This window comes from Ostrinia furnacalis, unplaced genomic scaffold (genome assembly GCF_004193835.3).
Source record: "Ostrinia furnacalis isolate ACB-3 unplaced genomic scaffold, ASM419383v2 OfSCF2566, whole genome shotgun sequence".
Classification (NCBI taxonomy): domain Eukaryota; kingdom Metazoa; phylum Arthropoda; class Insecta; order Lepidoptera; family Crambidae; genus Ostrinia; species Ostrinia furnacalis.
The window spans coordinates 636849-904671 of NW_021132805.1; the positions used below are offsets into that span (position 1 = coordinate 636849).

Sequence of the window (267823 nt, forward strand, 5' to 3'; positions counted from 1 at the left end):
GTTGTTATGGTTTTATTCTTGTTTCGTATGGGTCGACTCTACCACATAAACCAATCCCAATCAGCAGCCATTGATACATGAGCACATGATTATCGTGGTAATTGATCGTCCGTCATTTAGTACGTTATATTTTAATTAAACTGCAATAAAATTAAAGTCTTCGGGGCATCATTAGGTAAATTATGATGCTACAAAAAATTAAGTTAAAAAGTAAAAGTTTTGAGTTTATTTATGAATATTATATTATTATGTTAATCGCTTAATGACAACCAAACGGGTCAAATGATGATACCTAACAGATAAAATAGGCTATGTAAAATTATAATGGACTTATTTACAGGTACCTACTTTAAGCCTTAAGGGTTAATACAATAAGTTTCAAAGTAAGCATTATTCAATTTTCATTCAAATACTTAAAAATAAAATGTAGTCTATACTTTCCGATAAGTATTTTTGAAGCATTAAAATTCCAATTAGCAAACGAATTTGTAAAGGAGAGCTTGCATTTCGCATTCGACTTTGAATTCTATTGTTTATAAAATAAGATTCCTATGCCCGTTTTCACCATCAATCCCTAATTTTTAAGTGACCCCTTTGAAAACAAAATTCCTGTTATGTGTTACCATAGGGGTCACTTAAAAATTAGGGATTAATGGTGAAAACGGGCACTAGTCTCTGTAATTGTAACTGAAAATACTAAATTATCCAAGTTGCTAATTGCTCCAAACTTTGGAAAATTCTGAAAAAATCTACTGAAAAATAAATAAAAGTCCATTGAAGTTACACCAAATGATTCCTATTTAATCTCACCTAAACCTGCACTAACGATACGCAGTAAAATTCAAAGGGAATTTTGCAGAGTGCATTTTATGATGGCGATTTACCACTCTAAAGAGATAGTTAGAATCGGTGTTGGAATGAAAAGAGTGTAAACAAAGTCGCGCGGGCGGGCGGCAAGCAAATGAGGCGCGTCGCTCACTGCTAACTAAACCAATCGGCTGGGCGGCTGTGCAGACGGGCGGTTGGAACGCTATAGCGCCTGTCACTTGCCAGAATTACTAGTTATTGTTCTGAAATGTTTACACTGAAAACTTTCTTACATAGAGAAATTGGTATACTTAAATAGCGACATAATGAATACAGAAATTATAAAAAAACTATTTCAAATTGCGACAAGCTAGGATATTCTAAAAATGTAGATTATGTTACAAAAAAGATATAAGGGGCATACAATTTTACCCACAACAAAAAATGTATTCATAATGTTTTGACTGTGATCAAGCTCATCAGGGTGAAATGTTACTATCTTGCCTCGTTTCGGATTTTCTTTTGTTAATTGCAAAAGTCTACAAAGTGAAACGATTTTTCGTAAAATTACATTAAAAATACTCATAGACCAAAACGCAGCGTTAATCCCGCTCATCTTCCAGAAACAGTTTTGGCACTAACGAGCGCGACACACAGCCACCTGTAACCGCGCAACCGCTCGTCTGCAGCGATCATTTAGCATCATTTGCGGGGTGCTTTTAAACCTCTGCTTAACGCCTCAATCCTTTCGCTGCTTGTTACGGAAACAATACTTCGCGATTTCAGGTATCTATTGTCTAGTGCGAAACGCGATAGCGACTCGTTTTTTTCAGACGACACTCGTTATCGTAAGTTTAGGGTGGACTGTTGTTTTAAAAGTGACGTCATATAAGGCATTTTGGTACTTAGTTGTCATCTCTGGCGCCTGTAGTAAGAAATAGGTACTAGAAAAAAATATTGAGGTATTCTTATGGTATACCTATGGTTTTAAGAAATAGTTTTTTGTATTTCGTCTATACATGAGTTTACAAAATGTTTATAATTAATTTTGAAATTAACGTCAGTATCAGTCAACTAATTAACATTATTTATTAAATTCGTGACAAATATTTGTCCCTTTAAAAAGTTAATACTTTAGAGACGCCACAGCCCAAGCCATAGTGGGAAACCATTGTAATAGTAATTTTTTTGGGTAACCAAATTATTTTATTACTTTTTATAATAACAAAGTAAATCAAATGAAATCAAATCAAATATATTTATTTGCATAAAACAGGGTTAAAATACATAAAGTTATAACTGATAGTAAACGCATTCAATACTAATTTTATCGATTCCAATAACATTTCCCCATAAAAACCCAAAATAGTGGTGTCCCTAATTTTATGTTCCAATTTAATATTACGAGGTGTTTTGCTAATAATGTAGGGACTAATATGAAGCATTAGCATACAGATAGCAAATCTGATGTTAAATATGTAGTTTAGTGTTTCTAGTGTCTCAAATAATTATCCAAAAATACAGGGTGCTTTGGGAATTTAAAATCGTATTAAAGGCAAGTTGTCGAAATCCGTAATAATAAGTTGATTGAGATCATGTTTCTGTATTGAGGACCAGTTTCTTAGTGGAAAATTAAATCAAAAATAGACTACGAAAGTGCATCATATTTTTTGAAAAATAAAAACTGTACCTACGTTACTAAAAAATATTTGTAACGTAGGTACAGTTTTTATTTAATTTTAGGTGATGACCTAAAATTACATAAGTCCAAATTTTTAATTTGTAATTGGACTTTTAAGGTTTTTATGTAGGCTCTTTTCAGGTCATATTATTATTGGGTAGTGCCCAACGCCACCACAGTGAAGTGCCTATTTTATAAAACTTTCAATAATCCATTTTAAACATTTAAGAATATCAAGTAACCCCGTATGCATGCTAGCGCCAGGCACAAATAAAGCGAGATGTCAGCGATGCAGCCGATACGCGGTAATGAGGCCGCGGTAACGAGCCGCCCTCGTTACGTGATCGTTACGCGCTCGTTACGGATTAGGGAAACGCGACCCGCGAATGGCATTATGCGTAAAGTTTAGTCTATGGTTTAGTGGGACGCTATTAGTGTGGCTTAATGAGATTGATTAGATTTTTTTGTTGCAAACCTTTTTTTATTTTCTTCCTTTTCTATTTTTTTTATTGAATCTCTCCTGTTTTGCTATGCCTAAGCTTATCATTTGAGGTTACTGCTTTGTAATTAAAAAGTGCTTTTTCTTATTACAAAAATTCTAAGACCTAAGTATTGTGTGCTCGACACCCACGTGTGAAAGTGAAATGTCTGAGTAGTGTGGAAATAAGAAAACTAGGCATCATGATACATGATACAATTTAATAAAATTATAATTTTTGTGTAAAAATATTTTACTCAGTTCTTGCTAAAAGAAAATGAGCTCAATAAATTAAATAACTTTTATAACTATTAAACTACTTACCTACCTAGTAAGTATGTAATTGGATTTTTTTAATGAAAATCGTTTTCAGCTGAATTTTATTGAAACAATAATAATAATTAACAGTTTATAACATACCTTATTTTAAAACTTATTCATAAAAATATTTAATTTTCTACTTGGGCAATTGTTGACTGTAAGAGCATACTACTAAGCAATGATTCCCCGTAGACAATTTATTTAGATTTTAGAGCAACCAAAATAAACAATACTGGGGCAATCCACTGAAGCAATTCTCCAAAAAACCGCACAATGACCAATAAACCTTAATAAGACAAACGATCCAAGACCGCATCAAAATTCACTTCGTCCGCAAACGCGAAAAAACCGATAGAGGCCGCCACCGACAAAGCACCCCAATCGGGATGGAAAAACGATCCACGGCAATTGCCATAAAAAGATCGCGGGCAAATAAAACCCCAACGATTGTCAGCGATGATTTGAGCGGGCGAGGGGCGGGCGGGGCGCGGGCGGCGAGGCGACACGGTTTGGGCGGGCGGACATTTTTATACGATCGCGAAAAACGATACCGATTCGACGTCGATGCGATGACGACTGATTTGTGCGATTGAATGGGGATGGAAATTGGCTGAGTTTGATCTTCTTTTTTTGGATAGGGTTGGCTATTGGCATGGGAAAACTATAATTAGAATAATGGTCGTTTTTTGTACCACTTTAGTCACATTTGTTACCTACTTAATAGACTGTATATTTTTCTTTTAATAAAACAATTTAAAAAGATTGTACAAAACACTATACTTAAGAAGTATGCTTTGCTGTGCCCTTGCAGGGCGTCACATGTATACCTCTATTTTGCAAAAACATAGGTATAAATTGTAATGTGACATTCAATAAACATTTTGAATTTGAATTTGAATATAACATTAATTTACTTTGAATGTTTCACCTTTCAATTCAAACTTTGTTATTTACAAAAAAAATGGAAACACAATTATTTTTTGCTTCTCTATCACTTCAAATACTGTCCCTACAACCTTCAGTTGTCGACTGTCCTACTTCACTAACTTAGCTACTGACATCTTATCCACTAAGATTTTAGCAAGTCAAGTACAAAAAGGAACCAATCATCAGCATTATTATTTTTTTTTTTCTTACATTAGGTAGTACAGTCAGCGTCAAATAGTTCGTGACACTCAAAATAACACAAAAAAAACACAACCTTATTCCAATTGTAACAAAGACGTGTTGCAAACCTTTTGGCTACTTTGGGTGTCACGAACTATTTGACGCTGACTGTACCTAAGTCCTATTACCTAAGGACAATTTTAATATAAAAAATGCCAAGTGTTGCTGTAAAATGTGTTAAGTTGAATCACAGGGCTAGTGCAGTTCTCGGGGTAGTCTAATCACGTCTACATACGCTCTGCGATTTTCAGATATTTTTTAAGTTAATATTTTTTTAATTTAGTTAACTAATCTCAAACATCCAGTTCAGATAGCTGATATTGGCACTTTTTTTTTCTACTCTACCTTAACCTCAAACTAAATTGTAATTAACTTGAAAAAATCGAACTGCCTAAAGTGGGAATCGAACCCACGATTAAAAATTGTAATAATCTACTTTAACTTATTTTGAAAACAGTACCGTTAATGTAAAAATATCTAATGATACGTTTTTCAGAGCAATTAATATTTCTTGGCATAATGAAAAGGCTTGGCATAAGGCTATAAGAAAATCATATATCATTTTTTATAGGTAGGCTACATTTTGTCTCTATTCGTAGAAAGAATTCCTAGCAATTTTCCTAGTAAAGTAGTGATATCTTGGCCAATCCGAGTGGTCAATTTAAAATTTGTAAGTTCCTAACTATCGTTCAATTTATTTTTTCAATTCCAAAATTTGTAAAATTGTTTTACCAGCTCTTATGAAACTCTTTGGTAGGTAACACATACTTGTATAGCATAGGGTAAAAAGTTGTAGTTTTTAAACTAAAGATGCAAATTTTTGGAAACTTACTTTGAGTGCGTGTTGTGGGGCCGGGCGGCAGCTGAGTCACGTGCTCCTTCGACGGCGCACACGCCTACCCGCACTACACCACACGCCCGACGCGAACTCGTCGAAGACCGCCAAAAAGCGCCTGGACAACTCTCGGTCGAAGTTTCGAGAAGTTAGCAATGCATCGTAAGTTCGACGCCGTCGGAAGGCGCGTCAGACGTGACGTCGGCTAGTCGACTGAGCGAACGTAGCCGGCGATTGCCGAGCTGCCGCGTGCGCCGCGCCGCTGGGCGGGGCGATCGAAAGCCCCGCCTTCCGCGCCGCCCACTCGCCGCCACGCCCACCTGAATTAATAAAGGCGGCAAACAGCGGCGGACACGCGGACAATGCCGCATTGTCCTGTGCCCAAAATAGTTTCAATTAGAATCGGGGACAGGCACAAAAGCCTCCGCGGCAGATCGTTCACGGCCAAATAGGCGGCTGCATGGCCGATTAGCAAGCCTAAACCGTGGGTAATATTCAAAATTGCCGCTCTGAATTGAAACCCCAAAGTTTGTCAACCCGACTGATCTGGTACAATCAGCGATGAACAGACTACTAATTGCAATCTCCCTGTCACTACTAAGTTCAATCAACAAAGCTACAGCTATCCATTTATGCTACAATCATAACTTTTATTTTAGTTAAGCCCTTGAAATATGATGCACTTCTGACCCACCATTTTATCATTTTCAATAAAATAACCTCACCTAAACGCTACTTAAGATTCACGATCTGAATTGTATGGAAAATCCTTTTCAAAACAACTATTGTAACGCATGCGACTACGAGAATGGGTAACGGTGCGAGTCAACGAATTTTCACCATTTTACCTCCGCACGATACAAAAATATAGTAATAAAAGGTGCTATTGCACCTTCAATTCTCTGAAGATATTCACGGATCACTGCAGCACTACGAGTGGACGGTCTATTTGCCTTCAAGTCAGTGATCGGAGCCAGTGAACTGCTCCAACGCACATCGTGGATTTTGTCGCCAGAATAAACAGTATTTCCCAACGAATAATACATTTAAAACAGATCCAGGGACTGTAAGATCCGTTAGTGTTTGAAGATTCGCTAGTCAAGGGTTTTCGGTTTAACTATAGCGTTAGATTCAACATCGAATCAAATACTTATCACGTCTAATATGCAACCAACTTAACTCTTTGTTGACAAATTCTTGAAGCTTAAAGCAATAGGCGTGGAGAAATATTCTATAGTAGTCGTTAGTTTTTATTTTTTATTTATATATCTTAATATTCAATCACATTTTTAGTTATTGCCAAACTGCTTAGCAGTTTGTCGGCAATAGGCTAGTTGCCTAAAAAAATTTTTTTAGTCCGTAATGTTTAATATCAAAAAATATTGGACACATATAATTTTATTTGTCAATCTAACAAATAATTACATAGTTATGGTGCGTTGAAGTTGCGCACGACGTCACAACGTGCGGCATTTTTAAGCAAGCGGTGACGTCACGGGCCTCTTCTTATGAACTTTGGGGCGCTATATCTCTTTAAATTTTCATTAGTTTGAAAAAGTGAAAAATACGTGTAAAGTATTTTTTGATAAGTTAACTGACGGACTAATTAAAACTCTTGCTTTTTGACCCAGGCAACATCCCCATTAGTCTCGTATTACATAACTACTGCTCATACATACTAATTATTTATTCATAACTACGAGTAACTGACTCTGTTGTACCCGAAGAACTAACAATATCATTCGCGCTTAGGACTGAGCCTAAAGCCCAAATTAAACTACTGCAATCAGATAAGTAAAGTAAGCAAGTAAAAGTTACTTACGATGCTTAAAATAAAGAGTCACGAGTCCAAACGCGACATTATGATAATAAGCTAATTCTGTTTTCAGCACGGCTTTCAATGAGGTTTGTTGTACTCGTATGCCTGAAGATGCTTCAACTATTTAGCTTACTTTCTGAAACACTTGCATTTATTTTTAAAAAGAGAATAGAAACACCGCTACGTAGATAGAACACCGCAAACAACTAAGAATTATAAAAAAAAATACAAAAATGGGACAGCTTTCCGAAACTAAAATAGAAAAATCTAGAGTTTTGTATCATAAATGTTGTCATCCGAAGAACGCAAATAAGTAAATTGTTTCAATAAACAGCGCAATTTAACTGTTCCACTCTCGTATTATGGTGATTAGAAATGAATAGATGTAAAGTACACGAGCCTGAAGACGCGAGATATTTTCAGCGATGCCCAGAAACTACGAGTAATTCAATGCACTTTATAGACGTCAGCTTTGTAGAACAACATCTATCAAGAAATAAATCACATAGCTTGTAGACCTGGTGGTAGATAAAGGCCTACTGTGATATCCTACTAATATGTATTATAAATGCGAAAGTTTGGATGTCTGGATGGGTGTATGTTTGTTACTCTTTCACGCAAAAACTACTGAACGGATTTTGATGAAACTTTACAGTATTATTGTTTATAACCCACAATAATATTTATGACGATCTGTGACAAACTAAATTTCACGTGGGTGAAACCGCGGGCAAAAGCTCTCTTAATATTTGCCACAGTTTACTCTATAAAATCAATCGCATTTATGACTTTTCTTTCCGTTACAACACTCATTAACGTAAAGTGATTAACCTTGTTTACAAACATCGCAGATTGTTGATTCTTTTCGTTTTGTCTATTTAATTGAAAATACTTATTACTAGCTTACTTCTTTAATTTTAGGAATGCAAGAATGGAAAGAATCTGTTTTAGGATTATGATTCGCAGAGCCTATAAAAACGACATCTTCAAAAGCCATTGATATAAGGGGTGAATAAACATAGGATAGGAGTCCTTGAATCTGGGGGCACGGCAGTGCCCCCGCCAAGTCGAGCGCGAAGCAAACACTGCCGTACCATCCTTTACTCGAACCATTTCGCCGCATTTTCAGGCCCCTATTTGAGAACCTCTGGATAAGACCAGAACGCAGAAATTTTCGTCATCTAGTAAGCTATAATCACATACTTAAAATCCAAAATTTCAAGTCTGTAGGTCATTTAGTTCCGAAGTTATGCAAAAGCAAAGTTTCGCATTTACGACACTCACTCACTCACTCACTCACTGATGATNTAGTTTTTTACAGAATGTTTTTAGTGGGATATCCTATTCTAATACAACAGACTGTTTAAAGAGGGGGTTTTAGCTGGACGATTGGAAGACCGTTTGTTTCCAAAGAATTTCAGTCAATTTAATTCCAGTAGGGAGAAAACTAATATTGGATAGGATTTCCATAACAATGTGAAAAGCAAATATGTTAATGCTAAGCTTACGTCTAAAATAAGCACATAAAATGCTCACAATACCATTTATTGACTTACCATTAATTGCTTCGAGTAGGTAGGTACGTACTTAATTTTATTCAGTCGGAAAATTCTGATTGATTCGGAATTATTGGCATTAAATTCATTAAATAATAAACTACCTACTAAGTTCGTCTTTGAAAGAAGAATTGGAATTCCTAGTCATAACTTCTGTGGCAAATGTGTGGTTCATAGCACCTGATTCCATACCGTATCAGACTTTATGAACCGTCGTACTACTCATCTCATGTTTTTAAATACAAAGGCTAAGTTGCACCATCTTCTTACTTTAGACAAACGTTAAAAATCTGTCAAAAAAAGCACCGTTTATTGTTAATGTTAGCCTAGGCGCAGACCACCAACTTTTAGTCGGCCGATAATTGGGCCCGATTTTAACTTGTATGAAAATCAAATCGGTGTAATGTGCGCACTTCCATACATGTCCATACAGCTGATTAACAGCCCGACCCAACTATCGGCCAACTAAAAATCGGTGATCTGCTACGGCTAGGCTTACGGTTAAAATAAGGTGGTCCAACTCAGCCTAAGTAATAATTACCCAAATTGTAGTCCACCCACATAAGTCACTCACACACGTAATAATTTACAGAAATGTGACGCGATGCTAGGCAATATTCCTATTGTTCGAAAATCCTATAGTGTCTGTAATAAAATTACATAACGGTTCCACCTCACCTTCCCGATTTACCTTTGTTGATAAAGTTAAAACAAATTGACGTTGGAGCCTTCAGTCAATTTATCACGAATGTTCGGGAGCGCTTAAACGTTGAATATTGATAAAATAAATATTGAGCCCGTGACCGAATGCTTCGACAATGTCTGCTGGTGTTTGCCTTTCGAGCGACTACAGAATTACGCCGTGTATAGCGGTTGAGGTGCCGATTCTGCTGTGTTTGTCTGAAAACGTAGGGTAGGTAGTTGTAAGGAGGTATAGAGAATGAAAATCGAAAGAATTATCAAATTTATTCCGCTAGAACATAGTTGTATAACTGGAATTGACTTTTACTAGTTACAATAAAACTAGTTAAAACTACGCACGCAGTACTTTTTCAGACGATAGCACAGCTAAAGATGGCATCATAAGAAGTTGCAGTAAGTACTTTTTTAGGAACTAAAATAGAATTATTGAAAACGGATAAGCAATTAAACAGATAGGTACATCATAAATGTTCATACTGGCTACACCGTCACCACAGTAAGGTTTGCCCCCGGCGGTATTAGAACCTGGTCATCCTCCTGGTATCAGCTATCGCAGCTGGCATTGCAGTCCGGAACGCGAGCCATCAGGACATGTGGCCATGAAAATTGTTCACTTTGATTGGTCTTACCTGTGAAATTGTCAATTTTATTATTAGTTTTTTCAAGGCATTCTACGAGTAGGTAAACATGAACATTTGATTTCGTGCCCTGAAATAAATAGCCATGGAAAAGTTTCTAGACCCAAGTCTCTTTAATATAATTTATTCTCTCTATTCACCTTTGGTAAATTAGAGAGGGTCTTCTGCAGAGACTAAATGACCTGATGATGATGATATCAAATTAAACTACCTAGGTTTGTCAAAATCACATGAAGTTTTTGTGTAGGTAAGCATTTATAGTTCAATGGCAAGGTGCAAAACTAAAAATAGTTGCTATTTGGATTTAATGACCGAAATCGGTTAACGTTTTTCAAAGTTCCAACTCAAATTTTTGCAAACTAAATTCAATAGGACCCCTCGTTCTTCTTTATTAAAGGCGCTAACACGATAACGAAGGCATTCTGCTCGGTTATACCAGCTCGTTGGCATGCGGGCGGCGGACCAATCGCCCGGAAAATACACTTGTCATACATTTAACGCGGAATATTTTATGATTGGGGGAATTACCGGCACCTGAAACGAATAAAGACGTTGTGAAGTTGTTAAAGAGATATTTTTTGAGGGAGAGTTTCAGGGCATGTTTTCGCAGGTGTGGGTAAATAATATTTTTCTCTAATCCTTTTTTTAATCTTTGCCCTTGCATGTAAAATTATTTGCTTAAATGTTTAAGTAATTGATTTTTAATGATTTAATGAAATCACGTAAAAAAAATACTCGTTAGCATTTCTAAAAATAAAGCTAACAAATTATGAATTTCATGCCATGATGATCATGGCTGTTGTCTACAATGCAAGCATTAAATAATGCCCTATTTTACCTCCTTATTCACAAAAATAATCGTCATGTACCTAAGAGGTGGTGGAGGTGCTTAGGTGAATAGAAAGTAAAGTAGCTTTATCTTTTACATTTATTCGTATCTTTCGTTCCTCTCTCTAGATGTCATGTCATACATTCCTATATTTCCCTATCAAGAATGTATAGGCCATCTCACAAAATTGTGTTACACAGCCATAACAATTCCAGTTTTGTAGCTCCCAACGGGAATAGAAGTCGGGACATCACGTGTCACGAGGCCACGTCCGACACTCGTCATTGTCGAAGAATAACTCCGCAAAAATACTCGTGGCCACGAATATCGCCTAATTCTTCGAGCCCCCGTCGCTCTACACGTCAAATTTGCCTTCAGGGTTCCCACAACATGGTTAAAAAAACAAAATGATTGAATTTTGTGTTTGATCTGCAATCCTTCAATTGCAAGTTTAGTCTAGACTTTTAATTTTTTTAGAGAGGTTGTACTACTGACAAACATCTACACTAAGGTCTTTCTTTCTGCAATTAATTCCTTTCTTACATTTTCTATGGTTTTGTTTATTTTATAAGAGGAATCAGGGTTCTCTAATCGCTATTATTTACCAAAGAGAATTTATCTGATGGAGAGACAATCATGTGAATGTGTGGTCATTGTGGTGCGGTAGATATTGCGCTGGATGAAGCAATCTAAAACAAACTAGACCTAGACACGATACACATCGTAAAAAAGTTTTATCGCTGCGCTTCGCACTGATGAGGCAGCGGCCATGCATCACCCCTGCAACGTCTTCGTCCCGACTGACAGCCGGCGACATATTTTATTCACAGCGCACCGCCGTAATTCCGTCGATGCAGATAAATTGTTTTACCGCGGAGCAGCCACGTCCCACGACTTTGGCGTTTGCATGATGAGCTCGTTTTTTATGCTCGAATAAAATTGTGTTAGCCACAGCCACCGGGAGCGACGTGTGAACGAAGATTTGCAAGAAATTGTTTTCGCGGCGGCTGCTCTGATATTTATGAGAGCTGGCATTTTGAGTTGAGGCGCCTTTGAGTGAAGGGTAAGTGGATTTTCGGAATCCCCTGGACGATGCGCATTTGTTTATCACTGACCAAACGTTCGTTCACGTTCGAGGTAACTCCATCGACTGTGTGCCGCAGTCAAACTTATTTCAGCGCATTTCAAAGCCGCCAGTCGCTCTGCGTCGTGTCGTATCTCGCAAATACGTCGGCACTGTTGCTTTACAATGTTCGCCTTGGGACCGCGCTGCATCCGCTATCAATATTAAACACGCTGACAAGCAAATATCTGCACGCGACGGCAAACGTTGTAGGTTTAATCTGGTTAATCTGGAGTGTTCCGATTAGCTGCGAGTTTCGAAATCATTTAATGTTGTGTACCGATCGTGCGGCTTCATATCGACGAGTACATGGCATTAATTTACACAAACGCCGACTGAGATTTGCATCATTTGAATATATTCATAGATCATAATGAAATTACTTGGTCATATTTTAGTTTGAAATAAACGATTTATCATGATCAAACCGCTTTAGCAATGCGCAGTTCACATTCCAGAAATCTTAAAGAGGTTGTAACTCTATTTGAACTGGAATAAATTGAATGCTTTTAGAGACTCGGTGCGGTAGGAATACGAAATTAATTTTAAGCTAAAATTTACATTATTTATCTTGTCTTTCTAAGAGTTTTTAAATCATTTTACAGATTCATTTATAATGTAATCTCACTGCAGTTATAATTTTTTTAACTAGGTGGAAAAACAACCCCTCTCACGTAATTAACAGAGACCTAGTCTAAAAACTGATTTTCATCCATTCGACATAATTTACAAACCATGCTTTGCCTACTTATGTACCCCTTGCTCTCACTATTAAAACCCCAAGATCTGGCAACTCTACGCAACGGTATCCAAAAGCCAACCACGTTAAAAGTACGCAAAACAACTATCAAAGATAAAAAGGCATTCGTCCGGAATTTGGCGAGCGAGCCGGAGTTTCGGAGTCCGGATTATGAGTGTTTGTGCTGAAAATAATGCGAGGTTGCGGCGTCGCAAATATTTGAAGACTGAGTCAAAGGGCCGTGGTCCTTTGACCCGTGGTCTGCGGCGACCTAACCCGATTAACAGGCTAGAGACACGCCACGAGCTTGAAAATTCGATATTTACTGCAAGCAACAAAGGACAAGTTTGCCCACAATTTTGTACCGCCAACTCGCTGGCTTTTTGCTGGATACCAAACATTTGTGAACCTCTAAACGTTTAAAGGGTTTAAGCATAGCGTCTTGAATGCTGCCACATTCTTACAAAATTGTGAGTTGATAGAGACGCGCTTAGACTATAGCGACGGGCGATTTTCATTACAGTGATATTTTTGTTATGAACACATTTTTTGTGACGTCCTAGACGAGTTTTTGTCAAGCTGTAGCAGTGTTTACCCCGCGTCGTTTGAAGCTTAAATCAAAGCGTTTGACCGGCGCCTGCGGCGGTCTAACGTTATTACAGCGGGTCGGAGACACGAGACACTGCTCAGTATTCAAAAGTTAACCGTGTAATCTTCACTTTACATTGCGATCACTTATACAGCTTTTAGAGCTTATAATAACAGACATTACCTAATCGATGTTCAAAAACAAGTTCAAACCTAAATCAGTCATAGATTCTACTCCCCAAAAGCTCATGGACAGGATGGAAGAAATTGATGACTTTTTTGACGATTATCATTTTCTACGAAAGTAATAAGTAATCAATGAATAAGTAAAAAAACAAACACATCATAGGCTGAGAAATACAAACACTATCCTACTTCCTATCCTAATAAATGCGAAAGTTTGTATGGATGTTTAGATGTCTTGATGTTAACATGTTTGGTACTCTTTCACTCAAAAACTACAGAACGGATTTTGATAAAACCTTACAGTCTTATTTTTATAACCCAGAATTATAATTATGACGATAAGACATATATGACAAACTAAATTTCACGCGACTGAAGCCGCAGGCAAAAGCTAGTCATTAATAAAAAGAAATTCCTTTTCACCTCAGTCATAGCACATCACGTAGATTTAGTTGTAAAACGAAACAAGTTCCTTTAAAGTATTCCCCATTTTCATAAAGAGTCCCGCTTTACGTCCAAACCGAAAGGATATGCTACTCGCTTTACGACTGACTGACGCTAAAATGGCTGCAAATAAAATTGTTGCCTATCAAAATATCCGGACTCCTTTAACATACAGAATGCAATGGCATGTGCCCGAAAAATAGTCTCGGTTTTGCTAGAAGAGTCAAGAAAGGAAGAATTTTCCAGCTTTGTTACTAGAAATAATGGAGATAATTAGTTATATGAAACTTGCTTGAATACTTCTTTACACTATTTGTACAAGTTTTAAGAAAATAATTTGATTTTGTCATAAATTTTTAATCAAGTTGTGTTTGTGTGACTTAATTATTTTTGTCTATGTTAATATTATAAAGAAGATAGTCCAGTCAATGAATGCCTTAACGACGGTGTAGAGAGAAATCCGTGGAACACAATTTCTGACCTCGGGACTTTATTTAGCCTAGTTAGGTGGTGAACATAGCAAAAGTCCCCGCCCTTAGCCCTTGAGCCGGCGGGGAGAGGGGGGTTTAAAAGTACCACTTTTCGGTTTTTCGCTTAATCCTCGGAAACTATGCGTCCTAGTGACATGACTACTATGAACCAAAAAAAGCTTATTCAATTTGCTACAGGTGAGACCGTCAAGTTTTTCTATATCTTGTATAGTTTTTGCGGCATCTGCTCTAGAAGGTCTGTAAAATTGGAAATTTTATATTTGTCTTACATGTTCCCATCAGGAGAAAATCGACTAAATCAACATTGAGCAAACACTATAGACATACGGGAGCATGTTAAGCCTAGTTCCATGGAGGGGACTGCACCGTGCGTATATTTAGACGAACCAATTAGAGCCACTTTTGACTCCTCATCATTCAAAAACTACTGTGCATTAACACTTCAAATTTGGCTCATGTATTGAGACTTGCAAGATATACATCAGCTTCAAATTTCATAAATATACCTCAAACGGTTATTTAGGTATTGACGTTCAAAAATCGATATTTAGAGCACTACTATCTATCTATCACATGTGAAATGTTAAAATTTACTGGTTTTTTATTTGCTCCTTTGTATTTACATAACTACCTTTCTGGATACCAAATTTGAACCTTCGAGGTCATCTGGAAGTGGTTAGAATTTGGTATATAGGTCGGACATGTAGATTTTTAAATTGTATAGATGTATAAATTGTTAATAATATGAACGTCCACTCTTCTAGGTTTGACTGACTTCTCTAGCATGTCTCATCCACGTCTCTACCTCCGCGGTCGTGACTTATTCATCATCGTGGCAAAGGCTCCGCTCCACCTGCGGTTAGGTGTAACTTAACGAACCCTCTCTGAATCTTTAATACAGTTTCATTTAATGTAAGCTAGTTCGTTGCCTACTCGTCTAATGTTTGTTTTGAAATACCCATGATAGAGTTGAGTGAAAGCGCCCGACATCTTTGCGAATTAATCATGTGCGCTCACGGTCCGTGATTTATGTTTGTTCATAAATTAAGACGGTAATTTTGATGTTACATCTTATTCACTCATACCATAAATATTTACTTTCTCTGGGTTGTGTATCTTACATAAATATTAGAATAATATTTATTAACGGCATTGCTACCATGTGCCTTAGTTACAAGCCTTCGAAGTGATTTGTGCCCATGAAAGTTTAAAACACTATAGTAAACATTATTTACTCTAGTTTTCCTGTACTAGGGAACTAAGTATTCAAAGCTAATTAATTTTAAATAGTCATAGATAATTTTCTTATCTTACTTAATAAACCAAGTAGAAGGTTAAATTTATTTTCAGATGCGACTCTTAAAGCTAGAAAGTTTTAATAAATCAAGTAGAAAACTCTTATTAAAATCTACATTAGATATCAACTCAAATATAAACTTTCTTAAAGACAATGGTACGTCATCAACAGGTTCAAGGTATATTTACAAAGGCTGAAACCGTCGCGGGCTCTCCAAATAATATCATTATAACAACTTAAAAGCTGAATTAATTCCATTTCCAATACAAACACACCTTCTCCAACAGGGTGGTTCTCAAACGGGTTCTCTTCGCAAATTAGATTTCGCATAAAGCCTATTTTAATTTGCGCCGACGCTAAACATTGGGAGCTGTTTAATGTTTAAGCGGGCGCACGAGCCTCGTATTGACTCTGCGCGGGACCAGCCGTTGACATTCATGAACAGAGCAAACACGAAGGTACCCCTAGTACGTCTCGGCCGCGGCCGCGGTCTCCTCTAATAAGCTTACGGCCCGCGTCCTGCCCCGCCCCAGCTTATTAAATTCTTTTGTTGGTCAGAACAACCCAGCTATTTACGCGCAATCCGACTTTACGGATCAACATAAATATCTTCCTCCTTTGAACAGGGCGAAACGGATTACCCCTTTGTTTCACGGGTCAAACAGCTATTCCGACAATTTAATATGAGATATTACAGGTGCTCGTATGTGTGCGATCATAAAATAAGCTGCATAAATTGTGTAAATCCGGGGTGAATTTCGGAATCCGCGCGCCTCATTTAGAGAACATTACTCTGCTCAACAATAAAACTCATGAATTCGGTGCGCGGTTTTATAAATGTTTCAGGTATTAATAAAATTAACAAAGCGGCGGTACGCAAGAGGGCTATTTCCCGACAAAGCGTTGGAGCGAGTACAATGGGATCTAAAATAAATAGGAGGAGTTCAGCAAACAGGAGTTTTGGAGCTGAAAGCGTCCACCTGGCGCGATGGCGGCTGCTGCTGTTGGTCCCATTGAAAATTAAGTAACTGCGACTGCGACGGACTTCAATAATTATTTAGGCCCGGGCCTCAACGCCGCTAAAGCACAATGGCATGCCCTGACCGGTGCTTTTGAACTATTACATTTAACTTTTGTTGTTGTTACAACTCAAATATACATGAAAGTTTTAAGCCATTTTGCGTTTAACTAACCATCATTGCCTAAGCAGGTACACTTATGCTCTAACATGAATTTTCATTGCTTTTCTTTAGAGTTCCCTATTATAATATTATTCAATAGATCCAATAGAACAGACACTTTATAAGAAAATTTGCTTAACATTTTCAGTGAAAAATCATGTTTAAACGTAAACATACTATGGGTTTTTAGCAACTAAAAAAAACTTAACAACAACTTAAAAAAAAATAACAACTAATAAAGCAAACCAGCTTACCAGATGTAAAGGGCGACCACATTATCTGCTCTATCAGCACTTCGTCGCAGACAAAAAAACACGCGACCACTTTATCTCACCACAAAAACCGCAAATAAGTCGCACGATTTGTAACACTGATAGACCGATTAACAAGCTCGACCATAACCTTATCTGGTCCAGTTTTTTGAGCCAACAGAAGGACACGCCACCCCACCAGATCTCTATCGCGGCAGTCCGGCGCTAAATGGCGGCTTATCGAGCAAATTACATTTTACTGGATCCTCTCAAAAACTGCGGAAGGTAGACGTGTTTTCACAGCTTATGGTGTTGCCCCTACCATGGGATTTAAAAGTAATTATTTTCTTCAGGTTCAGGTTTGCTAAAGTCTGATTTTCGATTTTCTTCAGCTTCAGTACCTCTATTACGAAAAATTAAACAGCGCCCCCTATATTATATCCGCCCTAGGGGGCGCTGTTTAATTTTTCATACAAAATTTTTCGATGGCACTTTGAATACGCAAACGAAACGAACTCGAAAGTTTTTCGTAATAGAGGTACAGGTTGTCGATTTTCTTCGAAAGTTCGATTTTCTTCAGCTTCAGGTTTGCTACATGATATGATATGACTAATATGGTTTGATTATTATCAAATATGATTGATAGCTAAATTTTGAAAGTTATTCAAAATTTCATTTGTGGCAGTATTAATTTGTGCCAAATACTCATCCAAATACATCAAATACGTACACCAAGCAAACAATCAGCGATGAAAGTAAATTGAAAAAAAAAATACAAAAGAAAAGTGATGAAAACACTGAACACTCTTCTAACAGAAAGAGTGAGAGACGGGTCTCAACGCAACAGTTTTATGTTAAAAGACCCGTGTGTCTCCCTTTTCATTTTAATGGGAAAAGCTTAAAGTCTTACACTTTTAATTCGTAGTAAGGGAAAGTAGCTCACCCATCGAACCACCGCTAACTCCCGGCGGAGGATTTTACTGCCATTCGTATTGTCGGCTAGAGATTTGCTCTGACACATCGGAAATTCGTTTGTTGACTCAACACCACTATTTTCGAATCGAAGGTGGCTTTGATTTTCCCAGTGTTTTTCTTCTTCGTGAATGGGATTAAAGTGTCTATCTGTGGGAGATGGTTTTTTGGTATTATTTCTCATTCATTCGATTGGTATGAAGTTCAAAAGAAGCATATAGCTTTTCCGAACTTTTAACTGCAACTAATTAGATATAGTATTTGCAGATATTTGAGGTCTTATTTCCGCAAAAATATTAACCGCAATCCCTTAAACATATTGTTTCCATGACTAAACTTTAAGAATGTAGCTTTGATTAATCTACCCCAAAATGTAAATTTTAAAAGCTCTCCAACCACGCTTTAGTGGCAATATTGCAAAATCTTTGCCCGTGTAAAAGGGGTAATTAAACAATTTACTTTTTGTGCCGCTTTCCGTGTATTTAAAAATTCCAACGCACAATTTTCCTCGCAAATATTTGCATGCTGTTTAAAGTTTCGGCCGCTAACAGTTTTAAGTGTCGTTATTTTCAATTTTCACGCCGCAGTGCCTTCGGTGCAGGTGTAAGATAAAATGCATGTACAACATTAACAGTGTTTCGTGAGAGCCTTTGTCTGCTCGGCGAATTACGGGGAAAGGCGAAAATTTAAATACCCGCTGGGACTGTTTTACATGTAAGAGATGCACTTTGCATGAATGCGGCGATTAAATGAGTCAGCGACAACGGTGGTTGCATTTGTTTTTTAAATCGACGAATAATGGGAGCTGTCTGAGCAATGTGCGGTAATGTTCAGGGTTCTCGCATGGTTACACTTACACAGACGAATGTAGACTTGTGACAGGTAAACTGAACCTGTTTGAATCATTGGGGTGATTTTAGTCCGTAAGCTCTGGTATGCTCGCTCGAAAATTGCCGACGTTATATGACATCACTATAAAATGTACGGATGGTCGGAAAAGTTATTTTAAAATAGAACCTTATAGCACTAAAATTGGCGTGAATGTTGACTGATAATTAAGGATTTTCTCTATCTTTTACGATACCAGTTACATTTAGCTTTGTAATTTTATTGTAAAGATGTCAGATCTGAATTGGCCGGATATTTATGAATTATCAAATAATATTTTAAGGAAAACCTAATTCTGATAAACTAGGAAGACACCAAAACCGTCTTCACTCAGCGATGAAGCCGTGGCGCAAAGAATGATACTTCACTAGTTTGCAAAAATACCAAACGTACACCGAATCCACATTGCCCACGGCGCCTCATCAACTCATCTGTTAATTTCCGAACGAGATCCTCGCAAATGAAGAGAAAAGCACCACAAAGATAGGATAACTAATGACGTCACATTCAGTCTTCCCCCGTTTGAGTGTGACACAAAGGCAAATGGAAAATGAGACGAAATTAAAACATCACATCAGCTAACGACCTTTGTACTGACATTTAGTCTCTATAGATGAGCAATTAGCTGCAGTCAACTGTTTTTTCAAACTGGGTTTTACTATTTTTCAATGAATACTTAACCAGCACAAAAGACGATCTTTTACAATTTTACTATTTTTCGATGAACCTGCACAAAAGACGTTTTGAAGAACAAAGTTACCAAAAAAACTAACTGAAACCATGGCTCTATAATCGTAAATATAAATCTATAAAATTATAATATTAAATTGTTGTTAACCTAGTTTTTGTCATAAAACCAAATTAATTTATGACAATGACAGTCTTTTGTACCTAAAAAAATTACATATTCAGTGTGTGTGGAATAAGTAAAATTAAATTGATTGAAAAATTAAGTTCTGTGCAAGCTTTTTTATTGCGTAACAAATAACTGTGTTTATTGAAGACAGTTAAGTCATAATGGCTGTATTAATTGAATACGACATTTAATTGTGCAAATAAAAAGGGAAAAGGATTGTTAAGTTATGATTGCTGGTTTATACAAAAACCAAGTAATTAAAGTATGAATAAAATTGGTTAATTGGAGTAGAATATAACGACTGTCAAGAAGCTGGTCCAAGCCTATTATTGTTACTTGCACTATTGTTTTACTATTATGTCTCGTATGAGACCTTTAGATAATAATAACTCTATAAGTAAAGTTGATAGGTACCAATTTAATAAGAAAGAAAATGGTGGATATTTACCTCGATAACAACATGGTCCCTTTAGTTTTGGATAAAACTTAAAGAAACAAATTAAATTGCTACTTATGCTGCAAAAGCTTGAAGATCCCGTTCATGTAATAAACAAAATCAGTGTTTGCTTGTTCCTATTTATCAAAAATTCCTACCATAAAACTAAAGTTCTTCTTAACATTTCTCGTCTTATTGAGATAGGTAAGTACATTCGCTAATTCACTAGGTGATCTCCCACACACTGCAGTTACTTGAAGTTAGTACCGTCTCTGGTCTATCGTAATAAAATTAGCATTATTTTCACATAACTTTTATTGCCTCAGACAATGCGATAAGCAAACAAATGTCCCACAAAAATCCTATTCTTAGATGGTGTGGGTTTTTTCGCAATTTGGGGGCGTAAATGAGCGGCGCTCTGACCAATGACCGCTGGGGGAGGGGTGATCCCTGATAAGGACTTTCACACAATGCTTCGCGACTTCTTAAGACAGTTTTGTTTCACGATTTTATTGGGGACCATATCGTAAAAAACTATTGTTTCTATACAGTTCTTTAGAGCTCTCTTCAGGAAAATTATCTTTAACTTTTACTCGGTAGAAACGCTTAAAAAACGTAATTATATTACGGTCCAATCATTAAACAAAAAATCTTACTAAAACTCTCAAGTTGTTGTAACTTTCGGAGAGGTCCTACTTTGATTCATGCTCTAAAGATAGCAAATTGATTAGTAACTTATAACTAATTTCAGTAACTTTACCTGGCGATAAAATGCCTTATTGCGTCACGCACGTGCCAATATCACAACGACACAGACGAAGGTGCTGTAAACTCCACGCCTAATCATAACATAAAACTTTTGTAACGCATGTAACCACGAACGTAACAAATCACGTCACGCACGATGTCAACTTAAAATGGATGGAACAATAAAATTTCAAGGAACCTCGCAAGAAATACCTCGGAACACCTCGGCTTCCGATTGGGCAATTCATTTTGGAGTCGGATCATTAATTAATTGGCGTCTGCTGCTTTTTACGAGTACTATAAACTCATCCCGCGTAACAGCCGCGGCGGGTGGCGTCGTTACAGCCAACTTGTGACGTTACAAATTGCTATTTACGCTCAAACGCGGAACCATAAAAATTGGTTGGTTTTACAACACCCTTTCGAGTAATGGTCATTCAATTAGGTACTTCTGGAAATAATTTTCCTAAATTAAATATCCGTGCATGGAGATTACTCAAAAACATTGCCTGTTTTGGATTCGCACGATTTGATCGAGGATTCCACTTTATTTGAAGCTTCTTTCTGCAGGCAGAAAATCGCCGCCATGAAGTGGCATTGCCATCACTATTTTACAAGCTCACACCTCGGGTTATGAGCGAAGGAATGGCACGACCTTTTTCCGACAATCTTTCACTCACAGACGCAAGTTAGTGTATATCATCCCAATTTTGTTAAAATTCTTACCCGCCCGTACAAAGTTGCCAACAGACCAAACTCTTTGAACTGAAACTCCTCAAACCAAGAAGAAATAGACTATATCTTTGCAGGAATACTCGTAGTACATACCACCCTACTGCTTCTACAATTTACACTAGATATTGTGCATACTTACTTACCTAAGGACTCAAAAAAATGGAGAATGACCACTGTGAAACTGTATGATAGGAAACTGATGGTAGTCGGTCTTAGTCGGCAAAGTGCAGTGCATTGTTTAAACATTAACTTCTATGCCGTTTATTTATTACCTCAGCAACCTTTTGTCGATGACTTCGCAGTACCGTACAGTTACGGATTAATTTATGATGTTGACCGCAACCGTTACTCAACTATAACCGACCGCAAGACCGACCCCCGCCCACTTTGTTTGCTAAGCACCATCAATAGGGCTTTTGTTTTACGCATATTTAATGCCTGCCAACTGCCAGAAATTAAACAAGCTTTACGAGCCTCCGCCCGAGATGCTCGGCTGTTACAAACCGCAATCACTTTTACGACGCTTTTTGTCAGAATACGCGGTTTTATTGTCAACTGTTTTGTTTAACCTCGTAAGCCCGGATGTGCCTCAGGAGGAACTGAAACTTTGTAGTCAGTAACGCCGAGACATTTTCGGAGGTGAATTGTAAGTATCGCCGGATGTGCCCTCAGAGGAACTAAAACTTTAGCGATAATTTTAAGTTCAAAAATTTGCGGTTATTGAATAAAAAGAGTGATAGTCTATGGCTTAAAGTATTCAAAATCAGGTATCCGAACTTATTAATGTAAAAAAAACAAAATGTCACTGTCAAATTATCATTTTTCTTTGACAAGGTGGTCCTTTCGAGAGGACGTGATGTACGATTAATTTTTTTTCTTCACGTAAACGTAGTTTAATTGAAAAACTAACCAGTATAATTTAAGTTAAAATACTGCTAAACAAGCAAAAAAAAAATTTTACCAATTCGAAGAAGTTTTGTAACATTTTTTTTCGTTTGAAAATAATAGTTCTTTGCAAGGAACATTCGGTCTTGATGGTGAAAGTTTTATTTTTGTATATTTTTTCTATTAAGATGGATTGAATATTGGACTTTTAAAATTATGATATGATTGAGAAAATTTACCAAAAGAACGTTCTGATTTTTAGTTAAATAAATATTATAATTAACATGAATATTCACTTTACTTCTTATACATTCTAACCTATCATTATTGTGTGTTATAAAACCGATAGTACTTTTAAAAGTACTAATAATGAAACATTAAATAAAATTAAAATACTTGTGCCTTTTCAGTTACATTTATTTTTATCATTATTGTATCTTTATGTAGTATTAATTTATTAAGGAGGTTACATTTATGTCTTACTTTAAAGTATAAAATACAATTTATTTACTTTTTCTTTTTAAAGTCTGTAATACCGAATGTTCTTTTAAGAGAAAACATTTTTTTATTATTTTTTACCTAAAATAAGCTCTATACACTATTATATAGGGTCCCTGAAAATATGGGTGCAAAAGAAAATCTCTAACATAGAAATTTTTTTACTCGAAGTGCTCGGCGTTTACGACTTCAAATTGTTCGTTCTTCTGAAAGCACATTCGGCGATACTTAGAAGTCGACAAAATTTGCTCTTCGGTCTTACGAGGTTAAGGCATCTAGGAATTAGGCAGTAAAAGGATTGTATTTGCCAGGGAGAATAAAATAACGTTTCAAATTTAAATTTCACCTAATAAAATTTATTTCAAATCATATTATACTTAAATGCATTAATTCTCAAACTCTTGGATAGTTAAGAAATGCATGACACCAGATAAACTTTATTCCCTGATATTCGTAACTTAGGTAGAATAGCATGAATATCCTCCTAAGCTAGTAAAACCATTACCTACGTAAGATGAATTTACTTAATATGTTCCAACTATTACGAACTTGCGCCAACTACTTTAACCGCCGCACAATACAGTTAAATCACTGTTACGCGTACTAGCATTGTCACCTGAAATCACACATCCCCTGGAATCCGGAATACAGGGTGTGTGCATGGAATGAATTATGGAGGCGTACGTAACGAATGCGAATGCGCGCAATCCTGCGTTTTGAACAGTTTTAATAGACGCTTTGTGTGCTGCATACAAATTGGGGAAAGCCAGGCACGGATGGAGGATCTGAAAATTATATTGAGAAAATATGTTTTTCACTGTAGTAGTTTATTTTTAAACTCTATTCTTAGCAGATGTAGTCTGACGGTTCGTTTTCATTCTAAATGAAAGCCTCAGAAACTGAGTACCTACCTAAGATACGATTCTAGACTACCCTATGCTTGCAGGTTTCAATCGCTAATTATTTTACTTATCTCGATCTCGAATTGAATATGTCACATCAAGGGAGGTTGCCCCTTTCGCTGGCCATCGACTATAATATAAGAATTGTAGAGAACTAAATATAATTATGTAAGCATTTTCTCAGCGCTACATAAGGCACAAAAATTCATGGAATTGTTCGAGCAAATTAAGTAACAAAATAAAATTTCAGTCTTTTTCTTGATTCCAAGCCTGTCCCAGTGTCCCCGAGCGCCAACAGTTAGCAACACCTGACTATTTGCTTCTTCTGCGACAACGCTCGACAACTTTGCAGTTAAAATAATTCCCCCACAGACGTTCTTCGAATACCAATAACACAAAAGTATGAATATTACATTAATTTATTTAAAAACAGCCTAACATGATAACAATTTAAATATTCGCATCGCTCAGTCAGGTACATTGATACTGTCAAAAATATGCGAATTGTTAATGTAAACAGTACATTCCATAATACATTATATCATACAAATTGTACAATTTCTACAATAATTCAACGTCAACAAGTCCATTTCTAAAAATATGTTTTATTACTTACGTACGTATCACCATTAGAAAAATAATACATATTATATTACACAATATTTTACACATTTTCATATACGTCTGCTATTTCAACAAGATCACAATTTGATTTCTTCTATGTTATCACATTTTTAGTTTTAGTAAGTCAGTAAAATTGAGGTTTAGTTGCGTGCGATCTAAAATAAAACCTAAAAGCTTTTTTTAAAGTATTCAATTTTTAATTTTTATCTATTACTCGAAAATAAAAGTGTTATTTAGACATATGAAATTTTCAAACAAGTTATTTATTATTTGCAAGTATAATAGGTATACGGAACCATCTGTACGCATGTAAGTAAGGGTCTAAGAAAATGTAAAGAAGAAGTATAGTACTGAAATAAAGCTGAAATAAATTAGGCTGTTTACTATTCAAGATAATATCAGGCAGTCCCAATATTGTTTTAATTGTTATAAATTAAAAATTAAAATGCTGATGTATGAGGAATGGCTGCTTTTGTGAAAATTCTAATGTTACAAACTATTATAATATTGTGCGTCAAGAACTAATCATTTAAACAAAATTATTCGAACTTTTCACGTACAAAATTAAGATATTTCGATCCTATTACCTAGCACCGATATCAAATATTCAATTTAGTTGCATTTAATACAATTTTATTACTATTTAAGTACCAAGAATACTGAGACAAAAGATTTTAGAAAAATACTATTCCTTTTCCTACTAACTAATATTCAAAATGCTGCAAACCTACAACTAAAGCAATCTTAACAAATCTAATACCAATTAAATTGCTAAAAACTAAATTACTTTCTATCGAATAAATAGTGAAGCTAATTCTAAAGCCAAAGGCTTTTTTTCTAACAAGATGGCCAAAATATTGGATAATAATTTACTTAAGTCATCTAAGGCAATCATCTAATCTTTAATACGGATATTTTTCAAGATTCAATTTGTAAACAATTATTTTAGATGGCAGACCGCACTAACTTTAATAATTAATGTCCTTAATTTCATGATGTTTATTACCTACTTCGTAAATAAATCTACAGTTATTAACAATATTATAATACACAAATACATACATATTTACAACATTTGTACAAAATCTAATATAAAGATTCACAAGATCTCGTAAATGTCTCAACAAACATTGCAACAACTATAAAATTTAGGCACTTTAAAGTTCACTAACTTGGTATCAAATGAACACCAGTACATTGATGGATTATAAATGGATTGGTCCCAGTCCTGAATATACAGTCAGAAAATGGAAAAAACCATCGACATATCGATATCGATATGTACTTAATTCTCACATACATCGCATCGCATAAAGAAAATAATTAGTTTCGTACATTATTGTACTACGTTTAGCTCCAAAAGTTGAAGCATTTTGCTTATTTTATCAATGTTATCATTAGTTATGAAATAAATACTTAAATTTCAGCATCACCGCCTTGTCAAATTGCCATTTTCATCTACTGGCCTGACCGTTCATTTCAATCTGAAATAAATAAAGTTTAATATTACAAATAAGTACATGGTATACAGCAGAAACAAAACTGTTTTACATCTATTACTCCTGCCAATTTATCCTAACAATTGCAATGATAAGTTATTTGTTGCTCTATCGACACTGCTTGTACTATAATCTATAATATGACTGTTTGAGACAAGATACACTACAATACACTAGAGATGTTTCTCCTATAAAAATACAAGTACTTTTGGTAAAGAAGCTGAAATCAGGAGACAAGGAAACTTTTACCATTTAATACTCTTTCATACCTTATCCGCACTCCTCGCCATGATAAGCGGCGAAGATGGCCTCGGAGACTCGACTTTTTGCGCTAGCGCCCTTCTAGTCTCCCCTGCCCTTTCCCTGGCTTCCCTGGGCAGTATCTTCCAGACTATTGGCGTGAATAGTTCCTGGTCTAACTTCATGTCAGTGTCTTTGTCGAAGAACCAGCCCACTAACGCGCCAACTGTCACTGTAGCCAGAAGACCGAGCGGCGCTATCCAGTGGTACGAGAAACGGAATAGGGGGAATATCGTCTCAGGATCCTGTGGGACAATTAAGTAATATAAAAAATAAGAGTAGCAAAGATTAAGTGGAGGGAGTGCTTTAAGTCATAAAACTCATTTATTTTTGCAAATAGACTTTTAAGAAGCACTTTTACACGTCCTAGTATTAACCCTACCACTGCTTCGGGACAATAAACAGGCCAGTGCTGAGAAAAAGCATTACAAGAAACTCAGTCGCTATTGATATCCTCTCCTATGCTTTGTCTCATATCTGTGCAACCTCTGTCAACTGCTTTGTCTCAGATCGAAGACAAGATTACTTTGTAATTTGGAACATCATTTGAAAACCGTAGCAGTTGGGGGGTGCAGTTTTGCGCGGCTCAATAGCACGCCAAACATTTATCAGTGTGAAAAACAAAGTTGAAGACGTCTAACAGTAAACGTAGTTTAATTTCAAGAAAATCTAACAAAACATATAATTTGTTACAACACATTACAACACAACACAGATACTTGGACGATGTTGTATCATAGTCATCATTGCTTACCAAATCATTCTCGAAGACAAACGACGAATTCTTCGCGCACTCCATAGTCAGATTCAAGGGAGGGGCCCTCAAGCCCTTGGCAGCTGCAGCCTGGGTGCCCAGAGATACTGTCCCAGCCACGACGGCCCCCGCGATGCCCCCCGCGATGGCCCCCCGGGGGCCCACCCACCAGCACATCATACCCAGCGTGAAGATACCACAGGTAGCGCTCGCGGCGATAGCTGATAAAGCTGTTGCTACGCCTGTAAGAAAACCACGGAAACACTACGTCACACTGAATTCAATTTTAACATCCGGGATGTTTTCATGTTATCTTAACAAATCATGGATTTTGATGATTGTAGGTACTATGTGCATTGTGCATAGCAACGTTTGGATTACCAGAAGTTTTATGCCAATATGAATAAATTCCAGTCTCATCGCGGTACAAGATGAACAATCGTTATTGATAAATAGATATTGTTTTTAAATAACTTGCTCTAAACATCCTTTTCAAATCAAATACTCAGCAGAAGACGGATTTACAACTTCAAAAATGTATAATCAGATAAAGAAGAGAACTGAATCATACATAAGTCAGGAGATAGCAGCTAAGTGCTGTGACATAATATATCGACATTCTATGTTCATTTAAAATACGCAATAAAGATTACATTTAGCAAACGTAAACGCACTTCGTTATCAGAGATAGCGTCAAACAGGATTTGTTGGTTTACGCAGATCGATACCACCAAATTAGATTAAAATTAAGCCACTACCACACAGCGTTCTCATTGTAAGTAACTTGAGTCAATGAACTACTGTAAAATCCTACTGTAGAGCTACAGAGATTGGCATTATCTAAGACACAAATCGTCTTATGATTTTATTAAACATAAAACGGAATAACTATCGTTTTATCGGTTCCCAAGCTACGGTAGGTACAGTAGCAACTCTGTTTTTAAGAATACAAGGAATCCTTATTCTGATATTAATTCACTATGTTTTTCAATTTAATTGAACCGTTGATCAAAAATTTTGAACACCACACAAAACATTATTCATCATCTTTATCCAGCTACTGACAGCTATCTTTATTCCATTGAGTGAGAGAACATTTTACACCACACTTGTCAAAACATGGTCTCTACTCGAGGAACTGCATAGTCCAACTTTCATTGATTCTACGACAAATGACCTGATCGCTGCCACTTTAGCTTTCTGTATTTTTGGACTGAATAAAAAAACATAAGGGAAGATTGCATTTTACGCGAACTAAAATGAAGTCAACTTACCAAGGACACCACCCAGTTTGGCAATGACGACGAGCATTACAATGGAGATGATGGCCAACAGGCCCGTCACCAGACGTGCTATGATGCCCTCGGTCAAAGGCTTGAGGTGTATCCTCAGCCAGCCGTGCATGATATCCTCAACGGCTACCAAAGCGCATGCGTTTAGTACTGCTGATAGTGAGCTGAAAGTAAGGAATATTGTGACAAATGAGAAAAAACAATACACAATCAAGTGCTTGGTCAATTTTATCACCAAATTGTCTCATTGAAGTGATCGTGAACACGTGATTATTATCATATCCACTCAAATTGTCTAGCAGCTAGAACGGTTAATCGTCTAGCTAGACTCTAGTATTCTACGACTTCGCCAGACTATGACGCGACAGTCAAGTGTTCAACAGCTTCTTTTGTCTTAACTGATCAGTTGAATCCACGAAGTATCAGACAAGTGTTCAGAACTTCAGATGACTTCTCAAGTTCTCATCTATAGCAACCTTTTATCATAAGTTACCTTAACCCCTCTCCAAAGATGTCAGCCAACCCCGGGAAGAGCTGCTGCTTTGAGATGTAGGTCAGCCAAGTGTTCAGACGACTTCTCATCAATAGCTATAGGTTTGCAACCGTTTATCTTCAGGTACCTTAACCCAGCTCTAAAGACTCCAGCCAGGAACACGCCAGCTAGCCCAGGCAAGTGCTGCTGCTTAGAGATCTAGGTCACGAAGGCTGGCAGTAGCCTGTCATCGTCCACCAGAGGCGCTGCACCTGCCCTGCACCCTACTGCCCAGGCGGCCAAGGTCAAGCGACTTCTCGCTTATAGCTATAGGTTTGCAACCCTATTTCTCAACATACCTTAACCCAGCTCCAAAGACGCCAGCAAGGAACACGCCAGCCAGCCCAGGCAAGTGCTGCTGCTTAGAGATGTATGTCACGAAGGCTGGCAGAAGCCTATCGTCCACCAGAGGCGCTGCATAAGGACTGCACCCGCCCTGCACCTATACTGCCCAGGCGGCCAAGGTCAAGCGACTTCTCGCTTATAGCTATAGGTGTGCAACCCTTTTTCTCAACGTACCTTAACCCAGCTCCAAAGACGCCAGCAAGGAACACGCCAGCTAGCCCAGGCAAGTGCTGCTGCTTAGAGATGTAGGTCACGAAGGCTGGCAGTAGCCTGTCGTCCACTAGAGGCGCTGCACCAGGACTACACCCGCCTTGCACCCATACTGCCCAGGCGGTCAAGTTCAAGCGACTTCTCGCTTATAGCTATAGGTTTGCAACCCTTTTTCTCAACATACCTTAACCCAGCTCCAAAGACGCCAGCAAGGAACACGCCAGCTAGCCCAGGCAAGTGCTGCTGCTTGGAGATGTAGGTCACGAAGGCTGGCAGATGTCTGTCGTCCTAGTGGACGAGTAGAGGAGCCGCGCCAGGACTGCACCCGCCTTGCACCCATACTGCCCAGGCGGTCAAGGTCAAGCGACTTCTCGCTTATAGCTATAGGTGTGCAACCCTTTTTCTCAACGTACCTTAACCCAGCTCCAAAGACGCCAGCCAGGAACACGCCAGCTAGCCCAGGCAAGTGCTGCTGCTTCGAGATATAGGTCACGAAGGCTGGCAGTAGCCTGTCGTCCACCAGAGGCGCTGCACCAGGACTGCACCCGCCTTGCACCCATACTGCCCAGGCGGCCAGTCCGCACCACACGCATAGGGAGATCGCCAGTATGGCTCCGATGCAGAATATGCTAATCGCACTGAGGGATGGAACAAAATAAAGGTTGAAAGGGGCTAAAACATTTTGTGAAATAGGTCAAATTCTATCGTAAATTTTATTTTATCCCTAAACTGATCATCCTTATATTATCTGAATAATGCTAACTATTTAAATGACTGAATCAGCTTGCAGCTAATAACGTATCGGAATATTTCCAAAAAATATATCAACACAAAAACAAGTTATTTTTATTCATGATATTAACTTACTGTCATTCGAAATACATTTTTAAAGGTTAAAATAGGTTAATTAGTCGTAAACAAATTACCACTATCCTTGTCAACCCCGTCCAAGTAAGCTACATATACCTACCTACATAAACATGTGTTGTTGAAAGCGCGTTGTCCACAATAGTCGAGTGATTTTCAGGAATATAACAATAAAATATATTTATAAATAGTTTAAAATAGTTACCAAACTATTTCAAGTATAATTAAAACGGTTGTTAAGTAACTCAAATTAAAGCACTAATGCCCGTTTTCACCATCTAGGGATTGATTGACTTTTATTTGACCCCTATGTTAACAAAATTCCTGATATGTGTTATCATAGGGGTCACATAAAAATTTGGGATTGATGGTGAAAACTGGCATAAAACTACTTAAAAGATACAAGACACTTACGCAACAGCCTGTCTCCTCGAGGGCAGGGAAATGTATCGCTGCACCATCGTCTGGTTGACGGAGTTGAAGCACGTCCAGTACAAGAACCCTCCCAAGACCGCGCCCCATCCTGTCTGGCGCTCGTAGGGGGAGAAGCTCCAACTAGGAATACAAAATTAATTCGAGTCCATGCTATGTTTGTCTATAATTTATAAGGGTTCCGTACCTCAAAAGGACTAAACAATCCCACCCATTTTGCCAACCTAACCCATGTTATTTCGATGGAATGTCAGAAGAGAGAGATATAGATCTTCAGAAGCCTAAGTCTAATTCTAACTGGCACTTGACCTTTGTACAAAGAGCTGCATGGACAAGTGAAAGTAAAAATCGCAATATAACGAATCGTCAGTTGTTGAATCTTTCCCATCATGGTTTTAAAATACTTACTGAAATTGAATTTATATTAAAAATCATTTCAGAGAATTTTGATTGACGGTCACCGTGGACGCCCTCTACTCCATCGGACATTAGCCAAGAGAGTCAACAACCAAAACTGATTGGCAACAACAAAGGTGTTTGTTTACCTTATTCCATGTTTAATCACCAAATAAGTATATTCACACACTTCAAAGTTCTTTAGAAACGTGGACTTTAGAACTTGTGTATCGAAATAAAGTAAGAGAAACGTGAACTATAGAACTGGTGTTTCGAAATAAAGTTAGAAAGAAACTATCAGTTATGTAATAATGATTCTACATTTATTTTGAGATATTGTTTATTTTGGTCTACGATGCCTTTCCTAATCTGGCACCAAACCGACTCTTCTTCTTGTCGTGTCGACAACAAACCTAATACAGTGTCAGCCCAAAACCAAACCGACTGAACAACGCATAGCGAACAAATGTTTGGAACCAAGACTCCAAAGGTTAAGAAACCTGTCATAATAAAATTCTGTATTCTTGACTTGGGGAAACTTTGACTATTTTGTATTCAAAACTGACGTTTTGTTTTGCACTTACTTTGAAAGCTTTTTTTATCTGATTTTATTTAGGGACTTACTTTGAAAGTTCTATCCTCCCAGAGTCGCTGGCTATACTAAGCACAGCCTTGACCCCTCCAACGGCCAGGGTCCCCGCAGCGGCCACCAGGATCACGCCTATGAACATCACCCCGGTCTGAACCGAGTCCGTCCACACCACAGCTCGGAGACCACCCTAGCAAACAAAGATGTCTTTTGAATATTCCTAATTAAAAACAAAAGAATGTGCTACACACACACAACTTACTATAATGATCTCGACATGCGTAACTTACTTTAACAGATTAGAGTTTGGCTGGGCCCGTCTCTCAGTGCTCAAAAGAGAGTCAAAATTTGTTTTGTTAATAGGCCCTTAAAGGACCAAGAATCGAATCTAAGATCGCGCTCAACGTTCTACTCGGCTATTGAGTCAAATTTATTTATAAATAATGTTTACCAAAATTTATTTTATCGTATCGAAAACTGTAACCTGCTAGGTATTTTGGTTCCAAATTAAATTATCGTAAAACGACTCTACTATTCAATAATAAAAAGCAATCGAAATATTTCTGTAATTCTGTATAAACAAGAAGTTGAACAACACATTTACATTTGCAATGCAGATGTCCGATACTCACTAACACTGTGTACAGTCCACAAATGAGGACCATGATCCCTGCAACGGCGAATACATTGAGTCCCGTCACTGAAAAGAAAACAATAAAAACATCTGAAGATCGCATCGGGGGCAAAAACGGGGAAATAACCGTGCAAACTGCAATGCTATAAACACGATAAGCCGCATTTCTCGCCTAAATCCGCATTCGCAAGTCGTACAACGCGATAAAAAAAGGATTTATAGATATCGCCTATTCTTTGGTGTTTTTATCTCAATATCCTTAACATTGAGCGGGCCAAAGTACGCAAAAAGGCGCGTAAATATTGCATGAATAATTACCGGCTTATGCAATTAGGAAAGTTTTAAATTTAGTACCATGAGCTGTATTTTTCTAAGAAGGAATGCTATTTTTAGTCATATCCACGTTGACGTTGTTTAGCACATAAGCATTAGATAACATGTTTTTGATAATGTTTTCTACCACACGGGAAGCTATCAATCACTATTATGTAAAACCGCGTCTAAAGGTTTAACGATGACTTACATTGGTTAAATGCTAATGCTGGAACATACACGACCATAGGAAGAAATAGTACCTGGAACAATATTATTTGTACATTAAGTAGCTGCTTACATAGCTCTTTAAATATTATCCTCAAGCGACATCTTCAAATCATTAACAACTGAGCAAATACCTATATTGCATGCAAAGTACCATTATGTATTCTGAGGCAAAAGTACCAAACAAGATGTTCTATCAAATAATGGAATCATAAGTAGGGGCAAATAACAACCGGTTAAAGTCCACGAGGACAAAGTGTATATTAATTTGCTGGTAAACAAACGGCAGGCATTTGTTTCATCCATCTTAAATTGACCAATTGAAATAGTGACATGGGAATGAAGTTCACTATAGGTATACTCTATTACCTAACCCCAAACTCGGTCGGTAGAGCTTGTGCTATGCCACCTAGATAACGAGTAATCCTACTAAAATATATCATTTTAAAAATTAACAATGACGTTATTAAACGTCATTTAGAATTATAGATGACCCACGCTGAACTTTCCCACTAAACAGGGGGGCGCTACCATCGTTCAACTATATGGTTTCCAACATGGCAAAAATCGCAACCAGCGATCCGGTATTGACGGTGGCGCCCCACTGTCAATGTCATGGATAGGACAGTTCAGTGGGTCTAGACAAAGTGCAAATTATAATCGCAAACCAGTCGAAAAGTGGTCGAAAAGCCCCTTTTTTGTATTGAGTTTTGACGGATTCGATTTTCGATTCGATCAAAAAGTGCGTTTTGTCTAGGGGGGCAGTATTTTGGAACTATACTGACTTGCGTTCAAAACTTTACATTTGTACCATGTGGAAATCAAAGAAACCACAGTCGGGGTTGCAGTCCGTAAATCAAACGGAAAAGCGTAAATTCACGATATTATAATTGTGACAGTTAGTGGCGTGTATCACTTTCATTCATGTGTATCTTAAAATAAACCATCGATAGATAACATGTGATTCAGGAATGCATACAATTGGCACCTAAAGCATCATGCGAGTAGTAGTAAGATTAAATACATCGCACCTCGTGCGTGAGCGAACGGCACATAAATGACTAAGAAAGCATTACAATCAATTTTATTATTATCTTAACTGTAAATTAACTGCTCTGTGATTTATGAAAAAAATACTGCGTTCTTTGCGTGTTGTTACTTTCCAAATGCTACTTGTTTAAACCCTAAAGGCAAATATACGAGGCTCTACCTTTCTTGCATACGGAAGAGTGTCGCAAATATCTACGTAAATGACCTCTTTAAATTGCGGTCAAGGCCCATGAAGCCGGTCAATTTATATGCTGATGCTGACTTAACACAAACAGCCTAAAATGATGATCTTTCATGTAAAATTTTGTCAGTGATAAAAAAATATCTGCATTGATTATAATTTTAAACGTCATCATTGACGTTGGTGCAAAGTAAATAAAAATAGGTAAGTACGAGTACATAATGTGTATTGACTCATGAATCATGATTAATGACAAGATATACACAAATCACTGTGTATATGTAATGAGGATCATTTCGATTTTTAGCTGTGAATGCAGATTTATAGGGCTAAGAAATCCTTAATACACAGTCCAAAAATTTTTGTTCTACGACAAAAATTGACGAAGTTATGGCCAAATTACTAAAAAAGTTCACTGACCGCCCGGCGCGGGGACGATGACGTCATTATATCCGATCCGAACGCTGCCGGCGTACTGCGTGGATAGAAAATATTTTTTTCTCGCCAAACTGTCAGTTTTAGAGAAAAACTTGTAATGACATTTATTCATCAGAATAAAGTAAGCTATCGATAGGTAATTTTAAAAAATAGAAATTGTGAAAAATAACGCAAAAAATTCATACGCTCATACGATTCAATAGAACGCAGAGACGCGATTGGGGTCTCCGCGGTGGTATATTTGGCGATTTATTCAAATAAAGTGTTCATAAGTGTTGTTAGAGTCACATCTTCTTCCAAGTAAAATATAAAAATGTATAAGTATTAATTTATTTACTTCTAACAATAAGGTATAGCTGAGGCAGATACACTCTGCCTAGGCTACAAGACATTGCTATGAAGATCATTTCGATGTACACGCAATACCTACATGTTATTTAGTTTTTCTGAGTTAAACCTACGTACCTACCTATCTATTCGCCGTTTCCATGGGCGGGCCAGCTGCTGCAGGAAAGGACAGCTGCTCCCTCCTGGAAATCTATTTGATCTTAGCCTAGAAGCTGGGTATGACTCCCCAGCCCCCCTCCTCTCCCCAGGTCATAAGCTGGGCATGACTTCCCCCTCGGCCAGAAGTTGGGTATGATTTACCCCCCCCCCCCGGCCCGAAACTGGGTATGACTTGACCCCTGTGGTTACTCCAGATCTTCGATTTTCCTAGTTTTTATAGTTTTCCCTTTATGTGGCCATTAAACCCTAACTCTGTACCAAATTTCAGCCCTCTGAGTTAATGGGAAGTACTAGTTCTATTTTGATGATCATGAGTGAGTGAGTGAGTGAGTGATGCCCGTTTTCACCATCAATCCCATAAGCGTTTGCTAACTAAATATCACTTTGGTTAAACGATCGCCTAAACTGTCCACTAACCTAAGTTCGTTTTCACCATGCTATAGTAAACCTAAGTAGGGACTCTTTTGTCAGGTGGCGTTTCTTCGTGCGCCTAGTGACGTTTCAAAAACCGGTACTTTCCGATAAAATATTTTATTGGGAATATCTTACGTATTTCACAGAAACAAATGAAATAAAAGTAAAACTAAGAAATAGTTGACCAAAACTAATGTCTTTTTGTATTTTTGAGTTATTATCAAAGACAAAAAAGATATTTGGGCTATTATGTAATCTGTATGCCCGTTTTCACCATCAATCCCATAAGCGTTTGCTAACTAAATATCACTTTGGTTAAACGATCGCCTAAACTGTCCACTAACCTAAGTTCGTTTTCACCATGCTATAGTAAACCTAAGTAGGGACTCTTTTGTCAGGTGGCGTTTCTTCGTGCGCCTAGTGACGTTTCAAAAACCGGTACTTTCCGATAAAATATTTTATTGGGAATATCTTACGTATTTCACAGAAACAAATGAAATAAAAGTAAAACTAAGAAATAGTTGACCAAAACTAATGTCTTTTTGTATTTTTGAGTTATTATCAAAGTCAAAAAAGACATTTGGGCTATTATGTAATCTGTGGTTTGGGTGCATAATGGAATTCCTTTGCCTTAAAAAAAGTAAATGTCAAGATGACTGCTGCACCACAGTAAATGAAAATAAAAATAAATGTATAGTTCCAAAATACTGGACTGTCCTGTCGATGACATTGACAGTGGGGCGCCACCGTCTATACCGGATCGCTGGTTCAGATTTTTGCCATGTTGGAAACCATAAAGTTGAACGATGGTAGCGCCCCCCTGTCACTGAGTTTGGTGGGACAGTTCAGCGTGGGTCATCTATACATCTTGATTTTGATAGATATTTTGTTGAGTTCTGTGTGTAGTTTTGCGATTTAACGATAAAAACGACAACGGAAAAAGAAATGAAGCAAAATTTTTCCCTCAAGGAAAAATATAAATTGGTTAAAATTTTACTTGCCCACAAGGATACTGTACGAGCACGTCAGCATCGACCGCGACCTACGTGCTAGCCGACTGGCCCATGAACCCTCAACGTGCACCGTAGGCACTCTACACCGACGGCACATTGGACTGGACACATTGAATTGTGTAAATCTTGTATATAGCAATAGCATAACAGTAATAAACCAGATGTCAACCGCCCGCGTTGTGTTTCATTTACCCCCACTGAGGCCAAGAAAGCCTTAGTGCAGCCCTCCTTCCTATCAAATCTTTATTATATCTAATTATAAGGTATTGTTAGGGCTCTAGGGACTACAAACGAAGCCAGAAATATAGCTTGGTTATGAGAAGTTATGAGTGACCAATACCTACTATCTATACCGTATGTAATCCTGTCTCACTCTATAATATTATTATGTGGCCGCCTGAATAAACTTGAGTGAAAAAGTGTTTCCACTGTCTCAATTGCATAAAAAGCTTCAAAAAAATCATTTAATTCAGTTTCCATTTTTCCGAATAAGCGTCATTGACAATATACTTAACTGTCACCTAACACTTAGGCGGCCGAAAATCGGGCCCCTGTTTTAAAGTGATCCCATAAGGCCTAAGGTGTCCCTTATGTGTTGGTGAAAACGAAATTCCTGTTAGGTATTGCCTAATATTTCATAAAAGTCGCTTTAAAATTAGGGATTGATGGTGAAAACGGGCATGAGTGTCGTAAATGCGAAACTTTGCTTTCGCTTAACTTCGTAACTAAATGACCTACAGACTTGAAATTATGGATTTAAAGTATGTGATTATAGCTTACTAGATGACGAAAATTTCTGCGTTCTGGTCTTATCCAGAGGTTCTCAAATAGGGGCCTGAAAATGCGGCGAAATGGTTCCAGTAAAGGATGGTACGGCAGTGTTTGCTTCGCGCTCGACTTGGCGGGGGCACTGCCGTGCCCCCAGATATCTTTAGTCTTCGTCCCGGCAAAATAAAAGCTATTAGGTCTTTGCTTCTCCTCATAGTGTTAATGTTTAAATACATACACTATAATACAGGTATTGTTTTACTTATTTTTTTCATTTTTACACCTGCCTACCTAAGTTATAGGAATAACATAAATTTTCCGGAAAATAGTCCTCTAGTTTTCAACTGAAAAGCAGTTTTATCTGATTGTTTAAAATACCCTCCTATCCCGTATCCTTAAAAATATGTAGAGCTGGCTGACCTGTCAGAATATTCGGTAACTTAGATCAACGTGAACAGATCTTGATGTACCATCGCGCGTGTTTTGTTTATTAGTACAATTTTACACATGCGCATAAGTATCATTGTTCACCACATCTAGGCGCCTTCCAATAATGCGGCAATTGCGGCGGCCAACGCCGAACAATTGACGTTCACACGACACCGGTCAAAGTCCGTGTTGCAAGTAGCTGTAAGCCGAGCGAACGACCTACAACAACATTAATAAGAATTGCTGATTTTACAACGCTTATTGGAATAGAATCCACTCAGACTACCCGGGGTGTTGACCTTATACTAGCTGTATCCTGGTCGCAACGGCTATAATAATATTTTTATTTGCAATATTCAAGTTGAAAGTGATTTGTTGAAGCAACTTGAGTAGATAGCTACTGCCTACGCTTTTCCAACTTGTGATTGATTAAATTTCAATATTTTTACTAATTTATTGAAATTCAAGTCTGAAAGGTATAATAAGCGGTTTAAAACTCTATAAAGAATTCCATGATCATAAAAAAGTCGGGCAAAGTTGATAGTAACAGATTTAGACTCGACAACACCTAACGAAGTGAAAGTAGATATTTTGAACAGATATTTATAAATCATATTCATGATAGTTACCTAACAATGTTTGAAATCTCTTAGAAGGTATCTTATCTTTAAATACACGCCTACCAATATTAATTCTCTGATCAGAATCAAGTAATTAATAGCAAAATAAATCAAACAATTTCGCATGCCTACAATCATTTATATGTAATTAACTTGTACTTAATACTAATGTATAGTATATCTAAGTTCAGTAATTTATCTGTCAGTACAGTAGTTCCATAAAAACCTGAAAACAAAATTGGTGTTCTGATGAACGATTTTACATTGATCATCATAAACAAAATAGCTATAAGAAAGTAGATGTATTGGAGAACTTTTTGCGAATAATAAGTTTATAATGTGTTCAAACATGTTTCTAGGTAAATAAAAATACCCCTTATTTATTCTGCTGATGATGTAACAATATGAAATGACGCAAAAGTAGACAAACATCATTACAAAATTCACAGACAAGATGCATTTAGCCGGTGTATAATTATCTGTAAATAACCTGACATTACGTGGACTAGACCAATCTATTTATCAAACATATTCATTTTTTACTTCACAGGTGAAGTTCATGTACCTACTTGTATAGTATAGGTACACTTATTAAAATCACACTCAAAATACAGTTTTTACCAGCCAAGGTGACATCAATTGACTAAAAATAAATACGGTGCTTACCTCATCTAATAGAAAAAGTATTGAAGCTACAGCACGGACGTGCCGATTGAATCGCAGCTCGAGGTACTGTAACAATACAAAAATTTATTACTTTTTAGCTTTTGCCCGCGGCATCACCCGCGTGAAATTTAGTTTCTCACAGATCGTCATAAATTATAGCCTATGTATATGTTATTCTGGGTTATAAACAATAACACTGTAAAGTTTCATCAAAATCCATTCAGTAGTTTTTACGTGAAAGAGCAACAAACATCCAGACATCCAGACATCCAAACTTTCGCATTTATAATATTAAGTAGGATATTAGTAGGATCATGCTACAAATACATGTCAGGCTTTTACAATCCCATGAAAAGCTATAAGTTTAGTAGAGTCGAACTCTATCTACGAAATCACTTTTATTTGCTGTTGTTGATGACAAATTGTGATGTACAGTCAGCTTCAAATAGTTCGTGATACCCAAAATAGTCAATAAGTTCACAACACAACACGTTTTTGTTACAATTGAAATAAGGTTATAGTCAACTTTTTGACCACTTTGGGTGTCGCGAATTATTTTACGCTGACTGTACGTACATAGGTATAAGACCGCACCATGCAATGTCCTATGTCTCATAAAGCATGTAAACGTCTAGCCTTTAATAACGATAACGATATTAACAAAATATGCAAACTAAAGGCATCAACGACCTTTACTCAGACAGGCTACGTATAATATTAAACTTAGGAAACCAATCCAACCGGCTTACTTTTTTGTTGATGGTCTTTGTTAGGTATAGCCTAAACATACAGGTTCAAAGTACGATTAATTTAATACTTGTGTACCTACAGCAATGACGGAGATGCGATGGACACAATGGTTCCCGCTTTTTAAATTAAAAAAAGATTCAAGATAAAAGATATGATGTTGGAACTCATAAATAAGCGCCAGTAATCATACTAAAATTACAAGCTTTAAATCAAAAGATAAACGTTACTATGAGGTCTCACAGTGCGCGTGGACGCACAGGGTGACACACAAACCAATCACAGAGCTCTATTCAACGCTGTGCGTTCGATTTGCTGCTTCACTTAAGCTAGCATCGTTTGTAAATACGGGCAAAAATTACAAAATATTAAATTTACCTACCGCATACTCGTACATTGGGGAAAAATTGCAATTAAGTAACATAACAATTATGATGGATTATGTTTTTAACGATGCAGTTTGTTACTGTGCAGCTTATCGCTATACAAAGGGAAATAGGTAACTATTAATTACAGTCGAGAGCACATCAAACTATACATTTTTGTTGCATTATAGTCAATGATATTATATAAAAACAAAAGCAGATATGTCATAAGCGCTCGCGCTGTGAATACTCAAATACGTCCCAATTGGGACGTCTTGTGTTTAGTCTTCGTGTGGCCTGGGTCGTGCGCAATCGCGTGCGTACCACACCGTAAGTTCCTGTGTTCTTACCAAAATAAATAAAAAATGGTATCGTGTGTGTTTCGAAAGTGTACCAATTATGACTCTAAAGTAAACAAAATACAAGGGATCTCTTACCACATGTGATTATGCAAAATTATTTAGTATTTATATTTTCAATTATTTATGCAAACAATCAAGACGCCATGCGCCATGTTCAAGTTAAGAAAGAGAAAGCGATCTTGTTTTGACGTTAGAGCGATAAGGATGCGTGCGATGCGGACATAGATTAGTTAGTGCAGAATCGTTAAAACTATAGCTATCTCTTTCATTTGCGTGCTATTTCGTATCTTTTGTTTCACTTATCAGTTACATTTGTCAATGTGTGCAATTTGGAATAGCTCGGCACGGATTAAAATCGTAATTTCTATGAACGTAACATATCTATAGTTCTATAATATCATTGATTATAGTACCTTTTACAACTACATAAGAAGTCAAAGTGTTTAACTGGATGTGCCGTCGACTGTATAAAGTATAATAGCCGGACAATCTCTTCACAGTCAATGTCAAGGAAAAAACGATGATAAATTATTCTTTAAGATGCGCCTTCCTATCTTGTACAGTTCAGTTGTAGAGTAACGTACCTTAAAACGTTAGTTTTAGCTGTTTTTGAAGCATAAAATATCAGACATCCAAAAAATTTACACGGAACTTGAACTCTATTTTAAAATTATATTTTTGTATTCTACGCTTTAAAGTTTAGTTATTATTCTTAATAGTCCAGTCAATAAAGCATTATAGATGGAAAACTGTAGAACACAATTTCTGACTTCAGGACTTTATTTAGACTAGTTAGGAGGTGAACATAGCAAAAGTCCCCGCCCTTAGCCCTTGAGCCGGCGGGGAGAGGGGGGTTTAAAGGTGCCACTTTTCGGTTTTTCGCTTAATCCTCGGAAACTATGCGTCCTAGTGACATGACTACTTTGAACCAAAAAAAGCATATTCAATTTGCTACAGGTGAGATCGACAAGTTTTTCTATAAATTGTATAGTTTTCGCGGCATCTGCTCCAGAAGGTCTGTAATATTGGAAATTTTATTTTTATCTTACATGTTCCCATCAGGAGAAAATCGACTAAATCAACATTGAGCAATCATTCTAGACATGCGGGAGCATGTTAACTTTTGTCTTTTGAACCTTCGAGGTCATCTGGAAGTGGTTAGAATTTGGTCTATAGGTCAGACATGTAGATTTTTGAACGTCAATACCTAAATAACCGTTTGAGGTATATTTATGAAATTTGAAGCTGATGTATATCTTGCAAGTCTCAATACATAAGCCAAATTTGAAGTGTTAATGCACAGTAGTTTTTGAATGATGAGGAGTCAAAAGTGGCTCTAATTGGTTCGTCTAAATATACGAACGGTGCAGTCCCCTCCCTGGAACTAGGCTTAACATGCTCCCGCATGTCTATAGTGTTTGTTCAATGTTGATTTAGTCGAGTTTCTCCTGAAAGGAACATGTAAGACAACAATGAAATTTCCAATTTTACAGACCTTCTAGAGCAGATGCCGTAAAAACTATACAAGATATAGAAAAACTTGACAGTCTCACCTGTAGCAAATTGAATAAGCTTTTTTTGGTTCATAGTAGCCATGTCACTAGGACGCATAGTTTCCGAGGATTAAGCGAAAAACCGAAAAGTGATACCTTTGAACCCTCCTCTCCCCGCCGGCTCAAGGGCTAAGGGCGGGGACTTTTGCTATGTTCACCACCTAACTAGGCTAAATAAAGTCCCGAGGTCAGAAATTGTGTTCCACGGATTTCTCTCTACACCGTCGTTAAGGCATTCATTGACTGGACTATAACGTTTCAGTCAATTTTATGAAATAACCTTTTACTTTATCTTAATCAATGACAAGGTACATCTCGTCTGTAACTGAAATGCAATAACTGCAGGCTGACTAATACAGTTAACATTACAATGTTTGTTTTCCTAACAATAAAAATAAAATAAAATAAAAATGTTTCATTTTCATCAGAACAACATAATTACTTATCGACTAACGCTTCTAAACAATGAAAATAACCGGATCATAGAGCAATGGAAGGAACCTGAACAAACCGGATAATGAGAACCTACGCAGGTTAGGTTAAGTTACAAACTTTATGAGCTTTTGGTCGTTTTCTAATTCGTATGGGGAATTGGCCCATGCCAAATCGGTGTAACAGCCAGACTAAACTATCGGCCGACAAAAAGTATGTAGTCTGCCTTAAATAAACCTTACCTCATACGAAGACGATAGCCTCAAAGTGCAGAATACTGGCAGGTACACCGTCACCACGACGACACAGCTGAGAGCCACGCCCACTATGACCAGCCAGTACTGGGTGCCGTAGTTGTATATCTCCGCGGGGGTTCCCAGGATTGTCACTCCAGAAACATAACTGGGAAAAAATGTAAAGCTGTAATATTTACCTCCGCGAAAATTACGGATAGAGTCTACATTCATCATCATTTCAGCCCCAGGAATTTGAACATTGATCTCCCCCAAAAAAAATACTACATACATTTCTCTACATATTCGAGTGAACCCGCGGTTATCCGACAACTTTTCCGACTATCAGATTTAACGGAATTTACAATGCTGTGTATAAGACCGCCTATAATCCCGAAAATATGTAAATTACAATATATAAAAGAAAGTCGTGTTAGTTACACCACTTATAACTCAAGAACGGCTGAACCGATTTAGCTGAAAATTGTCAGGGAGGTAGTTTAGAGCCAGGAAAAGGACATAGGATACTTTTTATCCCGTTCGAAATAAAAAAAAATCTGCTTATTTATTGCCATTAAGGCGGAACAAAGTTCGCCGGGTCAGCTAGTAATTGATAAACATTACTAAGGGTCCACTGTAGTTAATAAAAGAAAGCGTCTGTGGTGAGACAGATTATAATCTTAATAAAATCATAATTAACCAAATCAAGATTATTGACTTGGTAATAACTGGAATGATTCATTTCGTTATCAGTACTAGAATACTAAGTCACGGTAAGTAATCTGGCGATGCTATAAAACTTGAATTGTGTTAATGGCAATAACTTTAATCTTATGAGCTAACAAACACGTGGAAATCTCACTGTCATTATATCCAGAGCATAAAATAAATAAACATTTAAACAATTGTTAATAATTTAATTTTAAGATAATTTTAATCTGTCGTTATCTTCGTACGTCTGGCTCTTGTATGTAACCTTGGTCTGACTCTATGCAAATAGACGGGAGAGCAATGTAGAACAATTAAGATATTTTCTTTTGCTCTACTTCTGGTCAACGATCCATTCATGAGAACGTGCGTATTAAATTATTGAGATTTATCTGCCCCACCCTTGACATGTCCATATAAATCACAAGCGCTTGCGCGGAAAAAACCGTAGGGTCACGCACAGCTTGTTACTTTTGTAACATCTTACGTTACCATACTCGTATGAGTAGAGAAATCTTTATACTTGTGACTTTACTTTGAGCCCTTCTACCACCCGTGTCACGACACGACACGACACAATATAAAATATTATTTACGAAAAAAGACTTATTATTTTGTTAGGATAGTTTGCTAATTGACTCCCATAGATTTTTTCTAACGTAGAATGTCGTGGAATAAATTGTATTGGTCAATGTATTAACAGCCCATTTATACAATTGTGAAACAATTGCCTTGAAGCAAGGTACTTATCATCATTGCACTTTTCATTTCATTCATCACTCACCTTGCAATAAGTGACATCGCAACTGGGAATGTGGACATGGCCTTCCCACCTAACAAGTAGTCCTTGATGTCCACTATCGCCTTACTCCTGGATCCCATGGCGCTGTACCAGATGCCGCCTGCGCAAGAGGCTGCGCACAGTATCCCGAATGCCACGTAGTCCCCCACCCCGAACCCCCCTTCCTTCATCGTGAATGCCATGATGGTGTGTTGAGTTTAACTGCAACAAAACTTCAACAATGGTTACAAGTGCATTTTCATCTGTTGTATAAGTAGGTGATCTCAGTTTGAGAATTGGTAAGCCAGAGTTGTAGTAATCTAACAGAAAAGTTCCTATCAGGGACTTTAGCAACAAGCATCGCAAGTGATGAAACAACAGGCCCTAAAAATCTTCTTAAGCAAGATATTATTGAAACAGTGGTCAAGATTCATGGGATGCGGATGCTTCAGATGCGGATGCGGATGAACATAGTCTATTTCTAAAGTTATAAGGGAGATATCGCATTAATGGTGTTATTATACATATGATCGCAAAAGAATTTGAAAATCGAGTGCTTCAGGTGAAAAATGTAACACAAATGTGCCTAACAGTCGCCTGATAAGGTCGTAGGTTCAATTTCCGTATGAGGTAGTCGAATTTTTCCACTCTTTGAATGAACTCTATAGCGTACCTATTTATACCGCATCGTATGTAGAGACAAATATACATCACTATCATCGCAAATACTTATGTGTACCAAGTTCCTATGTCTAAATGTTAATGTATGGTAAGGGCTTAAGTGGAGATTAATTGATAACTCAGCGATAAGCGAATTTACGTAAATTTAGCAACAATTAAAGACAAATTAACAACGTGCCAAAGTACAGTTAAGATTGCTATCTATGACAATGATGAAATGGATTTTAGAAATGTAAGTACTTATGTACTTCCAAAAATAAAAACTGCTAGTTCACCGTGACCGCTGCACGAAATGCATTTAACATACTACGGCGATTTAGTATGTATTATTTTTATTTCTACGCATTGATTCCTGTACAGCACAGCAAGTAAATGTTAAAATTTCACATGTGAAAAGAAAGAAAATAGGGAAATATTTGAAATAACGTAATCCTGTAACTATTAAAGTTTTGAGAAGGTCTCGAATGTTCCTTTTGAAATCTTTTATCAAACGAAATGGAAAGTTTTTTAAAGTGCAAAATATTATACTGGAACTGGACGACTCGCGACCTTGTGGACTGGTTTTGGAATGTGGAATTTTGCCACAGATCAGATTATGCATCGAGACAGCAGCTGATGACAATTAATTGCTCATTTTGAGCCAGTTCATAATACAAGTCGGTAGACTGACCGACAAATTGTAGGCAAAAGAATATAAGTATTTTCCAAAATAACGTCAGTTACCGGCAACAAATTGTTTTTTTTAAATAAAAACAAGACAGCAAAAGCCGTACTTATTATGCGACTTATCATCCATTATTAAAGTAACGTAAACATCGTTATATAAACAAACTATGTATTAAGCAACAAGTTGTTAACAAAATTTCAAATTAATAAAAACCAGTTGAATTCCCTACCTACAGCTAAGATTAGTCAAGCATTGAAACCTGATTACGAGGAATCACATAGGTAGTTTTATTATTGTTATCAACGTTTCTGGATTTTTAAATTTTTAGGTGTTTATTTATTGTTTTTATTCTAAGCTGACATTTTACCGCACAAATTAATTAAATTAAATATTTATAACGTATTTTTAGAACACATCTTCCTTTGCAGCACCAAACAATATAATTACCTACCGTCATAGCCTACATAAGTACCTTCAGTGTCTGCCGCGATAGCGAATATATACAGGCACATGAAAGTACCAACCCCAATAAAATTCTAGCACAGAGTTTAATTCATAAAACGAAAAGTGTAATATGAATGAGATATACCTTTATAATCATTGTGATACTAAACTTCGCAGCCAATATTGCTGATGCTTTCCAAGAAATTCGTAGTTTTTTCCCTACAAATGTCATTCAATAGATTAATGGATCATTGGGCACTCCATCACACACAGCTTCACAAGTTAAATATTTATAATGTTTCAATTAATTCAAATTTAATGAAATAATACAGTTTGATTTGTTTATTCACCAAAATCAACGCAACATCACAATGTCATAAGTCTGCTGACTGAAAGCGAAAAATGTTAAAAAAAAAGTCTGAAAAGAAGAGATCTGACTAAACTATGAAAGAAGTTATGGTCATCGAAAACCAAGTCGAAAGCCCATTTTACTGAAAATATTACCATTTTCCAAGAAGTAAATGCATAAAAGCGGTAAAATCAAATAAAAACAATGAAATTCTTCGAATATAATATGAATTAGCAGTTTTTATGACATTCTATTGTTTGGTAGCTGAAAATTAAAGAGTGCGAAAATTAACAACGTGACCTACCTACTCGTATTGAGCTGGCCCATTAAGTAGAACATAGTGTGAAGTTTATTATTAGGCGAAGCATTTCAATGGCAAACATCGAATATCATTAAAAAATTAAATTAACATAAACCAAAACTAAATACATACAAGCCAAATGTTATAAGTGTGTAAGCCTTGAAACAACGTAAAAGATGCGAATATTGCCGTTCGCTACTAACCAGATTTTATTGTAAGTAGTAAGTAGGTATGTCCGCTAGGTAAGTAAGTAGCCGTTTAATTTGCTGTTACGTAAATACAAATGTTAGTTATAGTCCATAAATAATATAATTACGTAAAATCCACGTCCATAATCTGTCCAATGTAAACGTAAGTCATATATAAATCTTTTGATTTGACAATTATTCTATCGGACAGTGAATTATTTACGTCCAGAGTTTGTTAGTTGTTTGAATTATTTGTTTTTTGTAACATTTAATTAGGGTTTACGTCATTAAAGGAATAATGAACTATCTAAGAGAGTCCTGGTGCTAAAAACTTACGAAAACTACCTTTCTATGTCTCGAAGTGCTTGTAACCTATACTTACTTAATTTGTGTATAGTTTAGTTTACAATACTTATATAATTTACACGATATAAAATTTCCACTAAAACTTATGAAACCAACGAGTATTATCTTATTAGTAGATACTTTTACCCATTAATAACTTAACCCTAAGTATCAAAAACAGCTGACTAAACAATGTTTGTAAATGAAAAAACAATTGAAATAACAGTCGGCCATTAATATATTAACTTGTTAAACCTGTGGTTAAACTAACAGAAAGATACAAAACAACGAAAACCAAACTAACATTAAAACAAAAGAGTAAACTAATATACCTGTTGATCAGATCTTCAAAGTTACCGCGCGGAAATACACTTGAATAGTTGGCGAGTTATGGTGGGTTGCCAATCATGCAAGGGCATGCAATAATGCTGGCAACGTCACCGAACTGGTACTGCACGATCACATAGCTTTACTTTCACCACAGAATCCACGGCAAATCACAATAATGTGAAACTAACTATGCGAAATACGTAGGACAAACCCGTGGACAAACTTTACACGTCAAATTTTCCCGCGCACTCACTTGTCAATGTCATTTCACAACACAAACTCTGGCTGCTCGGAAAAAGGCACATAATTTATTAAAATCTTGACAGGACGAGGTCGTGCTAGTCCAAAGTATAATATTTATCGAGCACTGTCTACGAGTAAACCAACTCTCATAAGATCGCACGTCGGTATGTGGTATATCAGGTTTATTCGTGACGTGCACTTTGGTAGCAAGCAGTCGCGAATAAACTTCACACTACTTCTAAAGTAAAAAAACAAGCACATGGCACGGAGTTCTTTGGTAAATAAACGCACGGTAGCGACACCTAGCGACGCATTATCAATTTAAAAGTTGGAACTGTTTTATCGATTCTACCTATGAAGGAAAAGTTTCAGGAAAACATTCACATTTTATAGAGATTACGTATTTCAATATTAAAATTAATATTGAACGAACAGTTCTAATCGGTTTTTCTATTTTAGTTTTGATTGATTTACACTCTTGAAATAACATTTAACAAGTTTTTCTGTAATTTTTCAGAATTTTCCCTTCTTTAGAAGCCAAAGTACCTAAATAAAGTATTAGTAGATATTGATTTCATTTGGCATGCATTTTGATTCTGTTTGAATAAAGCCCAAGTTGCCCAATATCCTTTTTATAATGTTAGATGTTTTGTAAGAAAACTTTTTCGTGGTAGCCTTTACAATACCTACATTCCTTTGTCACATTAAATAAACTTTCAAAAACGTAAACATTTATTTGATGTCAAAACATTAGGAAATTTTTCCGTTTTATTTTGTAGTTGTATTCTAATCATAAAGCTATAGTGCCTGCAATTTATTTAGTTGCTTCAGAAAATTATTTAAATTCTTACACATTTATTTTCTCATAAGTTTATTAGTGTCCGACCGAAACTAATTTTACGACCGAAACCGAAACCGAAACCGAAAACGAATTTCGGCAACGGTGTTTATTTCGGCCGAAACCGAAACCGAAACTTCCTTACAAGGGTCATATTTTGAAGGAAAAATAAAGAAAACGTTATTATAATCAGTCAGTCTTTATAGTTTTCTCTTTAAATTGCATTAAAATTGAACTTATAAAGTGCCTTTTTACTCTAAAAGGTATCAAATTTTGTAGTAAATAAGAAAAAGAAGGATTTATAGTCTGATTTTTTTTAATTACTCGCAATATTCAGGACATCTACATAACCCGTTCCATGGTCGGGTCTTTTACCTTAATAATTTCTCAAAACTAAATTGGTAGTACGTAAGTTAGTAGGTATCTAATGTACCTACTTGCCACTTGGATACCTTGGTGATAAATACTAAAATGAACTTTGAAACTCTGAATCCATAATATTATCACCATGAAATACACTATAGTCATTACTAACTACTTAAGTAGGTAATGTTTGTTTATGTATAGCATTTGCAAACTAACAGCAAACAAACAAGCGAGCGAATCACGACATTGGCTCTGATCGGATTCATCCACTCATTCAACGCGCCGCGCCGAACATGACCGATAACAGCGCGGAAACTCCCGAATGCACATTCGGTTTCGGTCGTAGTTTCGGTAAGTTTGCCGCCGAAAACGAAACTAAACCGAAACTCGTGTTTTTACCGAAACTCAACCGAAAACGAAACCGAAACCGAACATTCGGTCGGACACTAAAGTTTATAATTCTAATTTCTTTTTAACACAAGAAAATGCCGCCAAAACCAGCGAAAGACGTGCCCAAAAAGCCTCCACCGCAAGTGGCACGCCCCCCGATCAGTGATTCTAGCCTGATGTACATTCCTGATGATGCGATTGAAGGTAATGATAATAAGAAGAACTCTTTACTTGCACAACACAACAAGAACAAGAACAAATTATAATCTACTGGGACAGCTGGATGGAAAAAACAGCTTAAGAGATTACGGAAGTCTGACATTCCCGAAATTTGCTGAAATAATGATAAAAAAAGATCCAGCCAAGTTGGCAGAGGTTCTTAAGATTTTATAGTTATCAGAGAAGTTAGAAGTCTAACTAGCAAGCAGCTCTATCAATAAACTCGTTGGCTCTACTTATAAAAACTCAACTTTTTATCGTTAATTGGCGAGTCACTTTTTTGTTTTGTCGTACGTTTACAGGTTTTCAGGAACGAATAGAAACAGGGATAGACTGGACACTCATTGAAACTGCTGCTAGACACCATAGGGAATTATGCCAGACTGACCTACCAACTATAACGTTTACTGAAGCTCTCCAAAACAAAATTAAGAAAAGCATTTTTAACGGCTTCCTCGATGAAGAATCTGGTCTAACATTAGACCAGCAGTGGGAGTTACTACTGCCTATTACGTTGTGGGATAACGAGAAGTTTGCTAACGAAGAAGGACAAACGTGTTTCAACAGTATCAATTGTATCACTGATGATATGGTGAAATTAATCAAGAAAACAGTTAAAATTGGTGATAGAAATGTTCTGAGGCGTGAAATTAAAGCTGCATCGGTTTTAAGAGTAAATGACACTCAAGTATGTCCTACATATGCATATTTATACTGTTTTAGCGCAGCGATCGTTGCAGAATTCCTAGACTTGAAAAACTAAGCTTAGAAATATTTTTATAGATGACGGAACTAGACAGCGGATTATTAGATTTTCAAAATCTAGTAAATCTAAATCTATGTGGAAATTATTTGAGTGAAGTGGATGGAAAACTTCTCCCACCTGGAATAAGATCACTGGAACTTCAAGCTAACCGCATCAGAGATGTTGGAACTTTTGTAGAGTTTTTGCCCTTCGACTTGTTGTATTTAGGATTAGCTAGGAATTTTCTAGAGAACGGTAAGTCTCAATTCTTTGAAAGTATTGTCATATTTATTGGTGGGTCAAAGACTGTTATTTTCAGAGTACATTGAGTCTTTGGCGCGTCTACCATTCCACATCACAGTCCTAGATTTGTCTGACAACGACATCTATCACCTCGAGCCGTTACTAGATGTTTTAGCGCGGCTACCGAACATGAGAGCGCTCCTGCTAGCCGGCAACCCGTGCGCGGTAAGATTAAATTTAATATCCGCATGAAAACAAAGATGGCGTTACTATATTTTTCTGAAGCTGAAAACTAGAAACTAAAATATTAATTTACACTGCACTACACTAATTTGTGTAGGTATTTCTTTTTCTTGTTTTAAACAAATTACCTACGTAAAGTTGAAAAAAAGTTCTTGCAACTTGTTTGAAACACAAGCACAAGCAAACTACAATTTAAATTCACTAGAAAGACAAAGATGGCACTACTGTTAACAAAATTGTTTTTTACGTAAAATAACTAATTTTATTTCCTGAAATTATTTAAACTAGAAACTTACGTATTAAGAATTTTATTTTTCATCAAAATACAATTTGACCCTTTATAACAAAGCTTCTAGTTGAAGAGCTGTATGACTCTACCTGTTCCACTTCTTCACAGTTTTGTCTTGAATAGAAAAACTACGTCATTATCTTCAATCTACGCACAATCAAAATCAATCAATACACTGCTGGCCATTGGCATCTAATAATACATACGTCTCGCCAAAAAGCTCCTAATCTTCTTAAAAATCTGAAAAATGGATGCTGCAAAACTCTATTATTGTTCAATAGTAATTTTAACAACAATTTATCGAATACTGACTTGTAGATATTTGGCTAATTCCAGGTGTGTGCCGGCTACTCCCGTACTACCCTAATGAGGTTGCCTCGCCTCAAGTGGCTGGACTCTCGCGAGGTCCTGCCCACAGACCGGTCAGCAGAACCGTTCGAGCCCCACCCTGATGACTTGCGCTCTGCGTACTTTAATTTTACTATATTTCGCGTCATGTCTGCTGCGCAACCGCCGAAACCAGAGAAGGTAAAAAAATCGAGACGCCTACTACTTACCTACATTAAATACAATTTTATGCGTCCTCAATTACAAAGACAAAAGTCCCACACAAATATGTTTCTGTGTCTTTATTGAATTTTTTTGCACATATCTTTATGTGCCAAATACTAGACTTACAAAGGAACGGAAACGTGTAAAAGAATGATTAAAACCAATTTCGTCAGCCGACTTTATTTCAAAACTAGTATTTTTACACAGGGTGCAGTAACAACATTTCATGTAGAGTTGGAATTGCGTCTTTTGGACGTGAAACGTCGTAAATTCCTCATGTTTCGCAACAACGAATCACTAATTGAGATGCTGCCTCCACCTGAAGATGAGGAATGGCCCACCAATAAAGTGCCCTCACTGTTCATAGAGAGCAAAAGCGCCTTAGGTTCGTGCTCTTTCGGATTTGTATATTTTAATAAAGTCATCGTGTCGTTCGCCTCAAACATGCGATCTTGAACGTAGCATGCTATCTGTCTTTTGTTTGAAGATATCTTTTTGATGTTCTTTTGTTCTTATTTGCCCACAACACCTCGATAAACAACTGAATGATTTACTACATACTACTGTTTTTTGTTTTTCGAATGGCTTTCCCTAGCATATNATACGCACATGTTTGCTAAAAAAAGCATGACACGAAACCTCTTTGTACAGATACAGAGACGTCGCCTCATGAATCTGATATCTATAACCACTTAACGGCTAAAAACTCTAGAGAAATTGTCAATTTTACGACCTTTGAAAGCAACAGGATTCAATGGAACAAAGTGATGAACTTCCAAGAGCCGGCAGTCAGGATCTTCTGCCCGGACCTGATAGCTTTGAGAGATACCTTCCGGACAATCGTAACAGTTAGATTGATTTATTCTGTGGTAAGGGTCACTTGTAATAAAAACTTGACTCTATGAGAAGTTCCATTTTAACAATGTAATGTTAGTAGTAGTTGTAGGTAAATTACATTTTGAGTCTACATAATTTACTAGATAAGTGTAGTCTGATCACCATGGTTCTCAAATGAAACACTCTCCATAGACGGTAGCTGGAAAACAAGGAAAGCCAGACAAGAAGAGTGCCCACTCGATCAAGCAACCAGGAGAGCAGAGAGTGGTACTGGCCTCCATCAAATGTCACTTGCGACAGCCGGATTGGAGTCAACACTCCCAGCACTTCCATTGGGACGACTCCTTGGGGACAAATGATGCTATACACTGGGGAGATGGAGATCTATCTGTAAGCATCTTCACATCCAATAAATAAAATGTAATGTAAGATTGCGCAAGAGTTTGTCACATAGGTGTGAATGTATCACTATAATTTCCTTTTTTCACATACGCTCAATTTTCTTATTGTTTTACTACGACAGTGGATATATTGCTGTTTATCACAGTAGCTGTTGTAGCCATATACCCTATGATTTAAAAATTCAGGATTTATAAATTAAATATCAAATGATAAGTTTTTTTAGTGACTCTACTATTTTCTAGTATGTGCTACTTATTTAGAGGCTAAATACAGCATCAGAATAAAGAGATCAATCTGTCTCCAGGTTCTGCAGTACAGTCAAGCACCAGTAAAAGTTACAAAGGGCAAACAAGAGACCGACATTGGATCATCAAGACAACTGCCTCCTGAAAACCTTACATGTCATTTTGGTTTTGGTATCGATACCTTGAGAGCTTAATTTATAAAATAAATGAAATTTAACTAATATTGCGATATTTTAATTCATTTTATTGGCTATCGCTGTTAGTCAAACAATCTGACGGAATAAAATCCATTCATTCTTCCATTGTCCTAAACGGATATAGTGATTCATATTCAATTGATACAATCTTGTCGCGAGGACCCCCAACCGGGATTGCTAAGCAAATCATAAGTTACTAAACAAGGAACTGGTTGTCTTCTAGTCATGTGACGTTTTTTCTTGATGCACTAGTCCTATATTTGAAACGCCAACGGTGATTAATGTAGTGTGAGTGGGTTAAACAACAGGACAATTTGCTCTATTTGCGATGGCGGGGGCTCCACAAGAGCGTTGGGGCAATCAGCTCGAATACTTACTCTCATGTCTGGGATATGCAGTCGGGATCGGAAACGTTTGGAGATTCCCATACTTGTGCTACAAAAATGGTGGAGGTAAACTTTTAGAAGTGATAAAGTGTTAGAAAAAGTTTAATTTAATGTGTCTGATAGTTACAGTCGTATCATACTACTTATGTTACAGGAGCATTCCTTATTCCTTATTTTCTCACCCTTTTCATCTGTGGAATACCATTAGTGTATCTGGAAACCACATTGGGACAGTTTTCTAGTTCAGGATGCATTGCGATATTCAACATCAGTCCATTGCTCAAAGGTAAGATTTTATTATTACAGTCATTGTGTATTTTGCATAACAAACATCCCTGCCTTCATAAAATAGGGAAATATCCATCACCTCAAATAGGTCGTCTGTTTATTGTTTCTGAACCAAGAAAATCTATTGTCTATACCCGCGACAGTAACTACGGTTCCCACAAATGACTCTCGATCACGAAATGAACGAATAACACCGTAAAATATTGACATTGTAAAGGTTTATTGTACATTTACAGGTGCTGGGTATGCGGCGGTAGTTCTGAACATAATTGCAATCGTTTATTTCTCCGCAATCATGGCGTATCCATTACTGTATATGTATCATTCGTTTAACTCACCTCTGCCATGGCAAAGTTGCGGGAATTCATGGAATACAGAGAGGTGCACTGAGGTATAAGATTTAATTTTGAAATTACTTTGGATCATTTTTTCATAAGTCTAAATCGCCTACAATTTTCAGATCACTGGTAATATGAGCTCTACCTATGGGAATGCATCGATAACAACTCCAGAAGACGAATTCTTCCAGTGAGGATCTCACTTTAATCGTACTGGCTCTACTCGTATACATATTTGCCAGTGTTTTAGAATTTTTATTCTTTTGTTTTTATTCAGCATACGACTTCTTCGAATGTCATCGAGCATAAACGAGGTTGGTGGGATAGTATGGCCTGTATTCTGGTGCAACGTCATCTGCTGGGTCGTCGTGTATCTCTGCATCTGCAATGGGGTCAAGAGCGTTGGAAAGGTATTTCCTGGCACAATGCCGCGGTGTCAATCACATGAAATCATTACCTCTCCTTGAAGTCACTTCTCGGTAATCTAGAGAAAGGACATCATCCACGTTTCATATATTTTTGGTCCAAAATCAAAAGTGCCGGCCAACAAAAAAAAGTGCTGTATTCTGACAGAATACGTCTGCCTTAGCATTTGTTACTATGGCACCAAAGCCGTAGCTCCACTGTGCGTCGAGTATTTGAGATCTAAAAGTCATCGACTATTCATACATTTTTTGTTCAAAATCAAAAGTGTCGGCCAATAAAAAAAAGTGCTGTATTCTGACAGAATACGTCCGCCTTAGCATTTGTTACTAATTGGTCGAAGGTCTCAAATTCTTTGATACTGCATATACTTTCGGCTCTACCTTCGAGTTGGCTGAGCATGTATTTGAATAGTATAGGTTTTTGTGTATCATTTGCTAGATTGAATGCGCTTTGGCAATTATAAATAAAAGGATTTAATTTGTCTCTGTCACCATTAAATTGTTTTATGAATTTGAGTAGTATGTTTAGATCAATTTTGTCTTCCGATTTAGGAACAGAAGCCATACTGCGGGTGACCGGTTTGGACGCAGAGGCCGTCGGGACGTTGAATGATTCGGAGTCGGAAAACTCGTCGTTGGTTGCCATGGTTACAAAAATAAATTTATGGTACACACAAAAACACAAAATAGAACACAAATTAAAAATAAAATGAACTTAGATTTATGCTTGGTTACTTATTGTATTGGTAAAGCAATGACCAAGGACTTACCACGCGATGAGTGTGACAATCAGGTGCATTGTTCTTTGAATCGGGGAACACGGGGATAGATGACGCAATCGCGCACTCGGTTGCGCAACGACGGTGACACGGCGTGTTGATAGCTGCGATGCACGGAGCGGCACGGTGATGTTTCTTACAGGATACGGAGCTCGGGACACGGTGAGGATACTGGAACTTCTTCTCAGGATGCGGTGATGATGGTAGGTTCGGTGAGTACAACGGGTTGAGACACAGCGGGAACAGCGGGACACAGCGGGAACAACGGGACACGGCGAGATGTAGAAGAGCACAGTGTGATGCGACGAGATACAGCGAGATACGGCGAGATACGGCGAGATACAGCGAGATAATGAGTTCGGAGTTTTCGCGCACACACACTGATCACTGTTACTTCGGATGCGGTTACCGAGGACTTCTTTAAATCCCACCGCTGCCACCAAATGTTGTACGATGTCTCGAGATTGGAGTTTTAAAAAACAGTTTGTTACGTATTTAAAGTTTATTCACTTTTTAAACATTAATTTTAAAGACAACCCGTTGCAGCAAGCTCTCAAACCGAACTAAACTTTTCAGTGGGGTCTCTGGCGCTCCCATAGTTTAGAAACGCTGACTCGGCGCGACAGCGGCGGGTCAGCCTTATTCTATACAAAGACCGGGTATAACAGAACGAAGCGGCACCCTCATGTTTTTAGAACAACAATAATGATTTATTATTTTTACTTTCCACTTGAGTTGAGTGACTTATTCTTAGTTGCATAGATATTTACAAACATGGCTAATTTTACACCCAATTAAGACAGTATTTATAAAATAACATTTGATTATTTCAGGCGGGGCTTCACGTGATAACTCTTTTGGATTCTCACGTTGCTATAGCGTGCGTGCCCGTGGTTTGTCTGCTCGAGATTGTCGCTGCCTTGTACACTTATGGTCCCAAGAGGTTCAGCCGGGACGTACTCTTCATGACTGGGAAGCCACTACACCGGTTCTGGATCTGGCAGTGGAAATACGTCCTGCCAGTCATCTTAGTTGTAAGTTTGTATTCTGAAGACTGAAAGAACGTAATATCTGACATCTACGTTGGACTAACACTTTAGTCATTTCCCTCCTTGTCTTTCTATGTTTATTTGTTTATATTAGGAAGGCCAGGGGCTACATATAATTTCATAAAGCAATATGTTATCCCACCACCCAGTCATCATCAAGTCGAATAGAAATCAAAACTCTACATTCTAATTCAATATACAATCTCTCCCCAAGGCTGCACGCTGTCAGTGTACTCTAGCTAAAGTTACGTAACCTGGTTTCATAGAAACTTAAGCAGCATTTCGATCAATGTCAATAAAGTCCGGAATCTTATGCTATTTTTCTGAAAAATTTTCAGGTAATCACAATATACACTCTTCGTGAAGCATCAGGGATTGCTGGCTGGTGCGTGGCGCTTTCTTCGGTGGTCTTCATACCCATCTATGCTGCTATTGTTGTTTCCAAAAGCGCGGGACCCCTGCTTCAAGTAAGTGTATGAGCATCAAGCCTGAGCTATAAAACTTATCGAAATTACATCACTGTGTAATGAACCCTTGTTTAGTCATGAAAAAGGTTTTCGCTTCAACGCTGTAATCCGCTTGACACTGGAGAAGTCGAAAATTAACTTTGAACTCGCCATATGTTTTCTGATTAATTAGTTGTGGGTCCAATAACAGTTTAACTTTCCCCCGGGACAATCTTCACCTTCACTGGTTGGGGTTTTATTGGCGGTCAAGCTGTAGATCCTGGCTACATAGGAATTGCAGCTGTGGGAACGGGAATTGGGAATAATCCCGTTTACTGTGTAAAGAAATAAGAATAATTAATTATTTTTTGGTCGTTAATAAACGTAATTTATATTTTTCAGCGCATTCGTGCCAGCTGTTCCCCCAACAAGCAGTGGGGCCCTTCTGAAGTGGAAGTACGCCGCAGATGGCTCGGCAGCCGTAAGGAGAGCAACCTAGCCGTCTTCCTCAACGAACTTGATAATTTTGCCTAAGAATAGTATGTCGATCCACAAAATAAAGATTATTTGGAAAAAATGTGTTTCAATTCTGAACTGAAAATAGTTGTGAGACACGATACATAAATAAGCAACATGCTGTAACGCAACTTTTTACTAATAATCACATAATTATACCTATTGTATAGTTACCTACATACAGGGTGTCCCAAAAACAATGGATAACCCTGTAACCATCGATAGGCCTCGCCATGATCTCCCTAACGTCCATTTTTGACCCCAGTAAAAATATCACCGATTTCAAGATTTTGTGCATTTTTAGAAAATTGCCACCTGCGATTACTTTTTCTCATGCCATTTCTACAAATGAGGATACTTTTCCATCTAGTTTTTTTCCTTATCACAAGGGATAGTTGGGCTATCAAAAGAAAAGATCAAAGTTCAACAAACTAGTTTGAAAGTATGAAAATTTTAAGAAATTGCAGAAGAGAAGGAAAAATTAATTCATTGTCTTGCACTTTTGATCAGCCATCGTGTAAAAAAAAGTAGGAAGACCATCGCGTGCCCATTACCTTAAAAACTTGCTTGGTTAATTGAGATTCTAAAAAGGTATCACAAGCCTATGTAACTATTCTGTATTATTTTTCTCTTATGGCTACTTGAATAGCAACTATAGCCTGACCAGGAACATAAAAACCCTCGCCATGTTGCGGAAAATTAATGGTACTAATTTCTTTTAATGGCAACAGTAACTGAAAACTTCATTGATATGTCACCTTGCATGTCAGTCTATTGCTGTCAAAGTGTAAACAAACTTTATTTTATATGTGCGCAATTGATTTTGTGAATTAAATTGCTAAAATCTNGATAGCGGCCTGCATACAGCACCTTCCTGCTTATCTTTATGAGGTCGTCGGTCCACTTTGTAGGTGGACGTCCTACGATGCGCTCTCCGGTACGTAGCCTCCACTTGAACCCTGCTGCCTCAGTTCTGCGAACTACTGTGCCTTGCCCTTTGCCACTTCAGCTTGCTGATCCGTCGGGCTATGTCAGCGACTTTAGTTCGTTTACAGGTCTCCTAATTTCTGATACGGTTTCGTAAATAAACCCGATCATAGCCCCTTCCATAGCACGCTGTGCAAAAAATCCACGTTTCCGAGCCGTGTATCATCAGGGGCATCTGTCTATAGGCACATTTATAAGGTGTAAAACAAAAATTAAGTAATCACAAAAACGCAGAACGGACGCCCAATGGGGCAACAGGGTTCAAGTGGAGGCTACGTACCGGAAAGCGCATCGTAGGACGTCCACCTACAAAGTGGACCGACGAAAAACTCATTTTTGCAGTTTTCATACTAGTTGCTATTCAAGTAGCCATAAGATAAAAATAATACAGAATACATAGGCTTGTGATACCTTTTTAGAATCTCAATTAACCAAGGAAGTTTTTAAGGTAATGGGCACGATGGTCTTCCTACATTTTTTTTACACGACGGCTGATCAAAAGTGCAAGACAATGAATTAATTTTTCCTTATTCTCTGCAATTTCTTAAAATTGTCATACTTTTAAACTAGTTTGTTGAATTTTAATCTTTTCTTTTGATAGCCCAACTATTCCTTGTGATAAGAAAAAAAACTAGATTGAAAAGTATCCTCATTTGTAGAAATGGCATGAGAAAAAGTAATCGCAGGTGGCAATTTTTAAAAAATTCACAACAACTTAAAAATCTTGAAAATGGTGATATTTTTACTGGGGTCAAAATTGGACGTTAGGGAGACCATGGCGAGGCCTATCGATGGTTACAGGGTTATCCATTGTTTTTGGGACACCCTGTATTTTATAAAATAGTCATGCGATCTCTCGATCATAAATTAAACTTAGTTATAACGACCTCACGGCAACAAACTCTAGTTTGAAATTGACTCTTTCCTCTATGGCTAACGCCACTGTTGACAGTTGACATTCATGGCCACAAAATTTATGAGTTATAATAGCCTACCTTAGCATTTGGGTATCAAAATTTTAGTAAATACCGCTTATTCGGACAGACACATGGTATAAAATTTATCGTCTTGAGCCATAGTCTCAAAATTTCCAGTGATTTAGTGATTTCCAAAGCTTTTTAGTCGCAAAAATGGGTGACAACAAGCAAGATGATAAAGACAAAAGGGTCAAACTTAACGTAAGATTTCATTTATTAACCACATTATTACCATCAATGATTATCCCAAAGATTCTGCTCTATGCTGCTCTCTCCATTGCTGTCCATACCAATATTCGAGACAGTGTTCTCAATTTGATTATCACACCTGAAACACAGGTCTTCGGTACCACAGATCCCTAGCATGCCCCTTCATAAGCTCTGCAGAAGTATACCCACTCAAACTACACGTGAACTCTACATTAGCAAGCGTGAAGAACCAGCAGCTTCTGCAGGCATTTGACCTGTTGCACCCATATTTTAATTTATTTAAGGTAGACAAATAATAAATGTAACTAATCACAAAAAACTTATAGCCTCATTAGTCTCACTACAGAAGCACATCAAGCTAGACACTGTGGCGCCTTATACAGTTTTAATAGGATCCAATTTCCAACGAAAATGTGTAGTCTTATAAGCTGTCGATGTTTGAAGGTGGAAGGCGAGGATGAGACGGGCGAAGGTGAGATGGGGCGCAAGAAGATGAAGCGGTTCCAGCTGCCCAACCTGCCGCGTTGGTGGCAGGCCAAGATCATACAATATGCGTAAGCTTGCTTCATATTCATGAAACTTTGTCTGAAGCTTCGGCCTTCCACAAAAAGATTGCTCACTGAGCAAGTAATCACACCTTTTTAGGGTTCCGTAGTACTGACAAGGAACCCTTATAGTTTCGATATGTCTGTCTGTCTGTCTGTCCGAGGTTTTGCTTGGAAACTGTGTGCACTAGGGAGCTGTAATTTTGTGGAGGTATGTATATTAATCAAAAATAGCCAAAATCAAAAATCAAAATTCTCTTTTTTTTTAGACTAATTAAATTAGTAGGTACTTGCAAATCATCAAATGCTCTTAAGGAGCCTATACATGTCTCATTCTTTTTTGCCCTACCAGCCTACCAGTACTGTTTACAATTTCAAAAAAATATTGTTAAACTTCATCCATGTTTTGTCGCTAAGCTAAATAAATAATATAGGTATTTAATTATTTAAATAACACGTCATCTAAAAACACGTGATGTTACTTGACAACAAAAAAAATTAACCTTGTCATATTACGATAAAGAACGAGTAAACATCCAACATTAGACATGTATGTGATAGAGCACGCAACGAATGTTTTACAGGCACTTAAATCGTATCATTTAACTAAAAACACCATTAAGTCTAACTACAGAGTTTTACGAACCTAATTTTCTCCACGAGGGCTTAATGGGAAAACTTTGACCTACTCAGAGTGAGAACATTAACTGTTATTTACCATTAAAAGGAAAGCATAGGATAAAAGTATCGATTGTTTACAAGCTACATATTTTATTCAGTTACGTACAGTTCAGTCACACAACTGCCAAGGTCTATAAATTAGTAACCAAAAGTCACTTTGGGTGGGTTGCACCATCTTACTTTGACTGTAACAAACGTCAAAATCTGTCAAACTCCATACAAAAAACACCAGTTATCGTTTAAAGTTACTGTACCACCTAACTTTAGGCGGTGCAACTCATCCTTAAAATTTAACGCGAACGGAGTCACAAAGAAAGCAGCTAGTTACCAATAAAATTCCTCAACATGGTATCCGTCACCATGATGATAACCTTTGTGACGTCATAACACTGATACAATCTTTTATCAATTGTTTTTGTCAGTCCGGAATCTTGAAATGTAAACAACTCGTACTAAGCACGTGCGCACTTTCGTGACCACCGCCCATTCCGGACGTAACGTCTTTATTCTGGACGTATGAAATGACAGACATTACATTACCCAGAAGCCAAACGTCTTTTTATAGTGCTATTACTTGAACCTATCACACGAATCAAAACAAATATTGAATGTGCCACATACACCAAGTCACAAATAAGCATTGGTTATCATGACCCAGTTTAATGAAGGTCTCTAGACAAAAAGGAAGCTGAAATAGTTTGTAAGTTACAATTTCAACGTAATTACTTAGGTAGTTGCGAAGGCCGTCCTGGCAAAAGTATCCGGCTGACCCGGTCGCGACCGGCGACGTTGGCGCCATCCGGGTCACCGCGACAGGTGAGCGCCCGACCCCGGCGGTGCACCTCTAATTGGTGCATATTTGTTGACGAGCCTACAGAAGACACACACCGTGCGTGCAGCACGGCGCACAAAACTCATCGCTTCGGGATCCATTACCCACCTCAATCAAGTCCGATATCGACAGAATAATAGTTCGGCAAATTGCTTTCGGAGCAGTTAAGTTCAATTAAAAGAACTAATCGAGCTTTCCAAGTGTCGGCACTTGGATGTGATTCACTGAATGCGAAAGAAATTATCCGTGAATGGTGTCGGGGCAGATTAATGATCGCGTGCTCACACGAGGTGTGAGTCGGGGGTGAGGCGGTGCGAGGACATGGCGGCGGCAGTCATTGCACCTTCCGCCGCGCGCCGGGCCACTTGCACCGCGGGCCACCAGGAGTGCAGCATGCTCCGCACACCCTCCAGCGCCTCTGAAGGCTCCTTCTGGACCACCATCGAGCTGCTCGCAGACCGCGGCCGTCGCAAATCCGCCGGAGATGCCGACGATTACCCAAACGATGTTGAGGTCCCGGCCCGGAGAGCGTCTACGATCAGGTGCCGGTCCATTTGCAGCATCTGTATGTGCACTTACAGCTTGTTATAGATATACGCATTTTATTTGCCGTTACTTTCTAAAGAACATTTTTCATCTTAACTTTTCCGACTCAAACTCATGAAAGTTAAAAGGAATGTTGTCGCCCGATTGCAAAAGTAATCGTGAGGCGTTCAATCAAGTTTATTTGGGAGTTGCTCAGTGAACATTGCTCACGATATGAGTCATCTCCGCCCGTGACAGAATTTCATTAGCGCACTGGCATCGGGATAATGTCGGCCAAACCGAACATCCTTCTTCTTAAAAATGCATTAGCTGAGTGAAATAAAGTTTTACGGTTCAGAATTTATTTAGCAGTCGGCGCTATTTATGAGCGCGATTTTTAAAAATCAAACGCTGAGAATGTTTTGGTGAGATGTTATAAAATATTGACCAAGTTGGTCATATTTTTAATTTTAATTACGACGAACTCGCACAAACACACCGAATTTTCCTAATTAAAATATTCAGCCGTAACGTAGAGACAGTTTTTACGAAAACAACCAATTATTTTAGCATGTCACATCATCACGCGTCTCATGCATGCTTCCTGTACTTTACGAATTTACTTTTTGTTTACAGCTTTCATTGCAGTTCAAAGTGCTTATTGTTATCACTGAAAGATATTCGGCAAGTTAATTTACGTCATTCTTGTGTGCGAGATTTCGGCTACAAATAAATATTTTCGCGAGAACATTAACACGTTATCACTCCTGTACCTCTAGTACGAAAAACTTTCGAGTTCGTTTCGTTGCGTATTCAAAGTATCATCGAAAAATTTTGTATGAAAAATTAAACAGCGCCCCCTATATTATAGCCGCCCTAGGGGGCGCTGTTTAATTTTTCATACAAAATTTTTCGATGACACTTTGAATACGCAACGAAACGAACTCGAAAGTTTTTCCTACTAGAGGTACTGATAACTGATTCTCAACTAATGTAGCTTACGAAACGCGTGACAGCGTTTCAACATGCTTCACTTAGAAACCTTTCAGGGTGTTGTTGTTTTTTCCTTCATCTTAAATGTATTTCAAATCAAATGTAATTGTTTACATAATCATTGTTCTCATCATTTATGCAACAAGAAAACCAGTTATCTAACCACGCCATCTGGTTTAGATTTGACTAGACTAGCAGAAATTCAATAAATGTCCACATAAGTATAGATAATAGAAAAAGAAGTTCTGGGTTTGGTTAATAAGTAGAAAGAAAAATGATTAAAATGACGCATAGATTGCTTTTTCTTTCAAAGATAAATACATAAATGTATTGTGGTAGATTTACAAAAAAGCTATGAATATTTCAATAAAGATTTAACCACAAAGATAATAAAGAATTAAGCACTTTATAGCTGAAACATCATTTTAGCAACTCATGGTGGTTATTGTCTGTTTCGAACCAAATTGAAAGAGTTGCTTACAATATTAGGCCCGTATTACAAAGCGCGTCTCAATCAGCATTCGAACGATTCAATAAAGTTTAACAGCCGTAGGTACCTATATAACTAGTGTGGTTTGCTCTTGATATCGCGGCACGGCAACTTGATATCGTCTGTACTATTACTCTACTTTTCTTAAGTACACGCGTGAGGTCTACGACCTTTGAGATATATGAATTCGTCCCAAACACGAAACACACTCTTAATACACTCTAAGGTTGAAGATTAACTTTTTAATGGCAAAGTAGAGAAGTAGAACTTATGATAAGACTGGGTAATAGCGCTTTGCAAAAAAACATCCATTGAAGAATATAAGTAGTGCTATCATTGGGTAATCTATTGCCAGATGGGACTGAGAATAACTCTAATTTAACCCACGCAATATAAAAGAAAAAGATATAAAAACATGCAAAAGGAAGAGATAAAAAAAATATTCCAAAAGATATTCAATCTGAATAGATACTTGGAAAGATGACGAAGTTCTGGACTTTTTGGAGTCACTTTAACTACATAAAACAATGTTCAGATAAAAATGATATAATAACAACAAACTTATTCAACAAACCCAACAGGTCAGGTTAAATAACCGTATGTAAATGTTATGTTTAACATTTGAACTGTAACACAACGGTTCAAAGCCTTTTGCCGTGCATTTTTCTTTATCACCGCCACCGAATAAAGGTAGAATGGTTTCATTTCACTTGCATGCAAAACGATCGTATACCGAACTGCAGTCGTGTTTCTGGACATAAAATACATGCATGAAACATACAGGTATCATTCATGACACAATACAAATGAACTTTAGATACTAAAATACCCAATCGAGCTTTTGTAACACAGTTATTTATTCAGCTTTTTGAAAAAAAACTGGCAATAAAATATGATTTTGAATGTGGACTGCTAATAAATTTTTGTTGATAATCATTTCTGGCTATATAGCAGCAATGAATTGAACATAATTATTTATGATTTAGTTAAGCATTGTAATGCTCACTAACGTAAACTTTTTCAAAGAGCCGACGATAGATGAAAATCATCTGTATTCTCGTATCAAGGCTACTCCGCTTTATTGCGCTGTCGATGCGCGAGCGCCACTGTCGAGCGCTCTCCGAAATGACGGCACCTCTCGGAATATGACGAACTTATATCTATTATTAGACTACTAGAGACTCTTAAATTTATTTCTGGTCGAATTTCGAGACCCAATTTTACAGCTCCCGCCAACGAGTTACACAAACCATTTACTCGTATGTCGTTATAATTGTTTTATAGTTTGCACTACTGACGTCCGATCTGAGGCTTTCGTAGGTGAATAGGTCATCAGGGCGACGTCATTCATTCCTGAACATAACAATTACGCATCATAAAACGTCATGAAACTATTGTTTTTCAGTCTGTAAACATCATAATATAATATCATTCTTCTAATTCGTCGCCACGGAGACAAAGATCAATTATTTTTTTTAAAGTTACGAATGTTTTAATGACACTAGAGTTTTAAAGATGTGTTTCAATCCGTGAAAGTACCTAATAGAAAGTTAACACATAATTCCAGCTCTACTTTTTATATTCCGGGAATATCACGATTTCAGAGGCGCGTACGACAAACAAATAAATCTTTGCACAACCATTCCACTCGAGAAGTGCCTGAAAAAAGGACACATTATTACGAGTGATAAATGTGCATACGATATATTTCGTGAATGCGGCAACAAAACAATGCTAAGGCTTAACGTTTTTAGTATGGCATACCATTGGCATAGTTTAGGCTTTTTATCAGTTCGCATGAAAGTTTTACTAGTGCTTTTAGAATCAAAATGTTCGTGCAGGAATGTAGGCAGAGGAATTATATCATTCAATGATAATCATTGTTGAAAACTAGACTAGTATTTTAAAGAGTTTTAGTAGCGTAAAAAATAGAAGCACTTAGTTTTATCGCTGACATGTTTAACGTTTTGTACATCGCTCGAAGTATCTGTTTGCTATTGCATGAGTACACGAAAAAGAGATTTTGTGACTTGCGAAGCAGATTTTCACCCTTTACCACATTTCGTTTTATTAAAGAAAAGTCATCATTCGTAGAAGTCAAAAGGACATGATGAAAATTCATAACAGTGCGAGACAAAAATTTATAAACCTGTGCCTACTTCCTATCAGTTGAACCTCACTTAAGCAATATAGGTAATAATTAAAGCATAACGAGAAAGATGAGTTCATCGCTTCGACTATTTTACTCATACTAAGTATTTCAAGATAAGCGAACACTGGTACCTATTACCAATATGATTCAGCTACACGTTCACTGGAATTATAGTATGTTGAAGGTACTTATTTGCCTTTGATTATATCAAATCTATTCGAATTATACACTGACGCATCTGGCAGTAAAGTGTTTCGTCACACGCAATTCGGATCTTGAATAAACACTTATCGTGTAAACTATAGTCCTCATCAATAAAAACTGTAATTTTCTAAAAAATAAAACCGAATAACGTTGACATCGAGCTTTCTATGTGTCTTATTGTAATTTGAGTAACCAATCTTTGCTTGCAAAGTAAGGTTCTCGGTTTTGAGACGTTTACATCTCTGGTAGAGTCGAATTTTATCATACTAAGTAAGTACTAGCTGGGATTGCGACTTCGTACTCGTGAAAATGGTTTGAATATTTTTTCCCGCTTAAGCGCCATTTTTCATTCATCCTCCGCTCCTACTGGCCATACACGTAGCGTTATGTTCTGCATAATGGACTACCCAACACATTTTTTTCCATTCTAACCAGTATTTCAGTCTTCAGCTACTATAACAATGTACAGCAACAATATTAGTAAGTATACGCAGACAATATTTTCTACTTATTTGTTAGTTTCAATTGGCGCGAACTATACGTCCATTGTTTACGCGTCGCGTGCGCAGCCGGCCTGTTACATCAATATCTTTGATATCTAGAGCTTTCATGTTAACGGTTTTATTACGTAAAATACAAGCTGGATTTAACACACAGCAGATGCAATTGCACGCCAGAGGGCTACAAAATATCATTCGTAATGTTTAGTAGCAAAATAAATGCTACAGTTGAAAGACATAAGTATTCCTATTTGGATAAACGTTAGGTATAGCTCGTAGTCTAAGAGCAATATTCCATATAATAAGCAAGATCAAAAACTCATAAGACTCATTTACTTTTGCAAATAGGCTTTTAATAGGGGAGAGTTCGGTATATTGTACCGCCGGGTAAATTGTACCACCCTCATATTTCGTAAAGTATTTATTGAATGTCTGTAATTGCAACACTCAGCGATACACAACTAAAATCAATTAATATCGGCCATGTGGTTTTTGCCGTGACAACAAACACGTGTGTTTTATTTTGAAAAGTATTTTTTCATTGTTTTCAAGTAACTTTTGACAATACATGTTTAGTTTGTAATTTTGTTAAATTTAATCACTGGGTGTTTCTAATATATTATTTAGAAGCGTAAATTAGTGTGGATTACAATTATTTGAAACATTTTTCGGTATTTATAAGCTATATTTTTTACCGATTTTTTAAAAGCACTATCACCTAGTCGGCTAAATTGTACCACATCAAGTTGTATGGAACTTTACCAAAGGATTTTGAAATTTTTTTTAGTAAATCATATTTTGAAGTTATAATAGCGTAGTTATGTTTGACTAACAATAAATGAAAGCAAAAGACTGGAAAAGTAGATTAGGTACAAGTGTGCGTTACGATAATTGGAATTACAAAACTTGTACTCAAAATCGTGATAACGTGTAAAACAATATCAATTGTCTATGTTATTAATTTCTGTTCCTTTTCGTTTCCTAATTTGTTAAGAATATATCGTATAATATTTTGCCATAGTTTTTTTATAGGCTTGAAATTTATTGAAATCCAATTTAGTAACTCTGTGGTACAAATTATCGAACCGGTTGGCTAAATTGGACCGAAGCTCTGAACTCGTACTTTGTTGATTTGTGCAAAATATACAACAATCATGTTAATTAATACTTATGAAATAGTAAGTTGAATAATGTATCTTTTATCATATACCATGGACATTAGCAAAAACAGAAGAAAACTATGTGTAAAATGGGATTGAAAAAAACTGGTCCAAATTAGCGGACTCTCCCTTAAGCACTTGTACACGTCTCAGTATTAACCAAAATATTGTCTGGAAATTAATCCCAAATAATGAAACTAAACCAAAAATCTGATAACCTATGTTTGAGATTAGTTTTAGAGCGTCGTTGCATACCTACTTATCATGGGCTGTTTAAATTACAATAATTACATAATGATAAAAATTGGAAATGATTTGAAAAAACTTGAAAATTCTAGTATTATCGATTTGGCATTGTGTCGGTTAGCGCTGTATAAGTCTAGCCTTGCTTCAAGTTATCATTACGTTATGTAATGATAATTCTTTGCAATAAAGTCTATATTCGTCAAAATATGGACCATCTCTTTCATCAGAAATATTTTTTCGCCCACCAGCAAGTTTGATAACCTTAACAAAATTATTTATTAAACTATCTTGACCCGAAACCAAAAATAGTTTCAATGTAATGATATAACCGTAGGTATAGGTACGATAGGTAACACACTTAACACTGTCACCTCATACCTTATGTAACTGTACATAGATGTGATTTTGCAACAAAAATAATAGTCTGATGTGCTGACGACTACTGTACAAATGAAATATTCCAGAAAAATGTGGTAAATCTTAATTTTTCGTCTCATTGCAAAAGTAGGTAGGTATAGCTGATAGTCACAGATAGTGATAACCCATTGGAACAATATAATTGAATAATATGTTATTTTTTCAAATAAAAAATATATTTAAATGATTTTTTTCAACAAGAGTGATTGAAATTCAGTTACAGATAATGAGTGAAGATCTTTGGTTGCTTAATCGAGTGATCGAAAAAGAACGCAAAGAAGAAAAATGTTTTAGTTTGCGAGTTTAACACGACTACTTATTATGTTACAAATAGGATCCAATACTTATTCATTCTGCTCCATCTTAGATTTCATCTCTTACCAGATGGAACCGAAATTAAACGTAAACTCAGTTCCAAGTAAGTAAGTATGTAGGTATATTAAACTGCACATATGTAGTTTGTAGGTAAAGAACTGCCTTTCTATACTATTCGAAGAACATTCATTGCAGATAACGTGAACAAAATATAGGTAAGTGTGATTCCCCAGCACAAGTGACGTCATAACCTCCAGCATCCACATTAATTAATCATCCCGCTATAGTTGTGTTGTTTAGACCTACATAGACTCAAGCAAGCGCTTTAGGAAAAGAAGTGAAAACTTTCAACAGTAAATATTATGTTTCTTCTGAATTAAACCGAGGCAGAGTAAAATGGATTCTTCCCTTGTAGGTACGTCGTAACAGCAGTGGCGGCGTAGCACGGGTTGGTACCCGGGGCGGATCACCAACCCCCCCCCCGTCATAAGGCACNCCCGTATCATGACATAAGACCGCAGACTTGCCATGCAGATGCGAGTACTAATCTGCGCGACTTGTGTCACCCCCTGATGCTTGGCACCCGGGGCGGACCGCCCCCACCGCCCCCCCCTTACGCCGCTACTGCGTAACAGGGAAAAAATTGTAGGTACCGAACATCAGTTCTCCCTCACCCATTTGGTGAACGTGGGGACTTGGGGAGTGTAGGCCAAATACTACTTTTGTCTCTGGTAAGTTAAAGAGGTGGACTTCCTGTGGCTGAGATGATGATGATGAAGATAAAGAGAGTCGCGCGCAGTGTTTACGAAATGATTCTGAAGATGATAATTACCTTCATTTTAAAAATCAGAATATGCAGGCAGAAAAAAACTTACACTCGAATTGAGACCCTAGGGACCCCTTATTTTTAAGTCTGTTAAAAATACAGTGTGGCCCTGGATAAAATGCAACCGCAATGGGGGTGACAATATAAATTGATTAACGACAAAAAAACAATGTTTTTATTACAAAAATTGTTTCAATTTCTAAGTATCTATCATGCAAGTACGCAAATGTTTCACGCGGGGTCAATGTCGGGACAACAAATTTAAACAACCCATTTTATGGTTTTATTAAAACAATGATACAGCAGAAGATATTTTTGTATAATAAAACAAAGATAAAGTATAGAAGCGATTAAACTATAAGCTGGGTCATGGTCTATACATTGTATGTATGTGTGAAATGTATGTAATATACGCTTGCTATTTCCGAAATGTAATATTATTAAGGGCGGCCTATGTTCAGCAGTGGACGTCCTATGACTGAAATGATGATGATGATGAATATTATTAAGAAAATATGTTTCTTTCTACAATTTTGTTTAGGTACTTACCCCTTCTTTAATCGTAACAAGAGCACAAGCTAGTAAGTTTAGTAATATTTAGCTTAAGTGCTTCAGTAATATTGATGATGTGAGTTAAAACGGTGTGTAAAAGCTCTTCTTCAAAGATAACCTACTCGTTTTCTGTCTCTCCTTTCATGTTCATTTATTCAGGAAACATTTTTCAGGAAATGTACGATCAGCTTACACCCTGTATAGCGAATGTTGATGCGTGCCGAAACAAAACACGCTAAAAAGCTCGTAGCTTAGCAACTCTTGCCAGAGCTTTTAAGCTACTAGACACACACAATTTATAAACATTATTATTTCCTGCTTTGTCCATCTAACTAATATTATTCTATTTCAAATAGGTAGATAGATTTTGGATAGAAAAAGATAGGTGTTGCAATAAAAGTTGGGAAACAATCCTTTTCTCTACATTTTAACTGGCTTCGGGGGTCTGCATAACTACTTATTGTGCCATAATATGTACCTATTTACTTAATGACTTTTACCATAGCGATACTCTGTTCTCAACGATGATTTAAGTATAATGTCGGGATGAAACGGTAGTGTAATAGTAGAAAGTTTGTTTAGTCCAACAATCTGACCTATTATGTATTGCGATTCCTTATCAAATGAGAGCAAATGCATGTGTGTGATGTCACTAATAGTTCAATTTATCAATAAAATTTAATGTCAATTTACTATATCTGCTGAACTGTGGCGGTTCCTGTTTTGACGAAAACACAGATAACAGGAAAAAAAACATAAAATAATAAATTGGAATGCCAAAACAACCCACTTAAGTCAAGCTACTGCACTAGGCATCGTTGGAATATCATAACACTTAGTAGATAGTACAATATTATTCAAATGTGCGTAATGGTATAACAATAGGTTAGGTACAGTAGTTACGATCATATTATACCAGACAAGGTTTATACCACTGCGGTTCTAAGCAATAATGTATTAAGTTTTGTGTTCCATTAACTTAAAGTCATAAATGAGTCAGATTGTTGCTGTTTAAATGTTAACCACCACAATTCGGTCTCTGTCTATAGTTTCTTATGACTGCACCAATAAAGTTTGGCTTTTACGGGCGGCGCCCTACGTGTTTCAATCCTCACCCACCACGATAATGGGTGCGTGCTGACTGGTGTATATTTATTACCATACGATTGTATTAACAAACTATAAAAACAACCAATCAAAACAACATTAAGGCCCATTATTTGCGAATGTATACAAAACAAAATGCACCTTCATGCAGCAAGGGCGTTACTTTTGAGATTGTCATTCCTGTGCCATGTATGGCATTCAGAAACGTTTTCAACAGTCACGGCATATAAAGGGGTTTATACAACTTACGTATACAAAAGTGTACTACACTTTACCTACTCTCTTTTTGCAGTTTTTCTTAAAAAAAGAATACATTGATCAATAGTCCTCACTAAAGGTCAAGTAAAGAGTCACTTTTTAAATATTATTGAAAAAAATAATTGTTTTTAAGATTGACTTTTTATCAACCAAAACATAGATTGTATAATCTAACTGGATTAAATAATAGACTTATTAGGTTATTATGTCAAATTGGATTACTTAGTCCAAAACACAAACAACGTTTACACTTTGTATTTACCAGTTGTTCATGCTTATCTACGCCTAAGTATCTGAGTCTCATTTAAGAGATTGTTTTATTTACCCTACTTTTGGTGGGTTAAAGTATTCCAAACCAATAATTAAAGTGTGACCAAAATGTGACCTTTGGAGAACATTGAACAAGCATTAATTGAACGAATCGATTTCCACCCTGCCAAAAAACACGCGTGGACCCACCGACGCATGTGTATGGAACTTTACATGTAAATTGGTACATGTGGTGTCGACGGGGGTCGTGCCATACCGTGCCAGGCCCATCGCACGCCGCGATAAAGGTCTCAACTATGACACGAGCCACCTAGAGTCTGCTAAAAGTTTACGGCAGCGACGCGGCTAGACCGCTCTTGCTCCGCCACTTCAGAGTCGAATTGGCATTTGGTATACAAAAACGGCACCGAGTAACCCAAACAGCACTCCGCCGCGTCGGGGGTAAGTTGGCTGCTTGGTAACAGCTTGATTACACCTGCAAGATGCGTTAGTAACACCTTATTAGCACGTAATGCAGCTAAAATGTTAGAGCGCAATTTATACACGTATTTGATTTGAGGCTAGGTAATTTAATAAATGTTGATTACATGCACCCTTGTTGATTGCACGAACCACTGAAACAATTGGCTTGGTTTCCATATTCACAAGAAATATGCATAAAGATTGAGGTAGGTCATAGTCGATTTCAGTTGTACAATGTTAGAAAAGGTTTGATGAATTTATTTGTATCTTCCCTATTAATCACACAAAATAATTGCACTAGTCTGGAAGATGATAAACTTTAGCATTTGAACAGTATTCACCTGAAAAAATACGATTCTGGGACTATCATTTGTTTAGGGAAAACCAAAGAAAATTCGATTTATTTTCGTGACACCAATTTGCCTTTACATCCCACAGCTTCGCACATCCGCATGTGCGGGCCCGACTGGAGAAGCACATGGGCTCCAACCTCGTCAAGCTGACTGACAAGTCCTACATGACCGAGCTCGAGGAGAGGATCCGCGCCGTCAACGAGGAGAACCTCAACAAGAGGATCTCCAGTCGAGTCGTGAGTACTCCCATCACTCAATTTTGTGCGTTCAGCCCCTCTAGACAAAGCAACTTTTGTGATATTATTCAATTCTGTAATAACTTCACTATTTGTTTTAAATTCGTCCAAGACGCCATATGAAACATAAGTGTTCAGGCACACATACTTTCAATGAGCACGGTACGATTGCGCGGGACCTATTTAAATCTGCCGCCAACTCCGCCCCGCCAAAACTTACACGGCGAGCGCGCGCGACTACAGTAGCGCCGCGCCGCGTCCACGACGGAAAACGAACGAAAGCTATGCAGCTCGCCCTCTCGCGTTTGGGCCGGCTCCGCGAGTGCCACGCTTATTGTGTGCTCCAACGGAAATGTGAAATTTGGTGACTTTTTGGAAATGTTTTGTGTGTGAGGCCTCCACAGTACTTTGCTTGAAGTTAGTGACTCAAGTGAACCACCGAAGACACCGGGCGAAGCCCTAACTACCGGCCGGCGGCGTCCTACAGAGTACCTACCAGCAGCGCGGCGGCAGACAAGGTACCTGTTCGATTGTTGCTGTGTTTTGTTGATTGTGTTGTGCCTGGACGACACTGGGAAACTCATATTCGCTATCGAAGTAGTTAACAATAAGAAAAACGTACCTGATGAAAATTGGCCGTAAATGTAATTTCAATATTTGGCCAGTGTTCTTTATTACGGTACTTACCTTTACTTACATTATTATGCTCATATTCTTCACATAAGCTCGGTTACAGCTTGAGCGTCCTCGTCCTTCTCTTTCAAGGATGAATTATAATGAAAAGTTCATACTTGATTAGAAGATGAGCACGCTTTCAGGCCAAAAGTCTCAATTCAGAACACGGGCCTTAATACTTTCAAAACAAAATGTATAATACTCCTTCTAGAATTGATTAAACCTATGGATGGTGTTTGTTTTGTCACTAAAAAGATTTTGTTTTCTTTCTCGGCAGCTCGATGAGATGGAGAGGTTGAAGAGGCTCATACTAGTCGGGAAGACGCCCCTGAAGGAATGTCCACCCGAGCTGTTCCACCACCCAGTCTTCGTCTTCTGGAGAATGGTGAACAGGGAAGTCGCCAGAGCTTCAAAGAAGAGGGCCGATGCCTACTACAGAAAGCTGAAGGCGTCCCAGCGATTTGACCAGGTTTGTCTCTGATCATCATCATCATCATCATCTCAGCCATAGGACGTCCACTGCTGAACATAGGCCTCCCCCAATGCTTTCCATGTTGCCCAGTTGGTAGCTGCCTGCATCCAGCGCCTTCCTGCTACCTTTATGATGTCGTCTGTCCACCTTGTGGGTGGACGTCGCACGCTGCGTTTTCCAGTACGCGGCTTCCACTCCACGCGCCTTGTCTCTATTATGACTAGGTTATCAAAATGTGATAAAGATTTTTTATTATTATTCTTTTTATATCATAAACTATTACTCTAAATTTATTATTACCGAAAGATGAATGACCTCTACAATCGCAGTCTTTGTTATCCGTACTAAGGAGTAACAGATTCGTTTTTAAAACTTAATGCCAAAACTTAGTAACTTCTTTATTATTTTCTTTGTCTTCTACTTGGCAATGTCACTCGCCAAGTTAAATTATTCTGAACTAAGCTTTGTTATGTAGGACAAGCACTAACTTTCAATGTTAATTTCATAAAAATAATTTATTCAAGCAAGTTTCGCTGAACTCTCTATTCTAAAATTGAAATATTTACCTACCTGTTGCGGTTAGACTTGTTGAACAACATTTGTATAATTGTAACAAAAAAAACTTTTGAAAGACATACCTACCTACTCGAATTTTAAGAATATCAATATAAAGCAAATATGACGTGTTTGTTTTACTAGTTACCGTTAGTAGCGTAGCAACATAATTATCGACTATGCAGTTAATAATAGCGTTCTCATCACCTCATAGTTACAAGTTCCTAAAGTTCTGGCAGTTAAAGTATTACTTGCATTGCTGTAAAAAAGTAACTCGATAAATTCGTTTACGTATCGAAATGGTTCGAAAATTTTCTTTAAAATATTCTTGTTATGTAAATAGTGTATATTTTAACGCGCTTTTCTTTCCTACAGTCAATGGACGAAGAAACTGAAATCGAGGTGGTCCAAGAAGAAGCGGAACTGTTGACCCCTGACCAGCTTCTAGCAAAATGCAATGAAGAGATCGAGGAACAGAAACAAATAGACATAGAGAAGGGAGTGCGATTTACAGACGAGCAGTTCGCGCTGCTCAAGTACGAGACTAATGACGTCAAAACACTTAAAAGCCTTACGGTGAGTTATGAGAAGACATTTATATTATCCGTAGTTATAATACGGCCATAAAGATGTTTCATGGTTCGCAAAATATGTCTCTTCAAAAGTAAAAACAGCATTTTAGTTGCAAAATAGCCCCCTATTACAACAAAATAAGTTGCTTCGATGTTTATCTTGACATGCCGTAGTCTATATTTTACAATATTCCTTTTATTCTACGAACCTTCCTTTTGCCAGAACTTGGGTACTATTTAGATAAAGTTAATCATAGTACAGGATGTCACAGCTGCACTTAAATGTCTATCGATATCGATTCTAGTGAATGCACTCGCTCTGGAAGTACCTAGCGTTTGTTTACATACACCGAGCAGGGCTCGTGGCAAACCGGCTGGAGCCAGATAGGTTCAGCTGTGTTTAACCCGCGGGTTACCAAACATCGAACGCCCTCTGGACTATGATAACGGCTACTCGTGTCCACCGGTTCACGTTTACTTCATTACATGAGCACATCATTTATATTCATTAGGTTATGACTATGACAAATCGAAAAATATCAAAAGATTTTCCTTTGAAATGCGCAACTCTATAAATCATGCGAAAGTTTAAAATCTTGCCTGCGATCGTCATTTGTCAAAACTCTGCCCTGTTTTAATACTCATTTATCATTGGGAATCGAGATAAATAATAATATTTTGATTTGACTCTACAGGGTGTTAGGTAAATGGGTATATGAGCCGACACTAGCCCATGTTAACATGGGCATATAAATGGTATGGTGAAGTCAGAAATTTGATATTAACATTTTAATTTTTTTAATTTTCATACAAATAAATTTTATAAAATCCGATTTGTATGAAAAATAAAATAATTAAAATGAAAATATCAATTTTCTGACTTCTCCATACCATTTATATGACCATGTTAACATGGGCTAGTGTCGGCTCATATACTCATTTACCTAACACCCTAAATAATGATGACTTAAATCCAGACACTGTTTAAAGAACTTCATAAATCGATCTCAATTAGTTTTTAAGCCTTAATATAGAAATATAATATTTGGAAGTTACTCTCACAAGTCTAAACATAACCATAACTAACTTAACTACTCGTGCCACTAATAACTTTTGCGATAAAACAGTTGATCAAGGTATCACAGCAAAGATAAATTGGAGCATGTGTAACATAATATTACGAAATCCATATATTACGACCCTCGTATACTAGAAAAAAGACGCACATGCAGGGTTGCCAAACCAGTCATCACTAAAACTACATTTGCCAGTAGACAAATTGAATCACNATTATTATTAATATTTACTCACATTTTATTACCATGTTGTCAATTTATCGTACCTACACCTAATCATGAAGTAAAAGAAATATCCGTGTACTTGAATCTTCTCAGAAATGGTCTGATTAATATAATCATGAATTTTACACTCAAGTCACTGAACCGGACATCGGTTTATCCCAAACGAGTGTTGATTGTTTAATGAGAAGTGTCTGTACCGATTAATGTGTGATATTGTTTGAAGAACCGAACAAAACCGGCAACCAACTGGATTCTAATCGCACTAACTGCTTGCACAGGCTAATAGGTGATTATGTTTTGACTTGTCGAGTACATTCGTACAGATTCTAGACTAACTAAACGAAAATTATTAACACAAAACTTCCAGATCTCACTGGTTCAATGGTTTTGCGGTGACTTGTCTGATGCCTGAAATATGTTTTAGGATCTTCAACTGTTTCTAGGCTACCTAATATTATGTCGATATTCTGGTTACGGACAAATGTAGGACACGTAGGTGTGCCCTTAAAGTCAAACGCTCCAGAATTTGAGCTGGAATAAAACACCTGAAATATATCCATTATTTCCAAAACAATTATATCGTAATCGTATTCCAAGTTAAGGGTTGTGCCGTAATCGTTGTGCTCGAAACAAATTGTCAATTAGTTGTTCGTGACTGGAATAATTTGTGTGCGATTGATTTCTTAATTTGAATATCCAAACAAGACTTTTGTTTTGTTAGCAATGTTGTGGTACGATCAAATAATTTGGTTATTTTAGTCCTCAGTAAATATTCTTTTGTTTTTGCAGACCGTGGAAGAGTTATACGCCTTGGCCGACAAGATTATTGGGAGCAAACGCTTGTAGCTTCATTAATTATTATTTTAAGCAAATATCGTTAGCATTAAATCAGTCACTTTCGTTTGTTTTTTACCATGTGTGTGCCCCCAGTAGATAATACGTAAAAACATTGTAAAGTTTCTAAACGTAGTGAAAGTAAGCGACACTGTGATTTTGTATTAGAAATAAATGTCCACAAAACTTAAACCGGTTTTAGAGTATTATTTTACCTTGTGGATTTCTTCATATTTTTCTAAATCTAGTTTAATAACACAATCATTTAACTACTTGTTGTAGTAAATTAATCTGTGTATTATTTTATTTTGTCTGGTATAAGTACTGTACAAGTTAATTGGTCAGTTAATGTGTAAGAAGATGCGAGGAAAGAAAGTGATAAATATATTTTAAAATATTTTTATTCACTTGAACTACTTATAAATAAATACTTTTGCAACTTAAGAGTTGGTTACGTCAGAAGGAGCAGAGCAAAATAATCAAACCAAATAATACTTCACAATTTATTTGTTGACTTATCGTAAAAGTACATTTTGATAGTTATTCTGAGACTTTAACTTTAATATTTACAATTACAGATCAATGTAATATTAATATCAATCGAAATGCTTAAAAATAACCCAGTCAAAGTATTTTTGTATTTAACAGAACTTAATTACACTGACTACGAGTTTGGCGCTACGAATAAATGTCGTAGCGTTTGACTACGACGTTCATAGCCTTGAGTAGTCGTAACTCGTAGCAAACTGTAAAAATGTCACATCGTAATTCATGGTATTATGTAAATTTGTAAATACTTACGTAGTTATTTATTATACAATGCAAATCTTACATCTAGTTTGTATTACTAATAATTTGAACTTGATAATGTCTTAGAACTAGTAAAATTAATCCGTCTGTCTAGTGGCGAAAAAACCATCATATCAACTCTCCTAGTCACAGTGGTTGCGAGACAAAATATGACAGCGATTGCTATCTTTTGACTGGCCTGTTTAACACTTTAACAGCTTGTTTAACACTTTATCAGCCCAAATATAATACGTATCACTTTATTAACTGACTGTACAGTAGAAACTATAGTTAGAACAATAACGATTAGCTAGATTGGTGTCACAAGTGACTCTTTGGTCGCCTACGTAGTTGTGCGTAGATGAGGCCTGCCGGTTTGTCTATGGGCTGGTAGATGTGGTGGCGGGGGTCTCCTTTCGTCACATTGGCGGGGAATTTTGACAGGTCTATGTTCAGGTAGTGCTTGTTGGGCATTGTCATTCTAACCCAAGTTATCTGTGGACAAAAAAAAATAGGATAAGTTATCGGAATACTTGGATATTTCGCCTATGTAAAAATAGCTTCCTACGATAGCAGGGCGGACTTATACGAGCACAGCATCATAAATATTTTACTACTTTAGAATTACAATTTACACAGTCTTTTAGTCAGTTGACCTCAAACTAATCAGCTAAAGAAGAGAATTGGACGCCTAAAATAACTTCTTATCTTTAACTTTATGCCTACGACATAAATAATAATTAATCTTTAATTTTGTTTTTTAGCTTAAACTTAAACATTGACCAGACCAATAAACTTGTTTTGACACATTATTTGGCTCAATTAATTATGCTATTACGAGTTGTTATTATGGTCAAGCAACGATATTAACCTAATTCTAAAAACAACAAATATCTATCGTGTATATTATAGTTTAAATTCAAAAGATATTATATTATTTACGATAATCTTTAGCCTCCAATTGCGTCACATCACGCCCATATCACAAGGCTAATATAATTGCAATCAATATTGGTATGACATAACTTAATGTTTTACTCGTGCATGGCTTTATAGTGAAATGAAATCTTACGTAGTTATACCTACATATTTGTCGCAGTCGCCTCATGCATTTTTTTTTCACCACGAAAATAGTTAATCATATATTTTTTAACGGACTTCATAATATTCCGGGATTAATAACACCAACAGTGAAAGTTTAAACGAAGTACTTAGTTTAGATAAGAATATTTCTTGTTCATGAAAATTATATTTAATTTTACAGAAAAACACATTTTAACTGTATTTACATTGCAATAATGGCATGAAGCTCTTTAATTACATTTTATAATTTATATGGCTTTTGTAACATATTTTTCTTAACAGTTTGATAGAATCAATCCATCGATGTTTACAATTTTAATTTGTTAATAAACAAAGTTAAAATTAAACCATTTATCTTAGAAGACATAACGACCATAAATCAAATTATTGATACTAGTAATAATTTACTGGCCCTGTTTAAAATTAGTTATCGGCGCACGCGTCGGCCTGTCGACGCGTCAAATAAATCGTGTTATTTACTCAATCGATATCTCACTCGATACCTAATTACTGTCTGAAACAATTAACTGAGTCACATGACCACATTGTACTATTGCTCCTTCATACATAAATATAAATAATATTTTTAATTGATCCATAAAATTGTCAGTGTTGTTAGAACCGGTTTTTCCAACTTTAATCGGAAGATTTTGACAGTTTTAAATGTACCCACTTGAACTAAGTTAGATTTAAATTCATTCATCCCATCTTTGCCTGCATCTAACATTGAACCATATTCCATTTGATTAGGACTGATTCGAATTGAGACTTGAAATCATCTGATTTAAATCGGTTTCGAGAGCGCGGGAAGGTCTTGAAAAATAAACTTCTACATACCTCAGGTACTTTTTCTAAGACGACCTTCTCGGCCTGGTACAAGGTGTGTTGAACGGACGGGGAGTATATGCCCACGTCTGGGGGTCCAGCGAATTTATCTAAGATGGCGTCTTTGACGGTCAACCACGCGTTGTCGAAGTTAGCCGTCCGCATGCTGTCATATGTCCACTCCGCCTCCACAACCGTACTATAGAAAAAATATTAATGTTAATTAAGTCTGATAGATATTTAGTAATAACTAGACTAATCAAGAGCTATTTAAATGTAGTATATTGTAAAAAATAATATTATTTGTACTAAACTATTTTGTAGAATTAACCGCTTGTCAAACTAGTCTTGCAAATGTAAATGTAAAATTTATCTTACCTGAATATTCTTTCCGCAGCATCTGGTAGAGTTGTGTATTCATCCTGCACAAAGTCCACGAACGCGGACTGAGTAGTCTTCAGGACCCTGAGACCACTGAGACCTGATTTCACTGCCACAGCCTCTGTGTAACATAACAGAACCCAGTAAAACACTAGTTCAAAACTTGAAACTTAAAACCATTTGGCACTGTTTAATAGCAGTCACTCACCGTGTCTTGATTGGGACACTTCGCACCATCTGGTAGCAGTAGGGGAGAAGACGAAGGCGTGGTTGTGAGGCAACGTGGCCTGCAGCCTCTCCCAGGGGTACTCGACGACTTTACACTTAGCCGCCACCACTTGTTTGTACATGTAGAGGAAATGGTTCACGACGACCGCGCCGAATTCCTCGGGCGTTTTGATGCCGTGCTTTTTGGCCAGGAGGTAAATGGTGTTTTTCTGAGAGTCGGTGGCGACGACTTCTTTATTGTCGCCGAGGACGTATGCGGTTTCTGAGATGAGTTTAAGTTCGGTGGAGACCTCGAACTCTCGGATGGAGTGGTAGTCGTTGTCGCGGTGAACGTGAAGGAGCTTGACGGAGCTCTTGCCGTAGCCATGGTCGCTGAGCTCGAAGCGGCCGCCGGTGTCGGAAGCGGCGGTGAGAGCGGCGTGCGTGCCGCTACCGCCACCGTTAGCGATGGCGCCGGCCACGGAGCCCTCGCCGGTACTCGTGTTTGAGGGTTTCGCGTAAATTCTGAAATGTTTTAAATTATTTTACTATTTGCACTAAAATCGGAAAATATAGGAATTCAACATTATTAATTTAATACCTAACAATTATTTTTACTGAAACTTTAGCTTCGCTTTCAAACATTTAAACGTATGTTTTATTTTAATAAATAAATAATGTCAATGAAAAAAGGCAAGTAAAGTAAAAACCGCGAAAAACCGAACGTGAATTTTTGCTCAACATTAGCAAAACCAACCTGTTGGTGCTGGTCCACGGCATCTTCGTAACAATTTAATTAATCACTTTATTTTCAACGTATGCAAGAAACAACGCCGGTACATGAGCGCACAAAACTAAGTAAGGCGGGTGCGGTGCGCCCGCGCTACTTATAGGGGCACACTTTGACCCCCTTATCGGGTCAGCACGCGCCCACTGACGACCAGATATCAAATAGATAACCAATATCTAGTCTACTACATTTGCAAAACATGCCAAGATTTATCCTATTATTTGACGTAAGTTCGTAGTGTTATGTAAACTTAATTGGGCTGCTCCGTGAATAATGCATTTTCATCAAAGTATTGTACTTTACACCTACTAATTTTAACCCCGAAGTTGTGAGGATGGTGGATACTATATTTTTAACTTTACAAAGGTATGAAGAATATAAATTAATCACGCATTTTTTTATCTCAAAAACTTTACTGGCAAACGCTTCATCCGATTTTTTTAGATAAAAATACACAATACATTTTCTCTTTATCTCAGCATCTCTCCCTTTTACCCTCTGAATCATTGATCCTAATTCCGTTATTCCATTTCATATTTGGTTTAATAATTGAGCAAGACTTTATTTGTAATCAATGATTCATTAGTGTAGGTAAGTAAACAGACATTGCAATTAAATTGCAATTGAATTACAGATGCCTTTCGTATATTCTTCGCTAATTATTTGCTTTAGAGAGATCCATGTACTTGTGTGATGCTTTTTCACCAGTTAGATAGTTTTGACCGTTCCAACCCCTTGCCAGACAATCTTTTTAGGGTAGCTGCCAAAGCCACGATGACCCAAACTTCATGATGCACCATCGTTCTTACCTGTGTTGAGAGCATGCGCTGACAAGCTTTCAGCTACGGGACTATTCCCACCTCTCGTTCCCACCATTGCAACTCCTGTGTAGCCAGGATCTACAGCTTGACCGCCACAAAAACCCAACCAATGAAGGTCAAGTAGTTTGTCCCGGGGGAAAGTTAAACTGTCATTGGACCCGCAACGAAATTAATCAGAAGAACATAGGAGGAGTTCGAAATTAAGGTTCGACTTCCCTCCATTGCAAAGCGGATGACAGGTGACAAACAAAGGTTTAAAACCTTTAAGAAAAGATTATGCACCACGGACAATAAATTAAATTAAGGGGGCCTATCTTATGAGCAATTAGCAACTACCTGCCAATAATATTTTTCACAAAATCGCAAAAACTTTCAGCTATTGTAAAGTAACTTTTTTCAGAGTGTTTAACTTTTAGAACTTTGGTCAAGAGTAGAACCATTGTATTCATCAATAGGTATCTTCGCCAGACTGACGTGGCTTGGAATTACCCGGGCTGGCCCTTGCTGTGACCACATTAAACAAACAATTTTATGAAATATCTTTTACTTTTTATTCTTGCTTGATTTTTATACATTGATGCTGCTGATGATAAGACAACTTGTGGTTACTTAGCCACGCTTTGCTTATTTATATTTTTGGACGCTGGAAAGCATAGAATGATCAACAGCAGCTGCAGCACTTTTTCTTAACTTTAGCGTTTTAAGTCTCTAACGTTGGTAGAGCGCTTGTTGATAAAATGAGTAGGTTAATTAACATAAAATATGTGAATGATTTTCATCATGTATTGTCATACTAAATTATTGAACAGCCAATGATAAAATACACGTGATTTCTACAAATCATAATATGTCACGTCCACAGTATGGTGACGTAGCCACACGAGACAAACAGGGTGAGGGGTTATCGGGCGTAACTCTAAATTCGATTGTCGGCAACCTGCGCCTCCTGCAACCGACTGTTCACATGGTCATCGCATCTCTATCAGTGCCTAACAACAACTGTTTTGCTGTATGTTAGTGTACAGTGACCAATGACACACGACTGATAATGCTGTCCGTGTGGCCGAAAGTACATGGTCGCAAAAAGATGAAATAACTTTCAGAGATTACATAAGTAACTACGAGTATGTTTATGTAACAAATCTTCGTTGATAATTTATTCTTTATTTTTCAGTCAGTGAATCACATTCATGGAAAGCATTTTCGGCAATGAGTTAACTACTTTTACGTTTTTAAGTAGTCAACTACCTACCTAACTTTCTAAGTATAGCATTATTCTGTGATAGAGGCGTACAATAATAACTTATGGCTGTTTTTCCTTGTTTACTACTCTAGAAAGCACGCGTTAGGCCGTAACTCAAACATATCCGGTTATTTATTGTTTTATTTTGATCTTCGCTTTTTCAGATTGAATGTTTCAGAAGATTATTTTTTACGTTACTTCCTCAAATATTTTCCTCTTCTTGTCATAGAGCTCTATGATTAATTGATTAATTAGGTACATGTAATTAATTTTGTTGGAACATCTTTCTCGGCCTTGTCTCAAGTAAAGTACGTTAATAAGATCCTAAGATCAAATCAGCACTAACTTGACGCTAGTCACCAGTCACTGGGGACCGATGCTGGTTGCGCCATGCAATGCTTGCGTGGTTTCATTCCAGAGCAAGCTACCGCAGCGGCCAGCGATTACAAGACCTAATCTCATATTACTTGATAGCTGGTAATATTATGTTTAGTTATCATAACATTTAAATATAAATATTGCTTTCGTAATTTTCTCTTGTGGATCGCCCAAAAATGATGATGAAGAAGAGACACGATATTCACAGTATCATCATAGTCTTCAGATCAGTTACCTAACTTTTCTATTTAGCCATAATTATTGAGTGTAGCTTATATGTGAAATGTATGTCTAATAAAGTGTTTTTCATGGTAGCGATAAGGTCCGCTCACCTTAGTACTACTTTCCACCAAAGAAGTCCCTACAAACATCTGCACTGCGTCTCTGTATGTCGCAAAGTATCGATTAACACCAAGATAAGGTAACATTCGATAATCAAATTGCTATTCGGTATAATACTTAGGTATTATTATTCTGTGGTATAATCGTCAACATAAAGTAACGCCATCAACATTATTTAATGTATCTGAGTAGGTAATAAAGTCATATGAGTACGGACCCCTAGTTGTCTTATGGTTTTAGTGATTTTAGTCATACTATTATTATACAGTGTCCCAAGAAATAGTGACAAGCCCAAGCCCAGAGGTAGAGCATCAGTAGGGCTACTCGATATTTTTTTACAGTTTCTCTTCTCTTTAAAACTTCTTTTAAAAAAATCGTAACTCGAAAATTTATAAAAAGTCGCGAAACACAGGTACATGGGGGTGATTCAGGTAGCCCCAGTGATGTTCTAACTCTGGGCTTCGGCTTGACACTATTTTTTTAAGACATCCTGTATGTATGCGCACATAAAATGTCCTTTGGTATCAATTTCTCGGCTCTCTTTCATAGCCTCCGCCTGATTTGACTTTGGCAGAGAGAGATGGCAGATATTAGTTTGGTGAGCTAACGGTGATTTTATGAGTAAATAAATAAGAGAATAAAGAAAACTTTTACGCTTTCATGATAAGAGGCTTAAAAATACGAATCAAGACGACTGCCTTATCCAAATCCCATAAAATATGTGTCAATAAAACAAATTAATGAAACACTGCGTACACGTGTAAAGTTTTAACGGAGCATCCTCTCTAAAAATAAAGAACCTATAATATCAACATATCGAAATGTGCCTAAGTGCCGCGAAGTTTTATCGGCGATCGTAATATTTTATGTGCGTCACTATTTGATTACTTACCTATTTTTCATATCTTTCATGAATTTAAATTTAGATGCGAAATAACAAACATGATACGTTTGTACGTGCTGTACGTCTTACAGAGTACTGTATCGTGAAAACAACACTTATCATAACAGTAATTATTATTACTTCTTGTGTTTTTGAAAATACATCTTTTTACCGGCTGATCAAAACAAATAGAAGTAAGTGAAGTTGAAGCTAATCAAATTTTTTCAGGAATGCCTTTTTTTCCTTCTATTGCTATAGTGTGATTTTATGATTCGCTTAGATTCGCTGACAACTCTCTATCGGATAGCAGACATAATACGTGCCCTCATCTTTTAGTGTCTTTCTAAATACTTTTTTTAATTGGCTATATTTATACGTGGCTTGGAATAGGACACTAGACAGTGATTCAACATTTATCCATGTCACACGTCTACTACCTGACACAGACGATGTTCCTAGAACCGACACAATACAAAGAAAATGATGCCAAAAATATAATCGTGATTGATGGCAAAAAAACAAATGGCTCTGAAGCTCAAAATTAGCTTCATAGAATTCTTAAATATCTCTCTCATAGTAATCCCAATTAAACTGAAATCCATTCCAAAAGATTTAATAGGTAATGCGCTTGAAAAACGAGCCAAGCACTTCGAAAAGTTCAACTCTAACCACTACGTTACCAAGTAGGATAATCAGTTTCAGATTGCTTTACAAACAGCTAATAAACCAGCAACATTATGAAGGAACAAATACACGCTCCCAAATTAGAACATAAACATCATTAAATTTTCTTTAAGTCGCCAAGCAGCCGTAAAATTTCGTCGAGTAGATTGAGCGTGAAAAATTACGAAGCGCATGAAGTATTATGATGCTTTAAATCTGTAAATAGGCGGCGTGAGTCAGTCAACGTCAACGGTGAGCGTCTGCTTCAGTGTGGAACGTGAAACGGGAATACCGTGCCCAATGACCGACGACAAAAAATCGTGATCAATCTTTTTTGATCACGACTTTTTGCCGTCGGTGGTGTCGTAGATGAAATTAATCCGCAGAAAAGTTTACATGTATTAGTAACTAGCGGCCGCCCGCGACTTCGTACGCGTGGACCCCGTTTTACCGTTAGGGGTGAAGTTTCGAGTTTTTTAGGGTTTACCCGGAAATTATTCAAACTTTTCTCTCTGTAAAAACCATCCTTGGACTTCAACAAACATTTAAAAAAAAGAATTGGTAAAATTGGTCCAGGCGTTGTTGAGTTATGCGCTTAGAAACACATTTTGCGATTCATTTTTATATTATAGATTTATAACTAAGTAGGTACTGTGTTTGTGATGTTACAAATAAATTATAGTTGTCGTACGTGTGACCTACTGGCATGATTTGCCGTCCATGTGACTTAGCACGATAACTTATAAACGTTTAAATTAGAGATGAAACGGATATCCGGCAACTATCCGGTAGGCCGGATATCCGGCCTAAATTTACTATCCGGCCGGATACCGGATAGTAACTCACTATCCGGCCGGATACCGGATATTAAAAAACTACGACAAATTCCTATTAATAAAATGAAATACATTAATCTTTGAGGTAAACATCAATAAAATGGCTTATAATACAGGGTGGAAACGATAAGTGATCTCACTCGATTATTTCTAAACTATACAAGATATCCAAAAACTGCTTACTGATCCTAAAAGTACTTCATGAGCTCTATCCAACGGTACCAATAATAGGTTACATAATAAATTGGATCTATCTGAAAATTCAATGTTTCCAGCCTCCATACATTTAGTAAAACCTCATAATATTAAATACTATACAAGATATCCAAAAACTGATCCTGAAAGTACTTCACGAGCTCTATCCAATGGTACCAATAAAAAGTTATAAAATAAACTGGATCTATTCGCAAATTCAATGTTTTCAGCTTCCATACATTTAATACTGCCACAATCATAGCACTCATGTCTTGATAATATTATAGCAAGTAAAGCCTAAAACCAATGTTTTCCGTGAATAATTTTAAATAAGAATGCTATTCACGAATTAATTTTAAGTGTTTATTATTTAAAATAAAAAAAATTAACACTTCTAATATTGTGTGGCTGGCATAGTGGCATACATTTAGTATGGAGGCTGAAAACATTGAATTTTCGGATAGATCCAGTTAATTCTGTAACCTATTACTGATATCGTTTGAAAGAGCTCGTAAAGCACTTTCAGAATCAGTAATCAGTTTTTCGATATCTTGTATAGTTTCGAAATAATCGAGTGAGATCACTTAACGTTTCCACCCTGTATAATGAATGACAGCTTTTATTTAAAGTCCATACAGTGTGAGTCACGTTAAAGTTTACATATGAAAATAGATGAAACTAGACCTATTTTTATCGACAAAAAAGAGGTCAAAATTTTTTTGAGATTTTTAAAAAAAAAATTATAGATTTTTTTTCTTCCAATTACTTATTGTAAAGAAAACAAAATAACTTTTAAACTAAGCGGTATATCCTGATAAAATAAAAACAGTAATAATGCTAAATAACAGGCGATACTAAAAAAATACATAAAATACACAAAAAATGCCCACAAATAATAAAAAATGATAATTTTTGAAAAAAAAACTGCTTTTAAATTCGTGTTTTTTTGGTTATTTGATAAATTTCTCCAAAAAATGCCCCTATAACAGGTGGTTTTTATTACTTTGTACTATTCTCTATCGTATTATCTTTGTAAAACCAAAAATCGCATTTTGACCTCTTTTCAAGAGGTCAAAAAAAATTTTTTTGACCTCTTTTTTGTCGATAAAAATAGGTCTTGTTTCATCTATTTTCATATGTACACTTTAACGTGACTCACACTGTATAAATAGTAAATATCTGTTAAGTCGAAATATTGCCAAATAAAATAGGCAATATTTTTTTCACTGATGGTCTGATGTCATGATGCAGTTCAGTCAGATTACGCAGCAAGTAAACTAATTTAATTTTCAAATCGCCCGAATTGATCTGCCCCCTAGACAAGTGGTAAAATCTGACTTTCTATTCGGACTGATTCGATTTTCGAAAAGTGTGACTACCACCACCCATGGTTCTTCCTGCCTCACGGCGTACGAACCGAATCTCTGGAGAGCGCGCGGGTACTTGCTCTGACTGGGCTCTTTTCTTTTCCCCGGGGCGCTTTGCTTGACTCCCTACAAATTTATCTGATCCATTTCCCTTCTTCTTAAGTGTGACTAGTCTAGTCTACTAATAGACCCATTGATCGCGTTCGAAGCACCTGTGCGGCGCTAAACTCGTCACGACATGCAACGAGACAATGGGCCAACTATCCGGCCGCCGGATATCCGGCTATCCGGCCGAGCAGCTGGCCGGATATCCGGTATCCGGTATCCGGCCAAACAACTATCCGTTTCATCTCTAATCTATATATATAAAAATGAAACCCGTTTCGCGTTGTCACGGCATCACGTGTGAACGGCTGAACCGATTTCCATAATTCTTTTTTTTTAATGTTTGTAGAAGTCCAAGGATGGTTCTTATGGAAAAAAATATTAAGAAAATCTCTACGCTAAGGCGGTACGAAGTTCGCCGGGTCAGCTAGTGTGATAATAAAAAAAGTGAAAACTGTTCACTGTTAGGTACTGTTTTAAAAAAATAATTGAAAAAAAAGGAAAGTCTTTTTAAAATTATTGTGGTAGATGACGCGGCGTGTTCGCTGCGTCGCCTCTCCGCTTTGAAAACGTTTGTAATCCGCCAGTGTGGCAAGGCCCTAATACCACCCATACCTTAACTAAGCGAGACTATCAATGTTATGCTTTATTAGTTACAGTTTGCTTTATTAAGTTGTGTGGTCAGCAGACAGTTTCACTGTTTGTGAGGAGGAAATTAAACAACATTAATAATATCTCGTGAATCGTTACAGATTGTGGCATAATAATAATTATTAAGATAATTATTATCTTTTATGATAATGTAAGACGTGATTGTATTTGTGTGATCTCTCTTTATGTTACAATGTAAGCCTATCAGCACGTTCTAAGCTTCGCGCGCGCTTCGCTCGAGTGCAATACGATCCGGGTTGGTTTCCTTTTTCACTAAAGTGAAATGACGTTGTCAGGATGGGCGAGGGCGGGTCGCCCGGTGGGGGCGGCGTCGGCGTCGGCGTCGGCGTCGGCGGCGTCGGCGGCGCGCGTCTCTCGCATACGTCGGAGAAGCACCCGCGCGCCATCCTCGGCGAGCTGTCCGCGCTGCGCCGCCACCGCGAGCTGTGCGACGTGGTGCTCAACGTGGCCAACAGGAAGCTGTTCGCGCACAGGTCTGTGCTCCGAGCGAGCGGCGGCCGCTGTGCGCCGCGCATAGCCCGCGCGCTCCCTCGGCGAGCTGTCCGCGCTGCGCCGCCACCGCGAGCTGTGCGACGTGGTGCTCAACGTGGCCAACAGGAAGCTGTTCGCGCACAGGTCTGTGCTCCGAGCGNACTATCCGGCCGCCGGATATCCGGCTATCCGGCCGAGCAGCTGGCCGGATATCCGGTATCCGGTATCCGGCCAAACAACTATCCGTTTCATCTCTAGTTTAAATTATCAGTCAATGGTTAGGTACCTAGGTCATGATCGTATTGAATGGTAAGCGTTGACTTATTTCTAGCAGAACTTTTGTCGCGAGCCTCTTCTAATCCCTTCCCGTCACACATGAAAACATCGTGTTCGAATAAAATACTTAACTCGAATTGTAGCGTAGATGGATAAATTATATCGGGAGTAAAGTAGGTAAGTTTGTATGTTTATTTTAGTCAATACTTAAACACCCTAAGAAGGCTATTCCAGCATCATGAGAGAGTGGACAATATTTGTTTTTCTTAGTAGCTTCAAACTTGTAAAGTGGTGTAAATACGAGTTTAATCACTTTAAATTGTTCTTTAGTCGTTGATGTCTTTTACTTATGAAAGGTCAATAAAAATACACAACAGGAAAGAAAGAAACATTGTTTATTTTAAGTGGTATTATACAATCATAACTGAAAAAAAGACATCCGAGAAGTTTATCGTCAGACAATGCGCTCGCAGCGTAACGTGCGGGGCGGTTTCAGTGCGCAAGCGCGGTAGTGCGGTTGGGCGGGCGGCGCTGTGACGTGCCGCTCAGCTGACGGCGGCCGCGTGACGCGTCGGCGCGTCGATACCGCGCACGCCTGCCGCGTCGCACTAGCCGGCTATGCTAAACCAGCCAGCGGCAGTGGCCCGACGCCTCGCCACCGCATCCGTACCGCATCCGCACCGCGTTTCCACACCGCACCTCGATGATGGTGCGACGCAGCGGACGCTACACCGTCAACTGGCGGGGATTCAGGGATCTCGCTCTCGGCAACAAACCGCCGGATGAACGTGAGTAATTTCTAACACGATCAACAGACATAACCTAAAAGATTCGCAATTTCGCCTCCAGTTTTCGCATGATTTCTTCGTAACGTTAGGTCACGCGAGCAAAATTACTGACTGTTAACTCGTAATTTTCTTGCAAGTACCGGTTATTTGAGTGTGTGTGACAGAAAACCTCGGTATTTATATTTAGTGGCAATTACCAATCGTGAAACTCGACAGAAACTTTACGTTTTTGTTATTTGCGCTTGGAAAATGCTGTTCGGCCATGAGCGAGGTAAAATTGTGTTAAGTACTGTGAAATATGCGTCAAATCATTATTTAAGGCGATATTAAGTGTATGTAGAGCAAGGACGCTTAAATCCCTTCCACTAAAGTTGCAAAATTTAATGACTGTCCCCTGACAATCCATCTGTTTTTGTTTTTAAAAAAAAACAACAAAAACCGTAGTATGTCGTACATTCCTAACACGCTCACTTAATCGAGTAACGACGTTTTATTAGCACTTTATCAACTAAGTATTTTGTGTTTTCTAATGCATTATCTCTACACATTTTAACTACCTACCTACTATCAGCTGAATTTCAGATATTTTTCAGTCTGAAATCATAATACTTAGGTAGGTATACTTACTCGTGTTGAGCATTAGAAATGATGAGTACTTATTACGTCGATGTTTGACAGTCTACTTACCTTCACGCCCACGCCAAAGGGATATTTAAAATCCATCAATCACTCCCGTTAAGGTACACTCATGTAGACAGTTGTTATGCTCATTTTCCCTTCTTTCAGGAGAAATACGAGTACATATTATTATTAGTTACTCTATTTTGTGCTCTAACTAAGCATATAGTAGTAGTAGTATATTTAATTGTAGTAGTAGACGTTGTTTTGTTTATTGTCTGGTATTTGTCACTTATAGTTCATGAATAATAAAGCAACAACTGCACAAAATAAAAGCAGAAAAATTGCACCAAACCCATAAATTATTTGTATCGTCCCTTTCCCTGCGGTGGGCTAACAAAATTGATGGTGTTGGTTTTACGATAGGGGCGCCTCTGCAAATAATTGCACGAGTGATCGTTGAGTTAATTAGTGCTATCAAATGGAGCCTCTACTCTACATAACTGAGTTTTAGATGAGCTCGGGACTAGACTAACAAATAAAAAGGCTGTGCTATGCAACCTTACTACATACCGTCTAAACTAGGTGGGACGATTTGCAAAAGATCGCCTGCAGAAGCGGTAGCCGAAGCCGAAGGCAGGATAAAATGGCGCATATTAGGGAAGGACCTATTGTCCAGCAGTGGACTGTTATAGGCATTAAATGATATTACCTTCTTTTCATTGTTGGATGGTTCTTATAGGCTAACAAAATTAGGGTGTTAATTTTCCAACAGTGGCGGCTCCGCAAACAATATCCGAGTGATCGTCGAGTTAATTAGTAGGGGAGACTGGGGCTGGTTTTAACAGGGGTAAATACTAACAGCGTAATTACATAGAACTTATTCGACTTACCACGCTAATTCCAACGCACTTTGTGCCTACGAATAAGCGCGAACGTGTCTCGACCTGTCAGTTGCCGGCCAAGCGTCACGGGAGCAGGTTGCGTCAGACGCCTCCAATTTCACAGGAAAATGAACTTTTTTACGTGTTTAATTTTTTGCATTACTCTTTAAATATGTATCGTAGAAAATTGGCTTTTCCCTCGGCGAGCTGTCCGCGCTGCGCCGCCACCGCGAGCTGTGCGACGTGGTGCTCAACGTGGCCAACAGGAAGCTGTTCGCGCACAGGTCTGTGCTCCGAGCGAGCGGCGGCCGCTGTGCGCCGCGCATAGCCCGCGCGCTCCCTCGGCGAGCTGTCCGCGCTGCGCCGCCACCGCGAGCTGTGCGACGTGGTGCTCAACGTGGCCAACAGGAAGCTGTTCGCGCACAGGTCTGTGCTCCGAGCGAGCGGCGGCCGCTGTGCGCCGCGCATNCCGAGGTAGGTAAAATTGTGGACACGTTCCACATCCTCTGCACCAATCCGTAATGGTGTGCAATTCCTCACTCCAGAACGCATCTCTTGGGTCTTCCGGCAGTTAATTTTGAGCCCCGTGATGCCCGCCTCTCGATGTAGGTCATCAATTTTGGATTGCATATCGTGATGCGTGTGGCTCAGCAAACAGAGGTCATCAGCATAATCTAAGTCTTCTAAGACTCCGATTATACACCACTCTATTCCACGTCGTTGGTTTTGATATGCACGACACATGATTCCACCCAAGACNGAGATGACATTTTGCAATTAAAATATGTGTTCCAATGTTCTATCAATTTTACTTCCACATTTTACTTACAAATAAGATCTTTAATCCTTAGATTTACTGACAAATATAACTGACTTTTCTTGCTTGTTTTAAATATTCTATCTAAATAGAACTTTGCCTAGTTTGGGTTTGGGTTTAGAGGTGCAGTGTAAAATGTTCAAGGATACTGTATAAGTTTGTTTGTTACTCAGTAAACAAAAACTGAATGGATTTTGATAAAACTACAGTATTATTGCTAACATTAATTTATAACTTTAGAGGCTGAATTTATAAAAATCCGACTAAACTCAATTTCATATGGATGAAACCACTGGTAAAAACTAGTTCTTTAGCTTAGTTTCATTTTCTAATGTTTATTTCTTTTTCAGTCAAACAAGAGAAAATATCACTACCCCCTGAACCAATGGACATGGAGTCGTTGCCACTCAATATTGAAGTCAAACAGGAACCGANAGAACCAAATAAGGACGATATTGCTATGCCGCCGCCCGCCGCGCCTGTACCTAGTAAGTATTTTTTATTTAACTTTTAGAGTAGGCGCACACCGTTGATTTTTAGTTGGCCGATAGTTGTGCCCGATTTTAAATTGTATGAAGAATCGGCCAAATCGAATCGGCGTAGTGTGCGCACTCCCATACATGCCCATACTGATCAACTGCCCGACAACTATCGGCCGACGAAAAATCAACGGTGTGCGCCTACTCTAATAGCTCACGTTTTTGTATAGAATCTCATATTTGTATAGAAACCATTAGTCAATAATGTAAGTTTATGCAAGCAATGACTGTTCAAAAAGCAACAACTTCAAGTTCTTCTATTTACTGAAAATTAATTGGTGTAATTGAAAATGTAGGTTCTTCTTCCATTAATAAGCTGAAAGGACTCTTTTACACTTTATTGGTAGTTTGATTAAGACAAGCAATAAATTGCAAGAAAAATCAAGACCTGTAAAATTTTGTACACACTGTTAAATCACCATGTTCCTTATTATAATCTCTTGACCATCATTTGTGTGTATCAATTGTATTATACCTATAAATATTATTCAGCAGTAGGATTTTTATCTACTGGCTTCCTTTCGATTTTCTTAACATTTTTTTCCCCATTTTAGTAAAGGTTGATTACTAATTAGTTTATCATCACAGGGCCCCGAAAGGCAGCAGCCAAAGACAAGACAGAGTCCAGCGAGGAGTCTTCAGGCCGCCGCACCACTCGCACCAGGAAGCAAACTGACACAGCTCCAGGTGAGTATAATATACAGGGTGTTCATAATATGTATGTTCAGTTACAACATTTACACTATGGTAAAACCACTGAACTCATGTTGATAGTTTGGTATAGATACTTATTCAGGAAAGTGGTCTACTAGAAAAGATGCTAAAATAAAACTTTGGCCATTTCATTACTACAGTAACTGTATAACATTATAATGAACAGTGATTTTTTCACATATCATCAACCATCAACATTTTAACTAAGGTGTAGAGTTAGAAGCTTGGCTCTACATGAGATCTGATAACTTCACAGTGGGAGCTATATGTTTAGTTTTTTTTTTATATCACAACAAGGAAGCTCTTGGCCTGTATCTCACCTGATGGTAAGTGACGATCAGGCCGAAGGTGGAAGCGAGCTTCACCCGGAATCCTCAACCACGGAGGAACTGGCTATCTTACCTCTAACTGCCGGAACACAGCAATGCTGTTAACATTGTTGTTATGGCGACAGACTTAGGTAAGATGGTGGTAGCTAGCCAGGCGGACTTGGAACAAGCCCTACCACCAACCAAGCCGGACAGAAAAATCTGCTTCCACTGGGAATCGAACCCGGGACCTCTGCGTTTGAAGCAGGTGGTCTTACCACTAGACCACAGAGGCGGTCATCTCGTTGTTACGGGACTATTCCCACCGCTGCATCTCCTGTGTAGCCAGGATCTACAGCTTGACCGCCAAAAAAACCCAACCAGTGAAGGTCAAGTTAGTCCCGGGGGAAAGTTAAACTGTCATTGGACCCGCAACGGAATTAATCAGAAGAATATAGGAGGAGTTCGAAATTAAGGTTCGACTTCCCTCCATTGCAAAGCGGATGACAGGTGACAAACAAAGGTTTAAAACCTTTAAGAAAAGATTACGCACCACGGACAATAAATTGAATTAAGGGGTCATCTCGTTGTTGACAACATTTTACGTGAAAATGTTTGTATGTATGTTTTTCCTGCATTCTAAACTTTATTTTATTCTATTCAACAGTAGCAGCGCCTCGAGCAACGCGCGGTAGCTCGCGCGTCACCAGAGACTTGGATGCGGAGCAACCGCCGCCCGAGCCGAGACCCAAACGCACCCGCGGGAGGAAGGTTAGCTAGCATAGCTCATAAGACTCATCATCATCATTTCACCACCATCTTACCTAAGTCTGTCGCCATAACAACAATGTTAACAGCATTATTGTGTTCCGGCAATTAGAGGTAAGATAGCCAGTTCCTCCGTGGTTGAGGATTCCGGGTGAAGCTCGCTTCAAACTCGGCCTGATCGTCACTTACCATCAGGTGAGATACAGGCCAAAAGCTTCCTCGTTGTGGATAAAAAAAAAACAAAAAAAGTCCACTGATGACGAAATAGGAAGGCGCTGGACGCAGGCCATTACCAAGCAGTCATTATGGAAGTCATTGGGGGAGGCCTATGTTCAGCAGTGGACGTCCTATGGCTCGTAAGAATAATCTGGAGTATTCCTTCCTACCTCTCGTACCTACTATTGCAACTCTACCCAGGATCTAAAGTTTGATGTTCAATGAAAATCCAACTAGGAAAAGTCAAGTTCGTCCATAAAAAAACAGAATAGAACAAACTTTATGGATTACAAACAAAAATACAAGATAATAAATAAAGACAGAACAATACAAATTTTGTAAAATCTGATTTTTAGTAATAAATAACATAACTTTATAAGAAAACTTCTCGCAAAACATTATTTACTTTTCAGAAAGTATCAGAGGTTGCAAACACCGACAGCGAAAAGGAATCAGCGCAAGCCTCACAAGAAAGTGCACCTGGTATGTATTAAAATATTTAAATACAGTATCAATTTTGATAAAAAATTTAAAATACTAATGATATTTATTTTATTTTAGCGTCCCCAGCCGAGAAACCGCGGCCAAAGCGAACGAGAAGAGGGCAGAAAGCAGCGTAAGTTTTTGTCTCTGTCTTCCAGAGTGTTAATTACTTTTTCTGCCTCACGAACTAAAGCCTGGTCCGTGAGCACGTAGAATCCCGTCCAATGACCCCAAGCTGCCCATCCTTGTCGCTCGCGAGTAGTTATGTTGCTGTCGCGCTCGCACACTCACGGCGGGCGCGCGTCGCACAGTCGCGACAGCAACATAATTACGCGCGAGCGATAAGGATGGGCAGCTTGGGGAAAAAGTAAAAGAAATAGTTTTTAAAGGATTTCTTTTAAGTTTTCAGGAGGTACAGATATCAAGTTACAATTAATGCGTTTTCTCCATTGAAATAAAATCTTTCCAACAATTTTAATAAGATCTAAATCAGCTCAATCGTTTTCAACACTAATAATAACTTATTACATTACAAATATTACAATCAAATATTTATTAATGTATTTTAGGACTCTACTTGCCCTAGATGAGGAAATGTAGGAAATAGTATTTAGATCGTCCGAATTAATAATCTGTTATTCTGCCAACAGAGAGAAAGAAACCCCCAAACCTGAAGAAACCCAACCCGAACCGGTAATATCACCGAAAGAAGAGAGAATATCGCAACCAGAATCAAACTCCCCCATACTGCAGCCGATCAAATCCAAAATACCGACCAAAGAGACCAAATCTCAAAAGAAAAACAAAGAAGATGCAAAAAAGAACACAGAAATTGAAGATACGGTGCAAACGATAGATGAGACTGATACGCAAAGTGTTCTGGAACAAACTAGAATAATTACCATGAATTCTACGGTTACAATTATGGATAAGACGGTTGATTTGCCGAATGGAGTTTATAATCATGATCCGGGGACGCCTAATAATGTTGTAAGTTTAATCATTTAAACAGCTTTTGTCCGTGACTTTTCTCGTTCATTATGTAACAAGGGATTATTATAATATAGCTTTTTAATTACCTTTACCGTTGTAATTAATTTAAGGATCAAAATTTAAGATTTTTTTAAGAATCAAAATCGGTTCAGTAACTAGAGATTACGTACTTTCTACGAAAAAAACTCACAAATTCCACGTTTTTATAATAGTCGTATGAATAGAAATCTACGATTTCCAGTTGTAGCTCTATGTTAGCTCATGTGATACTTTGATTATTTTATGGCAATAGTTTTTGCTGACATTGTAAACTGTAAAACATGCTTTTTTGAAGATTTTTCTTCGCTTTTAAGAACCTTCAGAAACTTATAGCTCAGTTTTCAAGGCTAGAATGAGATGATGTTACAAGAGTTGTGTTTTTATTGGCTTTTTTATATTATCAACTAACCAATTGGTATTTTGCAGCACCACATGAACGAGACGGTGGTATTAGAAACTTGTAGCAGGGAGACTATAGTTCTGGAGAAACCTCATGCTATCATGGATGCTACCGTCGTTATTGACAAGGGTATGTGCTGGAAAATTTATTTCTTTAGCTAGTTTACTCCTATGTTTATTAAACTTGTAGTTCCGACAGAGTACAAGTAGTAGAGTAGAAGTACCTATACAACTGTTCTTAATTTACCAGAGGCAAAAGGAGCATATGGCCTGTATTACACACACTGGCTGGAATAATCTGATAAAGATTGGGATTTATATGCGATAGTTTCATAGGATATTCGATTTCCAAAGCTCATTGAAACATAATGCAAAAATATTTATTCAGTTTGGCCAACTTTGGCCATAGAGTGTGATAACATCATCATCAGTAGGCCTAAGATGCGCGCCGTGATAACTTTTATCGACGTAAAAATGTATGGGCAAATACGATAAAATGGCGTGATAACCGCTTATCGCGGCGCGCATCTTAGGCCTACAGGTAATGACCTGCAGCCTCCACTGCATTTCTGCAGTATGAATCCTTCATTACTGCTAATTATGACCTACGAAAAATATTTTGGATATTAAAAAAGAAGGGTCCTAGCAGGTATCTAATGGAAGGAAAAGTAGTGCGTGTGTTGTGTGAAATACTTCTCATTAGAGTTGTTGTGCCGTCAGATCCGAAGCACCCGAAGATGGCGGAAGACAACTCGCTGCTGACGGATGATGAAGACGCGCCCAGTCCGCGCACGCCGCCCAAGCAGCAGCCGCCCAAGCCGCAGCCCACGTGAGTATAAAACAAAATTAAAAGCGTTTACGCCGTTTGGCGCAAAAACAGTACTTTTTCAACCCGTTACAATCATTAACCAGTTACATTACAATTAATATGTTATAGGCATAAATAATTAGGCAATTTCGTCGTCTAAATAGTTAGTTGAGAAAATATTGCGATTATACAAATACAAATAATTTATTGAATTTGAAACATACATAGTATAGTAATTAAGAATTCTATCAAGATAAGTCCACACAGGTTTTCAAATTTCCACTTTAGCGTCAGTTTACAAGCTGAAATTTTTATAAAAATACTGTGAAAACGATATAACAAACATTTATATCCTATAGCCTAGGTCCTTAGGCAAATAGTTAGTTGAGAAAATTCTTAGATTTAAGCATTTTACAATAAGAAATCACAAATTCAAAGAACGTGAAATACCCAAAAATCAAAGTGATTTTTACACAATTATTCTTCTTTAATTCAACATAAAAATAGCTTAATATAATAAAATAACATCATCTTTAAAATATTTACTTTGAAACGATATATAATTCATTGTTATTGTTTTGCTATAAACATTTGAAAACTATTAAAAAACGCCGCGTGCGAATCATTTCCAATGATGCCCCTTGAAACGCCGCGCTTCGCGTAAACTCTCTTAATACTTCCACCAACGCAGATGACGAGAAAACTGCTTAGAACGCTATAACGTTTCAACTCGTAATGACAACCGGGACACAAAATGTCCACTTCATTATGCGAATTTGTCATTGTTTGTTATCGACAAGAAACAACTGTAGGCCCAGGATTCGCGCCGCGATAAGCGGTTATCACGCCGTTTTATCGATTTTGCATTTTGCCCATACATTTTGACGTCGATAAAATATATCACGGCGCGCATCCTAGCCCGGCTAGACACAAAAAATGACTTAGTCTACTCTACGCAGGTCGCAGGGAGTCACTGATTTCATGTTGATTATATGAAATTGAAATATTCTTTTATACCACTCTATTATTGTCGAAGCTAGNGGAACCGAATAAGGACGATATTGCGATGCCGCCGCCCGCCGCGCCTGTACCTAGTAAGTATTTATTTATTTTAATTAACTTTTAAAGCTGAAATTTGTGTATAGAAACCTTTATGTCAATAATGTAAGTTAATAGTAATAAGTCCTCCAATTTATTGAAATTTTATGAATGCAGTTAAAAATATAGTTCCTTATATTATATTACTGGAAGTAAAGAAACCCTATGTATCATACACTTACTGGTGGTAAAGATAAGCAATTAATTGTAACCCAATTAAAAATCTAGACTGCTTCAATTTTGTAAATAATCGATACAGACTATGTTGCAACATAATAAATAACAAATAAATAAAATTAATATGCATAGATAAATAGATATTCAATATTACTAAACAACAGGATTCTTTAATGAATGGTATGGTGATCACTTTTCTATTTTCGTTTCCGTGTTTCTTCATCTTAGTAAAATTTGATACTAATTAAATCATTATCACAGGGCCACGAAAGGCAGCAGCCAAAGACAAGACAGAGTCCAGCGAGGAGTCTTCAGGCCGCCGCACCACTCGCACTAGGAAACAAACTGACACTGCCCCAGGTGAGTTAAAATATTTCAATTAAATTTTAATTCAACACGAGAATTTCTTTGTAGTTCAAGTAGTTCAGTACCTCAAGTACGAAAAACTTTCGAGTTCGTTTCGTTTGCGTATTCAAAGTGTCATCGAAAAATTTTGTATGGAAAATTAAACAGCGCCCCCTAGGGCGGCTATAATATAGGGGGCGCTGTTTAATTTTTCATACAAAATTTTTCGATGACACTTTGAATACGCAAACGAAACGAACTCGAAAGTTTTTCGTACTAGAGGTACAGTAGTCACTGCTGTCGTTCGACGAAGTAAAAGTCAAAGTATAAACTCGGTTTTCATCTATTCAACAGTAGCAGCGCCTCGAGCCACACGCGGTAGCTCTCGCGTCACTAGAGACTTGGATGCAGAGCAACCGCCGCCCGAGCCCAGACCCAAGCGCACCCGCGGGAGAAAGGTAAACTAGCGTGACTCATAAGATTGATTATCATCATTTCAGCCATAGAACGTCCTCTGCTGAAGAGATAGGAAGGCGTTGGATGCAGGCTCAGCTCATAGAAAGAGAATAGATATGAAGTCGCGCGTAACTACAACGAGAACCAGTGTCCCCACATTTCCCCCACCACAGCTCCCACACACACATTCAACTGTGTAAAAACAAAGCGACTGAGAGTCTACGACAACATGTGCAACCGGCTTAAAAGTGCTGTGATTGGCCAGAAGGCGTGCCTTATGGCCAATCAATGGCCGCGTGACGTGACGCACACTTTGAAAAAAGCAATTAGAGAGAAGAAAGATAAAATGGAGTCGATAAGATATCGATACTTTAAATCCTGGGGGCAAGGCTCNAAATTCGGTATCCCGGTTTGCGACCCCTACTGTAAACTTATTGATGATCCAAGGTTTCTTGAATCTGAACTTGAAAAATATAATTCTCATCAGCTAAAATTAAATATACTATCATTCAACATTAGAAGCGTGAACAAAAATTTAGACAATTTTTTAATATACATAACTAGGCTAAAAATAATGGTAGATATTATTATTCTCTCAGAATGTTGGTGTAATGCAGAGTCAGTGCCGCCTTTGATTGAAGGATTTACAATGTCATTTACTCAACGAAGCTTCAATCAAAACGATGGGGTTATCATGTACATCCACAATAGTATAAATGCCACAGTACAAGAACTAGAACTCGATGAAGCTAACTGTCTTGCAGCCAACATAAGTAATATGACCATTTTTGGAATATATCGCCCCTATTGCTTTAAAAATTTAAGCGCTTTTCTGGATTCATTGGATACACTTTTAACTAACACTAAAACTCGAAACATAATACTCACTGGTGATATAAATATTGACACTTTAGACACTTGTAATAGCAGCGTTCGAGACTATTTAGAGATAATAGGATCCCACGGAATGAATAAAGCCATTGATATCCCGACACACGGCCGCACTTGTTTAGACCATTTTATGTGCAAACTAGTTGCAGATCATCAATCCTTCGTTCTTGAAACAGATATTACTGATCATTATCCTATACTACTGAGTATTTCAAGTTCAGCTAAAATGACAACCAATCCTTCTAACTCGATAACTAGGACTAAAATAGACTATGAGGCTCTGAAAAAAGCGATTTCGGATAAAGACTGGAAACCTTTCTTAGCTATCGAAGACCCAAATATTGCCGCTAAAACATTAACTGAAACGCTCCATGATCTCATGGCACAACATACATCAAAGGTTACCTTTACCAAAAGAAAACGTCCTCTAAAGCCTTGGATTACTCCTAGTATCATCAAATGTTTTAAGACCAGAGACAGGATACACAAACTTGTTAAAAAGTATCCAGGCAATGAAATCATAAAAGATCAATATATAAGATACCGAAATACATGTAATTTGACGACAAAAAATTTAAAAATTAACTATTATAAAGAAAAATTATATAAATATCATAAAAACTTAAAAGGTACTTGGGAGACTGTTAAGGAATTATGCAACATAAAAAAAGCTCAATCTCATGCTTCCTCTCTGCTCAATCTTACAGCTTCCCCAACATCGTCTCTGAACCTTGTGAACCAATTCTTCACATCAATTGGCGAAAAATTGGCTCACGACATTTTATCTAGGACCGGAACCAGTGAATCACAACTTCTACGTAGAATACCACCATCGCAGAAAGCCAACTCTATGAGCTTGACGCCAACAGATTTTAGGGAAATAGACAAAATTATTCTTAATCTAAAAAGCAATAGTGCTCCTGGTATAGACACCATATCTACTACAATTTTAAAGAACTCACATGCCATATTATGCAGCATGATTGCACACCTGTGCAATCTGAGCTTCTCGAAAGGTACATTCCCGGATATATTAAAAAAGGCTGTTGTGATCCCGATCTACAAGGGTGGCGGTGTAGATTCTGTGTCGAATTACAGGCCTATATCATTACTTAGCACTATTAGTAAAATCGTCGAAAAAGCATTTAACATTAGACTAACCAACTTCCTAGAAAGCCAAAACATTTTATCAAGTTCCCAATATGGCTTCCGAGCAGCTAAAAGCACTGAGGATGCAGTGTCCAAACTCTCGGAACTAGTATCAAAATCCCTTGATGCTGGCCAAAGATGTGTGGCTATCTTTTTGGACCTAAAGAAAGCATTCGACACCGTTTCGATACCGCTATTATTGTCGAAGCTAGAGAACTTGGGCATACGTGGCCTACCGCTGGAATGGCTCAGAGACTATCTGACAGCCAGAAGTCAAGTGGTGAGGGTGGAGGGTATCTGCAGCTCTAGTTCAGTCATCACCTATGGAATACCACAGGGAAGCACTCTCGGACCTACGCTCTTCCTAGCCTACGTAAATGACTTGTGCAACATAAAAACTGATAATGGTAAGATTCTTGCTTTTGCGGATGACACTGCACTAATATTTAAAGGGGCAACATGGCCGGTGGTTGAAAGGTTTGCAGAAAAAGGTCTTAGACGGGTGATAAAGTGGTTGGACGGTAACTTATTAACCATAAATATACCTAAAACAAAATATATTTGCTTTAGAATATCCGGTGCTACGAATCCACCTACCGACTTCACTATTAAGGCCCACTCTTCCGCTTGTGGCTCGGACGTTGACTGTGATTGTGCTCCCCTACTGCAAACAGACAATCATAAGTACCTAGGAATAATAGTAGACAAGAACCTAAACTGGCGTCCACAAATTACAGCATTGAGCAAACGAATTCGGAAACTTCTGCCTATTTTTAGGAATCTTCGAGATTCTGCAGATCTGAAACTTATTAAAAATATATATCTCGCTCTTTGTCAGTCACTGTTGACGTACTGTGTCACGGTGTGGGGTGGGGCCGCACCCTGCCATCTCTTGGAGTTGGAACGAGCCCAACGATCAGTTATTAAAGTTATGACCCATAAGCCCAGAAAATATTCCACTGAAAAACTTTATGCGGAGACTCAACTTTTAACGGTCCGACAATTGTACATATTTAACTCTGTACTCCGCCACCACCCAAATATAGACCTAGCCCAGCTACCTCAAGGTAAAAGACGGGTTCGAACTCCAGTTCCAACTATAAACACTGTGTTTGGTAGGCGTCAATTATTCTACATGGGTCCGTACCTATATAGATATTTCAATGATCAAAATCAAATTGTTCAATTAAATAAAGAACGACTCAAAACTACAATGAAAAAAATTTTGCTAGCACTTGATTATACCCAAACAGAGAATATCTTTAAAATTAAATAATTTGCAGACCATTAAAATCATATCTATTCATAAAATAAAATAATGCAAATAGGCACTTACTGGCTTTTGCCCGCGGCTTCACCCGCGTGAAATTTGTTTTGTCACAGATCGTCATAAATTGTAGTCTATACCTATGTTATACTTGGTTATGAAAAATATTACTGTGAAGTTTCATCGAAACCCGTTCAGTAGTTTTTGCGAGAAAGAGTGACAAACATGTAGACATCCAGACAGTCGCACACATACACACCCACGCACGAATAAACCTCACCTATACCTACTTGTAATTTCAATAGTGTACTTAAGATTAAGTTTCATTTTTATAGTAATAAAAAACACTTCTATACTGTAATACCTATTTATTCACGCAATATTGCAATATTTACTGTATTGTAAACATAGCTCCGCCATTAATTTTAGATTAAGCCAACAGCTCATAACTTGTACCACAAGCAATACTTTTTTACCCAGGCGAAGTAGCTGCTGCCATACATATGTAAGTTTTTGCATACTACCCGCATAATATTTTTAATACTTTTCGAGTCGAAATTTTGTTTTTTTTTTTCTACCTTAGAAAATTCTCATACTTTTATAATTGTTATTTTCTTAAATGTTAATAAAATATAATCTATTTATTTATAACATAGACCATTGTATGGGGTGGAGGGTTGGTAACCTGAGACACAGGAATCTTCCTAGTTCAGGTATCAACCCACCAACATTCTTACTTTGTTTTCACTGATTGTTTGTTATCATAATATTATCTGTTATGTTGGTGAGAAATAAACATTACTTTACTTTACTTTACTCAAGACACAAGTGTTTACGTTTTCGCAACCTATTTATTACGTTTGTGTAAAATCTACACGGTAGATGAGTGCATGAATATTTTTCCTCCTTCAAACTAAATTGTTGAATAGATTTCATTGAAATCTTACCATCTTATAACTAGCTTACATATTTATAAGCGTTTTATCTTTTTAGATCGGCTGTGAAAGAAAAAGTTCAACAATTCGAAGAATTAGCATCGCGAGTCACAAGAACTAAAACGCGAGCTATGGCCAAAAAGGTAAAAATATTGCTGTATTCTAATAATTACTTTATGCACACAGAGATTTTAACTAATAATTACTTTACTTACATTAATAAAGACTTGATTATTCTGCTCAAATCTAACAATTTATCAAAACAATATCCAAATTCTCAAAAAAAGTATAATTGGCTGAACCACTACTGATGATAATGAATCGTTTTTGTTTGATCCATACTTAAAGCGACACCTTTTATAAGCACATCATCATCAAGTTCATTTTCAGCCATAGGACGTCCACTATAAGCACACTATAATAATATTATCCACCTTTCTATCGATAACCACACTTTAAAGAATTGGTCACACTGTATGCGGATGCTGCGTTCACTTTGACCTAACCGTAGAACACTACTATTTATACAGGAGGAGGACAAGCCAGAAGATTCCCACACGCCACCAGACAAGATCATGAAAGCGGTTCTGTCCGCAGACACCCTCAACAAAATGAACAGCATGATATTCAACGGAAAACCAGCGCCGCAGGTAAGTTCAAAAATTCAAACAGGTACCTAGCATGCCTTCTCTAATTTCATCATCATTTCAATCATAGAACATCCACAGCTGAACATAGGCCTCCCCCAATGATTTCCAATTGCCGGTTGGTATAGTCTCGCGTAATTATGTTGCTGTCGCGCTCGCACACTCACTGCGGGCGCCCGTCGCACAGTCGCGACAGCAATATAATTACGCGCGAGCAATAAGGATGGGTAGCTTGGGGTCATTGGACAAAATTCTACGTGCTCACGGACCAGGCTTTAGCACTACATGTAATGCTCGTAGGCCAAATGACGTCCACTGCTGGACAAAGGCCTCCCCAAGGATTTCCACCACGACCGATCCTGCCCGCATCCAGGCACCTCCCGCAACCTTCACCAGATCGTCGGTCCTAGTGGGAGGCCTGCCCACGCTACGTCTTCCGGCCCGTGGTCGCCACTCGAGAACGTTTCTGCCCCAGCGGCCATCAAAATTAAAATTAAAATAGTTTATTCAGTACAGTACATAGGCCCTTTTATACACGTCCCAAATATAGCTTGCCCTACCACCACTTCGGGACATCAACTCTGCGAGCTATGTGCAGCCTGCCACTTGATTTTAGCAATTTTGCGGGCTATGTCGGTCACTTTGGTTCTCCTGCGTAGCATAGTATCTCTAGGAACTAGAAACACTAGAAAGTGTAGAGTGCTGATGGAACTAAGATTATTAAAAAAAAAGAAGAGAGAGATGAGGGAACGACCGTGTATTTTGGTAAAGTAACAGAAACATAAACAGCTCAGTGTATAAAAATCACATTCAAATATAGCAAAAAAATATAGAATGTATATACAGCCAGTTCTGGTTACTTACAAAACCAGGTTTTTACAGTATCACCATTATTATTTCCCCAGATATCAAGTTCAGCGTCCAAGCCGCGTGCCAACGTGGTAAGCAGCGTGAAATCCTTCATTCCCGCTTCCACTTCCAAACTGAGCTCTGTGAGCAAGCACAAGGAAGCGGCGGAGGAAAGCTTGAAAAGGGAAAAGGAAGATGCTAGGAAGAAAAAGGAAGCTATGCTGGAGGCGAAACGGGAACAGCAGAAGAAGTAAGGTTTATGCCTGTATTCACAAACGATGCTTGCTTAAGTGAAGCTGCAAATCGAACGCACAGCGTTGAATAGAGCTCTGTGATTGGTTCGTGTGTCCACGCGCACTGTGAGACTTCATGGTAATGTTTGTGAATACGGGCGTTAGTTAAGTTTTTTGTTTTAGTGTAGGTTTTGGTCTAGAAGAAAACTTGAAAAATATTGAAAGGAAGAGGGAATAATGAAATTTCATATTTGACTACTGCTGTGCAAAAAGATGATGTGTAAATCCTGGCTATACAGGAGTTGCAGCGATGGAAATAGTCCTGCTTTTACTGTGCAAAAAGTGTGATTTTCTTTAAACCGTGTTTGTGATCTCGTACAAGTCAAAATATGGCCATCAACACAACTAAAATTCATACATACATTCTTTCTTACATATGCCTAGCATGTATTGTCACTTGTTTCCACCAGAACTTCATTAAGCAAGGCTAGGTCAATGAATATTAACAAACACATCTTTTGCAACACGATTTTCTTACATCATTCTTAAAGAAAATCAGTCTTATGCCCGTTTTCACCATCAATCCCTAATTTTTATGTGACCCCTACGGTAGCTCATAACAGGAATTTTGTTTCCAGAGCCATTTAAAAATTAGGAATTGATTGTGAAAATGGGTAGGTATTAAAAACCCAAATAATATTAATAATTGTTACTATTTCCGGAATGATTATAGGATAAGAGGACACACATCCATCGTTTTAAACTTTCATGGTCACTAACATAATAATTTTTAATATAGTTACACACGGCCACAATGTTAACTATCCATTTCCGTTTTTGTTCTCTCTCTCTCATCAAAATCAGATTCTTTGCGATAGAACGAGACGACAAGACCGGCAATGGGCAGTTAACACTGTTGCCGATAGTACCCATGTATTCGTAGTAATCCCGTAAATAATAACTAAACCCTTTTTTCCATTTCCTCAGAAAACGCGAAGAGAAAATGGCCGCCGCGGCCGCTGTACGTGAGGCCGCGGAAAGGGAACGCCGCGCTGCCATGGAGGCTGCCGCGAGAGAACGTATGGAGAAGCAAGCGCATGTGGACCAGGGCAAGCTGGAACGGTTGAAGGAAACAGAAAGGGTAAGTAACGGGACTATTCCCACCTCTATGACGAAGCTCGACAGAAGATGCTGGATGCGATACGGAGAGCCGAGCAACCTGTTTATCACCAGGACCTCACGCGTAGTCGCAGTAACTGGATCGAGTTTGCGCACTCCTGGCACACAATCAGGCGAAGTTATGAGAGGAAGTGATGACATTTATCAACGATAGCAGCCCGACGCGAAGTACCGTATTTGTGGTGTCAAGCCCCAGAAGGGGGAGAATTGAGTGAATTGACTATGAGAAGGAACATGGATCAGATAAAAGACAATGCCGGAAATTGGCGTCTTATTTTTTTCGCGCGGCCATCTACCAAACTTTGTTTTTTGATTACAAAATAGTGTAATAAACCAAACTTACTATAACATGTATACCTCTAAACTCAGTCTGAACTGAGTTACGAGCATTAGGAGTTTGATGATTTTCATACTAGATTTGCTTTTTGCGCGCAAAGTTTAATAAGAAATTGCAACAAAATAGTGAGATTGTATGTGTAAACAAACAATATCATCCATTAAAGGCTCCAGACATCAGTATTGAGCAGAATCAGCGCAATAAAAAAATAGCGCAATATTTTGTTGCTTATTGACTAGCAATCTAGAAGGCAGTAGAAGAGAACGCATGAAGAAGCAAGTGCATGTCGACCAGGGCAAGCTGGAGCGGTTGAAGAAGACTGAGAGGGTGAGTGGAGTCTTCATTGAATCCCCCAATGGGGATCCCCGACCATTTATTTATTTCCTAGCAGTCTAGGAGGCAGTGGAAAGAGCACTGCGCCGCCATGGAGGCAATCAGAGTAAGCTTGAAGGAGACTGAAAGGGTAAGTGAGAAAGAGAATTCCCAACCCAGTAGCAGATAGAAACATCTGCGAGAGAGCGCGTAATATGGACCATGGCTTACCTGCTAGCTTGCTAGAGCGGTTCCCTTTTTGAATTCGTTCATTTTAGTTTAGTGCCGCCCACTGCTGGACAAAGGCCTCCCCCAAGGATTTCCACAAAGACCGATCCTGCGCTGTCCGTATCCAGATGTTTCCGCGATCATCACCAAATCCCCTATGTCCGATATGTGTCCCCTAGGTCGTCTCTTACAACATCCACGAGTAGAGTGTTCATTATTCTATTTTTTTGTCGGAACTACAAAGCTTTGCAATACTAAAGCCCGTTTTCACCATCAATTCCAAATTTTTAAGTGTCCCCTATGAAAACAATCTTAGAGAATCTTAAAAAAATCTTAGTACTGAATATAACAACTGACAGTGTGGTTTAGACACAGTTTTATAAGGTTGATTTTGTCCTCAGAAAAAGCAAGAGCTAGCCCGCAAGGTGGCAGAGACAGAAGAACGGAGGCGTGCAGAGGAGCAAGCGAGACAACAACGTTTGGCTGACGAACAAAAACGCGCCGACGCGTTACGACGCAAGCAGATCGAGGAAGCCGAGGCGTAAGTCATCATCATCATCATCATCATTTCAGCCACAGGACGTCCACTGCTGAACATAGGCCTCCCCCAATGATTTCCATATTGCCCAGTTGGTAGCGGCCTGCATCCAGCGCCTTCCTGCTACCTTTATGAGGTCGTCGGTCCACCTTACCTCGAGGCGGAAGTACACAGTGATAAATCTGTATCACAGCAGGAAAATCTCTTGGCCTGTATCTCACCTGATGTTCAGGCCGAAGGTAGAAGCAAGCTTCACTCGTAATCTTCAATCACAGAGAAACTGGCTTTCTATCTTAACTCCGAATTTTCTTTACTGGGAAAATGCTTTTGATATTGTGGTTATGGCAAACAAAAAGGTATGTGCTAGGTGAACTAGCATGGTAATTGTTATTGACCATGAATTATAGACCCGGTTAGCTACATAAATGAAAATATGCTTAGCTTTAAATACGAAACTGTTTTTAGATCACATAAAAAGCACAAAAGGCAAAGCAACAGAATTGTATCCAAAAAACAAGATGGCTAACACCGTTGCTAGGCTGCAGTCCATAGACTATGGCCTAGTATCGGTGTTACCAGATCTGTCGCCAACAGACCCAATACACTGAACTGATACCCGTGATATTGACAGGGGGCACCACTGTCAATACCGGATCGCTAGTTCCGATTTTTGCCACGTTGGAAACTATATAATTAAACAATGGTGGCGCCCCCCTGTCAATGTCACAGGCAGGTCAAGTGTAGGCTGTGTAGGTCATCTTTATCATTAGGGGCCATCCATAAAGTACGTCACACGAATTTCATGATTTTTTGACCCCCCTCCGTCCTTGTCACAGGTGGTCACATTTCTGAGACCCCCCCCTCCCTAGTGTGACGTCACATGTTTTGCAATTTCACATCGAAAAATTATTAAATTAACAGCAATTAGTTTTATTTCCATTTAAATGAAGTACTTTTTTTATGAAATCAACATTATATCAAATATTTGAAACAATTGAAATGTGATGTCACGGAACTTAGGACCCCTCCCACCCCTTGTCACACCATGTCACACTTTGTCAACCCCCTCCCCCCCTCTTTACGTGTGACGTACTTTATGGATGACCCCTTATTTGTTGACGTGACAGAAAACTTATCTAAAGATATTATCTTTCAGAATGAAAAAGGAGGCTGCAATAATGGCTAAAGAAATAGAAAAGAGGCAAAAGGAATACATTGAAAAGCAGAAGTTAAAACATCGGCTGGAAGACAAACGTGAGTATCACACACACAATGCATAGACACACACCTTTATGATCTATCCTTATGTGTTTTGTTGTTGGTGTAAATTTAACTGGGTAGTTAAGTCAGAGTAGATTCAAAACCAACCTCATTATTTCCATCGATGGCATAAAAAAAATTATTAATAAATGCTAATTTCAGACCTCGCCAACCCTGGTGGATAGCATGGCCAAATTATCATTTTAACCTCTTTCTTCTTAGTTTTCTTTTTGGAAAAGTTATTTTTTATATTATTTATTTACCATCAATATCAATATAAACAATCACACCAAAAAATTAACAGAAATCAAAAGTTTTTTACTAATAACCCCTCGTGTGGGCTAAATATGATTTTGCCTGCTACATTCACCACAATAGTTGAGTGGCGGCGGGAATAACCTCTAGTAAATTAGATTGTGTTATTGTAGTGGAGACTCATGACTAAAGTCCGGTCGCTGAGCACGTATAATTTAGTCCAATGACCCCAAGCTACCCATCCTTATCGCTCGCGCTTAATTACATATATTGCTGTCGCGCTCGCACACTCACTGCGGCCGCCCGTCGCACAGTCGCGACAGCACATTACGCGCGAGCGGTAAGAATAGGTAGCTTGGGGTCATTAGACGAAATTCTACGTGCTCAGCGACCGGACTATAATAATGAAGGTGATGAAATATCTATCGGGCCGGCAATACACGGACCGCTTGAAGCAGTCAGGGTCGACAGCTTCAAGCTGCGACTGCACAGTGAACTGCAGAGTTCTATGGACGCACATACACGAACCGCTCGAGCGGTTGCAACTGATTCGGGCGGTCGACAGCACGGTGGATTTTCATCGTGCGGTCAAGCAGTCGCCAGCCATACACTGACTGCTCGAGCTGTCGACAGCTCTCGCGCAGTTACCTCCGCCCACTTTCTTCATTCCACGGCTCGCGCGCTTGTGATTTGTTGAGCAGTTAATACCAACTGCTCGAGCAGTTATCACTGGCAGCTTCAAGCTGTTGACTCGCTTAACTCGCTCGCTTAGCTTTAACCGCCTCTGTGGTCTAGTGGTAAGACCACCTGCTTCAGACGCAGAGGTCCCGGGTTCGATTCCCAGTGGGGGCAGATTTTTCTATTCGGTTTGGTTGGTGGTAGGGCTTGTTCTAAGTCCGCCTGGCTAGCTACCACCATCTTACCTAAGTCTGTCGCCATAACAACAATGTTAACAGCATTGTTGTGTTCCGGCAGTTAGAGGTAGGTAAGATAGCCAGTTCCTCCGTGGTTGAGGATTCCGGGTGAAGCTCGCTTCCACCTTCGGCCTGATCGTCACTTACCATCAGGTGAGATACAGGCCAAGAGCTCCCTCGTTGTGGATAAAAAAAAACTCTTGACTGCAAGAGTGGTCCGTGTATATTGATCACTGACTAACTGCTCGAGCGGTCCGCGTATTGCCAGCCTCAGATCTTCAATAAATACTGATGTTTCCTGGGTAAAAAAGCAAGAGTTTTAATTAGTCCGTCAGTTAGCTTATCAAAAACTACTCGACACGTATTTTTCACTTTTTAAAACTAATGAAAATGTAAAGAGATAAAGCGTGCCAAAGTTCTAAAGAAAAGGCCCGTGACGTCAATGAGTGCGTAAAACTGCAGCACTTTGTGACGTCTCGCGGAACTTCAACGCACTATAACTTAGTAATTATTTGTTTGATTGACAATCAAAAATATATGTGTCCAATATTTTTTTATATTAAAATTGATGGACTAATAAAATTTTTTAGGAAACTAGCCTATTGCCAGAAAATTACTTAAATTACTCCTTATTTTCAGAGAACACCCCGCTTAAAGTGGGCACGCCTGGCCATTCTGCGCACACGGAGCCGGTATACATGGCGGACGGCTTCCAGTACCTCAACTCGGATTCAGACTCGGAGCAGCCCGAGCGACCCGTGCCAGCCTGGAGCACTTCTAAGGTCAGAATATAATTGTTTTGAAGGTTTTATTATAGGACTAAAGCCTGGTCAGCACGTAAAATTTTGTCCAATGACCCCAAGCTACCCATCCTTATCGCTCGCGCGTAATTATATTGCTGTCGCGACTGTGCGACGCGCGCCCGCAGTGAGTGTGCGAGCGCGACAGCAACATAATTACGCGTGAACGATAAGGATGGGTAGCTTGGGGTCATTGGACAAAATTCTACGTGCTCACGGACCAGGCTTTAGCTGTGCGTGCGACTTCGTACACGTGGAGAGTCCACCCCCTTTTACTCATTTAGGGGTGGAGTTTCGTAAAATCCCGTCTTAGTGAGAAAAGGAACGTCTAAAAGGAACCCCCATGCAAAATTTGAGACCCCTAGCACTTGTAGTTTCTGAGATTTCGTGATGAATGAGTCAGTCAATGACTTTTCGTTTTAAATAGATAGATTGTTATCATCGACCGATAAAACCATAACCTGTATAGTTAGGATGTGCGCCACGATTTAAAATGGCCGACGATTTCCAGTATCTATAAATGTTGGTTTTATGAGGGTAGTTGAAAATCTTCAAGCCCGCCCGAACGGACGACCGCGAGCCGCCAGTCTGCTTGTGACCACGGCTGCAGCATCGCAGCCGAAACGTCAAGCCGTGAGTACATAATGCAACTCAGTAATAAACGTATTAAGACCCGTGTCTTACTATTTTAACGGAATAAATGTTATTTACCCGTCTACGCCGGGTTATCCGGGCCTTTTCAAGGCGAGAGTGAATAGCCACTTACAGGGCAGATATGTACCATCCTAGACTGCATCCCACTTAACACTAAGTGCGATTGCGGGCAAACAAACACCTCGCTCAAAGTGGGCACGCCCGGGCATTCTGCGCACACGGAGCCGGTATACATGACGGATTGTTTTGAAGGTTTTCTTTCAGGATTAAGGACGTAGCAGGGATCGTAACCGTATCAACTCAAGGCGGTCAGTATTATTTGTATGAAACTCCATACCACACACACTTATCCGCACCGTAACTTAAACGCTTTGTCTCGCGTTTGAGAGCGCGCGAGAGGCGATACGGTGTTGATCCCTTTCCGAGTTGATAAGTCTGCTAAGAGCTTTATTGTCACCGACCGATAGAACTGTGACCTGTATAAGTAGCTAGTATTTAAATGGCGGACGGCTTTCAGTACCTCAACTCTGATTCAAACTTGAAACAGCCCGAGCGACCCGTGCCCGCTTGGAGCACTTCTAAGGTGAAAATCATCATCATTTCAGCCACAGGACGTTCACTGCTGAACATAGGCCTCCCCCAATGATTTNCAAGAGTGGTCCGTGTATGATCACTGACTAACTGCTCGAGCGGTCCGTGTATTGCCAGCCTCAGATCTTCAATAAATAGGGATGTTTCCTGGGTAAAAAAGCAAGAGTTTTAATTAGTCCGTCAGTTAGCTTATCAAAAACTACTCGACACGTATTTTTCACTTTTTAAAACTAATGAAAATGTAAAGAGATAAAGCGTGCCAAAGTTCTAAAGAAAAGGCCCGTGACGTCAATGAGTGCGTAAAACTGCAGCACTTTGTGACGTCTCGCGGAACTTCAACGCACTATAACTTAGTAATTATTTGTTTGATTGACAATCAAAAATATATGTGTCCAATATTTTTTTATATTAAAATTGATGGACTAATAAAATTTTTTAGGAAACTAGCCTATTGCCAGAAAATTACTTAAATTACTCCTTATTTTCAGAGAACACCCCGCTTAAAGTGGGCACGCCTGGCCATTCTGCGCACACGGAGCCGGTATACATGGCGGACGGCTTCCAGTACCTCAACTCGGATTCAGACTCGGAGCAGCCCGAGCGACCCGTGCCAGCCTGGAGCACTTCTAAGGTCAGAATATAATTGTTTTGAAGGTTTTATTATAGGACTAAAGCCTGGTCAGCACGTAAAATTTTGTCCAATGACCCCAAGCTACCCATCCTTATCGCTCGCGCGTAATTATATTGCTGTCGCGACTGTGCGACGCGCGCCCGCAGTGAGTGTGCGAGCGCGACAGCAACATAATTACGCGTGAACGATAAGGATGGGTAGCTTGGGGTCATTGGACAAAATTCTACGTGCTCACGGACCAGGCTTTAGCTGTGCGTGCGACTTCGTACACGTGGAGAGTCCACCCCCTTTTACTCATTTAGGGGTGGAGTTTCGTAAAATTCCGTCTTAGTGAGAAAAGGAACGTCTAAAAGGAACCCCCATGCAAAATTTGAGACCCCTAGCACTTGTAGTTTCTGAGATTTCGTGATGAATGAGTCAGTCAATGACTTTTCGTTTTAAATAGATAGATTGTTATCATCGACCGATAAAACCATAACCTGTATAGTTAGGATGTGCGCCACGATTTAAAATGGCCGACGATTTCCAGTATCTATAAATGTTGGTTTTATGAGGGTAGTTGAAAATCTTCAAGCCCGCCCGAACGGACGACCGCGAGCCGCCAGTCTGCTTGTGACCACGGCTGCAGCATCGCAGCCGAAACGTCAAGCCGTGAGTACATAATGCAACTCAGTAATAAACGTATTAAGACCCGTGTCTTACTATTTTAACGGAATAAATGTTATTTACCCGTCTACGCCGGGTTATCCGGGCCTTTTCAAGGCGAGAGTGAATAGCCACTTACAGGGCAGATATGTACCATCCTAGACTGCATCCCACTTAACACTAAGTGCGATTGCGGGCAAACAAACACCTCGCTCAAAGTGGGCACGCCCGGGCATTCTGCGCACACGGAGCCGGTATACATGACGGATTGTTTTGAAGGTTTTCTTTCAGGATTAAGGACGTAGCAGGGATCGTAACCGTATCAACTCAAGGCGGTCAGTATTATTTGTATGAAACTCCATACCACACACACTTATCCGCACCGTAACTTAAACGCTTTGTCTCGCGTTTGAGAGCGCGCGAGAGGCGATACGGTGTTGATCCCTTTCCGAGTTGATAAGTCTGCTAAGAGCTTTATTGTCACCGACCGATAGAACTGTGACCTGTATAAGTAGCTAGTATTTAAATGGCGGACGGCTTTCAGTACCTCAACTCTGATTCAAACTTGAAACAGCCCGAGCGACCCGTGCCCGCTTGGAGCACTTCTAAGGTGAAAATCATCATCATTTCAGCCACAGGACGTTCACTGCTGAACATAGGCCTCCCCCAATGATTTCCACAATGACCGATTGGCAGCGGCCTGCGTCCAGCGCCTTCCTGCTACCTTTATGAGACTGTCCGCCTTGTAGGTGGAAGCTTGTACCACGCTGCGTTTTCCGGTACGCGGCCTCCACTCCAGAACCTTGCTGCCCCATCGGCCGTCAGTTCTGCGTACTATGTGCCCTGCCCATTGCCACTTCAGCGTACTCTATAACCGTCAGAAATAGACACACATCGCCAGGAGATGACATCACCCCACCGTGTGCCTCGTCAGCGCAACCACGACCACTCTGACAAGAGTGCCCGACTAAGAAGATTCATCATCGNGAACCTCCATGCAAAATTTGAGGCTCTTAGCACTTGTAGTTTCTGAGATTTCGTGATGAATGAGTCAGTCAATGACTTTTCGTTTTAAATAGATAGATTGTTATCATCGACCGATAGAATCGTTACCTGTATGTAGCTAGGATACGCGCCACGCGGACGGAGCAGCCCGAGCGACCCGTGCCCGCCTGGAGCACTTCCAAGGTCAGAATGCAGTTGTTTTGAAGGTTTTATCGCAGGATATTCATCATAGTTCAGGGCCAACAAAGGAGCGGAGCATCATCATTTCAGCCACAGGACGTCCACTGCTGAACATAGGCCTCCCCTAATGATTTCCACAATGACCGATTGGCAGCGGCCTGCGTCCAGCGCCTTCCTGCTACCTTTATGAGACTGTCCGCCTTGTAGGTGGAAGCTTGTACCACGCTGCGTTTTCCGGTACGCGGCCTCCACTCCAGAACCTTGCTGCCCCATCGGCCGTCAGTTCTGCGTACTATGTGCCCTGCCCATTGCCACTTCAGCGTACTCTATAACCGTCAGAAATAGACACACATCGCCAGGAGATGACATCCACCGTGTGCCTCGTCAGCGCAACCACGACCACTCTGACAAGAGTGCCCGACTAAAAAGATTCAACATCGACCGATAGAATCGTTACCTGTATGTAGCTAGGATACGCGCCACGTATAACATGGCGGACGGCTTCCAGTATCTCAACTCTGATTCCGACTCGGAGCCGCCCGAGCGACCCGTGCCCGCCTGGAGCACTTCCAAGGTCGGAATAAATGTTATTTACCCGTCTGCCGTGCCGTAGGTGGACCGACGATCTGGTGAGGGTCGCGGGAGGTGCCTGGATGCGAGCGGCGCAGGATCGGTCTTTGTGGAAATCCTTGGGGGAGGCCTTTGTCCAGCAGTGGACATCTTTCGGCTGAAACGAACGAACCCGTTTGCGCCCGAAGGAAGGTTATATTTTTTGAAGTTTCACTGTAGGATCCTCATTGTCGACCGATAAAAACGTCTATAGCTAGGATGCGCGCCACGTAAATCATGGCGGACTGCTTCCAGAATCTCTACTCTAATTCAGACTTGAAACAGCCCGAGCGACCCGTGCCCGCTTGGAGCACTTCTAAGGTGAAAATCATCATCATTTCAGCCACAGGACGTTCACTGCTGAACATAGGCCTCCCCCAATGATTTCCACAATGGCCGGTGGCGGCCTGCATCCAGCGCCTTCCCGCTACCTTTATGAGATCGTCGGAGAAGGCTACGCTTTCTGGTACGTTCTAAGGTCAGAAAAGGATTCGTTTTGAAGTTTTTATTTGAGGATTATTTATCATCGACCGATAAAACTATAAGCTGTATATCTAGCGCCACGATTTAAATGGCGGACGGCTTCCAGTATCTTAACTCGGATTCAGACTCGGAGCAGCCCGAGCGACCCGTGCCCGCCTGGAGCACTTCCAAGGTCAGAATGGATTGTTTTGAAGGTTTTATCGCAGGATATTCATCATAGTTCAGGGCCAGGTGGAAGGCAAGAGAGCACGCGGTCGATCGCCAACAAAGGAGCACTTCTAAGGTCAGATTATCATTATTTCTGACCACTGGACGTCCACTGCTGAACATAGGCCTCCCCCAATGCTTTCCACGTTGATTGATTGGTAGCGACCTGCGTCCAGCGCTTCCCTGCTACCTTTACGATGTCATCGGTCCACCTTGTAGGTGGACGTCCCACGCTGCGTTTTCCGGTACGCGGCCTCCATTCCAGAACCTTGCTGCCCCTCCGGCCGTCAGTTCTGCGTACTATGTGCCCTGCCCATTGCCACTTCAGCGTACTCTATAACCGTCAGAAATAGACACACATCGCCAGGAGATGACATCACCCCACCGTGTGCCTCGTCAGCGCCACCACGACCACTCTGACAAGAGTGCCCGACTAAGAAAATTCATCATCGACCGATAGAACCGTTACCTGTATGTAGCTAGGATACGCGCCACGTAAATCATGGCGGACTGCTTCCAGTATCTCAACTCTGATTCCGACTCCGAGCAGCCCGAGCGACCCGTGCCCGCCTGGAGCACTTCTAAGGTCAGAATCTGATTTGTTTTGAAGGTTTTATCGCAGGATATTCAACATAGTTCAGGGCTAGGTGGAAGGCAAGAGATCACGCGGTCGATCGCCAACAAAGGAGCACTTCTAAGGTCAGAATCATCATCATTTCAGCCACAGGACGTCTATTAATGAACATAGGCCTCCCCTAATGATTTCCACAATGGCCGGTGGCGGCCTGCATCCAGCGCCTTCCCGCTACCTTTATGAGGTCGTCGGCATACATGGCGGATGGCTTCCAGTACCTTAACTCGGATTCCGACTCTGAGCAGCCTGAGCGACCCGTGCCTGCCTGGAGCACTTCTAAGGTCAGAATGGATTGTTTTGAAGGTTTTATTATAGGACTAAAGCCTGGTCCGTGAGCACGTAGAATTTTGTTCAATGACCCCAAGCTACCCATCCTTATCGCTCGCGCGTAATTATATTGCTGTCGCGACTGTGCGACGCGCGCCCGCAATGAGTGTGCTCACGGACCAGGCTTTAGCTGTGCTTGCGACTTCGTACACGTGGAGAGTCCACCCCCTTTTACTCATTTAGGGGTGGAGTTTCGTAAAATCCCGTCTTAGTGAGAAAAGGAANATTGGCAGCGGCCTGCATCCAACGCCTTCCTACTTCCTTTATAAGTTCGTCGGTCCACATTGTCGCTGGACGTCCTAGGCTGCGTTTTCCGGTACGTTCTTCTAAGGTCAGAATAGGATTTGTCTTGAAGATTTTATCGCAATAATTGTTATCGTCGACCGATAGAACCGTAACGTCTTTAGCTGGGATGTACGCCACAATTTAAATAGTGGACGGCTTCCAGTATCTCATAATTCACTCCGAGAAACCCGAGCGACCCGTGCCCGCTTGCAGCAGTTCTAAGGTCAGTACCTCTAGTAGGAAAAACTTTCGAGTTCGTTTCGTTGCGTATTCAAAGTGTCATCGAAAAATTTTGTATGAAAAATTAAACAGCGCCCCCTATATTAGAGCCGCCCTAGGGGGCGCTGTTTAATTTTTCATACAAAATTTTTCGATGACACTTTGAATACGCAACGAAACGAACTCGAAAGTTTTTCGTACTAGAGGTACAGAATAGATGTTATTTATGAGCACACGGTCGATCGCTAACCGTTGGATAGACGATCACAAAGGCTACTGAGTCCACCATGGTCCAATGTACTCGCGACGCCTCTAACCGTCAGAAATGGAAGTACATTGCCAGGAGATGACATCGACCACCGCACCGTGTGCCTCGTCAGCGCAACCACGAGCATTCTGACAAGAGTGCCCGACTAAGAAGATTCATCATCCACGATAGAACCGTTACCTGTATGTAGCTAGGATACGCGCCACGATTTAAATGGCGGACGGCTTCCAGTACCTCAAACTCTGAACAGCTCGAGCGACCCGTGCCCGGGTTATATGCAACAACGGACTTTTAAAGGTTGACACTATTATTGAAGAAAATAATACTCTTTGCAGAATTGCTGGGTGAAGCTTCGCATTCACAACTACCGCGGCTTTTTTAATGAAACACGCATGTAAATAAGATTTCCAAATACCGGTCCCGCGCTGCCTGCATCCAGTTTCTTGCCGCGACCTTCACCAGATCGTCAGTCCACCGACCTACCTACCTACACTACGTTTTCCAACTTATGGTTGTCATTCGAGAACTTTCTTCCCCAATTCATCACGTTTCTGTTTTATTAATTTAATATTTCTTTCCCCAGGCCCGCAAGCAAGCCCTAATGATCCAGTGCCAAGTGTCCCAAGCGCACGTGGACCGTTTGTTCAGCGTCCGGGTGCACAGTCCGGACCTGCGGCACATCTTCCCGGACATCGAGCGCGCGCGGCTGAAGCGGACGTCCTCGGCCGTGTGGCGCACGCCGCCCGGACAGCGCCTGCCCGCCCTGCACGAGTGACGTGAGTAGATACACTATTGTACTCCAAACAGAACAAAAAATTACAGAAATACACACCAAAGAGGCGGCACAATTTAGTCCCGGATCTACGTCACGTTTTCTCGGTCATCAAGAGACTATTGTATTCCAAACAAAACAAGAAATTACAGAAATAGACACCAAAGAAGCGGCACAATTTAGTCCTGGACCTACGTCACGTTTTCTCGGTCATCAAGCGCGCGACTGAAGCGAATGCCTCCTAACTAATAACTGCCCGCCCTGCAAGAGTGACGTGAGTAGATAGACGAATTATAATTATAGTCCGGTCTGTGAGCACGTAGAATTTTGTCCAATGACCCCAAGCTACCCATCCTTATCGCTCGCGGGTAATTATGTTGCTGTCGCGCTCGCACACTCACTGCGGGCGCGCGTCGCACAGTCGCGACAGCAATATAATTACGCGCGAGCGATAAGGATGGATAGCTTGGGGTCATTGGACGAAATTCGATCTGCTCGGCGACCGGACTTTAGTCCTCTACAGTGGCGCCAACTGGTGAGCGCGTGATGTAAGTTGATGTGATTGAATTGAGAGGGCACTTCCAATACCCGCTGTCCTTAGTGAGCGACGGGGCATGAAGCTAAGCGACGCTATGTGACTAATAGTTCACGCGATTACGTGAGTAGTTTGATTGAAATGTAAAGGCCCTATCCATTATGATACTATAGCGGCGCCACTGGTCATGCCTTAGTGGTGTAAGTCACCATTACAGCCACAGGACGTCCTCTGCTGAACATAGGCCTCTCAAGACAGATTAGCTGGTTGATAGCAACCTGGTATCCAGCGCCTTCATAAGGTCATCTGTCCATCTTGTAGTGGAACGTCTTCCGCTGCGCTTTCCTGGTAAGTGCCATCATTCCAGAACCTTCCTGCCCCAGCCGTGTTCTGCTCCCGGCCCTGTCCAGCGCCAAGTGTCCGGGCGCACGTGGCCCGGCTGTCCAGCGTCCGGGTGCACAGTCCGGACCTGCGGCACATCTTCCCGGACATCGAGCGCGCGCGGCTGAAGCGGACGTCCTCGGCCGTGTGGCGCACGCCGCCCGGACAGCGCCTGCCCGCCCTGCACGAGTGACGTGAGTAGATAGACGAACTAAAATTATAGTCTGGTCTGCGAGCACGTAGAATTTTGTCCAATGACCCCAAGCTACCCATCCTTATCGCTCGCGCGTAATTATGTTGCTGTCGCGCTCGCACACTCACTGCGGGCGCCCGTCGCACAATTACGCGCGATAAGGATGGGTAGCTTGGGGTCATTGATCAAAATTCTACGTGCTCACAAACCGGTCTTTAGATAGTTAACCTCTTCATTCTATTCGACACCAAAAGTCGTGCCGAGTCTTTAGTTCCGAACGTGCGACACATTTTCCCTGCGACATTGAGGTGCCTAACCATCGCCTATACATATTTATCATCATTTCAGCTGCATTCAGCGCCTTCCATTAGGTACCCATTTTTTTAGGTGAGCAACGGGTAATGCAACCCATATTGAAGCAATGCGGGCCCTACGCGACTACTTAAGCTACGTACTCGAATGATATTAAGTAGCTTGATCGAATTTCAAAAGTAGTGTAATACACCATGGGGCGGCGCCACCGGTCGCGCATCAGTGACGTGAGTCATCATCATTTCAGTTGCATCCAGCGCCTTCCCACAACTTTTATAATGTTTAATTTGTCTCACGCTGCGTTTGCCAGTACGTGGACTCCATGAAGTGACTCGTGACGTAAAGCACTTAGGATAAGTAACCAGTTTTACGATTTCTTGTGTAGTTTTTAATATTATGTGGCTGTACCAAAATGTATGGAAGCTGGAAACATTGTATTTTCGGATAGATCCAGTTTATTCTGTAACCTGTAATTGGTACTGTTTGTAAGAGCTCGTGAAGCACTTTCAGGATCAGTAACAAGTTTTTCAATATCTATAGTTTAAAAATAATCAAGTGAGATCACTTAAGCTGAGTTGCACCACCTAACTTTGATCGTAACTATAACGATAACCGGTGCTTTTTGTATGGAGTTTGACAGATTTCTGACATTTGTCAAAGTTAAAGTAAGATGGTGCAACCCAGCCTTATTGTTTTCACCCTGTATTTTATACGTTTTTCCTTTGTGCAGTGAATCGATCACAAAATCAAATCTCTCAAATGTCACTCCGTTTAGAGAGCCTGGCAATTTGTTTTAAAAGGGTCCATANGTGTCCAATGACTGACAGTTTACCCTAATTGATGATTTTATAATTTTCTTGATTTAATTTTGAAACCATATCTCTTTCACAGAATGAAAAAGGAGGCTGCAATAATGGCCAAAGAAATAGAAAAGAGGCAAAAGGAATACATTGAAAAGCAGAAGTTAAAACATCGACTGGAAGACAAACGTGAGTATCTATGCATAGACACACACCTTTATGATCTATCCTTATGTGTTTTGTTGTTGGTGTACCATTTAACCGGGTAGTTAAGTCAGAGTAGAATCAAAACCAACACTCTTTCCATCTTATCGAATGCGTAAAAAGACTAGTAAATGCTAATTTCAGACCCCAAACCTGGTGGATAGCATGGGGATTGGGAAGAAATCATTAATTTAACCACTTTCTTCTAAGTTTTCTTTTTAGAAAAGTTATTTTTTATATTATTTATTTACCATGAATATTTGAGAAATAAACAATTTTCATACACAGATAAACACACAAAAAATAGGACAAAAATCAGCAAAGTTTTTTTACTAATAATCCCGTTAAACCCTCGTGTTGAGCTAAATATGATTTTGCCTGTGTAACGTTCACCACTATAGTCGAGTGGCGGCGGGAATAACCTCTAGTAAATTAGATTGTGTTTTTGTAGTGGAGACTCATGACTAAAGCGCGGTCGCCTAGCACGTAGAATTTCGTCCAATGACCCCAACCTACCCATCCTTATCGCTCGCGCGTAATTATATTGCTGTCGCGTTCGCACACTCACTGCGGCCGCCCGTCGCACAGTCGCGACAGCACATTACGCGCGAGCGGTAAGAATAAGTAGCTTGGGGTCATTGGACGAAATTCTACGTGCTCAGCGACCGGACTATAATAATGAAGGTGATGAAATATCTATCAGGCCGGCAATACACGGACCGCTTGAAGCAGTCAGGGTCGACAGCTTCAAGCTGCGACTGCACAGTGATCTGCAGAATTTATGGACGCACACACACGAACCGCTCGAGCGGTTGCAACTGATTCGGGCGGTCGACAGCACGGTGGATTTTCATCGTGCGGTCAAACAGTCGCCAGCCATACACTGACTGCTCGAGCTGTGGACAGCTCTCGCGCAGTTACCTCCGCCCACTTTCTTCATTCCACGGCGCGCGCGCTTGTGATTTGTTGAGCAGTTAATACCAACTGCTCGAGCAGTTATCACTGGCAGCTTCAAGCTGTTGACTCTTGACTACAAGAGTGGTCCGTGTATGATCACTGACTAACTGCTCGAGCGGTCCGTGTATTGCCAGCCTCAGATCTTCAATAAATAGGGATGTTTCCTGGGTAAAAAAGCAAGAGTTTTAATTAGTCCGTCAGTTAGCTTATCAAAAACTACTCGACACGTATTTTTCACTTTTTAAAACTAATGAAAATGTAAAGAGATAAAGCGTGCCAAAGTTCTAAAGAAAAGGCCCGTGACGTCAATGAGTGCGTAAAAGTGCAGCACTTTGTGACGTCTCGCGGAACTTCAACGCACTATAACTTAGTAATTATTTGTTTGATTGACAATCAAAAATATATGTGTTCAATATTTTTTTATATTAAAATTGATGGACTAAAAAATTTTTTTTAGGAAACTAGCCTATTGCCAGATAATTACTTAAATTACTCCTTATTTTCAGAGAACACTCCGCTTAAAGTGGGCACGCCCGGCCATTCTGCGCACACTGAGCCGGTATACATGGCGGACGGCTTTCAGTATCTTAACTCGGATTCAGACTCTGAGCAGCCCGAGCGACCCGTGCCAGCCTGGAGCACTTCTAAGGTCAGAATGGATTGTTTTGAAGGTTTTATTATAGGACTAAAGCCTGGTCCGTGAGCACGTAGAATTTTGTCCAATGACCCCAAGCTACCCATCCTTATCGCTCNTGATTCCGACTCGGAGCCGCCCGAGCGACCCGTGCCTGCCTGGAGCACTTCTAAGGTCGGAATACAGTTGTTTTGAAGGTTTTATCGCAGGATATTCATCATAGTTCAGGGCCAGGTGGAAGGCAAGAGAGCACGCGGTCGATCGCCAACAAAGGAGCACTTCTAAGGTCAGATTATCATTATTTCTGACCACTGGACGTCCACTGCTGAACATAGGCCTCCCCCAATGCTTTCCATGTTGATCGATTGGTAGCGGCCTGCGTCCAGCGCCTTCCCGCTACCTTTATGAGGTCGTCAAAAACGGGACTATTCCCACCTCTCGTTCCCACCACTGTGCACTGCAACTCCTATCTAGCCAGGATCTACAGCTTGACCGCCACAAAAACCCAACCAATGAAGGTCAAGTTTGTCCCGGGGGAAAGTTAAACTGTCATTGGACCCGCAACGAAATTAATCAGAAGAACATAGGAGGAGTTCGAAATTAAGGTTCGACTTCCCTCCATTGCAAAGCGGATGACAGGTGACAAACAAAGGTTTAAAACCTTTAAGAAAAAGATTATGCACCACGAACAATAAATTAAATTAAGGGGGCCTATCTTATGAGCAATTAGCAACTACCTGCCAATAATATTTTTCACAAAATCGCTTAAAAGCACGGAAAATTTTCCTTTATGAGGTCGTCAGAGAAGGCTGCGCTTTCTGGTACGTTCTAAGGTCAGAATAGGATTCGTTTTGAAGTTTTTATTTGAGGATTATTTATCATCGACCGATAAAACTATAAGCTGTATATCTAGCGCCACGATTTAAATGGCGGACGGCTTCCAGTATCTTAACTCGGATTCCGACTCGGAGCCGCCCGAGCGACCCGTGCCTGCCTGGGGCACTTCTAAGGTCAGAATGGATTGTTTTGAAGGTTTTATTATAGGACTAAAGCCTGGTCCGTGAGCACGTAGAATTTTGTCCAATGACCCCAAGCTACCCATCCTTATCGCTCGCGCGTAATCATATTGCTGTCGCGACTGTGCGACGTGCGCCCACAGTGAGTGTGCGAGCCAAGGTCATTGGACAAAATTCTACGTGCTCACGGACCAGGCTTTAGCTGTGCGTGCGACTTCGTACACGTGGAGACTCCACCCTCTTTTACTCATTTAGGGGTGGAGTTTCGTAAAATCCCGTCTTAGTGAGAAAAGGAACGTCTAAAAGGAACCTCCATGCAAAATTTGAGGCTCTTAGCACTTGTAGTTTCTGAGATTTCGTGATGAATGAGTCAGTCAATGACTTTTCGTTTTAAATAGATAGATTGTTATCATCGACCGATAGAATCGTTACCTGTATGTAGCTAGGATACGCGCCACGCGGACGGAGCAGCCCGAGCGACCCGTGCCCGCCTGGAGCACTTCCAAGGTCAGAATGCAGTTGTTTTGAAGGTTTTATCGCAGGATATTCATCATAGTTCAGGGCCAACAAAGGAGCGGAGCATCATCATTTCAGCCACAGGACGTCCACTGCTGAACATAGGCCTCCCCTAATGATTTCCACAATGACCGATTGGCAGCGGCCTGCGTCCAGCGCCTTCCTGCTACCTTTATGAGACTGTCCGCCTTGTAGGTGGAAGCTTGTACCACGCTGCGTTTTCCGGTACGCGGCCTCCACTCCAGAACCTTGCTGCCCCATCGGCCGTCAGTTCTGCGTACTATGTGCCCTGCCCATTGCCACTTCAGCGTACTCTATAACCGTCAGAAATAGACACACATCGCCAGGAGATGACATCCACCGTGTGCCTCGTCAGCGCAACCACGACCACTCTGACAAGAGTGCCCGACTAAAAAGATTCAACATCGACCGATAGAATCGTTACCTGTATGTAGCTAGGATACGCGCCACGTATAACATGGCGGACGGCTTCCAGTATCTCAACTCTGATTCCGACTCGGAGCCGCCCGAGCGACCCGTGCCCGCCTGGAGCACTTCCAAGGTCGGAATAAATGTTATTTACCCGTCTGCCGTGCCGTAGGTGGACCGACGATCTGGTGAGGGTCGCGGGAGGTGCCTGGATGCGAGCGGCGCAGGATCGGTCTTTGTGGAAATCCTTGGGGGAGGCCTTTGTCCAGCAGTGGACATCTTTCGGCTGAAACGAACGAACCCGTTTGCGCCCGAAGGAAGGTTATATTTTTTGAAGTTTCACTGTAGGATCCTCATTGTCGACCGATAAAAACGTCTATAGCTAGGATGCGCGCCACGTAAATCATGGCGGACTGCTTCCAGAATCTCTACTCTAATTCAGACTTGAAACAGCCCGAGCGACCCGTGCCCGCTTGGAGCACTTCTAAGGTGAAAATCATCATCATTTCAGCCACAGGACGTTCACTGCTGAACATAGGCCTCCCCCAATGATTTCCACAATGGCCGGTGGCGGCCTGCATCCAGCGCCTTCCCGCTACCTTTATGAGATCGTCGGAGAAGGCTACGCTTTCTGGTACGTTCTAAGGTCAGAAAAGGATTCGTTTTGAAGTTTTTATTTGAGGATTATTTATCATCGACCGATAAAACTATAAGCTGTATATCTAGCGCNTAAGGGGGCCTATCTTATGAGCAATTAGCAACTACCTGCCAATAATATTTTTCACAAAATCGCTTAAAAGCACGGAAAATTTTCCTTTATGAGGTCGTCAGAGACGGCTGCGCTTTCTGGTACGTTCTAAGGTCAGAAAAGGATTCGTTTCGAAGTTTTTATTTGAGGATTATTTATCATCGACCGATAAAACTATAAGCTGTATATCTAGCGCCACGATTTAAATAGCGGACGGCTTCCAGTATTTTCACTCGGATTCAGACTCGGAGCCGCCCGAGCGACCCGTGCCTGTCTGGGGCACTTCTAAGGTCAGAATGGATTGTTTTGAAGATGTTCCAAAAGGAAGGAAAATTTGAGACTCCTGGCACTTGTAGTTTCTTAGATTTTGTGATGAGTGAGTCAGTGACCTTTCTGCTGGTTCTCACAGATTTCCACAACGACCGACGCTGCCTGTGTCCAAGTGTATTCCGCGACCTTCAATAAATCGTCAGTCCACCGACACTCATTTTTCTGTTCTCTAGTTGCCACTCTTCCGCGGTCGCCTCTTGAGAACTTTCGCGACACCCACCATAATGTTTCTGTTTTATTAATTTACTAGCTGTGCCCGTGACTTCGTACGCGTGAAAACCCGTTTTCGCAACATTTTTCATTTTTACTCGTAGCGTGATGGTAGCCTATAGCCTTCCTCGACAAATGGGCTGTCTAACACTGAAATAATTTTTCAAATCGGATCGGTAGTTCCTGAGATTAGCGCGTTCAAGTAAACAAACAAACTCTTCAGCTTTATAATATTAGTATATCAGATTATTTCCTCTCCCCAGGCCCGCAAGCAAGCCCTAATGATCCAGTGCCAAGTGTCCCAAGCGCACGTGGACCGTTTGTTCAGCGTCCGGGTGCACAGTCCGGACCTGCGGCACATCTTTCCGGACATCGAGCGCGCGCGGCTGAAGCGGACGTCCTCGGCCGTGTGGCGCACGCCGCCCGGGGAGCGCCTGCCCGCCCTGCAAGAGTGAAGTAATAATTACTATTATTTCTATGCTTAACAGCTAACACCACTGGCGAGCTACAAGACCTGACTGTAAGTGGCCCATCCTGGGGAGTCCAAAAGTGATAGTCTGGTCTCTCGCTCGCGCTCGCACACACTGCGGCCGCCCGTCGCACAGTCGCGACAGCGATATAATTACGCGCGAGCGATAGGGATGGGTAGCTAGGGGTCATTGAACAAAATTTTAAGTGCTCGGCGACCGGACTTTAGTCCTCTACAGTGGCGCCAACTGGTGAGCGTGTGATGTAAGTTGATTTGATTGAATTAAGAGGGCACTTCCAATACCCGTTGTGCTAGGTGAGCGACGGGGCATGAAGCTAAGCGACGCTATGTGATTAATAGTTCACGCGATTACGTGAGTAGTTTGATTGAAATGTAAGGGCTCTATCCTTTAAGATACCATAGCGCCGCCAATGGTGCGCATCGGTGATGTATGTCATCATTTCAATCACAGGACGCTCACTGCTGAACATAGGCGTCCCCCAATGATTTCCAGATTGGCAGGTTAGTAGCGGCCAGTATCTAGCGCCTTCCTGCAACCTTTATGAGGTCATCTGTCCACTTAGACGTAAGACGTCTTATGCTGCGCAGATACGTGGCCTCTACTCCAGAACCTTGCTGCCCCATCGCCGGCAGTTCTACGTACTATGTGCCCTGCCCATTGGCACTTCAGATTTCTAATCCGTCAGGCTATGTTAGCAAAGTTTACAGACTACTTATTTTATTTATATTTCCTTCTCGCCGCGCCGATAGCAAAATCTAATGTTACTAGGGTTAGAGGCCTGGCTATTCAGTTCTCTTATCTTGCAACTAATCCATTTGTTAACTTACTTTATTTGTTTCAGGTACTCACTCCTCACTTTTCGGGAATACACAATGTCGCTGGCGGCCTTTCTTGTAAATATAACTTTATTAAACTTATTATGTTTATAATATAATGCAATCATGAGTATTATACGTAGCCGTTGCTGTTAGGCTACATTCCTTTAGAAAATAATATACTGCAACGATTTGTTTTTGCAAAAATCATCACATTTTAATGTAAATATTATCATCTGCCATTCATTTTGTTTTCTTGTTCTCGGCTGTTAAAACTTATTCCGTTTTTATTGTTTACCTCCGTTTATTGAAATTTGGTAGTTTTAAAAATATTTTTAGTGAAATGTTTGATATTTCAAGCAGTAGTTTCAAAAAGATTTTAACACCACACAAGCGAAAGGAAGCCTTAAAGTAAGTGACCTTATAGATTTAATAATATATAACGTTAACCCATGTATTTTATTGTATAGTTGAATGCTGTTGGGATATAAAAGTGACAGGTTAGAGTTTAATATTTTTTTAATTATTTTCTTATTAAAATTGCATAGATTGAACATGGCACCAATTTTGATATGTCAGTTAAAGTTGCTAAACTAGGTTTAGAGATAAATCTTATATTTTGGTACTATTTTAACATTTTAGCTATTAAAGTATTGTAAAAAAAAAGCTCTATATTGTTCAAATAGTCTATTTATTAGACTGGGCTATACCACTGTCTCGCTATAGTTTTTTGTGAAATTATGAAGACACTTTTACGTTATGCCAACAAATGTAATGAAAACTTAAAGGAAAAACTGGGTTTTTCTTTCATCAAACATACGCGCCCAATTCACAAACGATGCTTGCTTAAGTGAAGCAGAAAATCGAACGCACAGCGTTAAATAGAGCTCTGTGATTGGTTCGTGTCACCCTGTGCGTCCACACGCACTATGAGACTCATAGTAATGTTCGTGAAAACGGGCGACAGATTTCTCTAAAAGGAATTTAAATAATAAGTAAATGTGTTTTCATAATTTTGCCGTTGACTGTATGAATTTAGAACCTGCCTGTCACAATCCCGAAGTATGATAAATGTTATTANTATGTCGCTGGCGGCCTGTCTTGTAAATATAACTTTATTAAACTTATTATGTTTATAATATAATGCAATCATGAGTATTATACGTAGCCGTTGCTGTTAGGCTACATTCCTTTAGAAAATAATATACTGCAACGATTTGTTTTTGCAAAAATCATCACATTTTAATGTAAATATTATCATCTGCCATTCATTTTGTTTTCTTGTTCTCGGCTGTTAAAACTTATTCCGTTTTTATTGTTTACCTCCGTTTATTGAAATTTGGTAGTTTTAAAAATATTTTTAGTGAAATGTTTGATATTTCAAGAAGTAGTTTCAAAAAATTTTAACACCACACAAGCGAAAGGAAGCCTTACAGTAAGTGACCTTATAGATTTAATAATATATAACGTTAACCCATGTATTTTATTGTATAGTTGAATGCTGTTGGGATATAAAAGTGACAGGTTAGAATTTACTGTTAAAGATACTACCCGTTCGCGCTAAGTTTTCCGGTCCGTGGAATGCACGTCCCCTCCCCCAACCGCGATTAAAAGCAATTTGTTAGTGATTAAACGCAATTTATGTGTCATATTTTACGCAAATACACATTTTTTTATCAATAACAAGAAATAAAAATATTTTATAGTTTGATAAAGTTATAGACGCTTCCCTTCGAGCGACGTTATATCGCCAGCGGAAAACTTAAAGCGAACGGATAGTACCTAAATTAGACATGGTAACAATTTTGATGTGTGTGTTAAAATTGCTAAACTAGGTTTAGTGATCAGGGATCAAGACTTTGGCACTATTTTAACAGCTATTAAAGTATTGTGAAGAATCAAGCTCTATGTATTGTTCGAATAGTCTATTTATTAGACTGGGACTACACCACTGTCTATCTACAGTTGTTTGCAAAATTATGGAGACACTTTTAAATTATACCAACAAATGTAATGAAAACTTAAAGGAAAAACGGGGTTTTTCTTTGATAAAACATACGCGCCCATATTCACAAACGATGCTGGCTTAAGTGAAGCAGAAAATCGAACGCACAGCGTTGAATAGAGCTCTGTGATTGGTTCGTGTCACCCTGTGCGTCCACGCGCACTGTGAGACCTCATAGTAATGTTTGTGAATACGGACGTCAGATTTCTCTAAAAGGAATTTAAATAATAAGTAAATATGTTTTCATAATTTTGCCGTTGACTGTATGAATTTAAAACCTGCCTGTCCTTTAAAATCCTGAAGTATATTGATAAATAATGTTATTATTGTGTAGTCTTAAAATAGAGGCATGTTTAGAATGACTTATTTGACACAACATTGGTATAAAACCATGCTAGCAATAATATTTAAAGTTTGCTCAAAAACTAACGACAAATCAACACTCGTAAGCATGTCTTTTTAATTTTAGACTGTTTTTGCTAAAAGATCATGCTGCTATTCGGCATGTATAAACTTGAGCAAGCATGCATACTGTATAGCCTTAAAAAGCAATAGTAAATTTTGTGTGCTACACAGTTATAGAATAATGTTTTAACGCTAAGACTGTTATGGATTGTAAGTTAGAAAATAAAAATTTTACATCTAGTATTTTTGAGTTTCTATGCCACCTCATTTTTTTCGTGTGACACTGCAGATTAAAGGATGAAGCACACTTATCAACCCGGAAAGGGATCGAAACCGTATCAAATCGCGGCAATCATTATTCTTTGTAAGAAATTCTTGCAGTATGGAGTTTATCCGCACCATAATGTAAACGCCTCCGATTGACAGCGCGCGAAAGGTGTTGATCCATTTCCGAGTTGATAAGTCTGCTATGACCTTTACTTGTAAGGGCAAGGACTAGGTAATAAAAGAAATATTTGGTCTAAACAATACTTTATTGCTAAATACCACTGCATCCTTACATAATCGGTTTCAGTTGTACATTTTCTAGTTCATAACAACTCGTCATCGAGAATATTTAATTTTGATACAATTTACATATAAATACGAGTGTCCCAGAATATCGGTAAAGGTGTTAAAGCCAGTGTCGAGTATTGCGTGTTTTACGGATACCCTCCAAACACTCATATCGGAATGTCGGCAAAGACTTGAACCGGCAGTATGTAGAATAAATATCGTTGAGAATAATAATATAGCTGAAGGACCAATTCAATAAACACCCACAATTTCCAGACGTTTCCATATAACCCATCCAAAAAGAACGTAGATCCAAAATGTCCATTTTTGGTCCTTCGAGCCGGATGTTTAGTTCAAGGCGGCGGCACCAGAGATGATTTCGATCAGCTCCCTGGTAATGACAGCCTGTCTGGTTCTGTTGAAGGTGAGCGTAAGTTTGTCGATCATCTCTCCGGCGTTCTTGGAAGCGTTGTCCATAGCCGTCATGCGGGAAGATTGTTCGGAGCACGCACCTGGGAATAACGATTGTTTATCAGTGAGCTGTCATTAATGATAATGAGGTTAAATGATTAGTCACCGAGTAATTGCTGTATTTTTATTATCAAAAAGCTGACAGTTCGATTTTACTGTTTTTACAGACTTGACTAATTTTCAAAATTATTCAATATCTATTTTTTTTTAATATCTGCGACTTTTAGAAGATGAATGCAACGACCACACATTCTACACCGCACACCGTTGATATTTCGTCGGCCGATAGTTTAGTCGGGCAGTTGATCAGTATGGGCATGTATGGGAGTGCGCACACTACGCCGATTCGATTTGGCCGATTCTTCATACAAATTAAAATCGGGCACAACTATCGGCCAACTAAAAATCAACGGTGTGCGCCTACTCTTAAGAAGCTTGACGCGGCGATAGCAGGCACTAAAACGCGCGATTCCGATACCGCGTTCGAACGAATGAAGTCGCGAAATCGTGATGCTGCGTCGGCGATTTTCTCACTGTATCATTTGTGCTGTGGCTCTTACTGGTATCCAATATTACACCAAAAATTAATACGTTCTCCTAGCAAGATAAGAGGTATGATAAAATTAAGTTTAAGTTATGTAAGGACAGATAGCAGTGTTATGTACCTTCTTTGAGCGCGTAGAACACCATGGAAGCGAGCGAGAACTCCATGTATGACTGGATGACGTCAGCATCCAGAGAATCGTATGTCGCCAGTTTCGGGGCGCCCTGGAATTGAAAACGTAGGAGTTGTAGAATTAAAATATCAAAACAGTGTCGATAATTAATAACGAGAGGTGGCGCAGCCATAGAACAGATCGGAGTGGAGATTCGCAGATTCAATTTGAGTCGCTGCGCCATCTTAGTTTGGTACGTATTTGATATTTGATAAGTATGATGTATTCCAAAGAAAAACAAAAATTAGTCAATACTAATTCCTGTTCCAATGAACTGATCGGAACCAATAGGCTAGATGACAAAATTTCAATTATTTGTCCGTCAGACAGATAATTAGAAAATATTACTCATATTTTTTATTTTCTTTCTTAATCCTTCAAGGCCCGCTAATCTAGACACAATAGATAATCAATTGTTATGGCATTAATGAATGCCGTCTGGGACTCAAGCGGTTAATTAAATAATAAGTGCTACATCAAGTTGAAATGGCGCATTACGTCACGCTTGAGTAGATTTTTTACTCAAAAGTGACGTCACGCGACATTTTAACTTTAATAACTAATTACTGTAATTATTCGATTATGAAATTATTATCTGTCTGACGGACTAAATAGAATTTAGATTTCATCATCCCTATTGTTGGATTTACAGATTTTAATAGAATAATATATTACTGGAGCAATTAATAATTCGGTGATATTTATGCTAAAACTTATTTTTAAAAGCTCACCTCAACAGCCTTCTGGCTGTACAACGGCAAATCGGACTGCATATACGACACGACGGACTTGAACTTGTTGTAGATGATCTTGCCGGAGCCGAAGTCGTAGCCCGACGTCAGTATGCCGCTGGCGATCTTGGACGCGTCGATGAAAGTGGGCGGGAGGCGCCCGATCTGAGAAAGGATTGTGTATTGGCGGATTATTTGTTCAGATGTTGTTGGTTTTTATCCGGCTCGAAGGACCATGTTAATATCCGGCTCGAAGGACTATGTTAATATCTGGCTCGAAGGACTTGAAAGAGGCAGGGACTATCTTGAATAAATAAACGATTAGACGCTGCAGCGCGCTGTACTGGTTGAAACTACAATGTGTTGTATTATGCATGCACACGTTTATAAAACACGGACAAGAAGAGCTAGTTTCTAAGATTAAGATGTTGACTTGAAACACTAGTAGATAGAAGCAGCTGATATAAGATTATGCCATAAAAATTAAAACAAAATAAAAATTAAAACCGATATTTTTTCGTTGATATGATGAGTAGGGCAAGCTATATTTGAGATGCGGTTACTGATGCCTACATAGTAATAAACAATTAGGACTTGACGACTCGCATTTCCGAGTAGTAGTACTTATAACTACTCTTTGCTAACATCAATACATATCAGTTCCAAACGTCCATTATTAGGACTATGATCCAATTTTTAAAAAGTTTCCCCCTTTTTAATAAAAGTTACACCCTAGTTAAATTGTCATTTAGTATGGAAATGTCATTTTAATCCAGAGTTCATCCCAAGTGTAACTTTTTATTAATAAGGGGGTTTGAGCTCACCTCGTTGCACACACTGATGATGTGCTTGCCATACAAGCGCTGCAGGATACCTCGCGACTTGTCGCCCACGCAGATGACCTTGATGTTCTCAGCGCCAGGCTCCTGAAGCCGGAGTCGGATTACCTTGGAGACACCGGTGTGCACCGCGCCGCAAAGACCTGGGAAGATCATCACAAGGTCATTTATGCCCGTTTTCACCATCAATCGATATTTTTTAAGCAACCCCTATGGTAACACATAAATTATGAATTGTGTTTTCATAGGTGTCACTTAAAAATTAGGGATTGATGGTGATAATGGGCATTAGTCTCCAATACAGAAAGAAGGATTAACGTCAAGATGATGAGCAGCTTATACAGACTCCCACATTATTTTGATACTCATATCTAAGTAAAAATCTACAGTAGATTAGTATGAACTTATAATTATTGGGATTTAGATGTTTAGAAAACATTTCATTCCTTATTTTTGTAATGAGAATAGTTTTAAAACCCGATTCAACCAAACTTTTATCTGATAATTAACTCCTGGTATAACTGGCAAATTGAGTTTTTATTCTGAGATTAATATTTACTCTGGACCGACGATCTGGTAAAGGATCTATCTCATAAGATCCATTATAGATCTACTGAGATTTTATTTTCCAACTAGATCCACCGTGGATCTAATGAGAAGTTGTTTATCATTTGATACACCATTACTCCTAGTCGCTACAAATGGATCTGAGGAAAATATTTTTCTCATTAGATCTATTGATATGCTCGAGCATGGATCTATGTAGAATTTTTCCCACTGTTTCCATTGATTTCCATAACAATGGATTTAGTGACATTGTTTATCCCACTGGATACATTTACTCAGATCCATGGATCTACAGAGATTTTAGTACTACTAGATCCAGTGTTTCTCCTAGATAAACTTTTTTGGATAGACTACAACCAACGTCAATGCCAATTTTAAAATAAGTAATAATTGAATGTCCGTCATTCGGTACTTTTTATCCGACTGGACAAAAGGAGGGTTATGTTTTTCGAGTGTATGTGTATACAGGGTGTTTGGCGGAAGGTTAGACAAACTTCGTGAGTGTTGTAAGGTCATTTTGAGAATACAAGTTCGCCCATTTGATCCTAAGTGAGCTTTTTTTAATTGATGTTTTTGTTTTTTTTTTCCGAAATTAGACCTAAATACTGCTTAAATTTTTTTTCTCGAGAATTTTTAACCATTTTAAGGGTTCCGTAGTCCTGACAAGGAATATATATATAGTTTCGATATGTCTGGTCTGTCTGTCTGTCCGAGGTTTTGCTTGGAAACTACTTTCACTAGAGAGTTGTAATTTTGTGGAGGTATGTACAGGGTGTTAGGTAAATGGGTATATGAGCCGACACTAGCCCATGTTAACATGGGCATATAAATGGTATGGTGAAGTCAGAAATTTGATATCATAATTTTAATTTTTTCAATTTTCATACAAAATAAATTTTATAAAATCCAATTTGTATGAAAAATAAAATAATTAAAATGAAGATATCAATTTTCTGACTTCACCATACCATTTATATGACCATGTTAACATGGGCTAGTGTCGGCTCATATACCCATTTACCTAACACCCTGTATATTAATCACGCTGACAAAATGGTAGAATAAAATTTAAAAAAACATTTTTTTAGGGTTGCTCCCCTACATGTAAAATGAGGATGATTTTTTTTTCATCTTCTACCCCATCTTGTGGGGTATCGTTGGATAGCCTTTTTAAAATGGATTAGGGGTTTCTAAGACCATTTTTCTATTTAGGGATCCGTTTGCAAAACTGTTGACTTGAAAAATCTGGAAAAATTCATGATAATAGTGCTTTTTATGAACTTTCAAGGAAAACTATAGCGGTTAAGATAGATCAGTTAGTTCGAGAGTAATAGTCGTTTTACTCATTTATTATAAAATTTCATACCTAATAAAATTCCTTAGAAGAAAATATTAAAAGTGACTTTAGATGAAGTAATTTCTTACTTCTGAAATATATTGTGGTAACGACGGACAACTACGGAACCCTACACTGCGCGTGGCACGACACGCACTTGGCCAATTTTTTTGATTTGGAATTAATATCGAATAATGTTTTTAGTCAAATAAAAATAATTTCAGATCCAGATAATGACAGTTAGTTACAAGCCGCCAAAGTTTTACAAAAATAAAAACCACGAAAAAAATTCAACTTAGAATTTGATTAAAAAAAATGAATGGTGATAATGTTAATGGATTGCCAATGATCTTAAAAACATCTCTAGCTTCTCTTCTTTCCAATGCTATATCACAACATGTAGTAATTAGATATTGAAAATCGTCAAAAATTCAAAGTTTATGGAAGAAAATGGACTAATAATACAAAAATTATCCATACATACATCCTTCATTTTCGGGAAGAAAATCAAAATTACAGAAAAATTACATCGAAATCACAGGTGGTTTTTTTTAAATACAAAAAAGCCATAATGAATCCTATCGACAATTGCAAAGATATCCATTGTTTTTAGAACTCCATTGAAAAAGACAAATTTTTAGTTAGTCTGTATTTTATTGTTTTGTTTTTTATATGAATTGCAATAAATATAATGATTTAAATTATATTTATTGCAATTCATATAAAAAACATATCTTTAAATAATAATTATAACATTTAAACCCAGAACCCCCGATGAGTGGCGTTATTGAAAAAGTTAGATAACCATTATTAACAAATTTCGTATGTAGTTGAGCAACTATTTTTTATGTAGTAGTTTAAATTTCTTCTCACTAGATCCATAACAAAAAGTTGTATCTAATGAGAAAAATATTCTCCTCAGATCCATTTGTAGCGACTAGGAGTAATGGTGTATCAAATGATAAACAACTTCTCATTAGATCCACGGTGGATCTAGTTGGAAAATAAAATCTCAGTAAATCCATAATGGATCTAGTGAATGGATCTTATGAGATAGATCGCTGGTAAAGGTCGCGGGAAGAGCCTGGATGCGGGCAGCGCAGGACCGTTCATTGTGGAAAACCTTGGGGGAGGCCTTTGTCCAGCAGTGGACGTCATTTGGCTGAAACAGAACATTTGGCTGAAACAGAATATTTACTCGTTTGGTTGAATCCACGATGATGACCAAGGTGGACTTACCTCTGTCAGAGGTGATAGCAACATACAGTTGCTTGGGCTCATCTTCTGGAGCAGCTACCTGCAGACAAATACATTCATGTTGAAAAATAATAACTGCACAACCATTCTGATGTAAAAGATACACCCAGGGTGTTGTTTCAAACTAGTCTAAACTGGTGTAACTTCATAACTCTGAGAATGCAAGTCTAGGTATATCAGGAATGTTTTTTATTAATTCTTAAGTCTTAAATTGGTGTTTCTCGACCAACTAATTGTATACTGGAGTATTAACACTTTTATAAGCAAGAAAAGTTAACAGTTCGTTCAATCTTACCTCTGCCCTCTCGTAAAACTGCACAGCACCCTCGCCGTACGGGCGAGCGGCCTTCAAGTCACGCTCAGCGCGAGTGTATCTAAAATAACACATTTTGACTTTAAAAACAGATATTGTTACATAAAAGTAACGTCTATTAATTCTACTGGAATTTATGTAACTATACGATCCAAAATTCTACTTAATTAGTGTTAATAATTCAAACCTTACCTACACCTTACATTGTACTACATTCAGCAAAATACCCAGTTGAAATTGGTACAAATTTATATTTTAAGTAGGAAAGGGATTGTGCAGGTACTTGATTCACTATACCAAAGTGCTTCACTGTGTATCCATATTCTGAACATAAATTAATATCCTTCAACTGTTTTTAACAAGTGAAAATGTAAAAACTAGGCATTCCATAGAAGTTCCAATTCAAAACCCATTCAGCCAGTAACAAAGCATACCTAATTTGTTTTTTATTTATACTCCTGGGTATGTGGTNAAAGACTAGGTAAAAAAGAAACATTTGGTCTAAACAATACTTTATTGCTAAATACCACTGCATCCTTACATAATCGGTTTCAGTTGTACATTTTCTAGTTAATAACAACTCGCCATCGAGAATATTTTATTTTGATACAATTTACATATAAATACGAGTGTCCCAGAATATCGGTAAAGGTGTTAAAGCCAGTGTCGAGTATTGCGTGTTTTACGGATACCCTCCGAACACTCATATCGGAATGTCGGCAAAGACTTGAACCGGCAGTATGTAGAATAGAATAAATATCGTTGAGAATATAACTGAAGGACCAATTCAATAAACACCCACAATTTCCAGACGTTTCCATATAACCCATCCAAAAAGAACGTAGATCCAAAATGTCAATTTTTGGTCCTTCGAGCCGGATGTTTAGTTCAAGGCGGCGGCACCAGAGATGATTTCGATCAGCTCTCTGGTAATGACAGCCTGTCGGGTTCTGTTGAAGGTGAGCGTGAGTTTGTCGATCATCTCTCCGGCGTTCTTGGAAGCGTTGTCCATAGCCGTCATGCGGGAAGATTGTTCGGAGCACGCACCTGGGAATGAAGATTGTTTATCAGTGAGCTGCCATTAATGATAATGAGGTTAAATGATTAGTCACCGAGTAATTGCTGTATTTTATTATTGATTTATCAAAAAGCTGACAGTTCCATTTTCCTGTTTTTACGGGCTTGACTAATTTTCAAAATTATTCAAGAGCCACACTGCGACTTTTAGAAGATGAATGCAACGACCACACATTCTACACCGCACACTTAAGAAGCTTGACGCGGCGATAGCAGGCAATAAATTAAATACTAAATACGCGCGATTCCGATACCGCGTTCGAACGAATGAAATCGCGATGCTGCATCGGCGATTTTGTCACTGTATCGACAAAATCGCCGATCGCTAATGCTTAAAGTAGATGACTGTGTGCTGTGGCTCTTACTGGTATCCAATAAATATTACACCAAAAATTAATATGTTCTCCTAGCAAGATAAAATTAAGTTAAAGTTATGTAAGGACAGATAGCAGTGTTATGTACCTTCTTTGAGTGCGTAGAAGACCATGGAAGCGAGCGAGAACTCCATGTAGGATTGGATCACGTCAGCATCCAGAGAATCGTATGTTGCCAGCTTGGGAGCGCCCTGGAAACGAAAACATTCAGTTCATAAAAAAGCTGGTCTAATCATGTGCCAAAGAATAGCAAGTTGGTTGTGACTTATAAAATGTTGGGCAGGATTTTGTTGAATCTAAAAGAGAGTAGAATTTTATTTTTGTAAATATTGACTATTGTCAAGGAGATAATAAATATAAGGAATTAAGGAGATACGTATCTATCTAAAAGAAGGAAACTTTTGGTTAAGCTATTCTAAACTGTAAGCAGTCAGGGGTCTTTATTACGACACTAGTATTAATTTAATCTACTCTCAAGACAAAAATCAAACATGCGATTCGTCGTCGGATTTCAAATTTGGTACCATATACTTGCTTGGCACAAGTCTAGGACAAAAACAAACATAGTTTGTCATCATGAATGCTGCTATTTATTTGATTTAGTGACCTCTCTGTCTGTAGGTCACTGATTCCCGTTTTCACCATCAATCCATATTTTTAAGTGACCCCCTATTATTTTATTTTCAAATGGGTCACTTAAAAATTAGGGATCTCTGGATGTTAGTGTAACTTTGTTAGTTTTTAGAGCTCACCTCAACAGCCTTCTGGCTGTACAACGGCAAATCGGACTGCATGTACGACACGACGGACTTGAACTTGTTGTAGATGATCTTGCCGGAGCCGAAGTCGTAGCCCGACGTCAGTATGCCGCTGGCGATCTTGGACGCGTCCATGAAGGTGGGCGGGAGGCGCCCGATCTGAGGACGGATTGTTTATGAAGAGGTTGTTGGTTCTTATCCTGATTTCACGCCTGCGAGCCTAGTGCAGAAGTTGTGGTTATTACTACTAGGAGAAATTCTGTCTGTGAATAAATATCCGGCTCGAAGGACCACGTGAGTATCCGGCTCGAAGGACCACGTGAGTATCCGGCTCGAAGGACCAATCGAGTATCCGGCTCGGAGGACCATACTCGTATCCTGCACAATATATGATGCCCGTTTATAGAACCAAGACAATAAAGTTTATGCTAAAATTTATTTATAATATGCACAACAGACATCCCATTTATTAAACCAAGACAGAATAAAGATTTGGCAAAGATAGCTCACATAAAGTAAGACAGTTTCATTGATGAGTAGTGTATTGCAACAGAACTCATAACAGGTTAAATATTCTCCAATGGCTGCACATATTTTGTACATCTGCAAACATCCTTGAGAAATGTCTGTGACCAGTAAATAATAAATAAATAAATATCCTTGGACATTTACACTGCGCTTCTATTCCCAAACTAAGCAAAGCTTGTACTATGGGTACTAGACAACGGGGTATAAACATACTTAAATACTTTTTTTTGGGCATGTCGCCTGTTCGCGTCTTAACTATTTACTTCCAATACTTTGACCTTACCTCGTTGCACACACTGATGATGTGCTTCCCATACAAGCGCTGCAGGATACCGCGCGACTTGTCGCCCACGCAGATGACCTTGATGTTCTCCGCGCCAGGCTCCTGAAGCCTGAGGCGAATCACCTTGGAAACACCAGTGTGCACCGCGCCGCAAAGACCTGGGAAGATCATCACAAGGTCATTTATGCCCGTTTTCACCATCAATCAATATTTTTTAAGCAACCCCTATGGTTACACATAAATTATGAATTGTGTTTTCATAGGTGTCACTTAAAAATTAGGGATTGATGGTGATAATGGGCATTAGTCTCCAATACAGAAAGAAGAATTAACGTCAAGATGATGAGCAGCTTATACAGACTCCCACATTTGATACTTATATCTGTAAAAATCTAGACAGTAGATTAGTATGAACTCATTTATTGGGATTTAGATGTTTAGAAAACATTTCATTTCTTATTTTCTTACTTTTATCTGATAATAACTCCTGGTATAACTGGCAAATTGAGTTTTTATTCTGAGATTAATATTTACTTGTTTGGTTGAATCCACGATGATGACCAAGGTGGACTTACCTCTGTCAGAGGTGATAGCAACATACAGTTGCTTGGGCTCATCTTCTGGAGCAGCTACCTGCAGACAAACACATTCATGTTGAAAAATAATAACTGCACAACCATTTTGTTGTAAAAGATACACCGAGGGTGTTGTTTCAAACTAGTCTGAACTGGTACTTCTTATCTCTGAAAATACAAGTCTGTCGATACATCAGGTATATTCTTTACTAATTCTCAAGTCTTTAATGGCTGTTTTTCCAGCAACTTATTGTACTGGCGTATTAACACTTATAAGCAAGAAAAGTTAACATTTGGTTTAATCTTACCTCTGCCCTCTCGTAAAACTGCACAGCACCCTCGCCGTAGGGGCGAGCGGCCTTCAAGTCACGCTCAGCGCGAGTGTATCTAAAAAAACACATTTTGTTTTAAAAAATGGGTATTGTTACATAAAAGTAACGTTTATTAAATCTAAACGAATTTAAGTAACAATGATCCAAAATTCTACTTAATTAGTGTTAATAATTCAATCCTTACCTACACCTTACATTGTACTACATTCAGCAAAATACCCAGTTGAAATTGGTACAAATTTATATTTTAAGTAGGAAAGGGATTGTGCAGGTACTTGATTCACTATACCAAAGTGCTTCACTGTGTATCCATATTCTGAACATAAATTAATATCCTTCAACTGTTTTTAACAAGTGAAAATGTCAAAACTAGGCATTCCATAGAAGTTCCAATTCAAAACTTATTCAGCCAGTAACAAAGCATACCTAATTTGTTTTTTTTTATACTCCTATGTGGTGACAACTTATCTTACTGGCTAGTTACATGGTTTTGATCATCCTCATCCAAAATCCTACAAGGACACTTCACACACATTACAGCAGTGTTGAAACCGCCCAGAAACTCACTTGGCAGCTGACACCATTTTCATAGACTGGGTGATCTTCTGAATGTTCTTTACCGACTTCAATCGAATAGAAATGGCCTTCAATGTGGCCATGTTACGGTTCTGCTGGTTGTTAACCACAGCAACCACTTGGGTGCACACACCCGGCCCGAAACGACCCAGCATTTTTGCGGCTTCTGCGAAAAATAACGAGAAAATTGATTTATGAACAGGTTATGTCCTCCAGACTCCCAAGTTATGTAAGAAGGTTGGACTTGCTGTTATCAAAATATTTTCACGTAATGTACAGCACGGAGCACCGAAAAAACAACTGAGCACTGATTGGTAACGCAAAATTAACGTAAATAAAAGGCAATTACTAACTTTTGTGGGCTTTTTTTAGTAAAAATCACCAGCCGACGAAAAATGTCGCTGGCTGAAAACGTCTGATGTGGGATGCCAGAAAAAAAAATAAGTGAACGCACCGTTTTGGTTAATATATTCAGCTGTAAAAAAAATCTACTGAAAATTAAATACTTTGTTACCAAAGCTATAAAATCAATGCTAAAGGAAAAACGAAAATTAAGAAAATATTTAGATACAAGGAAAATATTATAGCTACACATTTTAAAAACAATTTTTAATGTTTCCAGAACGCAGCAATCTGTGATGACGTTTGGAAATGTTTCGTTTAGCGGAATTTTCATAACATAATAAGGATTGTATGAATAAAAATAAGTGTCCACATCACAAAACGTTATTCTTTTTATTCATTGTGTATTTGTTGTAAATTAAAACTATAAATAATTACTAGATTAAAAGTGAAACTCAAACGTCAAATAAAACCATCAGATAATCCTGCAACGGAACGTTTCATAAGCCAGCCAAATTAAAAATACCCCAAATTAAACGAAACAGGCCAGATATACAAGCATTTATTTTTGGCAGAATTATCTAAAACTGACAGCGAAGAGTGACTAATTTTTCATTTGTTTTTGTTAAAATTTAATTAGATTTTAGAGCATTTGGTATACTTTTCAAGATGCCTACTCCAGAGAAGAACGTAATGGGAAACCCAGAACAAATTCAGGAGCAGCCAACACGAGAAATAAGTCAAACAGATCATCTGAACAAGAAGCTTCTGACTTCGTTGTTCAACAGGATGAATGATGGTGAAGACTCCAATTTAAATAAAATGTTGGAGCCCGACAACATTTCAGAAGACGACGACGAGTGGAAGGAGTAATTTTAGCTGTATTCTTGTAAATAATTTACCCAGTGTATGTTTATACAAATAAAATGCTTTAATTGTACCAACCTTATTTTAAAAATATATATCATATTATTAATTATGTACACAAGCTTAGATACTACATACTTACTTCTCCTGTCACACTTTCCATGTCTCCTTTTCCAAACAAGTGTTTCAGGTCGTTGTATAAATGCACTATAATGTGATTCTATCTGTTACTGTAAAAGCTCGAATTGCAGTAAATCCTAAGATATTCCAGTAAAACCTAAGATCTACCAATTTCTAATGGTAAATGTCCCAAAAGGTTTGCGATTCGAACTCTTACCACCATTTCGTTGGTCAATCTTAGGATTTACATTAATGGCACGGTAAATGTTGAAAAACAAAACATGTCATAACGTGCTCAGCGCATCTCATCATCATCATCATCATCAGAAATTACTTCAATTGGAAAAAATCGAATCTATCTTAATATTGAAGTTGCCCTCTTTGTATTTCTAGTCGCTCACTTAGTAATGTAGTCGCACGGACAGAATTTTAATATCTAAAATGGATTAAACATAACCCACTTTTTGTAAGCTCGTTCTGCATTTGATTATATTAATCAATATTCGAATTTTTCGCTTACTCAAATTCATACCGCTCAAGTTATTAAAACAGTAAGTATCATCAGTCGCTTAGTTATTTTTTAGTCGATCGTGTTATAATTCCCCATAAAGAATTAGTCATTGTTTTATTCCTAAAACCAACATCTACCAGCTGACAGATGTAAAACCTAGCATATACTGAATTCGAATGGTAAAAGCTCGAAAAAATCGTCGTATTTTCAGAAATACTTACATTTACCAACTCATGTCGGTAAATCCTAAGACTTACACTTAAATCTTAAGATTAACCGTAGTTCGAGCTTTTACAGTAACATATCGATGAGTTTTCAAACTGCTTTGAAATAACAATAGCATAGTGCAAAACTGAACACTTAAGTAAGTAGGTCCTTTGAGAGTGAAGAAGTGGTGGTATGTTATAAATGTGAAGACACAGTTGTGTTCATGTATGAAAATCTAAAATTAATATAGGTACCTTTAGTATTTTATAGGGACTTGGATTTTATCATAGAATTTTAATATAAAATAGATATACAAGATTTATTGAAGTTATATTTTTTATAATATTTTGTTTTTACGTGCATGTTATAGGTACTTGGGCAGCATTAAAGAAAACCAAATGATTGGAAAGGAAATCAATCAGTACACTAGTAGGTAGGAATAACACAATAGGATTGATAGCCCGACGACGCTGAGTAAAGTGGGGCTACTAGCTCCCAAGCGCCTGAGTTGGGACGAGGAGGGGACGGTAGCGCCGCGCCTGCTGTGGTGCCCGCCCGCGCGCACTAGGTACGCCGCACACGCGCCCACCACTCGTGCGCGGCGCCTAAGGGGCCGTTCAAGTATTACGTAAGCAGATTTCTTACCATTTTTTACCCCCCCGCCCCCCTTGTCATCAAAAGTAAGCAAAGCACTTACCCCCTCCCCCTATGCTTACGTAAACATTTTAGTTATAAATGTTTTTTATATTGTCATTTTTAAAATAGGAAAATTCATGAAACTATTAGGTTTAACTGATACACATAGAGTAAGGGACAAAAAAATATAATCAGANATAAATATTTTTTAAAATATAACAAACCAATAACGATTGCTTTTCAATGTAATAAAAGTGACTGAGTTTCTTCCACTACTTCGTCTCATTACCAGCCGATATCTTGTCTTGAAGTGCTGGTAGGGTAAACTATATTTGGAACATGTATAAGTGAAGTGAAAGCTATTTCACTATAACTCCAAGAAGAACATTATTGAACTATTTAGCCTTTTCTCTAACCCTATAAGAAAAACCTTGATTTTTTGTTTTCCTTAAACAGTAATAATCACAATTACCTTCACAATTACTTCACAAATCAAGGAAATTTTCAACAATTAATTTTAATTTTCCTCTAAAACCTATATTTTTCACGCTTCCTTCACAGACCAGCAAATCGTCCCACCAGTAGTAAACTCTTTGGAGCTAAAGTCCTCCCCTGCTGAAGACCTGTCCCAGTACATCATCAGACCGCTAGATGTCGCTGCCAGTGCTCAGGGTTATAAGGAAACTGTCTGCCATGATGGCTTCTGCTGCGAATTCTATGTGAAGATGGCATTTGATGGTGAGAAGAATTTTCTTTTACTGTTTTCATTAATTATCCGTGGCCTAAAGATGTTGGATTATGTCAACGTAAAATTGTGAACTCCGTCAGTTTATAACGCATGAGATTGTAAGCTATCAGTTAGTTATTATTGTACTTAATCTAATTACGTCAGATTACAGATCAGATAGATATAAGAGTAACATGTATTATTTTGGGATATTGCATTTATTTTTATACTTGAACCCATGAGTCTTATGACGTTTCGATCTGGCCCAATTCTTTTAAAAGTTATTTTTGATGATGAGATTTGGCCCACCCTATTTAGGTTTCTGCCTATATTTTCATCATGATGGCTTTTTCATTATCACAGCAGGATCATGATCCTCTCTAATTTCATCATCATCATCATCAACAGCCCTTTACAGTCCACTGCTGGACTATGAGCCTCCTCCACTATAGTGGAGGGTTTTGCCATAATCTCCACGCTTGGCAGGCGGGTTGGAGATCGCAGTTTAAAAGATTGATGTTTTTTCAGAGAGCGCTGCTGCCCATTCTCTGTTTGATGTGTAGTCCCTAAGTCGCCTCTTACGACACCCTCTCTAATTTGCCGAAGGCAAATAGAAAAATTCGCAATACTCCCTAGACGGTTTGAGAAAGTTGACTTTGTCCTCTTCATCATAATTTCAGCCACAGGACGTCCACTGTTGAACCATAGGCTCCCCCCATGATTTCGATAATGACCGGTTGATAGCGGCTTATATTAGTAATAAATTGTGAATACCTTGTGTATAAATATGTTCATTCTAATATCCATAAATTTCTTCACCCAGGGCCCAAAGAAGACGTGAACTACGGCTTGGCAGCGTTCAACGGCGTCCGCCATTTTGACCACACTCACAACATCGGCTCGCAGACTTGCGCCGTATTCGCTTGCGCTGGCTTGTACAAACGAAGCTGTTCTCTTGGGTAAGATTTACTTGACTTTCTTTTGTCAAGGCCTTTTTAATAATTACTGCTTGATTTATTAAAATCAGACAAGCTGTTACTTTTGGTCAAAGATTGCTATGAATATTTTTCGCTGGAAGACTATGGGAGGAGACTATGTTTTGGAGAGGCTTGTGATAATGAAGTATATTTGACCTTATTAATTTTGACAAACAGCAATGATGATTAAAATTTGATAAAGATCTAACTATCCGTCATCCACTATGAAAAGATTTAGCTTCGATTTCCTCCTAATTTCTTCTAATTCTGCTGTATCTTTAATGATAATTTTATGTTTTTATCTTGTATATTAAGAGTTAAACTGTACTGTGGGAAAAGTATGCTCAAGTCAATCATGTTTTTATGAATGCCTAAGTTTTTTAATTATTGTTTTATCCTTTTCCAGGTCTCAAAACAGTACAAACGTAAAGTTCGAGAATATCTCCATCACCGCTAACTTTACCGAAACCATACAATACCCCATTATATTGACGACAGGCTCTAAAATTGAGCCTGAAGCCTTCAAAATGGCCGCCAACAGTAAACAGGTGACTTTAGAAGTTACAAATGCAGACAACTTGCTAACTTTCGGCATTTTCGGCAGAGATTTCTCGAAAGACTCGAAGAATTTCGTCCTAAACGATTCTGGATCGATTTACGATACGATAAATGAAGAAATGACGGAGTTATTCGATTATCTTTGGATCAGATTGAGGGTAGTTCTTATTATCGCCTCCATTTATGTATTGGAGATGTTGTAAGCTATTTTTTCTTATAGTGCATTTATTGTGGAATGACGCTTATGTGAGTCTTCATTCAAGAATGGATTTAAATGTTATTAAATTTGAATTGAGTTTTGAGCGTCGTTTTAAATTATGAAAATACGTGCCAGATTCAGGGCCGTATTAAAACACTTAAAACTTGTGTCCGATATTTGTGTATCGTCCTGTAACGCACATAAATGTGTTTTTAAAACTTGATTGCTTTGATCAGAGGCATTACTGATTAATCTGTTTAATCAAGATATCGAAAATAATTTATCGTTTAAATTACTTGCTCAAGTAAAAATTTTGTGTTCCACTTTGTCACACACATTAGAAACACATGTTGTCTAATGTTCTAATCTTTAGTTGTTATTATGTTTTAATACATTAATATTTGTACCAGTTACAAAGTTAATATTATGCTGTTTAAAATTTGTAAATTGAATGTGGTGGTTATAAAAACTAAATAAATCCCACCGTATAATTGCCATCATGATTTGCTGAAAAATGCGTTCAATTTTAGTTTCATCTACTTAAAATAACTTTTAATAGGTGATGAGAAAAATATTTATTCTATCTCAAAATAATCTTAGTACGCTCCTGTATAAAAAACGTATAATAAAAGTTATCGCAACAGATAATAATTGTAAAAAATATAGATTAACAACTCTTTGTTGTTACGATAAGCATAGGTACTATTAATAATTATTATAATATCTATTTTATCTATTTATCTTTATGAAGAAATTTTAATATGGGATCATTGAATTTTATTCCACAATTTATCAGCATTTAGAATTACTACAAATTTAATAATTTTATCGTATTTGTTAATGCATGACTGAGTATTTTATAAGTTTGATACTTTAAAACAATTTTCTGTGTGAGAAAAATTAATGATATTTTTTTACGAACAAAAAAAGTCGTGAATATGTAAGAATTTTATATGATGTAAAATTTATTCTGTTTGAAAATCTTAAAATATTTTTGGATTTAAATAAAATAGCTGGAAATCACGACACTGATACTGTGATATTAGAATTACGCATGGTGTGATGATTATTGTAATAAATGTTTTTACATAATTTAAATTCAAGTCTTTTTATTTTATTCATAAAGTTATTGTCATCTTCAGGTCATTTCCACCCGTATTCACAAACATTACTATGAGGTCTCACATCGACGCACAGGGTGACACCCGAACCAATCACAGACCTCTATCAACACTGTGCGTTCGATTTGCTGTTTCACTTAAGGCGATTAGAGTCCTCAATGACCTTGGGCGTTTGACCTTCACGCCGCGAGCAACACCCGCGCACCCCGCACCAAAAACTCCGATTTGACACCGATCAAAAATACACGGGCATAGGTAGGTACAGAATAGAAGCTCTTTCTTCACACATTACTGCCTATTATTTTAACCTTAAATTGATGAACCTTGATGTCGGTGTCATTTAACTCAGGCGTAAAGGTATTTAANAAAAAAAAAAAAAAAAAGGGTTAAACGAAATAGGCCAGATATACAAGCATTTATTTTTGGCAGAATTATCTAAAACTGACAGCGAAGAGTGACTAATTTCATTTGTTTTTGTTAAAATTTAATTAGATTTTAGAGCATTTGGTATACTTTTCAAGATGCCTACTCCAGAGAAGAACGTAATGGGAAACCCAGAACAAATTCAGGAGCAGCCAACACGAGAAATAAGTCAAACAGATCATCTGAACAAGAAGCTTCTGACTTCGTTGTTCAACAGGATGAATGATGGTGAAGACTCCAATTTAAATAAAATGTTGGAGCCCGACAACATTCCAGAAGACGACGACGAGTGGAAGGAGTAATTTTAGCTGTATTCTTGTAAATAATTTACCCAGTGTATGTTTATACAAATAAAATGCTTTAATTTACTACATACTTACTTCTCCTGTCACACCTTCCATGTCTCCTTTTCCAAACAAGTGTTTCAGGTCATCGTATAAATGTATCACTATCCCTACTATAATGTGATTCCATCGATGAGTTTTCAAACTGCTTTGCTATGTAATTTAACCTTTTCAACGCCAACGACGGATACATCTGCCTTAAAAATGATGGCAGTAATAGGCTAATTGAGTATTATGTAAACTGAATAATTTATCAAGCGTGGCGTCAGAGTGATGGCTTTTGTATTTGACGTGGCGCTGAAAAGGTTAATGTGGACTGAAATTGTTACAAATTACAGGCACAGCAATAGCATAGTGCAAAACTGAATACTTTAGTAAGTAGGTCCTTTGAGAGTGGAGAAGTGGTGGTATGTTATAAATGTAAAGACATAGTTAAGGTGGTTATGTGCTCATAATATGAAAATCTAAAATTAATAAACTTTTAGTGTTTTATAGGGACTTTGGATTGTATTATATAATTTTCATTAAATATACAAGATTTATTGAAGTTATCAAATTATTGGAAAGGAAATCAATCAGTACACTAGTAGGTAGGAATAACAGTTGCCAGATGATCAGACCACACAATTGGTTCAGCTATCTCCCACATAACAGCTTAAGGTTCTTGCTATACAAGCAAGGTCCTTAGAAATATTACGCTTTGAAGTAATTTTAGGTAACACAAATAAAACACACAAGAAACAGTAACTTGAATAATATTTTTATTATGTACTACACGAGTTATAATGAGGAATGTTCTTATTTACATAGCTTTTGCATTTCATTAACTCCAATATAATTATTTTATTGAACATTTATTTTACAGTTACCATCGGATTGATATACATTAAACTACTGTGTCGAACGCAACTAAATAATACTGGAAATAAATTATGTTGTGACGTTTACAAGAATTTCAAGTAAACCGTTTCAAGCAAAGCTTTTACACAGAGAATTATTGCGTTACAACTTCTATTCAATGGCATCTTATTTATTTATAAATAACATACATATAAACAGGACAAATTCCTATTTCAACAACCTGCTTCATAATATTTAACACACAAAATTAAAATGTCAAAAAAATCAAAATGTAGATTATTAAAACATCAAAAAATCTGTACATAGAAAAATATATTGGAAATATATAATATACGATTTTTTTTACAAGGGAACCAAGGGTTTGGTAAAATATAATTTGTGTTTACAATTTGATATTTGTGAAATAAAACAATATATTGTACAACGAAGATTGCAACTATTGCTTAGGGCCTCCGGCAGAGCTATGCGCAACCTGGTAACAAATATATACCTGAAATTAATAAAACAATTTACATATCAGCAAGGTAAAGGGTTTTAGTAAAAAAAAAATAATCAGTAACGTTACTAATACCGTTATTTTTTAACTTGAACAAACAACACCAAAAACTTGTACGTAGCTTGCTGACTCCATATTCCTTTGCATATGAAATCGAGTTTTATTTTACAGTAGACAGTAATATTCGTGATAGTAATACGTCGCTCCGTAAGATTTCGAATTTCAATCTGCCACCAATATTACTTTATTTATAGACACGGTTATTGTGTTATTACTCACTTAACAGCGAGTTATTTATGTAGGAGGACCTATCAAATGACTTATTAACCGATAACTGTACCCAACGTAGCGCTTATAACGATAACGTTACCGTTACTCACCTAACAGTAATAGTCGCGTGCAGCCTAGGCCGCCTTCTCTATCATGTCGATGATCTTGATCTTGTAGAACACGTACGGGTAGATTTACCGATAACGTTACTCCGTTATAACGTTACCGTTACTCACCTAACAGTAATAGTCGTTTGCTTAACATGCTACTTTGTTTAAGAGGACAGACTTATTAACCGATAACGCTACGCCGTTATAACGTTACCGTTACTCACCTAACAGTAATAGTCGCGTGCAGCCTAGGCCGCCTTCTCTATCATGACTGTCGATGTTGATCTTGTAGAACACGTACGGGTAGATTTACCGATAACGTTACGCCGTTATAACGTTACCGTTACTCACCTAACAGTAATAGTCGCGTGCAGCCTAGGCCGCCTTCTCTATCATGTCGATGTTGATCTTGTAGAACACATACGGGTAGATTTACCGATAACGCTACGCCGTTATAACGTTACCGTTACTCACCTAACAGTAATAGTCGCGTGCAGCCTAGGCCGCCTTCTCTATCATGTCGATGTTGATCTTGTAGAACACGTACGGGTAGTATTCCGATTGGCCGAAGCCGAGCCCGGCCAGCTCTGCGCTCTGGAACAAATAAAGAGATTGTTTTGTGAATTTATTCGTTATTATTTTAGTATTAAGTTCATCATCATCAGATGATTTAGTCTCCACTCCACTGCAGAGGAACGCTTCATTCTTATTTACTAGAGGGAAATTCCGCGCTTGTTACTTCTCTGATTAGCAGATTTGACTGAGCAGCGGCTTGGAGCAGATCGTGACCGCTATCATATTTATTTATATTAACCGGCAGACAGTGGTGACTCAGCACTTGCCAAATGTTGGTCTCGAAGCGCTGGTAGGGTAAAAAGATTATGAGATATGTAGAGGCAAAATGACGATTTGTAAGAAGTATTTATTAGTCTAAACAAATAAAGAAATCTTGACTTTGACATATTACGGGCCAGGGGTCCTGTTTCACCAGGACCGTGAGGGGGAAAAACCCATATGAAAACAACAGGAGGCGTAACTAGGGTTATCTTTCAGACGGGAGCTGGCCTCTGACATGCCATGTCTGATGGATACGATTAAAGCCCGGTTTGCGAGCACGTAGAATTTTGTCCAATGACCCCAAGCTACCCATCCTTATCGCTCGCGCGTAATTATATTGCTGTCGCGACTGTGCGACGGGCGCCCGCAGTGAGAGTGCGAGGGCAACAGCAATCTGGTGGGGAGAGTCCCAAGTAACTCACATGGTCATCCCCATCGACCATTCAGGCTAGGGTGGTACACTGCAGGCTAGGATGGTACACTGCAGGCTAGGGTGGTACACTGTAGGCTAGGGTGGTACACTACAAGCTAGGGTGTACATACGTCCTGCGCACTAGAGCCGTGGTGCTGTGCGGAGTGGTCGAGGTGCGCATAGAGTTGTTGCAATACGTCGCGCAGTTTCTTGACTAGAGGCTAGGGTGGTGGAGTGCAGGCTAGGCTGGTACACCGCAGGCTAGGGTAGTACACTGCAGGCTAGGGTGGTACACTACAAGCTAGGGTGGTACACTGCAGGCTAGGGTGGTACACTACAAGCTAGGGTGGTACACTGCAGGCTAGGGTGGTACACTACAGGCTAAAGTGTACTTACGTCCTGCGCGCTGGATCCGTGATGCTGTGCGGAGTGGTCCAGATGCGCATAGAGTTGTTGCAGCACGTCGCGTAGCTTCTTCACGCTCTTGCGGGCGGGCACCAGCACTACGGCTTGGAAGTTCACGGGGAGGCCGTATCTGGAAGGTGTTATCAGGTCATGATTAAATTGCTATGTTATAGTCAAACCTCGAAGCTCAGGCGCTCCTAGGTTTGACTAGTCAATCCTCAGGTCTGACTAGAAGTCTTAGTCAAAGCCCAAACATTTCGGCCTTTGACTGAATAATGTTAGTCAAACCTAGGAGAAACTAATTTGGTCAGTCAAACGTCGAAACTCAATTTAATGAAATCGGTGTTTGACTAGTCAAACCTCAATTAAGACATTTAACTAACTATACTTGATTCTGACATCGAAGTTATTGCATAGGCTTTACGGTCGGTTTTCTCGCGCACACGCAGCTAATCTTTAGGTACCTAAAGGTACCAGTAACTAAGCTTATTTACTGCGGTTGTTTGTCAGTGTTTCTAGACCGATCTTGAAATTACTATTTTTAGGGTTCTGTACCTTGAAGATTTAAGGGTAAAAACGGGAACCTATTACTATGACTTCGCTGTTTGTCTGTCCACACCATGAACCATTCCCAAAATATTTAGTTTTATATACACTTTAAAAATAAGTAAACGTTCAAGGGGGGCTCCTATACAGCAAGCGTGATTTTTTGTCGTTTTTTGCTCAATATTAATAACGTCAACAGGACAGGTGAACGCTTGAAATATTCACATTAGGTTTTCTATAATTGCTGCCGGCCTCTGTAACGCCGCGTCTACCTTTGACCGAGTCTATCAGTCGGTTCTAGGATTGACTAGGCAAAGCCCGAAACAGATTATTTTCATTTCGACGTTTGACTGAACAGTTAGGAACTCCTAGGTTTGACTTAGTCAAAGGCCGAAATTGGAATTTATTTCGGGGTTGGCCCGAAAGCCTTGGTCAAACCTAGGATAGACCAGTCATTCCGCGAAGAGACTGCATATCGACCTTTGACAATGACAGCTATATTAACGGTTGAAACTGCTGACCAGTTTGGCTGCTTTCCACCGTGAAAGGAATAAATGCAGAAGGCAGGTGTCCGATTATCGATGAGAGACGTCGTAAAACTGCGCAACAAATCAACCAAACTGCAGCTATGCTAATTAAAAAAGTCACCAGTTGAGCTAGTTTCCGACAAATACTCCGTTCTTTATCTATTTCATTTCGCTCATCCCTCGATGCGAGGAGTCCCTTGGAAATTGATATCTTGGTGGAAGGTAAGAACTACGCTTACGCTAAGGCGCATGCACAAATCGCATATTTTGGATAGTTTTAGTTATAACTCACGTTTGAATACTTATCATTAGATAATCAACTACGTGCTACTACTACTAGCATGAGACGTCCACCTACAAGGTGGACCGACGACATCGTAAAGGTAGCAGGGAAGCGCTAGACACAGGCCGCTACCAATCGATCAACGTGGAAAGCATTAGGTGAGGCCTATGTTCAGCAGTGGACGTTTTATGGCTGAAATGATGATGATGATGGATCAACTACGATAGATTTAGAGATACTCTTTGATGCAGACCACACAAAACATTAAAAAAAAAACGTCGAAATCATACAATTTTGTCATAATTTTACTATAGCTAGCAAGCAATATCTATGATAAAATTAATTGACTCACCTTAGCACCGATTCGACGAACACACGGAGGGCTTTGACGTGGATCCAGGCGCAGAAGCATTCGGAGAAGTTCACCTTCAACCACCTCACCAGGGGACCCTGTGAAAGAGAAATTACAAAGTTTCATACAGGGTGTTCCATTATTCCAGGGCAATTAATTAAAAGTGAAGTCACTTAGCTCCTTTATAGGTTTTTATTTGGAAACGACTCTTTACTACCTACTTTTGGGTAAACTAGGAGGGATATCATTCAGTCCCTTCCGTAGACACTTTAGGATCCTATTCGATAGAACTCGAATCGGTTGGCCTTTGATAACCAACTTTACTCAAAGTGTCTAAGCCGGCCAGCGCTGCCTGCACCAGATAATCGATGCACTAAGTGGGAGACGGATCAAGGATCGTGATCGCAATTCGAAAACTTTTTGCCCCAGCCTCCATCATTTTGTCCCAAGATTTTCCACTAAACCCTTAAATATGCTAAATATTAAGTTGCATATACCGATTTTCCAGAAGATTACCCTCTCCAAGAGAACCAGCATCTTCGTTCCAGAGTATCTACATTCAATTATGACATTTTATGCCGCTAGATATAAGGTTGGATACTCACGAACTGCTTTTTCTTGTCAATAACGAGCTTGGTGATCTCATTCTTGCCTGCAGCCAGGTCGGCCTCGTTGTACGAGAACTCGCGAACGACGAACTTGCGCTCGCGAGCGTGCTCGCGAACGAACTTACGCTCGCGAGCGTGCAGCTTGTAATAGTAGTTTTAGCATTTATATTGGAATGTGGTCTTTACGCCCCAAGATATAAGTTTGAACACTCACGAACTGCTTCTTCTTGTCAGTAACGAGCTTGGTGATCTCGATCTTACGAGAACTCGCGAACGACGAACTCGCGCTCGCGAGCACGAACCTTGAACTCTTTCAACTAGTTCTAGCATCTAGATAAGAATGTGGCCTCTATGCCTCTAGATAATAAGATTGTAAACACTCATGAACTGCTTCGTCAACATCTAGATTGTACGTAACCTTTATTCAACGAGGACGAACGATGAACTTACGCTTGCGAGCGTGCAGATTGAACTGTTCTGCTCATCAAAAGAAGTACCATCTGAAAATTGACCTTTCTTCTCTAGATATAAGGTTGAACACTCACAAACTGCTTCTTCTTGTCAGTGACGAGCTTGATGATTTCGATCTTACGAGAACTCGCGAACGACAAACTTACGCTCGCGAGCGTGCTCGCGAGCGTGCTCGCGAACGATGAACTTACGCTCGCGAGCATGTACACACGACAGCACATCAGGCTACCCATTTTTGTTGCAAACTCGCCCCTATTACAACTGCACAAGAACCCACAGTGGTTACCTTGACGTGCCGTCGTCCGTACCTTCAATTCTTTCAACTGATTCTAGCATCTAGATAGGAATGTGCCCTTTATGCCCCTAGATATAAGTTTGAACACTCACAAACTGCTTCTTCTTGTCAGTAACGAGCTTGGTGATCTCGTTCTTGCCTGCAGCGAGGTCAGCCTCGTTGTACGAGAACTCGCGAACGACGAACTTGCGCTCGCGAGCGTGCGCGAACGACGAACTTACGCTCGCGAACGTGCAGCTTGAAGTAGTAGTTCTAGCATCTAGATAGTAATATGGCCTTTATGCCTATAGATATAAGGTTGAACACTCACTAACTGCTTCTTCTTGTCAGTGACGAGCTTGATGATCTCGATCTTACGAGAACTCGCGAACGGCAAATTTACGCTCGCGAGCGTGCTCGCGAACGATGAACTTACGCTCACGAGCGTGCAGCTTCAACTCTTACAGTTAATACTAGCATCTAGATAAGAATATAGCCTTTATGCCTCCAGTTATAAGGTTGTAAACACTTACGAACTGCTTCTTCTTGTCAGTGGCGAGCGCGAGCGTGCTCGCGAACGATGAACTTACGCTCGCGAGCATGTACCTTCAACTCTTTCAACTAATTCTAGCATCTAGATAGGAATGTGGCCTTTACGCCCCTAGACATAAGGTTGAACACTCACGAACTGCTTCTCCTTGTCAGTAACGAGCTTGGTGATCTCGATCTTACGAGAACTCGCGAACGACAAACTTACGCTCGCGAGCGTGCTCGCGAACGATGAACTCACGCTCGCGAGCTTCTAGATAGGAATGTAGCCTTTATACCCCTAGATATAAGGTTGGATACTTACGAACTGCTTCTTCTTGTCAGTAACGAGCTTGGTGATCTCGTTCTTGCCTGCAGCGAGGTCAGCCTCGTTGTACGAGAACTCGCGAACGACGAACTTGCGCTCGCGAGCGTGCAGCTTGAACTCTTCGACGACCTGCGAAGGAATAAATGTATAAAGTAAGTTTGACTATTGAAGGGTGAAAAAAGCTACTTATTGCTAGCTTATAGATCAATATGAAAAAAATGCATTTCCCATCATTCCCCTGAAGGGGGGAAAAATATTTTTCCCCGATGTGACTTTGGGAAGTATACCCAGTATACCCTGATAAAAAATGTTGCAATTCGCACCAAAGGAATATGTGTACGAGTGTTGTACATTCTGAGATGTTAACCCCTTAGATGACTGAATTTTTTTAAAGTAACTTTGTACCACACCTTTTTGCAAAATGACTACAAAATAAAATTTATAAAAAATGCAATTCACGAAGGCGAGTGAGCTTTACATGTGTGGTGGCTTGCTACTGTTCATTTTTCAGAAGTTTTGATAGATATTATGGTTATGTGCATTTACACGTTCACACACAAGTAAAGCTTAATCGCCTTCGTGAGTTGCAAGAACTATAACTAATAATTATGTATTTATACCTTCTTGAAGAGCGTGACGGTGAATAGGCCGTAGTCGTTGTCCTGGTAGATAAGCTGCGTAGAGCGCGGCACGATCATGTCTGTGATCTTTTCATAGTTGGCGTTCCAGTCGTTGAACATCGACCTGCGGCGGGGAAAGGGTTAAGAGTTTAAGGATTTGCCACACTGGATACATTCTGCGGTCAGGTCAAAGTGAACGCAGCCCGCATCATGTATAAACAAAATTGTCGATCAGTAGCTGTTGGGAACCGGTAGGTGGACCAACCTCTTTTGATATTTTTATCTATGTTTTTATACTTTTTTCACTCTTTTTGATACCTTTTGTTTCTAGTTTTTGAAATATATGTTTTTATAGCCAGGGCATTTAACGCAAAAATAAATCTTCATTTTAAACCGAAGATATTTTCTTATTTTCTTATTCGTAACAAAACTTCAACGACAACAAATCGCTGAATGCGATCCTATCGAGTAATCGTTCTATCGGAATGACCCTTATGAATACGGATTTAGAACTGTTTTTCTATGGGACGACGTAACTAAACGTCAATGACTACAAATCGCTGAGTTGCGATCCTATTGAGTAATCGTTCTATCAATATGAGCCTTGTGAATACGGATTTAGACCTGTTTTTAATGGGACGACTTCTGAACGTCAGCGAGATCTTGACTGTCAAAATACGTGAATTAGGCCACTGGGTAACGATCAACGGTCCGGGCAATGCAATCGTCACAAGGCAATCTGTCTGCTATGTGGTTTGCGTTAATTGCTCGCACATGTACTAAAGGTATGATGTAAAGACCGACAATGTTGTTCAAATTAACGATGCAGACTGCGTAAGTCAAAGGACCCGGGCTCGATTCCTAATAGGAATAACATTTCATGGTTTACTAGCTTTCCGCCCGCGTGCGTTTTGTCTGTCACAGAAAAACTTTTACGCGCGCGTGCGTGTTTCAAAAACCGGGATAAAAACTATCCTATGTCCTTTCCCGGGACTCAAACTATCTCTATGACAAATTTCATCAAAATCGATTCAGTGGTTTAGGCATGAAAGCAAGACAGACAGACAGACAAGAGTTACTTTCGCATTTATAAACAAACGACGACGACGAATGGATTTTGGACCCTAACACAAGGCAGTAAAGTTCAAAAGCACTCACTTGGGCACGATGACGAGCAGCGTGGTCAGGTACTCGCTGTCAAGGATGAAATGCTCCTTCTTCACCAGGTCCGCCAGGTTGCGGGTCAGCAAGCTGCCACTGAAAAGGAGAATCGACTTTGTTGACTGTGGCGTAAGGTATAAAGTGAAAGTAAAAATAGTCAGCCACGTTGTGTATCGGCAGAAGGCAAAGTCAAATGAAAAAATGTTTGGCTAGGTTACTAGTTAGCAGGCTGCAGCAAACGACAATCGACTTTATCGTCTGTTGCTTAGAGTACAAAACCATAAGGCGATGTATACGCATCAGTTCGCGAGCGAGACAACGAGTCTCTCTTCTCAGTATTTTGTCTCACTCGCTTGTCTTTGTCGCGGTGCGAACCGCCGCCTTTAACTATTACTTTGTATGTTTTGTACTGTACTAAATACTAAACTATACATCCATTAATTAATCAATTTGTAAATAGATTCCAACAAATAAAGGATACACGTCACACTCGCACCGTGCTAATTTTGGGACACCCTGTATTACTACTTACGTTTGTTTCTTTTCCAGGTTCTGCAAGTTGCCCTTGAGTGCGTTGTAGGCGGACGACTTGACCTTCAGATCCGCGTCGATCTGGCCCAGCTGTGGACATATGAGTTTAACATTAAAGACAAAGCCCATATCAGACTTATCAACTCGAAAAGAGTTCAACATTCAACACCGTATCCCCTTTCGCGCGCTGTTAATCGCGAGGCGAGGCGTTTACGTTACGGTGCGGATAAGTGTGCGTTGCAGTATGGAGTTTCATACAAATAATACTGACCGCCTCGAGTTGATACGGTTACGATCCCTTTCTGGGTTGATAAATGTGCGATGTCCTTAACATGGTCATAAACGAAAATTAAAGATCTACAATATTACTAATCAATTTTATAATAGCCGATTGTAGACTAGCTGACCCAGCGAACTTCGTGCCGCCCATGTTCGTCAGAAATAATGTAGGATTCTAATGCTGAAAGAATTTTTCAAATCGATCCAGTAGTTTCGGAGCCTATCCAACACAAAACAATCAAATCTTTCCTCTTTATAATATCAGTGTAGATATAATTATAGCTTTGCCATAGTAAACCCGCCTCTTTTAGTAAGGGCTGGGTCAAGGTCAACATTTGTGATGCCCAGGCATAGGCATTTTATTTCGTGTGTTAAGGGCAGTTTGAAGGTCAATTTCACTTGGCATACCTTTTTCCCGTACTCTATAGTTGTGAATATGTTAAAAAACAGCTGATTTCTTAACAACATACAGTATTAAAGAACCAGAGTAAAATTTAGCACATAGCTCGTAAAACTGATGGTCGTTAGGGCAGAAAAATTCTCAAGTGGCGTTGTTGCCACTTCAGACCGGAAAACCTAGTGTTAGGCCTTAGAATCGATGGACTGACGATTTAAATGTAGTATCAACCTTTTCTAACACTTCATCTGTATATGCCGTTTATGTATACAGGCAGTAATACTGTATATGTATATTTCATGTCACCGTGAAATTGTGAACTCCATCATGCATCTATTTTATAATATAACGCGTGAGATCTCCGAGTTAGATATATTGTTATTATCGGAATTGACAATTTTACGGTGACATATACACGTAATATTATTATGTACCTGTTTACTGCCCGCATCCAGGCTCTTCCCGCGACCTTTACCAGATCGTCGGTCCACCGTTCATTGTGGAAAACCTTGGGGGAGGCCTTTGTCCAGCAGTGGACGTCATTTGGCTGAAACGAACGAACGAACGAACCTGTTTACTGATGATGTCAGCGATGTTACGGAGGCTCTGCTTGATGGGGTACTTGGCCATATCCCACTGGAAGCGGGTTAGGTACGTGGGCAGGTCACCTGGAAAGTTACACAATATTGTTACATTTAGAATAACTGCAATATAGTTCCATATTGTTTGTATACAAAACAAGGTCAATATTGTATACAGTTCATTTGCTATGAAATAAATTATTATTTACATAAGTAAAAGGGTATTTTCATTTTAGACTGGAATTCGAAACATTACTTTTGAGTTCTGATTTTTAAAATGTATATTTAGAGATAGAATAAGTAATTATAATAATTATTAGACGTTACAATATTGACCTCGTATTTACAACTGAAAAGACATTTATGTCCCACATTCATCATAAAATAACGTTGGCATATTTAGGAAATTATTAAAAAAAACAAAAAAAAAAGGCGATTTTAAATCTAAAAAGTTTTAGGTGAAACATAAAATAAGTGCTACAACTAAAACAAAAAAAAGGTTATAAAAAACTAAATCTAAAGAAAGGACTAGCATCAAATGTGCAATAACATACAACATATTAACAGTCATAGCGTTTGTCAAACTTAAAATAAAATAACATGCAACATCGATTCTCATGCATATAAAGTCATGCAATCATTTATACTATGACAAGTTACACAATACTATCTAACGTCAATGCAAAGCAGATATACACGGCTAAATGACTTTTGTTTGCAGTTTTTTTCTATTACCTTTACTGTAAAAAGAAACGATAAAGGATTTGGGAGTTGTTTACAAACATTTTAAAACTCAGATTACTTATTTGTCTAGCTAAAACATTTTTATATGCTTTTAACTGAAATTACATTTTATTACATCAAACACATGAAAGTAATGGAAATATAACATAAACAAAAGTGTGAATTGTAATATATTCACGAAAATATTTATATAGTTTGTTGATTCTTGATCCATAAAATATCAAAGAGTATCCGGTAGCTGGCTAAAATCAAACACCCACGAATATCAAGGCCACAGAACGTCATTGTTATAAATTAAGATTTATTATTAGTCGTAAACAATAACTCATTTTGACCTAGAAAGATTCCACCAATAACTGTTCGAAAATAAATATTATACTCGCCATAAAACCGTTTTAAGTCGTGAAAATATTAAATAAAATACATACATATTACAGAAACAGAAAACACAACGACAATATTGAAAAAAAAAATCAAAACAAAGCAAAATAAAAAATAACTTAAGCTACGTTGAAATAACATTTATAAGACAAGCGGCGACGGCATTCTTCAGGAAACTTTTTTGTATATAATTAAGAAATTTTGTATATTACAAGTCTTAAAAGTGGTAAAATGTTTCTCGGAATGCCTCCTCAGGTTAACTACACATTTCAGTAGCTGTATACTTATAAGCTCTTGCAGACAAGGTGTGGTAAGACGTATTCGGTGGGTTATTAGCTGTGACAACAAGAGCGTCACCCTAAACTTTTGGGTTACATTGTATTTTTAAGCAAAAATTCAGGATGGCGCTACCAATTTTACTCATACGGCCAGCGCCACCGGCTTAGTTATCATTTTAATCTCCTAGAGCTAAAAAAAAGTATAAAATGTTTAACAATGTCTTCCTAATTCAATTTACAACTATCTATGCCAGCTCATAAGTCAGGCGATCACTCGCTGACGTTGACTCGAGATGATTAGTGTTCGCAATCACTGCCTCACGTAATAACTAGACAAATTAAATGCAGGCAGCGCTGTACGTAATCGGGATATACAAGCCTACCGATTTTTACAGGTCCTAATTTTGAACTGCATTTGAGGTGTTAGCTTTCTTTAGATGCAGCGGTTATCGCGCGGTTCCGAAGTAGTTCTCATACGTGTGTATTGATGTATGATGCAATGCATCCAGAAATTATGATAGTGGGTTGAATGAAACCGTATGTAGCTGGTAGCTGTCAAGTTCTCAAGATTGATTGCCGAATTCCTGTGACTTTTTATGCTTAATTATGCTTGTGTTACGAGTGGATTCACCACAATAGTCCAGCGGCGGCGGTGTTTGAACCAGCATTCCTCGGATCTCAAGTCAGCTAGTCAGATACCTACACCGTTCGGCTATTGTCGTTCGTATGGTAGTCGAACAATACGCAACTGCTCAGGGAACGCACGATCAACGCAGCATCCGAAAACGTCAACCTCAAAAGCGGTTCAACGTCAGAGTTACGGGTGAGTTTGGCCTAAACCTTGGGTGAGGACGTGGTGGTGTCTTTCTTCCTCGTCCTCTTCGTCCCAGCGGGGCGAGCTGCGTCCGCTGGAGGGCTGCGAGGGCTGGGAAGCCTCGCACTCTGAGTGCTCCCGGTGCTCGCACGGCCAACAGCCGTGGTGTTCCGAAAACGCCGAGTCACAGACGGGCGACGTCGGCGTGGGGGGTGGCTCCCCTCCGCCCGGGTCGGCGTACGAGTCGATGCCTAGATCCGGCAGATTTTGTCTGACATATAGTTAACAACACTCCAGTGTCCGTTATCTCCAGTATTTTATTTCTATATCCTCATAAAACTTCATAAATGATGATCCCGGTTTATGAGTTATGCTATTTAAATCACGCCAGACCAGGGCGTTACGAAATATTGTAAACCATCAATCCTGCTTTAACTTCTCGACTTTATAGACCGTTAACGCCTCACGTTATAATAAATTGGGGCAAATAAAATAGGATAATAATAGTACAGGACAGGAGCAAATCAATAAAAATAAAAATCCATGTTATTGTGAAGAACCAAAATATAAAAAAGATAATAATATAAGAATAAAAAGCGCTATGCATAGACAACATTTTAAAAGCTTGTATGGCTAAGCTATGAATGTCTTGTGAGGCAGTGATTGCGATTTATCTATGGTATGGATATATAACGATAATATAATCTTAACTTATCAGTTATCTGCGACACAAAAATAAAGCTGATCTAACATGAACTTGGATACATAGACGTGACCTTAACGCTACAGTATACATTTGTTTTAATACTTGATATTATGCAACACCTTTTAATATTAAGATAAGTCGCTTTTTCATATTTTCATGGCCAGGAACTATAACTATAGAAAATACAATGCAAAATCGCAACATTCCTTTAAAATTATGATAAAGCATTTTTGATGAAAAGGCGACTTTTTCATATTAATGCAACTATTATCAATTAACACTTAGTATTTGTGAGACACGTACTACGGATAAACTTTGATTTATCTTTACGATTGTATCTAAAATAACGCAATAAAATAAGAAAAAGAAAATTATATAAAATTTTGTTTTGGATTTTCTTTCTTTCTTCCGAATATCCAAAATATTTGATCGTTTTAAATAAATAGAAATGTTGTAATATCAATAAGTAATAGAAGTAGAATAAACATTTGAATTACGTTTAACGTAATTTAATTAACAAAACGCTAAATTATTATGATAAATAACTATGTGCATTAAAATCAATTAGGGTTAGTACCTAGTTGATTTTAATGTAACATTTGATTGTAATCTAAACTAAGCGTAACATCATCAAATATTGGTATTTCTTTAAATATTAAAATTAGAATTGTAGAAGAAAGAATAAGAATTAATGTAATAGATTGTCTTATCGATTTTTTAAAAGAATCTATTAAATTAGAAACTCAGAAATCAATTGAACATATTTATGGCGATTGTCAATTACATTTTCAAAAGCGTTAACATAATAAAAAATGCAAATAAAAACATTAATTATGTTTATAATAATATACATGAACTATCTTTGATGTAGTTATAACTTATAAATATAATATAATAATATATACAATATTATATTATACATAATTTGCTTATTTATTCACTGCACCGCGAAAGCACAACGGAAGCTCGCACGATTACATATACCTCGAAGCTTTACATATACTAGAAATATTACTCACATCCGAAAAATTTTTTCCACTTTTCAGACACTGAAATGCAATCCCAAATTCTAACATTCTCAGGCATGAAGTGTTAAAATCTAAATACCAGAACCAGACATTATAATAATTAAATCCAAAAGAATAAAAAAATACTAGAATTTCTAATAAAAAGCGACGATTTCGAAATATTATTATCTATTTCTTTTATAACAAAAAAAAAGTATAAAACGATCGAATAAAACCAATTTTCTTCGAAACTTCCATTCCGTTCCATTAAATAAATAAATTAATGACGATGGCGAATGTGTGTAATAAAACGTAGAAATCAACGAATATGAAAACTAACGATACCGCGAGCCACCAGTCTGCTTGTGACCACGGATGTAGAAATAGCCGAAACGTCAAGCTGTAAGTTCTCATGTAAGTAATTCATAAAATATCGCGTTGAGGCCTAGTTTACTCTATTTTAAATGTAGAGTTCAGTCCGAGAAATCTACAATATTTTGTTTGCGTACTGCAAACCTCTTGACTCCCACGATGATATACCGGATCAATAGTGACTGTTACAACACATAAATATACTGTTTGTACAAAATATACATTCCATAACAACTATATACATTTCACACAATATTCAGATGCAGTGTGCGGAGGTTCAAGATAGTCTCACGTAAATGAACCTCGAGTAAAACAATAAATAATAAAAAAATCAATCGAACAAACACTGTCCACTTAACATTCTTAGCCTCAGCTTTTAAGTTACATCATGTTGAAGTTAAGAAATATTAGAATATTCAACGAATCTTTTAATGTAATAAAATATTTCTGTAGATATACAAATTCAAGTAAGCTACTATATTGTATAATACACTGATTTAGTGAAACAATAGTTAGCTCAGTGCATATTAATATGTTGATGGAGCGAAACGAGTATGAAATTAATACTCGAAAATTAAAATACATATTGTATTGATAAAATGTTCTTAATAACTACTGCAATAGTCTAATTTCAAACAACATAATATACTATGACTTTTTCAAATATTAAATAATTTTACACTAAAGATTCGTTGATATTATCTGTGTAATATACATTTATTTACATTAAATAGGGTGCTTTAAATGTGATAAAAAGGAGAAATGTATTGTGTTAATGTGTGACATGTTTTACAAATATATAAAAAATATATAACTTTTAGTTGTGCAATAATAGTTGTTTGATTGCAAATAATATAAAATACACAAAATAAAACTGACTATTCGATACGCATGATAGTCAGAGTGGAGAAATTAACAAACATGCAAATTATATGAAGAAAACAAAAAAGAAAATAACAAAAAAATAGGTAGAATGAAAATAAATAAAGACATAATTCAGTAACCACCGAAACTTAGCAATACATGCTTAGATCTTTCGCACTACTCTGTGCTTTTAATTGTTTCATATTTCTACTTCACTTTAATCTTTTCTAGTATTAAAATTAGTTTTCCATGCTAGCAACATCATAGGCCGTAGCTTATTTCTCGTCTATATTTCCCAAACATGCTATCTTAGTTTAAATCTAAATTCCAATTCGTCTCTCATGCAAAATAATTTTTAAATTATCAATTTAGAAAAATAAAATCTATCAGTTTTATCTGTGACATCTATTTGTTTAATTCCTTATTTATTTAGATTTAAATGGCACTAAACACTACAGTTTGCTGACGATGGGAGAAAATGTGTAAATTAGAAGTTTTATTGAGTCGTAAAGAAACGTAAAATGTTTAGAGCCATGTAAAAAGTGTTAACACGAATGAATGGAGTGGGACTTACTGTTGTTTGCCATCAAGTTTTCATGGAGCTTGTCGCGCTGATCTTCAAGTACCTGATGACAAATAATCACTCATAAAACACAAATCTCAAAATGATGCAGGACTCGACTCGGTCAGCACTCCCCGTTACATCGCATGTGTACTTGCTACAATTCTATGCGTTTTGTCTTTGACATCTTTTTTGGTTCTCTCGTCTCCGCCAAGCGCCGTATCAATACGGCTATTCTTGATTTAAAATAGTCTAAAATTAGTCCAAATTTTGTTTAGTTCTGTGTAAATGTAAGATCTGGTTTATATGTGTAATATTCTTAATTTAAGGTGGTTTAATTAATTATTTTTATATGCATGTTGTGCTTACATCGAGTAGGGTAAATCAGTATGAATTGATTTGACACTCATTACTAGACATCGGATTATATGCATTTGCATTATTGCATATGCAAATGCATATAATGCTATTTTTATAGCGTTATTGCATATTTTGGTACTTTTTCATTGACAGTGCTTATTTTAGTATTTATACGTGTTAGACGTGTTGTACTTCGCCGCCGTCCCCACGCCAAACATCAACACATCGCCCTCGCACGTACTGCGAGAACGCATTGAGAGCGATCCATACCAGTGTTGCCAGAGAAATTACCAGAAATATAAAAAAATGTAACCTTTTTGAATAAAAAGTAACCTTCATACGGGGGGGAGGGGGGGGTTGCGGAGCGAAAATGAATGACCATTCCATGAAGACCGAAAAGTGACCGGTCGTATAAAAACGTTTCCTGGATTTGCGTTTTATTATCGAAAAACATTCGCTAAAATTCATTTTTTTTAACAAACAATAAATCAAATTCATGTTAAAATGCAAATTAAATGCTGTTTTGTATAAAAATCCGTGTCTCGAAGAAATAAAAAAAGTTAACGCATTTATCAACGGCACCAGTCAAATTCTGCCTGAAGAGGTCTCGGCAGAAATGGCGCCAAATTTTAAGTTCTGTCCGGTAACGTCAGTGGACGTTGAAAGGTCATTTTCAGCATATTAATTAGTTTTAAGTGACAAACGTCACAAATTTGCGCCAGAAAACCTTGAAAAATATGTTATTGTATATTGTCACAAGAATTACAACCAATAAGTACCTAATAATTAATTAATTATGTATTGTGAAAATAAAGTTAATTCTAATAATGTTTTTTGATTGTGCATATTTTGTGCATATTTCGCCCTTTTTTAGTGCATATTTGCATGCATATTTTGGCATTTTGATAGTGCATATAATCCGATGTCTACTCATTACTTACTTTTGCATGATATTTGATTGTACCCAGTTTTGTAAGCCAAAAAAAAAAAAAAAAAAAAAAAAAAAATACTTTTATAAATTAAAAATTGAAAGAATTGTAGTATTAGTGCACATTGTGCAATAATTATGCATGTTACATAGCTTCTTCAGAACTGTGTTTAAATCAAATTCACTGGCATGGATCCAAATAAAGGTTGCAGTTCTTCTTTGTAAGACAACTCAAATTATCTAATAGAGAAAAAGTACTGCACTTTTGCATAGGGGATTGTAATTATGTAACAGGGTAGTAAAATTTCTTCTAACATTCTTGACTATGACTATGACTATATTGTATTATTTTGGAATACAGAGTCATTTAAGTATTTTGTTTTTATTACAATAAGGGCCGATTTTTCAATCGTCAGTTAACTTTTATCTGAAGAATAAACTTGTCATTTTGACATATTTCTCATACTAAAACTGTCAATGTGCCAAACTTATTCCTCAGTTAAAAGTTATCCAACGATTGAAAAATCAGCCCTAAGTTGTTTGCACAAAACAAAATACTTTAAGAAGAAAATAAAGTATTTGAGACTTACCTCACCAAGGTACTGAGCCACCTTCCTTGTGACACCTTCAACGAAGGTATCGAGCTTACCCAGATCATCGGACAACCCGACCAACTGATCCAGAGTTCCGACCTGTAAATGAAAAGTGATGACGTTTAATTCAATAGTTATGGAATACAGAAACATTTATTTCTTTTAATTTTTCAATACATTCAATATATTACGTTCAGTTATTTAATTTTATTATTGAATGTGAATAATAAATGCAATAACAAATCTAAAATGTTTTTTAAAATAAACCAGATAATTTTGCATACATTCAAGGCACATAATATTTTTGTAATTTGGTTACCATTTAATCATTATTTATTGAATATAATTTACATTTAAAATATTAAAATAATCTACCTACATTCTTAGAATTGGAGTGATGCACTAAAATAACAATTTACATAATATAATGTCAAACAGAATGAAGAAAATATTGGCATTATGACAAATACTGTTTAGTAGTATGTTTGTATATTTTAATTGTTGTGTTGGTACCTATCATCCTTAATTAACACACCAAATTAATGAATGTGTAACTAGATAACATTATCAATATGATCACAACTTCTGAAATAAAAATAGAAACGGTAGTAATATTCTCACATGTAATAAACTTATTAAACTTGATTTAGATATGGCAACTTTTATAAAATTAATTGTATAATTACAGGTAACACAGTCAAGGACCAATTTATTACAGAACTGGACTATTATATCATTATTTGATAGGTCTTAGATAGATATTATAAAGAGGAAAGATTTGTATGTTTGTAACAAGTAAACTCTTCATAATAATAATAAGGTGTATTTTAACGGTCCAAGTTAAATAGGTTGAAATGAAGAAGCCACATACCTTCAGGTCAGGAATAGGGAATTTGTAGTTGACACTAAGGTTGCCAGATTTGGTGGCATTGTTCAGGGTGTCCCATGTTTGCTGGCACGTCTTGTCGCCTGGCGCACTGATTACCCAGTACTCCGACATTTTCACCACTGAAAAAACAACATACACCAGTCAAAATCAATGCAGTCCCGGCTTATAATCAAGAGAATTAAGTTATCACCATCACCGCCACATCTCTATTTACGCCACAACTAAACACCATGGGACGAAAAATCGATTATGCAGCTCCAAAACTCATGTCTTTGGCGCACGGGAACCAAGAACGGTGTGATGTTTCCAGCTCTAATTATGACTAGCGGGGGAGGACTATGAATCAATACCTAGCCAAGGCGGTCGGCGCCCGCTTGGCGGTCAGACTTCCCGGCGCCCGACTCCTATTATCCCATGATTACACCCCAAACCACCCCACAGTACGTCCGTCATCGTAACTTTGACACTTTCCTGTCCCGCGCAAAAGCCCTACGCGGCCTTATCGTTAACACCACACGGACAAACAATCCACGGTACTCACCTAGAACTTAAAGTATAATGCTGTTTAACAATAAATATTCGAAACAGCAAATAATTTGGCGAAATCACAAGACAATTCGGGACTAGCCCTTCAGCGCCATGAAAATTCACGTGATGCGGTGCTGCCACCTACAACGACTGATCAGACAGCTGATTTACGTCAATTGTCTATGAATGGCTATGGCAGGAATTTTTAAAAATATTCAAAATAGTTTGAAAGTTCCTGGATTTCTCAGAAGAAGTCAGAAGAAATTCTAATTTAATTAAAATGATTCAATTTATAAGCAAATTATTATAACACTAGCTGACCCGGCGAACTTCGTACCGCCTTAGCGTAGAGATTTTCTTAATATTTTTTTCCGTAAGAACCATCCTTGGACTTCCACAAACATTTAAAAAAAAGAATTATCGAAATCGGTTCAGCCGTTCACACGTGATGCCGTGACAACGCGAAACGGGTTTCATTTTTATATATATATAGATTCACAAATGTTAAACAAAACGACAAGATTTTTAGCTCAATTTTATGTATTAAGAATTATTGTCATTGGATAAAAAACTTTATTTATAATATTATATTTCATTATAATTAATATTATACATTTCGTAAAATATATCGTAACAGACAGATATCAATATTTTGATCTTATTGCGGCATCATGCGACTTTTAAAGTGTTTTTTGAGATAAATCTATACTTATTTTAAGTTCTATTTATTGATTTGAAGTTTGTTTTATAAATTATAATAAATGAAAACAATATTGTTCTGTTTAATTTCATCCGTTTGTACTAAGCGTTTGTATTTGTTATAAAACTTTGAAAAACACAACAGAAGTCATAGAGAAAAATAGTGGATTAAAAATATTGTTTCAAATCTATAAAATAATCAAAGAAAAAATATTTATAAAAAAAAACACCTGTCAGTGTGTCATTTTGGCTGTCAAAATCTGTGTTTAGGTTACGAAACGAGAAAATGCGAATATTTGGTTATTTAGCAAAAAAAGTCGGTGACCTCACCGTAAAATATTCAAATCTCCCCGAATCCTACATCAAAAGAAGCTTTGAGCAGGTTGTGATCAAATTTGTGGCATCAAATTGGTTACTTTGGGAACATAACCTATAAAGTTTGTTTTTGTTTTCTAGGTCTATTGGAAGAATCCCACTGGGTATCCTCAGTATCCGAAGGCTGTAATAGCTCGTAAGCGTTTCAGGTTCACGACGAATAGACCGTGGACTGGCCAGTTTCGCCAGCAAAACGATAGAGATACTCATAGGAAAAAGGTGTTTTTGGAGCCTATTGGGGAATGGAGCTTCTTCCGGTAAGGTTTATTTAGTTTTAAATTAAACACCGACTTTGTCATCGATAAATATTACGCATAACGTGTACCTACCGTGGTATTAAAAAGATTTCAAGGCTATGAGTAGGTATCAATTTTATTCTTTTAGGTCAATGTTAAAGGTATCCAATGTATATGTAATTAAACAAATATAAAATGTGCTGATAATTTTCAACCCTACTATGCCAACTAAAGTGTTTTATTTAGTTTACAAAATCTATTGTGTTCTATAATAAATAATCTATTGAGTTTGTTCCGGCGTTTCTTCTCAGCACTTGCCATATGTTTGTCTCGAAGTGCTGGTAGGGCTCAAAAGATAGAGACACCCCCATAAGGGCTACCTTTTCTTATTTATTATTTACTATATTTTGACGTTCATAAGTGCCACTTGTGGTCTAGACTGAATAAATATTTTTGATTTCGATTTTATTACAAAGTTTTCAGAATGTAGACTAAATTTACTGTTGTTTTGACTTCCAGCGGAGACCGAGTGGAGGTGATGGTCGGCAAGGACAAAGGCAAGCAGGGCATCATCACACAGGTCATACAGGAGAGGAACTGGGTCATCGTAGAGGGCCTCAACACTCATCTGAGGACTGTAAGATGTTACTTTAGAACTTAGCTTATTCTTCGAGGTTTTTAACACTTTAACCCATTATATTTTAGTGGTAGACCGTATTTTGGAATTTTTGCAGATTACTTTAGATAAAAAATATAAAATTTGTATACTTTACAGGAGTTAATCCTATAATTGACAAACATAGCAAGTCAAAACTTTTCATTGTTGAACCTTTACAGCCATGTCAAACACCTTGCCATTGTAAAAGAAATGAGGTTTGTAGTTGAAAGGTTGTTGTTAAAAAACTATACTTTTACTTAGGTTGAGTTGCACCATGTAACATTAACAAACGTCAGAAATCTGTCGAACTGCATACAAAAAACACCGGTTATTGTTAGTTACGGGTAATATAAGTTGGTGTAATTCAGTCTTAGGTATGCTACACACGTGCCACCGGCTATAGTCACAAAACGCCGCCGCGGCATATTTACTACATTTTCTTGTGGCGGCGTTTCGTGGTTGTGCTTGTGGCCGGTGGTCCGTGTGCGGTGACCCTAAGAGCGATTTCGATTTAGCAGCGCGACAAACGCGCGTCAGACGCGCTGTTGAAAATTCCATGTGACAGCTGATTTCAAAAACGCTGCTGCCGTTTGCTGTCGCGCTACTAACGCCCTAATGTGAATACGCTGATACGCTCTTATAATGTGAAGCCATGCATCCACTGTCACATAGTATGAAATTTTCCGCAGCGCGTCTGTTGCGCGTTTGTCGCGCTGCTAAATCGCCTAAATGTAAAAGCGCTCTTACAGTAAAAGTAGAAGTTTGTACAAGTTTCTGCATTGTTTGTTACCTATAACATGCATGCATTTTGGAGTATTAATTGTGCTACGAAAATTCTAGGGTCACCTTGTCAGTTGTCACTAAAGGTTAAGAAAGACGTCACTGAACATCATAGGAATATTGTATGTAATATCCCACCTAATATTATAAATGCGAAAGTAACTCTGTCTGTCTGTCTGTCTGTTACGCTTTCCCGCTTAAACCTCGCAACCGATTTTGATGAAATTTGGCATAGAGATAGTTTGAGTCCCGGGAAAGAACATAGGATAGTAGAATAGCAAATCCATTGTATTCAAAATCTTAAGTGCAAATTGTAGTTTTCAAATTAATCATCTTTGTATTCTATAGAACTCGGCGGGGATCGAACCCGCGTTCCCTGGTTCACGTGTAGGCCAGTCCGACACCTTCACCATTCGTTTACCGTTGATTCGATTTTATACTTATCATGTCTTCCAGGTGGGCAAAGATAAGAACTTCCCCGGCGTGGTGATCCAGTCCGAAGCGCCTCTGCTGGTCACGACGGGAGTCAAACTGGTGGACCCCGAGACTTTGAAGCCTACTGAGATTGAGTGGCGGTACACGGAGGAGGGAGACAAGGTGAGATGGTTTAATATACATAATTATGTCAACGTGAAATTGTGAACTCTGTCAGTTTATAATATAACGCGTTAGATTGTAAACTAACAGTGGGTTAGGTTAGATTGTAATTTAACTACGTCAGATTTTAATCTGACGGAATTCACATTTTAAGAGACATTATAGAGACTAGCGGCCGCCCGCGACTTCGTACGCGTGGATCCCGTTTTACCCCCTTAGGGGTGGAGTTTCGTAAAATCCTTTCTTACCGGAATGCCTACGTTATAACATCTACCTGCATGCCAAATTTCAGCCCGATCCGTCCAGTGGTTTGGGCTGTGTGTTGATATACATAGTATATATTTAAATAGATATCATGTGAATAAATACTGGGGTGCCATTTGTAATGAGGGCTATCGTTTTTATACTTAACAGTTGGCACCCCTGGCGATTGACAGGACCTTACTCTACAGTGGCGCCATCTTGATGAGTGCAAATGCGATAGTCCTCCTACCACTTTAGCGCTCACCAGTTGGCGCCACTGTCTTCGCTACTAGCAAGTGACAGGACCTTACTCTACAGTGGCGCTGACTGGTGAGCGCTAAACGATAGCCCTCATTGTATTAGATGCGATTTTGCATTAAAAAATAATTTATCTAGCTGTTTACGATGAACTTACGAACTAAATGCTTTCTTCTAGTAGTAGTATATGCTAGCACCCATAACACAATCATATTAGTTGCTTACTTTGGGGCTAGATAGCGCTGTGTGAAATTGTCTAAAGATTAATTTATTCTTCCTTTCTTTCTCGATTGAATTAAAGAGGTAATAAACTTCTTACTTCTTACCCATAATTCAAAGGTAAGCTTAAATATCGAGTTTTACTTATAGTCCACTTCCCGAGTGGCGACCACGGGCCGGAAGACATAGTGTGGGCAATGGGAATGCCCCCCACTACGTGGACCGATGATCTAGTGAAAGTCGCAGGAGGTGCCTAGATGCGGGCGGCACGAACCCGTCATTGTGGAAATCCTTGGGGGAGGCCTTTGTCCAGCAGTGGACGTCATCATCATCATCATCATCATCATCATTTCAGCCATAGGACGTCCACTGCTGAACATAGGCCTCCCCCAATGCTTTCCACGTTGATCGATTGGTAGCGGCCTGCGTCCAGCGCTTCCCTCCTACCTTTACGATGTCATCGGTCCACCTTGTAGGTGGACGTCCCACGCTGCGTTTTCCGGTACGCGGCCTCCATTCCAGAACCTTGCTGCCCCATCGGCCGTCAGTTCTGCGTACTATGTGCCCTGCCCATTGCCACTTCAGCTTGCTAATCCGTCGGGCTATGTCAGCGACTTTAGTTCGTTTACGGATTTCCTCATTTCTGATTCATGTTAAGTGGACGGCATTTGACTGAAACAAACTAAATGGCAATGCCAGATTTTGTATGGAAGGTGGCGTCTTTTTTTTTCGCGCGGCCATCGACCAAACTTTGATTTTTGATTACAAAATAGTGTAATAAACCAAACTTACTATGGCATGTATACCTCTAAACTCAGTCTGAACTGAGTTACGAGCATTAGAAGTTTAATGATTTTCATACTAGATTTGCTTTTTGCGCGCAAGTTTTGTAAGAAATTGCAACAAAATAATGACATTGTATGTGTAAACAAACAATACCATCCATTAAAAGTTCCAGACATCAGTATGCAGCAGAATCAGCGCAATATTTTGTTGCAATTTCTTATAAAACTTGCGCGCAAACAGCAAATCTAGTATGAAAATCATCAAACTTCTGATGCTCTTAACTCAGTTCAGACTGAGTTTAGAGGTATACATGTCATAGTAAGTTTGGTTTATTACACTATTTTGTAATCAAAAAACAAGGTATGATCGATGGCCGCGCGAAAAAAAAAAAGACGCCAATTTCCGGCATTGTCTTTTCTTTTTAGGTGCGAGTGTCAAAAGCCAGTAGCAGAATAATCCCCATCCCGAAGGCAGCTGAAGAGACCATCGACTACAAGAGCAAAGAGGTGTACATAGAGAATGAAAAGAAAGATACGAAAGCAGATGTCATAGCAAAGGTAACAATATTTTCAATTAATTTTATTGTTTTACCGCGTGTAAGATGGTGCAATCTAGATTATCTAGATTTATGACCGTTTTCATCATCAATTCCTAATTTTTAAGTTTTTTTTTATCCACAACGAGGAAACTCTTAGCCTGTATCTCACCTGATGGTAAGTAACGATCAGGCCGAAGGTGGAAGCGAGCTTCACGCGGAATCCTCAACCACGGAGGAACTGGCTATCTTACCTCTAACTACTGGAACACAACAATGCTGTTAACATTGTTGTTATGGCGACAGACTTAGGTAAGATGGTGGTAGCTAGCCAGGCGGACTTAGAACAAGCCCTACCACCAACCAAACCGAACAGAAAAATCTGCCCCCACTGGGAATCGAACCCGGGACCTCTGCGTCTGAAGCAGGTGGTCTTACCACTAGACCAAAGAGGCGGTTCTGTGTGACCGCGTAACACAACAGGATTTTTTTTTCATATGGGTTTCTTAAAAATTAAGGATTGATGGTGAAAACGGGCATTAATGTTGTAACACGTTATACGATATAAGCCGCCACAGGCGTCTGAGTACACCGTTCATTCAAATTAGCACGAAATTGGACTTGGAAATTATTAGCAATTCGTCAAACTTATCAAGCTTTATAAGTTCTTTCGTTCGACTTCGTACGCGTGGACCTCGTTTAATTACTATGATGTTGATAGATGGCATTTCACGGCCCCGCATGAATAATTTTAAATTTACGAACGTCAAAATTTTTGCGCTGTAGATTTTAAACAATGACGATAGATGGCGCTTTATACCCACGTCTTATTTATTTTTTGTAATTTAATTGGTCACACATCGTCATATTATAGCCTATATGTTAATCAGGATTATAAACAATAATACTGTAAAGTTTCAACAAAATCCGTTCAGTAGTTTTTGCGTGAAAGAGTAACAGACATCCAAATATCCAAACTTTCGCATTTATAATATTAAATTAGTAGGATTTGTAGGAGGTTTGTTGTTGAATACTTTTTGTTCTTCCAGATAACTTTCGCGCCAAAACTCAACACTTTCGAGATGGATATCATGGAAGAAATGGGCATCAAGGAAGACAGAGTTCCCGCCAAATCGTACTGGTACTAGGTTATTGTAGATAAAATTAAAATTATTATTGTAATGTGATTCTGTTTCAAAATATAGCGTTTTATTGTATTTTTTCTTTTATTTGTTTTCCATTTTGCCTGTAGTTTCGTTTGTGTGGATAATTTTTAGAAAAAGAATACAAAAAGATGTCTGTAAGTTAAACAATAAGTAGGTAAGTAGGTACTCGTTTTCTCATTAACATAAAAATACTTTAATGTTCTTGAAAGAAACCGATGTGAAAGTAATAATAATTTACTGTCAATTTTTCGTTCACCTTGTAGAGGTCATAACATTATCTTATGCAATAATGTTGATAAACATTGATTAATTGAAAATGCAGCGATAAAGTGCATCACACAACACACAATTTTTTATATAATTTTATGAACGGTGAGGTTGGTTTTTTTTTTTTTTTTTCTATCTGTCTGCTCTCCCAAAAGCATAACGGAATTTCATCTAGTTTTTCTACGGCACGTTTCGTAGAGATAAAACTCCCTCTTATTAAAAAAATATATTTAAAGACTTCATATTTTCATAATTAATAAAACCCACATTAAAATTAATTAATTTTGTGTAATTTCAGTGTAAATTTTATCAAAGAATAATTTCAATACATTTATTTATTTTTCAAACCATTTATTTGCATTACATGTGTGGTTTGACAGTTGGTAATTTAATTTTAAATTATAAATACATAACATCAAAATCATTTTAGGAAATCTGTATTTTTTTGGTTTGTTGATGTATATCTTTTGTTACTTTAGTATTTATTGGTTGATATAACTACTAAGGGTTATGTACGAGGGGGGTAATTACTCGTATGATGCTGATTAGCGTGTGATATTATGATGATAATTATGACGTTGTGATAGAAACATTCGCACGTTGACACCGTGACGATAACATCCAGAAAAACATGTTTTGAACGTTCTTGTTGCAGCTAAAGTGTAAACAAAACATTGGAAATAATTTGTTTAGACTCAAAAGACAATTAAATAAAGTTTACATTCGAACTATAAGTTTTAAGAGACTGTTGTACACATTAGTGAGCTATTCTGACATTGAACCTATGACCCACGAGTCGTAACTCTGTCACCACCAGACTGGTGTCAAAAATCTTATGTAGGTATGACGTAATTAGCAAATACAATACAATGCTAATTCGTCACCTTTCAATATACCACATACCTACTTATTAACATTACAGGTGTTAATTAAACGATAACGTGACAATTTTGATTCTCAAAATAAGTTTCGTGCAACCATTTCTGATACTAAGTTCACTTTACGACACGTTTACAAGGGCGCTGTTTTAGTTTTCGTACTAAATGTTTTGATGGCGATTCGAATACGCAAACGATTCGAACTCGGAAAGTTTTTCGTGCTAGCCGTACAGGCAGTCTTTGTGTTGGCTGCATTAGGCAAATAATTCCAAAATATGTATCCTGTTTTTTGTGCAAAGTGATTTTGGATTGACGTTGGTAGACAATCGGAATTTAACACAAGTCCTACCAACCAAGCTGTGCAGAATTTTTTCCCTTACTAATAATTAAGTAGGTAATTGAACCCGTAACTTCTGGGTCTTACCATTAGACCGCTGCTATGTATTAGATTAACCCCCCTTAGGGGTACAGTTTCGTAAAATCCGTTCTTAGAGAGCATCTACGTTCTAAAAGGAACCCCCATGCAAAATTTGCATAATTTCTGAGATTTCGTGATGAGTGAGTGAGTCGGTGATCTTTCGCTTTTATAAATCTAAATAGCTAAATCCCCTCTAATATGAAAGCCTCGGCAATTCCACTGCTCCTAGGCAATAACCCGCATGGTTGAATAATAAAAAAAGAAGTCCTCACCGTTTGGACACCGCTCATGTTCGGCGAGTATTTCCACGTTGCCATTGGATCCAGTATAGTGAACTCCGTAGGAGCTCACATCATAACTGGAACTGTTGCTCGTCCCAGCCGTTGGAATTTGGTGGCCGTATCCGTTGCTGGTTACCGAAATGTGTATAGGTCTGTATTTACTATTTAACTGCAACGTCTTACTATCAACGTCATTACGTTTTGGCCCCCAACGAACTTGTTATCGCGATCTTGAGCAATAATATCAATCTTATCTAGGTACTAAGGATTATTGTTTGAAAAATAGCACGTAGCGACTAAGTAGGGCCTAATCGGTCAAATTCAAGGGCACAAATAGGAAGGAATTGGGAAATCCATCAAAGATAGAAATAAAACGTAGAGATAATTAATTAGCTACCTACTAAAAATTCATCGCCAGAAGAATGTTTTTTGTCTTGTGTTAGGACACAAGATGGGTAAATTGCCACCACCCATGTACCCAGTATGCCCAGGATACTACAGTACCTACGTGGACGAGTCGAAATGCAATTTTATGAATTTCCTGACGAAAATGAAGGCACCTTCGTGGTGCAATTCAACTCAAGACTGAGTGTGCTAAAGTCTCACTACGGGCACGGGTATAATGTATAATAATGTATGGATACCATCAAGACAATGTGACGAGTAGATTGTTATAATTTAATACTTAAGTAGGTATACCTAATTGAAGATTAGTATATACCTCGAGTATTGGACACGCTCTGCTATGCTTAGTTTTTGTACACTACCTACCTACTTAAATAGCAATGATACCTATATGTAATTAGCGTAGAAAACTCCCCAACCAATAATATAATAGGTAGTACCTACAATCGATCGAACCTGCAACCTCTGGCATAGTAAGTCTGGTATGCTACCACAAGTCCACTAGAAGACGGCCGCCTTTTTAACCGACTTCAACAAATAGAGGAGGTTCTCATAACTTACTTACTTAATCGTTAAATGTTAGGGGGGGGGGGTTTGTAAACAGGTTGTTGATTTCAATACTCGCCATATTTAGGGAGTTGATTAAGTAGCTTCTTCTGATCACGAATCAGTAAAAAAATTGACTTCGAAAAAAATTTAAAACGAACTTTAACTTTAGTTAGTCAAAGAAAAATACCTATTTACACTACAGCTACCTTTACGTGGCTTCCTTCAGTAGACCTATCCAACATGATAAGCGAGCGATCCGCATAGCTCAATGGTGCCGCAGTGTAACTATTGCAATATTGCGAGCCACAGTAGTTGATTTCGCACGGAAAATATTCGCTAAAAATTCCACTTTCGTTTGTAATTTTTTTTTGGTGGATAATGCGTTTATACAAGTCATAATAGATCACCTAAATAAATATGGCGAGGATTGAAATCAACACACTGTATAATGCATGATTTAAAGTAAAACTTTCTTACTTTTTTTCAAGGAAGAATCGAAAAGAATGTCATCTACATACTAATCTAGACTTTTATACTAATATTATAAATGCGAAAGTAACTCTCTCTGTCTGTCTTGCTTTCACGCTTAAACCACTGAACCGATTTTGATGAAATTTAGCATAGAGATAGTTTGAGTCCCGAGAAAGGACATAGGATAGTTTTTATCCCAGTTTTTGAAGCAGGGACGCGTGCGATCAAGTTTTTCTGTGACAAACAAAATTCCACGCGGGCGAAGCCGCAGGCAAAAGCTAGTATTTAGATAAAGGAAGTGCAATAATTACGACATGTTTCACGCACAGCACAACTGATCTTGTTTACTTGCTAATTGCTATAAATACGGTGGGATTAGGTCAAGTTAACGATAGCAGCTTGAAAATAGACCGTTAGCTGTAATATTTCCACTTCTTATCACAGAGGGTTAGGATGCCGGATGAATCTCAATTGATGTGAACTAATGATTGTTTGAGTTAGGCTGGATTGCACCATCTTACTTTAACTTAACTAACGTCAAAAGTCTGCCAAACTCCATACAAAAAACACCGGTTATCGTTACGGTTAAAGTTAGGTGGTGCAACTCAGCCTTAGTCAAAAGAGGACAAGTTAAATGATAACATTTAGATAACATGTATTAGTGATAAGACCTTTAATGTACACTTAGTAGGCAAATAAACAATTTGAATTTGAATTTGAATTTGAACTAGTAGGTAGGTATGAAGCTAGTTTTTGATGATTCGTAAACATCAGGTGATCCGTCTGCTCGTTTGCCTCCTATCACATAAAAAAAAAAAAACTTTGATTAAAGACTAAAGAATATTTATTAGGTACTTAGCCAATGGCATGTTTTGTGCATCTTTGCAAAACATCTTGATAATTATCTTTTTTTTTTTAATTTTAAGCAATTACTTAGTAGCTGTTGATTCGATTCCCAACTTATGCAATCTGTTCAGGTGTTAAAAAAATGTTGTCATTTGAAAATTTCTGAAACCGGCACTAACTTACTTTTTAGGTAAGTACCTATGTGAACTAAGTAGGTAAGTACTTAGTGCCGATTTGTGCATAGAGGTCTATAGACAGAGGGTCAAATTGTTACTCGCCTGTTTCATCAAGTTTTTCAGTTGTCTTCTTAGTAAGTGATCTGTGGTTCCAGTCTTTATTGGGGCAGTATGTACTCATATGCTTGGAGTCGTCTGGAGTGGAGGCCGCGTACCGGAAAGCGCAGCGTAGGACGTCCACCTACAAGTTGGACCGATAAGGGGGCGTCCATTAATTACGTGAGACAATTTTGGCAATTTTTCAACTCCCCCGCCCCCCTTGGTGAGATTTGCTGAGATTTTCCAGACCCCCTCCCCCTCCCCACAATCTCACGTGAGATTTCTTAAAATACCTACATATTTGCAATGTAAGGGTTAGTTTCGATTAGGATTTAATATGAAAAAAACCGTTTCTTCTAATTTCTTTATTGTTTAATCGGTTCAGAATAAAAAAAAATAATTTATCATTATCATTATAAAATATGTTTATTTTTTTAATTTAAAATAATCCAGTTTTCTCACAATTTGACCCTTTTTCTTGCTGAAAAAAATTATGTGATATTTGTCGAGACCCCCCCTCTCCCCTACATGAGATTTAGTGAGATTTTTCTTGACCCCCTCCCTCCCCTAAACGTATCACGTACTTAATTAATGGACGCTCCCTAACCTCATAAAGGTAGCAGGAAGGCGCTGGATGCAGGCCGCTGCCAACTGGTCATTGTGGAAGTCATTGGAGGAGCCCTGTGTTCAGCAGTGCACGTCCTATGGCTGAAATGATGATGATGAATATACCTACTCGTATGTAGGCTTGTGAGAAAGCATATCACGCGTTTACTACGTGTCCGTACTTTAACTAACATGAAACCTAATAATGTTATTAGATAATAATGCTTACCTAATTCACACAGATATCTACGACTCAATTGAACAATTAATTAAGTTTACTATCAGTGCATTATAAATAAATTTAGTTTGTATAAATTGGTAGACATTAGATATAAAACCGATGAAAGGTGGAGTGAACGGGTTTCTGTGGACACTTGAGTAGTTTTAACCGCCTCTAGTCTAAGGTTTAAACTGAGGTTTAAATATAGAGGTCCGGGGTTTGATTGGGACTCATTTAACATTATTACCAGGTTTGGTTCGTGGTAGGGCTTGTTCTAGTCTACCTGGCTAGGTACCACCATACTGTAGCCAAAACAAACAGCAGTTGAAGGTAAGGCAGGGTACCTACCTGCCATGTAGCACGCAACGTAGCATGTAACGTATCCAACCTTCAAGTGAGTACGTCTCGTCCACGGTCATCGCGTATCTGGCTGCGAGCTTCTGGATCCTACTGCGAGCCTCCTTTGTGCTCGCAGTGATACCGCCACTCGGCGGGTCGTTGCAATCTCCTTGCGAACCACGCGCGAGCAGCTCGCAGCGGGCTCGTGTCTATGTACTCACTTGATACAGTATCTGATACATTACATGCTACACGACTAGATGAGTATCCTGCTTACGATAGCCACTATGTTAATTCCTCTATGGTTGAGAAATACAGGTAAAGCTAGCTGTTACCTACGGTCTGATCATCATTTTCGTGACAGGTCCAATGACAGATTAACTGTCCCCGAGATAAACTTGACCCTCACTGGTTGGGTTATAGGTGGTCAAGCTGTAGATCCTGGCTACAAAGGAGTTGCAGCGGAGGGAATAGTCCCGTGCCGTGGTACACGATGTTTAAGTTTCCTTATTGGCAAATTTTTCAACGTGATCTACCCCACGCAGGAGTTGTATAATTTAAGCGCAACGTCATTTCTTATCAATGCAATTCTGATATTATTTACCTGATTTATCATTTTCGTAATCCATTGCGTCTCATCAATGCTTTACTGCACCTGCTGTTGGGATCTAGAACTTTCAAGAGATTGTTCAAAAGACTTGCACGTGGCTTAGTTCCCGTGGATTTCGTCGATCGTCAAAACCTGGAAAAATACTATCATTATGTTTTTCCTTGGATTTTAAACATTCTTTGTGATTTCATCAAAATCCGATTATGGGTTTTTGCGTGAATAATCCAGCTCTCATAATATTATGTAGGTATACCTATTATTAGTAGGTTATAGGAAGGATATGATGTGTGTGTGATTAGTAAAAAATCTTAATCGGAAAGCATCTGGATGCGGGCTAGGGTTGCCAGTTCCAAAAACACAAATGCCGGACTCAGTTTCATTTGGCCGGACATTTTACCCTAAAAGCCGGACATGTGTCATAGCTTCACGAGTGAGTGGTTGCCCAACGATGTGTGCGCTTCATAATGTTCTGTGGCTCGACTTTGCATGGCGCGGCCGCGGCAGTCAAATAAAAAGCCTAACAAAAGCCGGACAGGCCGGACAAGACCGTAAAAAGCCAAACGTAACCCTATGCAGGCAGCGCAGGATCCGTCATTGTATAAATTCTTGGAGAAGGGCTTTGGCCAGCAGTAGACGTTATATTTTGGCTGAAACGAACGAAATAATCTGAATTATAATTCATGATCATTCTTTGGGGGAGGTCTTTGTCCATAAGTCGACGTCCTCTATTGGGCTGAAATGATCGAACGAAATACTCATAATCTGAAAATATAGTTCATGATCTTCGTGTTCCATTATTTTAATTTTATTTTATTTATTAGGAAAACACCTTATATTACCTTATTATACCTACTTAGATACAGCCTAGTTACCTAAACGCATTTCCAGCTGTTTCTGTATTACCTAAACCAGACATCTAATCAAGAATTAAAGATAAATCCACTCACGACCTGTAGGCCTGATCGCCGCGTGCGTTGATGATATGCGTATTGCATTGCCCTGTATTTACTCGATTTTGAAAATCCAAGAAACAATACCTAAACGTAACTTTATTTCATTTTTCGTTTAAATATTAGTTATCCTACTAATTATTATTATGTTTGTATAGTTTGTAGTTTGCACCCAACTTGGAAAACTGCGACAGCTATGCGATTGCGAGCTAGAACTAACTTAGCTCAGCTCTTGGTCTGCAACCCACATAATCGTTCCATTTTGATGAGTATAACTCAATAGAAATGAATTGGATTAAAGGACTACCTACTACATTTTGAAGACTTAAGGAAGTGATATAATAATATTTACAGGGTGAGAGTTTTAATCCTCAATTTTCCCGCAAAAGTGCCTTCGAAAATTCGGCAATGAACGGGATATCCGCGACCCCTTTTGCTACACTACTTAAACAGCGAATATCTAAGGGTTTTAGAAAGACTCCTATAAAACAGTATTGTCTACATTCAAGGACTATTAAATTTGCCTTTTTTCAGTTCTTTCTACACAAACAAACTTGTAAATTTTTTATCATTAGGTAGGTACTTACTTACTTGTACAGATTTGATCGAGTGACATAATTTTACAACTGATTAGCATGCCACTAATACAGATTACAGACAGATCAGTAACAGAATGATTTGATCATGTTCCTACCATGTGAAGATCATGTCTACAATCGCTGATACATAATCTAGATTTGGATACAATTATAAGATTAATTGCATAATGTTAAATCAGCGTTTAAAAGATACACCGTCAGTTTTGTCTTCATTAGTTAATGATGCTAAATTACTGTGTCAACAAATAAGTGTAAGATTTTGAATTGTGCAATTTTATGCAACCAAAATACAACTCGTATAAATATTGTTTGGGACAAAGATTTATTGAAATAGTAATACATATAGTTAATTTAAAATAATTATTAAAATAAAACGTGTAATAACAAAAAAAAAGAAAATTTAATTTATGGTCTACAATCTGCATTTTCGTAGCATCTACGACGTTGGTCCCGTAGACGTAGCTACGTCTACGTGTCTACAGGGCCCGTAGCCTCGTAGTAATATGTGGTCGTAGTAATAGTATTATTTTAATTGGCAGACTTGTTATTCAACTAAAAATAATACTCATATTTTCCGAGATAATAATGTACCTACTCGTAGTAGATATAAGCATTTGGCTTTATTCTAATGAAGTAACGGACTATAAAAAGATACTGATTTGATAAAAAGAAGATTTTTTTCAACAGTACCTATCTACCACGCTACCATCACACCACCACGTATTATCGTTTTATTATCGCCTATCTCTCACGCCACATGGTACCGGTCGCAATCAGCTGGCGAGATGCAACTTATTTTTCTTTCTTCGCTAGCGACGGCAATCCGGCGTCGACAGCCGATTGGGACAGTCGTACCTGCCAGTACTAGCAGTGTAAAAAAAGTGTTTGTGAAAAAATAAAAATGAATTTCTCATTTGGATTTATTTTTCTGTGCGTTGGAGTGGCACTGGCCAGCGAAGTAAGTTTTTTTTTGTTAATTAAAAACATTTTATTTGATGCGGGTAGAAAAAAAAACAAAACAATGCATTTAAATATTTTTTATATTGCATTTATGTTCAGATTAATTTAACTTTTTGAAAAGATTTGTTGTGTGTATTTTATTCTGTATGTTGTATTATTTTAGTATACTTACCCATCCACTACTTAGGTAGGTATATTATTATCATCATTCATACATTAAATAAACATATTATAACTTAACAATCGTTAAAAAATGATTAAAAAATACAACTTGAATGGACTTCACATTTAAATGTAAGAAATCATTAAGCTTGGTATTTTGATATTTCCCAATTAAGTAAAACAGAAAATAAATTATTTAGGGTACAATTACAAATTGTTTTAGTTTTGTAAATGTTGATTAGAAATAGCTTATATTATAAGAGGATGCAATATTTTATTTTCTAAGTAATTTATTATTTCCTCCAATCAAAAGTGCATTATTTAAATGATTGATTTTTCCTTATTTACGAGTATGTAGTATGTACATTTTAAGCTGAATTTTATAAAAAAAAAATACCTTTATGTAAAGTGAAAATATGTGCTATTAATTAGTCATTTATAAATACTAGAAGAAATCTCTCCTAACAATAATATATAAAAGAAAGATACAATAAAATTCTTATCATTTAAACCTAATTGTTTGGAACACGTGGGTCGGCGACCCATCACGCATCGGGTGCGTGTTTTCGTTGCATCCCGCTCTAGAAAGGGACAATAATAAATGCCCTACAATTTTCGTTTCCTTGTTTTCGCTCCATCTCGCTCTAAAGTGAATCGAAGTCTTTGTGTTGTAGCCCTTCGAAAAATAGGGCGACGCATCATACATCACGCAGCGCGTTCCTTTTTTGAAAATGCAGATTGTGTTATTTTCGTTTTCGTGGCCGTGTTTTGTTTTTAAGGATTTTAGGCCAGTATTCATTGTACTTACAAATTAACAATAGATCTGTTATGAATCACCGACTATTTGTTTCTCATGTATTTTCTTTTATTTACTAGCTTTTCTTTGTCTGCTGGGAAGTCTATGTTACTTAAAAATAGAGTCGTATTCTAATGTTGAAAGAATTTTAAAATCGGTCCGGTAGTTTTTGAGATCATTCGTTTCAAACAAACAAAAATACAAATCTTCTCACGTTATAATTAGTACCTACTAGGTACTAACTATAATTTATCCAGGAAGTTTTGATAAAAGGTTAACGACACTTTTTAATAATAATCCTCTTACAACAGGAAACCTATTCATAACAAATTCAATTGAATTCGTACTAAGCCATGATATGTATTATAGGAGACGTACCGGGCAAGCGTGGTGANCAACAAAAGCCGGACAGGCCGGACTAGACCGTAAAAAGCCAAACGTAACCCTATGCAGGCAGCGCAGGATCCGTCATTGTATAAATTCTTGGAGAAGGGCTTTGGCCAGCAGTAGACGTTATTTGGCTGAAACGAACGAAATAATCTGAATTATAAGTCGACGTCCTCCATTGGGCTGAAATGATCGAACGAAATACTCATAATCTGAAAATATACCTAGTTCATGATCTTCGTGTTCCATTATTTTAATTTTATTTTATTTATTAGGAAAACACCTTATATTACCTTATTATACCTACTTAGATACAGCCTAGTTACCTAAACGCATTTCCAGCTGTTTCTGTATTACCTAAACCAGACATCTAATCAAGAATTAAAGATAAATCCACTCACGAACTGTAGGCCTGATCGCCGCGTGCGTTGATGATATGCGTATTGCATTGCCCTGTATTTACTCGATTTTGAAAATCCAAGAAACAATACCTAAACGTAACTTTATTTCGTTTTTTCGTTTAAATATTAGTTAACGTATTGTTCTGTTTGTGTAGTTTGTAGTTTGCACCCAACTATTAAAAACTGCGACAGCTATGCGATTGCGAGCTAGAACTAACTTAGCTCAGCTCTTGGTCTGCAAGTGCAACCCACATTTAAATCGTTCCATTTCTATGTATAATATGTATGTATTTACAAAAAAAAGTATTTAAGTATGTTTATATCCGTTGTCTAGTACCCATAGTACAAGCTTTGCTTAGTTTGGGACTAGAAGCGCAGTGTAAAATGTCCAAGGATATTTATTTATTTATTTATTTATTTAATTTGATGAGTATAACTCAATAGAAATGAATTGGATTAAAGGACTACCTACTACATTTTGAAGACTTAAGGAAGTAAGTGATATAATTATGTATAGGGCGAGAGTTAAAATCATCAATTTTCCCGCAGAGTGCCTTCGAAAATTCGGCAATGAACGGGATATCCGCGACCCCTTTTGCTACACTAAACAGTGTGTATCTAAGCGTTTAAGAAAGACTATCTCATAAAACAGTATTGTCTACTTTCAAGGACTATTAAATTTGCCTTTTTTCAGTTCTTTCTACACAAACAAACTTGTAAATTTTTTATCATTAGGTACTTAATTACTTGTAGATATTTGATCGAGTGACATAATTTTACAACTGATTATTATGCCACTGATAGATTACATACAGAGATCAGTAACATAATGATTTGATCATGTTCCTACCATGTGAAGATCATGTCTACAATCGCTGATACATAATCTAGATTTGGATACAATTATAAGATTAATTGCATAATGTTAAATCAGCGTTTAAAAGATACACCGTCAGTTTTGCCTTCATTAGTTAATGATGCTAAACTTGTGTCAACAAAATAAGCGTGACATGTAAATTGTGCAATTTTATGCAACCAAATACAACTCGTATAAATATTGTTTGGGACAAAGATTTATTGAAATAGTAATGTTAACAAATACTATTTATACTAATATTATAAATGCAAAAGTAACTCTATCTGTCTGTCAGCTTTCACGCTTAAACCACTGAACCGATTTTGATAAATTTGGCATAGATATAGTTTGAGTCCGGGAAAGGACATAGGATAGTTTTTTTGTTTTTTAACAAGGACGCCGAAGAATAAAATTTTTCTGTGACAGACAAAATTCCACGCGGGCGAAGCCATGGGCGGAAAGCTAGTAATTAAAATAAAACGTCTAATAACAAAAAAATTAAGTAAATTTAATTTATGGTCTACATTTTCGTAGCATCTACGACGTTGGTCCCGTAGACGTAGCTACGTCTACGTGTCTACGGCGCCCGTAGTCTCGTAGTCGTAGCAATATGTGGTCGTAGTGATAGGTTTATTTGAATTGGCAGATTTGTTACTCAACTTAAAATAATACATAATTATTATTACACATTATATTTCCGAGATATACTACGAGTATAAACATTTGGCCTTATTATAATGTAGTAACGGACTATGAAGACACTACTTTGATTAAAATAAAATACTTCACAATTTTTTTTATCCACAACGAGGAAGCTGTTGACCTATATCTCACCTGATGGTAAGTGATAATCAGGCCGAAGGTGGAAGCGAGCTTCACCCGGAATCCTCAACCACGGAGGCTGGCTATCTTACCTCTAACTGCCGGAATACACAATGCTGTTATGGCGACATACTACATGATATTTTTTTTTGTCAACAGTGCCGTACCTACCACGCTACCAGCACACCACCACGTCCACCACGGATTATCGTTTTATTATCGCTAATCTCTCACGCCACATGGTACCGGTCGCAATCAGCTGGCGAGATGCAACTTTATTTTTCTTTCTTCGCTAGCGACGGCAATCCGGCGTCGACAGCCGAGTGGGACAGTCGTACCTGCCAGTACTAGCAGTGTAAAAAAGTGTTTGTGAAAAAATAAAGATGAATTTCTCATTTGGATTTATTTTTCTGTGCGTTGGTGTGGCACTGGCCAGCGAGGTAAGTTTTTTTTATTAATTAAAAAGATTTTATTTGGCGCGGGTAGAAAAAACACAAAACGCGTTTAAATATTTTTTTTATTTGAATTTATGTTCAGCAGATGAATTGCTTTTTTTAAAAGATTTAGGTAATTTATTTTAATATGTGTGTACTTACCTACCTACTGCATAGGTACCCACGTATATTACATATAATAAACGTAACTTAACAATCGTTAAAAAATGATTAAAAAATACAACTTGAATGGAATTCACATTAAAATGTAAGAAATCATTAAGCTTGGTATTTTGATATTTCCCAATAAAGTAAAACAGAAAATAAATTATTTAGGGTACAATTACAAATTGTTTTAGTTTTGTAAATGTTGATTAGAAATAGCTTATAATAGAAGAGGAAGCAATATTTATTTTCTAAGTAATTTATTATTTCCTCCAATCAAAAGTGCATTCTTTAAAATGATTGATTTTTCCTTATTTACGAGTATGTGTACATTTTTGTAAGAAAAAATACCTATAAGTAAAGTCAAAATATGTGTTATTAATTAGTCATTTATAAATACTTAGTACAAATTGTGGTAAAAAGAAGAAATCTCTTCTAACAATAATAATATAAAAGAAAGATACAATAAAATTCTTATCATTTAAACCTAAGATCTCAATTGTTTGAAACACGTGGGTCGGCGACCCATCACGCATCGGGTGCGTGTTTTCGTTGCATCCCGCTCTAGAAAGGGACAATAATAAATGCCCTACAATTTTCGTTTCCTTGTTTTCGCTCCATCTCGCTTTAAAGTGAAACGAAGTCTTTGTGTTGCAGCCCTCCGAAAAAATAGGGCGACGCATCGTACGTCATATCGCGCATTCTTTTTTTGAAAATGCAGATTGTGTTATTTTCGTTTTCGTGGCCGTGTTTTGTTTTTAAGGATATAAGGCCAGTATTCATTGTGCTTACAAATTAACAATAGACACGGTAATACTATCTATACAGTATTCCAACTCGGCCATATTTTTGAAATAAATGTCAACAGTCGCGCGGTACGTCACAGTATGACAACATGCGATAGGGCTGCCCACCTACAGTACCCAGTTTGATTACATCTGCCTACTTAAAATTTCTATCTAGTTTTGTAATTGTATTTTTTATTTAGTTAGACAAACAAAATACTTTGTGAATGGAATAGGTTAAAAATGTGTGTTGTTTTGTGATTAGTAAAAACTACTTAAATCATTTTGAAACTAATAATCATAATGATCTGTTACTTTAATTTCGGGCGGGCGAAGTCGTGGGCAAAAAAAAGCTGGTTTAATACAATATAATTTTCATTTCAAATCTAACTGACTGAAAATGACAATTTGACTAGTTTTTGACCAATTTGACCGTAAATGACGGTCAGTCAAATTCAATCAGTTTTGTCATTTTTAACACTTGGCCACCGACGTCCATTCGGCACATTCGCGACACCCCCGACTTTTGCATACCGAGCGCATACCGAGATTTGAATTTCGAAAGAAAGTTCTCGTTTCGTCTGTTTATATGAAGTTACAATACTGTATGATATTATTACCATGCAATAGATCTGTTATGAATCACCGACTATTTCTTTCTCATGTATTTTTTTTATTTACTAGCTTTTCTTTGTCTGCTGGGAAGTCATAGTTACTTAAAAATAAAGTAGCATTCTAATGTTGAAAGAATTTTAAAATCGGTCCGGTAGTTTTTAAGATAATTCGTTTCAAACAAACAAAAATGTCCCCATCTAGGGGACATAGGACCATAAGTCAAGTAAGTCAAACAAAAATACAAATCTTCTCACGTTATAATTAGTAACTAGTAGGTACTAAGTATAATTTATCCAGGAAGTTTTGATAAAAGGTTAACGACATTTTTTAATAATAATCCTCTTACAACAGGAAACCTATTCATAACAAATTCAATTGAAATCATACTAAGCCATGATATTGATTATAGGAGACTTACCGGGCAGGCGTGGTGACCACACATGGGGATGTGAACAGCTACGTGCCTCTCATACATGAAGCTGGGAAACTGGTAAGTTAATAGGTTAAATAAATACTACTCATGTTAACACGTTAAACGCTACGGGTCACCGATGAGGCGTAAAAAACGGGAATGTCTCAAAATCCTTTCTTTTCTTATTTTTAACCGACTTAAAAAAAGGAAGGAGGTTCTCAATACGAATGTATGTTTTTTCAATTACGGCTATGTGTTCTTTGTGGCTCATACTTGGACAGAAGGTGGACAGATGACCTCATAAAGGTAGCAGGAAGGCGCTGGATGCAGGCCGCTACCAACCGGTTAGGTACTCTGAAAATCATTGGGGAAGGCCTATGTTCAGCAGTGGACGTCCTGTGGCTGGAATGATGACGATGAAATTGAAAACATCCTTTTTTACGCGGTTAAAAATGACAAAATTACAGATCACTTTTTACAAGTTAAAGATGTGATAACTGAAATAAAGTAAAGTTATTGAAAGGTTTATTCAAAACATGAATCGTTTACAGTTGTGTAAGAAAACATACTGATAGTGATTCACTTATTTAAAGTATGATATAACGCATGACCTATGACCTTTCATCCTTTGACTTCGAGTAAAACGTAGTTAATAAAAAATATTTTGATTTTTTTGGCCTGATAATAATTATGTATTTATAGCCTAAGTTATCATCACAAAAGACCAAAATCTCCGATGGATTTTAAGAATTTCAAAATTTGTCCACGTGGTATTATCTTGCTATTCAACTGTATTTGGTTTTCTACCTTCATAAACATTCAAAAAGCTTTCAACTTAGTGGTGGCAAGACTGGCAAGGCCAATTGCCAAAATTGTTTAGGTAACATATTGAATGACTGATGTTCTTCACAACATCACTCATCGTGATTCACAATGATGACCATGACCACTCTGACAAGAGTGTACCGACTGAGAAGAGAAGAGAGTGATTGAAGAAGTAGGTTAACATAACAACCCAAGTAGCACAAAATTCTTCGTTCATTCGTTTCAGCCGAAAGACGTCCACTGCTGGACAAAGGCCTCCCCCAAGGATTTCTACAAAGACCGGTCCTGCGCCGCTCGCATCCAGGGACCTCCCGCGACCTTCACCAGATCGTCGGTCCACCTAGTGGGAGGCCTAGTCTCCCGGCTCGTGGTCGCCACTCAAGAACTTTCCTGCCCCAGCGGCCATCAGCTCTTCGAGCTATGTGCCCCGCCCACTGTCACTTGATTTTAGCGATTCTGCGGGCTATGTCAGTAACTGTAGTTCTCCTAGTACAAAATTCTTAAGGTAGCAAATTTTAAGAAGGTGGGATAATGATATATCGCCTTCACCCCGATAAAAGATACAATCACAGAAGGAAGCGGCCTTTTGAAACCATCAAATAGCACCGAAATCGAACCCGGGACATTCCCTTGCGTTCACTACTCAACATCACTACACTATTTCAACATTGTGTCATCCATGTTGCTTTCAAATATCCATTATATTATTAAACGTACAATTTACTTTTGTTTCAGAATGTGGATATTCTGGTGCTGCCATCACCGCAAGCGCCTCTCTCATCTATGGAAAGAACGTGTGAAATGGACAACTATGATGTGGTAATCTACAAATACAATAAACTATTGACGGTGTATAAAGTTATTGTTTTTAGTTTAGGTAGGCCTCCCATTAGGTGGACGGACGATTTGGTCGCGGGAAGCACCTGGATGCGGGTGGCGCAGGACCGGTCGTTGGGGAAATCCTTGGGGGAGGCCTTTGTCCAGCAGTGGACGTCATTTGGCTGAAACGAATAAACGATATTAAATTCTTCTGTAGTATTAATGAAAGTGGAAAAGTAAGAGAATAATAATTTCTAAGAGATTTTTTTAACTACATTTATGTGCGGTAAAAAAATGGAATAGGCTTGGTAAAACATTACAACAAGGTTTCAGAATAAACAAAGTTCAGGGTAAATAGGTCGGGCCCTTTTCAAAAACAACGTAAAATTTGTATACCACGTCTTACGCAGTTGTCTTTTGTATTTTTTAACAATAACATAAAATTATTTGAATTCTTTGTCTGTGCGTCACGTTAAACATGATCTTGATAACAATGGAGTTATATTTTTTAAAACGATAACTTTAAATTTAACAATACGAAAGTTTTTACTTAACTAGTTCTTGATTTGATTAGATTCACTATCAGTCAATAGCACCTATAAAGGTTAGTTCATTTTAGTTAGTTTACTAGAGTTTAGAGACACTAATTCTGACAGTGTTACTCCAGCTTAAACTGGACCACTGTATTCAAAAATACCAATGATTTCCACAACGACCTTAGGTCGTCGGTCCATCGAGACACACTGGAAGTTCAGTATAAGTAAATCCGGAAAAAATCAAATGATAGCGCAAACTAAAACAGCACAGCGCCATCTAGTAGAAAATTAATAAACTACCAACTATACGATCTAAAGCGATCACAATATCGGTAACGGCACAGATAATATAATACTAGGTACCGGTCGCAGTGATACTAGGCCTTTATTATAGTAGAATAGCCGCTCAAGCAACACAAATAAAAAAAAACTACCAACTACGAATAGTCAATAAATATGTTTAATGAAATGTTTAGCTTGCACCACTGATTACTAGGTATGTAGGCTTGCACTACATCCTTGTTTAATGTATGACAGTCATGATCCTTGTTCCTTTATTTATACATGGGAAATATGGGACTCCTCTATTGGTTTCTGTAGTTTACGGCTACAGATTTTGAGTCGGCCGAGAGTTTGGTCGGGTTCTAATTTGTATGAGGATATCAAATCGATGTAGTTATTGTGTGCTCATTGTCGCACTATCGGCCGACAAAAAGTATGTTTTCCGCAGAATAACAGCGTTCTGTTCTGGGTTTTATTACCCATGCTGAGCGGTGGCCAATTTTGGTTCAAACTACTTGTACATTCTTACTTTTAATCTGTGTTGTTGATGAACCAAAATAAATGATTTTCTTTCTTTCTAGTTTACTGTCTAAATCAGAGAGGGTAGTGCTCCTGGCAGTGAAGAATAAAATTAAATGACCATGATTATTTTATTCCCGCAGTTGGTTGAAACAATATCCAGCGCTGCGAAGCAAGCCGGCTTGTACGTGGTAGCCCACCTGATTGAGAAGACCCGTTGCCAGAACAAGAATGAACTGGTGCGGAGCAACCTCGTCTTCGACAGGGAAGGGAACGTCGTGTCTGTGTAAGTTTGGAGATATTTTTGAATCTATATCTATAAAAGCGAAAGCCACTCACTGACTCACTCACTCACTCATCACGAAATCTCAGAAACTTGTAGTTTTGTACGCTAGGAGTCTCAAATTTTGCATGGGTTCCTCTTAGAACGTGGATGTTCATGTTCACTAAGACGGGATTTTGCAAAATTCAATCCCTAAAAGAGGGTAAAACGGGATCCAGGCGTACGAGGTCGCGGGCGGCCGCTAGTTTAAGTATAAATACTTAACTAGCTTTTTCCAGCAGGTTCTTTAGCGTAAAATTAAGTTGAGTTGTTGCGTCAAAGAGTGACAAACATCCATACAACATCCATACATTCATCCACTAGGGGCCGCCCGCGACTTAGTATGCTTGGAACCCGTTTTATTTCCTTAGGGGTGGAGTTTAGTAAAATCCGTTCTTAGCGGATGTTTTCACCCTATAAAGAAACCTACTTGCTAAATTTCTTTGTACCTAGGTATACCACCAGCTGGATACCACTCACTGATTAATCATGAAATCTCAGAAACATTGTAATTTCTGAGATTTCATGATTAAAGCTGGTTCGCCAGAGTGAAATTCAGTTGAGTTTTTTGCATGAAGTAGTGACAAACATCCATACACCCAACGATTCTACTCATTAGAATTTTCTGAATTTTGAACAAAGCAACATTATTTTGTTGTTCCTTAAAAATGCGTCATTAGGAGGTGTTTTTGAATTTTAAATTAGCTGTTTTTGGCACAAGTTCCCCGTTCGATATCTATGTTGAAAACAATATTCATGAAGACTATAGAAATCTTAAAGCAGGATGTGTTAGCCATACCTATAGATACTTGAGTTACCTTTGTTTTAAAGAATTTACGCAACATGTTACTTTTTAAACCTCTGCTTTCAAGCATGTATGTACATACATATTCTAAAAGTTTTGAGATTATGAACATTTTATGGTTTCAATAGCTTAAATAAATAGAAAATCTCAAATTGACTGGGAGGAATCGAACCCACGACCTTTTCTCTTGATATTTGAATTCCAGAAATTCAGCAACATAAACCTATTAGTGGTACTAGGCTTTAAAAGTTGTTACTTTTGAAATTTTGAAACATGTTTTTATCGTGAGTTCGATTCCCTTCTGAAGCAGATAAAATATATTGCTTTAAACTTTCATGGTCACTAACATAATTAATATTACTGACGGGATTGCTACCATGTACCTTAATGTTAATGTTTAATGTTGCTTACATGTACTCAAAAAAAGGTACATGGTAGCAATCCCGTCAGATAAGATATGTTTTTATCACTTCCAATATTTCTCCAACCAGGTACAGAAAACCCCTGACCACCGTAGCTAACTGCACCATAGCACCGACGAACATCGGTACCTTCTCCACTGACTTCGGCGTCCAGTTTGGACTGCTGATGGAGGAAGACCTTGTTCTGAGGAAGGCTGAGGAGTTGGACAACTTTGTTGTACTTGGTGCCTGGTCTTCGGAAGTACCGTTTTTGAGTGGTAAGTTCAACGAAGTAACTAGATCTCTAAAGCACTTCCTGATTTTCGTTTCCTGTAATCATTAAAGATTCAACAAATGTTGAGTTTTTAGAGTTTCCAAGGGAAAACAGTATCTTTAAAAAAGTTATTTATTAGTCTTTGGACCTACATGAAATAAAGAAATTAATTTCTTCCGAAGTTCTTCCTCTGGACTAATCTCCTCTCAGGATTTTTTTTGGATTCTGTTCCTTAAGGAAAACAAGGTATTTGTGCATTACAAATTCCTAAAACTCTATAAAAATACTACCATTGCCTCAGTTGAGAATGAAATGGATCAAGAGCTTTCCCCTATAGTGGTCAAAACCCGAATTTTATCGAATTCAAGAGCAACGGGACTATTCCCACCTCTCGTTTCCACCGCTGCAACTCCTGTGTAGCCAGGATCTACAGCTTGACCGCCAATAAAAACATTGAAGGTCAAGTTAATCAAAAACTATTTTCTACTAGCTGACCCGGCGAACTTCGTACCGCCTTAGCGTAGAGATTTTCTTAATATTTTTTTCCGTAAGAACCATCCTTGGACTTCCACAAACATTTAAAAAAAAGAATTATCGAAATCGGTTCAGCCGTTCACACGTGATGCCGTGACAACGCGAAACGGGTTTCATTTTTATATATATAGATTTACCTTTTCAGAGTCTCAGTTCGCGTCTTCCTGGGCCTTCAGTAACAACGTCAACTTGGTGTCAAGCTCCGGCATCTTTGCTGGTAGCAGCGGCTCTGAAGCTAGGACCCACAGCAATGTTCAAATTTCTGACTTGGACAAACTTGGGAACAAAAGTGAGTGTTGACGCAATGTTTTTAATTAAATCACTTGTGCGAACTTATCCCAACTATCCCAATCCCAACTAATATTATAAATGCGAAAGTAACTCTGTCTGTCTGTCTGTCTGTCTGTTACGCTTTCCCGCTTAAAACTCGCAACCGATTTTGATGAAATTTGGCATAGAGATAGTTTGAGTCCCGGGAAAGAACATAGGATAGTTTTTATCCCGGTTTTTGAAACAGGGACGCGCGCGATAAAGTTTTTCTGTGACAGACAAAATTCCACGCGGGCGAAGCCGCGGGCGGAAAGCTAGTTATAAATATTTTTTAAAATATAACAAACCAATAACGATTGCGTTTCAATTTCAATGTAATAAAAGTGACTGAGTTTCTTCCACTACTTCGTCTCAGTACCTACGTACCAGCCGATATCTTGTCTTGAAGTGCTGGTAGGGTAAACTATATTTGGAACATGTATAAGTGACGTGAAAAGCTATTTCACTACAACTCCAAGAAGAACATTATTGAACTATTTAGCCTTTTCTCTAACCCTATGAGAAGAAAAACCTTGATTTTTTGTTTTCCTCAAACAGTAATTATAACAATTACCTATCCAATTTCACAATTACTTCACAAAGCAAGGAAATTTACTACAATTAATTTTAATTTTCCTCTAAAACTTACCATTTTTCACACTTCCTTCACAGACCAGCAAATCGTCCCACCAGTAGTAAACTCTTTGGAGCTAAAGTCGTCCCCTGCTGAAGACCTGTCCCAGTACATCATCAGACCGCTAGATGTCGCTGCCAGTGCTCAGGGTTATAAGGAAACTGTCTGCCATGATGGCTTCTGCTGCGAATTCTATGTGAAGATGGCATTTGATGGTGAGAAGAATTTCCATTGTTATTTCATTTGTTTGAAAATATTGGAATTTTGCGTTTATCAATCAATAATTTATTACTTGAAAAGGTCGACTGCCTCTATTAATGGGGCTTGGAAAAATGAGTCTAATGACCTTTCATTCGGCTGATTACTATTCAAGTATTTTTTAGATGTACTCAGGTCGATATTTATTAGCATTACTATCAAAGTTTGGTTTAATTTCTTTCTAGTACTTATCATAATTACTTAGCTCATATCATTTTCATCATCATCATCATCATCACACCAGGAGCGTGATCCTCTCCAATTTACCAGAGCCAAATGGAGGATTTGACCTACCCTCCCCATGCTGGCTAGACGGTTTGAGGAGGTTGACTTTGTCCTAATCATAATCATAATTTCAGTCATAGCACGTCCACTGCTGAACATAGGCCTCCCCCAATGATTTCCATAGTGACCGGTTGGTAGCAGCCTGCACTGTCCTAATAGCTAAAAATAAATTGTGAATATCTTGTGTTTATGTCTATTCTAGCGTGGGACGTCCACCCACTAGGGACTAGGTGGACCGACGACCTCATAAAGGTAGCAGGAAGCTGGATGCAGGCTACTAACCGGCCGATATGGAAATTAATGAGGGACGCCTAGTTATGTTCTGCAGTGGACGTCCTATAGCTGAAATGATGATGATGATGTTCATTCTAATATCCATAAATTTCTTCACCCAGGGCCCAAAGAAGAAGTGAACTACGGCTTGGCAGCGTTCAACGGGGTCCGCCATTTTGACCACACTCACAACATCGGCTCGCAGACTTGCGCTGTGTTCGCCTGCGCTGGCTTGTACAAACGAAGCTGTTCTCTTGGGTAAGATTTACTTGACTTTCTTTCGTTAAGGCCATTTTAATTACTGTTTGATAAATGATTTAGAGGGAGCTGTAACTTTGGATACCTACTGGAATGATGTGAATCGTTCTTGATGGAAGTCTATGGTTTACCTACCTAAAGAAGAGAAGACTGCTTAGGAATTCTGACGCCCGTATACACAAACATCACTATGAGGTCTCACAGTGCGCGTGGACGCACAGGGTGACTCACAAACCAATCACAGAGCTCTATTCAACGCTGTGCGTTCGATTGTGAATACGGGCGATAAGTAATATTTTCTACTTATTTGGCTCTAAACCTACAATTAGGTTTTGGGATTAGGAACTAACTTGGCCTTCACTGGTTGGGTTTTATTGGTGGTCAAGCTGTATATGCCTGGCTACATAGGAATTACTGTGAGAATAGTTGTAGCATACCTACTTATTCAATAGCACTCTGAAGACAGGGCTGAACTTTTTTTAATGTTTTTCGTATGCATTTCTAAAAGTTTTCACCATTGTTTTATTCTAAAGTTGTCTCTACCTTTTCCAGGTCTCAAAACAGTACAAACGTAAAGTTCCAGAAGATCTCCATCACCGCTAACTTTACCGAAACCATACAGTATCCCATTATATTGACGACAGGCTCTAAAATTGAGCCTAAAGCCTTCAAAATGGCCGCCAACAGTAAACAGGTGACTTTAGAAGTTACAAATGCAGACAACTTGCTAACTTTTGGCATTTTCGGCAGAGATTTCTCGAAAGACTCGAAGAATTTCGTCCTAAACGATTCAGGATCGATTTACGATACGATAAATGAAGAAATGACGGAGTTATTCGATTATCTTTGGATTAGATTGAGGGTAGTTCTTATTATCGCCTCCATTTATGTATTGGAGATGTTGTAAGCTATTTTTTTCTTATAGTGCATTTATTGTGGAATGACGCTTTTGTGAGTCTTCATTCAAGAATGGATTTTAATGTTACTGAATTTGAATTGAGTTTTGAGCGTCGTTTTAAAATATGAAAATACGTGCCAGATTCAGGGCCGTATTAAAACACTGAAAACTTGTACCCGATATTTGTGCATCGTCCTGTAACGCACATAAGTGTGTTTTTAAAACTTGATTGCTTTGATCAGAGGCATTACTGATTAATCAGTTTAATCAAGATATCGAAAATAATTTAATCGTTTAAATTACTTTACTTGCTCAAGTAAAAATTTGGTGTTCCACTTTGTCACAGACATTTTGTCTAATGTCTCTCTATAGCTCTAGTTGTTATTATGTTTTAATCTTGTGGTTTATTCGTCCAAGGTTTTAATACATTAATATTTGTACCAGTTACAAAGTTAATATTATGCTGTTTAAAATTTGTAAATTGAATGTGGTGGTTATAAAAACTAAATAAATCGGACCGTAAAATTGCCATCATGATTTACTGAAAAATGCGTTCAATTTTAGTTTCATCTACTTAAAATAACTTTTAATAGGTGATGAGAAAAATATTTATTCTTTCTCAAAATAATCTAAGTACGCTCCTGTGTAAAAAACGTATAAAAAAAGTTATCGCAATAGATATTAATTGTAAAATATATAGATTAACAACTCTTTGTTGTTACGATAAGCAATCTATTAATAATTATTATAATATCTATTTTATCCATTTATCTTCATGAAGAAATTTTAATAAGGGATCATTGAATTTTTATTCCACAATTTATCAGCATTTAGAATTAATACTAATTTAATAATTTTATCGTATTTGTTAATGCATGACTGAGTATTTTATAAGTTTGATACTTTAAAACAATTTTCTGTGTGAGAAAAATTAATAATATTTTTTTACGAACAAAAAAAGTCGTGAATATGTAAGAATTTTATATGATGTAAAATTTATTTTGTTTGAAAATCTTAAAATATTTTTGGATTTAAATAAAATAGCTGGAAATCACGACACTGATACTGTGATATTAGAATTACGCATGGTGTGATGATTATTGTAATAAATGTTTTTACATTATTTCAATTTGTCTTTTTATTTTATTCATAAACTTATTGTCATTTTTAGGTAATTTCCGCCCGTATTCACAAACATTACTATGAGGTCTCATAGTGTGCGTGGACGCACAGGGTGACACGCGAACCATCACAGCTAAACACCAAGAGTGCCAGTCTTTGTAAATTGATTAGACGTTGTACTTAACTTGATCGGACTGATAGCTTAAGACCCTTGAGCTCTATTCAACGCTGTGCGTTCGATTTGCTGTTTCAGTTAAGCAAGCATCGTTTAAGAATACGGGCGCTAGTCTCCACTGCAGGTCAGCACAACCCTATTTAATTTAACTAGGAAGTGAGGATTTGGCTTACACTCCCCACGCTGGAAAGACGCGTTGGGGAAGCCTTAAGTTCGCATATTTGCCCCTTAGTCGCCAAGTAATGATTTTTTTTATAAAGAAAAGACAGTAATTAAATATTTACAGTATTCATTTACTAATTTAAAATTAGTTCGTTAAATAACAGACATTTTAGTAGCTGACTGCATTCTTAACTAATGTCGATTAGTTTTTCTCTTATTGTTAAGGTATTTCAGATGGTCTTCGTCGTCATCGTATAGAGTTTTCTCGATCCACCTCATGTAGGCTTCCACCTTGAAAACAAATACATTTAATTATCATCATCATCATTTATCATTAGCCTACTTATAGCAGTTCATTATTAGACATAGCCCTAGCCATTTAACCCTGTCTTCGGTCGCAATCAACTTCCGAAGTTTTCAAATTGAAGACTCATTTGAGTACTTTTTTTTTAATATCCGATCCGAATGGTATAATTCTGGTATTCAAATAAAGAAACTCTTTCCAAAACATTCAATCTAAAACATTTCTCAATACCTTACTAATTGACTAATCGACAGAGCGAGCGCAGTTTTTTATTTGTATGGGAATATGTTGTGTTTTTAACATGAATTTATTAGGTCGACTTGTAACTATGTAATAATATGTAATTTATATTTCTAGACGCACTAAAGGGTAAAATTTTGAATAATTAAGAATACAAATTAATTACATACCTTTGTATAGACATCAGGCTTGCCCTTAGCGCACGGGATGCCCCAAGAGACAATGCCGATCTGTCTGCCTTCCCTTACCAAAGGGCCTCCTGAATCACCCTGCAAAGGTGACATAAAACTATGTAATATATCGATATAAATGTTAAAACTTATCTATTTTTTTAAGTCAGGATGCTACATAATTTTGTCACTTGGACTTTCGTTTTAGTATTGGCAAAAAGTAGAGCTTCACAAACGTGTAAGATTGGAGGCCGATTCTGGAATACCTACTAGGCGTTCTTTGTGATGTCAAACTACTTAATTTCTGGACTACTTACTGCAGCATATCTAACTAAACACTGTCACAGTGACCCTATGTATTTGTCTCAGGTATTTGTGTGATTTGCAATAAAATGTAATCGCATTTTTAAGACGTGACGTAGACATAGTCGGTGCCTTTAGTAGTCATCCATCATACCTAAGCAGGCACTGTCTATGTCTCGTGCATTTTGTTTTCCCGGTAACGTCATATGTATTCCTAGTTACTACGAGTTTGCTCTACAAATTCTAATAGGTATATGTGAGCTCACGCGTTTTGACATCTCATAAAAAGCATGTCAATTGAATTTTTGCTTGTTTTTGTCTCATTTCCACTCACATGACAAGCGCCCTCTCCAGCCTTCGTCAACGCACAAATCTGAGTCTCAAACACGGCGTTGACGTTCTTATGCGCCTCTTTGCACTCCTCGTACGTGATGGACTTGAGTTCCAGCTGCATCAGGTCGTTGGGGAGACGGCCTGGGTACTGGAAGATAGATGAATCGTTTTAGGTAAGAGGTTCCATTGTCTGGTGAACCGATGATCTCATGAAGATCGCGGGTCGAAATCCTTGGGGGGAAGATAAATTGATGATGAAGTATTTCGATCCTCACTGACAGTTGTGAAGCCACTTCCAACAAATACCAATGTTCTGAATAAGTTGTATTTTTAAGCTTTATTTGGTCTTCAAAATGAGAAGACTTGTTTTTATCCCTGAAAACATTAGCTTTAGAACTTATGGCCGTTTTCAAGTGGTGACCAGGATTCGAAAGATGTAGTATTAGCCAGGTTTGGCACTCGGTAACATTGGCTTATCTAGGGTTCTGATATGCCATGTCACGGGGTAGCTGACGAGTTAATACTATCAAATCAACTATCATCTTAAAATCAGTAGATCAACATCCAGGGTTTTCTCCTGCAGTGGTCCTGGTCCTTCGTTTCGACCCTAGAGAGTTATTTTAGGCCTTTGTTTAGTAGTGATCATAAAGTTAAAGTCAAAGTAAAAGTTAAAAAGGAAAAAACACTTACAGAAGTGGTCCCCCATCCAGTCAGCACCAGATCCTCCCCTTTTTCCACCGGCTCGTCATTCAGCTCCACAGCGTCCACTGTACTGCTAAACTCTATCTCCTTGTGCGTGAAGAGGATGGCGATATCGTTCTTGATGACGTCATCGTCGTACTCTTCATGCCGCACTATCTTTCGGATCGGGTAGGCTGTGCCACCGTAGCGGAGTTGGTTGGTGCCTACTATGGCCTGGATGTACTTGGGGTTTATTCTGTAGATACAGAATTTTTGTTAGAACGGTAAAAGAAATAACCAAAATATTTTTAACATAACTGTGTAGAATTAAATTCGTAAGAAAGGAGTAAATCAAGGAGAGAAGTGACAGAGAAGTTCGGTTTGTTTTTTGAGACCAAAATCATAATCGCAATAAATTATTGGGTGTTATGAATTACGAATAATCTTGATAGTTTCCCTCAAGACCAGAGTGGCTTGATTTTGTGCATAAACTAAAAATATATTGCTTAGTAAATTAACTTAAGAAATAAACATTTTTGATTCTTCATTCATTTTGATGTTACGGACGTAAAATAAAACAAAAGCTAAGTGCCTGATCATATTTTTAGCAACAATTCACAGATATGATGTTGCGGAAAAAAACCAACAGTACATGGAATTACGAACGTGGTTGATTGAACAATAAAATAAAGCATAATTGTTTTTGTAACTTTAGTTTAGTTAAAAAGTATAAATTAAGATAAATATTTACCTATCAACACAATGAGCTGCAGTCAGTATGACCCGCGGAGTGACCAGGGATGCCCCGCAGAAGTGCCACACGCCCCAAAATCTTAGGGAGACCTAAATAAATACAAATAAATAAGTACAGAGCACATCAAGCTAAACGTGTGATTTTGCGACAAAATTGTGTAGTTTTCATCGGCTTTGCACTGGAGGGAAGTCGAACCTTAACTTCGAACTTCATGTTCTTCTAATTAATTTTATTAAGGTTTGACAGTTTGACTTTCCCCCGGAACAAACTTGACCTTCACTGGTTGACTTTTTGTGGCCTACACAGGAGTTGCAGCGGTGGGAACGAGAGGAGGGAATAGTCCCGTAATGTAATAAGACAACATTTTTATCTTGAAACTTTTTGCTTAAAGTCGTGGGCAAACATGATCAGGCAAAAGAAACAAAACGGGGCAAGTAACTTTTTTACTGTTTCATACCTACCAACCGGGCGATGTGGAAATCATTGGGGGAGTTTTGTGTTCAGCAGTGGCCGTCGTGGCTGAAATGATGATGATGATGATACCTGGTACGGAATGGAGCCATTTGCAGCTTTGGTGCCTCCCACTATGCGTTCCCAGTCCTCTCGGGCATTGGGATCAGTGGATGAGTAGAACTCCGATGACACTGGTGATAAAAATAATTATACTTATCAATTAATGTGTTCGCGACTTCGTAGTGAAAATAGTGTCCCGTTTTTCGACGCTGCGACGCCTCCGTTCCCTACGGGGGTTATTTATATTAATTGCTAAAATATAATCCATTGCGAAGCCTCCGTTCCTTACGGGGGTTATTTATTATTAATTACTAAATCATCAGTAGGCACAGCTACCTGGAGTACGAATAAAATTAAATATCGTACTTGTATAATTATATTATGTTTTTTTTGTATGAAAAACGAAATAGTGTTTATATAGTTGTATCAGAAATACACTATGATTACGAGAGTTATTCGTGCTAAGGGTACAGGGTGCCTACAGCTACAGTACAGAATTACTACGATGAACAAACAAAATCATTCAGTCTTTTAACTATATGGTAATTAAAATGATGCCAAAATAAAATCAAAAGAAATATTTTTGCAATTGAAACAAAAACAAGCAAAAAGCATTTGTCAGAAGTGGGATTCGAACCCACGCCCACAGAAGTGGACTGCGACCTGAACGCAGCGCCTTAGACCGCTCGGCCATCCTGACATACTAAACGAGCTCGAAATTAATAGCCGCTATCGACTTGTAGCGCCGAATATAGACTATGACGTCATGAGTTCAAGGTAGTTTCGCAAAGTAGATGAAAGTAGTTTTGGCATAACGATGACGAATGTACAGTAGATAGAATAAATTACGTTCTATTACTATGGTAATCTAGAATCTAGGTACTTTTTGGATTGGAACGATAACCAAACCCGGGACTGAGTATCGAAAAAGAAAGTTTATTCGTTCAGACGACAAAAACATAAAAAACAAATTATTTAAGTAAACAAAAACAATCTATAAAGACATTTTTTTAACTAATGATGGTAGGTACCTACTCTAATAATAACTAAGATTTATTAATTATATTTTAATAATGGAATGATAATGGTGATATATTTATTTTTATTATTAAAGGAAAATTTATTACCATGTTTTCTAGCTTACCAAATATAGACAGGGCTGCTTATTTATTTTTAAATAAATAAATAAAAATATTACATCCAGTATCTAAATAACAATTAAATTGTTTCGCTCACCAAATAAAGGGCATAGTATTCCAACAAATACCAACGTTTTGACAAACATTTTGCTCTCTCTTCAGTAAACAACTGACACTTTGAATAGATTTTTCAGTTTTATACAAATCAGTTATCTTGTACAGACGACAGCACTTCAACCTGTACATTATTGTTGTAAAATACACCTAATTGCAAGGACTTAAGGTGCGAAAATGTCTAGTTTGACATGTCGTTTGTGCGTCATACGCGCTGCGCGTGAGTGGTGCGCTAAATAACTATGGTGATACCCCTATGGTGAATTGTTCCTAATAAATTTAAATGGTGTCTCACGCAATCTAGATAAAAGTCTATTATTATTCTTAAGGTGAACGATGATGTGGTTAAATTTTTTTTGTATAAATAACAATATCAAATTAACGAACTAAAGTCGCTGACATAGCCCGACGGATTAGCAAGCTGAAGTGGCAATGGGCAAGGCACATAGTACGCAGAACTGACGGCCGATGGGGCAGCAAGGTTCTGGAATGGAGGCCGCGTACCGGAAAACACAGCGTGGGACGTCGTCCCCCACAAGGTAGACCGACGATATCATAAAGGTAGCAGGGAAGCGCTGGACGCAGGCCGCTACCAACCGTGCGATGTGGAAGTCATTGGGGGAGGCCTATGTTCAGCAGTGGACAGTGGACATCAACATCATCATCATCATTTCAGCCGTCCTGTGGCTGAAATATGATGATGTTAATGAAAAACTTTTGAAAAAATCGTCGCAAATTGAAAATAAAGCTTGTAAAATGGGCACAAGACTGCATAAATAAAATTAAATACCTACAGGCTATTTAATATACTACTAGATGAATATTATTTAACATAATATTATAACTACATACATTAGTTTTTACTAAAGAGATTTTCTTACTGAGCGGCGTCTACTACGTCATTATGACGTTTCTTAAGTTTTATGAACAAGGATTTTTGTTACACACTGTATAACATACATAACTTTGGATATAAAATGCTTGTGCTCTTTGCTTTGTCTCACTGTAAAAAGCATCCATTTACGTTAACCTCGTATGGTTTTCTTTTAAAGTACATATAAAGGTAAGTTTAGTTTGGGATTATTTATTTATTAAAAAAAATCGAAAAAGGGAAGTACCTACCTGGATGCAAGCGGCGCAGGACCGGTCTTTGTGGAAATCCTTGGGGGAGGCCTTTGTCCAGCAGTGGACGTCTTTCGGCTGAAACGAACGAACGAACGAAAAAAAANTCCTAATCTATTCGTGCAAAAATCTTTTAAATTAACATAGCCGTTTTGGAGGAGTAGGGAATTTAAGTAAAAAATCGATGTCCCGTATTTATTTTTTTAATCCAGAACAAAGAGACGTAGCGAAAATTCAAACGTCACAAATGTAGTCCTTGAACTGTTGTATAACATATATTTTTTTCAACTATTTCTGTCCAGCAGTAAAAGAGGAGTAGGCTTTACAATATGCCCATTTGGCGCGGATTGAGGACTCTAATCGCCTTAAGCAAGCATTGTTTGTGAATACGGGCGTTAGTCTCCACTGCAGTAGGCCTAGGATGCGCGCCGCGATAGGCGTTTATCATGCCATTTTATCGATTTTACGTGATAAGCCCATACATTTGTCGTCTAAAATCATCGATAAGAATTTACAGTATTCATTTATTAATTAAAAATTAGTTCTTTAAATAACAGACATTTTAGTAGCTGACTGCATTCTTAACTAATGTCGATTAGTTTTTCTCTTATTGTTAAGGTATTTCAGATGGTCTTCGTCGTCATCGTATAGAGTTTTCTCGATCCACCTCATGTAGGCTTCCACCTTGAAAACAAACATTTAATTATCATCATCATCATTTATCATTAGCCTACTTATAGCAGTTCAACTTCGCAAGTCTTCAAATTGAAGACACATTTGAGTACTTATTTTATTAATATCCGATCCGAATGGGAGTAATTCTGGTATTCAAATAAAGAAACTCTTTCCAAAACATTCAATCTCAAACATTTCTCCATAACTTACTAATTAATCAATCGACAGAGCGAGCGCAGTTAAAATTTTATTTGTATGGGAATACATTGTGTTTTTAACATGCTTTTATTCGTCGACTTGTAGTAACTAACTTTGTAATAAAATCTAATTTATATTTCTTGTCGCACTAAAGCGTAAAATTTTGAATAATTTAGAATACAAATTAATTACATACCTTTGTATAGACATCAGGCTTGCCCTTAGCGCACGGGATGCCCCAAGAGACAATGCCGATCTGTCTGCCTTCCCTTACCAAAGGGCCTCCTGAATCACCCTGAAAATTAAAACTATGTAACTGTACTGTACTGTATAGGTATGTAATGTATTGTAAGATAGGATGTTAGTTAACTTTGTTCATTTGGACTCTCTAATTAATATCACCAAAAATGATGGGATTACAAATAATGCAGATTTTCGTTGTACTTTCTGATCTAAATCTACTCAATTTCTGTACTACAGCAGCACATCAAACTAAACACTGTCAATGTGACCCTATTTGTAATAGACGCGATTATGATGTTCTTGCTACCAAAGGCTTTTACGCACTGCGCATTTTATTTTCTCGGAGACGTCATATTTCTTTTTGCTGTACAAAATCCACGGGAGAGTCGCGTTTTAACACCTCATAAAACATCTGTCAACTGACCAGTGTGTCAACAACCCCTGTAAGGTATTTTTGCTTATTTTTGACTCTGAATCTATTCTAACTCACATGACAAGCGCCCTCTCCAGCCTTCGTCAGCGCACAGATCTGGGTTTCGAATACCGCGTTGACGTTCTTATGCGCCTCCTTACACTCCTCGTACGTGATAGACTTGAGTTCCAGCTGCATCAGATCGTTGGGGAGACGGCCTGGGTACTGGAATAAACATCGTTTTAGGTGAGAGGTTCCATTGTCTGGACCGATGATCTCATGAAGATCGTGGGTGGAATCCTTGGAGAGAAGATAAATTGATGATCAAATACTTTAATCCTTACTAACAGTTGTGAAGCCACTTCCAACAAATATCAATGTTCTGAATAATTCAATAGGTAGGTATGCTTTGTTGTATTTTTAAGCTTTATTTGGAAGGGAAACTATTCCAAGGTGGTGTCTTCAAAATGTGAAGGCTTCTTTTTATCCCTGAAAACATTAGCTTTAGAACTAATGGCCGTGACCATAGTATTAGGCTGGTCTCGCACTCGGTGGCATTGGCGTATCTAGGGTTCAGGGGGGCCTGGCCCCTGATATGCCATGGCATATCTCTACTCATGAGCTATGATACCCCGTGACATGTCACGGGGTATCATAGTTAATATTATCAACAATCATCTTAAAATCAGTAGCCCAACATCCAGGGTTTTCTCCAGCATTGGTCTTGGTCCATCATTTTTAGACCCTCGAGAGAGGCCTTTATCCAGTAGTGATCATACAGCTATTAAGGCAAAGTCAAAGTAAAAGTTAAAAAGGAGTAGACACTTACAGAAGTGGTCCCCCATCCAGTCAGCACCAGATCCTCCCCTTTCTCCACTGGCTCATCATTCAGCTCCACCGCGTCCACTGTACTCCCAAACTCTATCTCCTTGTGAGTGAAGAGGATGGCGATATCGTTCTTGATGACGTCATCGTCGTACTCTTCATGCCGCACTATCTTTCGGATCGGGTAGGCTGTGCCACCGTAGCGGAGTTGGTTGGTGCCTACTATAGCCTGGATGTACTTGGGGTTTATTCTGGAGATACAGAATTTTTGTTACAACGGTAAAAGAAATAACCAGTTATTTTAAAAGAACTGTAATTATAGAATTAATGAGTAAGGAAGGAGTAAATCAAGAAGAGAAGCTCGGTTTGTTTTTTGAGACCACAATCATAATCGCAATAAATTATTGGGTGCTATAAATTACGAAATTGAATAATCTTGATAGATTCCCTGAAGACCACGTGACTTGATTTTTTATACAATTTTTTTATAAAAAGATATGTTGCTTAGTAAATTAATTTTGATGTTACGTTAGTACTAGTACCACAACTAGTACCTATAATAAAAGCTAAGCGCCTGATCATATTTTTAGCAACAATTTACAGATATGATATTGCGGAAAAAAACCAACAGTAAATGGAATTACGAACGTGGTTCATTGTGTATTTGTAAGTTTTTTTACTAAAAAAGAATAAAATAAATAAAAATTTAAGTAGATACCTATCAACACAATGAGCTGCAGTCAGTATGACCCGCGGAGTGACCAGGGAAGCCCCGCAGAAGTGCCACACGCCCCAAAATCTTAGGGAGACCTAAATAAATACAAATAAATAAGTACAGAGCACATCAAGCTAAACTTGTGATTTTGTAGTTTGTGTAGTTTTCATCGGCTTTGCACTGGAGGGAAGTCGAACCTTAACTTCGAACTTCATGTTCTTCTAATTAATTTTATTAAGGTTTGACAGTTTGACTTTCCCCCGGAACAAACTTGACCTTCACTGGTTGAGTTTTTGTGGCGGTCAAGCTATATAGATCCTGGCTACACAGGAGTTGCAGCGGTGGAAACGAGAGGTGGGAATAGTCCAGTAATGTAATAAGACAACATTTTTATCTTGAAACTTTTTGCTGAGCAAACATGATCAGGCAAAAGAAACAAAACGGGGCAAGTAACTTTTTTACCTACCAACCGGGCGATGTGGAAATCATTGGGGGAATTTTATGTTCATCAGTGGACGTCCTGAGGCTGTTATGATGATGATGATGATACCTGGTACGGAATGGATCCATTTGCAGCTTTGGTGCCTCCCACTATGCGCTCCCAGTCCTCTCGGGCATTGGGATCAGTTGAGGAGTAGAACTCCGATGACACTGGTGATAAAAATAATAATTATACTTATCAATTAATGTGTTCGCGACTTCGTAGTGAAAATAGTGTCCCGTTTTTGCGACTTCATTGCGACGTCTTCGTTCCCTACGGGGGTTATTTATATTAATTGCTAAAATATAATCCATTGCGAAGCCTCCGTTCCTTACGGGGGTTATTTATTATTAATTACTAAATCATCAGTAGGCACAGCACAGCTACCTGGAGTACGAATAAAATTAAATATCGTACTTGTATATTATATTATGTTTTTTTTTGTATGAAAAACGAAATAGTGTTTATATAGTTGTATCAGAAATACACTATGATTACGAGAGTTATTCGTGCTAAGGGTACAGGGTGCCTACAGCTACAGTACAGAATTACTACGATGAACAAACAAAATCATTCAGTCTTTTAACTATATGGTAATTAAAATGATGCCAAAATAAAATCAAAAGAAATATTCTTGCAATTAAAACAAAATCAAGCAAAAAGTATTTGTCAGAAGTGGGATTCGAACCCACGCCCACAGAAGTGGACTGCGACCTGAACGCAGCGCCTTAGACCGCTCGGCCATCCTGACATACTAACCGTGTTCGAAATTAATAGCCGCTATCGACTTGTAGCGCCGAATATAGACTATGACGTCATGAGTTCAAGGTAATTTGGCAAAGTAAATGAAATAGGCCAGTAGAATTAAACACAAAAATTGATTAAATCGGAAATAATTCCTACAATTATTGTGCTTTAATGGCTTCATTGGTTGCCCATTAAGACTCTCCTAAGTTTTCGACTTCGACGGAGTTGTGCTTAAGTGGTGGGGGCCCCCGAAAGGGGCGTTTTTTCGGTTTTCCGGTTATACCGCGTAAAGGACTTACCCTATCGAAAAGTGGTCTTCATGATGGTTAAAGGGCACTTAATCCTGCATTGAATTCTACTGGACTAAAAGTAGTTTTGGCATAACGATGACGAATGTACAGTAGATAGAATAAATTACGTTCTATTAATATGCCTAAACATATGGTATGATGATGTCTCTGAAAATAGGCAGTAGTTCTAAGCTTTTTGGATTAGAACGGGAACCAAACCCGGGACTGATTATCGAAAAAGAAAGTTCGTACACACAACAAAAAAATAAAGAACAAATGGTTAAAGTAAACTTATCTTTAAACAATTTTCTTCCATCTAACTATGGTGCCTAATGGAATAAGAAATAGTTCTAACTGTGTCTATTAATAATTATTTTATTATTAAAGAAAAATTACCATGATTTCTAGCTTACCAAATAAGATAGGGCTGCCTATCTACTTAAATAAATTAATAAAAATATTACATATAGTATGTAAATAACAATAAAATTGTTTCGCTCACCAAATATAGGGCATAGTATTCCAACAAATACCAACGTGTTGACAAACATTTTGCTCTCTCTTCAGTAAACAACTGACACTTTGAATAGATTTTTCAGTTTTATACAAATCAGTTATCTTGTACCGACGACAGAACTTCAAGCTGTACATTATTGTTGTAAAATCGACCTAATTGCAAGGACATACGGTGCTAGAAAGTCTAGTTTGACATGCCGTTTGTGCGTCATACGCGCTGCGCGTGAGTGGTGCGCTAAATAGCTATGGTGATACCCCTATAGTGAATTGTTCCTAATAAATTGAAATTGTGCCTCACGCAATCTAGATAAAAGTACATTTATTATTCTTAAGGTAAACGATGATGTGATTAAAAAAAACTTTTTTTAATAACTTACAATATCAAATTAACTCGGGCTGACATACCTAGCCCGACGGATTAGCAAGCTGAAGTGGCAATGGGTAGGGCACATAGTACGCAGAACCGACGGCCGATGGGGCAGCAAGGTTCTGGAATGGAGGCCGCGTACCGGAAAACACAGCGTGGGACGTCGTCCCCCACAAGGTAGACCGACGATATCATAAAGGTAGCAGGGAAGCGCTGGACGCAGGCCGCTACCAACCGTGCGATGTGGAAGTCATTGGGGGAGGCCTATGTTCAGCAGTGGACGTCCTGTGGCTGAAATGATGATGATGATGTTGATGAAAAACTTTTGAAAAAATCGTCGCAAATTGAAAATAAAGCTTGTAAAATGGGCACAAGACTGCATAAATAAAATTAAATACCTACAGGCTATTTAATATACTAGATGAATATTATTTAACATAATATTATAACTACATACATTAGATTTTCTTACTGAGCGGCGTCTACTACGTCATTATGACGTTTCTTAAGTTTTATGAACAAGGATTTTTGTTACTGTTATTTTGTACTAGCATCGAATAAATACTTTTCTTTCTTTCTTTCTTTCTTACACACTGTATAACATACATAACTTTGGATATAAAATGCTTGTGCTCTTTGCTTTGTCTCACTGTAAAAAGCATCCATTTACGTTAACCTCGTATGGTTTTCTTTTAAAGTACATATCAAGGTAAGTTTAGTTTTTGATTATTTATTTATTAAAAAAAATCGAACCGAAACAAAACCGCGGTTGACGTTATTGTCGGTACGTGAACAGTAATTATTAGACGTTTCAGAAGAAGAATTGCGAATAATTACATGAACGACACTGTTATTACAATCAATCTGTCGTACAATAAATCATTTGGGCTATACACGTCACGTTCCTTAGTTAACATTCGGCGCGCGCGCAGACTCGGGCGATTTGAGCGAGCGCGCGCATACGAAATGCATTTGATCGGCGCGAAATTATCGCGGGGTTTGGAGAGGTGTGAAAGGGATTGGAGGTGCGAAGATATGATCTATTTCAAGAGAAAAGTCCAAAAATTTCACTCAAAGCTAAGCTAGACTGATGTAGAGCTGGATCATTATCATTTTGGCTTATGGCAGACCCCTTTTTGAACGTAAGTCTCTCTAAAAGATTGCTACAAAGCACGTTACTGTCAGTCATCTTTTTAGACATTAGGCGGTCAAGCTGTATAACCAGGATNGCCAGGTTCTACAGCTTGACCGCCTCAAAGTCTCAACCAGAAACGGACAAGTTTGTCTGAGGAAGCTGTCATTTGACCGGTAATGAAAATTTTCAAAAGAAAATAGGAGGAGTTTGAAGTTTAGATCGACTTCAGTTTAGTGCAAAGTAGTTGACAGATGACATAGGATTTCTACTGTCTATCACGGTTCATGTTCAGAGCCTGGTGAGAACCCAGAGAGAAGTCTTAGTAATAGGGTCCCGTTTTTACCCTTTGGGTACAGAACCTTATAAAATATGTTACTCCACAGTTGGTACCATTATTATGGGAAAAAAAACCTAAGAAATTAGGATTATGGCAAAACTCTCCACTTTAGTGGAGGAGGCTCTTATGCCCGTTTTCACCATCAATTCCTATTTTTAGTGACCCATATGAAAACAAAATTCCTGTCATGTGTCACTATAGGGTAGCTTAAAAATTAGGGATTTATGGTGAAAACGGGCATTAGTCCAGCAGTGGACTATGAAATACTGTTGATGATGATGATGATGACCTAAGAAATACTACCTACATACCTTAGAAATGTACCTACGCTAGCCTGAATAAAGCATAAATGATACAGATTGTCTGGTCATATCCAAAGGACGTAGCTCCTTGTGGAATTCCTTCAGCAGATGTCAGGAGGCGCCGGGCGGCTTTATAGCTCCGGACCGGATGCCGCTGTACAGTTACTATTGGTGACAACCACGCTGTTACTGCTATTACTGCTATTAGGCAAATGGAGTTCCTCAGCTGGTGGAATGATAAAAAATATAACAGGGTTGTGTCCAAACGCTTTTATGATTCTGAAACTTCCTGCTAAATTACTCAGGATAAAACTAGGGATATAACATAATTATTTGCGTGCAAGAGACCCATCGAGACGAAACACAGAGCCGCCAGAGTTTTGGGCTGACACTGTGTAGGTTTGTTGTCGACACGATAAGAAGAACAAGAAAAAATTCAATCAGTCGGCCATGAGCCCAGGGGTTTGACATTCCATCAGGCCTGTTCATCTCCGCGAGTTTCCATCGAAAACAAAACACGCACGATGGCCCACCTACAGGTTAATGACATTGAGCATACATTTTTTTAAATACCTTCGCAAAATCAAAATCAAAATCAAAAATATTTATTCAGTTTACACCACAAGTGGCACTTATGAACGTCAATAGAAAATAATAAAAAAAAAAACTTCTGTACGTAGTACTTATTATTATTCTGTGATTCCATCTTCAAAATCATAGCAGCAAAACCTATCTAAGTATAGCTTCAGAAACACTCCTTTTTTTTCAAGAGCCCTATTAAGAATACCCTGGTCCCAGTAAGTCCCAGTCAAGTTTTTTCGCAACAATGAGTAGCCTATGTTTTGTATTTGTTACACCAAAATTGATTGAATTGTCAGTCGTTTAGTTTTTGCAAATGTGACAAACATTTAATTTACAGAGTGTAATATTCGTTCGTTTCAGCCAAATGGCGTCGACTGCTGGACCAAATGTATCCTCAAGGATTTCTACAACTTCATTTCTGTAATATTAGTGTCAATACACACAAAATAAAAAATATATCACCCCAGAGCCGCAGTCGGGAATGGTGTCTATTTTATTATTTATCTATTTTATTAACAGGCAGCCCTGAACCTTATGGTCAATATCGGAATCGAATTCCGACGCGTGCCGCCATAAGGCCGGGGAACAATCACCATGCCATGGGTCGTTTGGGAAATAGAGGATGTCGTCTATTACCCCATTGCGATCGCAATGTTGATCGACTATGTCTTTATTAGGTCTTTACTTATGTGTTTGGAATATAAGTTCCTATTTCACTTGATATAAGTATAGTAACTTCCTTTTATGTGTATGTTGAAGGGAAAATATAGTATAGGGATATAAGGGTGAATAGGAGTTTCTGTCATCAGATAGCTTACTTTGTATAAACTTCTTAGGTGAAATTCTCGATATTTCTTTTTAATATATTGATTGACCAATAGGATATTTAAAAGGACTTTCTAAATACAAACAAAGCAAGAACTAAACAAGAGAAAGTAAATTTTTGTCTGTTACCTTTTCCTGTTTGAACCAATCTCCATGAATTTCGGTTGAAGAGGGAACTTACAGTTATTTTATTTATCGTCTTTGGTATACCTACTAACTAGCAATAATATTTTTTATTTCAGAAATAAAAGCCATACATATAAAGGCAAAGAAAAATACATTTTAAAAGAGGTAGTTATGCATTTAAAACATAGTAATAAATCAATGTTTATGTAATACACATATTATTATAGATTTTTGATAAATTAAATTAGTCTTTGATCGTGATAGAGACATAAACGCGAGTGAAGCCGCGGGCAAAAGTAACTTTAAAATTCTTAACATTCCTTAAAAAATCTTGCATGGCTTGTAAGGTATTGTCGGCTATACATTGTTTGTGTATCTAAATTCTCAACATACATTCCTTAAACTTCAACAATCTTACGGAGATCTCATACTCAATCATTGTTCTTTGCTCAGTTAAGAGTTGATTGGTTCAATGTTTGAAGTTAAAAAGCCTCGATGTGGAAAAAAGTTGCAGCTTTCTTTTTGATTTTTTGTGGGTGTTGTTAATTTACTCAAAAAACGTTATTGGTGACATTGTTTGTGGATAAATAATTAATTAAATCAATTAATTCATACCATTTTTATTCGCATCTTCTAAATAGCCACTCGAATAATATGTTTATTGGAAAAATGACTTGGTTGTAGACCTATTAGATAATCAAGAAGTGATAATAGAAGTGTTTTCATGAAAAAACTTGATAATATTATGTAGAATTATTTTGTAAGCAGTTCAATTTATAGAGCTGTTTTTGTCACCGAAAGTCGCGTTAATACGCATACCGCAATCCATAAAAACTGCATTATTGTAAAAATATTAAATGGAAATACATTCATGAAATACCCTGAAAAAGATGAAATAAAAGGTTTTTCTCTAAGCATGCTATTGATAATTAATGAGCATAAGTTATTTTACTTTTAAATCTCTGCAGATATCTCGCTAGTCGTCTGCCAGTTCTTCGAATGCCACGACGACCCTGGCTACGATCCTGGGGAGGGCCCGTTGACTGATCTGCAGTTCACCTGGCTGGGGGCTCTCCAGTACATTCATGGTAAGATGGGCAGAGACAATATATTATTATGCGAACATCAGGCCTCCCTAACCTAAGCATGGGGAGTGCAGCCCAAATCCACCAAGAAAATCGTGGACTTAGAGCTAAGGGATATGCAAACATCAGGCCACCATAATACGTCTTACCAGCTTTGGGAGTGTAAAGGCCAAACCCTCAGTGGAGAAGAATAATAGGTGTCGTGATGATGATGAGGATTCATCGTCATCATCATCATCATTTCAGCCATAGGAGATCGACTGCTAAACATAGGCCTCCCCCGATGACTTTCTCCAATGCTGGTTGGTAGCGGCTTGCATCCAGCGCCTTCCTGTTATAAGTCCGTCGGTCACTTTGTTAATGATGATTAAAGCGACAGATTGTGATGGATAATGTCTGTTCTTCGCAGAAAAACGTTTGGTCGAAGTGTTTATGCATAAAATACAGGACTAATCTAAAACCTTGTTCCCAACACTGCAACTCCTCAAACCAGGCTCTAACTCTTACATAAAGAACCGGTTATTAAAGTGTCTGACTGCCTATGGATTCCAATTCATGTTCTGAGTGTATGTAGGACTTGTAGGATTATATCAATGAAATCAAGTGTGTTCATGCAATTTTATTTTCATAGACCGACGAATTTTCATAGATTGTAAGTGTGATTCCATAATTTCAGTTAAGAACGGGACGCCCCATTACTTCCGCGTGCCCCGAGTGGTGCTGATCACGAGGCAGTTCGCGCTGTCCACCGCCATGGACGCTGCGCAGATACCAGAAGGATATGCTTTGTGAGTCACTGTTCTTTATTAGAGCTACGCGACTATTCCTACCTCTCGTTCCCACCGCTGAAACTCCTGTGTAGCCAAGATCTACCAGTTTGACCACCAAAAAAACTTTAAAACTTAAACCTAATCTTTATTAGAGCTAGTGAAAGAGACTGTTAGAGATAGTATTAGAAATTGCAGTTGGAGGTAAGATAGTTCTTTCGACTCCTCAGGTGAAGCTTCTGCCTTCGGCCTCATCATCACTTTTTACAGGTGAAATGCAGCCAAAACTACTCCGATGTGAATAAAAACATCATTTAGCTACAACACTATGTATATTGAGGTTTTATTTAGTTCGTCGCTTAAAAAACTTACGGACAATATTAATTCTAATTAAATTATCGTATCCCTTCCCTTCTTCCTGGTAACGAACATAAGATTACAATTGTCAAATCAGTTTTTATTTCACCTATTGATTTACTCATAAACCTAATGAGCATGAAAGTACCTTTAACAGCTCAACTTATTTATTTTACCGTCAACTTCTCTCTGTCAGAGGAAACGTGGTCTTCGGCGAGTACGAGCGTGACGAGGCGGAGTGCCAAGTGACCATCGACGACCTGGCCAGCGGCGCGCAGTGCGACCCAGCGGTGCTTCTCATGCCGATCGCTGATGTCCTCCTCCACCCAGAATACAAGCACTTCGGAGCCAAAAACAGCATCGCTATATTGAAGATGATCACGCCCATAAAGTCTAGTAAGTTCTTTTCAATTAGACCAGTCAAGGCAGACTATTTCATCATCATCATTTCAGCCACAGGACGTCCACTGCTGATCATAGGCCTCCCCCAATGACTTCCACATCGCACGGTTGGTAGCGGCCTGCATCCAGCAGGCAGACTATTTAAGTGCCTTAGAATGAGAAAGGCCGACCCCAAACGAAATGGGAAAGGGCACAGCAGAAGAAGGTTTCTTTCAACCTATCTATGTATAATTCTTCTATAAATCTCATGTCGATCGCTGATGTGCTTCTTCATTCTGATTACAAGCACTTCGGAGCCAAGAACAGCATCGCTATACTGAAGATGATTACGCTTAAAAGTCTAGTAAGTTCTTTCTTTTTGTGCTGGAGTTTCCCTACGTGATTCAATCAGAAATGAGGACATCCGGAGGAGAACCTCGTAAAATTAATGATAGCTGTTGTTGGGGCAGAAATTGAGTACTGAGTATTGAGAAAAAGTTTTCAAGTATCGACCGCTCAATGGACCAACGATCTGGAAGCAGCTGTAAGCACCTGGATGTGAGCTATGCAAGATCACATTAGTTATAAACTTAAGTGAAGATCTGTGTCTGCAATTTTTATGAATTGAAATGAAATGAAATTTCTAATGTCTCCATTTATGTCTGTTTTAGTATACATGCTGCCCGCTTGTCTTCCATTCAAGAACTATCTGATTCATAGGAATGGGAAACAAACTAAAGAAAGATTGTTCCACGTTGATTTCAGCAGCGGTAAGATCCTTACTATATTATCAAACAACTTATCGCAATCGCCATACTTATTACCATAGCTTTTCAAATGCTAAGTTTCTTACACTTTTTTGGCCAATTCTTTGCTTTTTTCAAAGTGTCTTCAAATATTTGATATTTCAGAATAAGAATCCTTGTCTTTATTCAGCACAATATGGCAGACAAAGCAAGATGTTTTTTAATGATGCAAAGAATTGAATTTCAGATGTTCCTAGAGACTTCATAGAGGAAGAAAAAGAAGTTACCCGTATTAGACTACTCCCTAGAGAATTGTGCTTCTTATACGACTCACCAGACGTAAGAAAATATTTTGATTTATAGTTTTATGATATAAAAGTTGTTAAGAGTTAGAATTTATAAAAAATTAAGTACCGGTCTTTGTGGAAAACCTTCGTCCAGCCTTTGTCCAGAAGTGGACGTCTTTCGGCTGAAACGAACGAAGGGAAGCGCTTGAACGCAGGCAGCGCAGGACTCACCGTGTGTGTGAGTGTTTACGGTGTAGAAACTTGTCCAGCAATGGATGTCTTTCTGCTTAGAGAAAGAAGAATAAAAAAGTACATAATATTCTTACAGAACAGTACAAACAAAGTGGCGAACAGGATAGCTTGCAGCACGGGCTGTGGCTTCCACTCCGGGGCTCCCACGCTGGTCCACGAGCATACTGGACATTGGTCGATAGTTGCTCTATCTCAGGGTATGACTCCTTTTCTACCATAGGATATCTTCAAATACATAGTTGCGTTACTTTAGGAATACTTTGATACAAACTCACTTATCCTTATAAGGGCCTCCTTTAAAACTCCTTTAGTCAAAAATTAGTATGAGCAGCGCGGGTTGTAGAGGCGGCCCTATTATCGCATGATACTTACATCTTCTCTTAATAACTATAGACACAATGTCAAATGTTGATCCACAGAGAGTAGAATAAAGGGTTTAGTACATAATTATATCAATCTCTTTATGAAGTCCCAGACAGACTCACACTTGACTAAATTGAGTATGCTTCTGTTTTAGTGTAAGCATCTTTAACGTCTTGACATCATTTACTTTGAGAACGTTGAAGTTTTGCAATCTGTCGATTGCTGTACCTACCTATATTGCTTTCAGGAGGGTACCCCTGCCCTGATCCTCTCAGGAGTCGACGTCCCCCAGCGCCACCAAGACACCTCCTTCTCCATCCATACGTACCCTGGATCACTGCTGCCATCACAGGCAAATCTGTGGGGGCTTTTGCTAAGGACGATCCCTTTGGTGAGTTGGAATCTTCTGCGGTTTTTTTTATAGCTTTCAGATCGCCCATTAGAATGATGCGATGGGTGAAAGGCAAATGAGAATGTTTATTTAACAAATAAATGAATCAAGGAGCAAATTACCTCCACCATATTTGCTCCTTCTGTCTACTAAGGTCTAGATACTGACTGGATCCACTATATGATGTTGATAGATAGATCATGTAACACTTCGATTAACTTTACCTATCGTATAATAGTATTAAGATTATATTTCTCACTGTCACAAACTATTCCCAGATCAAATAGTGCCCGTACTCGGAAAGCTTGTTGAGATCAGTGGACCCTGAAAGAATTCAATGTTCTGTTATTTTTTGGGTTATCTTAAATAATAATAATCATTGTAGTGAACGAACTAAAATCGCTGACATAGCCCGATAAATGAATATGAATATGAATACGATTAGCAAGCTGAAGTGGCAATGGGCAGGGCACTCATAGTACGTAGAACTGATGGCCGATGGGGCAGCAAGGTTCTGGAATGGAGGCCGCGTACGTACCGGAAAACGCAGCGTGGGACGTCCACCTACAAGGTGGACCGACGACATCGTAAAGGTAGCAGGGAAGCGCTGGACGCATGCCGCTACCAAAAGATCAACGTGGAAAGCATTAGGGGAGGCCTATGTTCAACAGTGGACGTCCTATGATGATGATGATGATGATGATGATGATTGTAGTGAGTAGGTGGGTTGGTTCATTAAATCCTAATTTTGATATCAGGGTTCATCATGCCCCGCGCCAACATCTACGATCTGATCGGGCACGGCTGGCTGGGCCACTGGTGGATGGGTGGCCTCCGCTGCTACGACCGGGGCGAGGCGGCTGATGACATGTTCCGTTTCTACCACGAAATCTTCCAGGTCAAGCCGGTTACAAAGACTTACCTCAGCTATTACTTGGAGGTCAGTAGTGATCAAATTCACGTAATAAAATTCACTCATAGTAAACAGTTTGCTCCGCACAACCAAACTGTGGAATGGACTCTCGTTTGGGGTATTCCCAGACCAATACGATCTACAATCTATCTATACTAATATTATAAAGCTGAAGAGTTTGTTTGTTTGTTTGTTTACTTGAACGCGCTAATCTCCGGAACTACTGGTCCGATTTGAAAAATTATTTCAGTGTTAGATAGCCCATTTATCGAAGAAGGCTATAGGCTATACAACATCACGCTTCGATCAATAGGAGCAGAGCAACAATGAAAAATGTTGCGAATACGGGTTTTCACGCGTACGAAGTCGCGGGCACAGCTAGTCTCTCAAGAAGCGAGCATACTTATATCTTAAAGGCCGGCAACGCACCTAAGCTTTAACCCCCCCGGAGCTGCGGGTGTCTATGGGCGGTGGTAATCACTTACCATCAGGTGTTTTTTTTACTCGTTTGCCTCTTGTCCCATAAATAAAATCAAATCCTGTGGTATTTTTTATAGATTGATTCAGCCCACGAGACCATGATCATTTGCGTGAAGGTGGGCATGCCGTACCGGCTGGGATCCCCCAAGGTTTGGGAGTTGGACACACCTGTGGTGAAGGTAACTATCATCATCCACTGCCAAACATAATTATGTCTCCCCCAATGATTTGACCAAATATGGGTATAGACTACTACCTTATCGCTCGCGCGTAATTATGTCGCTGTCGCGCTCGCACACTCATTGTGGGCGCCCGTCGCGTAATTATATAATTACGCGCGAGCGATAAGGATGGGTAGCTTTAGTAGGGANTGCGGTACTCCTCATGCCGATCGCTGATGTCCTCCTCCATCCAGAATACAAGCACTTCGGAGCCAAGAACAGTATCGCTATACTGAAGATGATCACGCCCATAAAGTCTAGTAAGTTCTTTTCAATTAGACCAGTCAAGGCAGACTATTTCATCATCATCATTTCAGCCACAGGACGTCCACTGCTGAACATAGGCCTCCCCCAATGACTTCCACATCGCACGGTTGGTAGCGGCCTGCATCCAGCAGGCAGACTATTTAAGTGCCTTAGAATGAGAAAGGCCGACCCCAAACGAAATGGGAAAGGGCACAGCAGAAGAAGGTTTCTTTCAACCTATCTATGTATAATTCTTCTATAAATCTCATGTCGATCGCTGATGTGCTTCTTCATTCTGATTACAAGTACTTCGGAGCCAAGAACAGCATCGCTATACTGAAGATGATTACGCTTAAAAAGTCTAAGTAAGTAAGTAGTAAGTTCTTTCTTTTTGTGCTGGAGTTTCCCTACGTGATTCAATCAGAAATGAGGACATCCGAAGGAGAACCTAGTAAAATGAATGATAGCTTTTGTTGGGACAGAAATTGAGTACTGAGTATTGAGAAAAACTTTTCAAGTATCGACCGCTCAATGGATCAACGATCTGGAAGCCGCTGGAAGCACCTGGATGTGAGCAATGCAAGATCACATTAGTTATAAACTTAAGTGAAGATCTGTGTCTGCAATGTTTCTAATGTCTCCATTTATGTCTGTTTTAGTATACATGCTGCCTGCTTGTCTTCCATTCAAAAACTATCTGATCCATAGGAATGGGAAACAAACTAAAGAAAGATTGTTCCACGTTGATTTCAGCAGCGGTAAGATCCCTACTACAATAATTATCATAATTGCCATAGCTCTTCAAATTGGTAAGTTCTGTTGCTTTTTATAGGTCTTTCGCTTGTCTGAGTCAGTGCCTGAGGAATGGGAACGGCACGGGAAGGTGTTTTTGTGACGTCAAACGTCAGCGAGACCTCTAATGAGCTCAGCCCCCCTAGACAAAACGCACTTTTTGATCGAATCGAAAATCGAATCCGTCAAAACTCCATACAAAAAAGGGGCTTTTGGACCACTTTTCGACTGCTTTGCGATTATAATTTGCACTTTGTCTAGACCCACAGATTTGTATGCTCTGACACGTCATATGTCATCTCTCCCGTGCCGTTCCAATACCTCAAGCACTGAATCAATAAATTGTCCTATAGCATGTACGAGTAGTTAAAATATTTGACGTTTCAGACGTTCCTAGAGACTTCATAGAGGAAGAAAAAGAAGTTACCCGTATTAGACTACTCCCTAGAGAGTTGTGCTTCTTATACGACTCACCAGACGTAAGAAAATATTTTAATTTATAATTTCATGACATAAAAGTTGTACTACTGAAGAGTTAGAATTTATAGAAAATGAAGGGGACCGGTCTTTGTGGAAAACCTTCGGTTAGGCCTTTGTCCAGCAGTGGACGTCTTTCGGCTGAAACGAACGAAGGGAAGCGCTTGAACGCAGGCAGCGCAGGACTCACCGTGTGTGTGTGTGAGTGTTTACGGTGTAGAAACTTGTCCAGCAATGGATGTCTTTCTGCTGAGAAAAAGAAAAATAAAAAGTTCATAATATTCTTCCAGAACAGTACAAACAAAGTGGCGAACAGGATAGCTTGCAGCACGGGCTGTGGCTTCCATTCCGGGGCTCCCACGCTTGTCCACGAGCATACTGGACATTGGTCGATAGTTGCTCTATCTCAGGGTATGACTCCTTTTCTACCATAGGATATCTTCAAATACATAGTTGCGTTACTTTAGGAATACTTTGATACAATTCCACATCTTTAAGGGCCTCATTTAAAACTCGCGTGGGTGGTTCTGTATCGGGTTGTAGCGGAGGCCCTATTATCGCATGATACTTACATCTTCTCTTATAAACTATAGACATAATTTCAAATGTTGATCCACAGAGAGTAGAATAAAGGGTTTAGTACACAATTATATCAATCTCTTTATGAAGTCCCAGACTCTTTGACTAAATTGGGTATGCTTCTGTTTTAGTGTAAGCATCTTTAACGTCTTGACATCATTTACTTTGAGAACGTTGAAGTTTTGCAATCTGTCGATTGCTGTACCTACCTATATTGCTTTCAGGAGGGTACCCCTGCCCTGATCCTCTCAGGAGTCGACGTCCCCCTGCACCACCAAGACACCTCCTTCTCCACCCATACGTACCTTGGATTACTGCTGCCATCACAGGCAAATCTGTGGGGGCTTTTGCTAAGGATGATCCCTTTGGTGAGTTGGAATTTTCCTTTTACTTTCTTTTGTCTTTACTTTTAATTGATGCTGTCAGCTTTTTGACCCAAAAGATAAAGGCAGAAGAGTGTTCTTTGTTGGATTTATTCTCTCATTGAATGGTACGTCAATCCACAAGGTGGACCAACGATCTCATAAAGGTAGCGGGATGCGCTGGATGCAGGCCGCTGCCAACTGGTCGATATGGAAGTCATTGCGGGGAGGCCTAAGTTTAGCAGTGGACGTCTTGTGGCTGAAATTATGATGATGATGAGCGAATGAACTGCATCTTATTTGCTTCCTCACTTCACGAAGATCTAGTATCATTGGATTGCATAGGTATAACTCTGGAGTTTAGTAATAGATGGGCTGTGGATTTTGTATTACTTCAGCACTATTAAGATCTACCTTCTAGGTCCAAAAACCACTTCTGAATTTATTTGAGATTGCCTATTATATTATTATTATCTGTGGTACTGGAAAGAATTCAAGGCTCGAAAATTCTTTATCTTATGCTTCATTTATATCATCAATGGCGGGCCACAGTACATTCTAATGTAACCAAGGAATTAACTTCAGGCTGTACTGCTCATGACAGGGTTCATCATGCCCCGCGCAAACATCTACGATCTGATCGGGCACGGCTGGCTGGGCCACTGGTGGATGGGTGGCCTCCGCTGCTACGACCGGGGCGAGGCGGCTGACGACATGTTTCGTTTCTACCACGAAATCTTCCAGGTCAAGCCGGTTACGAAAACCTACCTCAGCTATTACTTGGAGGTCAGTAGTAGGGCATGAATATCGGAATCTCGGAATCTCGTAATATCGGAATCTCGGACTGCGAGATCCGATATTTCAATTCCGATATTGAGCGACCCAATATCGTAATATCGGAATCAGATAAAAGTTTTAATTGAGATTTTAAACAAAGCGTTTAAACTCGCCACAACCTGCCACAAAGCCCAAAGTACATGATTGGCAAAGACCAATGATTTTCTCATGTCTCTCACCATCACTTTTTGTTCCACTGCAAATATTTTAATATCTTTACTATTTATGGTTAATTTAACTTGTTCTAAATCAATTTTAGCATTTGCCGTAGGTACTTGGTCAACAAAGAACGACATCTCAACTCCCTTTCAAACATTAATTTTACTGGACTATGGACCGTCAGTTCTGCGTAGGTACTAACTACTGTGTGCCCTGCCCATTGCCACTTCAGCTTGCTAATCCGTCGGGCTATGTCAGCGACCTTAGTTAGTTTACGGAGCTCCTCATTTCTGATTAGATCTCGTAAAGAAACACCAAGCTTATCNTACGCAAAACATACGGACGATGAGGCAGCAAGGTTCTGAAGTGGAGGCCACGTACCGGAAAGCGCAGCGTAGGACTCATAACCACAATGAGGACCGACGACCTCATAAAGGTAGCAGGAAGGCGCTGGATGCAGGCCGCCACCAACCGGCCATTGTGAATATCATTATCGGAGCCTGTGTTCAGCAGTGGACGTCCTATGGCTGACATGATGATGATGATGGCCCGTGGTTTTGTGAGTTGTACATCGATAATCAAAAAGGAACAAATTACAAGCATATTCAAGTTTTTTACCACTCTCTACAATTTTTGTAGCACGTGATTTGAATGACTCTAAAATTCGTTCCGCCAACTTAAAACAGGGTAATATAATGAAGGAGTAAAAGTTTGTTTGATACCTGTGATTTTACAAAAACACTTTAATTATTTGCTAGTCCATATAAGCTCATTATCAGTAACCATTCATTATCAGGTGATCCGTCTGCTCGTTTGCCTCTTGTCACATAAAAAACCAAATGAAATGGATACCCATAACGTAAAAATGGTTTTAAAACTTCAATTTTATGAAGTGCTGTTTTGTACCAAATTAAAGATTTTGATTACAATCATTATTTTATTGTAAACAATCCAGAATTCTTACGAATATAACCAAATATTAATTTTATAGCACATGAACTCAATTCCGATATTAATATCGGAATTCCGATATTGAGATCTAATATCGGAATTCAATATCGGAATTGAAAACCTTCCGATATTACATGCCCTAGTCAGTAGTGATAAATTCATGTAATAAGATGCACTCTTAGTAAACTTTTTGCTCGGCACAACCAAACTGTGGAATCGACTGCTGTTTGTGGTATTCCCAGACCAATACGATCTACAATCTATACTAATATTATAAAGCTGAAGAGTTTGTTTGTTTGTTTGTTTACTTGAACGCGCTAATCTCCGAAATTACTGGTCCGATTTGAAAAATTATTTCTGTGTTAGATAGCCCATTTATCGAAGAAGGCTATAGGCTTTACAATATCACGCTACGATCAATAGGAGCAGAGCAACAATGAAAAATGTTGCGAAAACGGGTTTTCACGCGTACGAAGTCGCGGGCACAGCTAGTCTCTCAAGAAGCGAGCATACTTATATCTTAAAGGCCGGCAACGCACCTAAGCTTTAACCCCCCCGGAGCTGCGGGTGTCTATGGACGGCGGTAATCAGTTACCATCAGTGTGCCTACCATGAGTTTACGTTAGGTGTGCTCGCTAGCGACTGCGTAAAAAAATGACAATTAAATGTATGACATATTGTGCAGCGCCCCTAGCGGCTACTTTCAAGAAATAAAATCTTCATAGAATTTTTTGACGTATTCGCTAGCGAGCTCACCTAACGTAAACTCATGGTAGGCACACAGGTGATTTTACTCGTTTGCCTCTATTCCCATAAATAAAATCAAATTCTGTGGTATTTTTTATAGATTGATTCAGCCCACGAGACCATGATCATCTGCGTAAAGGTGGGCATGCCGTACCGACTGGGATCGCCCAAGGTTTGGGAGTTGGACACACCTGTGGTGAAGGTAACTATCATCATCCACTGCGAAACATAATTATGTCTCCCCCAATGATATGACCAAAATAAATATGGGTATAGTCTGGTCTGCGAGCATGTAGAATTTTGTCCAATGACACTCACTGCGGGCGCCCGTCGCACAGTCGCGACAGCAATATAATTACGCGCGAGCGATAAGGATGGGTAGCTTAGGGTCATTGGACAAAATTCTACGTGCTCACAGACCGGGCTGTAGACGATCTCATAAAGGTAACAGGAAGGCGCTGGATGCAGGCCTATGTCCTGCAGTGAATGTTTAAGTTGACGCAGATGAATAAGATACATCCTGCGAATCAGAAAAGATAACTCACAAATTGGTTGCAGGTTCGAGTCCCGACGGTGACGTTCATGAACTTGTACAAGTTCCAGGTGGAGGCCTGGGGATACAATTCGACTGAGTCCAGCAGTTCGGAAGAGAGTTCATCTTCTAGCGATTAGATAATAAAAAGTTTGCAAAATCAATAATTTATTATTTGCTGGACTGTTCATAGTTACTCAGGCTGAAATGTAGGTACATGTGTGATGTTGTGGAGATCATCAAGAGCAATAATAGGTAGGTACTCTTTGACTCAATACCGTTTGATAGTTTTAATAGTTCACTCTCGATAGACTATCAATTATATTGCAAGAGTGAACAGGCACTTAGAGCAATTACAGGGAGGTATGTACCATCTTAGACTGCATATCACAACAGGTGTGATTGCAGTTAAGTACTTGCTTTGTTCTGAATGAAAAACAAATATTTCCAGGTAATCGATTATCGTTAATATTGCTGATATTGTGGGACAACGATATTTCACTCCCCCTCAGCTTTTGATTATTAAATAGAGGCAGTAAGTCCTTTATATCGCCTCTAAGTTCTAAAGTTTCTATACTCCTCAGTCGCTACCGTTTTGTAATCTTAATCATGTTTTCAAAAGGCTTATAAACACAACGTTTTGCAAGCAAAAGCTTTATCTTCCAATAAATAAGGATAAGCGGGTTTCAACAGAAACTATAGTTCAGAGGTTCCCAAACTGTTCTTGATAAAACCTCCTTGGTACAAACAAAAATTTTAATTGTCAATCACATAAACAGGTAGTTTTAATTTGTGGCGTAAAGTAGCAAAAGTTGCATCTGATGCTATAATTTTAAGGATTTCTGCGGAACTTATTCACTCATTGTCTACAAAATCCAATTCTTTATTATTATGTGGGTTTTTAGGACAATTAGATATAAACGTTTAACTATAGCTAGTCAGGACACTTTGATATAAACCTCTATCTATAGCTTGCCCACTTCGGGACATCTTATCGACTGGACTGGCACTGAGAATTAGAAGTAGCGGATGAAACACATTTTCCTATTACGGGGCATACATTTAAGCTACAGAATAAGTTACTGATATTGGAAAAAAATCACACAGCGATTGTGGGCATTTGGCATGAATTCCCCTGTCCTCTAGGGACGTCTCGACCACTTTGGGAACCGATGCCCTGCTCTAAAGACACTGCACTCGGAGGCATACCATTTCGAGGCTACATAATGACTGTTGTAGAGCAGAAGTGGGCAAAAATAACTGAAAGTCTGCCTCTTGTTTATACAATAGATTTTACAAGACATGTAATAGAATATAGGGGAAAAACATAACCCTCCTTCTGGCGCAGTCGGGTAATAAACACACAGCGGCAGCGATTGTGGTCGGCTTGCATGTCTTCTGCTACCCCCTAGGGGTGTCCCACCCACTTTGAGAACCGCCGTTCTGCTCTATGATAAAGACACTGCACTCGGAGGCATTCCGACCAATATATTCCTGTCTTACGAGGGCGTGGCAGATAAATCCTTTTGCTAACGGGCTGTTGCAGGATCGGGCAAGTGCGATCGTGGTATTGCTTGAGGGTTCAGTATGATATCGATAGCACTTATTTAGATGACCAACATACTGCAAGGTATTTAACTTGAAATGCGTTCGTACATACGGCTTACGTAGTTCCAAAGTTACTAATAAATAGTGGTGACTAAGTTGCGCTACTTCTTCTCAGCACTGGCCCATTTATTGTCCCAAAGCAGTGGTAGGATCAACTTAATAACTTTTAACTATGTAGGTATTTAAATATTTCTAAAGTAAATGGGAAGTACTTTTTAAACAAAAGCCGACTCTTATCAATATTATAGCACTTCTTCTTATCGTGTCGACAACAAACCTACACAGTGTCAGCCCAAAACTCCGCTACAAGAGTGGTGTTGTCAGCAGCATTCATTAAATCCTCCTGAGTGCAGTCTAGTTCTATTACATTTACATACGATGTCATGTTCAGTATTTATAGCAATATGTATACCCTTGTCGTACCTGCCAAATATTATTTTCTTTTGGAAACACAACGTTCAGCGACGCTGCCTGTATTAAAAAGACCTAATTTAATGCATTGAAGGATGAAAACTTTTGAAGAGTCCCTCGAGGATTTCAAATTCAGCTTGAGGAACCCTAATAAATCGCTACATCTCAATCGTGGGCAATTCGAATGTAGATCTTCGGGGAGGCTCTGAAGGTGGTTTTTTGTCGCGCAATAACTTTTAAACGGAATGTTACAAACAAACTCAATAACACGGTATTGTTGTAGCGTTGGGAAAACAGGAACCAAATAAATAAGGTTGTATTTATTGGCACAAAAGTAGGGATTTGTTCAGCCTTTGTTGTAGTGTTTACGAAATACTTATAAGACTTGTGGCCTATTTAGTACACGTGTATCGCGATTAAGGTTGTAAGCTAGCGGTAGAGAGTGGTGGAGTCTCTATGGACCAGTGGTAAAGAGTGCTAAATTCTATTCTCAGATGGGACACAATAATGTAAAATCTCTTAGTGCATTTGCATCTAGTCTAGATTAGATAGTTCATTTCTATGTGAATTATTTTCTAATTATGTATAAGTCTGCGTCTTTACCTAATCTTCTAAATGTTATGTTTCTTCTTAGATACAAATACTTAAGGGGTCCCATTTCTTCTTGAAATTTTGGTTGAATCTTGGAAAAATCCTTTCTCAACGTCATAATTAGTATGCTGAACAAGGCAGGTATTTGACCACAATCACGCCTGATGTTATGACTATGATATTATGAAATCTAGTATGGTACAAATACCAGCACACATTTCAGCGCAATCCAGTGTTTTAATAGTTCTGTCAGAGTAGTAGTTGCCTTTTCTATAACATGAGGATTTATTTGAGTGTTTTAGAGTAAATTTTTACGTTTACTTGTATTATTTTTTATAATATTTTTACGTTTGTTTGCCAACGCTACCCAGCATCGCGATATGTAGCGAGCCAAAGATGGCAGCAGATATTACCTCCGCCCCGCTCGTAAGTTCATAACAGAACAACTTTCGTGAATTAAACATTTGTTTAATTGACTTGCCTTATAGCATGTGTTGTTATAAGGGTCAATTTACTAAAGGACTTCACCAAAAATGTGTGCATTTATATTAACACCGTGAAGGCGGGTAGATATTGGTTTAACAAGTCAATGTTTATGTGTCGAGTTTCTCCTGTTAACTGTTCAATATAATAATTTGAATATTTTTTATTTTGAACTGTCGGAGATATTAATTTATGGTTTTAAATTAAAACCATTCTCACTCTTTATGTAAAATTATTTATGTATTAGTTTTGCATCACCATTTTTATTTTTATTTTTCTGATTGCTGAATTTTCACTGATTAGGTAAAGCTGTGAGTGCATGTTACTAGCTGTTGACATTAAATAGTCTGGCAAATAATATTCTTCCTACGTCATAAGACCATAAAAATAGAGAATTCGTCTCTATTCTTTTGCCTATATTATTATTGTCTACAATTAATAAAATAATGTTGGTAATTTCGCAAGAGATCATGACAAATATTTATTTTTATTTGTTTAACCGACAAACAAAAATAATTTACCCAAGACTGTGAACTTTTTACCGCGTATTTACTTTTCGAAATTCGAACACAGACGTCTTTTGTTTCACAAAAAAATAAACATTCCAAAAATGCCAGATGCAAAAACAGAATGCTTTATTTTTTTAAAAACGTTCGGAATCGGGTCAGTTTGTCGAACAAAAGATTTGGGATCGTTTGATATCTGACACCAAAATTAATGGCGGGATTAGCGGTTCTGACATTCTTGTAAATGCGTTTGGGTAAACGTATAGAGTTACACCATTTCCAGAAATTTGGAAAAACGAAGAGAAAAGGGTAATTTTATCAGCTTTATTTTTTTGTAAGAAAATGTTTCAGAAGTTATAAGTTTCAGGGATTTCATTTTATTCAGATAATTTTTATAACTCGTTACTACTGTTAGAAAAAATATAACTAAGCAGCTTTTAGTAATTGATTGCTAAATATCTTTATAATTATTTACTTAATTTAATATGAAAGAAAACCCACAGATATCCCTCCTCTACCATATCTGTTTATAATCTATCATTGGATTCCAATGAGAAGTGACTATGAGGCCGTTAAAAATTATCGATTTAAGTACTTATTCAATTTTACTTAGGGATTACTTCTATAATTTATTATTAATCTTCAGGTGCAAATAATAAACCATTTTTAATAATTCGCAAATTAAAATTAATCCTCAATCCGATTTGATAAATAAATCTTGACGTCTCCTAACGCCGTGGTGGTCTATAAATATTTCCAAACAAATGACTCTATTCAATGGTATTAATCTCTATAATAGGTGGGACTGAATCCGCGGGGAATTAAAAGGAGACAAAAAATGTAGAGTCGAAATAAAAAGCTAGGTTCCGTATAGTTAACTTAATATTGTAATTATACGATACAGCAAGCGATAGTACCCATAGTACAAGCTTTGCTTAGTTTGGGACTGAAGCGCAGTGTAAAATGTCGAAGGATATTTATTTATTATTATTATTTATTATAGTTTTTACTTTATAGCAGTACGGCACTAAGTCAGTGTCCATTTCATAATAATTAAGTATCTTTAGTCACTAGTCATCAGACTCTTATTTTGTCTATAAATGATACCTATTTCAGCTACATTATTACCCTTTTCTGATGTATGAAACACGGTAGGTTCTTACACACACTTAGTCTTATAATTTTAATTATCTTCAGTTCATTTAGTCTTCACTGCGGGAGCACAACTCTAAAAAAATCATAAAACTCCTTTATTTTTGCAAATAGGCTTTTAAAAAGCACTTTTACACGTCCCAGTATTAAACCTACCACTGCTTCGGGACAATAAATGGGCCAGTGCTGAGAAGAAGCAGCGCAAGAAACTCAGTCACTATTGTCAGCCTCCTTTTTTTTAAAGGGTTTACATTACAGTATTTAAAATATACAAATTATAGTCATAAGTATTGATGCGAGCTAGGTAGTATATAACTTTTCCGAAATAAACGATTTTTTTTTAATGATTTTGATCAAGATTTGGCACTAATAAAAGTGACAAGTGATACGGAACCCTAGCAATAATAAAGAGCACGCGTCCACGCCAGGTGCGGTCGTGCGGTGCAATGTGGATCGAATGTCTATTGTCATAAGGGAGGGACGGGATTCCTTATTTTATGGGGTGCCCAAATTGTGCACGTTATGTTTTAGGAAAGGTCAGGGTTATCAACTTATCTATGTTTTATTCTATTTTTATTCGGTGGTAAATTTGGAAAAGAAAAGAAAAGATAAATAAAGAGATTGACAAAATATAACCAATTCGTTCACGGATAAAAATGTTATGTGATTTTTTATTTTCTTACGTACTTAACGAACAATTACATTATTTTTTTTAAAGCAGGAGTACATAGGTACCTACATAACACTAAAAATAATCTTTTCTCGAATTAAAGTACACTAAAAACATTTTTAACGAAGTTCTTGGTTTATGATTTCTATTGACTGCTTGTTTAATTCTAAAGCAGCTAGACTAGAATAGTCACAAAATGTTTGTACCATACCTTTCCAAGTTACGAAATACTTTTAACCCAGTATAATAACTCAATAAGTACATAACATCAAATAAAATAATAAATATCCTTGGACATTTTACACTTCGCTTCTAGTCCCAAACTAAGCAAAGCTTGTACTATGGGTACTAGACACCGCGGATATAAACTTAAATACTTTTTTTTGTAAATACATTCATATTATACATAATCAAACCTAGTAATGAAATGTAATAAAAATATACATAGTAACACCCAGCAGTAAAAATAAAATAAACTTTAGTCATACTTGAAACGGGCGAAGAAAGTTTTTCGTATCGATTGAATTAATAATACTTAATCGTGGTCACCCTAAAATTGCAGTAGCTACTAACACAATTAACACAATAGAAGCTAAAACTAACATTCGCAATCCCCTGCGGTTGGGTGAGCTGAGCGAGCTAATTGTTATTGTTACCACTCGCTTAGCTCAAGTGCTTTGCTCTTTTTATTTCACCTTTTTTGTTACAGTTTGCATATTAAAAAGCTGGATTAATTTTATGGGCACATCATGCTGAACACTGTATCGTATGTGGTTGGAATAGGTGTGAATTTGCAACAATAATGTAAAGTCAGAACTAGCGCTTTACATACAGTTTTAGTGGAGTAAAACGTTCGTATTAAAAACATCCCTGAAAACTTTTAATCTAAGTCTGTTTGAGACACTTTTCCCACTATTTGAATCAAATTCAAAATTTGAATACAAATCATTCGATTTGGGAACGAATAATTATATTGACTTAAATAATTTGGGACTATCAATTATATTGACGTTCTTTTTAAAACTGTCAAAACGAGACTCCCGTAGATTTTGTATGGCATACAAGCAATTTACTTTTTAAATTATGATGCAACCAAAAATCTTAATTTACAGGNTCTAAATATCTTTATAATTATTTACTTAATTTAATATGAAAGAAAACCCACAGATATCCCTCCTCTACCATATCTGTATATTATCTACCATTGGATTCCAATGAGAAGTGATTATGAGGCCGTTAAAAATTATTAATTTAAAACCTCATTCAATTTAGGGATTATACTATAATTTATTATTAATCTTCAGGTGCAAATAATAAACCATTTTTAATAATTCGCAAATTAAAATTAATCCTCAATCCGATTTGATAAATAAATCTTGACGTCTCCTAACGCCGTGGTGGTCTATAAATATTTCCAAACAAACGACTCTATTCAATAAATAATCTCTATAATAAGTGGGGCTGAATCCGCGGGGAATTAAAAGGAGACAAAAAAATGTAGAGTCGAAATAATCAGCTGGGTTCCGCACAGTCAACTTACATTATTTCATAGGCAAGTTGCATTTTTTGATAGAATCGAAAATTCAATCCGTCAAAACTCCACAAAAAAAAAGGTCTTTTGACCAATTTTCGATTGGTTTGCGACTATAATGTGCACTTTGTTTAGACCCACAGCATTATTTACACAGGTTGTAAAAACTTTATGCTATCGTCCATATAAGGCTGGTAAAGTCCACGTACTCTTGTAATTGTAGTTGTCACCATCATCAGGTCATCTAGTCTCCACTCCAGGATCACAACTCTAACTTACCAGAGGCAAATAGTGGATTTGAGCCACATTCTCCACGCTGGTATATGGATTGAGGAGGCCTGTTCGTTCGTTCGTTTCAGCCTAAAGACGTCCACTGCTGGACAAAGGCCCCCAAGGATTTCCACAAAGACCCGTTCTGCGCCGCTCGCATCCAGCCACCTCCCGTGATCTTCACCAGATCGTCGGTCCACCTAGTGGGAGGCCTGCCCACGCTACTTAGCTTGGAGGAGGCCTGACGTAAGCATATTTCTTTCATTTCGTTTCATACGATATCTTCGGGATGAAAAAGTGGTCCTATTTATTTATTTATTTATTTATTTATTTATTTATTTATTTATTTATTTACTTATTTATTTATTTATTTATTTATTTATTTATTTATTTATTTATTTATTTATTTATTTATTTATTTAATATGCAAGTGAGCTATTCTACTCTGCAGGAACGACACAGTATACTACTTATATTATTTTCGTAATTTAATACTCAGATATTCCCTAATCCGTCAGAGCGGTACAACATGGAGAGTGTATGCCAAATCCTCCATTTGTCGCTGGTGAACTAGCAAGAGTCGTGCTCCTGCAGTTGAGATGAATAAATCTGATGATGAATACTCAAATATAATCTTTGAAATCTATATCCGATTTTGATAAAAACATGGCACCAATAAAAGTGACAAGTGATACGGAACCCTAAGTAATAATATAGAGCACGCGTCCACGCCAGGTGCGGTCGTGCGGTGCAATGTGGATCGAATGTCTATTGTCATAAGGGAGGGACGGGATTCCTTATTTTATGGGGTGCCCAAATTGTGCACGTTATGTTTTAGGAAAGGTCAGGGTTATCAACTTATCTATGTTTTATTCTATTTTTATTCGGTGGTAAATTTGGAAAAGAAAGCAAAACATAAAGAGACTAACAAAATATCATAACCAATTCGTTCACGGATAAAAATGTTATGTGATTTTTTATTTTCTTACGTACTTATCCACCACACTACATTATTTTAAAGCAGGTACAGTGCATACCACTAATAAAAATCTTTTCTCGTATTCAATACTTACACAAAAATATTTTTAACAAAGTTATTAGGATTATGATTTTTACTCTTTCGTGACTGTTCGTCTAGTTCTAAAGTAGCTAGACNGCTAAATATCTTTATAATTATTTACTTAATTTAATATGAAAGAAAACCCACAGATATCCCTCCTCTACCATATCTGTTTATAATCTATCATTGGATTCCAATGAGAAGTGACTATGAGGCCGTTAAAAATTATCGATTTAAGTACTTATTCAATTTTACTTAGGGATTACTTCTATAATTTATTATTAATCTTCAGGTGCAAATAATAAACCATTTTTAATAATTCGCAAATTAAAATTAATCCTCAATCCGATTTGATAAATAAATCTTGACGTCTCCTAACGCCGTGGTGGTCTATAAATATTTCCAAACAAATGACTCTATTCAATGGTATTAATCTCTATAATAGGTGGGACTGAATCCGCGGGGAATTAAAAGGAGACAAAAAATGTAGAGTCGAAATAAAAAGCTAGGTTCCGTATAGTTAACTTAATATTGTAATTATACGATACAGCAAGCGATAGTACCCATAGTACAAGCTTTGCTTAGTTTGGGACTGAAGCGCAGTGTAAAATGTCGAAGGATATTTATTTATTATTATTATTTATTATAGTTTTTACTTTATAGCAGTACGGCACTAAGTCAGTGTCCATTTCATAATAATTAAGTATCTTTAGTCACTAGTCATCAGACTCTTATTTTGTCTATAAATGATACCTATTTCAGCTACATTATTACCCTTTTCTGATGTATGAAACACGGTAGGTTCTTACACACACTTAGTCTTATAATTTTAATTATCTTCAGTTCATTTAGTCTTCACTGCGGGAGCACAACTCTAAAAAAATCATAAAACTCCTTTATTTTTGCAAATAGGCTTTTAAAAAGCACTTTTACACGTCCCAGTATTAAACCTACCACTGCTTCGGGACAATAAATGGGCCAGTGCTGAGAAGAAGCAGCGCAAGAAACTCAGTCACTATTGTCAGCCTCCTTTTTTTTAAAGGGTTTACATTACAGTATTTAAAATATACAAATTATAGTCATAAGTATTGATGCGAGCTAGGTAGTATATAACTTTTCCGAAATAAACGATTTTTTTTTAATGATTTTGATCAAGATTTGGCACTAATAAAAGTGACAAGTGATACGGAACCCTAGCAATAATAAAGAGCACGCGTCCACGCCAGGTGCGGTCGTGCGGTGCAATGTGGATCGAATGTCTATTGTCATAAGGGAGGGACGGGATTCCTTATTTTATGGGGTGCCCAAATTGTGCACGTTATGTTTTAGGAAAGGTCAGGGTTATCAACTTATCTATGTTTTATTCTATTTTTATTCGGTGGTAAATTTGGAAAAGAAAAGAAAAGATAAATAAAGAGATTGACAAAATATAACCAATTCGTTCACGGATAAAAATGTTATGTGATTTTTTATTTTCTTACGTACTTAACGAACAATTACATTATTTTTTTTAAAGCAGGAGTACATAGGTACCTACATAACACTAAAAATAATCTTTTCTCGAATTAAAGTACACTAAAAACATTTTTAACGAAGTTCTTGGTTTATGATTTCTATTGACTGCTTGTTTAATTCTAAAGCAGCTAGACTAGAATAGTCACAAAATGTTTGTACCATACCTTTCCAAGTTACGAAATACTTTTAACCCAGTATAATAACTCAATAAGTACATAACATCAAATAAAATAATAAATATCCTTGGACATTTTACACTTCGCTTCTAGTCCCAAACTAAGCAAAGCTTGTACTATGGGTACTAGACACCGCGGATATAAACTTAAATACTTTTTTTTGTAAATACATTCATATTATACATAATCAAACCTAGTAATGAAATGTAATAAAAATATACATAGTAACACCCAGCAGTAAAAATAAAATAAACTTTAGTCATACTTGAAACGGGCGAAGAAAGTTTTTCGTATCGATTGAATTAATAATACTTAATCGTGGTCACCCTAAAATTGCAGTAGCTACTAACACAATTAACACAATAGAAGCTAAAACTAACATTCGCAATCCCCTGCGGTTGGGTGAGCTGAGCGAGCTAATTGTTATTGTTACCACTCGCTTAGCTCAAGTGCTTTGCTCTTTTTATTTCACCTTTTTTGTTACAGTTTGCATATTAAAAAGCTGGATTAATTTTATGGGCACATCATGCTGAACACTGTATCGTATGTGGTTGGAATAGGTGTGAATTTGCAACAATAATGTAAAGTCAGAACTAGCGCTTTACATACAGTTTTAGTGGAGTAAAACGTTCGTATTAAAAACATCCCTGAAAACTTTTAATCTAAGTCTGTTTGAGACACTTTTCCCACTATTTGAATCAAATTCAAAATTTGAATACAAATCATTCGATTTGGGAACGAATAATTATATTGACTTAAATAATTTGGGACTATCAATTATATTGACGTTCTTTTTAAAACTGTCAAAACGAGACTCCCGTAGATTTTGTATGGCATACAAGCAATTTACTTTTTAAATTATGATGCAACCAAAAATCTTAATTTACAGGTAATTTAAAATTATTAAGTTTTTAAAACGAGAATGAAGTGTCTTTTAAAAAAAAAAGTGATTTAAAAATAATGGTCAATGGTGTCAAAAATTTAATTACGCCGTAGTTCGAAATTTGAATTACGCGTCAACTCGCAGTCAATGACGTGCGATCCTACCATAGACTATTTTTTATTATTCCGTTGAGACCTCAAACTGTGTGTTTCGTGCCGCTTAAAAAATGATATAAATAAGGTGATAAATACGCGGAAATGTGGTGATTTCTGGGTGTGATCGGATTTCTAAATAGACTCGGTAGGTTATTGTAAAGCGAAGAAAATGAAACGGACTTTTTCATCTGCTCGTGGATTCATGGGAAGACTCCTGGTGCTCCAAGTAAGTGTTCCTATCGTTTTTTTTTGATTCGGTAATGTTCAGGACGCGAAGTATTAGTCACTTTCTTGCAATTTTCACTACAATTTGATGGTACAAAATTTTTTGTCAACCTAGTGGTTTCGCGGTATACTATTTAATTTATTTTATTTTTATTTACCCCCACAATGTAATGTTTTAAAAATATTTACCACTTCACTGCACACAAGAACACAGAAAAACACCAGATTTGTACACTAAAGTCCAACATCGGCAATGCTTCCCGCTCAACTACCCTCCAAGGAATTCCGACAAAAAGTTTGCAGTCTGCCGGGGCTCTAAGGATGAGTTGCATCTTAGCTTTAACGGTTACTATCAACTTTAACTGGAGTATGACAGCCTTGTATGGAGTTTGACAGCCTTGACGTTTGTTACGGCTAAGGTTAAGGTAGCAGGTGGCAGGTAACAGGAAGGCGCTGGATGCAGGCCGCTACCTACCGTGCGATGTGGAAGTCATTGGGAGAGGCCTATGTTCAGCAGTGGACGTTTTTTGGCTGAAATGATGATGATGAAGTTAAGGTGGTGCACAAACGATGCTTGCTTAAGTGAAGCAGCAAAGCGTTGAATAGAGCTCTGTGATTGATTCGTGTGTCACCCTGTGCGTCCACGCGTACTGTGAGACTTAGGAATGTTTGTGAATACGGACGTAAGTCAGTGTTTTTACATAACAGTTGAGGCTGGTCATTATACCTTTGTTTGTCACCTGTCATCCGCTTTGCAATGGATGGAAGTCGAACCCTAAATCGAACTCCTCCTATGTTCTTCTGATTAATTTCGTTGCGGGTCCAATGACAGTTTAGCTTTCCCCCGGGACAAACTTGACCTTCACTGGTTGGGTTATTGGCGGTCAAGCTGTAGATCCTGGCTGCACAGGAGTTGCACCGGTGGGAACGAGAGGTGGGAATCATCATCATCATTTCAGCCATATGACGTCCACTGCTGAACATAGGCCTCCCCCAATGACTTCCACATCGCACGGTTGGTAGCGGCCTGCATCCAGCGCCTTCCTGCTACTTTTATCAGGTCGTCGGTCCACCTTGTGGGTGGACGTCCCACGCTGCGTTTTCCGGTACGCGGCCTCCATTCCAGAACCTTGCTGCTTGAGGTGGGAATAGTCCTGGTCATTATACTACAGATCAGTCAGTCAGTGTGTCGTGGTCAGTAGCCTTGGCGGAAGATGGAGACGAATCTAACGACGCGTCAAAATCCATTAAGCCGTTTAGGCTACAGGATATCACAATAAAACGGACAGTATGAAATTAATAGTCGGTTATTTATATTCGTTTTCCTCTAAAAATAATTCCTAGTAGGTAATAGTAGCTAGATACTAGGAATGACTTAAATTAATGTTATATCATTTTCAAATCATAATTAATCTCTTGGATGGATCTCTTGGATCTCTTCTTAATCTCTCGGTTTGAGTGGAGTATTTACGCTTCTTGACCTGGCTATGTTCACAATAACATCATATACCAAAAATAGTATTAAGATCTTAAAGTGTAATTAAAAACTGTCTGCAACTGCTGCCTGTTTGCAGAAAATAAATTAAAATAAATAAATAAACCTTTATTGTGAAAAAAAAAGGCCATAGCACAGCTTAACTATTAAAAACATGGTGACAAGGGCATCCGGCTTAGTGTAAGTTGTACGGCACTAGGTCCATGCAGTGTTTGAGGCTTTCATAAGGGACTTTTTTTACATACAAACATACAAATTCACCTTTCATAATAGACGTGACACCGATGCGGGATCACCTCTCTCCTGTTTCCACGCGACTTGACCCACATTGGCGTAGTTTTGTAGGCATATCGCGGGATAGATCCTAAGACAGATCTTTTTTGATTTCAATTCTAATTCAACAATAACCAATGGAAAAACGGTTTTTTTATAAGACGTAGCAGTATTGAGAAATGGAAAAATATAATCTATACTAATATTATAAATGCGAAAGTAACTCTGTCTATCTGTCTGTCTCTCTTTCACGCCTAAACCACTGAATCGATTTTGATGAAATTTGGCATAGAGATATTTTGAGTCCCGGGAAAGGATATAGGATAGTTTTTATCCCGGTTTTTGAAACAGGGACGCGCGTGATAAAGTTTTTCTGTGACAGACAAAATTCCACACGGGCGAAGCCGCAGGCGGAAAGCTAGTAAACTATAAGCGTAAGGACTAGGTGGACTGGCGATCTACTGAAGGTCACGGAAAGCACCTGAATGTTGGCAGCGTAGGACCATCATTCCCTGTTGATATTTTAATTGATTGACTCTAATAATATGATTGGGTACAAACTTTTTTGAGAGTAGGTATTATAAAATTACTTACCTTCTCAGAGACTTCCCAGAGATATGCTACATTTAGGCCCAGAACACACGGTGAAACGCAACTGCAACGAAACCCTTTTGAAATTATTGATTTCAAACCAGTTTCAACCATTTTCCACACACGCTGCAACCACAATCATTTCGGTTTTCTTTGAGAACAGACGTCTGCAAAATGAGTTCTTCGAGTGACGAAGAAATTGTGGTTATTTATTTGTATCGTCGACAAAGAAGAAGGCACACATTCCTACATCGAGAAGAATATCAACTTTCGTGTGTTTGTGGCTGCCAAAGAATTACAAGAAAGTGATAGAGCACAAATGTAATGTCTTTTTGTTCGTCGTCAACCATTTTGTACAAAAGAAGCCAAATCCTATGAATGAAACGCAACGCGAGTTTCTTGCACGACGGTTTCAATGCGACTGTTTTGCAACGCGTTTCAAACCGGTTTCAAACTGGTCGTGTCATGTGTGATCTCTCAACGGAATCTATGGCAGATACTTAGATGCAACTCAAAAGTAACTACAAGTTGCAGTTTCGTTGCAGTTGCGTTTCACCGTGTGTTCTGGGCCTTAGTAGAAGATAGTGACATGAAGGCAACGTCATCATCAAACGTTTGAGGCATGTGTTTCCAATTGTGATCATACAAAATTTCCAAATACCTACTTCAATTCAATACTCTAACAGTCAATAAACAATTTTGAGATGGAAAATTTTGCGTTAGCTCATCGTCGCTATACAAAAATTAAATCATCTTGTGCGCTATTTACAAAACTGTATGATATGATACAATACATAACATTATTCGACTAGCAATAATTACGTAGATGTGCAAATTATGCTAAGTGTTCAGGCAAAAACTGGGTAAACGTGATATATCAATTTCTGTACGTAATTACGGAAAAACAGCTATATGACGTACCTTACCTACTTACGTCTTTTTTAAATCAACTGGCCAATTAGGTATTACCAAAAAAGGCCTTGTTCAGCAGTGGACGACCTATGGCTGAAATGATGATGATGAAAAAATATTAAAAAAATGTATTCTTTACATTCGTTTCAACCAAATGCCGTCCACTGCTGGACAAAGGCCTCTCCCACGGAATTCCACAACGACGCATCCAGGTACTTCCCGCAACCTTCACCAGATCGCTGGTCTACCGAAAGGTCTGTCAACACTGCATTTACCGGTGCGTGTTCACCATTCGAGAACTTTTCTGCCCCAACGGCCATCAGTTCTACGAGCTATGTGCTTCCACTGCCACTCAAGTTTAGTAATTATTTAGGGTTCTCTTATGGACTTGTTCTTCTTTTATTGTATACTTTGGTCCAACTGGGATTGAACCTCCAACCAGCCGCTACTCCATGCCTTGAGATCATCTCGAACATCTGTAAAATCAAATCAAATCAAAGTATCAAAACCTAAGTGCCAATATCCGAAGACACGTCTCCCTCTATAACTCGGCGTGAGTCAGGCAGCTGAAAATCGTATTAAGCGTATATTAACGAGCGATCGCTCCAGTTCTGTACGTCCGCACGAAAGTGGGCCATCTCGCTGGGTTACATGATCACCCCCCTGTTGGCACTCTCACCGGATATTTGACCTTAAACCGAACAATATAGAGGCGATATTGCTCGGCTGGGGTGCCGGCGAAATTGGTGGTACTCCAATAACACATAACAGCTGACCTTTGCATAATTTCCGCGATTAGATTGGCGGCCGAGTTTTTAGCACTTGTTTTGACAGCGCCGTCCGCTTGTGGCACTGTCAATTGGGTTTCTAGAAGGAAACAGTTGGGGGGCAGGAACTGTAGACTTTTTGTGCGCTTGACATTTATTTAAGTTTCATTTTGAATGATCTAGTATTGGAGTGTATTTGAAAAGAGTCAAGATGATAGCTGGTATGGTCTGAATGAAAAAAGCGGGGGTCGTGCTTTGTGGTGTCCATTGTACTTAATTCCTATGTCTTCCAGATGGGGCAGAGGGTCTACAACAGTCTTCTATCGCGTTCGATCTTAAGCTTCGCGTTCGCGTTTGATCTCGCTCCAAGTTTTGCCTATTTTCTTCGCCTCGTCTGCTACAGTGCGCCGCCAAGTTAGTTTGGGGCGTTCATCAGGGAAGACAAGAGCAATGGCTGTCTACTGACAGTACTTACGTCCAGCAGTGGACTGTCGTTTATTGAAACGATGATGGCTTGAATAATATACAGACGACAGTATATCAACTAAAAAAAATGTAAAGTCTAATGTACTGTTGACTGTAAAAACAAATGTGTAAAATTAGTTTAGACGGACAATTATTTACGTCCCATAGGCAAGATTTTTTAAAAATTTTTGTCAATGCATCTTCTTGTGTGTGTCAAGTATAACAAACAAAACCTCTACTTAATAAATTATCGCAGAAAGTGACTGTGACATTTAACAGTTGAACAAACCTTTTTTGCAAAGACTCAGGACTCAGAAGCTGGGAGTTCTCATAGGAGCAGTTATTTTTACTTTTTGTTTTGGTTTTCCCCAAAACTTATCTGGAAGATGGAATTTCGGAGCATGGTGTAAACAGTCACACTCAGTGGGGAGTAATTCGTCATGGTTTGGGAGCGGCCTAAATAAACAAATGAGTTTGTGTGGGGTAAAGTGCAGGATGCGGCGGGGAGGTGGGAAGAAATGTGGGTAGAAAGTAGGACTTTGTGGGAGTTGGGAAAAAAGTGAGGAAAATGCAGTGTGTGGTGGGAAAATGGTGGGTAAAATTAGAATTATTCTATGTACGAGTATAAGACGTACCTGCTAGTTCATGGTTAATTTTTAAAAAGAGGTATCTTCTGAAAAGCAAGAAGTTTACTTGTCTTTAGCGTGCTCGTATTACTTAAACCACGTCGGTCAAAAGGTAAAAGGCTATTTCTCATCGCCACGGTTCTCATCGTCACCTTCGTGGCGAATTTTATTTCTAACTTATTTCAACTTTTTGTAAACAAAAATTGTAGCGCTTGATGTGAAGATTGTATTCTCAGTAAATCAGGCAAATAGTGAGTCTCGTTTGGAAGCTTTAACTTTTTGAATTTTTTGATGCCACGAAAGTGATTCTGTACTTCACAGCAATATTTTTTTCAAACTTTACTACTGTAAATGACTCTTAAGTGTTTATAAAACATATGTTTTGTCTTATTTTCATAGATAAATAGTAATAACATAATATAAATAGGTACCTACTTAAATACAAGATAAAATTTTACCGATTACGCCACCTACTAAGTTACAAGATTCTACGCAATTGGTTTTAAGGGTGACACTGGTGGCATTCTGAAATGCTAAAGAAGCAAAAAACGGATTATCAGTACCTCAATAAAAAAGAACTCTAACTGATTATCAGTCCCTCAACAAAAATATATTTTTTATTTAGGCCAGAGGGCCTCGTATTTTTGTTATACAACTTTCACACAAATTGAATGAAAATTGTGAATGCAGTAACCAAATGTTTCATTGCAACCGAAGGTGTGACACGATGAGAACGCGAAAAATGACCCCGTTTTTTATCGTTTCATGTGATTTTTTCGTATTATTTTTGCTTCTATTACGATAAAATTTATTTTGTATGTAGCTAAATAGATATTTTATCATCTGATTTCAAAGTTATTGTTCTAACTTATACCGTTTATGAACTATTATTGTGTGACCATCAAATTTGAGTGTAAATGAGAAGTACCCAAAATCATTAGTTAGATATTTTTGTTATTGCGTTAAGCGGTTATAGTAGTTCAAAGAAAACCTGAGCCCGTATTTTAAAACGACACTCAAAGCCAGTTTTAAACTTGAGCATAGATTAAGTATGGTTTCAATTTATTTATAAGTGTTTTAGAGGTCTAGTATCTATGAATTTTAGAAACTTTATTTGACAGACATGCTAAATGCTAATATCAAGTGCGAAAGTAGCTCCGTCTGGCTACGGAAAAAATTTAGATGAGATATAGTTTGAGATCCAGGGAAAACCATACTTTTTATTCCGGTTTTTAAAAGGAGGATACGTCTGATAGAGTCTCTTCAATGTGTCAAACCTGAATATACGCGGGCAAAGCCGCAGGCAAAAGCTAATAAATATCAAACTCACATTATTATTATTTTATGCACCACTCAAGATTATTAATAGATGCAGCAGAACTTAAGGTACAATCAACACAGTATTGTTTCTCCTGTCGAGTGGCAAAGTGCGATTGTTTACGAACAACTTTCGTAGTAAGTCGAGCTTTGCACGTGAGCCAGGGCTGGCACAATGGCTACGGTTTTAGAGCTAGGAATAACGCATTTTAAAAAAAGAATGAGTACTTTTTTAACGGGATTAGGTACTTCTACCTCTAATCACTAAATTAATTCCACCACCCACCTTCCATCACCGGGGAACCAGACGCAGGTTAGTATCATCATAGATACCCATACCTACATTTTTGACATTCCACCAGTTCGCATTAAGCGTTTCGATAACTCTTATATAAATCTAGGGACTGAATTCACTGCTTGCTTCTGTCTTTTCCGAGCATTATGAATCGGGACTCCTCAAGGCGAGAGTGAATAGTCACCTACATATACACAGGTAAGATTGCAATCAAATAGCTTTGTTCTGAATTTTAGGTATTCGAAAATATGCAACAAAATATAATTTAACTCCTTTTCGATTTAAATTTATTTTAAAATAATGTTACTTTGTACAACCCTATTACTTCTTATAACCAACAGCTAATCCCGGTCACTCAAAAACGATCCTTAACTCTTTAGTATCAAGCTATAAATTACTATAACACAAATTTCGGTCTGTTTGTCTGTACATTTGCCATGTGGAGTTGGACTCCATGCGGGTTTGCGGTTGACATTCGCTCTGAGAGTCGAGATTTCAGTTTTAATTAAACCCTTTGTTTAATTCGAGGAATTTCATTAAGTGACTTTTATTTTTAACTTTCCATTCGAGTTCGCCCTTCGAGGAACACGAATTTTTTTGACAGTTTGACGAAGGCTGGAGGGAACTAGCTTACCGTATATTACATAGATAGATAGATAGAAAGTATTTATTTGTCACAAAATAGGTTACATTTACAAGTTCATAGTAGGTATACAACACTAGTAATGAGACAAAAAGCTCTATGTTTTTTTTAATGCAGAACAAGGCAGGTATTTGAATTGGTATTTGACCGCAATCACACCTGATGTTAAGTGCGATGCTGTATTCAGCATCCTATTGGATGGTGTACATTATCTACCCTGTAAGTGCTTAATCACTCTCGCCTTAAAAAGGCCCGGATTGCAGTGATTGCGGGAGATCTACAAACTGTTATTCTCATAGCTAATCACATCTGAACCATGTGGTTAAGGGTTAATAGGACCATACCCACTCTTCCTGTAGAAGTCCTGAAATATTGTAAAAGGCGAATCGTTTCAAAGGACGTCCACAGCTGGACAAAGGCCTCTCCCAAAATAAGGCCAGTAAGCAAACATCTTTAGGCCTCCCGGATTCCTCTGGCCACCTTGAAGAGTGCAGGCCCAATTTTTTTATGCATAACAAGGCAGGTGTTTGACCGCAATCGCACCTCGTGTTAGGTGAGATGCAGTCTAGGATGGTACATATCTGCCTTGTATGTAAGTGCCTATTTACTCTCGTCATTGTATAGCGTTTTTAGAGAGTCATAGTGGAAATGGAACACAATTGTATGTATACTGATAGATCACATAATAAAGTCACTATTTTAATTATATGAAAAACAATTTATCGACTTCAATTTAAACAAAAATCAGTTTCTCCCGAAAAAAACGTAATCTCATCTTACTTTCCTAAAACGCATATCATTTATCTTGTAGATAGTTTTATCGCAAAGTTCCTGAAAGAATTAAGGTTAAGGTCAGCTAGTTAGATAACCGTTATCGCAACGAGGTCACGCGTGAGGTCGCGGTACGCCGGCGAGGTCAAGGTTGCGATGATTATAATAAGAAAGATTTAGAGATTTTAGAGTTTGCTTTTTACCCGACTACGGCAAAGCAAAAGGAGGGTTATGATTTTGACAGGCAATGTATATGTTGGAAAGGCGTAGTCACACGTTACATACCTACCTACTGTAGCACTTTGACAACGTGTGACTGCGATTTTCCAAACACGAAAATTACTATGCAACTACATTAGCAACTTTGTTCAGTTCAGTATTCTGAAAATCTTATTTTATACTTTTTCAGCGTCGTTTTTTATCGTAGTTGGGTTTTTAGGCGAGGTCAAGGTTGTGATGGTTCTAGGAAAGTTTTAGATTCTGCTTTTTATGTTTCTACGTACTGGTGATATATTTCTTTAATCTTTATTCATTTCGGAGCTTTTGATATTAAAAATATTAATAATAGAGGGAGAGATGTTGGGCGAGGTCAAGGTGATGATAATTCTGAGAAAGATTTATTTGATTCTGATTTTTATGTTTTTCAGATCGTGTTTTTTTCAGGTGTCGTGGTTCGGAATTTATAGGTAATAATCTATAGGTAAGCAGTAAGTAAATTGGATGCAATAAAAGCATGGACTTCACAACAGGGGCTTAGATGGGACATTACTATGCCTAGTGTTATAAAATTCATTTAATTTGGATCATAATCTAACTAAAAAGATTTTGGTCACCGGACAGTAGGTCTAACATTTAATTTTGCAAGCGATCTCTTAGTAAAATAAATAAATTAAAATAAAATTTATTAAACTCAATGACATGGTTCATAATCATCATCATCATCATCTCAGCCATAGGACGTCCACTGCTGAACATAGGCCTCCCCCAATGCTTTCCATGTTACCCGGTTGGTAGCGGCCTGCGTCCAGCGCTTTCCTGCTACCTTTACGATGTCGTTGGTCTACCTTGGTTGCAATCCCGTAAATAATAATTATTATGTTAGTGACCATGAAAGTTTAAAACAATATAAATTAATTAAAGAGCAGAAAGTAGATAGCAGCCGTATCGGATATATTGGACTTCTCTTACAATTAGTTTATTTAAAGTTCCTTCAACACTGTTTGAGACTCTACCATCTGATGATATTCAATATCCCTCCCACACTTGTCTAAATACAATTCAGTATCTTATTTCATGAATGGACGCACAGCCGGGAACAAATCTACGAAGTAGGCCACAATTAAAGATTACATCAACAGACCCGTATTGGTAAACAAACATACGTATCCTAACTTTGTTCTAGATCGTAAAAAAATAAGAGGAACTATTTTACACTTTCGGAAAACAACATCTGTATAAGCAATCAAAAACCAATAAACTAAATTGCACTAACTGGTATTTAAATATGGTTGGAAATAAAAACCTTGAGTTCATACAGTACTTTGCACTGGGAAGGCCATCCTTGCTTTATTTTCTCTTGATCAATTTCTTAGCGGGTCCATTGACAGTTTAACGTTCTCCTGGGACAATCTTGGCCTTCACCGGTATTTTTTATTAGTTGGCAAGCTGTAGATCCTGGCTACACAGGAGTTGCAGTGGTGGGAAGGACAGGTAGATTAAAGGCCCGTACTTAACCACAACTTATATTATTTTCATCTAAAGCGTCGCTGTACCTAAGCCAATAAAAATGTATTTATTAATCAAAAACACTCCAAACTTATAGGAAACCCAAAAACCTTTACATGTTTAGTTACCAAACCCTATTTATGTTTAAAAATACTTTGTCTATCTTTATTCAGAGTAAGGCCAAATTTTACTTATAAAAACATCACTAAGACACTTATTTGCACATTTAAACAATCTTATCTAAAATCGAGATCATGACATTAATACGGGCTACAAACATGTGACGTGTGTTTCTTTGAAGCGATACATAATTCATTCGGCGACACTGGGTCTGACTGTACTGAGAATCAGCTCCCAATTTACAGAACTTAAGAAATTACTACACTGTATGCGTTCTTCGGGCACGAGACTAATGCCCGTTTTCACCACCACTCCCTAATTTTTAAGTGACCCCTATGGTATCACATAACAGGAATTTTGCTTTCATAGGGGTCACAAAAGTTAGGGATTGATGGTGAAAACGGGCATAATCCCACCTCTCGTTCCCAACGCTGCAACTCCTGTGTAGCCAGGATCTACAGCTTGCCCGTCCAAAACCCAACCAGTGAAGGTCAAGTTTGTATCGGGGAAAGTTAATCAGAAGAATATAGGAGTTCGAAGTTGGTGTTCTGCGGGCAGCGGTCAGGTTAAAGTGAACGCAGCCCGCATCATGTATGAACAACTTTTTCCGTCTCTACACATTTCGTACTGACGCGATCTCTGACAGTGCGGGCACGAGCAAAGACCGCATCGCTGACAGATAGTCTTGTCATGATGTTCTTCTGATTAATTTCGTTGCCAGTCAATGACAGATTAACTTTCCCCCGAGACTAACTTGACCTTCAGTGGTTGGGTTTTTATTGGCGGTCAAGCTGTAGATCCTGGCTACACAAGAGTTGCAGCGGTGGTAACGAGAGGTGCAGGGAATAGTCCCCTGATCGCAGACCGCATCCAGTGTGGCAAATCCTTTAGTCGTGAGATTGTGACTGATGTCATAGGTTTTCCCGCTGTCTACCGTATCAGTGTTGCTTCATTTTCTTAATTGCCTTGGAATTTCTTCGAAATTGTAAATGTGTTAAGGATTTGAGATAAGATGGCAAAGTCTGAGTAAGATAGAAAATAATAGTAGCATAATTGGAACCATATGAATTTTCAGAAGTATTAGGATGAAATATTTCCATTTCAAACCCACTTTCCTGAGAAAAAATCTGAGAAAAGGATGTATTTCTAGGTTCCAATTAAGTAGCTTTATTTATACCAAAATTAAACAAAAGGAAAACCACTAGTTCAGATGTGAAACCGTAAAGAAAATAATAGTAGCATACCTAATTGGAACCATATGAATTTTCAGAAGTATTAGGATGAAATATTTCCATTTAAAACCCACTTTCCTGAGAAAAAATCTGAGAAAAGGATGTATTTCTAGGTTCCATTAAGTAGCTTTATTTATACCAAAATTAAACAAAAGAAAAACCACTAGTTCAGATGTGAAACCGTAATAAACATACAGTAGATAATAATTTGCTACATTTTGTGAGATGCTAGCCAAGGGTTCGATTCCTAGATAAAAACAAAATTTGGAGATTTGTACATTAGCATTTTAATTAATTTCTTTACATAAGTGCCAAATCTCAGTTTATTAGACTAAGATTTGAATCTATTTAGATTAAAAGATTTTTAATTATATTTAATTTTCTTAATTATCTATTATCGATGAGGAAAATTGTATAATTATACAATATTTACATTCGGTAAATCACAAGTTCTCATACGAGTACCTACAGTCAAAACTGTTAAAAGCGTAGATATTGCATACATAATCAAAACAGGAAAATGCAAATTATCTTGTGTTTTATTGTTACGAAGAATTTAACATAAGGTCACATTATCTATAGTTATGAGTATGACATACAAATTACTTATGAGTGTATGTATATGAAAAAAATAATTAAATTCAGTAAGACCGTTAGAAAACTCTTAAATTCAGTAAGACATTGAAAATTGAGCTGAGAATAAGCAGCGCAAGTGTTAATATGATTATGGATCAAGTTCACCAGTTAACGATTCTATAATTTCAGATACTTATGCATTTCTATTTAATAAAAACCTTGTATAATAAGTATGGTGCTAATTGTTAAACCTTCAATTTTGATCTATCTCTATCCAGGGCAAGTGAAACTATTTTTTGTAGATAATTCATAAGACTGGTTTCTGGTGAATAACTGGGTTTCTACTAGGCCATCAACAATTTTATCAGCAGGTGGTGAGACAGATCCTTTTTAACTCCGGGATATTTTGCTAGTAAAAACAATCACAAAACAAATCCCTCCCTAAGAAAATAGCCATCACTCATGGTAAGCATTGACACTTGCCAATGTGTGTCCAAAATACGAGAAAGAAATCAGACTATTTTTGTTGCAAAATCGACCCCATTATAACTACATTAAAGATCCTAAGTGTTTAGCTTGACAATCTGTTTGTACAGTCAGCGTCAAATACATAGTTCGTGACACCCAAAGTAGCTAAAAGCTCACACCACGTCTTTGTTACAATTGGAATAAGGTTGTGTTGTCAACTTTTTGGCCACTTTGGGTGTCACGAACTATATAATACTAGCTTTCCGCCCGCGGCTTCGCCCGCGTGGAATTTTGTCTGTCACAGAAAAACTTTATCGCGCGCGTCCCTATATGACTTACTTGACTTATGGTCCTATGTCCCCTAGATGGGGCAGAGGGCGTCCACAACAGTCCTCCATCTCGTTCGGTCTTGAGCTTCTCGCTTGATCTCGCTCCAGGTCTTGCCGATCTTCTTCGCCTCGTCCGCTTTAGTGCGCCGCCAAGTTTGCCTGGGTCGATCTATGACCTAGGATAAAAATTATCCTGTCCTATCCCGGGACTTTTTTTATCCACAACGAGGAAGCTCTTGGCCTGTATCTCACCTGATGGTAAGTGATGATCAGGCCGAAGGTGGAAGCGAGCTTCACCCGGAATCCTCAACCACGGAGCAACTGGCTATCTCACCTCTAACTGCCGGAACACAACAATGCTGTTAACATTGTTGTTATGGCGACATACTTAGGAGACTCAAACTATTTCTATGCCACATTTCATCAAAATCGGTTCCGTGGTTTAAGCGTGAAAGCAAGACAGACAGATAGACAGACAGACAGACAGAGTCATAGTAAAGATAGTTATAGATTTGACGTTGTTTGTACCTACGTGCGCCCGCGCATGTGGTCCGCACGTTTTGCTACAAAAACTTTTCGTGCGACGTGACTATGAATCACACGCTTTTTTCGTCTTCGGAGATTAGTTTCTTAGTTAAATGGAATTTGTCATTACATGGTTTGAAATACCGTGTATATTCTTGGAAGTGTGTGGTAATCACCGAAGGTATCTATCTCACTTCCTTAAAATTAGGAAGTGCAGTCTTAAAATTAGTATTATGATGATAGTGATTCAAATAAACCTTTCTTTGCTAGCCAATATTAAAACGGAGAAACCTGCATTACTTATTGCTATATGTATAGTATTGATAAAGTAGGTATTTACCTACTGGACACTATCGGTCAACTGAAGAATTTTCATGAGTAGAAAATTTATGGAAATATCTACGTCTGAACCCTTGAGGAAATTGCTTTTAAAGCAACATGGACAAATGATAGCTAGCTATTATTACCTAACCTATTTATAATACCTATAATTACATTAGATTTTGAATTGCGTAACTTTTTACGATTCAAAGATCAAAAGGGTACGACCACATTATCCCAGAGTTCACATAGAAGCCATAGCGTTTCTATAACCAATGTTAATTCAAACAAAATATTATGAAACCGCGCAAATGAAGTTGTAAATACAATTTTCTCACAATATACTTTGTTATTGAAACCATATTCGCATTTAGGCTAGGAATGTAGCATTTATAAACAGCCCGCTTACCCAAATACGCTTTTAGAAGCGAATCGTTCGCGTTAGAAAACTGCGTTTATTTTAAGATCAGTTGTTTATGCAAAACCATTTTTAACGACTACTAATTGGGTAGAGAAACTTGCGGTTGATATGAGGATAGTTTCTTAAAGAGGATACAGTTGGAAAATTATTTATTTGTAATTTTACAGTATAATTAAATTAACTGCTGTAGTATTAAATAATATTATTTTGAAATTATAGTAGGTATGGCATAGTTTATAATGTTTGTGATTTTTCCGACAGTTAGAAACGTTATTAAATTATCTAAAGCCCGTATTTAAGTAACTATGAGGTCTCACAGAGCGCGTGGACGCACAGGGCGACACTTGAACCAATCACAGAGCTCTATTCAACGCTGTGCGTTTGATTTGCTGATTCACATAAGCAAGCATCAGATCTGTATAATATGTAAAGTCTAATAAAAATAACTTTTCCAAATATTTGGTTAAATGAACCGTGCTAACAAGCCACACACGATGTTTCTTTAACATTTAGCTCTGTGAAAAACCATCTGGCCTTAATGTTTGTCAGGTTTTCCAATATTATGTAGGTACATAAAATATTATTATTACTGAGAAAGTAATACTGTCTTTTTTTGTTTGAACCAATTTTTTATGATAGTCCAGTCATTTAAGCTTAAATTAGGTAAGAATCTCGGAATTAGAGATACCCAGCTGTAAGTCTGTAAATACTTGTATATTGACACCCTAAAAGTTGTCTCAAAACCTACATATGGTAGGGTGTATGAGGAAAAATTANAGGTTCCAATTAAGTAGCTTTATTTATACCAAAATTAAACAAAAGGAAAACCACTAGTTCAGATGTGAAACCGTAAAGAAAATAATAGTAGCATACCTAATTGGAACCATATAAATTTTCAGAAGTATTAGGATGAAATATTTCCATTTAAAACCCACTTTCCTGAGAAAAAATCTAAGAAAAGGATGTATTTCTAGGTTCCATTAAGTAGCTTTATTTATACCAAAATTAAACAAAAGAACCACTAGTTCAGATGTGAAACCGTAATAAACATACAGTAGATAATAATTTGCTACATTTTGTGAGATGCTAGCCAAGGGTTCGATTCCTAGATAAAAACAAAATTTGGAGATTTGTACATTAGCATTTTAATTAATTTCTTTACATAAGTGCCAAATCTCAGTTTATTAGACTAAGATTTGAATCTATTTAGATTAAACGATTTTTAATTATATTTAATTTTCTTAATTATCTATTATCGATGAGGAAAATTGTATAATTATACAATATTTACATTCGGTAAATCACAAGTTCTCATACGAGTACCTACAGTCAAAACTGTTAAGCGTAGATATTGCATACATACCTAATCAAAACAGGAAAATGCAAATTATCTTGTGTTTTATTGTTACGAAGAATTTAACATAAGGTCATATTATCTATAGTTATGAGTATGACATACAAATTACTTATGAGTGTATTATGAAAAAAAAATTCGGTAAGACCTCTAGAAAACTCTTTTATACGTTCCGAATAAAATGATTTATCGACATTGAAAATTCAGCTGAGAAAAAGCAGCACAAGAGTTTGCATGATTATGGATCAAGTTCACCAGCACCAGCCATCAACAATTTTATCAGCAGGTGGTGAGACAGAGCCATTTTAACTCCGGGATATTTTGCTAGTAAAAACAATCACAAAACAAATCCCTCCCTAAGAAAATAGCCATCACTCATGGTAACCATTGACACTTACTTGCCAATGTGTGTCCAAAATACGACAAAGAAAAGTTATAGCGCATCAGACTATTTTTGTTGCATAATCGACCCTATTATAATTTATAACTACATTAAAGATCCTATAGTGTTTAGCTTGACAATCTGTTTGTACAGTCAGCGTCAAATACATAGTTCGTGACACCCAAAGTAGCCAAAAGCTCACACCACGTCTTTGTTACAATTGGAATAAGGTTGTGTCAACTTTTTGGCCACTTTGGGTGTCTTTCCGCCCGCGGCTTCGCCCGCGTGGAATTTTGTCTGTCACAGAAAAACTTTATCGCGCGCGTCCCTATTTGACTTACTTGACTTATGGTCCTATGTCCCCTAGATGGGGCAGAGGGCGTCCACAACAGTCCTCCATCTCGTTCGGTCTTGAGCTTCTCGCTTGATCTCGCTCCAGGTCTTGCCGATCTTCTTCGCCTCGTCCGCTACAGTGCGCCGCCAAGTTTGCCTGGGTCGATCTATGACCTAGGATAAAAATTATCCTGTCCTATCCCGGGACTTTTTTTATCCACAACGAGGAAGCTCTTGGCCTGTATCTCACCTGATGGTAAGTGATGATCAGGCCGAAGGTGGAAGCGTGATTCACCTAGAATCCTCAACCACGGAGAAACTGGCTATCCCACCTCTAACTGCCGGAACACAACAATGCTGTTAACATTGTTGTTATGGCGACATACTTAGGAGACTCAAACTATCTCTATGCCACATTTCATCAAAATCCGTTCCGTGGTTTAAGCGTGAAAGCAATACAGACAGACAGACAGAGTAATAGTGTAGATAGTATAGATTTGACGTTGTTTGTACCTACGTGCGCCCGCGCATGTGGTCCGCACGTTTTGCTACAAAAACTTTTCGTGCGACGTGACTATGAATCACACGCTTTTTTCGTCTTCGGAGATTAGTTTCTTAGTTAAATGGAATTTGTCATTACATGGTTTGAAATACCGTGTATATTCTTGGAAGTAGTGTGGTAATCACCGAAGGTATCTCATTTCCTTAAAATTAGGAAGTGCAGTCTTAAAATTAGTTTTATGATTATAGTGATTCAAATAAACCTGCATTCAGGGCCGGACCGTGAGTTTAGGGGTCCCTGGGCACTACTTAGGGTCCCAATTATTATCATCATTATCTTCATCATCATCTCAGCCATAGGACATCCACTGCTGAACATAGGCCTCCCCCAATGCTTTCAATGTAGCGGCCTGCGTCCAGCGTAGTACGCAGAACTGACGGCCGATGGGGCAGAAAGGTTCTGGAGTGGAGGCCGCGTACCGGAAAACGCAGCGTGATACGTCCACCCACAAGGTGGACCGACGACCCACCTATTATACTTTTTCGCATTATTGTCTATTTCGACTTAGTCTTGACTTAGCCCATTGAATCCAAGGGAGGGCTGAAGACAGTATTGCTAGACAGTATTTCTAGAGTAGGTACTAGACACTATCAATCAACAGTAACTGAAGTAGGACTACCAATAACAATTTTTATGGGTAGAAAATTTATAGAAACACATAATGAACTCGCTTTCCGAAATTACTTTCAAAGCAACATGACCGACAAATTCAAAGATCAAAAGGGAACGACCACATTATCCCGGAGTTCACATAGAAGCCATAAGAAGTCTTCTATAACCAACGTAAGTTCAAACAAAACATTTTGAAACCGCGCAAATGAACTTGTAAATACAATTTTCTCACAATCTACTTTGTTATTGAAACCATATTCGCATTGAGGCTAGGAATGTAGCATTTATAAACAGCCCGCTTACCCAAATACGCTTTTAGAAGCGAATCGTTCGCGTTAGAAAACTGCGTTTATTTTAAGATCAGGTGTTTATGCAAAACAATTTTAAACGACTACTAATTGGGGTCTATTCCACTTTGATCACCTGGCTTTGATGACCCAGGTGATCAAAGTCCACTTCCAGCGACAATTTAGTGTCCTTTGATCACCCACGGATATGATGACTGGGTGATCAAAGTGGACTCCAGTTAAATTGTTATTTTAGTGTCCTTTGATCACCTACATACAAATCACACCTCCTCTGAATAGACACGTCATGTCCAATTGTTGTAAGTACAAATTAAAATTTTTAGTCATTTTTTTTACAGCATGAAATATTTTAAAATGTTACTTACCTAAACAATGTTTGTTCGTACATTAAGTATAAGAGGTGTGATATGTATGTAGGTGATCAAAGGACACTAAAATAATAATTTAACTGGAGTCCACTTTGATCACCCAGGGCATCATATCCGTGGGTGATCAAAGGACACTAAATTGTCGCTGGAAGTGGACTTTGATCACCTGGGTCATCAAAGCCAGGTGATCAAAGTGGAATAGACCCTAATTGGGTAGAGAAACTTGCGGTTGATATGAGGATAGTTTCTTAAATAGGATAGTGCGTTAGAAAGTTATTTATTTGTAACTAGCTTACCGCCCGCGGCTTTGCCCGCGTGGAATTTTGTCTGTCACAGAAAAACCTTATCGCTCGCGTACCTGTTACAAAAACCGGGATAAAAACTATCCTATGTCCTTTCCTCACTCACACTATCTCTATGCCAAATTTCATCAAAATCGGTTCAGTGGTTTAGGCGTGAAAGTGAGACAGACAGACAGAGTTACTTTCGCATTCATAATATTAGTATAGATTTTACAGTATAATTAAACTAATTGCTGTATAGTCCAGTCAATGAATGCCTTAACGACGGTGTAGAGAGAAATCCGTGGAACACAATTTCTGACCTCGGGACTTTATTTAGCCTAGTTAGGTGGTGAACATAGCAAAAGTCCCCGCCCTTAGCCCTTGAGCCGGCGGGGAGAGGGGGGTTTAAAGGTACCACTTTTCGGTTTTTCGCTTAATCCTCGGAAACTATTCGTCCTAGTGACATGACTACTATGAACCAAAAAAAGCTTATTCAATTTGCTACAGGTGAGACCGTCAAGTTTTTCTATATCTTGTATAGTTTTTGAGGCATCTGCTCTAGAAGGTCTGTAAAATTGGAAATTTTATTTTTGTCTTACATGTTCTTTTCAGGAGAAAATCGACTAAATCAACATTGAGCAAACACTATAGACATGCGGGAGCATGCTAAGCCTAGTTCCAGGGAGGGGACTGCACTGTGCGTATATTTAGACGAACCAATTAGAGCCACTTTTGACTCCTCATCATTCAAAAACTACTGTGCATTAACACTTCAAATTTGGCTCATGTATTGAGACTTGCAAGATATACATCAGCTTCAAATTTCATAAATATACCTCAAACGGTTATTTAGGTATTGACGTTCAAAAATCGATATTTAGAGCACTAATATCTATCTATCACATGTGAAATGTTAAAATTTACTGGTTTTTTATTTGTTCCTTTGTATTTACATAACTACCTTTCTGGATGCCAAATTTGAACCTTCGATGTCATCTGGAAGTGGTTAGAATTTGGTCTATAGGTCAAACATGTAGATTTTTGGACGTCAATACCTAAAGAACCGTTTGAGGGATATTTGTGAAATTTGAAACTGATGTATATCTTGCAAGTCTCAACACATGAGCCAAATTTGAAGTTTTAATGCACAGTAGTTTTTGAGTGATGATGAGTCAAAAGTGGCTCAAAGTGGATCGTCTAAATATACGCACGGTGCAGTCCCCTCCCTGGAACTAGGCTTAACATGCTCCCGCATGTCTAGAATGATTGCTCAATGTTTATTTAGTCGATTTTCTCCTGATGGGAACATGTAAGACATAAATAAAATTTCCAATATTACAGACCTTCTAGAGCAGATGCCGCGAAAACTATACAATTTATTGAAAAACTTGATTATCTCACCTGTAGCAAATTGAATATGCTTTTTTTGGTTCAAAGTTGTCATGTCACCAGGACGCATAGTTTCCGAGGATTAAGCGAAAAACCGAAAAGTGGCACCTTTAAACCCCCCTCTCCCCGCCGGCTCAAGGGCTAAGGGTGGGGACTTTTACTATGTTCACCTCCTAAGTAGTCTAAATAAAGTCCTGAAGTCAGAAATTGTGTTCTACAGTTTTCCATCTATAATGCTTTATTGACTGGACTAGTAGTATTAAATAATATTATGAAATTGAAGTACCAGGCAAGGGACAATTTATAATGTTTATGATTTTTCCGACATTGAAAATGTAATAGAAACGTCATCAAATTCTCTACGCCCGTATTCACAAACATTACTATGAGGTCTCACAGTGCGCGTGGACGCACAGGGTGACACATGAACCAATCATAGAGCTCTATTCAACGCTGTGCGTTTGATTTGCTTCTTCGCTTAAGCAAGCATCGTTTGTGAATACGGACGTCAGATCCGTATAATATGTAAAATCTAATAAAAATAACTTTTCCAAATATTTGGTTAAATGAACCGTGCTAACAAGCCACACACGATGTTTTTTTAACATTTTAGCTGTGTGAAAAACCATCTGGCCTTAATGTTTGTCTGGTTTTCCAATATTATGCACATTAAATATTATGATTATTACTGAGAAAGTAATAATGTCTTTATGTCTGTTTGAACCGATTTTATATGGGTCCAACCCATCTTGCCAGCTTGAGGAATGTAGGGCAAATCCTCCTCAACATCATCATCATCAACAGCCCTTTACAGTCCACTGCTGGACTATGAGCCTCCTCCACTATAGTGGAGGGTTTTGCCATAATCCCCACGCTTGGCAGGCGGGTTGGAGATCGCAGTTTAAAAGATTGATGTTTTTAAAGAGCGCTGCTGCCCATTCTCATTTTGATGTGTAGTTCATATTCATCATCATCATCATCATGTCAGCCATAGGACGTCCACTGCTGAACATAGGCCTCCCCCAATGCTTTCCATGTTACCCGGTTGGTAGCGGCCTGCGTCCAGCGTTTTCCACCTTGTGGGTGGACGTCACACGCTGCGTTTTCCGGTACGCGGCCTCCGGAAACGTAGCCTCTCACTATAGGCCTTATACAGAAGCTTAGAATTGCACAGCATGCTATGGAGAGGGCTATGCTCGGTGTTTCTTTACGAGATCGAATCAGAAATGAGATCCGTAAACGAACTAAAGTCGCTGACATAGCCCGACGGATTAGCAAGCTGAAGTGGCAATGGGCAGGGCACATAGTACGCAGAGCTGACGACCAAGTCCATATTATGCCTTTGGTAAATTAGAGAGGGTCGTGTTTCTGCAGTGGTTACTAAATGAACTGATGAGGACAATCGGTACTTACGTAGACTACAGACATAAGATAAAGTAGTCAATGAAAGACTTATTAAAAACCTATTAACAGTTTGTTTATTTCAACATCTTCTTATCGTTATAGACGTCAATAATTCGGCCTAAATAGTGAAGTTCGGAACTCATACATGTGACGAATCACGTAGACAAACCCGTTGCAACATTGATACTAATAGATAATTCATTTCAAAAATAAATTCAAGTTCATTTTTGTTGTAAATACTAGCTTTTGCTCGCGTGAATTTCGGTCTGCGACAGAAAGTTTTTACATGCAAAACTAGGATACACTATCCTGTTTCTCAAATTCAACTATACTTATCTCGTAGTTACTTACCAACTTACAAAAAAAGTATTTAAGTATGTTTATGTCCGTTGTCTAGGTACCCATAGTACAAGCTTTGCTTAGTTTGGGAATAAAGGCGCAGTATAAAATGTTTTATTTATAAACTAAATCGGTTCGGTTCAGAGGCTTAAACGTGACAATATAATTAAACAGGCAGGTTATTACACTTTTGCATTAAAATAACTGTAGGTATGGATGATACTTGCATAAGAACATAACTATCCCTTTTGCAATTGGGTAGAAATAACAATGATGGGCGTCCCACTGCTTTTGGGTTTCGTCCATCAAATAGCAAAATTTGTCTCGCCACATTGTCTCAGACCTACCTACCTTTCTTATGAAAAACAACCAAAAAGCACAAATAAATAAAATGATCACTACCAGCACCTACAAAAACATTTTTTACCGGTAGCATTTTCCTCAATTTGTCTCACAATAAAAACATTTCAAAGTCAATTGGTTTCCCGGTGGTCTGAATAAGACGTCATGCAAAGGGCCACACGCATGTCTGTCTGTCTGTCAGGCGCTTTCTTCGAACCCCAGGGCGTTGTTCACGCGTCCCCCAATTTGGGTAATGAACACCTTTGTTTTGGGGTTCTGTGGCTTCAAAAACTGTATAAACCTTTATTTTGAATTGTCTTTGTTAATAATGCAGGAAGAGGGGGAGGGGGCAGGTAACTTTTTAAAGCTAGAAAAAAACGTATAGTTAAACGTAGCGCCAATCAATATCCAGTTGGAAAACATACGAAACCATTTGTTGTACCCCAAAATTTGACATTATTTACTTAGTTATTTATTTTATTGATTTATGAATGACATGACTTAACTCTACATACATACACAGGCGTTTAAACTTTGAGTAATATCGAAGTGACGTTTGTCTGAGTTCAGTACGTATTGGAGCCGGAAATCATACGGAACCAATTTATGTCCCACAATTTCCAGCTTGACCGTTTGATTTGGATTTTAAATAAGAGCTACGCGTGAAATTTGAACGAGTTTTTAATAATTGTGGACCACCGCAAAGATAATGGCGTTTAGATTTGCTTTTTTCGGAATATGGAAATGAAGTTATTATAATAAATGCCAAGGTTGTGACAGGTGGTAGTTTGTGACATTTTTGAATAAAAGCATTCCTTAAAAAGTATTCCAATCACCTGAAAATTTGAGGGAAGATGGAAATGAACTTCACCTGGAATCCTCAAGCACAGAGGAACTGGCTATCTCACCTCCAAGTGCCGAAACACAACAATGTTGTTAACGTTGTTAATAGATGAGATATGTTAGCTAGCCAGAGGGACACGAAAAAATTCAATTAACTAAACGTGGGGTCCCGTTGCGATGGGCATCGCTGTGCGACAGGGTGGCACTGCTCAGCTCATTTTCTGTTCCATTGTGTGTTTTATGTGTTACCTCTGTCTTTTATTATCTACTTTTTAGGGTTCCGTAGCCAAAATGGCAAAAACGGAACCCTTATAGTTTCGTCATGTCCGTCTGTCCGTCTGTCCGTCTGTCCGTCTGTCCGTCTGTCCGTCTGTCCGTCTGTCCGTCTGTCACAGCCGATTTACTCGGAAACTATAAGTACTACAGTGATGAAATTTGATGGGAATATGTGTTGTATGAACCGCTACAAAATTATGACACTAAATAGTAAAAAAAAGAATTGGGGGTGGGGCCCCCCATACATGTAACTGAGGGATGAAAATTTTTTTTTCGATGTACATACCCGTGTGGGGTATCAATGGAAAGGTCTTTTAAAATGATATAAAGTTTTCTAAAAAACATTTTTCTTAAAGTGAACGGTTTTTGAGATATCAGCTCTCAAAGTCGTAAAAAGTATGTCCCCCCCCCTCTATTTTTATAACTACGGGGTATAAAATTCTAAAAAAAATAGAGGTGATGCATGCTAATTAACTCTTTCAACGATTTTTGGTTTGATCAAAGTATCTCTTATAGTTTTTGAGATAGGTTGATTTAACTGTAATTTTGGTTAAGTTATTGTGCTTACACTGAAAACGATGGCTGAACCTTATAAGATAGATCAAAAAATATACTACAGTATTGTACACCTTTTAAAATCCGCGATGATATAAAATCTTTATAATGTAGGTACTTTTTACGAGAAATATTAGCTTATTCAAGCAATACGCCATTAATCCTTATCCAGTAATGTACCTTAAATACATTGTGCATTTGATAAAGTTTAATATTACAAATGTGATTGTTGAGTAATAATAGGTTAAACATATCCATCGAACCAATATTTTTAAAACGCGTTAATCCTATAGATTATTATTACATCGATTCAAGAAGATCGGTCGCTCGCTGCGCTGCAGCGCGTGAGTTGCGGGGCGTGGTCTCGCGCGGGAGCGGGGATAAGATAGCTAACCGCGTCGACCCGAACGGGCAGACACGTGAGGGCAGACGTCGTTGTCACTTGTGCGCGCTAAGAGAATTTCATCGTTCCCATTTACTTCTTTCGCAAGTCGAATTTGGCGTTGAGACTTTTTAATATTGAATTGTACCTATTATAAAAAATAAGTAAGTAGGTATACTGGTTTAATAGGTGCTATTAAACCGGTCACGTACTAATAAATCCCCCAATAATATAAATTCCTTTGTTTTTGGTGCAAATTTTAGTGTTTCGTAGCAGGTTTTTAAAATTTCTAAAGCTTATTGTATATCATCTAACAATGGATACTTTAGATAATACGTTTTCCTACATTCTGAATTATAATAACTATATCGAAGATGATGTGGTTCGCGCATTTCATGAAAAGTTACTTCGGTGCACATCATTTAGACCGCGTGAGCTAGAATTATTTCAACACCCTGAACTGATTGAACCTGTACCTAAAAATGAGACGCACCTTCAAGTAATTTATGACGGTGACGTGGGATTAGTGGGGCACTGGAGTTGTATTTATTACATTAATGGAATACTGCGTGTGTACGATAGTCTTGTTGGTGTTCTAGGAAAATCGCAAAAAATATATGTAAAAGCCTTGTTTCCGTATCTATCGGAGTCATGTATTCAGTTTCCAAGTGTTCAGCGACAACCGAATACTATTGATTGTGGTTTGTTTGCCATTGCTTTTGCCACCTCTTTAGCTCGGAATATTTATAAATACATATATAAAATTAATATTCATACATAAAAGTACAAGGCAAAATATCGGGAGAGTTTAGGCTCCATTCACCAGGTGTATAAATTGACATAATAAGTTTATTATATTTGCTGCTACGGAACCCTTTGTGCGCGAGCCCGACTCGCACTTGGCCGGTTTTTTATTATCTTTGTGTAATCTCCATATTGTATTAAGAGCGCTTTCACATTTAGGCGATTTAGCAGCCCGACAAACGCGCGACGATTCCATGCTCTGTGCGCGCGACAGACGCGCTGGCGAAAATTTCATACTATGTGACAGCGGATATATGCCTTCACATTATAAAAACGCCGCTGCCGCGCTGCTGCCGCGGATCTCTAACGCCCTTAAACATGAAAGCACTGTAAATGTTTCTTTCTTTCTTTTTTTCTTCAAACCGAGTAGATATGTTTGGCACTACTAAGAATCAAACCCGGGACCTCTGCGACTGAGACAGGTGATTCCCACTAGACTATAGAGGTCTGTAATACTCAATACCCACATCGATAGTCATCAACTTGATGATGGAACGATTCATAGCTTTTCAAGAAAACTATTTGACATGCACACCGCGATCCTCATTGTCATTGCCGCTTCGCCATGCCTTAAAACTTACTATGAGGTGGATTCTATAGAAATATGACTGACAGGATCAAGGAAATACCATGTACAGACAAGCACATCGTGGGCTCTTATGTGATTGTGATAAGTTTCATTTTGCTACAGCAGTGTGATGTGCTGTGGTTGTAGATACTTTTGAGAAAATTTGTCATAGCAAATAAAAAACGGGTCAAAAGTTACAGGAAACGAGTCGGAAACAATACATGATTTGCATACTGATATGTGTTGGTTAAATGAGTTAGAATACCTTGAGAGGTCTTAGGTTTAACTGCCAAAAAGAACATAGTTTTGGGAAATGGTTTACACTGATTGGGTTTAATTGGCGGTCAAGCTGTAGATCCTGGCTACACAGGAGCGGTGGGAACGAGAGTAGGTAGTCTGGAAAAGACTTCATCCTAGCCTTAAGATTTGCCTTCAGTCATTTTAGTTAAATATTTCTTTCGTTCGATTCAGTCAAATGACGTCTACTGCTGGACAAAGGCCCACAAGAATTTCCAAAACGACCGGTCCTGCGCTGCCTACAATCTCTCTTACTGTGTCTGGATGAGATTACTTCCTATCAATAAGGCCGCCAAAACTGTGCCGTTTCAATTTTACAGTTCACTCGTGTGTGTAAGGTAACAAGTATCTATCTTTGCCTGTTTAGGCTGTTAATTAATATGACGTCACAGCGTTTGCCAAAATAAGCGATTACTCACAAACATCTTAACTGTAAACGACTCCCAATCCTCAAGCAATAGCTTTCTAGAAGTCATGTAATATGACAGCGTTCGCCAAAATGAGCGATTACGTCTTCATCATCATCATCATCATCATCTCAGCCATAGGACGTCCACTGCTGAACATCATAGGCCTCCCCCAATGCTTTCCATGTTGCCCGGTTGGTAGCGGCCTGCGTCCAGCGCCTTCCTGCTACGTTTATGATGTCGTCGGTCCACCTTGTGGGTAGACGTCCCACGAGTGATTACTTACTCACATTTTAACTCTAAACGACTTCCAATTCTCAAAGAAGTATAAATGAGCGGGGCTTTCCACCACTACAGCTGTTTACGATCTTTATTGATATGCACTGGGCGCCCTTGTATGGCCTCTGTAGGGCAATACAGTTGCCAAAGGATTTTGAACCGTACTGACTGGTGTTGAGGTCGAAAAACAAACGAACGTTTTATGAAGCTAAGTCGTTTAAGGGTTAGAGCTGCATAAGAGAGTTGTAAACAGTAGAATATTCTTCACTTATTAATTTGCTATTTAATTACGTCAAGAAATGTTTATGACTGTGATTTTTACTAGGTAAATAAAAAATCAGTTAGGCTCTTGTCTCTTGTGTTGTCTATTTCATAGACAGCTAATAATCTATACTAATAGGTATTATAAATGCGAAAGTAACTCTGTCCGTCTGTCTGTATGTCTGTCTTGCTTTCTCGCCTAAACCCCTGAACCTATTTTGATGAAATTTGGCATAGAGATAGTTTGAGTCCCGGGAAAGGACATATGATAGTTTTTATCCCGGTTTTTGAAACAGGGACGCGCGCGATAATGTTTTTCTGTGACAGACAAAATTCCACGCGGGCGGAAAGCTAGTATTCTAATATGCTAATATATCATCATTAGAGAACTTATAAATCATGTAAATTACATTTATAAGTAAAATACGGTGATTAGAACAAAATAAGACAAGTTACGTCATTGCTTGACAGTTCTGTCTCGTTGTACAGTCTCAGTATTTTTTTTAAATATAATTGGCATCGTACATTTTTCTTTTAAATTAGACTTTATGCGATTTGCCCATGAAGCGAGTCTCACTAGGTGGACCGACGATCTGGTGAAGGTCGCGGGAGGTGCCTGCATGCGGGCGGCGCTGGACTAGTCTTTGAGAAAATCCTCGGGGGACTCCTTTGTCCAGCAGTGGACGTCATTCGGCTGAAACGAACGAACGAATAATATTCAAATCAGAAATGAGGAACAAAGTTACCGAAATCAAGTTCATTTTAGCAATTTTGCGAAATTCTACAGAAATAAAATAACCTTGGTACCATTGCAAAAATCAAGTAGCAATGGGCGGGGCACATAGCTCGTGGAGCTGATGACCGCTGGGGCAGAAAAGTTCTGGTTTTGGTGTGGGTAGGTCTTCCACTAGGTGGACCGACAGACTGGTGATGGTGAAGGTCGTGGGAAGTACTTAGATGCGAGCAGCATAGAACCGGTCGTTGTGGAAATCCTTGGGGGAGGCCTTTCTGTCCAGGAGTGGACGTCTAACACTAATATTTGAAAATAAAACAAAACTGTTGAATGCGCTTCACTTTGCCACTAGAACGGACTATTCCCACCTCTTGTTCTCACCACTGCAACTCCTGTGTAGCCAGGATCTACAGTTTGACCGCCAATAAAAACCCAAACAAGTCAAGTTTGTCCCGGGGGAAAGCTAAACTGTCATTGGACCCGCAACGAAATGGATCAGAAGGGGAGGAGTTCGAAGTTATGGTTCGTCTTCCCTCCAGTGTAAAGAGGTTTTCCCACTAAACGTTTTATGATGGAACTACTGCCGTTCTGCTACGTTCTGACACAGTAATGTGTTCAATGAAATGCATTTAATGAATGAATCATGAGGCGGTTCGCTATTCATTGTCAAATCAATTGAATTATTGCTATTGAATTGGGTTCTAAAAATTTACGTCCATTGCGTAACAATATGAAATTCCTTTAGATATTATTATTGAACTGTAATAATTAAATAATACATTGATTACATAGTTCATTTCATTTATTACTTACCGATACGAATAGCGATGATTCTGTCACTTTATTTCAGTTTGTTTGATACAAGTTTTTTTTCATATTTTCCAACTAACTAATATTACAATTTTCTGTAAACAGCTCTTTTAAATGCCGTCATATTTTGTAAGATAAAAATATTTTCATGCTATTACAGATAATATTAGCTTCTCGTAGTATTCTCTAATGAATAACTTCTTAATAAACTACTATTAACATTTCTGTTGGTAAATGAAAGTTGAAAATAACAACTAGTAAACACATACAGGGCGTAAGCAAGTATGTTGACAAAAACAAACCGTGAAAATTGTTTTTATTAATTGAAAATTAATTAAATAAGTCTAGAATTTTTAATTAAAGCAATAATTAACAAATGAAATAAATTAAAAAAAAATGACATACGACAGTGGTCAGCATTGGTTTTAGATTAAATTGACATAATAATATTACGTGAATTGAATCGTAATCCCTGGAGAAGTAAAAGAAGAAATTAATTACGAAGAAATTTCCAGAAGAAGGCGTAGGTATGTCCAGCAGTGGTAAAATAAGGTTAACTGGTAGAGAATACGACACAACATTAAGTTCTCCTTTTGTATCGCATTTTTTTGTGCAATAAAGATTTTTTAAAATTCATTAATTATACTCTCTATTTATATTAGGTATTTAGTTCAATTTGGTTTCCTTATACATCTAAGCGTTTACATGCCGTTCAAAAATTTTTGAGAAAAAAAAGCTATTTTTAAATGTTTTTAGTTAAATCAATCTACAATGTTATTGATCATAAACAACTAATTATTTTGTGTATTGTAAGCGTTACGTTCTAAAATAATGACAAAATTGAATCGTTCACAATTTCAAACACGAACGACGTTTGATCTGACGTCTGAGTTGTCAATTATAATTGACATATCACTTACAGAGATTAGACTAAAGCTGGATTGATTGATAGTCCAGTCAATGAATGCCTTAACGACGGTGTAGAGAGAAATCNATGAAGACTTTACGTGGATTAGTTTCCAGATTGGTTTAACGTAATATGTTTTTGTTATTAATTACACAAGCACAATTTTCTTTTAGCCAAGAATTTTAATTAAGATGATGATTACTTACATTATTATATTTACCTCTAAGAGGATTTAAACCTGTAGTTAGCTGTCAAATTCTGATAGTAAATTTTTGACGGGTTAAAGCCCGATGACTGTTGTTTGGTCGAATCCACCCTAAGTAAAATTTTTAAAGTTTGATAGAACCTATCTAGTGTTAGGTAAGTATTTTGAGTTTTATACCTATATTGCATTCTACTATTTCCCACAACGTCTACAAGTAATTTGAATCTATGCAGATGTTCTTTATTAAATTTCATACGATCATTTTCTACGATTTCAACAAAAAATATGCTTTAGTCAATTTTATTCAGTACTTAACTTTTGTTGATAACTTATAAAATAATGAGCTTCAGTTTTATGACAGTTATAATAACTCAATTAATGTTAGTAAAATCTATTATAGTCTATAATTTTTATATAAAACTTAATTAACTTAGGAAACATTTAATTTTATTAGAGGTTGGCACGGAAAGATTGTTTTTTGTAAACAATTTCTTTTAAAAATACAATAAAGAAAAATTAAATTACAATTTTGAAATAAAATAGCAAAAACGCGTGCGTTGGCCGGGAATCGAACCCGGATCAACTGCTTGGAAGGCAACTATGCTGACCATTACACCACCAACGCCGGTGAATGAAGCGGCGAAATACGTAACCAGTTACCGTTTGTTCACATCAGCCGGCGCGGCGTGGCTGGAGTGACGTCATGAGTTCGTTCCACTTTCCTACTACAGTTTTATTTGTACGTTTTTTATTAGTATTGCAAATGATGCGCGTTTTTGTTGAAGCGTGTTGAATTGATTAGAATGCTTAGAGCTTATTGTAGATAATGTTTGCAAATTGCTTGTTATTTCTCGCAATTGCTTGATATTTTGGCGAAACGCAATATTTGATTTCCTCATTTTATAGGTATTTGAGCTGAGATTATTCCATCCATAGGTATTGTAATTTGATTGTGGATTAAATTTTTAACAATTCAAATTAAAATAATCTTAATTAAAAATAGTGATTTATCGAGTTTAAAATTAAAAGTGACTTAAGTGAATGACCCTAGTTTTACCAATAAAAGCATAAAATAATCTAAAAAGTATAATTATTTAAAAGCCGAGGGTTAGGCCTGCTCCAAAAAAGTGAGCAAACTCATACATAAATCTTAAATAATTCTCTTTTGCAAAGAATATTAGGTAAACCTACCTAATTTCGTCCCACATGTGCCTCACGCTTCTGGTAGTCAACAAATAAACAATCAAATTAAATCAAAATCCGAGCATCCATCCAAGCAAACTTGGCACTGTTGTGGACGCCCTCTGCCCCATCTAGGGGATATAGGACCTTAAGTCAAGTAAGTCAAATCAAAATACATTTATTTGCTTGTTAAGCGGTACAATAACATAACATTTGCGATTCAGAACTTAGCACACATCACCTACTTTTGTGAACTAGGCGACAACAGACATCCAGACACACTGTAAACTTTGCTGTATTTAATTAATTACAAACACAGGTGAAATAATTAGGTCTGTTTTGATTTGCTTTACAATTCAATTTATACTTTATTTCAAACTCCATACGGTTCATACTTGTATAAACGTGAGACATCGGAAAATGCAATGGTTATACAAAACTTGTTACAGGATAACGAACTCTACGTCTTTATAATAAAGCATAAATTGGTCTGCAAATGTTAACCCTCGAATGCTCTAAATAATAATTTAGATCTTAAGGAAGTGAGGTTCCGTATGAGCGGTTCGTGTGAGAAGTTTAGGGTTGCTAAGACAGATGCGAGGAAGTAAGAAATTAAGGGGTTGATAATTTAAAGTTTCGAAGAAAGTCGCAAAAAAGGGTCAAAGTTAATGGTATTTTTATCGAATTTCACAGGAAGGAGTTGTTTAAAAATACTAATTTTTATTTTATGAACCATA

The 267823-nt window shown here is 38.1% G+C and overlaps 14 protein-coding genes and 3 non-coding genes across 26 annotated transcripts; 8 read left to right on the forward strand and 9 right to left on the reverse strand.

The window, feature by feature from the left end:
• Positions 1-24539: 24539 nt before the first annotated feature.
• Positions 24540-48130, reverse strand: LOC114355837 (sodium-coupled monocarboxylate transporter 1). Of its 3 annotated transcripts, XM_028308867.1 has the most exons (14): positions 47641-48130; positions 44337-44555; positions 42854-43013; positions 39153-39218; positions 33050-33101; positions 32525-32592; positions 31928-32082; positions 30890-31030; positions 30158-30246; positions 29573-29708; positions 28504-28685; positions 27230-27471; positions 26445-26720; positions 24540-26160 (listed from the first exon to the last, which is right to left on the reverse strand). In XM_028308867.1, the coding sequence occupies exons 2-14, from the start codon at positions 44534-44536 to the stop codon at positions 26131-26133; spliced, it is 1797 nt and encodes a 598-aa protein (XP_028164668.1). In that variant the 5' UTR covers positions 44537-44555; positions 47641-48130; the 3' UTR covers positions 24540-26130. The 3 variants fall into 3 exon arrangements, with proteins under 3 accessions (XP_028164668.1, XP_028164667.1, XP_028164669.1); XM_028308866.1 differs by lacking the exon at positions 29573-29708 and having other exon boundaries at positions 30022-30246; XM_028308868.1 differs by lacking the exon at positions 29573-29708 and having other exon boundaries at positions 30022-30246; positions 44337-44566.
• A 1420-nt stretch (positions 48131-49550) lies between these two features.
• Positions 49551-53453, forward strand: LOC114355851 (uncharacterized). Its single transcript, XM_028308882.1, has 9 exons — positions 49551-49679; positions 49997-50382; positions 50478-50694; positions 50759-50907; positions 51551-51742; positions 51974-52151; positions 52418-52635; positions 52796-52993; positions 53310-53453. Exons 1-9 carry the CDS (start codon positions 49571-49573, stop codon positions 53442-53444), a joined length of 1782 nt encoding a protein of 593 aa, XP_028164683.1. The 5' UTR covers positions 49551-49570; the 3' UTR covers positions 53445-53453.
• Positions 53454-53595: 142 nt separating this feature from the next.
• On the forward strand, positions 53596-57709 carry LOC114355845 (sodium- and chloride-dependent glycine transporter 1). The gene is made up of 8 exons (XM_028308875.1): positions 53596-53899; positions 53988-54119; positions 54358-54512; positions 54582-54649; positions 54737-54869; positions 56497-56697; positions 57051-57179; positions 57561-57709. The coding sequence occupies exons 1-8, from the start codon at positions 53776-53778 to the stop codon at positions 57690-57692; spliced, it is 1074 nt and encodes a 357-aa protein (XP_028164676.1). The 5' UTR covers positions 53596-53775; the 3' UTR covers positions 57693-57709.
• A 1926-nt stretch (positions 57710-59635) lies between these two features.
• LOC114355853 (uncharacterized) lies at positions 59636-77474 on the forward strand. Its single transcript, XM_028308883.1, has 6 exons — positions 59636-59839; positions 60293-60402; positions 72822-72972; positions 73925-74116; positions 75050-75250; positions 77337-77474. Exons 1-6 carry the CDS (start codon positions 59792-59794, stop codon positions 77391-77393), a joined length of 759 nt encoding a protein of 252 aa, XP_028164684.1. The 5' UTR covers positions 59636-59791; the 3' UTR covers positions 77394-77474.
• A 397-nt stretch (positions 77475-77871) lies between these two features.
• On the reverse strand, positions 77872-81537 carry Uro (Urate oxidase). Its single transcript, XM_028308884.1, has 5 exons — positions 81424-81537; positions 80668-81191; positions 80457-80580; positions 80091-80277; positions 77872-78665 (listed from the first exon to the last, which is right to left on the reverse strand). Exons 1-5 carry the CDS (start codon positions 81444-81446, stop codon positions 78492-78494), a joined length of 1032 nt encoding a protein of 343 aa, XP_028164685.1. The 5' UTR covers positions 81447-81537; the 3' UTR covers positions 77872-78491.
• Positions 81538-89146: 7609 nt separating this feature from the next.
• On the forward strand, positions 89147-129106 carry Incenp (Inner centromere protein). Its single transcript, XM_028308877.1, has 19 exons — positions 89147-89348; positions 92197-92476; positions 93166-93303; positions 93943-94041; positions 95044-95147; positions 95774-95843; positions 95922-95976; positions 96494-96833; positions 97302-97404; positions 97995-98103; positions 104459-104543; positions 104931-105050; positions 105953-106146; positions 107117-107270; positions 108587-108726; positions 109880-109977; positions 111792-111934; positions 119274-119466; positions 128060-129106. Exons 1-18 carry the CDS (start codon positions 89238-89240, stop codon positions 119463-119465), a joined length of 2535 nt encoding a protein of 844 aa, XP_028164678.1. The 5' UTR covers positions 89147-89237; the 3' UTR covers position 119466; positions 128060-129106.
• A 1853-nt stretch (positions 129107-130959) lies between these two features.
• LOC114355826 (ATP synthase subunit gamma, mitochondrial-like) lies at positions 130960-137318 on the reverse strand. Its single transcript, XM_028308850.1, has 6 exons — positions 137211-137318; positions 136898-136955; positions 133741-133898; positions 132917-133081; positions 132135-132237; positions 130960-131510 (listed from the first exon to the last, which is right to left on the reverse strand). Exons 1-6 carry the CDS (start codon positions 137301-137303, stop codon positions 131347-131349), a joined length of 741 nt encoding a protein of 246 aa, XP_028164651.1. The 5' UTR covers positions 137304-137318; the 3' UTR covers positions 130960-131346.
• Positions 137319-137723: 405 nt separating this feature from the next.
• On the reverse strand, positions 137724-142192 carry LOC114355825 (ATP synthase subunit gamma, mitochondrial-like). Of its 2 annotated transcripts, none has more exons than XM_028308847.1 (8): positions 142085-142192; positions 141723-141897; positions 141132-141210; positions 140824-140881; positions 140249-140406; positions 139432-139596; positions 138768-138870; positions 137724-138275 (listed from the first exon to the last, which is right to left on the reverse strand). In XM_028308847.1, exons 2-8 carry the CDS (start codon positions 141884-141886, stop codon positions 138112-138114), a joined length of 891 nt encoding a protein of 296 aa, XP_028164648.1. In that variant the 5' UTR covers positions 141887-141897; positions 142085-142192; the 3' UTR covers positions 137724-138111. The 2 variants fall into 2 exon arrangements, with proteins under 2 accessions (XP_028164648.1, XP_028164649.1); XM_028308848.1 differs by having other exon boundaries at positions 142081-142162.
• Positions 142193-142645: 453 nt separating this feature from the next.
• On the forward strand, positions 142646-143022 carry LOC114355847 (uncharacterized). Its single transcript, XM_028308878.1, has one exon. The coding sequence runs from the start codon at positions 142743-142745 to the stop codon at positions 142944-142946; it is 204 nt and encodes a 67-aa protein (XP_028164679.1). The 5' UTR covers positions 142646-142742; the 3' UTR covers positions 142947-143022.
• Positions 143023-144956: 1934 nt separating this feature from the next.
• On the forward strand, positions 144957-147431 carry LOC114355835 (uncharacterized). The gene is made up of 3 exons (XM_028308863.1): positions 144957-145152; positions 145965-146100; positions 146525-147431. Exons 1-3 carry the CDS (start codon positions 145140-145142, stop codon positions 146877-146879), a joined length of 504 nt encoding a protein of 167 aa, XP_028164664.1. The 5' UTR covers positions 144957-145139; the 3' UTR covers positions 146880-147431.
• Positions 147432-149501: 2070 nt separating this feature from the next.
• Positions 149502-168831, reverse strand: Vha44 (V-type proton ATPase subunit Vha44). Of its 6 annotated transcripts, none has more exons than XM_028308861.1 (14): positions 168680-168831; positions 168121-168257; positions 167247-167348; positions 165381-165432; positions 159630-159727; positions 158385-158473; positions 157850-157948; positions 156692-156815; positions 156162-156200; positions 154468-154560; positions 153863-153960; positions 152146-152284; positions 150975-151094; positions 149502-150114 (listed from the first exon to the last, which is right to left on the reverse strand). In XM_028308861.1, the coding sequence occupies exons 2-13, from the start codon at positions 168247-168249 to the stop codon at positions 150999-151001; spliced, it is 1158 nt and encodes a 385-aa protein (XP_028164662.1). In that variant the 5' UTR covers positions 168250-168257; positions 168680-168831; the 3' UTR covers positions 149502-150114; positions 150975-150998. The 6 variants fall into 6 exon arrangements, with proteins under 6 accessions (XP_028164662.1, XP_028164659.1, XP_028164657.1 ...); XM_028308858.1 differs by lacking the exon at positions 154468-154560 and adding an exon at positions 155329-155421; XM_028308859.1 differs by lacking the exon at positions 154468-154560 and adding an exon at positions 155329-155421 and having other exon boundaries at positions 149975-150096.
• Positions 168832-169588: 757 nt separating this feature from the next.
• Positions 169589-175269, forward strand: mRpL24 (mitochondrial ribosomal protein L24). Its single transcript, XM_028308855.1, has 6 exons — positions 169589-169747; positions 169822-169997; positions 170496-170613; positions 171871-172011; positions 173943-174074; positions 175102-175269. The coding sequence occupies exons 1-6, from the start codon at positions 169652-169654 to the stop codon at positions 175198-175200; spliced, it is 762 nt and encodes a 253-aa protein (XP_028164656.1). The 5' UTR covers positions 169589-169651; the 3' UTR covers positions 175201-175269.
• Positions 175270-183749: 8480 nt separating this feature from the next.
• LOC114355858 (vanin-like protein 1) lies at positions 183750-198549 on the forward strand. Of its 2 annotated transcripts, none has more exons than XM_028308890.1 (9): positions 183750-183890; positions 189725-189805; positions 191288-191371; positions 192852-192994; positions 194327-194514; positions 195190-195333; positions 196026-196202; positions 196926-197061; positions 197614-198549. In XM_028308890.1, the coding sequence occupies exons 1-9, from the start codon at positions 183834-183836 to the stop codon at positions 197966-197968; spliced, it is 1365 nt and encodes a 454-aa protein (XP_028164691.1). In that variant the 5' UTR covers positions 183750-183833; the 3' UTR covers positions 197969-198549. The 2 variants fall into 2 exon arrangements, with proteins under 2 accessions (XP_028164691.1, XP_028164690.1); XM_028308889.1 differs by lacking the exon at positions 183750-183890 and adding an exon at positions 187603-187756.
• A 1029-nt stretch (positions 198550-199578) lies between these two features.
• Positions 199579-210228, reverse strand: LOC114355850 (chymotrypsin-1). Its single transcript, XM_028308881.1, has 7 exons — positions 210180-210228; positions 202747-202847; positions 202201-202292; positions 201459-201705; positions 200770-200916; positions 200133-200231; positions 199579-199709 (listed from the first exon to the last, which is right to left on the reverse strand). Exons 1-7 carry the CDS (start codon positions 210226-210228, stop codon positions 199611-199613), a joined length of 834 nt encoding a protein of 277 aa, XP_028164682.1. The 3' UTR covers positions 199579-199610.
• TRNAL-CAG (transfer RNA leucine (anticodon CAG)) lies at positions 203333-203416 on the reverse strand. The gene has a single exon. It is a non-coding gene; the product is annotated as a tRNA-Leu (tRNA).
• On the reverse strand, positions 209308-209391 carry TRNAL-CAG (transfer RNA leucine (anticodon CAG)). Its single transcript has one exon. It is a non-coding gene; the product is annotated as a tRNA-Leu (tRNA).
• Positions 210229-266457: 56229 nt separating the features above from the next.
• Positions 266458-266529, reverse strand: TRNAG-UCC (transfer RNA glycine (anticodon UCC)). Its single transcript has one exon. It is a non-coding gene; the product is annotated as a tRNA-Gly (tRNA).
• Positions 266530-267823: the final 1294 nt, after the last annotated feature.

What these genes read in the sequence shown, in the direction of transcription:
- LOC114355837 (XM_028308867.1), bottom strand. Translation starts at nt 44,536, where the DNA reads ATGGCATTCACGATGAAGGAAGGGGGGTTCGGGGTGGGGGACTACGTG. An exon ending in GGCTATCGTCTTCGTATGAG is followed by an intron (nt 39,219 to 42,853) that starts GTAAGGTTTATT and finishes GTATTGTTACAG; the next exon opens with TACCTCGAGCTGCGATTCAA. An exon ending in TCGAGGAGACAGGCTGTTGC is followed by an intron (nt 30,247 to 30,889) that starts GTAAGTGTCTTG and finishes TCCATCCCTCAG; the next exon opens with TGCGATTAGCATATTCTGCA.
- LOC114355851 (XM_028308882.1), top strand. Translation starts at nt 49,571, where the DNA reads ATGCCGCCAAAACCAGCGAAAGACGTGCCCAAAAAGCCTCCACCGCAA. An exon ending in TAAGAGTAAATGACACTCAA is followed by an intron (nt 50,383 to 50,477) that starts GTATGTCCTACA and finishes ATATTTTTATAG; the next exon opens with ATGACGGAACTAGACAGCGG. An exon ending in TTAGATTGATTTATTCTGTG is followed by an intron (nt 52,636 to 52,795) that starts GTAAGGGTCACT and finishes CACTCTCCATAG; the next exon opens with ACGGTAGCTGGAAAACAAGG.
- LOC114355845 (XM_028308875.1), top strand. Translation starts at nt 53,776, where the DNA reads ATGGCGGGGGCTCCACAAGAGCGTTGGGGCAATCAGCTCGAATACTTA. An exon ending in CATCAGTCCATTGCTCAAAG is followed by an intron (nt 54,120 to 54,357) that starts GTAAGATTTTAT and finishes GTACATTTACAG; the next exon opens with GTGCTGGGTATGCGGCGGTA. An exon ending in GCGCGGGACCCCTGCTTCAA is followed by an intron (nt 57,180 to 57,560) that starts GTAAGTGTATGA and finishes TATATTTTTCAG; the next exon opens with CGCATTCGTGCCAGCTGTTC.
- LOC114355853 (XM_028308883.1), top strand. Translation starts at nt 59,792, where the DNA reads ATGGGTGACAACAAGCAAGATGATAAAGACAAAAGGGTCAAACTTAAC. An exon ending in ACAAAAGGGTCAAACTTAAC is followed by an intron (nt 59,840 to 60,292) that starts GTAAGATTTCAT and finishes CGATGTTTGAAG; the next exon opens with GTGGAAGGCGAGGATGAGAC. An exon ending in AGAGGATCTCCAGTCGAGTC is followed by an intron (nt 72,973 to 73,924) that starts GTGAGTACTCCC and finishes CTTTCTCGGCAG; the next exon opens with CTCGATGAGATGGAGAGGTT.
- Uro (XM_028308884.1), bottom strand. Translation starts at nt 81,446, where the DNA reads ATGCCGTGGACCAGCACCAACAG. An exon ending in AGTGTCCCAATCAAGACACG is followed by an intron (nt 80,581 to 80,667) that starts GTGAGTGACTGC and finishes TATGTTACACAG; the next exon opens with AGGCTGTGGCAGTGAAATCA. An exon ending in GCTGCGGAAAGAATATTCAG is followed by an intron (nt 80,278 to 80,456) that starts GTAAGATAAATT and finishes TTTTTTCTATAG; the next exon opens with TACGGTTGTGGAGGCGGAGT.
- LOC114355826 (XM_028308850.1), bottom strand. Translation starts at nt 137,303, where the DNA reads ATGTGTTATTTTAGATACACTCGCGCTGAGCGTGACTTGAAGGCCGCT. An exon ending in TGCTATCACCTCTGACAGAG is followed by an intron (nt 133,899 to 136,897) that starts GTAAGTCCACCT and finishes TGATCTTCCCAG; the next exon opens with GTCTTTGCGGCGCGGTGCAC. An exon ending in GTTCTACGCGCTCAAAGAAG is followed by an intron (nt 131,511 to 132,134) that starts GTACATAACACT and finishes CGTTATTCCCAG; the next exon opens with GTGCGTGCTCCGAACAATCT.
- LOC114355825 (XM_028308847.1), bottom strand. Translation starts at nt 141,886, where the DNA reads ATGCTGGGTCGTTTCGGGCCGGGTGTGTGCACCCAAGTGGTTGCTGTG. An exon ending in AAAATGGTGTCAGCTGCCAA is followed by an intron (nt 141,211 to 141,722) that starts GTGAGTTTCTGG and finishes GTGTTTTTTTAG; the next exon opens with ATACACTCGCGCTGAGCGTG. An exon ending in CTTCTACGCACTCAAAGAAG is followed by an intron (nt 138,276 to 138,767) that starts GTACATAACACT and finishes CTTCATTCCCAG; the next exon opens with GTGCGTGCTCCGAACAATCT.
- LOC114355847 (XM_028308878.1), top strand. Translation starts at nt 142,743, where the DNA reads ATGCCTACTCCAGAGAAGAACGTAATGGGAAACCCAGAACAAATTCAG.
- LOC114355835 (XM_028308863.1), top strand. An exon ending in AAACGAAGCTGTTCTCTTGG is followed by an intron (nt 146,101 to 146,524) that starts GTAAGATTTACT and finishes ATCCTTTTCCAG; the next exon opens with GTCTCAAAACAGTACAAACG.
- Vha44 (XM_028308861.1), bottom strand. Translation starts at nt 168,249, where the DNA reads ATGTCGGAGTACTGGGTAATCAGTGCGCCAGGCGACAAGACGTGCCAG. An exon ending in TCCCTATTCCTGACCTGAAG is followed by an intron (nt 167,349 to 168,120) that starts GTATGTGGCTTC and finishes TTTCATTTACAG; the next exon opens with GTCGGAACTCTGGATCAGTT. An exon ending in TTGACAAGAAAAAGCAGTTC is followed by an intron (nt 153,961 to 154,467) that starts GTGAGTATCCAA and finishes TCTCTTTCACAG; the next exon opens with GGTCCCCTGGTGAGGTGGTT.
- mRpL24 (XM_028308855.1), top strand. Translation starts at nt 169,652, where the DNA reads ATGCGAATATTTGGTTATTTAGCAAAAAAAGTCGGTGACCTCACCGTA. An exon ending in GGGGAATGGAGCTTCTTCCG is followed by an intron (nt 169,998 to 170,495) that starts GTAAGGTTTATT and finishes TTTGACTTCCAG; the next exon opens with CGGAGACCGAGTGGAGGTGA. An exon ending in TCAACACTCATCTGAGGACT is followed by an intron (nt 170,614 to 171,870) that starts GTAAGATGTTAC and finishes CATGTCTTCCAG; the next exon opens with GTGGGCAAAGATAAGAACTT.
- LOC114355858 (XM_028308890.1), top strand. Translation starts at nt 183,834, where the DNA reads ATGAATTTCTCATTTGGATTTATTTTTCTGTGCGTTGGAGTGGCACTG. An exon ending in GAGTGGCACTGGCCAGCGAA is followed by an intron (nt 183,891 to 189,724) that starts GTAAGTTTTTTT and finishes TATTGATTATAG; the next exon opens with GAGACTTACCGGGCAGGCGT. An exon ending in AAACGAAGCTGTTCTCTTGG is followed by an intron (nt 197,062 to 197,613) that starts GTAAGATTTACT and finishes TACCTTTTCCAG; the next exon opens with GTCTCAAAACAGTACAAACG.
- LOC114355850 (XM_028308881.1), bottom strand. Translation starts at nt 210,228, where the DNA reads ATGTTTGTCAACACGTTGGTATTTGTTGGAATACTATGCCCTATATTT. An exon ending in GCAGCTCATTGTGTTGATAG is followed by an intron (nt 201,706 to 202,200) that starts GTAAATATTTAT and finishes CTGTATCTACAG; the next exon opens with AATAAACCCCAAGTACATCC. An exon ending in CTGGAGAGGGCGCTTGTCAT is followed by an intron (nt 200,232 to 200,769) that starts GTGAGTGGAAAT and finishes TCACCTTTGCAG; the next exon opens with GGTGATTCAGGAGGCCCTTT.